Genomic DNA, 242,266 nt, shown 5'->3' on the forward strand with positions numbered 1-242,266 from the left:
GACAGGGAGGTCATTTTTCTTTGGGTGCGTAGCCATTGGCAAGTCTCTAATGATCTACTAAATAACCCCACACTGGTGTGCATGCAAGCAAACAACCTTACTTAAACTCTAGGCTATTTTAAAAGGAGTGAGAAAGGAGGGGATGTGTTAGAAAAAGACATCCAAAGGAGGCGGGACAGGGCTAAGAGAGGAGAAGGGTGCATGTTATCTAAACACATTATATGCACATATGAAATTGTCCAAGAGTGAAAAACAGTAGGATTGCGTGACTGACATTTATATTCTGAGAATCCCCCTTTAAAAAAAGGTTAGCAGGGTGGTGGTGGCCCACACCTGTCATCCCAGCACTCGGGAGGCAGAGGCAGGTGAATCTCTGAGTTCAAGGACAGCCTGGTCTACAAAGCTAGCTCCAGAACAGCCAAGGCTAAACAGAGAAACCCTGTCTCAGGGGGATAATGATGGGGGGGGGGGAGAAAGAAGAGAGGGAGAGAGGAAGGGAGGGAGGGGAAGAAGAGAAGGAAGGAAGGAAGGAAGGAAGGGAGAGACAGAGAAAGAGAGAAGGAAGGAGGGAGGGAGGGAGGAAGGGAAGAAGGGAGGGAGGGAGGAAGGAAGGAAAAAAGGATGTTTAAATAAGCCAGGCATGAAGACTCAAGATACTCAAGAGGCTGAATCAAGAGGATTCCAAATCACAGACTGCCTGGGCTGTAGAATAAGTTCAAGGCCAGCCTGGTCAAATCAATGAGACTCTCTGAAAATAAAAAATTATGAGGTCTAAGATACAGCTCAATGGCAAAACGCTACTTAGCATGTATGAGGCCTTGGATACACGCCAATGCTGACAAAAAGCAAAAATCAGTATTAATTACAGGTGCCAGGCACAGAAGTTTTACATTCTTGTTTATCCTACACAGTACATGATTCAAATGAGGAAACAGAATTATAAAGGTGACATAGACTTCCATGTCCAGGAAGTCAACAGGATATGTATCTTCATCATTGAAAATAACTTCAACTCCTGGACAAGACAGAAGTTTTCTTGAGATGGGGTCTCTTCTGCCTCAGCTTCTTTGCTGCTCAGATTGCGCACATAGACCAAAACACTAAGCCTATGGTTGTCTAAATCGTCATAAACCATTATACAAGAAAGTAAGGCCAGACCTTGAATGAATACAGGAACCTAGAAAGCTAAAACATGTACTGTTGACCTGAGGGATGCATGCAGACCTGAATTCCACAGAACTGTGAGAAACTGGGCCAGAGAGGAAAGTGCAAGCCTACACCAATCTTTGACACAGTCTGATGGGCCACTTCTGCCAGAATTCTGGGATTCCCAAGGGTTGTACCTTCGATGTAGGGATAGATTTGATTATGGTACACTCTTACTACTTTACACACATGCATATAGACACATACACAAAACACACACTCTCTTACTCTCTTTCTCCCTCCTTCCCTCCCTCCCTCCCCCCTCTCTCAAACATACACACACACTTGCACACACTATCATATTATTTCTAATGAACCAACAGAAAAACCGACCATTCACAATTTGGGCAAGAGTGGTGTGATAGGAAATTGTCACTAAAAGTTTGGAAGGACACATCACTTCTCATGTGGGTTTGGGGCCCACGCTCAGACTCCATAAACGGCCTGATAAAGTGCTAGCCAATAGTTCAGTTCAGATTTGTTCCAGTTCAGACTGGTAATACCCTCAAGCATTTGCTAGAAAGCCTCTTAAAAGTTTTTATCTGACCCAAACATGACTATTAGCATAAAGGGGATAGCCTGGAAACTTCCAGAGGGGAGAAAAAGACCAGTCAGACAAAGAGGACACAAGTAGCAAAACTTCACTGGTACTACTAAAGATGAAGGCAAAGAGAAGATGTCTTCACGGATTGAGGAAAAACCACCCCCCCCAAAAAAAATCTATGCTCAGCAAAAATATTGATGAAATATTAGGATAAAATGTAAGCATTTTCATGAAAGTGAGCTCCTAATAATTTGCCCTTTTCCTAGAAATTCCGAGCAGGAATAAATAGATCAAAAAAGATGTAGGATTCAAAAACATGGATTCATGCTTATATCTGAAATGTCCCCCCAAAGATTCATCCGTTAGGGGAGTGGTTCCCCAGCTACTGGAACTATTTTGGAAGTCAATGAAACTTCAGGAGTGGGGCTTCCGTGGAGGGGGGATGTCAGCCATGGGGAAGGGGATGTCAGGGCTGTTGTGTCCCTCAGCCCTTCCCAGTCTCATGGCCACCATGAGGTGAAAAAGTTCAAACTCCATCGGGTACTTTTTGGCCATAATACGCTGCCCTTCCATGGACCCAGAATCAACAGAACCAAGGCCAAGGATGACAGCTCTGAAACTGCAAGCCAAACTAATTCTTTGCTCCTTTGTCTGTGTCTGCTTTTAGTTGCAGGGATAATAAAAGAAGCACAAGCAGAAACCAACATAGGAGACAGGTGTGGAATGAAATCCCAAAGTCTCGGGGAGCAAGCAGCTTTGCAACAGACTTGCAGAAAAACTAACTTAAGTAGAAGGAAGAGTGAGGGGTTGATGTCCTTTTGTATATGTGTTTCTTTTATTGGTTGTTGGATAAAACACTGACTGGCCAGTAGAGGCAGGAAGATAGGCGGGGCTAGGAGATAAGGAGAATCCTGGAGAGAGAGGCAGAGAGGCACCACGAGGAGATGCCATGTAGCCAAGGAAGGAGTAACAAGTCCAGACCCTTCTACAGTAAGATAAGACCATGTGGAAATACTTAGATTAATAGAAATGGGTTAATAATTAAGGCAGAGCTAGCTATTAGCCATTGGCCAACAGTTTATAAATTGATATAATTCTCTGTGTGTTTATTGGGGTACAGTGGCTGTGGGACAAGATGGGACAGAAAGCCCCATCTTCTGAAGAGAACCAAGGCTTCAGATGAATGAGCATGACAATACGTGTGAAATATACACAAATATGTCAAGGCAATGCTAGCTTGTACAGAACTGGAGGTTGAACACACACTAAAAGTATAGAAAAACAAGCAAGCAAAACCTGTATTTCAACTGGCCCCAAAGGGGGTGGGGGGATTTTAGAAGAGCAATCCTAGAATGCTGCATGACTTAGTTCTCAATAATACAAAGTCAACCAGTGTCAGACATAAATACCCCAGGATTGGAAGAAGCCAGATGCAAGGGAGATGGAACACAAAAGATCTCAGCCTTCCCCCTCCCCCATAGAAAGCAGTCAGATAGTCTGCTACTTAACCTTAAAAGGTCAAAATGGGTCAAGAAAAAATCTAAATACATATGTTATTTAACATAGGAAAATAGGACCAGTGATGCGGCTCAGCAGGTAAGGCTTGCTATAAGCCTGACTGCCTGAGTTTAATGCGCGGAACCCACATAGTGAAAGGAAAACGCTACCTCCCACAAGATGTCCTCTGACCTCAACATGTGCACTGTGGCGTGTGTGTGTGTGTGTGTGTGTGTGTGTGTGGCGTGTGTGTGCATGGTGTGTGTGTGTGTGTGTGCACGTGCCCAGAAATGTATACACACATAAAGATGAGAAAAGAATGTAAATTTTAGAAGAAATAGAAAGACTAAAAATTATTGGACTAATGAAAGAGAATAGGAAATAACACAGGATAGAATGAAGGACTGTTGTGCTTAGGATCTGCTTCCTGTTATTAAATAAACTTTCATTTGAGAACAGAGTTAATAAAGGTACTTTAATATAGGCTTAAGCAGAAGGATTAAGAGGAAGAGAGGCACAAAGAATAATATGAGACACACCTGAAGGTGTCAATAAGAGCTTCTTGAAGAAGAGTCATAGGAAACAAGGCCAATTTTATTTCTTAATTAGGAAATGCACATAAAAAAGCATATACTTCTTTTGAAGAAAAACAGTATTTTAAAAGCCAAGTTATCATTACTCGCTCTCTGGTTTGGGGATGTTGTTTTCCTATGTAGGTCTAGTTGACCTGAAGTTCATGGCCCTCCTGACTCTGCTTCCCTGATGTTGGAAATAATATATGTGCCACCAAGCTAATTTTTCTTTTTATCATTCCAGAAACATATTTATAGGACAAGTCTTAGATAAATAGGCTTGGTTCTATAGCAAGAAAATACAGCCCTCCAACAGAAAACACTCAGAAGTAGCTGGAAGGTCAGAGGATGTACTGGTTTTGGTTTTTTTGTTTTTTTGGGTTTTTTTTGTTTGTTTTGTTTTTGTTTTTGTTTTATCTCTACCAGTAGAAAAGGTACAAGCCTAAATGGCCAGAAAAATTAGGAGTGAAAGAGTCTGATAAAAACTTCAGGGTTGGAAAAAAGACATATCTCAAAGAGCCTGACAAGAGACACTCCACCAGCATGTCTTGTCTAGTGGCCTTTGTGAATTCTTGATGCCAGAAAGCTTTCACCTTTGGTTGGGAACTCAGACCTTTTACTGATGTCAGTCCATCAGATAGCATCACCCCTTTGACAACACTCACCTCTTGAGTATTTGAGGAGGGGAAAAAAACACAACAAATAAATAGACAAACTCAAAATTCATTCATCATATTTGTTGTCTAGCCTTACCAAACCCAAGGTAGTAAAAGACGGTTGGCAAGTGAATACCAAGAAGTAGATATTCACATTATTTTATTTATTCTTGCTGTCACACAGCAGAAGTGCTAAAAATACTTTTTCAAAGGCCAAATATGGGCATACACACAAAGTCATCATCATCCTCTTCATCATAATTATCATCCTCATCATCATCACCATCATCTTCATCCTCATCATCACCATCATCAACATCACCATGATCATCACCACCATCATCATCTTCTTCTTCATTACCATCTTTATCATCATTACCACCATCATCATCACCACCATCATCACCACCACCCTCATCATCCTCATCATCATCACCACCACCATCATCATCTTCTTCTTCAACAGCAGCAGCATCCACTGACTTCAGGGTATCCAGTTTCTTTTCTATCCATATGTAGATTCAGAATGAAATAGTTTTTATGACATTGATATAAATTCTTACCCATGATTACTTCCACATTTCAGTAATACTGTACACACTTTATGCCTCAGGTACTTTAAGTAGGTATTTTAATATGTATAGACTATTTCCATATTTAATATTTTTAAACTAAGCCACAAAATGTATGGAGGGATGATTTCTGTCCAAAACACTGTGCTAGGTGCTGTGTGTGAAGAACAGAAATCTTACATTTATGCCAATCCTCGCTTAAGAATATAACATTTTCTTCAACTATAAATAGAGCATGCATTTTAAAAGTTCTTAGTAAAATATTCCCCACACATACACTAGTATAAAGTAATTTTATAATGATGGTTATATTAAGTTTTATTTTTCCGCTAAATTTTAGCTAATACTTTAAGTGTCTTGGGATATCATCATAAAGTACTACAAATTGGGGGCCCCAAGCAATAGAAATGAATTATGTCACGGTCCTGGAGGCTAGAATTCTAAAATCAAGCATCAGTAGGACTGTGTTCCCTCTAACATGCCAAGGACAACCCTTGTCCCTTCCTATCTTCTCTGGTTATTTTCCGGCTACTTTCTTTAGAACTGCTTAACTTTCCACTGCATAACTCTAACCTTCACATTGTGTGTCTCTACCTATATGTGACCCAGTTCTTACAGGACAACTAATTGTGTTGTCTTATCTTAGTTCTTTTATTGTCAACTTAATATAACCTAAATCTCCTGGGAAACGATGACTGAAGAATTCCTTTCATTAGATTGGCCTATACATAGCATATCGATTGCCAACTTACGTAGGAGTTTCCTGCCCACTGTGGATGGTACCACCTCTAAGCAGGTGGTCCAAGGTTTCATAAAAACACTAGCTAAGCATAAACACCAAGGAGCAAGTGTGTAGCCATCCATTATGATTCCCACCTTGAGTTCCTCAGCTGGCTCTCTTAGTGATGTGCTGTGCTCTGCATGTGTAAGCGGAAATAAATTCTCTCCTCCCCAGACAGGTTTTGGTCAGGATGTTTTTATCACAGCAACAGAAAGAAAACACTAGAACACGTAGCTTATTCCAGTATGACATCTTCTAACCAAATAGATCTGCAATAACCCTATCTCCAACAGATGGTCACACTGAGGTATGCATATGTACAATTCAAGTTATAACACCACAATCAAATATTAAGAGACTATTAGAGGAGGTAGAACAATCTATTTACAACTTTCTTTTTTAAATAATAACATTATCATTCAAATTTTGACATGCATAACATAGGAAATGTGTTACTTTTACTTAAAGCTGTATATTATCTCAGTCCTAGATGATTATTTGGTGCCCATGCATCATAAAAAGTATTTACACCTAAGTTACACTGGATAAAAACTAATTGATTAAATCATAATTCCATGCAAATGTTAATTATGTTGTAGATTAAGCACAGTAATTATATAGTGATTGTATTTAATGGAATATTTTCATGAATCATAATCAGAATATTGCACGATAAGCCTGAAAACAGCTTCCCTGAATACCTAATGCATTTCACAAAACACACTGTATCAAGAACTGCTAAGACAGGTGGAAACCCTCATGAAAATGAGCTTGAAGTTCATTGAAGGCAGATTCTAATTAGCTCCTTGCTTCCAACCCCTGACAGGGCCACAATGATGGTCTCTAGGACTGTCCTCTTCGCCTAGTGGATTCCCTATGGGAACCTCTGCACAGAACGTCTGTGCTTACTGTGCCAGCCAAGCACAGGTGAGTCAAGCAGGTCCAATTACAACTGAAGACATTATAGTATGTAGACATTATAGTTAGCCTTATAATTTAATTATGACTTAACCTAAGACGCTAACTTCATGACCTAGTGATATAGCAACGAAATGGTGGGTTTTCGGCTTCAAACTGGCTGAACAGTAAATGTTTCTCCAACTGGGAAGAATTTAAAAAAAAAATTAACATCCTTCTGTCACAGTGAGCTGGGAAACATACTCTGGGAAAATACATTAACAACAGCCAAATGATTGGTATGAGGAAGAGTTACTGCTATCGTCTGAGTAAAAACCCCAAGTGCCATATGGTGAAAATTCATAGGCAAACAGTGACTATGGGGCCATAAAGAGGTAATTGGGATTGGATAAGCCCTTAAAGGAGGAGCCCTATGATGGATTTAGTAGCTTTATAAGTAGTCTGAGTTAATGGACTTGCTATGTCATCACATAATGGCCTCTATCATGTTTTGATGGGGGAAAAAGGCCCTCACCACATGCCGGCACCACTCTCTTGAAGTCTCAGCTTCCAAACTGTGGTCTCGAGAAGCCTTTTGCAATCACCTAGTCAGCTGTATTATAACAACAGATAACATGTAATCAGTTGCCAAATTTCCATTACAGTTATACTTCCGAGGCATGCATGGCTGCTACCCTGGTTAGAACTCTTGAGTAATTGAAGCTGTTCTCAACACATTAATGAAGACTATCTGATGTCTGCTAAACAGAAGTTATGTTGTTAGGTGCATTTGTCTGCATCTATCTGTCTGCAGACTTACTGACCTAGAAGTATCCATTTGGTGGTTTGTGGTATGGAAACAGATGGTTTATTAGATTTGTATCAGGATCAAAAAAATATCATAAAAGAATTAGTGTTTGATGTGTCACTTTGTGTATCATGAGCTCTCATGAGAGATGCATGAGGACACCCTGAAACAGACAACGCTTGCCACACTCACAAGAAACAGCCAAGAATCAACCATTTCCAAGAATAACTCTGAGTAGACTCTATTGCCTCTGAACTAATTCTGTACTAAGAGCTAGAAATCACACTCACGCTCTTTTGTTAGGCTGTCAAACATAAACACTAGCCTTTCTATTTCTTTCAAAACACATGTGAGTCTATTCATTTGTATTTATTACCTCTAGTCAAGGTGCTTTTACACAAAAGTCTTTTTGAATAGACATCAAAATTTCAACCACAAATCTTAGGGCAACTGCATACTTGGCTAATATCAATCGACTATTTTAGGATGTGCTTAAAACACCTCTAGCAAAGGTGTCTGTCTTATGACTGGATACATATTGTTCATGCACCAGCAGCTCCCTTCCCTCTAGTACTGAAGAGAGTTTTAGCTTCTTTTACTTCAGTAGCCTATGTCTGCCTCCCTCCTGGGTTCTGCTTGACTAAACCCATTCTTGAGTTGAATGATGAAATTGGAGAGAAAAGGAAAACAAGTCAGGAGCAAGAGGATCTTTATGAGGCGTGGGGGTTTACTAGGAACCATACAGAGTGGAGGCATGAGCAAGAAATTTAATAGGAATACAAATAACATATATTTTAAGATTCATTGTTGAAAAATGTATGTTGTTATCATATTCAAAAACTTGAAAATTTGGACTTCTTAGACTATACTTTGAATATATAATCATTTTGAGATAAACCAGCTATAGTCCATCCTTGCTAATATCAAAATCTATAATCAAGCTGGAAGATGTAACTCAGTGGTAGAATATTTGCCTAGCATGCATAAGTACTTGGTTATAATCTCCAACACCACAAGGGTAAGTAAATCACAGCGGACATTTGCTGTGACTTCTGAGTGACTAGAAACCATTGCTTGCTGCTGCCATGTTAATGAAGGCAGAGCCATTAGCACCCTACTTTGTCAGGAGAGAACCCAGACAATGTAACACCACAATCTCCTATGTAACATACAGGTATAACAGTACTTTCTAGTCAGGACCACCAGTCCACAAATAACAACAGAGACATATTATTAATTATGAAATCTTTACCTTAGCTTAGGCTTATTCCTAACTAGTTCCTATAACTTAAATTAACCCATTTATGCTAAATTATGTTCTGCCACATCCAGCATCACCTCTCTTTCATGTTGCACTCCTGTTTCCTCTCCTCTAGCTGGTGACTCCACCTTTTTGCTTCCCAGAGTCCTCCAGAAGTCCCGCCTAATCTGTTCCTGCCTAGCCATTAGTCATCCAGGTCTTTACTACACCAATCACAGCAATACATCTTCAAACAGTATAGAAATATCCCACAACATTCCCCCTTTTGTCTAAATAAAAAGGGAAGGTTTTAACTTGGACACAGTAAAACTGTATACAGTAGTCACAATGTCCAGTCCATTTGCATTTGGGAAATTCAGAGAAAATACTCTATTAGAAAATACTCTATTATAAAAAACAAAGTTTTATACCTCGTTTACTTTCTATTATAAGGAAAACTGTAACTATAACTATCTAGTCTTCAGCTCCATCAGCGATATAAGAAGGATATAATACTACCTGAGCAAACAAGAAGAGCAGATCAGTTTCCAAAACTACAGGGATGACAGACACATCTGACTACCTTGAAGTCACTCCAAGGTTCCTCCACAAAGTTGGGGTACCCATTTTCAGCATAAGGCCTAGACTATCTGACAGATTTCTCTGTGAAGCAGGACTTTTGAAGGGCTGTCATGCCTTGCCTTGGCAAAGTTTGTGTTGCTTGCCCAGTTTGGACAGCATACTGTCAGCAGTCGAGGCAAGGTTTCTTGCCCAAATGGCTAGCTTTGCCACAATAAAAGCAAACCCCATATGGATGCTCTTCAGTGCTCATCATCTTTTTCGGAAGTAAATTGGTTTTTCCATGAATAAACGTGTCTCACTGTCATGAAAAGCCATAAGTTATTAAAATGTTTCAAATGCCCTATTCTGTAGATCTTTGAAGTGTTTGAAGACCAACCATTTAAAATATGTCTCTGTTTGACCTTGAAAACATACCTAAGTATAAGTTTGACTGTTACAGATAAATAACTACTAACCTGTCTTTCTTTATTATCCTAAATAGCTTTCAAGGACTTTAGATTACATTTTAAAGGAGCCACATATGTATAATACCTTAAACAAGAGTAGAAATATATATAAAATATAACAATAGCCTTAAATGTGTGTTAATACACAAAAATCCATAGCAATGTAAAATATTTGAGGCTAGTGGTTGTTCAAAAGTAGACTCAATCCACCCTTTTATCCCATCATTTCTACAGTATATCCCCGCCCATTTTCCCTTTAGAACAAAATCCCTGAATCTTATCTCCTTTGCTCAGCTTTTTTTCTGACCATGACTAATAAAAACTAAACATCTACACCCACTAAATAATCAAAAAACACTCACCTTATCTCTTGGAAATATAGTGGCCATGTTCTCTAAACTGCTTTCTGTTATCTTGTGGCAAAGGCATCTTTGGGGGACCCTGAGAAAATTGGGATAATGATCAAGTCCTGGGAGAGCTAGCTGTATTTTCTTTGTTTAGTCTCTGTGTGATGGGAAAGTGTAGAGCTCATCTGAGGTCTTGGCTGGATAGTCAGTGAGCTTTAGCTTCAGCTAATAGCTTTGAAGTTGTTCTGGATGCATAATTTTGAGGAAACTGCAACAGGGACATTCTGAGAGGCTGGATCACCTGGGCTACTTGTCTATGTTAGTGTGTGGTCATTTTGTTCTGAAAACACACAAACTTTTAAAGGTAATATATACAGCTGTATTAACATAAGTATGGAATGTGTGGTGTGTACACATCAGCTAGAGATGATTTTCTGTTTTCTGTTTGAGAAGGAAAAAGGCATCTGTTACCTTCGCAAGTCCTTTTGGACAGCATAATCAAACCTCTATCCATGCCATATGAAGAGATGGCATGTAATAATGACTCATGAGGACTCTGTAGCCAACAAGATTTATCATGTCTCATCCAGTCTCAGAGCTGTCCCCATAGTAGAGGAATCAGTGTGTACATCACCTGTCCTGTAGTCATTCTTGGCATTTTTATCTTTTGTATCTATAGCCAAGATCCTCAGGAGGTTTTCCCCAATCAAATATGATCTTCATTAATTTGGAAAAGATCTATAGCTTTTTGTTTCCTGTGGAAACAAAGGCAAAACCTCTCTCCCAATGCAATATATTTCCTGACTTCCATTCTGAAGTTAAGACATCATTAAAATGTATAGTCTTGTAAAAAGAGATTTCTCAGTCCTGCCCCATGCCACAGCCACTTCTAAATAATTCAGAGGCTTAATATTAATTACAAACTGTTTGGCTTATTCCTCAGGCTTATTATTAACTAGTTTCTACTTATAAATTAACCCATTTCTATTTATCCAGATTTTGCCGAGTGTCTCATGGGTTTACCTGTGCTCTAGAACATCTTGCCTCTCCAGCAGCTGGCTGTCATCTCCCCTGACTCTGCCCCTCTTTCTCCCTGTATTCTGTTTGGCTTTCCCACCTAGCTATATTCTGTCTTGCTATAGGCCAAAGCAGCTTTTATTATCAACAAATGAGAGCAGCATATATTCACAGCATATGGAAGGGTTATCCTACAGCATAGGGGGGTTTAATCTAGCAATTTTTTCCAAAATCCACTATCTCTCAGCAGCTGTCCTTTGTTGTTGTTGCTCGTTAGCATTTAAAACATCCAGAATCAACAAAGCACCATTCGGGATCCAGATGCCTTGTGCATTTCCCATCCTTATGTGGCTTACATTTTTTATATTACCTTATTTTCAAAGACTTCGTTATTTTAAACTATTTATTTTTATTTGTCTATAGTCATTTTTTTACTATATCTGTTTAAAGGTTTTCTTGGTCTGGGCTGCTTTACTGTGTCCCTGCAGCCTTCTCTGACCACATGAGCCAAGCCTTAAACCTACAGCGTGACTCTACACACGGTGCTATCTGGTTCAAGGCCACAGGCAGCTGCTGGGAGCTGCATCTCTGTACACTGTAGCCTGCCTGAGAGACTGTGGGGCTAGGAAGCCAAGTCTGGCTCCAAATTTGGGTGTTTGGATTTTTTGTATAAGCTTTCTTGGGTCTTATGTAGAAATACGTGCCCTCATGTTGGATACTGTATGTAATGAGTCTTGATCTGTCCTGCCAGCAAGCTCCCAAGTAATCACATGGAGACTTATTACTAGTTATGAAAGCTCAGCCTTAGCTTAGGCTTGTTCCTAACTAGTTCTTGTAACTTAAACCAACCCCCATTTTTATTGACCTATGTTCCGCCACAGAGCCTTACCGCTCTTTCATCTTGCACCTCCTGTTCCTGTCTTCTGGATGGCAACTCCACCTTCCTTCTTCCCAGAGTCCTCTCTTTCCCCAGAAGTCCCACCTAACCCTTCCTGCCTAGCTATTGGCTATTCGGCACTCTACTACACCAATCACAGCAATTCATCTTCACACAGTGTAGAAATATCCTACAGCACACAGGCATATATCTGAGATTCTCCAGTAAGAATCAGCTGTGACACGTGCTGTCATTGGCCAGGTAATCTTTGAGAATATACTTGTTGTAACATTTTCTAATTCCAAAATGGAGAAATAATATGAAATGCGTGAAACTGTTATAAAATAAATAGTATCCGCTTCACTACAATCCACTTGCCCATGGTATAGATCTCTCACAGCATGTCCTTCTCTCCACATCTGTGGGGGTGGGTGGGTGTGCGTGTTTACATGTGTGTACATAAGCACATGAATGATTGTGTATCTGTATGGAAGCTAGAGGTGTATCAGTATCTTCCTTAATTGCTTTCCGCCTTTTTGATGTTGTTGGTTTAGAGGCCAGGACAGCTCACTAAGTTGTCCCATTTTAGCTAGACTGGCTGGCCAGTGAGCAGCAGGGATTCATCTGTCTCTGCTTCTCAGCACTCGAATTGTAGGTCCTAACTGCCATGCCTGGCTGTTATGTGGGGGCTGGGTACCAAACTCAGAGCCTTGGATCCTTTACTAAATGAAACATCTCCACAGACCCTGATTGTCTTTGTGAAATCCCAGGGTTGACATCCCAAGATTTCAGAGACTCAGGGCAAGCATTTGATTGGTGTTGTTTGCTTAGATTTTACTTAATTGACATTTTCACAACTTGTAAAGGTACTTAAACTGTATCCTGCCTTCATTAAGATTCTGAAGCCATACTTGCCTAAATTCAGTACAATGTATATTCATGTGTCTAAAATAGTACTGCAAATGAATTCATACTCACTTTCTTTCTTACATTTCTGGGTCTTTTCAGTAAGACATGATCATAAGCAAAGGGGAAACTATAGATATCACTTGTTATAGATAGCTGACCTTGCAAGGGAATTTGTCACTACCATTTTGTGAATGCTTATTTTATTTCCATAATTGTCTAAGAACTGTGTGGTCTGTGGTCTTTAGAATACAGCTACTTGATTTTCAGTGTGAGGTTTTATAGAGGTGTTTTATATGGGTTTTAGCAAGGTGTTCAGTTATGCCCAATGTTCCTGTAGACAAATCCCTCAGAAACTAAAATTTCCTCTAGTGTATCCTTGTTTTTGTCTCCTCTACTGGCTTTGGCTTTCTTACACACTTCCTTTTTAAGACTTATTAAACAGACATGAGAGTGACATTTTCTGAACTAATTAGGTTATATTTAGGAATATATATATATATACATATATATATACATACATATACATACATATATGTATATATGTATATATGTATATATATGTATGTATATATATGTATATATATATATATATATATATATACATATACACACACACACCATTATTGAAAAGAGAAGTCATGAGCTTGAAAGAAGAGAGGGGTATATAGGAAAGCAAGGAAGGAAGAAAAGGAAAATGTAATTAAATTACAATCTCAAAAATAAACAACCACAGGATCATTTCTGACGTGAGTTTCTCTATTTCAGGTATAAAGTTTCAGTTCTGTGAGATGAAGTCCTGGACATCTGCTATACAGCATCACACAAGACTGTGTTGTTAAATAACTTCTTTTAAGCCATGCTGAAGGTGAAGTCTGGGCCTGCTAGGCAAGCACACTGAGCTATATCCCCTCAGCTTGTACACTGAGGTACCCTCAGCCTTTTTTTTTTACAGGATTGATCTCATGCTACATGTTTTTAAATAAAAATAAGAAGAGAGACTTTTTAGAGGAGTAGGAAACTTGAAATTACCACCCAGACTCCTAGTGCTGATAAGGAGTGGTTGTGGAAACAGCAGACATGTGTGTGTATTGGAGGAAAACCTTAATTTAATCAAAGCACCCTCTGGTCTTCGTGATCATACGTAATCATTGGATGCTCACTCTGACCTTTTCTCATAATCAAGCTACTGGAAATCTTAATTGGGACACTTATTATTTCCTATTGACCACTGTTGACAGAGGAATAAATTAAAAACAATTGTTCCGATAGTTATCTTTCTAAATGGGGAAAATAATCACTTAAATATGGGCTTTAATGGGATGAAATATTCCTCCTTAGCACTCAGGTATAGTACAGATTTACTCCTTAAGCCTAAACTAGACTACAATAACTATTGAATATACTTTACTCTATGTCAATAGTCAAACAGCCAGAGACAAATCTATATCCCAGGAGAACTTGTATACTTACTCAATAAATGTTTATTGGACCGCTTCTGTGTAATTGATACTGCCTTCTATCAAGACAAGCTACAAGCAAAATTAGTGAGAGTAAAGTTTGCTCAATACCTGCTATCTTGGCAACTTCTCTGTCCAGTGTACACTGTTGCCCCTCACTGCCCAAGAAACCAAATCACCACCACCTGCCACTCCCCTCTGCCCTGCGAAACATCCAACCCTACCTATCATTCTAGATGGCTAACCAATGTTTGCCTCCCCGTTTTCTACCGAAACTGACCTACCTCTCCAGTGTATCCCGGAGAGAAAGCATTCTCGTTTACGTGAATGTTGCAGGAGCTCAGACATACCTCGGTCTCAGGAAATATCAAGAGGTTGGAAAGGTGGCTCAGCCTTTGCCTCACTAACAGGAGAGCCCGGGTTTTATCTCTAGAATCCATATAGAGGCCAAGTGTATGCTATGTGCTATGTGCTTCTTTCTAATCCCAGCTCTAGGTAGGCAGTGAGAGGGAGGTCCCTGGGGATTGCTGACTAGCCAATTTTTCTGATGACATGATAAATATCCTCTGATATATGTATACTTGTGTACACACACACACACACACACACACACACAGAGTTTAATCTTCTGCAGAGTGTAACCTAGCAAGGGAGAATGCTTTATAGCCACAGGAAAGAACTGCTACTAATTCAGGACAGTAAGCATCCCCTACACTTTAACACATCACCCATGTCTTCCCTTACTCCTCTAGTATGCAAAGTGCATCTTCGTCCTTGCTTCTTTCCTTATTCTCCTTTGGTGCCTGCCAGTCAAGAGCTTAAAGCTCATTAATTCACTGATGGCTGGACACATGACCAAACATTCCATTGTTTAGCCCCTAGGTTACTTACAGACCTAAAGCCTGCCAGAGCCTTCAGGTCTACAAACTGGAAATCTCTGTTCTGGCAATAAGCCACACAGTCATGCGCAGAACTGCAGTCCGAAGTGTTTATCTCGTTTATGTTTGTTCACACACTGCAACCAATACACAAGCTCACACACTTTAACCCTTTATGTGTGCCTTCTATATTACCTGCCTTTGGGGGAACCGACCATGTAAAGTCTAAATTAAATCGTAGTAGGTAGAATGTATGGCGGCTGGAGATCTTAAAGGTTTCCTCGGAAACCCAAGCCAGGATGTGTAACATGTTACTTTGTTTCCCCTGTCCTATTTTCCAGGTGGCAGCCTGAGCAGATGCAGTCTCAGCAGATAACCTGTGTAACCATTCTTAACCGTGAGGATGGAAAATGCCTCAACGGAAAATGGCGAAAATGGCGCCCGGAACTCCCCTTTGCAAAAGGTCTGTGCTCCGTGCCTGTGTATTCAAAGAATTTCAACAATGGGTCTTGTGAGAATAACACCTGAGAGGTGGCTTCTACTTCTTAAGGGCATTACAGGGTTTAGTAGCCTGACAGCATCCCTGTGAATTCAGAGGAACATCAGTATGCTACCTACACAGCAAAGCTTGCTCAGTCCTTACCAGCTGATTAACTAATCACCGTGTAACCCTTTGTTTAAAAAGCACACACAAGAATGTTTTCGGTCCCATTAGTGGTGAGTCTGGGAATACCAGCCAAATCCTTAGACTTTATGTACTGATTAGAATTATCAAACACACAAAGGCACTACAGTAAAATAAACTCTATCGCCTAGGTAGTAGTATTTCTTACCAAAATAATTATTAGTATTTCTTACCAGACATTTCATCTTTCCTCCTTTTATTATTTTCCTCATTGCAGAATTTTAAGCTAAACATAGGCATCATTGTGCCACCAAACATTTCAGAGACTTTCTAATGATGCTGTCCGTAAGTTTTTATATGTATGTGTGGTAGGTTAGCAATCTCCAAACAGTGATGAAATAGCTCAGATGCTTACCAAAAGCATTTTTATTAAGGAAGAAAGGGAGGCAGGGAAGGAGAGAGGGAGGGAGAGAGGAAAGAAGGAAGGGAGGAGAGGAGGAAAAGCAAAGGCAGGCAGCTGTGGCTGACAAGATTACTCAGCATGTAAAGGAACTTTGCTGCCTAGACTGATGACCTGAGTTCTCTCCAGTACCACCCACATGGGGTACCTTGGTCAAGGTTTCTATTGCTCTGATGAAACATCATGGCCAAAAGCAAATTGGGGATGAAAGGGCTTATTTGGCTTGCACGTTCACACTGTAATCCATCACTGAAGGAACTCAGGACGGGAACTCAAGCAGGGTAGGAACCTGGAGGTAGTAGGTGATGCAGAGACCATGGAGGGGTGCTGCTTACTGGCTTGCTCCCCATGACTTGCTCAGCCTGCTTCTTATAGAATCTAGGAGCACCAGGCCAGGGGTGACCCCATCCACAATGATCTGGATGCTCCCACATCAATCACAAAGAAAATTCCTTGGAGATTTGCCTACAACCCTGTCTTATATGAGGGTCCCTCTTCTCAGATGACCCCAGCTTGTGTGAAGTTGACATGAAACTATCCAGTTGTTCTATGACTTCAACAAACACACACACACATGTCCATGTATATACAAAAAAAATGTAAAAATGAAATAATATTTAAAAAGAAAAATAAAAGAAAAAAAAAAAGGTCTGGCTCTCTCACCTAAAGAGAAGAGTACAGAGGCAGGGAAAAACATCAGGATCTGAAAGTGATTCCCCATCACCCATATAAAAAGCCAGGACTGAGGGGCATATTTGTAATCCCACAGCTGGGGAGAGTGGGCAGAGGAGAATCCCTGGCCTCTGGCCCAGTTAGGCTAGCTGAAGTGGTGCGTTCCAGGGCCCATCTCAAAAACCAGGAAGGATAATTGAGGAAGGCATACAGCACACGCGCACGCACGCGCACACACACACACACACACACACACACACAGGAAAATACAGAGCATCAATGAAAACCTGAGTAAACCTAGTTTCACTTGACTGAGAGCTGCCTTTGACTTCTCTCTGCTTTAACACCTCATGATGGAAACCGCTGTCTAAGCTGTATTTCAGATACTTGGGAGTGAACCAAACCATTTGAAACACCTGACTCTTCACTCTGGTGTACAGAAGTGTGTGGTGAATGAGCTTTGCCATTAGAGTGCCAAAACCTTCACTCCCAGAGCATGCTAATGTCACTATTGGCCCCACAGGCATCCTGGCAAGAGCCACTGACCACTCCATTTTTTCCCTTACCTTCACTCTCCTTTTCCTGTTCCTCCAACCATGATATTTATCTCATAAATACCTTAAATTCCAATACTCAAGAGCTACATTTGAGACTCGGGGCTCCTATCTCTGATATTTTACTTCCTCGTTACTAAATTCTCTTTTGCAAAAGTCCTGGTTTCAGTGATTAGCATATTTCAAGGTAGGAGAAAACTCAGCCTGGCTCTGGAGATGATGGCAAACATCATGGTGAAACCAGGGAGACTTTTACTTTTTTAAGTTTTCACATTTCTTTGTTTATGTGTGTGGTTATATATATATATACTGCAATACACCTTGTGGGCTCTGGGGATTGAACTCTATCATCAGGTTTGACAGGAAGCCTTTACCCTCCAAGTCATCCCATCAGCCCAAGAATCATACTCTTTACTTCCACGCATGCGCGCGCGCACACACACACACACACACACACACACACACACACACACACCTTAAGTGAAATATTCTCATCTGTGCTGAGAATTCCCCCTTTGAGAGCAAATGACCACCTAACAAAAGCCCCACCACTGGGCATGAGAAGACCTCTTTTGAGTTGTTGGTCATGGTCTAAGAGACTCTCAAACCATACAGGCTCTTGCTATGTCCAATGAATTCACACCCCCACTCCCCGCCAGAAGTGGAAGGTAAGCCCCTATTGCTGAAGACACCACACACTTCAAACAGAGGGCCCAGAGAACCCTGATCTGGAACTGACCTGAATGTCTTCTCCCTGATACCAGAAAGCGCCATGTAAGCTTACAAAGGAAGGAATCAAACAATAGTGCTACCCAGCTTTGGTGCCTATGAACCACAACAGTGGCCATCATGGCACAATAACCTTAAGGGTGCTGTAGCGGTGCACATACCTCGATGGTAACCAACAGCTTTCTAATTGGACTGAGGGCCTGCTCGACAAGAGGTAAACTAACTGTGCCTGGCACTGGGGATGCAGCCAACCACCCAGGGCTAATGAAGTCATGGATCCTGGAGAACTTAGAACCTCCATTTTATTAAATCAGCACAATCCCTAACTACATTCTATGTATTTGTCCTTAAGCCCACAGATAAAGGGCGGTCCTCGCCCCTCATCAAGAAAACTTCTCTTTGCAATAGATCGGGACCACTAAACCACAACCAATCAAAGCACAATTGTGGAGTTCAGTTCCAGAGGCTCGATCTACAACACAATTCCTGCACCTAAGCCTCAGGGACCATTGCAGGAAAAAAGAGTGGAGAGATCTTAAGAACTATAGGCTCGGGGACTTTGCTGCGATGCTGTCTCCTATGTTACAAGCTATACCCATAAAGTCCTATCAACATGACTGTCTAAACATACATGGACTGAACGAGGACAACAGTAATGGACCAACGTGGGTAGGGGAAAGACCATGAGGCCTCAACCCTATACAAAGAACTTTAGGTAACTAAGAAATGCTGAGAGCAGAAGAAACAGTCTTCTCTGGGGAAGAGCACATCCAATACCAAAAGGCCAATCCTGAAAATATAATACATAATACATATTGAACAGGTTGGGCTTAAAAGTAAAAAGTATATACTATATACACATATGCATGTCACAGCAATTAATGAGAAGAGAGGCCATGAATTTGAAAGAGAACAAGGATGGACACATGGGAGGATGTGGATGAAGGATGTAATTATATTAAAAATCTCAAAAATAAGGTAACTTAAAAGAAAAAGGCTTAGCCTGGGTTACACAGTGTGCCGCCGAGCAGCCTGGACTAGAAAGACCTGCCTCAAAAATTTAAATTATAAATAAGGCTTGGGAAGTCCTTCACTATCTATCAGCTACTCCCCCCCCATGAACCTATGACAATGGTCACTGTGTCACATATATACACACAGATAAAAATGACAGTCTTGGCTGCAGAGATGGCTCAGTTGGTAAAGTACTTGCAGCCGGTGCTCATCCCATGGAACTCACATAAAAACAAGCCAGATGTGGTCATGGGCTTATAATCCCTTCAGGGACAGGTGAACCTCTGGGGGCTCACTGGCCAGCCTGTTAGTCTAATATACTTGCTGAGTTCCAGGCCAGGCTAGTAAGGGACCTTTTCTCAAAAACAAATTGTTTTAAGGTAAGCAGCCCTCCTGAGGACTGACACTCACGGTATCCTCTGGGCTCTACAGACATTCACACACATGTACACACACACGCACGCACGCACGCACGCACGCACGCATGCATGATCTTAATGATATAAATATAAGATGTAAGTCTCAAACTTGCTTTAGAATATTTAGCTATTTGCTAGGTCAATGATCAGCACAAACATCCATTCCGAGTCTCCACAAATCCTAGATCTGTGAAAGCTGTGTATACTTAGTTGTGGTTGTGAATATATTATAAATAAAATTCCTAGGAATCTCTACTTGCTAAATATTTATTTGGTTTATAATTTAACAAGGGTTCTCTAATATTACTATTTCATAGGTTTACTGAAATTTTAATTCTATTCTAACTTGAATATGAGATTTTATTTTACATTCACTAACACACAATCCATTCACTCTGGAGGAAATATTTTGCCTATAGAATGACCATAACATTTAAAGGCGACCATGCATAGTAAGTGATTTATTGATGCTATTTTGTAGTACAGGATCTGTTTACTGTGTCATCCTAATGAATATTTTATTTCTTGGGGCAGCATTAAAATAACCAAGGTACATACCAAGCAATGGTTGTATGTACATGTGGTGTCACCTCAGACCTGTAGTTCTCAGATATGACCTCTGGATTCAGCAGAATCAATAAGCATGTAAGGACTATTAAAAATTCAAACTGGGAGGCTTCACTACAGCCCTAGTGACCCAGAAAATTAATTAACAGCTGAATTCTATTGAGCTCTTCCAAGGGCTCCGATACGAGCTAAGGCTTAGGTAGCACACGTTCCCAACACTTGTTTCTGACTTTCCTTGAAGGACCTACCCTTTTAGCATAAGCTTCTTGGTTGTTGGGCTTATCCAATAAGCAGACAGGCTGCTAATTAGAACTTGAATTTCAGATTAAAAGAACAAAATTATAGAAGAATTACTTCTTTGCCAGTGTTTCCCGAGTACAATAGTCTATGTATTTGAAGGATGTGCAACTATTCTGTACATACTTTAGCATCATTTGTTGCTTACCCGACATTCAATTTTTGCTGCTAATCTTGTGTCCTAATTTGTTCTGGTGTCTGTACACCACACCTGAGGGTGTGTTGATCTGGCCAGAAGGCAGCATACTCCACAGGAATATATAATCTAACCCAATTTTAGAAATTATCATCTTTCCAGCCCTTCTCCTCTCTGTGGTCACATGGCAGTGGTCTCGAGGTGACCTCCACTCCTGCCTAGTGAAGTCACTAATTTGTGGTCAGCTAACATGGGCAACCGGCAGAGTCACCCATATTTCCAAACATTGTACTCATTTGATTGGTGGAAATGGTGGTTGTTGTAAAGTAACAAATACCAATCTCATAAAGCGACTTTTGTGTGTGAATGTGCAGTTCTCTCTAACAGGCTTTGTTTTATGCAAAGCACTGGGTTTCTAACGAGCATTGCATATGGACTGAAATGGTTTTGTATCCCTTAGCAGTAATGCACGCTGAGGACAGGTCCGCCCCTAAGACTGGTCCTCTGAAAGCAAGAAAAGCACAGCCAAACTGTTTTGAAATCTGAGTCTTTGTTGAGTTCTCTTCCACTGCCATTTCCCTCTAATTTGGGGACTTGCTAATATGGCTTGTCTCTTTAAATGTACATAAAACAGTGCATAGTGTTTAGTTTTACAGTCCTCTGAGTCTTTGGCAGACGTACTCCTACAGACAATGAATATTTCCTTCACTCTAGAAGAGATCTTCCCATTGTTTTCAAGCCAATATCCCCTGCAGAGGCAACCACAGTTCTGATTTCCACTATCAAGAGAAGTTTTGATTTTTTTTTTCTAGGACTTTGGATTACTCTCATTTTTAAAACACATTCAAAACATTTTTGCTTTACAGGATAGAATTTGAAACATAAATATGTATGTGCAATTCCCCCCCTCCAAAGTCATGTGGACTGAAATCTCCCACCCCCAAGGTTGGCAGAGGTGACAGAGAAGCCGCAGAAACTTCTGGAGGGCCCCAAGTCAGGAAGCAAGTCAGTGAGAAGACCCAGGGAGTCTATGGGAGCTGTGCCAGCTGGGGGCACCTCAGTACCTCAGCATGCCCTTGGGTCGAGTTAACTCTTTCTGGGGAGATATAAACAAATGTCTACTCCTCCCCTCCCTATCGAGGGCACTAACAACAGACCAAAGTAAGAATTCCACCAGGTCCAGCTTGGTGAACCAGTGCGTTCATCCGACTTACCTACAGAGCACATGTGACCCCAGAGCAGCGTCATCACGGAAAAGCCTCGCCCTGACATGAATGACAACTTTCCCATGCTGCACAGATGGAGTGCCCTTTCCTGTTAACACCACGAGCTGTGTACCCTTGCACCTCCTCGGAGTGTGAAACTACCTGTAGTAGCTCAGAAGTGCATGCCACTGACAGGAGCTCACAAAAGGGAGTGGCTGAGTTCTCAGGTAAGGCCCTTGACTATCCCCTTCTGATGAGAGCACATCAACGAGGCCTAATCTCAGGGTCTCTTACTAGTAGTCACAGCTGCTCTGATGAAGATGCCAATAATTGTCGAGTTGAAAAATAGTGTTCTACTGCACCTTGGCAGACCACTCATCCCATCCACAGGCTTCTGCTTATCCAGTAGCTATGGTTATGTTATCATGTCTCTTATGAGCTCCATACTCACACATTGGTAGACCACTCATCCCTAGACCTCTGCTTATCCAGTAGCTGTGGTTATGTTACCTGTGTTTCTTATAGCTCCATATTAAATACAGGTTTAAGTATCCCAGGAACTCCTATATCTTAATTGGGGCAGAGGATAGAATAGGTCATGGTGGTACATCTAAATTAAATGTTAAGAAATATCACAAATAACTGTACCAGCCAATGTAAGTTAAACAATTACCATGTTATTCAATATTTTAACACTTTTCAATAATAACACCTAATTATCATTTTAAAAGTCTACTGTTCATACAGAACATAAAATTTAGAATAGAATAATATTCTCTATGGGAAAACAATTTCTACAAAGATTCCTTTGCCCATAGTCCTGGAGGACCCAGGGATAAAAGAACATACCAATCCAAATAGCTGGTTATTACTAGCATAGATACCCGGGCTGTGCTCAGACTTTAAGAGTTGAATACAAACTTACATATAAACTTTTGTAGGAAGACTCCAAGGTTACACTTATTTACCCTAGTATAGTCAATTTAAGGGCACTCTCTGCTTTGCAGACAACGCCTGGTAATTAGCATCCCATGCAAGCCTTCCTGTTTCACAAGGTCAGGTTCTTTGCAAGACTCTCTGAAACAGAGTTTGAAGAATTTGATGGTTATTAAAGACCCACTAACTATATACAGGTCAACCCAAAGCTCTTCCTGAAGGACCTGACCACTATAAACTACTACGGACCACATGCTCCATAGTTGAATATCAAGTCCTTTCCTAAAAGTAGGTTTAAGACTCTTCCACAGTCGCTCAACTGTCTGCAAGAAGAATCCATATGGATTTCTTTCAGTCCCCCAAAGTACAAGGCTCACACGGTGAAGCGAGTCTACAGGCCTGTGGCATCTGATGGGGGATGTCCTTCTGTATATGTGTTTCTCTCATCGCTTGATGAATAAAACATGGTTTGGCCAATAGGGGCAGGAGGATAAGTAGGACTAGGAGATGAGGAGAATTCTGGGAAAGGTAGGCAGAGAGAGACCACAGAGAGACACCATGTCCCCGCCAAAGGAATAACAGGTCCGGACATCCTCCAGTAAGCCAAGACCACATGGAAGTACATAGATTTATAGACATGGGTTAATACTTAAGACAGAGCTAGCGCATAAGAAGCCCTAGCCATCAGTAATTAATTAGTAATTAATACAGCATCTGTGTGCTTATTTGGCACACAGTTACAGGCATTTCCCCTGTCCTCTTCATACGACAGCTCCCCTTCTTTAAATCTCAACCTTAGGAAGGCCTCCCCTCACCCAAAGGCTTCACCACGTTCATCCTCCCACAATGCACTCAGCTTCTCAGCCGCTACTTAGAAACGCCTCATGAGGGCAGAGCCCTGCCTGTCCTGCTCGACTGTGCTGAATCTTCAGACCCAGCTGGGTGCTGAGCACAAGTGGATGGGCTACCTGTCTTTGATGACTCAACACGCCTAACGTTTTCATTTGCGTTCTCCTGGAAGCTGATCGCAAAACAAGGATTTGGGCACAAGCATTTTATCTGAGAAGTGATCACAAGAACACTGGTGGAAAAGTCAGACAAGCAAGGGAAGTAACTTACAACCCGCTGCCACGGCAGACATCGGGAGCACAATCATGCTGGGAAAGTCAGAACAAGCGTGGAAGGTGCTTCTTGGTGTTATCTATCCAAGAAATGAAGGAGCACACAGTATATAACCCTACATACATGTAATTTCTACAAATTCACAGAGAAAGTGGAGACAGGAGATGGGGGGGAGAGTGAAGGAAATCTCAATGTCCCAAATTCTGGCAGATAGACAAAAGCCAGCATTCCTCCTGAACTTGGGTAGCTGGTTCCCCTCTACCAAAAGGAGTCATTTCCCTCATCACTGGCAGAAGGGACAAATGGCTATCTGAGATACCTATTAGTATACCAAAGCACATGCTAGCCTGCAGGTTCCCTCGGTATCACAAGCACCTGCTAACAAATTTCCAAGTCCATGCATCCTAGCTCTCCTTCCCTCCTCCCCTGCCCTAAGCTCCTTCCAGCTTACAGGCTTCCCCCCCCCTCTTCTCCTTATAACCCTGCCATTCCAGCTGTGCTCTCTCTATTCCAGCTGTGCTCTCTCTATTCCAGCTGTGCTCGCTCTATTCCAGCTGTGCTCGCTCTATTCCAGCTGTGCTCGCTCTATTCCAGCTGTGCTCGCTCTATTCCAGCTGTGCTCGCTCTATTCCAGCTGTGCTCGCTCTATTCCAGCTGTGCTCGCTCTCTCTTTTGCCTACACTTTCTTTGTCTTCCCCTCTGTGTCTCCTTCCCCCCGCCCTCTCTGCTCCCTCACACCTCCCCTCTCTATACCCCACCCTCCATCTCTTCTCTGCTCCGGCTTCTTTCATGACCCGGTCTAGTCTGCTGGCCGTGTTCAGTCCACTACTTTCTCTCTCTGCTCTGAACTCTTCCTCTGGCTGCTCTCTCCCTCGTATCTACAATAAAAAGCCTTCCCCTTAATCATACCTTGAAGCAGTTGTGTCATTAGTTTATACAGGGAAGACGTAGAGTTACTACTAACCCTTCTTTTGGAGGGTTAGAAAGTCTCTGAACTAAGTGCCGATTGCACTAAGTGCATTAGAACCCACTAAAATTAAATTGTGTGCTTTAGTACCATGAATAAGATGTAAACTATGCTAATAAAAACAATTGCAGAACAGAAGTGAGGAAGCTGAGATGCCGGTTCAGTTCAGGAATCAAACTTGTGGGGATAGCGGTGTTTATTTCATAGCATTTCCAGCCTGCCCTGAACGTACGTTACCCATAATAACAGCAGGCTGGTGCTGAGACCTAGAAATGGAAAGTGAGAGCAAGAGATGGCAAACCTGCCTGGCGTGTCCAAGGATAACTCGTTCTGTGGGGAAGGAGGGAGGACTCCTCAACAGCCTCCAGCACCAAGAAATTTTTCTACACAGATCAATATGGATGACATGTCTACAGGGTCCAATTATCTCAGCTGTAACCCCAAATCAAGCAAAGCTGTGAGCCAAGAGGGAAATGAATGGTACTTTCCAAAGAAAGTGAATCTGCGGTTGGCTGGATAGCAGTCCCCATGCTATATGCTTGACTTGTCATGCTCAGAACCTCCCGGAGCTCCATTTGAACTGAAAAAGGATGTCCAGCTCTGTCTAGGTTCAGAATCTTGATATGGGGTGATTGTTATAGAGGTATAAACACCATCTGTCCCTTCCTCCAATGGTCCCAAAAACAAACCATGATAAGATTTCACCGAAGTTCACTCTACACTTGATCTTAGCCAAAAGACCTAGAAGCGATCCAAAGTTCAAAGGGAACCAAAAATCTTACTTATGTACAGAGCAATGGGAGAGGGTTACAGGAAGAATTGAGAATGGCCTTGAAGCAGCCACACTGGAGATCTGTATCCCTGTGTGGATGGTGGCTCCTTCAAGGATGTGTAGGAGTTCCCTCCCCTAATTCTTCCCCACCTACATCCTCTAGCCCTTAACAGGGACCTGGAGGCCATGTGTGGCATAGCTGGGCAGAATCAGAAAAGCAGGGACAGACAGGAAATCGTTCTCTCCTCTGCAGAGATGTAGCAGGCAAAGGAGAAGAGGTCCAGACCCTCTCTCCAGTAAGATAAGACCACGTGGAAACACTTAGATTGATAGAAATGAGTTCATCGGTGCTAGCCAATAAGATATGCTAGTAGCCGTAATAATACAGTGTCTCTGTGTTATTTTGGGACTAACACAACTCTGGGACCAGGCTGGCAGGAAAATGCTTGTAGCACATGTGAAATATATGAAATTAGGGTAGAATTATGTACTGGTTGGGAGAAGTGGCTGGATCCCATGACCCTCTCCTAACCCTCCTTCCAAGAGGAAACACGAATAGTTAACAAGCCCAGACATGATGCTATTTAAGGAGAGGTCAAACAGCTCCTGAGGACAGCATCATTTGGTTTCAAGAATAGTCCTGTACAACAGAAGTAGTTTTTTTAAAAAAAAAAAAAAAAAAAGGTATCTTTGTACATAGAGAAACAAAGTCAGAATGAGAAAAGTTACAGTGGTGCATGAGAGGCTGGAGTGACACACACTGCTGACAGGGAAGGAAGCACACCCCAGGCACACAAGACGCTCCCAGCAGCTGAAGAAGATGGGGATGCAACTCCTCCCTTCAGAGCTTCAGGAAGGAGCCAGTCCTGCCAAGATCTTAACTTCGGTAAATTGATAGGATGGCAGGTTTCTAACTCCCACAACTATAGAACCAATTGTGTTGTTTTGAGACTCTGAATGTGATGTAATTGTATGTGAGAGGCACAGTAAAGAAACTACCAAAATGGCCACTCTATTGGGGGAAAGGTTTTTATTGTAGATTAAGAGAGAGAGAGAGAACATCCAGGGACATCTGGAAAAGTCCAAAGAAGAGAGGGAAACAAAACAGACTGGACATGGCCATGGCTATCAATGAGAGAGCTGTGGGAAAATCATCTTGGGTTATAAGGAGGACGAGTAGCTGGGCAAGGAAAGCCTGTGAGCTGGAGGCCTTGGAGTTTGGGTTGAGGAGGAGGCAGCGGTGCTAGCATGGGGACTTTGAAACGCGTAACAAGGACTCGTGAGTATGGACTGAGGGAGCCTGGAGGCCTGCATGGGCTATGACATGCAACCACAGGTACATGTCATTGGAGAGCGGATGACCCTTCTGCCAAAGGCAAAGGAAATGACTCCTTTTGGTGGACAGCGGCCCATCTTACAAGTTCCTGAGGCATGCTGGCTTTTACCTAACCACGAGAAGTCCTTCTATAGTCCGGCTTGAATTGAGTTGAGACTCTCATTTCAAGATGACCTGAGACTGAGCAGTAATGCCTAACAATGACAATAGAAAACTAAGGCAAGGACTATCCGAAGGCACTGGTACAAGATGGCTTTTGAAAGTGATCATTGCCTCCACACCAAAACACACTGCAAGTTTTGGAAGGAGCTTAGAATCATAAAGAAAGTCAACACTGTGTATCTTTGGCTTCCTTGGTCAATAATTTCTTCCCCTTTTTTGTTTGTTTACTTTGTTTCTTTTGTTTTTCAGACAGGGTTTCACACTGTAGTCTAGATTAAACGGGAACTCATTCTGCACTATGTAGCCTAGGTCAGGAAATCATGGCAACCCTCCTTTCTCAGTCTCTCTAGTGCTAGGATTATAAGTGTAAGCCATCACACACAGCAAACTGCATTTTACTTTCTTAATATTTTAAAATGCCATACTTATCCTTTGTATAAGTCTCTGTATTTTACCTTCTTAGAATAGGATATGATTTGAAATAGAGTGCATACATGTTCATTTAAATACATGGAATGTTGCCATTTACCTTTTAGACTTAAATTTATAAAGTATATCATGCTAAGTAAAATATTCTAACCAGAGCATATTTAAAAAAAGACAAACTGCAAGAAAATAATGGCTACAACTCTAAAATACTAAGAAATCTAGCAATTTAAATAGCAATAGCTCCACTGTATATCAGCGAATGCCAGTGTGTACAATGCAGAGTTGAAGGGGTCGGGGGGGGGGGAGCTGCCAGCGGGAATGTCAATGTATGAGGTCTATCGATGAGCCTCGTACAAAGGAAAGCTAGAGTAAGGTAGTGAAGTAAAAAAGATGGGAGAAGATTCCCAAGTGTAAAGGGCATCAAGAAAATGACGGGTTCTAATGACATCTGGAAAGAGATCCTTGGAGTTCCCCTCCCTCCTCCGCGTCATGGGCCACTGGTCCATGACTGGGGAGGGAGCAGAAGCCAGAGGTCAGATGCTTCCAAGTCAATAGAGACAGTCTAAGTGTCACAGCTCCACTTTATTCCAGAAAGAGAGGGGGATACAAAGGCTGGGGATAGTTACTAATTTGCATTAAACAGCAGGCTCCTATCATAAAGCACCTAGTACAAGTCATCGGTATCATATGTGGAAGCATGGTCCTATCGTAAAGCTCCTAGCACAATTTCTAATTACCACATGGGCTGAAGGAGAGAGGGCTTCAGCAGGGAGCTATGCCAAGGATCACACTAGAGATAAATCAGTCATCCAGGCCTAGGGACAGCTTTCATATAAGGTCAGACATCCAGGCCTAGAGACCTTCTCCAAATAAGGGCGGGTAGAGGGCAGGGAGCCTCACTGGGGAGGGGAGGGAGTCCTCCATGTTTCTGAGCTTAGAGAGAGCTGCCAAGCCATGGGAGACTGCAATCTCTGACCAGTGAAGCCTCCCAACAATCCTCAAAGCTTATCTGGGACTCATGAACTCTATTCTAGCACCAGATAGGAGAAGATAAAGTTTAATCCGCCATTTGTGCTTAAGACGATCTGAAATTCTTAGGTCAGTAAGAGTCTTCTGCTTCACAATCTCGGTGGCCTGCAAAGCTCCTGAAGATTTGGTGGCTTGAGTTATAGCATACCTTCCTTTGTACTCAACATTGCTGATGTCAGTGCCTTTGCAAATGCTGGCCCCTCTGATTGAGGGACTCAAACCCTGGCTCTCAACAATCAATATCTGTTTTACTGAGCCTAAGCATCTTCTCAGTGAGTTCCTGCTGCAAGAGTCAATCCATGGATGTCAGCATCCACCCAGCATACTCTCCGCACAGGTGCTCTTACTGTGACTGTTAGCCCCACGGGATGTAACCCGACCTGGAAACGAAACACAAGGACCTGGAAGCACCATCATGCTCATGCTTCCCACTGAACTATCAGCAATAGTCATTGTCCCTGACCTAAGATCTCCTGTCTTCCGCCTCCTACATCAGCAAGCTACGCTGTTAGCTATCAAGCGTGCTACATCCCGGTTTCTCGCAGTCTTTCAGGGTTTCCTGCCTCTCCAGACAGAGTGTGGATCTTCTTCTCTCTGCAGCCCCACAATGTTTGCTCAAATATATACGTCATTCCAGCAAGCATGGATTGTGGCACATGGGAAATGTTCGGAAATGTGTTTTCCCAGGAAATAGAGGAAAATGTGTCTAGTTTAGTTAAGGTCTCTGCTCTAATCGCTGCTGCTTTTCCTTCTGACTAAAACTATTTAAATGCAGTGGAAAATGAGGCAAGCCCCTCCTGCAGTGACTCTGCTAGGAGGAAAAGAGGCTCTGAGGCCAACGGCATAGCAAGCGGTTAAGATCTTTCCTCGTGTCAATTAAATTCAGCTACCATGATGCTGCTAACAACTGCCAGACTCTAAAATGCTCATTTATTTAAGAAAACGTCCTGTTTATAGTCTAAGGAACTGTGGTTTTGGTCCTTGGGATTAAGGGCTAAATCTACATTTTGAGGTTTCTTTAGTAAGATCTTTTTGTCTGAGTGTTAAAAAGTGAGGGGATTGGAAATCTCATTAATTATTCAGTTCTTTTCCCAGTGATTTTTATCAAAATTTTTTTTCAGCCAGAAGGCATGGTAGTACATTAATATGGTGAATACAGTGAATAAATGTATTCTTACTTGGTTATGAGCTTATAGAGAGAAACTGAGGAAATGTAAAGTAGCAAACAGAATCCCCAGAAGTGAGTACACTATAAAATAGCACACATCTCACTAGCTGAGGGCAACAGGTGGCTGGCTCACTCTATTCAAAACTAATCAGACACTTATATTTAAATCACAAACTGAACTCAGATTCTAATATTTGAAATCAGATGTGTATGGACAGAATGTACATTTTGTTTGGCGAGGGTCTTACAGGCAGGCCTCTAAGGCTGGGAATGGGCCGGCCCTTGCTGAACGGAAGGAAACAATCCTGCCCATCTGCCCTGCCGAGCTGGTGCCCTGGGAGGACACACCATGCTTACGGCAACACGGGTTTACGCTTCTTTATTGCATCATACATTTCAAAGGGGGAACACGGCTCTATGCAAACGTTATTAATCAAGTGATGTAAGCAGCGGGTAGGGGAGACTGCTCCCAGCAATTTGGAGAGAAATGTTCTATGCATGCTCATAAAGCTGTCAGCTATGCGGCCCTGCCTTGCTTAAACCACAAATGGGAGTGGCGGTCTATATCTCCGGGCTCAGGAAAGGGATCAGCTAGACACCGGAAGCTCGTGAGGGCATTCGGTACTGCTCTACCATTCAGGACTAGGAAAAGGGAGAAGAGGAAGCCTGGGTTCTTGGCCACTGCCAGTGACACCATGAGACTCGCCAGCCCCTTTCCCTTCACAGCACGACAGCATGGTGCCTACTACGTTAAATTTTCGTGTGCAAATTGTAACTCTCCATTAAAACCTTCATTTCCAATCGGAGAACACAGTCATGTTCCCCTTCATCAACTGAAAAGCTGATTTAGAGAATTCCGGGTCAGAAATAGATGAAGGGGGTGGGGGGAACATTGAAAACCACAACTTAAAAAAAAAAAAAAGTAAGAAAACTGGCCAGTCTCAATGTTTCCTCATTCCACAGACCTCTCCTGCTAGGAATTTCCAATTTTTTTCAGACAGCCAGATTCGACAGTCTTTGTAAGGAAGTGGCCAGGATTCCAGACTACTCCAATGTGTTTGGCTATGTTCTGTGCCACAAACTGACCTAGTATGTGAATATCAGTAAAATTGTCTCATGTGACTCACGTTGGGGACACAGATGATACACAGAGCACTGACATTACCTGCGGCAGCATCCCAAAGAAATCTTAAGCCCCTTACAACATCTTACAAACCCTAAGCCCAGTCGCTCAAGTCTGTGCTTGTATCCACTAAACTACAGGTTTGAGTGACCCTGGTAGTTTCATTTCCATTTCTCAAACTAGGGAAATAACTAGCAAGTGAAAGGTGTTTCCCATACAGAGAAACCGTGTCTCGCAAAACTAAAATGACAGAGAGATAGGCAGATAGACAGACAGACAGACAGATAGAATTGCATTTAGAGGGAAATACATATACGTATACACATATATATGTACACACACACACACACACACACACACACACACATATATATATATATATATATCATTAAGTTTAATAATGCAGTAAATTGAGGAATTACTATAGTGGAAAATATCCATGTTCCCCAAGTTTCCCCAAGGTTTTTTGCTAGAATGCTAAGATTATCCTAAAGGACATCCATTCTGGCTAATGTATACATACCATTTAAAGCCCAATTACCCCACGCCACGCTTCCCATGTAATTCCTGAATGTCCTGTTTCTGTTAACTGCATCAATAGTCTCCCGTTGGGCCAGATATAAGCTGTAACACCCATCCTGGATTCCTTTCATGACTCCTCCTCCCCCGTGTCTTCAGTTGCCGAAGCCCAGCCTCCCATTTCTTTTTGTCAGCAAAGTGACCTGAAGCTCCTTTCCTACCAAACCCGCTTCTGCTTCTAGCTGTGGCTTTAAGACGGTCTCCCAACTTCCTTTTCCTTCTCTTTTCACTCACTTTGCACAAGACAGTTGGGTTTATCTGCTTATTGCATCACCTAGGTTACAGAATCCTCATGGCTAACCTCCCCCTACAGTCGGCTGCCTACAGTAATGGGCCCCATTCAGTTGTTAACCTCTATCTTATGTTGTTTGCTTTTACCCTACCCTCTTCTGTCCCCAGCATTCAAACTTTTAACAACCTGAGTGCTGTAGGGTCCAAAGGAGAAGTCAAGCTGCACCTCACAAGGAAGCAGAGGCTTGGAAGGAGCATGAGGTATGCCCAGTACTTACTGGAACTGGGGAGAACATTGCTGCCGAGTATCCACAAGTGCATATCTAGGAGAAGATAGCCGCACTCCAGCGGAAATGCATGGGTAGAGAAAATCAGTTCCAAATTGCTTATGACAGTGTATTGAGCCCCTCCCATCATGACTCCAAGTGTCCTTCCAGCCTCCATTCCCATACGTCCCCATGGGTCACAGGGGCCACAATTATTTTTTCTTTGACAAAGCCAGTTTTTCTGTCTCTGGGACTTGGTATGCAGAGGAAACATCGGTGTTTTGTTGCGTGCATGTTTTTATCAAGACCCACTTACGACAGTGTCTCCTCTGGCGTTTCTCCGACTCCTCCAGGGGAAGGTGTTTGTTCCCACGGCTCTTGGTGTCTTCATTACAGTGTTTGCCCTCAGATGTCGTTCACGCTTATCTCGGAGTCCTTGATGGCGGTGTGTCTGGTTCCCAGGAGCACAGAGTTCGCTTTGTTCATCTCTGCATTTTCCAACTCCTCAGCAATGATAAGCCCTTAATAAATATTTGTGGGATCGTTTGGGGTTTTTTCGCTGTGTTTCAGGCCACCCATAGCCTATTGCTTATGAGATATCCAAAAATGATCTCTCGAAATTCTTCTCTAAGCCAATCTGAAATACTTGCTGTTGCTCAAATATGATTTAGCCTTTTCAATCTTCCATCCAATTACCTACCACCCAGTGCTGCTTAGCTTCCACAATCAGATAATAGTAAGCACATCTGGGGAGATTTGGCTATTCTATCTCTACCCATGACTCACATGATCCATAGGATTCTTTTTAAGTGTTTATGTGTATGTACATGTGCATTCATGTGTGTGCACATGTGTGGGAGGGTGCACATGCATGTGTGTGTACGTGTGACAGCTAGAAGTTGCAACCAGTCTTTGTCCAGCCAGCCAGCTCCCAAATAATGGCATGAAGATTTTTTTATTAATTATGAAAGCTCAGCCTTAGCTTATGCCTGTCCCACTAGCTCTTATAACTTAAATAAACCCATATTTTTATTCAAATACATCCTGCCATGTGGCTTTTACCTTCATCCCCAACCTATTTGTGTGTCCGACTCCTTCCATATCTAGCCGGCTTCCCTGTCTCTTCTTCCCAGAGTCCTCTCTGTGCCTGGAAGTTCCGCCTCTACCGCCTGTTTGCTATTGGCCATTTAGCTCTTTATTAAACCAATCAGAAGGCACCTTGGCAAAGACACATCTTCACAGTATACGAAAATATTATCCCACAACAAGAAATCAACCTGAGGGTCCTTCTCACGAGCACTGTTCCTCAGGCGCCATCCACCTTGGTTTTCTAAGACAGGCTCTTTCAGCCTGGAGCTTGCTAAGTGGGCTAGACTGACTGGCCGGGTGCCGCGGTTTCCTTTAATGTGACTTCAGTCCTAGTGATTGGGTGGCAAGCACTTTACCAACAGAACTCTCGCCTCAGCCTCCAAAGGAGCCTTTTGTTTAGGACACTCACAATCCCTCAAAGACAGGCATCGACTATCCCTGAGGACCCACTTCAAATCCATGTTTTTCCAAAAGTCACCCCATCCCCACCCACGTTCCCAGACTGGGTAGTCTTCTCTGCAATCTTACATTTTAGTCATGTAGTTCTTGAGATGGCGCCACCACTACTCTGGACTGTAGTCATTTGTGTACAGTTACTTCTTGCAAGGTACTAATCCTCCTCACACAGGAATGGTGCCTTACTAATCTTCCTCCCTCGCCCTGATGCCTCGATAATACATCATGCACTTTCCCACTTCCGTTAGTGAATGAGATGATGCAGATCCTATATAATCTATGCACTGCAGTCTCTTGACATTCAGCCACGCACAGTAAAATTAAAGAACGATTTATGCAGTACAGTAGGTCCCACCACTTTCTTGGCACATTGCACTTGTTACTCCGTGTAACAATTTTTGTTATCGCATGCTCCACACAAATGCACACCTGCCTATTTCATGAGATAGAATTTCACGATCCTACATAGATATTGTCATTTTACTCTGGGATGTGAAAATGACAACTTAGAAAGCAGTATAACATTACATCCTCGTATAAGTAAATTCCTCTTTTCCTTCTTACAGGCAAAAATAGTTTCTCCTCTTTGCCTTGGTTCACATATCTATTATGGCAATTGCTTCAGTGGCTTCATAATTAGATGTTGCCACATTTATCTCCCCTGCCAGAACTGAACTTCTCATGGCTAAGAATCAAAGATGATCAGGCTATAGTAATTAGTGAGCATATGTAAATATATTGCTTAGTTTATTTATACTTAACACATTTTATGCATGGACTTATATAAATATCTTGCAGGGTAATATTCCTGTTACTATTACTGAAAGGACAAGAGGAGTTCCTAAAGGCTTAATATTTTTATGCTAAAAGTTATTTATACAATGACTAGAAAGAGAAAAGCAATTAAAGATATAGAAATTTGCCTGAAAATGAATAATTGTAAGTTAATATAAAATACTTAGGAAGCAATAATGAAAGCTCCACTATGATTCAATTTCCACAGAGCTTTCTAGTTTAGTATTAATGGTCTAGAGCTTGATATTATTTAACCACTGTGATAACACTGATCTTCTATAAAATTTAGGGCAGGGTTTCTCACACTTGAAAATGTAATAATCCTCCAAATTCCCAAACATAGCCTAATGAGTGTCTACTGCACTAGTACATAAACACATGTTTTAAAAAGTTAAGGAAATCCAGGCATGGTAATATACACCTTCGATCCCAGCACTTGGGAGGCAGACATAAGCAGATGTCCATGAGTAAGAAGCCAGTCTGGATGACAGAAAAAAAAATCCCAGGCCAGACAGGGCTACAGAAAGACTCTTTTCCCAATGCAAAACAAACATGAGGGAAATTACAAATATCCTTCTACTGAGAGGCACGTGAAAATACTTTCTGAAGTAGTGCAGGGATTAAGACCAACAATTGACAAACGGGACGTCATGAAACTACAAAGCTTCTGTGCAGCAAAGGACGCCATCATTCAGGTGAAGAGGTAGCCTCCATAGTGGGAAGAAAATTTTTGCCAGCTATGCAACCGACAAACAGTTAGTATCTAGAGTCTATGAAGAACTCAAAGAGGAAAAACCATCAAGAGAATGAGCATTTCAATTAAAAAAGGGGACATGGGACCAGAGAGTTCTCAAAACAAGAAATAGAAATGACTGAAAAATGCTTAGAAAGTGTTCAGCACCCTTAGCTATCCAGAAAGTGCAAATCGAAACTTCTTTGGGATTCATCTTACCCAATGAGAACGGATACAATAAAAACAACAAAAGGAAAATACTTATTCACTGGGGAAATCAGTGCAGCTGTGTTGTGAATTAATCTTTTTGTACACTGAGGATGTGTCACTCTGATGGGTTTAATAAAAAGCTAGATCGCCCATAGCTAGGCAGAATATCCAGGCACAGAGAACTCTGGGAAGAAGAAGAAGGTCAGAGACACAAAATGCACAGCCAGCAGGATGGGCACTACGAAGATGATGCAATAAAGTCACGAGAAGGGAAGTAAACGAATAAAAATGGGTTAATTTAAGTGATTAGAGCTAATGAGTTTCTGTGCTGTGGTTTGGGAGCTGGCTGGCAGGACAGAGAAAGACTTTCTACATAGCTGTTCCTCAAAAATCAGGGAATAGGTCTATCATATCCAGCTATACTACTCCTAAGAATATCCACCAAGGACTCTACATCCTACTACAGAGACATTTACTCATCCATGTTCTTTGCTGCACTATTCACAATAGCCAAGACATGGAAACAACCCACATGTCCATCAACCGGTGAAAGGATAATAAAAATGGGGTATATTTAACGCTGGAATATTATCCAGCTATAACAAACCTGAAATTATTAAATTTGCAGGTAAATGGATGGAGTTAGAAATAATCATTCTGAGTGAGGTAACTCAGGCCAAGAAAGACGAATGGCCCATGATCTCTCTCAGATGTGGGACCTAGTTTTAGAACTCTGGATAGCTATATTAAGTTGCACTGTCCACGTACGGTGGTTTGAATGAGAATGGGCTCACATATTTGAATAATTGGCCCCCAGTTTGTGGAACTGTTTGGGAAGGAGTCGGAGATGATGTGGCCGAGACGGTGAAGTTTCAGATGCCCACGCTTCCCCCTGTTGTTTCTCTCTGCCTTGTCCTTGTGGATCAGATTGCAAGCTCTGAGCTGTTACCTCAGTGCCCTGTCTGCCTGCCTGCTGCCATGATCCCCGCCCTACCGTCAGGAACCCTGAAAATGTAAGGACACATTAAACGTTTTTCTAGGATTTACTTTGGTCATGGGATCTTAGCACAGCAACATTGTAGTAACTAAGACGTGATGGAAGCCAAGACACTAATAAGGAGCCGCTGGGACAGGTTTCAAGGGGGGAGAGATAGATTGCAGGTGGTATGAAGGGAAAAGGAAGATGATGAAAAAGAAGAGGTAAGCAGAGACTGGAGAGAGGGCAGAGTAGAGGAGGGAATATGGGGAGGTATCCCTAACACAAAAGACCATATGAACCCATACTGCTATATAAGCTTCCTAAAATACATGCATATACAAAAGGGGTTCACCTTTCCCAGACACTATAGATTATCAAGTCATCAGGTGTGGGTTAACTCTTCTTTGGTTGTTAGTCAGTGGGGTCCCGTAGACTGCTTCCCAAACATCGCCATTTTTCCATTGCTCTGGTTACCCTCTAGAACTTGATTATAAGACCCTGTCGCTCGTATTTGAATCATAGGACATAGAAAAATCAAACCAGTACTTCCTGGAAGCTCCATCCCTGCTGGTTAGCTTCCACAGCGTTGGAAGGTCCTACACATACTACCAGGGAAGAAAAGTAATTAACAGTCTTACCAAACTGTGAATCCTGGAGTTACAGTAGTGTAAGACATGCCCACTGGTGCAGTAATGACATGAATGTTAGGGGATAAACAACTACTTTCCTGCTGGTTTTAAAGCCTGTTCCTCAATATGAAACTTGTGCCTTGTAGCATTAACTGAGTAAAGACTGCACCTAGGTAGGTCATAGGCCATAGAGGAAAGTCTAATATTATCATTCTACTAAACATTCTTACATTTATACCTACAGATTAGTACATCTCTTAACCCTCATCAGAGAAGATTCTTTTTTCCAGTAGATGGAGGTTGATACAGAAATCCACAACTGGTCAACCTGAAGAAAATTAGCGACTGTGGAGTATTCACTGTAAACATACAATTCCTGTACCAACTTCGGACTCAGAGGCTGGATGTGAATTACAAAAGCTCAGCCTGTAGCTCAGGCTTATTACCAACTAGCTCTCACAACTTAAATCAACCCGTTTCTATTAATGTATGCATTACCATGAGGCTCGTGGATTTACCTGTCCTCTAGCATGTCTCGCTTCCTGGGCAACTGGCTGGCATCTCTCCGACTCCTCCCTCCTTCTCTCCATCATTCCCAGTTTGGCTTTCCTGCCTAACTTCCTGCCCAGCTACTGGCCTGTCAGCTTTTTATTAACCAATGAGAGTAATCCATGTTCATAGTGCAGAAAAGACTTGTTTCACAGCAGTTCACCTATGTATGGGACATCTATCTCATACCTCATCCTACCAAGGCTCAGAGACCACCACGGAAGAAGTGTGCGATATTTGTAAGAGCCAAAGATATTTTGGACATCTGCCCCAAAACATATTTGCCAGACGGGAAAGCACAGTTGCACACACATAAACTCACAGCAGCCGGGCCTGCGTGCGCAAGATCAAGCCAAGCAAAACCTCAACAAAGACAGGGGAGGGGCTCATGAAACTCCACTCCTAGCTAAAGAACTACTGGTAACTGATGGCCGCTGGGGAAGAATCGGTTGTATTCAAAGATGAGGCCCCTGTGAGGTTATCAGTGCTCTGATGGATGCTCCCACATACAAGCAGCACTAAGTGGACTCAGTGAGTTTGAACATGTGACAGTAAGTGTGAAAATGGTGGTGGCTATTAGGTAGGAATTGGGGGAATAGAGAGTGGGGTGACCTTTATCAGCATGTGTTAAATGATCAAACAATAGAAATGAAATGCTAGGTGTTAAGTGTGAAGCATCCTTAGTGAGAGCCTGTGTTCCTTTCCTTCTGTCTTATATAGCTCTCTCTCTCTCTCTCTCTCTCTCTCTCTCTCTCTCTCTCTCTCTCTCTCTCTCGTCTTTCTCCACTACCTACCCACTCTTCCTTTTTAATCCCATGTGTACCTGTTTTCTCTTCCATCTTTCATATTTCTCCTCATTTTTGTCAACTCTCCTCTAACTGAACACTGCACAAATTTGAAATTTACTTCCAAATTATTTTATATATCTTTGACGTTTGATTCTGTGTAGATTAGTAGCAAAGTGCTTTTCTACCTCTCATGATTTGTAAGATCACAAGATCTGACACCAGAGATAACAGGCTTTTATGCTAGCTTCCCAATTTCAACAAGTACTCCTCTGAGAAGAATAGATTGTTCTAACTGTACACACACATGTGCTCTCTGTCTCTCTCTGTCTCTCTGTGTCTCTCTCTCACACACACATACCATAAAAAAAAATCCAGGTCCAGAAATTCCCATTTTCCTATCATTTATCTGGACATGGTGACGAGCCTGTAACCCAGGGCTCAGTTGGTGGATGAAGGAAGATCAGTAGTTAAGGATCATCTTTGGCTACATAGAGAGTTTTAGCCCAGCGTACGCTGTCTCAAAACCAAAAGAAAAACTTACATACGACCAAATCTTCCCTCTTAAGACAGGCCTATCTTCTACACACTAGCAAATGTGTCTCATTTCTACCCATACCCCAGCTCAGTTTCAGACACAAAAGCTCCCTTGAAGGTCTTCAGATTCCAAGAAATACCCATCTTTTCCAAATCACAACGATGGGGAGGCCAGGCTCCCTCTGAAGGGAGGAACTGATAGCGATGATTGGCAGTCTGGTTTTCTTTAAAGTGATGGCAGAGAAGTCCGGTGATGACCCTGTGTGGCGAATTCTGAGATGCTGTGACTGTTGTCAGCGCCTGAGAGATGAAAGTACAGCCTGCTAATTCCATCTCTTTGTAGGACAGTGGTGGTGGCTTGTTTTTCAAATGACTCCTTTTGATGGACGTAGGTAGGGCTTTCTTTGATCCCTTTTGTCAAAGCCCATTGTTCTCACAGCTCTATTTCCATAGTGATGCCTCTGTTGAGTAATTGTCACACTGCTTCATATTGTCACTAGGTATTTAAAATTCAAGATGGACCTGACAGTATAAGCCTTTAATCCTAACTACTCAAGAGGTTGAGGCAGGGCAATCCAGGTTCAGGTTCAAGGTCAGCCTGGGTTATGGAGTCCGTTCAGTGTCAGACTGGATAATTTCCTGAGTAGTGCTCACCTTTAATCTTAACAGAGACAGGAGGATCTCAGTGAGTTCAAGGTAAGCCCCGTCTACATAGTGAGTTCCAGAGCAATCAGGGCTACATAATGAGACCCTGTCTCAAAAACTGTAGGGTAAGTCCACCAGAGAACACACAAAAACCCTCTTAGAGCCAAATGGGAAGTCTGTACTGTGGGTCAGCAGCTGCATGGGGAAATTGCCCAAATCATGCAGCCCAAACCTTACCGTTCTTACTCTTTCATGCACAAAAACCACATCCTATTTGATATACTTCAGTCAGCAAGAACAGTTGGCAAAAAGTGAAACTACAGAAACCGAAAGGCGAGGTTGGTGTATTGAAGGACTTTCCTGGATTCTGGAAGTGTGGACTAGGTCTTTGAAGGCTTCTGCCTTTGCTCCTGTCTGGGCAGGTATTGGAGCCTGTGTGCTGGGTTTTAAGGTCACAATGGTGCTTCCAACATGGTATCAGTTTTGCTACGGTCTGGAGGCCTGTTACCAAGCAGCACAGGTACAGGGGGAGGCTGGGAAAACAACTCAGCCGTGTGGGGATTGCCAAACATGCATTAGACCCTAGATTCAATTCAAACACAGAGAAAAAAGTAAACCTGACATAAGGTAAAGCTATCTGAGAAGGGAAAGCAAGCCTGTGAGGTATTTCCTTGATTAATGATGGATGGCCACTGTGGATGGTGCTACCCCCCCCCCCACAGGGCAGGTGGTCTTGGAGTGTGTAAGAAAGCAGTTTGAACAAGCCTCAGTGGCCTCTGCTTCAGCCCCTGCCTCCAGGATCCTGCCTTGGGTTTTGCCCTGACTTGACTCAGTGATGGAGAGTAACTTGGGGGTGCTAATATGAAATAAATCCTTTTAATCTCCTAGTTATCTTTGGTCATAGTGTTTTCCCACAGCGATGGAAAACCTGATTGGACTAAAAACCTGCTTGGTTATTACTTTGACCCCATGAGAGTAGATATATCCCATGACCTTGAAAACTAGCTATGTGTCAGTGGCAGCTGGGAAGTTAGGCTTTCAAAACATAACTCACAGCTTTTCTTCCTTCCTTTCTTTCTTTCTTTTTCCTTTTAAGACAGGGTCTTCCTATCAATGCAAGCAGGCTTTAAATTCAATCCTGCTTCAGCCCTCAGAGCCCTCAAACAACAGGAGCGTTCTACCATGCCTGGCATGGATTTTGGGTTTTGTTTTGTTTTTTTCTTTAATGTATCTATACCACCTAAAGGCAATCTGTGCTGGCTAGTTTTACGTCAACTTGACACAAGCTAGAGTTATCTGAAAGGAAGGAACTACAGATGAAAATTGCCTCCATAAGATCCAGCTGTAGGGCACTTTCTTAATTAGTGATTTGTCCAGGAGGGCCCAGCCCCTTGTTGGTGGTGCTACCCCTGAGCTGGTGGCCCTAAGTTCTATAAGACACTGAGCAACCTTGGAGAGCAAGCCAGTAAGCAGAACCCTTCCCTGTCCTCTGCATCAGCTCCTGTCTCCAGGTCCCCGCCCCATTTGAGTCCCTGTCCTTATTTCCTTCTATGATGAACCGTGATACAGAAGTGTAAACTAAACAAACCCTTTCCTTCCCAACTCGATTTTGGATCGTGGTGTTTTGTTGCAGCAATAGGAACCTTAACTAAGACACTATCTTTGGAATCTGCTACCAATGGGTTATGAGGAAGCACTTTAAACACCATATGCTTTGGTGTTTGTCAACTGGGTTGCATCAATCCTCCAGAAATGCTGGGAAGTGGTGGCACACGCCTTTCCTCCCAGCACTCAGGAGGCAGAGGTTGGTAAATCACTGAGTTCGAGACCAGCCTATTCCAGGATAGCCGGGACTACACAGAGAAACCCTGTCTCCAAAAATCAAAAGAAAAAACTGGTCCAGAAAAATGATTAAACGCTCCAGGGGCCTCTGTGAGGCACTTCTGGAGATAATGAGATCGTGGGGACTCTGACCTAAGGGTGACTGAAACTATTGATGGAGTCAACATCGGAACAGATGGGAAATGCTAGAACTATGGAGGTGAGCACAACCGAGGAAATGAGCTCCCGGGACACGCCCAAGTCTTTTCTTTCTGTCCGGATTCGAGAGATTCTGCCCCTCTGAAGGCATGAAATCCTTCCTCTTCCAGTTGTTTCTATCGGGCATCTGGTCTCAGTGACAGTACGACTGATCTAAAAAGCCATTCTATAAATATGAGCAGCTGTTTTTTGAGGACGGGATGAGCAAATGCCCTCAGAGATGGTAGGGCCTAAAGTGTGTTTCTGTTGAATGTGACTATTTCAAATAAAACATAGGTAGGGAGAGTCCATTGCCAAGAGATGCATCCTCCACTAAGATCAGAACTCGTCTTTGGGATCAGATGATCTGAACTATATACTTGCTTTACTGAAATAAGGAAGAACAAGGAAGCAACAGAGTTTCAAACAATCCGAATAGTCTGCATTTCTGCAATAACATGTCCATAGACCTACTAAAACAAATTATAGAATGAAGGCAGGGGCCAGAAGGTCCTTCACAATCCCTCAGCTAAACAGAGGGTTGTGGCTCATTTAGCAGAAGGAAATAAAGCTGCTTAATGTTTAAAAATAGCTTTTATTCATACTTTTCCTTTAGCATAATCAATACAGTGTGTAGCTCTTTCACAGTTTTTTTTTTTTTTTTTTCTGTATATGAGCATCCAGCCTGTGTGTATGTCTATGCATCATATGCATGGCTGATGCCTACAGAGGCCAGACGAGAATGACCAATCTCCCAGAGCTGAAGTTACTGACAGTTGTCAGCTAGCATGTGGGTACCGGGAATTGATCCCAAGGACTTGGGGTCCTCTGCAAGACCGGCAAGTTCTCAAAACTACTGAGCCATTCAGGGCTCTAGGCCTTTGGCAGTTTATTTAAAAGTGTGACGGACAGATCACTAGAGAACATAGGAAGTCTCAGCTGCTTTATAGAACCCTGACAGAAGCTGTATGAAAGAGATCACAGTTGTTTTCAACAAGCAAAGATAAATAATCCTCAGTTTTTGCAAGCCAGTAAAAAGACTGTTCACATTCACAGAAGTCGATGGGCATAAAACATAATACAAAATTTAAAATTCAAAGGGTGTCTTTGAATTTAACAAAAGAATCTCAGAAGGAAAACGCAGATGCTTGAAACAAACCCACATAGCTACAGGCAGAAAATTATACATTTTGGCCCTTTGACATTGGTCAGATGGGCTACTGTTATGGAATAGCTAATGTGTGAGGGACTCAAAGCTTCCCTCATGCTGAAAATGTAAGGAAAGCATGATGTGAATACCGAGATCGATACAGTGTTCCTTCCCGGAGCAAGTATAGCTTTTGATTCCTAAAAGGGCATCTGAGCTCAGATACATTCCACTGTGCATTGCTTTCTAATTATTCAGATGTTTTTCACCAGAATTTGTCAGGGTCACACAAGCAGGATGACCTGAGTTCCGATCCTGGCACCCATGCAAAAGCAGATGCAGCACACGTCCATCACCCCAGGGTCAGAGTATGACAAAGTGCCCTAGTCAGCGTTAGCTGTCAACTTGACACAGCTAAGAGTCATCAGAGAAGGGAGTCTCAATTAAGGGATTACTCAGGTCGTACTGGCCAGTGGGCATGTCTGTGAGGGACTGGACCAATTGTTAACTGATAGAGTAGGGCGCAGCCCACTTTGGATGGCGCCGTTCCCTAAGCAGGTGGACATTATCTAAACGTGAGCAAGCAAGCATCACTCCTTCATGTCTGCTTCAAGTTCCCGCTTGAGCTCCTGCTCTGACTTCCCTTGATGATAGATCAACTTGTAAGCTAAAATAAACCCTTCTCTCCCTTAAGTTGCTTTCGTTCAGAGTATTTTATCATAGCAACAAATATGAAACCAGCAGGCAGAGACAGGCAGATCCCTGAGATCAGTCAACCTAGATGAATCAGCGAGCTCCAGGTTCAGAGAGAAAGCCCTCTCTCACAAACTAAGGCGGAATGCGATTGAGGGAGATAGCTGGCATCAACATCTGGGTTCCATTATACAGGTGCACACACACACACAAGTAATGAAACATTTTAGCGTTAGATTGTATTCTAGTCTCATGTCAGGGAAACTTGTTTTTAATTACTACAGTAGAAAAGTTAGACTATGTAAGTAAGCAAAAAAAAAAAAATGAAAAAATCACTAGTTTGTTATTCAGAAAAAAAATACATTTTTGTTTATATGCTTTCAGACTTTTTCTTTTTTTTAAAAAAAAAAAAAAAGTACACATACATTATCCTGTAACTTTATCCTTCCCATCACCATTACTATAATATGGACATTTTCCCATATTAGCATATTTACCTGCCATCATTTTAATGGTATCATAGGATTCCATTTAATGACTATATTATAATTTCCTTAACCAATTCTGCATTGGCGGATGCCTCGATTATTTATTATAAATTACTTTACTAAGCAATTTAATCTCCTTCCTACACCTACAATGATCTTTAAAGCATACATTTTATGTTATTCGTCCAGCAGTAGCTTTAGCCTTGGAAAAAAGACCCAAGTTCCTCAGGATGGCCTTCGAGACCCTTCCCTACGAGGACGCTGGCCCCTCCCTAAGAACCTCCCCTCTTCTTCATCTCCTTGACTTGCTTGAGTGTCCCTTGCCTTTTCCTGTGGTCAGACTAAACCACGTTGCCGTTGAGTCACAACTCCCTTTCCATTGGCTAACCTCCTCACTAGCCAGGTTCTGCCAAAGCCCTCTGTCTTTGGCAAGGCCCTAACCACTACTTACCTTGTCACCATTTTTCAGATACTTCATGTCATACTGATGTCTGAATAATACGTATTTTTCAGTCTCTCTGTCTCTAACACACACACACACACACACACACACACGTGTATACACACACCAGCAGCTCCTAAGATCCATGTACTCACAGCCAGGCACATCGAACTCCATCAGACGCCATATTTCCTTTTTCAGGCAACTCTTCAGAGGCCATATTTTCATAAAAAACAAACAAAAACAATGACCTTGGAGTAAGTCAGCCCTTTTAAGTCCTGAAAAAATTCAGTGCCATCAAGGAAACCTCTTGTCCCCTGAAGGTTCCGACTCCATGAGGGCCTTGCAGATAGCATTCCAAGATTTTCCTTTGTGACCTTTACCACAAATAATTATCTGTACAGTTATTTGTCTAAAGCATTTCTTTCTCCTCCAAGAGATGAGAACTTCCCCAGGGTCAGGATTGTATAAAAGTCCCACTGTTCTAGAAGCTCCGGCAATAGCATTGGCATATAATAGCACACAGAAAATACTTTTTGAGTAAAAGAAATACTAGTATCCCCTGGCTGAAAGCACTGGAGTTTAAAAATAAACTATACAGAGGTGAGATTTGTATTTTCTTAACAGCTGGCTCCAGAATTCTTCTGGGGAACAGAAAGGTGACAAGCTTCTTGGAGGAGGGGTTGCTCGAAGTTGCCACTGAAGGCTGAGGTAATGGGAGGGGTGGGCTGAGGGTTGGTTTGCCTGACACAGGGAGAGAAATTCGGCCCCCGAGAGGAAGAAGGAGAGCAGGAACCAAGCTGAGGAGCTGGAAGGGGGATAAGGTAGAGTGAGTGACTGAACTTCTTCTTTTTTAATTGTTTTGTAAGTTATCATACAAAAACAGGCTTCCCTGGGCCAGCTGGCACGTGCGTATAAACCAGTCATTCAGGAACTGGATGGGCCGTGGTGGTGTACACCCTTACTCCCAGCACTCGGGAGGCAGAGGCAGGTGGATCTCTGGGAATTTGAAGCCAGCCTGGTCTACAGAGCAAGTTCCAGGGTAGCTAAGGCTACACAGAGAAACCCTGTGTCAACCAAAAAAAGAAAAGGAAAGGAAAAAGGGGGAAAAAGAAGTCAGAAGTTCAAGGCCATCTCAGCTGCACAGTCAATTAGAGTGCAGTCTAGGCTAAGATAAATCCTATCTCAAAACACGCACACACACACGCACACACACGCACACTCACACACTCACTTACACACTCACACAGACACACACGCACACTCACACACTCACTCACACACTCACATTCACGCACTCACACTCACACACAGACACACTCACACACACTCTCTCACACACTCACACACAGACACACACACTCTCTCACTCACACACACTCACATACACACTCTCTCACACTCACACACACTCTCACACACACTCACACACACACTCACACACTCTAACTCACACACACTCTCACACACATACACACACTCTCACACACACACTCACACACTCTCACTCACACACACTCTCACACACATACACACACTCTCACACACACACTCACACACTCTCACACACTCACACACACTCTCTCATACTCACTCTCTCTCACACACTCTCACACACACAGACACACACACACTCACACATACTCACACACGCGCGCGCGAAAAACCTGGTTTCACTATGGCATTTTCATACACGTAATATCACTATACTTTGCTCTTATTTACACCCCTATACATACATGCATGTACATGCATGTAGGAGAAAAAACAGGCGTGACCAGGTGGCCAGCCTCCGTGGTACAGTGTTCCTAAGAAGTGTGGCATACCTTGCTCCTCAATACTCCCAGGAGTCAGAGCGTGGGGGATTAGTCGCACTCTCCATATCTCCTTTTATGTGCTTCTTCCACACAAAGCCCCTGGTGGTGTGAGCGCTCTGTCCAACCCAAGGTGACATGCCACCAAGCACATGTAAGTGGTTGCTCATATGCAATAAAGCAGACGCTGAAACCGTCTCCGGAGTGGTTCTCAGCGCCCTTTATCGGCCTACGACAATGCAGTCTTGTGGGCGGGTACCACAATCATGAGGGCAGCAGCTCACTACTGTCCCCTCCCCCACTCCCAGTGAGCCCTCCCTCCTGTTCCTGGCCCTCCACTCATATAAAGCCCCCCCCCCTTGTGTACACGTCATATTTGAAATTAGAGTCTGCACATGATAGAAATTCTGCCATGTTTGCCCAGTTCCATTACAGTCACCTGGGTCTTGATCTGGACTCTCCCTGGCTTCTGTCAAAAGAATTCAGCAGAAAAACACAAAATGAGTGTAGAAGATACATAGAATTTATCACGGTGAAAAGAGGAGCTATCTCAAGAGGCGAGTGTGCACAGTGGCCAAGGGCACCATCGTGCAGATCTACATTCTAGGATTTTCTAGAACCCACAGCTTTTCCTGAGCTTTTCCTCTTCAGGAGGTTGACAGGTCCATTGGGATTAAACGGACGAGACAATGGTATATCGCTGTCCTCTGTCAGCAGGACCTGACAGGTAGACATTTTATGAGGTTTAGATAGTTATCTATTAACAGACTTTCAGGCAGTTCAGAATGTTATGTCTCCACCCAGAAATGCTTCTCAGATCACGTCCTTCTGACCAGCAGTCAGAGGCCTGCAGCTTCATTTCCTGGCTTCGCAGGCTGCTAATCATGAGGAAGGGTCCACTCTCGGGGCCTTACAAGCCAGTTAAAAACCCAGTTCCCCAGCTCGAGGCTCTCTCCACATAGAACCTCTTCCACCTGTATACCATGAAGGGCTATGAGAAAAAAGCACACAAAGCTTGTCTTTCTGTGTCTGGGTTGTTTCACTTAAAGTGCTAATTTTCCAGTGAGATCTATTGTCCTGTGTGCAGGAAAACAGGAAAGTGTTTTATGGCTGAGTAAAACCCACAACCACACATCCCTGTGTTTTCTTCATTCATTGATCTGTTGGTGGGCATCTAGGCTGCTTCTGTGTCTTGGCTGTCATGAATAGGGCCACAGTAAACATGAATGAGCAGTTATCTTAGCGTTAGGCTGACGTTAGAGTCCTTTGGCTACATACCCTGGAGTGATATATGACAGTTGTTCAACTCTTAGCTGTTTAAGACAAGTTCACGTGGATTTCTAAAGTGGCCACACCAGTCCTCTCCTACCAGCAATGTTACTCTTCCCCCACACCCTTCCCAGAGTTTATTGATCTTGGTTTTCCTGTTGGTAGACATACTGACGGGGTGAGTTGGAATCTCAAAGCAGTTTTAACTTGCATTTACTGGGTGGCTATGGATATTGAATAGTTTTTCTAGTGTTTATTGGCCATCTATACTTTCTCTGTCTCTTGAGAAACATGTATTTGGTTCATTCGCGGATTTATTGGTGGTATGATCTCAATTTTTGATGTCTTACTTTCAGTTATTTATATATCCTAGATCGTGATAGCCTGTCACTTTTACAGTTGGGAAGGACTTTTCTCCTGACCTGTGGGTCGCCTTTTCACTAATGATCATTTTCTTTGCTGTGCCGAAGGTTTTGTTTTCTCACACAGTTCTGTCAGTTCTTGCAATTAAATCCCTGAGCTCCTGTAGTTGTTTTATAAGATCTCTGCCGTGTTTTGAAGTGTTTTCCTCCAGCGGTTTCAAGGCTTTGGGTATTAAATTGAGGTTTTTTTGATCCATTCTGAGTTTACTTTTGTACAGGGTTAGAGATGAGGTCCTAGTGAGAAAACTTCCTTGAGAAAAAAATCACCATTTCCGTGTCTTTCTCCAAAACTTCCAGCCAAGTCTACTCCTGTGTCATGTGCAAACTGCCTGCTCAGAGCGGTGTGTGTGTGTGTGTGTGTGTGTGTGTGTGTGTGTGTGTGTGTGCGCGCGCCCTCGCATACAACTGAGAGCAAATAGCAAAAGGACCTCAATACGGCATCTGAACTAATCCCTAACCACGAAGAAGACTAAAGGGTCACAGCCACAGTTGACTTTGAAAATGCAAACTGTCTGGAGATGCCTAGAAATTAACCACAATAAACCTTAGATTTAGAGTATTGGCTCCACTTTATCTAGGCCTCAAAGGCCGAGGAAACAAATGAGTTTTGCCTCTGCAAACATTCACGATTGCGGATGGTGGCGCATCTTACTCCTCACCCATCTCTTGCCTCATTGCTGATCATTTTCACCCGTTGAAAGTCTAGAATCTGGGATCTAAAAAGATGAGAAAAATAGGAGTCATGGAAGAAAGATTGGAATGAGAGAGCTGTCTGCCTATCAACACATTAGAAAAAAAAAATGTCAAATTACTAGGAAGAAAGGGGTAATGGCTTATCTTTATAATCCCTGCACTTGACTTGGGATACTGAAGCAGGAGGATGACCGGATGACCTTGGGTTTTAAAGCCTGCTACGAAGTAAGGGCCCTGATGGTTTTTCTTCTTCCTTCCTTCCTCCCTCTCTCCCTCCCTCCCTCCCTCCCTTCCTCCCATGGGTGCATCTGAGAGATTTAAAGTGAACAGATGCTAAATAAACAATAATACACCTCCCTTTAAAGTTATAATTAAGTCACACAAAATGGCATCCATCCAGTTTTCTTTAATTTTATTTGATTACTCTGGTTTTGCCAGTCTGGGACCTCTTGAGAGCTTGAAGGGCTTGTTGTTTCCCACTCCCTACCTGGGGAACAGCCTGTGCGGCCTGTCACCAGCAGAAACGATGACTCATGAGTGACTAGCTGGGAGAAAAACGCACCAGCACCATTGTTTACATCTGTGCAATCTTGGCATTCCAGAAAGGGACGAGAGACTGACAAACCGTAAATGTCTTCCTTTTCCAGAGACCTCGGCAGGCTGAAACTTGATTTGTTGCGAGTGTGAACAGACCCCCTTCATTTCAGCCAGTAGTTGCTGTTCTCATCCCAATACTCCTAATTCTTCCGAGAAAGAAAGACTACTTCCGTCCTGGCTTGCTGGTGCACTCGTGAGTCATCGCAGAGTAGGACCAGCACCCTAACCCAGTTATCTGAGTGGGGGAAAGGTCACCCGCAGGGAGACTAGTGCCCGCAAAGTGTCCTTGTTAATTTTTAGCTAAGCTAAAAGTGGAGCCAGGCTCCATTCCTATTGCAGGAGGTTTGCTTGGGCCGCCAGATCCTGCTGCTCCTTCGGCCCCAAATAAACACACAGACTTATATGGATTTTAAACTGTTAGGCAATGACTTGGGCTTCTCGTTGGCTAGCTCCCTCTTAATTATTAGCCCGTTCCTATTAGTCTAAGTATTCCCACATGGTCTTGTCTTACCAGAGAAAGACCCGAACCTGTTCCTCCTTTGGCTGCTTACATGGTGTCCCCTTCCGGCGTTCTCTGCCTACCTTTCCCAGAATTCTCCTCGTCTCCTTACCCTGCCCATCTTCCTGCCTCTATCGGCCAAGCAGTGTTTTATGCATCAACCAGTAAGAGAAACACACACACACACACACACACACACACACACACACACACACACACACACACACGCACACACACACACGGAAGGCTATCCCCATAACATTCCTCATGTGTACTTTATCTCATTGTAAATGAGTGGAACAGCCGTGCATATTTGTACATGGGACAGAATAATGGCACCCCTGCACAGACGCTGTAGAGCCTTTAGCGCGTGCCATGTTCTATTACATGACAACGAGGAATTAGGCCTGCAAATGGTAAGCAGCAGCTGAGTTTCACCGCTTTATCCAAGTGTAATCACAGGGCAGAGGAGGGCAGGACGGAGTCAAAGAGAGAGGCTATGGAGGGATGATCAGAGATTTACAAGCCTCAGACAAAGGTGAACAAAGAGACCAGAAGCCCAAGAACGTAAGCAGCTCCCCCAGGCTGGGAAAGGAAGGGAAGCGTGGTCCCTGGAGCCTCCACACGGAGCACAGCCCTGCTGACATCTGAATTTACCCTAAGAGACCTGGCTCAGGCATCCGACCTCCAGGACCATGTTTTTTTGTGGCTGTGGTGGTGCTAGGGGGTAACACCCAGGGCCTTACCATGGAGCCACGTCCACAGCCCCTCGTAAACTGTAAAGGAATGCTCTCATCTTCACTTTAAGCCCTAAAGTTGTACTGATTTGTTAGACAACAGCGGAAGAACACAAATACCATGGGTAATTATGGTTATTGTTTTCCCGGGGACTCCGAAGGGGAAGAGAGTTCATTTTGCCTACATTTTATGAAATGTGTGTATTATTTTTATGAAAGATTCTTCTTTAGTCATGTTCCAAACCCTCGGAGAAATCCTGAACAAAATATAGCACCGAATCACACATGGGTGCATTCATGCACGTGTGTACGTGTTTGTGTGCGTTCATACCCGTGTCTATACATGAGTTTGCTTTCTCCTTATTAAGAAGCTTCACCTTGGCAGATTAAGACACTTCCCTTCAAGCCTGATGGCCTGGGCTTGACCCCTGAAACCCACAGGATGGGAGAAGTAAGTGGATTCCCGTGTGTATATGTGTGCTCATACGTGTTCATATTAACATACAAAATAAATAAATACATGTAACAAAAACTTTTGAGATGCATTACTGCTAGGGATTTATGTTTGCGGACTTTTGCTGACCTCTAGTAACTTAAACTGAAGAAAGTAGCATCACAAATCAGAGAGGTCAACTGTAATTAGGAAAATTACAGGATTAATTTAGTTTTTAATATTAACAAATGGGGTTATAGTCAAAACTATTAAACTTGTAAGCTAAAATTTGACAATATCCCAGCGGCTTCTTGATAGTCCTAATCTCATTTATTAAAAAAACAAAACAAAACATTGACTTATGAAGATTCATATAACAAAAGTAGCTGAGTTTATTTTAATCAGGACCTCATAAGCAATTAAAACTCAATTTAACAGAGACTTGTTGAGACTCTGCAGAATACTAGACACCATCTGGATCCATCTGCCAGTGTGGGTCTTCTCCACAAAACCCGACAGAGGACAAAGGCGGTCATTCCTGGGAAGGGTAGTGTATGCCCACTTTCTCATCCATTTCTTCTTGTTCACCTTGCGAGTTTGATGGTTATGGTGGGATTCTGGCAGTGGCGGGCTGGTGATGGTGCTGCCGATGGCTGAGTAAACAGCAGAACTGAGATGGAGGGGTCACAGGTGATGTCAGACTTATTGAAGGTAGAGTAAACGCTGCTGGTACCCACGGAGTGGGGGTGGGTGGGCTTTAGGAGAGGGGCCATGTCTCAGTTCTTTAATTGGGACACAGGGTACTACCAAGCCATCCTTGTGGGTGGGCTGCAACATGTTGGTTTTCATTTCCAGGCCCTTTTTTTTTTTTTTTTCCTGTAGATGAAATGGATAGGGAACGTAATGACACCTTTTTCTTCACGTCTGAATCCCATGGCCCGATGCACACAGTCCCTGGTACTTTGGTTGGTCCTCATTTCCATTTCCTCTTTGTAGTAACTACACAACAACTTTCCCTCTTCCCTTCCCTGCTGACGCTGACTCCATGCTGTCCCCTGAGCCTGGAACACCCTCCTCCTTTCTTCTACCGTTCAGACTTTAAATCGCATGTCAATTGCTTCTCAAAGCAGCAAGTGAGATGGTGCGCAAAGAACCCATAGGCATCCTGTCATTCCGTCTGCTTTCTCTTGTCTTGCTCTCGCAGCTCGCCGTTGTACATGCGTCTCAACTACGGTATCTGAACCACGTGACCACCATGTGAGGCCGGTCCCACAGTAAAGTTCTCTTCACAGGGAGTCCCTCTTGCCTCTTCATCCCCTTACACATGCACACAAATCTCTGTGAATTATTTCCTGCTGCTTCCACGTCAGTTATCTGTGTCTGGCTCTTCCCTGCGGGCTTCTCTTTGAGCTTTGGAGAACTGAGGGTCTTCTCCCGTAAAGGCATCTCCACAACATGCAGTATGAGAGCTTTACAGAACACAACAATCGGGGCCGGTGTGTCAAAGGAAACATATGTACACAGGAAGTGACTTAGCAATGATTTCTTCTCTGGCTTTTTCTCCTACCCATTAATGTTTAGCAACCAGAGGTTTTAAAACCACGCATTGTGGAAAGTTCATGGGTGTGTCTCTAGCAGGAGTTAGGAAATGTTGTTAATCAAAAGTGTCGCTTCTGCTATTTTTTTTTTAAAGGCTTTTATAAACAGTGCCTGTTGTTTAATGGGACAGAGTAAGGGACATGGAAGAAATGCCTCTGGAATTTCAAGATGGGGTTGCTGATAATATCGCTGGAGAGCAAGTAGAAGGAAATAATTAACTTCCAGCAAGAAGAGCCCACTTCTGCTCTCCCCGCCCCCCGATTGAACTCACCATTGCTTTTTCCTTATAAAACATGTTTTGGGGTGGGGAGGAAGGCAGGAAGGGAGACTGGTTTGACTTGTTGGTACAAATGTTCAGATGAGGCAATGGTAGTCGAAGCTTTATGGGCAGTCACTGAAGAGTTCCCAAGAGAGTTCAAAGTAGCATTCATATAAGTGAAAATTAAGGAAATTTCACAGAAACCCTTTGATTATTTGAAGAGCAAGTGGGTCTGTCTTAGCCACTGTTCTGTTGCTGTGGAGAGATACCATGAGCAAAGCAAGCTACAGAAGAAAGCGTTTAATTGGGGCTTGCTTACAGTTCCAGAGGGTGAGTCCATGATAGTCATGACCAGGAACAGCAGTAGTAACAGCTTCCATTCTTGTCTACAAGCACAAGGCAGAGAGAGCTAACTGAGAATGAAGTAAGCTTTTGAAATCTCAAAGCCCACCTCTAGAGACACACCTCCTATAACAAGGCCACGCCTCCTAACCCTTCCTGAGTAGTTCTACCAATGGAGGACCAACCGTTCAAACCTATGAACCTATAGGGGTTATTCTCATTCAACTCAGCACGCGGGGCTTATTGATTGGCAGGGCTTATGTTGTTTTGATGTTGAGACAAGGTGTCACTATGTATCCCATTTTGGCCTTGAACTCAGTGTAGCCCAAGCTACTCAAGATTCCCCCACCTCATTCTTCCAACTTCTTCAATTACAATTGTATTTGGCCACCACGTCAGGCCAGCATACATTTTTTGATCGCTTCTGGGAATGATGTCTCTCAAATTTTGTTCATTTGCCCCTATCTGAGGGAAGTTACCAAAAAAAAAAAAAAAATTCTAGTGTTAGAAATACAAAGGATGTCCCTGTGCTACAATCTGTTTCTGAACTTCAAGATTATTTTATATGCCTCTGTGCTTTGAAAGAACACCGTGGGTATGCTTGTGTGTGGATAAATAATTTTTTTTCATAGATTTTACCATATCATGTATTTTGCAAAGCTACATAAATATTTAACACAGAAAAACAACAGAATATGTCTCCCCCAAATAGAGCTTCCTCATATGTCTCCCACCCCCAAAACAAGTATTTTCAGAAACAGAGGCTTCTTTCTATGGAATGTGTTTTGCAAATGAGGCACAGGAATATATTAAGTTAGTCTGTGCAGTTTGTTGGTGGCTAGAGTACTAAGTAGAGAACCATAGTCCTTTTCCATATCGTCTCTCTCTGTGACTGCCCATGTCCCCAATATCCCTTCTGCTCTCTGGTAGTAGGGAGAATGTGCAGGTGATTAAGTCTGAGTTACCAGTCATGCATCTGTATCACGTTAAAGAAAGAAAGAAAAGTACCTTCCCCTTGGAGACATTTAACCAAGAGAGGGCCCAGATCTGAACTCTCTTCCACCCTGTGTTGCCTGAGTCTTAATCTATACCTACCTGAAGTCTGTCTTGTGAATCTGTTTGTCTCTGTGTCTGTCCATACGTATGTCTGCTGTTTTTGTCTCTGTGAGTGATACCTGTTTAAATAATTGGGTGTGTGTCTCTGTGGGTTTCTGTATGTGCTGTATGTGCCTGTGTATACAAGTAGTGTCTGGCTGCTTCTGTATGTGTGTGTCATATGAGCTGTGTGTGTCTGTCCTGTCTTTGTAAGTGGTATTTGTGGCTGTGTATTCTGGCCCTAGGTGCATCTATCTGCTGCATGTTGTGTGTCTCGTGTGTGATTGCTGTGGAGTCCAGCAGAAGTTCCAGTCTCTTAGAATGAAAGGGACATTTCCAGAGTGCTGCATTACCACAGACGATGCTGGCAATGGGCTGGGCTACCTACTGAAGGACCAAGGATGCTGTAATTCAACTGTAAACATAGGAGGGAAACACAATTACATAAATACCATCGTTTCTCCTTCCCAGCCTTTGTCTCAGAAGCATATATCCAAAACGAAAATGTTAGCCAAAAGGCAAATTGTAGGACATTTGGGAAGTTTTTTTTTTTTAATCAGGGGAGAATGAGAATCTGTTTTGTAGGTTCTAGATTTTACTTTCCCCTTCCAATGTCCCGTGTCGTCACTGAACTTTAGCTGTCTATGCTGTAATTTCAAAGATAGACAGAGATTTCCATAACTATTCATGACCAAGAATCCTTCTGTTCTTGTTTTAGAGAAAATACAGTAAGGGGAAAGCAGGAACAAGAACTCAGACACACCCTTCTGCTTTGTTTATTGACATAACCAGGCTTGGTCAAACTTAACAACTAACCAAGTCCCAATTTTACACACGGGATGCATTTAACACCATCAGCGGTGGTTCCCAAAGTTTAGTACTGCAAATTACCGTGGTGGTAGACACACATGTTCACTTGTGGGCTTAGGCAGGAGGACCGTGTGTGGGCCAGCCTGGGATACAAAGCAAGCCCTTGTCTTCTCCAAGAGGAGAAGCAGGGGTCTTTCTGCCTATAATTTTCAGCTGGCAGAAAGTCATGGAATTTCCCTGGTGCCAGTGGGCTTTTTCAGATAAGAACTTATGGAGGCTGGGGTTGTCACTTTAGGAATGTGCTGTTGAGCTGTTCAGACTATGCTAAAGTCTGTTCACACGTCTAGTGTACATGAAGGGGAACTTCAGGCAGATGAATTTATGCTGGGTTAAGGCAGAAGCCATGCTGAGAAGAGAGTTCAGAGGGTTAGACATGGGGTAAGGAGAGCTGTTTGTATTTTCGAGTTTCTGTTCGTGTGTTGAAATAAGTCTATGGATGCTTCTAGCAACCATGGCTGATAAATAAACACCACAGTGAGGTTTACAGTTTTAGCCAACAGGGACACACTTTTCTCAAAGGTATTCTTTAGATAAGTTGTTCCTAATGAAGCAAGGGGCAAACAAGGAGGGGTCTTCACTATGGCACTGTGTGGTCATGAAGCTGCAATGACCTAATTTCTTATAAAGCAGCAGATCATGTCAGTTCCAAGTCAAGGAAGGTAGGAGACTGAGCAGTCGCTGCATCAAACACCTGGAATTCAAAATTCAAATCCCTCCATCTATCTATCCATCCAACCATCCAACCAACCAACCATACATACATACATACATACAAGCATACATCCACTCACCCACCCATTTATCAATCTATCTATCCAATCATCCATCCATCCATACTTACATACATACATACATCCACTCACTCACCCACCCATCTATCAATCTATCCATCTATCTATCTTAATATTAAAAATAACACATATTCTATAACATCTGACTAGTGAGTGTGGAAGACGCAATATAAGCACCCTCTCTCTCTCTGCTCCTTAAAAACTCCCACCTTCATGCCCAGGGCCATTCATATCATATGCTATAACCTCTAGTTATAGCATTTTTGTTCAAGGAGAAACATTAAACAAAATGCCAAATGTAGCCTTGAATGAGATTAAAACCAAAAATGGAAATGTAGCCAAAGAGAGAATTTCTTTGGTAATGGTAAGGACAAACTATGGGATCTGCTATGAAATGAATTCTGTTCCCTTCATGCCCCAAATTTGTGAGAGCAATAATCCTCAGTGTGATGGCATTTGGAGAAACCCTCTTCCCATGAATACGATCAAGAAAAGGTCAATCAAGGACACACCCAGGGGTTGTATTTTCTTATGGGATTCCACCCATGCTTTATCCTCTTCCTGGGTTGTTTGCAAGTTAAATAGAAAATCTATTACATTTTGCATCTAGACGACTTCTTCTTCTTCTTCTTCTTCTTCTTCTTCTTCTTCTTCTTCTTCTTCTTCTTCTTCTTCTTCTTCTTCTCCTTCTCCTTCTCCTTCTCCTTCTCCTTCTCCTTCTCCTTCTCCTTCTCCTTCTCCTTCTCCTTCTCCTTCTCCTTCTCCTTCTTCTTCTGAAATAAGATATCCAAAGTTGGCCTGAATCCTAGTATGTGTCCAAGGAAACCTTGAACTTCTGAACTTCCTTCCTGCCTCTTCCTTTTCAGCGCTGGAACTACAAGTGTCACTGTTACACCCAGATGATGTGGTATCGGAGGATGGAACCCAGGACTTCATGTACACCAACCAAGCATTCGACCAACTGAGCTACATCCCAAGTCCCATTTGAGCCCAAGTTCTAAGGTCTTTCTGGTTCACCCTGGCTCTTTAACAGATCGCTTAGCGGTGCTTGGTATCTCGAAGGCCATCCACTGGCTAGGCACTGTCTCCATCTAACTGCACCCTGCCTGTTGGAACTACATTTATAACACTGGAGACCTTACACATCTCCCGGGAGATCTCTTAAAGACACATTTTGATTTAGTACATCAAAGAGGACCAAATGTTTTACCTTTCTAGCCAGCTCCAGATATTGCTGGCACTGGGACATCATTTTGATTATCAATATATTAAAGTGTTTGAAGGACCTTATACACTTACTCATTCTTTTGTGCAGAAAAAGGATCAGACAAATGTGGGCCATGAGAAACGTATTCCTCTGCTCACTTCTTGGGCTTGAAGAAATGAAAACTGAATTATTGACCCTTCCTTTTTCCAGTTGATTATTTTTAATGCAATATTATTAATTGAAAAAGAAAGGGGAGGGATAGAGAGATGGCTGTCTCAGTCATCACACGAAAACTGAACCGAGTTTGATTTCTAACACTCATGTTGGATGGCCCATAACTGCCTGCAACTACAGCTCCAGGGGGATCCAAGACTCTGGCCCCCTCACGCACCTGCAACTCAGGGGTGCATGTCTCCACACAGGCCCACACATATATACATAACCAAGAGTAAAGCTTTACAGAAAAAAGAGAATGTCCCATGGCTCAAGTTCAGCTACTTTTTTCATACCTCCAGGACCACCTGCCCAAAGCTGGAACAGCCCACAATGGACTGGATTCTATTCTATCAACTTCTAGTCAAGAAAATGCCCCAACATCATGCTACCAGGCTAATTTGATAGAAGCATTTTCTCAACCAAAGTTCCCTTTTCCAAGGTAATACTGGTTTCTGTTATACTGAGATAAGTAATGGTAAAACAATTATTTTGGCTCACTGTTTCAGACGTTTCGGTCTCTAGTCATTGGTTCCATTGATTCTGGGCCTCGGGTGAAACAGAACATTGTGGTGATGGATGCACTTGGTAGAGGCTAACCCCCTCATGGAAGACAGGACGTAGAGAGAGACTAAGGGTCTAGGGACCATGTGTAACCTTTAAAGGCACACCCCTGTGACCTAAATTTCTACCCAAGGTTCACATAAAAGTTCTACCAGCTCCCCAAATAGCAGCACTAGATAGAGGCCAAGCATTCAACACCTGAGTCCGCTGGGGGCATTTTATTCTTAAACTACAACACTGGATGGACTGGTAATTCGGGTGGTGTGTGTATGTGTTGCTCAATACTATTTCATTGCCTAGGCATATTACAGTTTACTTACTAAGTGAAACGATTTTTAGTTAACTGTACGTACAGCTGTCAGGAGCACATGTCAACAGTGTTTTCTTGAGTCTGTTTTCCCTCAGGCAGTCACACACCTTGTTTTTTTGTTTTGTTTTGTTTTGTTTTTTCAAAACAGGGTTTCTTTCTCTGTGTAGTCCTGGCTGTCCTGGAACTCACTCTGTAGACCAGGCTGGTCTCAAGCACACCGAGATGAGCCTGTGTCTGCCTTCAAGTGCTGGGATTAAAGGCGAGTGTTCTACAGCACCAGGCCAGACATACATTCTGTTAAACTTGCAGTGACCACGCCCTTTGCAGAGTTCCTGTACTGCTTTACACCTCTGCCAGCAAGAAATGAGAGTGGTGTTGACCTGTGTCCTGACACCTCACGTTGGGAGCATTTCTTATTTTAGCCACTTTAGTAGGTGTACAGTAGTATCTCACTGAAGTTCTAATTTGCATTTCCTTAATGGGTAATAATGTTGGATACTTTGCTCAAGATCTTTACCAAGTTCTAAATTGTGTTGATTTTCCTATTGAGTCTTGAGGATTTTTAAAATACGTATCCTGCGGACACATCACTGGTTAAATAAGTAACTTTTCAAAACCATTTTTCCTCATTTTTCAGTTTGTGTCTCTTCTAGTTTGTATCCTGTCGTTGTGATTAAACCCTGACCAACCTGAGGAGGAGGAGGAGGAGAGGCTTTGTTTGGCTTATTCTTTCCTGTTAGAGTCTACACCTGAGAGAGGTCAGAGAGAGAGAGGAAGGATCTACAGTGAATGCTGCTGACTGGCTCACCTGCCTGAGGATGACACCGCCTGTAGTGGCCTGGACCCTCCCACACCAATAAGCTCTCATAGGAAAATGCCCCCCCCATGTCTCCTGTGCTTTATGGTCTCTTTTACAGACATGGTTTGTAAAAAAAAAATTGTAAAGTTTGTCCATTGTTTTCTTTTCTTTGGGGATTATGCTTTGGGTTATATCTAAGCTGTTTTGTTTGTTTTTGATTGGGTTGTTTTTGTTTTTTTCTTCTTTATCTAACTTCAACTCACAAAATTTTCTTGTGTTTATATCCGGATGTTTTAGCGATTTGCATTTTACACTCTGATCTATTTGGGGTATTTTTTGGCATGAGTGTTGTCTCGTATAAAGCAGAGGTTTTGACATATGGGTGTCTAATTACTTCACTCCCATCTCTTCCTTCACAGGGTTTGCCTTTATCCTCTTCTCAAAAAAAATGTGTTTCCATTCTGTGTCTAGACTTTCTATTCTGTTCTGTGATCTACAAGGCTCTTAGCCAACTCCACACTGTCTGAGTTCTTATGATCCCCCCATTGTATTACTATATCACTTACATTATCTTGCCACGCATTTTGTCACATGCCTTGAACTACAGAATTGACGCTCAGCATCCGGTGACCTGGTCACAGATGGTCACAGTGTCTTCCAGGTCTTAACCATGTTTACATTGGCTCAGGACTTCTTCGGCTTCCATCAATAGCTTTTTGTTGCTTTCAGAAGGTAGATTAAATGTATATTTTGTTAGATATAGGACTGAGTATTTTGTTTCTCGGATTTATTGCCAAAATATTCATTAAATGTTGGGGTGTGTGTGTGTGTGTGTGTGTGTGTGTGTGTGTGTGTGTGTGTTGCAGTAGTAGGGACTGAGCCTAGGGAATCATGCATACAGATCAAGGGTTCTACACTTGAGCCACAGCGCCAGCCCTTCTCCTCATGAATAGATATAGATGTTGAGTTTTTTTCATATTCCTTTTATTTTATTGAGAATGATTATGCAGATTTTGTTTGTGAGTCTGTTACGTGTGTCAACTGTAATACTTCCTTTTTTAGAATTAAATCAGCCTGCATTCTCAGGATGAACCGCAGTGATTGTGATATGGTATCATTTTTATTTATTCCTGAATTTGATTTGCTAGTATTCTGTTGAAGGTCTTTGCATCTAGGTTCAGGAGGAATATTGATTGGTGTGCAGTTCTTCTAGTACTTCTACCTAGCTTCCACTATGATTGCTGCTTGAATATGATGTGGAATGGGGGAGTCCGGTATCTCCTGCTTTCGCATAGGGTCCAAGGACTAAACTTAGCTCTTCAGGGGTTGTGTAGCAATCACCTTTATCTGCTGCAACATCTTGCCCACGGTTTGTACTCACACACACACACACACACACACACACACACACACACACACCGGACTATGCCAGTTCCACAAACTGAACTGCGCAGAGTGTAAGAGCGCTCACACATCCGAATTGTTTCTTCTTAGTTATTCAGAAGAATTCACTAGTAAAACCATCTGGCCTTAGAATTTTCTTTTTCCAGAGGTTTTAAAATGCAAGTTCTACTTATTTATCTATTTTGTTTGTTTGTTTTGGTTTTTGAGCCTGTCCTGGAATTAGCTCTTATAGACCAACCTGGCCTCGAACTCACAGACACAGAGATCCACCGGCCTCTGCTTCCCAAGTGCTGGCATTAAAGAAAGGCGTGTGCCACCAAAGCCCGGCTACAAATTCAATTTATTAATGGCAGGCTTTTAGGCATTAAAATTTCCCATGGATTAATTTGTTTATTTTCGTTTATTTTGGAGACAGGTCTCACTCCTGGCTGGCCTGCAACTCATAGAGATCTGCCTGCATTTGCCTTCTGAGTGCTGATACCATACTTGGCTTCTGTGATTTTTTTTTTTTTTAAATTCTGATTTCATCAGAAAGAGTAATACTCATCAAGTCCTTAATATTTAACATTTGAAAACTGGTGAGATGGCTCTAGGGTGAAGGCACTTGCCACCAAGCTTGAAGATCTGAGTTTAAATCCCCCAGAATGCTCATGGTGGAAGGAGAGAAAGGACTCATGAAATTTATCCTGATTTCTACATATGCATTGCAGCATATGTTCATAATACATACATACACACACTAACAAAAGTAATAATCATGAATTATAAATTATTGTATTTATTATTGAATAATTAATAATTTTATACAATTAATGCTATATTGCATGCTAATATTGTATTATTGTAATTAATTTTATTGTTATAATTATTGTAATACAATTAATATTGCAATAACTGTTATATACACTATATACAATATTGCATAATCATTGTATATTTTATTCAATCACCATATTTTGTAATGTTATACATTAATGTATAGGATAATACATGTAACACACGGTTTAACATATTTAACATTTGATCCATTGTACTAGAGGTTGAGGGCAATTTCAAAAGAGGTGATGTGGTTATGCCTCATGACATCATACTATTGAAGAGTCATTTTCAAGTGGATGCATACGTATATATGATAAGAAGAAAAAAGACAATATTAAGGGTAAGTATATGCATGCACTTTGGCAAGTTATAAACATATTCATATTTGGTTCCGAGCTGGTGAGCTCTGTGCTCAGGGAGGGGTGCTGCCTCAGTATATAAAGTGTGATGTGGGACTCTGTGAGAAGACTGGGGGGGGGGAGCGGTGTCACTAGGAGGTGACAGAATGCTGAAGGGGCCCTGAAGGGTTAGGAGCTGAGGGGAGTGAACAAAAGGCGGAGGGTGGGAAGGTGGAGAGAGGAGCAGAGGCAATGGACTTGCTGTATGTTTGGCTTTCTGGTGTGAGAAGATAACATAGGAGGGGAGATTGAAGGGTCAAGGGCTGAAAGGCCACGAGTAAGGATAAGTAAAGCTGGGGACGGGAGAGGCGGTCAGTGACACTGGGCTGGCTTCACTTACAAATGAGGGCTGATAGCGAAACCTTCATGCGGGTTGCGGTATTTTTCCAATAATAAGCTCATACAAACGCTAACTATTAATACCACTACTACTGAGAGGTTAGTTGCAAAGGAGAGTGGCTGAATATGGCACCCTAGAACATTCTACACTGGTACACTATTTTGAACCAAAGGCAACTAGAAATATACAGACGGAAACCTCTTGCCCTCTATTTAGTCAAATAGAGACTATTTGACTAAAAACCAGGACATAAATTTACCAAAGTACCCTCCTCTCTTTATCCAGAGGTTGATTACTGAAGACAGCTCTAGATGCTCACTGGCCTAAAGACCCCACCAGATAAATTTCCTCAATAATCTTTACTAAGTAGTCTCTGCTTTCCGCTTCCCCATATTTACTTCCCAAATCCACTACTGCAGAAACTCCAAGCTCTTATTTTCCTTGTTACTTCCCTAAAAGTGTACTGTTCCTGAAGAAGCCTCCACGCCCAAGTCCTCAGCAGCCCACCAGTGAGCCTCCTGCTTGCTCTTGTTGCCTGTTAATCAAATCTGCAGGGAGGGAGGGCCCTGGCCAATGAAGCTAGGCTCGCAGAGGGAAAATATATTTGTTTTTTCCCTTTTCTTCATTAAACCAGGAGTCAGATCCTGCAATGTTCTGAAAGCTGAGGGAATTCACAGAACCAAGTAAACACGACAGGAAGTAATTTTGTTCGAACCTCTCAAATACATTCATCCTTAATTAAAATGTATTCCATCTTTAATTCTCACATAGCGTGGGAACTATATGGAAAGAATAGCGATACAGCATACCGAGAAAGACACTAAAGCTCAGAGCAAAGTCTCATTGCTTTTATTGGCTGGTATTATTTGGCTCCTTAGAACCAAAGTGGGAATTTTTTCAAAGGGAAAAGTCAAAGCAGAGAGCATACATGGAGGTTACTGATAAACGGAAAATAAGGGGGAATCATTCAGAGGTAAGGTGAGCAACTCAGAAACAGAAAGGTTTGAAAACTACAGGGAATACTGAGGAGGCTTCACTTAAAAACTGAGTAATCCAAACAGTACAAATAAAAGCAAAAGGAAACACAGGGAAATACCTGTGCACATACTCAGTTTCCTGTACAATTATCTGTGCTTGTCACCCTCCGAATACCTGTCAATAAGAGATTAAGCATAGCATATCCCCTTTATCTTCCATGGGTGTCGGCTTTTACTCTAGAAGCTAATCCTACTTTTGCTTCAAGTCACTCAACATCTTGAGTTCTTCTTCTTCTTTTCTTCCCTTCCCAAAACAGGGTTTTTCTGTATTGTTTTGGAGACTGTCCTGGAACTTGATCTGTAGACCAGGCTGGCTTTGAACTCACAGAGATCTGCCTGCCTCTGCCTCCTGAGTGCTGGGATCAGAGGTGTGCGCCACCGACGCCCAGTAACATCTTGAGTTCTAAGCAGGTAGGAGTGCCCCCTCCTGAGAGCATCCCCAGCCTCTCCCTCCTCATAAGGGACAAACTGGGATGGCCCTCTGAGAAAACTTCACCTCCTAAATAATCAAGTCACTTAGCAGAAAATGCCTTTTCCTAAAGTTGAAAATTAAGTATCGTTCTCTCCAATCTACTCCCACACCACTGTGGCTTGTCTCTACAAATGCTATTTCAACCTGGTTCTCATGTGAACCTGGCATTTCTGAGCATTTTCTCTTTAATGCCAATTTACTAAGGCCCTTCCAACCCACCACCAAAATCTATGGCGACCCTGCCCATTTCCTTTCATCTCTATAATCCTCTACAACCTTTATGAAACATGGAGCTCTTACCCTAGCAGATGCTAGCAGTAGACCCCAGTTCCACGGGGCCTTTGTATAAGACACGATCCCAAGACTGCCTGGTGGCTATGGATCATAGCACAAGCATAGCACACTGCACCGCTGGGGTGAGCTCTTTACTGTTCAGTTCACACCACATCCTTGCTGGCCCCCTCCACTCACCATACAACAAAGGTATTATAATTTATACTTTTTGAAATTTCATGCAAGTACATATCTATATTAAGTCACCAATTTGATCATGCCATCTACTTAAACATCTCCAATAATTTCCATTGCTGTAACCCAAACACACAAATAACGTGGCTAACAAGATCCCCATGATTTGCTCTTAACTTCCTTTTGATCCTTCAACCCACACCTTGTTTTGTTCCTAAAATTTGCCATCTGACCTCCACCCCAAGACACTGCAGAGAGAAGCCTTCACCGACTTAGTTTAGCTGATTTCTTCAGGTCCCAGTTTAGCTGTCACTTCTTCTGGCTAGTTATCCCTGAATCTAAGATCTAAGATTGCTTGCTGGCACACTCTTTCATCATACGTCACACACACTTTGCAATTACAGATCCACTAGTCATTAACAACCGATCTCTGCCTACTACTATATTCAGTAAGCTCTGCAAGGGCAGATACCATGGCTGACTTTGTCCGATGTCTTTCATCAACCCAAGCTTCTATTTGACAAGTGTTATGATAAGAATTCCCTATATCAGTAACACAGTAGAAGATAGGCGTATAGGAGAAGACAGATGAGGTGTGGCTCCGGTGACAGAAACAGGCAACCAACAAGCAAGCAGGGTGACAAAATGACTATAGGTTGTGATAAACGCAATTAAATATACTGTGATCTCTCCCAGGGCAAGGCTTTCTCTGTTGCTCATTCTTGGTTTTGGTTTCTGTTTGTGGAGGCAGGGCTTCTCTGTGGCCTTCGCTGACCTGGAACATGCTCTATAGACCAGGCTGGCCTCGAACTCAGAGTTCTACCAGCCCTGCCTCCTGAGTGTAGAGACTGAAGGGGCGTGCCACCACTGCCCAGCTTCTGCTGCTCATTCTTGACAAACATGTCTGTTGCTTAGGAGAAAACTAATGGCTAAACATAACTGAAGAGTTTACTCTGATCATGTAAAAAGCACCACCCAATATTCATAATGACGTTCTGATCAAAGCATAATTGAGAAGCCCAGACTCCTTTTAATTTGTGGCTCTGTCACCTTTACTATGTGGGTACAGACTGGAAAAGAGAATGGAAGGTAGTTTCTGAAAGTTTTTGTTTGTTTTAATGAGCTAAACCTATTGGGTAAGTCTACCTGCAGGGAAGGCCAGAGACTGTTGCTGCAGCTATGAACTGAGGCAGAACAATACACTGATTTGCCGATCTGACAGTACTTACAATGGAACCTGGCACTACCAAGCCAAGATAAATTAGAAATGGAGTATGTTCCCCTAATGTGTAACAGCATGCACATTATGTTTGATATGGGTGTTAATGATCTCCATTTTCCATGAATCTGGTCCTTTGTGTTTGGATGGCTACACCGGGATAACTCCACAGCTAAAGAAATCTAAGGAAACGGACAGCAAATAGACCTATACTAACAGGGACCCCATGTTGCTGGAGCCATGCAAGAGCTTGGAACTTAGAGATGTTTCCCAAACTGCCCTAGTAAGCTGTCTCCATACATCTCGTGGGCTTCTTATCGTTCTCCCCAGGAGGAAGCACTGCGGAACTGTGAATTCTTTGGCATTAAGGCAGGCACAGCATGGTCACGAGTATCTGTCCTTAGAGCTTTTCCACTCTGGGACTGGTTTTCAAATCCTGAGCCGAATCTCAGGATTAGAGATGCAGAACCCTGGGGCCCCCTGGGGTAGGTACCTGAGCCAGTCAGAAGCACTCATCATAACTTCAGAGTCCAACCAGGGAGGACATGAAATCTAGGGCATTACTGATTTATCCTACAGAGAGATGAAAAAGTGAACCAACACATCCCTGAATCTTGATCCACTGGTTTTTCTTAGCTTACGTTTTGCAAAAAGAAAAAAAAAAAAGAAAAAAGAAAAAAAGAAAAAGATCCTCCCCGAAGCCGGCCAGGGATTGCCATTTCCTACACCCGGGAAGGAGATTTAGGTCCCCCGTGCGGACGGCGGAAACCAGGTGCGTCTGCGGGAGTGACGCGGGCGTTTGTGTGGCCCCGGGACCGCGAGGGACTTTGCAGCTCGCCACCGACGACGCAGGAAGTTGGAGGAGCCCGTGCCCGGTGGCTTAGGGGTCCCGTGGGCCGCGCGCTGCGGGCGCCGGGTGCGCGGCCACCCCGCCTCCCCCAGCGGCCGGCGGCGAGCGCCAGCCCCGCTCCGCCGCGCTGCGCGCCGCAGGACGCCCGCCACGCCCCACGCGGCCCTGCCGGCGAACGCGGGAGGCCGCGAGTCCCCGCCGGGCCGCCGTAGCGCCGCGGCTGCGGCCGCTCCTCCCGCGCCGCCCTCCGCCCCCTGCCTCCCGGCGCCGCGGCAGCTCAGGGCTGGCACGGCCGCCGCCGCCGCCGCTTCCTCCCTGCAGCCGTTCGGCCGCTGCGTGACGCGTCGTTTCCTCTCAACATGGCGTCCGGGGCAGGTCGGCGGTGATGGAGGCCAGTGCGCGGCTGCGGCGGCTGCTCGTCCCCACCGTAGCTAGGGCGGCCTCGCGCTCGCCCGCCGTGTGAGACGCCCGCCGCGCAGGCCCTCGGCCCCGGGAACACGGCCGCCCGGGCCGGCCCCCGCCGCCGCCGCCGCCGCCGCCGGGCCGCACGGACCCCCGGGCCCACAGGCGCCGAGGCCCGACGGGCGCGGCCCCCGAACGGCGGCCCCTCGCGCGCGGCGAGCCCTCCGGCGCCCGCGGCCGCCCCGCGTCGCCCGCCGCTCCCTGGCGGCGCCGCTGCCCTCCACGCCTCCTCGCCCCCGCCGCCTCGCCTGCCGGTGTCCGCGTCCCCCGCCGGATCGCCGCCGCCGCCGCCGCCGCCGCGTCCATGTATGAGGGCAAGAAGACGAAGAACATGTTCCTGACCCGGGCCCTCGAGAAGATTTTGGCCGACAAGGAAGTGAAGAAGGCGCATCACTCCCAGCTGCGCAAAGCGTGCGAGGTGGCCCTCGGTGAGCCGGGAGGAGGGAGGCCGCGGCGGGCGGGCCGGAGCGGGGCGGCTCGTCCTGGCTGCCCCGGCCCAGCTCCCTGACGCCCGGCTGCACTTGACAGCCGCTCGGCCGGCCGGGCGGACGCGGGGCCCCGGCGCGGGGAGGAGGCAGGGCGGCCAGGCGGGGCCCCCGGGAACGCGAACTGCTTGGGGATCGCGGGGCGGCCGGGGTTCGAGCGTTCCGCTGGACGGAGCGGGGGCTCGGGGAGGGGTGGGGTGGGGTGGAGTTTTGTCGGTGGCCCCCGGCGGGGCGGACAGAATGACAGCCTTTGTGTGTGGAGCAGAGGCTGAGCTGTTGTTCAGTAGCTTAGAGACTGAGGTGGGGCCCGGTGTGGCAAGGCTGGGCGTGGGGGGGGGGGGAGGGTTCCGTGCCGGAATTACAGTAAACTTTACCGTTTGGCGTGGCACTTTGGGAAAGAATGGCTGAAGTTGTTCCCTTGGTGACAGTCCTCGGGAAAGGGGGTTGCAAGAGGTGCCTCGAGTTCTGCCATCCCTCCGCCCCGGCTAGGGGGAAGAGAGTAGTCATGTATGTAGCCTACTGGGCTGACCTGGAAGAGCAAGACCGGAGGTTAAGGGGTGGCGGTGGCCGGGTGAAGATGGGGAAGACAAGAGCCTTTAGATAGACTGGCTTTAGGTAGCACGGGAAGGTGTGTGTGTGTGTGTGTGTGTGTGTGTGTGTGTGCAATGAGAGAAGGGGTGTGTGTGTGCAATGAGAGAACGTGTGTGTGCGTGTGTGTGCAATGAGAGAACGTGTGTGTGTGTGTGTGCGCGTGCGCGCGTGCAATGAGAGAAGGGGAAAAGACAATGCCACTCACCAGCCGCATGTCTGGACAGTGGCAGCTGCTCTCAAGCTTCAATTGTGATTTATAGTTCAGACAGAAGAGATCTAGTGCGATGAAGCCACAGCAGGGAAAAATCCAAACAATACCTATAACCGCGGTAGGCGGATAACGATTTGTTTGAGGCAGGCCATCGGTAGGTCTAGTGCACCCATCAATGAGGACATTGTTAAGGGAGAAGCCAGGCCATTTAAAGTACAGATTAATTCCTAATGCTTACGCTTTTGTTTTATAGCCCTGGATGAGAGCATGTTAGATTGGCAAGAAATTGAGCTGGTTATAAGTGGATTTTGAAAAATATTTTTGAAGGGGGACAAACCATCACTTCATGCTAAAGACAGGTTGAAAACAACTTTGCTTTTAAGTCTTGCAATCTGTGCAAGACTGTCGTTTAACTTGTAAATGTTGTACCTTCCTCCTCTTTTTCCTGAATCCTTAAAATTGGTAATTTGAAAAGCAAGTGGATTTAAATTTAAACAGTGTTTTTTTGTTATTGTTTTGTTTCTAATTTTTCAAGTAGTAGTTCCAGGTGATAGAATTGTGTTGTATAGTTGCAAAAACTGTATTTTTATTTGGTTTCTGAAAGGAATCATTATTAATTGGGGTAATATGAGTGGTTTTAGGATTTTTAAAAGAATTTTTCTCTATAGGGTTATCAATAACGTGGCAGGGTAAAGAACAGAAATTCAAATTAAAAGCTTTACTACTTAAGAACTAAGATTTTCCAGAGCAATTTTTTTTTCCTTTTTTGGGGTGGGGGGAGTGCTGTGTGGAGCAGGCAGACAGGCTCCAAGTAGTCCATGCTGGCCTAACATCCCTTTGTAGCTGAGCCATGTTTTAGAGGTGCAATACAGGGATTGGAACTCAGGGTATCACAGACTTGATAGATAAGTACTCTACCAATTGAACTGTATCCACAGCCCAGAATATATTTTCAGTGTGCTAAAGCATAAACACTTAAAGACTTTTGTGGCTTGTGTGGTTTCCCCTTTCAAAATATTAATATAAATAAACACAATTAAAAGTTCATTGGAATAAGAGTCTAGGGTCCTAGGTTTAAATCCTAGTTTTTACATTGCTCAGTATAATTGTGCTCAGACTTCCTCTGTAAAATCAGAGTACAGAACTTACTGAATGTGCCATGAACATGAATGCATTCTCCTGCTAACTTGTGCATCCAGGGTTATTGCCAGTCTTGATTGCCATCTTTAGAACTCCCTTAACCAAGCCCCTGGCATTTGTAGGCATAGGAATTCTTGATGCTGTGTGCACCAACTGTGCCATGGTCCTTAAATCAGGTTTTGCCAGCCAACTAGCACCAGAGTACCTTCTTTATGAGAGGCATTTCCCATGTTTCTTAAAAGTTACATTAACCCTATATAAAGTATGGTTTCTGTGTAATCTCATGATAGATAGCCCCTGATTTTTTTGTTTGTTTGTTTGTTTTTTTCCTTCTAAGTCATCCTTTAATATTAACTTTGGGATAACTGCTATACATCCTTGGCTGATGTGGAACTCATGCTGTAGAACTTGTGGCAGTCTTACCTCCCAGGTACTGGGAGTACTGGTGTGTGCTGTCATTGTTAAAACCCTTGTTGGATGGTGGTGTCACACACCTTTAATCGCAGCAGAGGCAGACAGATCTCTGTGAGTTCAAGGCAAGCCTGGTTTACAGAGCGAGTTCCAGGACAGCTAGGGCTATACAGAGAAACCTGGTCTTGAAAAACAAACAAACAAGAAAACCTAAAAAGGAAAGAATAAACTTGAAAAGATGTCTGTATATATTCATTCCCCCTTCAGATATTGAACACTTAACATAGAACTGAAAGGAGACAGACAAGCAAGCAAGAAAATATGATATACCAGACTGACCCTATATTTTGGTTTTGTTTGGAAATAATTTCATTGGCATTTAAGTAGAATTCAGATCATCTGAATTTGCAATAAATTCCTCCTCTTTTTTATTATAATGACCAATTAAAATAAGTTTTCTGTAAATAATACTCAGCATTCTAACACCATGAATTCTTAAGAACACTGTGCTTTGATGGGAAGTATAACCTTGTGTAAGCTATATAAGTCAGGCATGGTGGCTGATGCACATAACTGCAGTAGATAGATTGCCACGAGTGAGTTCTAGGCTTGGTTGTTCGGGTTCATAGCAAAACTCTTCCATTCTCAAATACTACACAGAGGAACTTTTATTTTTACAAGCAGCATAAATCTTTTAAGGGTGTACAGTTATTTAAAACTTACTTCAAATTTTCTGACACGTTAGATTTTGTTTTAAAGAATGGTTAAAAAGAACTTTTCCTTGTTAAATTGGTAGAAGCCCACAGGCCCAGGAACAGCTCCAGGCTGCCCTCTCTTGGTACCTGCCTGACTACAGTTCTGTGCAGTGAACATTGAGGGATTCTAGGCTGCCCTAGCTTAGTGTGATCCATGCCTGCTCTTGAGAATCCTGCATTAAAAATAGTCTGGCCATCTGCTGGCAGATGAGACAACAGCTGAGCTATTTTTAGTTTCAAAGAATTTAGGATTGTTTCAGGATTGAGCTTGAAGGTAGCATTGTTTATCTTTGGGGAGGGGCACTTGGGACATACCTCAGTCAGGCTTCTAGGTTCAGGAGTTTCTTTGATGTTAGGCTATACTAAAGTAGTTTAGCTTCTTCTGCCTTTGGTAGCTGTGAAAATAACTACAAATGGCAGAATGGGGTTCCTGGTTGGAAACGGACACTAGTAAAATAAGGGAGAAGGCAGTGGTAGGGCAGGGAACCTACATGGAAGCAGAGAATGATAGAGGAGCCTTTAGAGCAGTGAGTTTTGCTCGGACACGGTATGGATTTATATTGTTCGTCATATTGTGAAGTGATCCTATTGACTTAGCTTTCGTATGAGTCTGTTACCCATAAACATAATTTATTACCCCAAAATGTATAATGTAATAATCAAGACTTTGCTGGGTAGATGTAATTGGCCTGCATTATCTGTGTAGACCAGAGTTACCCAAATTGCAGCAACCATCCTGCCTTGATTCCTTAGTGTTGGGATAAGTGAGCCACCTTGACCTTGTCTAGCCAGAAATAGGAATTTAATGTCAGGATGCAAATCTTAGAGAACTTGCTTGCTTTTGCCTCAATACCCACTCTTACTTCAGGTAGTAGCCTTATAATGAGTATGAGTGTTGGCTGAATTACTGTGTACCTTTGGCCTTGGGTTTGTGGTATTTTAATTTATCACCATTCACAAGCATGTGACATCCCTGAACAACTTCAGAATATTTATTTAGACCAGTTTGTGTGTACATGTTTAGGTGTGGGTGTATTTGCCCATGTGTGTGTTTGTGGGTGTTACAGGCCAGTGCCATCTTTCTCTGGCTCTTTCTACCTTACATTTTGAGACAGGGTCTCCTATTCAACCTGGAAATTGCCATCTCTGGAAGTCTGGCAGGGCAGTGAGCCCCTTTGGCTTTCCTGTCTCCACACCCCACTAGCACTGGGATAACAAATACATGTCACTGTGTACCGGGCTGTATTGGGTACCAGAGATCCAAATTGAAGGTTCTGTGTTTGTGCAGTGAGCACGTTACCAGTGAGCTGCTCCCCACCCCACCCCCAACACATTTAAGTTTAAATCAGTTAGCAGTCTTCCTCACTGTCTAAAAGAGAGACATTAGTACCTGAGCTACCTGAAATTTTGAGTTGGCTAGGGAAGAAGATTAAAGGAAGATCCTGTTTATTGGTCTGTCTTTCACATTTCAGGTTGGGTTTAAGGACCCTTGATTCAGAGTAGCTTTGCATACAATGCCATGAAGCCCAAGCTTAAAGAAACCCATACCCACAGATTTGGGTTGCCAGAGTAAGTTCAGGTTACAGTCAGTCCCTCACTCCCATTTTAGAAATTTAAAATGCACATGAGCAGTATTAAGATTCAGAAAAATTCTCCAAAGAAACCTGCTGAACTTGGATTAACTTTTCCTAAATTTATTTTACCTTTTCTCAGTCTCTTAATGTAGTTAATGTCTCAAGGATACTTTACTTTGAAATACCACTTAAGAGAAAAGACAAAGTAGCTAATACAATGACCGGAACTCCTGCTGAGACAGTTCTGAGCTATCCTGTGTTTGGGGGAAAAAGTAGTCTTGTTCAGAATCCAGCAGCTGGAAACGAGGCTTGAAAGTGCATGCCTGTAATCCCAGTACTTGGGAGGTGGACACAGATCCTGTCTCAAACATAACAGAACTAATGACAAACAGAAACAAACCAACAACAAGGACAGGGGTTGATGCTCTAGGATGCTTTCCTAGCCATGCTGGACCCCCTGTTCAGTCTCCACCGGTGAATAAACCAGATGTGCCACTCCACACCTGTAATCTCAGGACTGGAGAAGGAAATGGAGATAGAAGGATCAGGAGTTCAAGGTCAGCCGGGCTACCAGAGACTTTGGCTGAAAAGGTACATTCGGCCATCAAGGTCTGCTTTAGTTCTTTAGTATCAGCTCCGTTCCTTCCTCCTCCTCTCCCTCCCATCTGGTGGCAGATACTAGATTGACTCTCCTGATAACCTTTATTTTATAGATAAAATTGAAAACAGTTTGCAGAAGTGCTTGTCATGATATTCTTGTCATAATTGAGGAAAAATATCTGACAAGGAAAAATACACATGTAAATTATTGTTATTTCAAACAATTTAGAATTTGTTTATTTTTATTTTATGTATATGAGTGTTTTGCCTGCACCCACAGCTGCCTAGTACCCAAGGAAGTCAGATAAAATCAGATTGCCTCCAATTGGAGTTATAGTCAGTTATGAGGGGCATGTGGGATGAAAACCAACCATACCCAGATGCTCTGAAAGAGTAACCAGTAACTGCTGAGCCATACATCTCTCCAGCCCCAAACATATATATTCCTTTGACTGTATGTGTGTAACCCCGCCTCTTAGGAGGTTGAGGGAGTAGGGTGAATTGAGCCCGGGAGTTTGAGACTGTCTGGGCAATATATAGCAGGACTCAACCTCAAACGGGAGAAAGAGCTCAGGGAAAGTTTCCTGTTCAGGGAGTGCACCTGCACTGGGCACACTCTGTGAACCAAGCTTGCCTTGTTGGAAGCTAACACTTCAGTAGGGTGAGGGTCCTGGGAACTACTAATTAATAAGTATTATCTTGCTATCTCAAGGAACATCTCAGAAGGGTAAAGACACAACAGCAATTAACTGTCAGGAGAGGCTTCGCTGTGAAATGACATTTAAGGGGGAAGTGACAGAGAGTCAGTCAGTCTTTCAGAGGGAAAACCGAGGCATGCTTAATGTTTCAGGTTGCAGGGAGGCTTGTGTTGTTGGGGGAAAGAGGGTTGTGAGAAGAGCAGGGTGAGGGTTATCTGTGGGAAAGACACAGGAGTTTTATTGTTTCAGAAAGGACTTCATATAAGACAAACTGGCCTAGAATTCCTAGTGTGGGTCAAGATGACCTTGATCTGCTCTTCCCAAATCAACCTCCCAAGGGCTAGGATGACAAGTGTTCTATGGTGTGTGGTCCTTGGAGAGTATGTGGTGGGGGTGGGAAGATAAGTTGTCCCTCACGCTCACTGTTTTGTGGGTTTTGTCTGTTTTTTGAGCGTCTCTCAGTGGCAGACATCATTGTCTTGCCTTTACACATATTTTATAATTTTTAAAGCAGTTTTTGATATCTTAATACATAGCCTGTGTTATCCTAGAACCCAGGTCCTACCCCTTGTCCCCATGCTGTGCCCTCCAGCCAAGCGCTAAGATTACAGGCATGCTGTATTATTATTATTGCCTGTCTTTAGACGTGCATCTTCCCTCCCCCTCCCGCCCCCTTTCTAGAGGCTGAACCCAAGGCCTTGTGCACACTAGGAAAGCTCTCTACCATTGAACTACATTGCTGGCCCTGGAATTAAAAAAACAAAACAAAAGAAAACAACGACAACAACAACAAAAAAAAAAAAACAAAACCATTGTTAGTTCTTTGATGTACAGTGTGTTTTGATCATTCACCATCTATCCCATCCACTCCCCTAATAACCCAACTTTGTGTACCAAGTTGTACTGTGTTGCCTGTGTATTCTTAGGCGTGTGGCCATCCACTGGAGCATAGTCAGCTTACCAGGTGCTACGCACTGAGAGAAAGCTGGTTCTCCTCCCAGCAGCCATCAGTTGTCAGTAGCTCCTCTCTAGATGTGGGACTTGATGCCCACCCCTACTTCCCATGCTGGGAGTGGTCCTCCACTTCCCATGCTGGGAGTGGCCTGTGCTGCTGTTACAGTCGCTGAGCCCCTGTGTGTTGTATGCAGAAGACACTTAAGGCATTGTCTACTGCTGGTGCCTCTTACAGTCTTCCCAGGCCTTCAGTCAGGAGGCGTGCAGTGCACACCTGCACCCACTCTAGAGGTTTCCGTCATAGCATTTCCCAGTAAGTTAATAGGACATTTCACACTAAGAAAGAGGACACAATTGAGAAGACGGCTGCCCGGAATGGTGGCGGTGACGGCCAGTTTTCTTTGTCAGCTTGACTGGCACAATTAGAATCACCTGGAAAGAAAGAGGGGTCTCAGTGGGATTGTTTAGATCAGGTTGGCCTGAGGCCATGTCTGTCGATTAGTAGTACCCTGATTATATTAATGAAAGAGCCTGCTTAAAAGCGGGTGGCACTAGTCCTTGGGTTTGGGTCCTAGACTGCATGAAAAGTGAAGAGGTGAGCTGAGGTTGTCTGTGCTTTTGAGTGTGGAGTATTATAACCTGGAACTAAGCGAAATCACTTTTCCCCTGCATTGCTTTTTCCTGGTATTCTATCACAGCAACAGACAGTTAAGACAGTGGCGCTCATACCCAGAATCACAGCACTCCTTAGGGTCACCCTGAACTACTACACACAGTGAGAGAGACCCTGTTTCAACACAAAAAGCCACTCCTTCCCTTCCCTGGTGGGAGGGTTTTTTTTTTTTTTTTTTCCCTTCTTCTGAGAATGACATAAAACAAATTGAAATATGAATTGTCAGAGTTTTTCAGTGAATTTTTCTAAGGAGAATGAACTTTTCCCTCTTGTCTGGGTCCTTCTGGGATTTGCATATGCGATTCATTCAGGTCCCAGTGTCAATCACTGCATTTAAAGTGTGCACTGTAACCCAGTGACTGTCACCCTTACAAGAAGGTAGGACGTAGAGGCACACAGAAGGCATTGTGAAATCAAGAGCCACCAGAAACTCCTTAAAGGAAGGAGACTTTTTCCCTAGAGCCTTGGTTCTGCTGACCCCCAAAACTAAGAGAATAAAAGTAAGCTTTTGTGGCTTTAAGTCACTAAGTGTATGATAATTTTTAGGCAATCCTAGAAACTAGAGGAAATTTTTCCTAACCTTTCAGGCCAAGCTGATTTCTTAATTTGAATTTTTATTTTTAAAATACAGCTAATATATGTGTTGGGCTCTTTTCTGATTGCCTCAGAATGTAGGAATCAGTCTGGTTTGGTGTGTACTAAGTAGAAAACATGAGACTTTGATGTAGACTAAATGGAAAAAAATTCTTGAACACAATTGTTTACATTTATGTTCTTTTGTGTAGCAAATCTGTGTGGAAGGGTGGTTGGGTGGGTGGGTGGGTGGATGGATGGATGGATGATGCTAAATTGGTCTATTTAGCCTACATTTTCTTTTCATTCAGAAAAAGTTATAAACATTTTAGGAATACTTTCTATCATGATATTAACTGTGGGAGACTATGAAGTCATAAATTTTTTTTTCCAATTTTGAGTTCAAATATCCCTTAATGAGCTGTTCACAGCCATTGGCTATCCAGAGTTTTCTAAGAAGTGAGATAATAAAAACATAAGTAGCCAAGGTATGAATGCCAAATTCTCTTAATTTTTGATGCATGAAATTTTAGACAGGAGAGTCTATATGACATTTGCTGAAGTCTGTTTATATTTATAATTTCAATAAAATTGGTGATTTAGTTTTCACCTCTTCTAAAAGAAGTGGAACAAATCTGTAATGCCTTCTCCCCTCCCCCTCCCCCTCCCCCTCCCCACCCCTTCTTTTCCCAGACAGGATTTCTTTATGTAGCTTTGTAGACCAGGCTAACCTCGAACTCACTGAGATCCTCCTAGCTCTGCCTCCTGAGTGCTGGGATTAAAGGTGTGCACCACCACAGCCTGGCTTCAAGCTGTGTGTCTGTCTGTGTGTGTGTGTGTGTGTCTGTGTGTGTCTGTCCGTATGTGTGTCTGTCCGTATGTGTGTCTGTCTGTATGTGTGTGTGTCTGTGTGTGTGTATGTGTGTGTGTGTGTGTGTGTGTCCGTCCGTGTGTGTGTGTGTCTGTGTGTGTGTCTGTGCGTGTGTGTCTGTCCGTATGTGTGTGTGTCTGTCCGTATGTGTGTGTCTGTCCGTATGTGTGTGTGTCTGTGTGTGTGTCTGTGTGTGTGTATGTGTGTCTGTGTGTGTATATGTGTGTATGTGTGTGTCTGTGTGTGTCCGTGTGTGTGTGTCTGTGCGTGTGTCTGTGTGTGTGTGTCTGTGTGTGTATGTGTGTATGTGTGTGTATATGTGTGTATGTGTGTGTCTGTGTGTGTGTCCGTGTGTGTGTGTGTCTGTGCGTGTGTGTCTGTCCGTATGTGTGTGTGTCTGTGTGTGTGTATGTGTGTGTCTGTGTGTGTGTCTGTCCGTATGTGTGTGTGTCTGTGCGTGTGTGTCTGTGTGTGTGTGTGTCTGTGTATGTGTGTGTGTATGTGTGTCTGTGTGTGTGTATGTGTGTCTGTGTGTGTGTTTCTGTGTGTGTGTCTGTCCGTATGTGTGTGTGTCTGTCCGTATGTGTGTGTGTCTCTGTGTGTGTGTCTGTGTATGTGTGTGTGTCTGTCCATATGTGTGTGTGTCTCTGTGTGTGTGTGTGTCTGTGTGTGTGTGTGTCTGTATGTGTGTGTCTGTCCGTATGTGTGTGTGTCTGTCCGTATGTGTGTGTGTGTCTGTTCATGTGTGTGTCTGTGTGTGTGTTTGTGTCTGTGTGTGTGTGTGTGTGTCTGTGTCTGTGCATGTTCCCAAATACATAAATACAGTTTCTCGGTTCATATAATGTGACTTGTATATATCTTTTCAGAGCTGGCCATTTGGTATTGGATAACCAGGTGGTGTGCTCTTCCCTGAGGAAGACTGTTTGTCCCATTGTCAGCATTCCTTAGTGATCTGTAGTTCTTTGTGTAGGGCTCAGGCCTCATCACCTAATAGACATATTGGCATGTGTATTGATATCATTCTGTTCAGGCAAGTTTGGCAGCTGTGCTAGTAGGATTTCATAGATTGGCTCTTGTGACATTTGTAGGGACATAACCTCACGACAAACTCTCTGTCCCTCTGGCTCCTCCACTCTTTTAGCCTGTTCCACGGTGCTGTGCTGCACAACTCTGCTGTGTGTCCAGTGTGGTTTTCTGTAAGGCTCCGCCTCCTGCAAAGGGAAGTTCCTTTGATGAGCAGTGAGGACTATACTAACCTGTGGTTATATAAGGACAGCTATTTAGGATGCAGTTAGGGAGTGTACTGATTCAGTAAAACGGTGGTTCCAAGTTCTCCGAGATCCATGACTCCCTTGGCCCTGGGTAGTTGGTTGGGTTTCCAGTATCACAAATGATTTTCTTGTCTAGTAGGTTTTTAGTCCAGTTAGAGAGCTGTTGATTACTGCCAAGGTTCTGGAGCCACTACTACACCTTTAATGTTCATGGTGCTACCCTGGCCATTGCTGTGGTCCATGGGCGCCATAGCTGGGTAGGACTGTTGGTTGCTTCCCTTCTTTGGAAGCTTGCATAGTCAATCCTCAGGAAGGAAGCTTCCAGGTCAGATACAACTCAGGTCCTCTGGCTCTTGTGTCCAAAGTGAAAGGTGTCTTCAGCAATTGCTTCTTACCTTCCACTCCTGGGGGAGAAGGGCAACAGCAATTAGTCTGTAATATTTGGGATCCTCTTGGACATCCTTGACCAACAACTCAGAAGAGGGTTTCTCATTCCTGGTATTGGAGTGTTTGTTAGTCTGTGGCTCTTGAGGGGATGGATCATTGTCAGCCCCTATTTAATCTATGTGTGTCTGTACACATATATGCATATGTGTGTGTATTTGTGTGTATATATATATATATATTCCTCAGTTTTTTAATATTCCTCTCTCCATCCAGCCATATCACTTTCTGTCTCTACCTCCCTAGTGCTGGGATTAAGAGCATGAGCTCTGCTTCTCCTTTAGACTTGTTAAAATCTCATCTAGCCCAGTGTGCCTTTGAACTCCTGATCGTGCTGCTCCCACCTCCTAAGTACTGGGATTAAAGGTGTGAGCCACCACAGCCTGGCCTCTATGGTTAACTAGTGGCTAACCCCACCCTCTGATCTTCAAGCAAGCTTTATTTTTCAATTACATTTAATTTCTTTTAAGGTAACCCTGATGGTGATTTTTCTTCGGTCATCTTTAATCTTGCGAGGTCTTAATTTTTTAAAATAAACTTGAAAAAAATAATTTTGCCTGGATTCGTGTCTGTGGGAGGGTATTAGATCTCTTGGAGCTGGAGTTACAGACAGTTGTAAGCTGACATATGGGTGCTGGGAATTGAACTTAGGTCCTTTGGAAGAGCTAACCACTGAGCTTTCTCTCCAGCCCACAAGCTCTTAGTTTTAGGATTTATTCTAACACTGAAAATAATGTATAGATCTGAAAATGTGCCACGGACCAAATGTTAGCCCTTATGATATGAATTTTGCTGCCATTCAAATCATTCATTTGTATACAGTGAGTCACTTCTTTGTACTTGCCTTCACTTTTTTTCCTCTCTGAAATTTAATTATACTATATTTTGGCATATATTTCCTTGGATATCTTATTCTTGTTTACATAGTTTTGTATATAATACTACTTTTGTGTTTGTAATTACAAAGTTTTGTTAGTTTTGAAGTAGTTTTGTAGTTAATAGCCCGTATTGTAGCTTGTAAAAGAATACAATATTCCCTTTAATAAAAGGAATAACTAACTTTTTTACATAGGAGGTATGTTCTGAGATCCAAAGTGAAACACTTCTTCCTGTGGTTTTCTGCAAAATAATTTTGAGAACTGTTGATTAAAATCATTCACGTTTTATTTTGTTTGAAGAGGGCTAATTAGCAACATCTCTGGATTTGAGACTGATGCTAATAAGCAAACAGGTGGGATTTTTTTCTCCCTCCAAAATACCTAGTTTTCATAGGTTGTTTTTCTAACCAATTAAATTGATCACAAAGTGGTGTTTCTGAGCAGTTAAGATCTGAATAAATTAAAGACAGCCGTAGAAACACTCAGCAGCAGTCTGTGTGCTGATGTCAGCTGTCAGACCTGAAGCAGCAGGGGGGAGAAGAGGAAGGGAACAGAGAAGGTTATTCCTCTCATCTAATCCAAATGTTCAACCTTTTTTCTTTTCAAATTTTGCCTCTCCCATTGTCCGTTACCAGTACTCTCCCATTCCTGTGAGTTTGCTACTTTTATGCCTGTTTTATTTCTCTTAGGCATCGTGAACCTCTAGTAAGTTGTCTTTAACTATCCAAGTAATATTTTTACCCCAGCCCTCCTTTACTCCTGCCACGGGTAAAATGGAAAGGCTTTGGTCCTCAGAGAACTAGACTGAGTTCCTGAACATCAAATATCTGGCACACAGTAGCCAATGAGTAAACCATATATATTTTATGAATCAATGCTGTAGCAAAGTAATTTGAGGAAGTTACTTAGACTTAATATAGTGCTTGGCAATAGACGGTAGTCAGTAAGTAATATTATTTAATTTAAAAGTGTTGCATTACTTTTTCCTGAAGAGAGACTTGAACATCTCTTTACCCTGTGACACACCAAAGGAATGACTCCACTGAAGTCCAGTTTGCTGGAGCAATTAGTTTAATTGGAGTTTAAGGAGCATGGATGAGGAGTTACCTCCAGAGAGCAGGACGTGTGTGTGTGTGTGTGTGTGTGTGTGTGTGTGTGTGTGTGTGTGTGTGTTGAAACTAGAAGGAGCACCATGATGATGAAGGAAAGGATCTTAGAGGGGAGAGAGAATGGAATGCATGAGGCATAAAAACAGAGGGGAAGCTTTCCTGTGGGAGAGAACGAAAGGCGGGAGGGACGGGGGGGGGGGGGGGGGGGGGGGGGAAGGAAAGGTGATGAGGAGGAAGGAAAGAAACTAGTATGAAAATACCATAAAGTTAAAGGATTAATATTAAAAATTGGACATGCATGTTTTATAGGGTTATTTTAAATAATAGTCCAAACTAGAAAAATTAATTGTTATTAACACATACAAGCATTTTCAAGAAGTTAGTATATATTTCTGTTCATAATCTTCCTGAGAGGCACAGAGTGGTCCATGCCACACCTCCCCCAACACACAGAGACAGACAGACAGACAGACATGGGGGGGAACACATGTACCTGATACATAGTGGTTACAATATTTTGTTCCTGGTACTTCTAGTTAATGTAGTTATGGGGGAGGGGGGACAGGGGGAATGATACAGTCATTCACATTCTGTGGTTGTTGACGTACATTCTTCATGGTCTGCTATTTTTACACTTAGGTGAAACAAAATCTTAGAACCTGATTTTCTTTTGAATTTATATTTTTTACTCTTGTTTTAATGTTCCCAATGAGCTTCTGAAGACTGTAATCAAATTACCCAGTGAACTTTCTGCTCTCTTGTGCTAATGTTTGCTTTTCTTTCTTTTTGCCTTCACCAGAGGAAATAAAAGTTGAAACTGAGAAACAAAGGTTTGTATGATTTCTTTTATAAAATTAATTTGTATACTTGTCAGTCTTGGTCAAAATAGGAAAATAATCATCTATATTTTTAGCACTATAGATTTTCTTTATATAATCTTTATAATAAAATCAAAAATAGTTCTTAAGAAACAACGTCATATAAATTAGACATTTCTGAAATGCCATGAGCTATATATTTTAACTTCTTTTCTTGAAGAGTTTATATTTAGAAAAATTACTAGGTTTTTTGACCCTGTTAGCTTCCTTAAGAACAGAATGGAGCAATTCAGAAGTCTACTTCAGCGTAAAGGCATGTAGAAAGTCCATGGCTGCTTAACATTCCCTATGTCAGGTCCTTTGAGATGCTTATTTGGTGGACCTTGGAACCTTTGGGAAGATAGAAATCCTATTTTGTGTTTGGTCAGCAATGGTGACTGCTGTACATCCTGTGGCCTAGAGGTCAGCAATTTGCCACAGAGGCCTCAGCACTAAAAAGTAGTTCCTAAGGTTCCTTTTATAGCTGATCTTTTTCTTAATGAATTTGTCAGCATTAAGGTAAACGTGATATTTTAATTAAACTCTCCTTTTTCATTTAGTCCTCCCCATGGAGAAGCAAAAGCTGGATCAAGTACCCTTCCACCAGTGAAATCAAAGACAAATTTTATTGAAGCAGACAAGTACTTCTTACCTTTTGAGTTGGCGTGCCAGTCCAAGTGTCCTCGAATAGTTAGTACATCGCTAGACTGTTTGCAGGTGTGTATAAAATGGTGTATCTAAAAGCTGTCTATTTTCAAAGTATTTCTAATACTACTCACAGTTGGTGATTTAGACATGTCCACAAAAGCCTGGAATACTCTTTTTGAGGTAAGAAATAAAATAGTCATTTATATTCCAGATAGTCAGTAGCTTCAAAAAGATGTTTCTGGTTAGTATTAATAAAACATATTAGCAAACAAAATCTAAGGTTGTTAGTAAAAGTGTTGATTTGCTCTCTTTCCATCAGTGATATCATCCTGTTGTATGTTTAGTTCTTGAGATAGGTATTTAATATGGTTTTTGTGTGGTCTTCAACTCTAGTTTCAAGTAGCCATTCTATCTGAGCCTCCTAATGTAGCTAGGCCCATGGGCATGCACTACCATACTTAAGTCATCTTTGGAAATGATTTCACTAAAGCCCTGTTGTTTTATAGAATGAAGCATTTTAATGTGACACTGTTCACCTTCTTACTATTTTCCTCACCTGTGGTATTCATTAATATCAGAAATATTCATGAGTGCTTCCTCCTTTTATTACATACTACAAATACACACTGTCTTAGGTATTCTGTAAGACAAACTTCAAGATTTAGAATGTTAATGTTTGTTTTCAGATATTGGTGCTATTTGGAGATTGTATGTTCTCAGCCAAGAAAAGATGATTTGTTCTCAAGATAGGTTAAAGATAAATTCATCTGATTTCTGACCTTGCTTTTGCTGGAAAACTAGCGTTATTAACATCCAGTGCCTTCATTCCCAGTTAAAATGGTAATAGTGAATGGATCATAATTCTGAAATTTTTGTAGCCATAACTTGGGAGCTAGATTTCATGAAAATTGATGATATAAGTTAGAAAGAGGTTTGACATAGAAAGCAACAGTTCTAACATACCACAGACATGTTCTTTACACATGACTTTCTGGAACTATTTATTGCCTAGTAGTTTTGTTGTTATCAGTCTGTGATTATTTCAGGCACAAATAGTTTTCTAATTTTAGTTAGTACACTATACAGAAAAAAAATAGTCTTTGACTTTGATTATATCTTGATGTTTTTGTTTAAGAATTAATGTATATACACTCACATGTATTTTAACTCATAGTCAGCGTATTTATTGACCAGCTTCTTTATCATGTCTGTTTCAGAAACTTATTGCTTATGGGCACTTGACTGGCAATGCTCCGGATAGTACGACACCAGGCAAAAAGTTAATTGATAGGATTATTGAAACAATATGTGGCTGCTTCCAAGGTCCTCAAACAGATGAAGGAGTTCAGTTGCAGATCATAAAGGTAATTATATAAGATGGGTGTGTTATATAGTATATATATATTTTTTTACAGAAACTTTTTGCTTGGAAATATTAGGAAAGGTTATTTTTTTGTGCATTCTGGCTGTGATAGAGATTGTTGAGATAATGTTTAGAATCCATATGAAATTTGCTGTTTATACTAAGAGTTCACTAGAAGAAAACTACATTCTGTATCTCCTTTTGGACATTCCAGTTAGGATTCAATCGCTGGGGTCTTCGCAAGTTTTTCTGTGCCAGCCCTGCTTATTATACATAGTCTATCTTTTAAGTTTTAAGATGATTCAAATGGGCTGGGAGGTGGTGGCACACGCCTTTAATCCCAGCACTCAGGAGGCAGAGGCAGACAGATCTCTGTGAGTTCGAGACCAGCCTGGTTTACAAGAGCTCGTTCCAGGCCAGCCTACAAAGCCACAGAGAAACCATGTCTCGGAAAGCAAACAAACATCCCACATCGTCTTCCTTCTCAGCCCGTGCATCACTACGTGTGCTGCTTTTCTACCAGCCTTCAGTGTTCTCTTGTGCCCGTTCACCTATTGAATCTGACTTTAAAAAAAATCCAAGTTTGTGCTCTAATGAACCTGAGTGGTTGAGTTCTTTTGAACAAAAACTAGTTATGTTATAGTTGTTAATATTACAACTACGATAGTGGTAGTATGTTTATATATTGATACAATATTAATACAATATTGAGGCATAGTTATGCTCAGTTGTGATGAAACAAAGGGTACTGTATCTAATGAAATTTAGCTAAAGGATATTCTGGAGAATCTACTTTCAGAGTGGTGAAAGCCTCAGATTTTCTTTCTTTTTTTTTTTTTTTTTTTTTTTTTTTTGGTTTTGGTTTTGGTTTTTGGAGACAGGGTTTCTCTGTGAGGCTTTGGAACCTGTCCTGGAACTCGCTCTGTAGACCAGGCTGACCTCAAACTCACAGAGATCTGCCTGCTTCTGCCTCCTGAGTGCTGGGATTAAAAGGTGTGTGCCACCAAGGCCTGGCTGAATGCCTCAGATATTTTAATAGTAACAAGTTCCAAGTAGGTAGACATATATACACAGTACTACCTAAAGTGGTAATTGTTTTTTAAAGTTTTGATTTTGAAATAAAAATAGATATTTTTATGCTTAAACTCTGGATGCAGAAAATTTCTTTGTGTTTATTTTCTCTCAAAGGCTTTACTTACCGCAGTGACATCACAACACATAGAAATCCACGAAGGAACTGTCTTGCAAGCTGTAAGAACATGCTACAATATCTATCTAGCCAGCAAAAATCTCATCAATCAGACAACAGCCAAAGCTACTCTTACTCAGATGCTAAATGTTATCTTTGCACGCATGGAAAACCAAGCAGTGAGTATTGAAAGAATACCACAGATGTTTGGAGTTGTAGCATTGAAATCTGCATTTCTGTACACAGTCTTTGTGTACAGTAAAAGCGGCAATCCTGTGTGTGTTTTAGTCTTAGTTTTACTAACTTGATTGACTTCAGCCAGATGTATTTTTAATTTCACAGAATGTATAAGATTGAGTACTCATGGTAGTGTTTCTATATTGATGTTTTTACCAAACTTAAGCTTAATGAAGTATATAGACTTAAAACTACTCACTTGACCTATTCGGGTGTAAAATGATTCATTAAGTCTTAAAATAAAAGCATATTTTACATTGATTAAGTATATTTTATTTCTTTCATACATTAAAGGGCTTATCCCTTTATGATAGTCCTTATCCTTAAAACTACTTCGGGTTGGTTGGAAAGAGATATAGAACTATAGACTTAACTTGTTTTTTTTGTTTGTTTGATTTGTTTTGCATCTTGTTGCATAGGTCTTCATAATTAAAGACTGTAAAAATCATTGAGAGATATTTCACCTTCACCCTTGGCTTTCTGCTTTTTGCTTTATTTATAAATTTTGTGTACATGTGTCTGTGGTGTGTGCTGATCTGATCTGCTCCCCAATATATGACATCATGAGTCTTTTTTTTTTTTTTTGAGATAGGGTCAGCCTCAGGGTCTGTGTGTCTTTACCGTGCCAGCACTAGAATCGCAGACGCATGGCTTTGCCCTGACCTTGCTGTTAGCTAGTGCTCATGCTTTCCTGTACCTACTGTGCCACCTCCAGTCTGTTTCCCTTGCTGCCCGGGTAAGCATAGTGTCCCCGTCAGGGCGGAACTGATAGTGTGGAGCCCTGCTTGGATTCCATCAGTCCCGCCAGCCAGCAGCATGTGCTTGTGTTTGGGTAGCTGACCTAGGATTCCCGTGTGGTTCACTTGTTAGGTTTTGTCTTTTCCATTCTGTTACAGCGCCTCGCCCTTGCCTTTGATTCCTGTTTTCTCATGATTAGAATAAGGTTGTCCTTTTTCTTTTTCTTTTTTGCTAGAAGTGTATCTTTTTTCATGCATTATGTCAAGAAGGTAATTCTGATTCCTTTTTTGGCCAGTGATACTAACCTTGAGCACTTGGTGTTAAGAGCTGCTCTTGCAGAGGACCAGGGTTTGAGTCCTAGCTCCCATATGTTGGTTCACACCCATTTGCCACTCTGTTTGTTTGTTTTGTTTTTGTTTTTTGATTTTTGAGACAGGGTTTCTCTGTGTAGCTTTGGAGCCTGTCCTGGAAGTAGCTCTTGTAGATCAGGTTGGTCTTGAATTCACAGAGATTCGCCTGCCTCTGCCTCCTGAGTGCTGGGATTAAAGGCATGTGCCACCACCACATGGCTGCGACTGGTTCTTTATCCTACCTTATGTATCATAAGCTGATATTATCATTTTATTGCCCATGTAATTTCAGCTTGATGTCCTTTTGCCCACTTGACAAGATTCCATACAGTTTTGAATACTTCCATATTTTCCTGAAATCTTGAGATGTTTTATGCTCCTTAAAAAATACACTTTCGTAGGCAGGGTTTCTCTGTACCCTGGCAGCTGCTCCCAAATAAAAACGCAGAGCTTCTTATTAATTATAAAAATGTGGCTGATAGCTTATGCGCATTTTTAGCTAGCTCTTATAACTTAAATTACCCTATTTCTATTAATCTGTGTCCTGCCTCGAGGCTCATTTACCTCATGTACTTTCCATCTGCACCCTCCGCATCTCATGGTCCCTCCCTCCTCAGTCTCCACCCTTCTTCTTCCCATGGCTCTCTTAGTCTGGTCCTCCCACCCCACCTTAGCCTGCCTAGCCTCTCCGTTAAACCAGCCACAGTGACGTATATTCACACAGTAAAGGAATGTTCCACTCTTTGAAACTTCTCATAAATCTACAGAATGTCATGATAACACCTACCTCTTCCCCCTTTAACAAATCCTCTCAGGGCCCCTCCACATCATATTTTCCTCCCAACTTTATGTCCTCTTACAATTATTTTTTTTTTTTTTTTTTTTTTTTTTTTTTTCTTTGACCTCTTACAATTATTTAACACACTGAGTTCAACTAGTGCTGTCAGTGGGCATGCTTGTACCTGGGCCTGGGGGCTGACTAGTCCACCTTCCCCAGGAGCCACCAACTGCCTTACCTGAGAGTAATGCCTCACAAGTTCTTACCCATTCCATTGTGTACTTTGTAACTGGCTGGTGTGTAGCAGCCACACCATTCATGTCCAGAAGACAGCATTTTACAGCTCCATTTCTGTGATGCTCCCAGCGACCTAGAATAGGCTATGGATGTCCCATCTATGTTGAACACACAGTCACTTGCCGTCTTTTTAATTTTGCATTTTTAAGCTTTAAAGTCAACGATTTCAGTAAGGAGCTTGGCTTGTTTAGTTGGACAAGGACATTTATTTAGAAACCAAAATCTGGAACTTAACCGAGTTAACTAGTATATTCATTGTCTTTGAGTTCCAGCTTCTGGCTCTCTGAGAAAATACAGCTCAAAAATATGCCTAAACTCTAGTCTGTCCTCCACCCATCTGTACACCCTTATGTGACCTTTTCATCAGTGTGTATTTAAAGATACATGTTTATGCTGACATTTCTGATTCCAGTTCAACATCATAGAGTTCATTTTAGCCTTCTCCCTTGATTTACTTAGAACTTCTTTCTCTAAACAGCAGGAAATCTGGCTTTTATTTTCATGTTGGTATTGCTATTTATTCTTTAATTTCATGCACGTATGCAGTGAATGCATCTTAGTTGTATCCACACTCCTTACCCCCCTTATCACAGTCCCTCTCATTCCATTATGCCGCTCCCTGGTTCTTCTCCTCTACCTTCCCCTTCTTTAGGAAAAAAAGTACTGAGTCCAGTTAGTGTCCCTAACAGTCACATGGGCATGGGAACATCCACTGGAGCATGGGCAACCTACCAGTGGCCACATCCCTGAAGAAAATGTATTCTCTCGTTCCTCGCAGCCGTTAGTCACCAGTAGTTCCTCAGTTCGGTTTAGAGCTCAGGAGCTCCTCCTTCACCCACGCTAGAATGCTGGCTGGTTTGGTCTTAAACGTTTTGCAGGTAACTGCAGCTTCTGTGAGTTCATGAGAGCAGTGGCCACACTGTGTCTAAAAGATGCATTTCTCAGCGCTCCTCCTCCCCACCCTCCTCAGCGCCCTCCTCCACCCTCCTCAGCGCCCTTCCTCCCCACCCTCCTCAGCGCCCTTCCTCCCCACCCTCCTCAGCGCCCTTCCTCCCCACCCTCTGTCTGCTCCCACTCCCTTGAGCCCTAGGTGGGGCAGGTTGGCAGCACTGTTCTGTTGAGGGCTGGGCACTCACCAGCCTCTGACTCTCAGCTCCCAATGAGTTCTGAGTCTGTGTTAACCACTGCCCTTAGAGCTGAGAGCAGCAGCGCTTTATCGTCGTCATCACGTGGGTAGCACAGCTGCACTGAGTTGAAAGGTGACGTTCTCAGATCCCTCTGATACTAGAAAGCTGCTTATGCTGAAGCATTGATCTCAGGGTTATTTTCATTCTAATCGTGCATCTAGTCAGACCTATATGTATGAAATAAAAATGTTGAACTATTAATTATATGGTTCTTTCACCTTTTTAGAAGTAGAATTACATTAGAATCACTTAAGTTTATTTATATAAAATTCTATATAATTTAAAATATTGCTGAAGATTATGAAATGTTATTATTTGATACTGTAAAATATTTATCCTTGTGGAAATTAATCCTGGGATCCTTCATATCACCTCATTGGACTAAAAGAGATGTGTGAGGAGCAATAAATTTCTAAGAAATGAAATCCTGGAATCCTGCTTGATGATGTGTTTAGCATCTTGTTGAGTGAGCCAGTTTACAAGGTGGCATTACATACACAACAGTGACAGGTCTGCAGAAGTAAAGTGCAGGTTGATTGACACACTTATGTTTATGCTTTCCAGATAACTAGGCAAAATGATGTAAGCCTTCATGGCAATTTTACTTACAAATATAGTCTTAACATACTGTTTGAAAGGTGTTTGATACGATGATATCAGAACACGTTGAGAAAGGGTATGTGCTGAAAAGTTCCTACCCTTTTTCCCGTTTGATCATTTCCTAATCTCTACCCAGCCAATATAGGTGCTTCTTGTGTATCTTTCTAGACTTTATTTCCAGGCACATAGACAAAAGGGAGGGAGAGAAGGAGAGAACGAGCAAGAGAGGGAGAGAGAGAATGAATAAATGAATGTGAAAAGGCATGTGTCTGTTATACTTTGTTCTTATTTGTGGGATTTTTATCTGGTTTTAGATAAATATATTATTGGCAACAACCTACTTACTACAATTAAAATTGTTTTCATTTATTTAGATAGTACATTTCTCAGCATCAGACATGAAATACAAAGTTTGGAGAGATGGCTCAGTAGCTAAGAGCATTGGCTTCGGTTCCAGAGGACCCCACCCTAGTTGGGTTCCCAGAACTCAGGTCAGATGGCTCATAGTCCACCACTCTCTTCTGGACTCCATGAGCACTAGCCTAGCACACGTGGCATTCTCTCATGTGAACACACACACACACACACACACACACACACGTACACACGTAAAATAGTAAAAATTAAAACCATATCGAAGGGCTGTGGCAGTGAAAACTTCCCTCATAAGAACGAGGGAAGGTTCTTATGCACCAATTCGTTAGTGTATTTTATGTTGGTTCTGATGGGACACAATTCCCAAGCCCAGAGAAAAAGGATTTATAGTTAGGTGAATTTCAATTCTTATTTTACTAACACTGGAAATTGTTTTGATTTTTTTTTTTTTTTCCAGTTACAGGAAGCCAAACAAATGGAAAGAGAAAGGCACCGGCAGCACCATCATCTGTTACAGTCTCCAGTAAGCCATCATGAGCCTGAGTCACCTCAGCTTAGATATTTGCCACCTCAGACTGTTGACCATCCATCCCAAGAACACGAAGGAGATCTTGATCCTCATACTCATGATGTGGATAAAAGTCTCCAAGATGACACAGAGCCTGAAAATGGATCTGATATTTCCAGTGCAGAAAATGAGCAGACAGAAGCTGATCAGGCAACTGCAGCTGAAAGTAATCTTGAGATGGGGCTGTGGGTGCTGGCTCGTGAAGGGCAGTAGGTGGGATGCGTATTTGTGAAACGTGGAAAGAATGACTTCATGATTATCAGATACTTTGTGATAAAGCTGATTCACTTCAACCTGCAAAATACCTCATAACGATACTGCACATTCATTAGCGTCTCACAAGCAATGCGATTTATTATAGACTTTTTTGGAAGTTACCTTTCTAAAAAGAATCATAAATTTTTGTTTCAAAATTACATAGATACTTTAATTTTTTTCCACATTAGTTTTATAGCTAAAGATATACTTAGTAAGGGCTTTTAGAATATGGTTTAGGGAGTTCATGCCTGTAATCCCAGGACTTAGGAGGCTGAGGCAGGAAGATCATGACTTTGAGGCTGGCCTGAACTACAGAGTAAGAATCTGTTTCAGAAAAAAAGTAACAAAATTAAATGTAAAAACAATTTTTGATTAACCAGGTAACACACAAAAGTTCGTTTAAAAGTGTTTTTGTATCTTGAATAGTAAGTAACTAATCAGCAAGGCTGAGATGACCTCTTTCAATATTTTTCTTCGTTTTAATCTGTGTGAGTGCAGGTGTGCATGTGTGGAAGGCAGAAATCAATTCTGCATGTCAGTCTTTGCTTTCCCAGATTACTTTTACAGACTAGCCATACCGGGAGCTTCAAGGAGTTCCCTGTCTTCACCTCCCTCCCATCTGACTATAGGGGAACTGAGATTACAGACAAGCAACATTTTGTGCAGTCTAAGATATAAACGTACTAATTGTACACACTTATTTAACAGGTTTCTCATTGTGACACTTACCTGTGTAGAATATGGCAGATAGTAGGTTTTGGGAAAACAGTATTGTTAAGTCATAATCCTTTATAATAGTCAGCATGGGGTGCAATGGAGACATTACTGTAGCCAGCACATATCAAGTCCCTGACATTTGTTCTAGGGAGGTGTTTGCCAGGTGCCTGGAGCATCCTAAAGTGCTAATTGAACCACCTTGAGAGACTTTCAGCATTTCAAAAGTCCCAGGTGTGATCCTGTTTTTGTCTGTAGTCATCTATACAAGTTTCAGATTCTGACAGGGGTTTTTCTTTAGCTGCTTAGAAGTTCTGCAACATGTTTTCATTTTTATTAAATTGAAAAATAAAAATATTAAAGCATTAATTCTTTTACATTGGAAATGTAGATTCTTTTGTGAAGAAACAATGAGCAAAACATTAGTAGTGTTCCAAATGCCTCAATCTCTGTCTCTTTAGGTATTTTTCTGTAGTAAAATGCAATGTTAATTTTATAGAAGTAAGCTCATTACTTTGATGGTGGATAAGGCTTCATAGAGACATGTATGCCCCAAGTACACATTAATGTGCACAAGACATTAAAAGTGCTTCATTCAGAATAGTGTTAGAAATTTGGGTCTTTATAGAAATAATCTATGAACTCTCATTAAGGTGAATACTAAATTAACAGCATATCAAATAGAACCTTGGTAAGATGGGTTTGAATTTGAAAAATACTTAAGTATTTGCTTGATTATGAATTCTGAAAACCTAACATGATATTGTTCCAAATTTTTTACATTCATTTGAGTTTTTTCCAAAGATGTTTTTCATTATACATATTTGGTCAAGGTTTCTTAGACAGTTAAAATAATGTTGTCTTGAATTTTTCTCTTCCAAAGCCTTATCTAAAAATGATATATTATATGATGGAGACTGTGAGGAAAAGCCACATGATATTGTCCAGAGCATCGTCGAAGAAATGGTGAACATCATTGTTGGAGGTAGTGTACTTCACTTAAAATCGTTTATTATTTTTTTTAAAGGGTTTCATCTGACCATGGAAAACCTTTAATGAGATTATCAATTTTCAAATTTGTTTGTATGAATGTGTATGTCTGCCAGACACAGTATGCCCCCTCCTCCATCTGTGCAGGATGCCCTCTAAGGTCACTGGTGGATGCCCTCAGCCACCAGATGGCATGAAACCCTGTATCTACCCTTCTTCCTGTGCACAGCTGCACGGGGGTTTTGCCCTGCCCACGTCCTGTGGTCAGAACATCAGTGTTATAAGTACATCAGCCGACTGGTACAAACATGTTTCTCCACAGTTTAAAAATATTCATGTTACTATAATATCTTCAGCATAAGATATTTTCTAGTCTAAACATTTTACATTTGTCACTTAAAGTACTTTGCCACCACTGCAGCACATCTGGGCTTCACTGACTCTGAGGTCACTGCTGACTAAGAGAAGGGTCATTCAAAGAGGTGGATCTGATAACTGAGGCGGCATTGCATGGTCAGATAGCACATATTGGAAAATGCAGATATTTATATTATGATTCATAGCAGGAACAAAATTACGGTTCTGAAGTAGCAACAGAATAGTTTATGATTGGGGGTCACCACAGCATGAGGAGCTGTATTAAAAGGTTGAAGCATTAGAAAGGCTGAGAACCATTGCTCCAGACCTTAGATATAAACAGTTGGTGAAAGCAAAACACTCCTAAATAATTACACCTGGAGCTCTGAAGGCAAAGCAACAACTGTCACTTCTTAGTACTCGTTTTTTGTCTTAGACTTTTTGTCACAATAACAAATATCTGGGAGAAGTGACTTGGGAGGAGGAAAGAATTATTTGGCTCACTGTTCAGGGCTTTTGGGTGTGTTTACTTGGCTCGTTCCTTCCTCCTAGGCCATGGTGAAATGAAACATCATGCTGGGGGCTGTGTGGGACAGAGAGCGAGAGGTGGGCATGACAAAGCAGCCTACGTAGACATGCCACAAAGTAAAGGAGCATCACGAGCTGGAGGCTAGCCCCAACACATAACCCTGCTAGATCTAAGTCACAGCAGGTGTCAGTCTATTTAAATTGGGAGTTGAAGTCCTAAGGTTATCCAGTAGGAAAATGTAGGGACTAAAAAGACACTGTGATTTTAGGAATAGTAATTAAAAGTTTAAAATCTTATATATAAAAAGGAAAGTATTCTGTGCCCACATATTCTTTTAAAATATTGCATTATAGGTAGTGGTTGGCAAATAATAAGCTATGTGCCAATTTTTGTTTGTTTGGAGAGTGCTGGGGATAGAGTTAGGTACCGGAGTATTCTAGGCCAGTGTACATCTCCAGCCCTACCTGTTTTTATAAATAAAGTGTTACTGTAACACAGCCATGTTGCTTTTGTATTGCCTCCCATAGTCACAATAGACTGACTTACAAACCCTGTCTGATGTTTTACCAGAAAACATTGTCAGTACCTAATAGAGGTGTAGACTAGGAAGCAAAAGTCCTTTCATTGTTCTGCAACATTTTACTTAGAAGAAACTCAGATTTAGAGAAAGTTTCAGAGAGCAGGATTGTGAACACTTTTTTTTGGATTCACTAATTAATACCTTTGCTGACTTTGCTTTTGTCCTTATATGGACTTCATGCACATACAGGTCTTTGCTGAACCATTAGAAAATTGGTTGTGTACACTGTGACATTTCACCTCTATATAATGCCCATATATATCTTCTCAAATGAGGGCATTAGTCTGTGTAACCTCAGTTTTATTTCCACACCTAGGAAAATTGCCACCTTTTAAAGGATATCTAATATAGTTAAGAATTTTATACTTGTCCCGAAATTTGCATCTGATACTCTTTTCTTCCCTTTTTTAAGTCCAGGACATAATTTTAGTATTCTCTTCATATACTATAGTGACATGTATTTGATCTCTTTAGTTATAGTCCTTTGGCCTTTGTTTGAGAAGAAATGGATAGCTGAAGTTCAGCAAAACTTCACTGTAGCATTTATCAGAGCCCAGTTTAGTGAGTTAGTGTACATTTAAAAGTCGGCCTCTGCTTATTTTCATCTAGAATGCCCGCCCTTCTGTTGCTAAGTGTGTTTATGCCAGTGCAACTTATAGACCATGTTGTGAAGCATGTCAAGTGTGCACTTGCATCGTAGTCAATACGCTACCCTTTTAACAGTGCCAATATTCTGGCCACTTTCGTTTTAGATACTCTCTAATTTTTTAAGTACACTCTGGTTTAGTCAGCTATACTTGAGTGTCTTTTCTTACCATTTTAGATATGGGAGAAGGGACTGCTCTAAGTGCGCACACAGATGGCAACATTGGAACTATAGAGGATGGTAGTGACAGTGAGAACATTCAAGCAAACGGAATCCCCGGAACACCAATTTCTGTTGCATATACACCATCGTTACCTGATGACAGATTGTCTGTCTCTTCCAATGATACTCAGGTATATATGGGGTGAAGTGGAGAGAGAAAAATGGATGGTCTGCTGGTATCTTGAGCAGATCTTCCTAAGTGATGCTTTTGGTGGATTTCTGCTTGTGGAAATAAAAGGCTGGGTTTTGAGTGGATTTCTTTCTTTCTCATTGCTATAACTTAGAGCAGTTTGTTCTCTTAAGATGTATTGATAGCTACATTCCAACTATAAGTTTTGTTTTATCTGTATTTACAACCCCTCACCTCCACTGAAGTTCTATTTAAGAGGAACATTTTTTTCACATATTCATCGGAAATTACAGGCTCGTACAACAAGAACAAACTTAGGAATGTAGGGCATTTTATCTGAGCCTCTGTTCCGAGCTACGAAGAGGTCAACATGGATGGCAGTGACAGGCCTTCCTCATGTTTCTCGTTTTATGTGTTTCTGGTCTTTGTGTTTGACGACAAAGGATTCTTGAGATTTTCTTGGTCAGGGTGACCTTTACCAGTAAATGACTTTAAAAGATTACTCCACTGTCTTATGTTTCCTAGAGATGATTAAAAAGTATGAGCCAGTTATATTTTAGGAGTATGCTTGATGTCAAAGAAGTAATTTTCGGTTTTTGTCAGTTTACTTTTTGATATATGGTTTCTCTGTGCAGACCTGGCTGTCTAGAACTCACTCTGTAGACCAGGCTGGCCTTGAACTCACAGAGATCTGCCTACCTCTGCCTCCCAAGTGCTTGGATTTAAGACATGCACCACTACCACCCCAGCCAAAGAAGGAATATTTTAAAGAATATATATTTGAAGGTATTAATTTAGTGTTGAGTATGAGAATAGCATGTTGCAGATCAGTATGACAGATCACTTGAGGGTCTTCTTGTACCAGTTGAGGAGAGTCCCACATCAGAGTCCACTGAATAATGTGCTAGAAGGTTAAAATGACCTACACTGGGATATGTATTAATTTCATGGTATATTCACTTGTTTAGGAATCTGGAAATTCTTCAGGACCTTCACCTGGTGCTAAGTTTTCCCACATTTTACAAAAGGATGCCTTTCTAGTATTCAGGTCATTATGCAAGCTGTCAATGAAACCACTATCAGATGGACCACCAGATCCAAAGTAAGTCATGCGCCATTGTGCTAAAGAACCTGTTAAGCTTACAATGCGTTTAATGTAGTACTTGGGTTTTAATTTGTTCTTCTTCATGTCCTGTGGAATCTTAAAATTTTGCTGGAGGGGATATTTTACTTTAAAAGATACATATAAAAAATAGTAGGTTCTGAAAGTATTGAAATATATATCATAGATTATTTGAGAAGGATGGGCAGCAATATAGAATAGTGAATACATTGTACACATTAGGTGCCAATAAATGTTATTGAGTGAATAAATCAATGATTCTATATTTCCACATTCTGAAGAACTCTTAAGATGATTTGTCTCCACTTGTACTAAATATATGGTATGTTTTTTGTTGGGTTTGTTGGTTTGTTTGTAGCCGTCTAGGAAGAAGAGTCTCAGTTGAGAAACTACCTCCTTTAGACTTCCTGTGGGCAAAACTCTGGGACATTTTTCTTGATTGATGGTAGATGCTTGCCTCTGGCTTTTGAGGGCATCTGCATGTGATGCACATAAAACCACCCACCACCACCCCCCACAGACACGTAAATCTTTAAAAAGTACTTTTTTGTTTGTGTGTTAGGTCTAGGCAGAAAGCTCAGTTGGTAAAGTACTTACTTGCCTTGCCAACTTGAGGACCTGAATTTGATCCTGTTTCTAAAAACCCGGGATGTTGAGCAGGAGTGGTACACACCTATAATCCCATCACTTAGGAGGCAGAGGCAAATGGATCTCTGTGAGTTGGAGTTCAGCCTGGTCTACAGAGCAAGTTCCAGGACAGCCAGGGATACATGGAAAAACCCTGTCTCAAAAAAACAAAAAGCCAGCTATATGGTGGTGGCGGCATGTACTTACAAGCCCAGTGGCAGGGTTGCAGGGCCAGATGCATCCCTGGGGCTCACTAGCTAATCAGCTTGGCCTTCTTGTGTCTCAGAACTTTAAGATGTGTGGATCTTGCCAGAGAATGGCATTCCAAGTGGTCCTTTGGTCTCCACATGTACACATACACACAGAAAGGAATTAGGTTTATTGCTGAAGATTTATTTTCGCTGTGATTTACCCCCAGATGCTTAGTTTTTACAAGTCAAATGTAAAAAATGTGAATTGATAATATGCAAGAACTTGTGAGGTTGCACGGTTTTGTCTTTGCTTCTATTTATTTTCTTGCTCTGCTGAGCAGTGGCCTATGGAATATTATGTGGCTTCAACTGTAATTTGAAACTACTTCATAAAAAATTACAGACATGAAGTTTCTGATTTGGTATAATTTAGCCTGGTGTGATGGTATACTCTTGTCATTACATCTCATGAAGGCTGAGGTAGGAGGATTGCCATGTGTTCAAGGCCAGCCTGGACTATATAGTGGGAAACATGTTTTCAGAAAATGTTTATCGTTTACCAAATAAGACAATCATTTGGTCTTTACTTCTTTTGTTAGTACATAATAGGTACCTGAATGTCTAAGAGGCATTTTATTTGATACTAAGAATGGAAAGTTAAACCATATGTATAACAAAACTCATTAAAAAGGGCCCCAGCAGGATGGAGTTACCATAGCACTGAGCTAAAGGACCACTCAGGGTGACTTGGAAGCTAGTGTACCCTGCATGCGGACGCTCCAGTGGTTACTTCAGTCTTACCTCTCGTTGTTTGCAATGTAAAACAAGCATTTGGCATACTTTTGTATTAGTAATGCTTACCAGCATAGAGAAACAGTTATCTTGGAAACAAAAATATGAAGTTCTGATACTATTGGCTCTAGCTTTATTTCAAAAAAGGTTGTAATTTTGTGATGAACTATTGACATAAAATTAAGTGTTCCTTATTTTGATCTGTGAATTTTAACATATTAAGGAAGAAATTAAGCAAATGTTTCATGTACTATGTAAATGTAACTGAATACAATATTAGGAATAGAGTTTTAAAATTTTTTATAACATTTAATGCTCTGCCTTTGAAATACTGCATCCTGTGAATATCTTAGGTCTTTTGGACCTGAGGAATAGTTTTCAGTGGGAGAAAAACGTGTGTATGTGAAAATAATTAAAATGTAAGTTAATAAACAGAAGCATGGCACATAACCTTGATTAGAAAAAAAATAATAAAAGTTTCAGCCAGCTTTTTTTCAGATTTTGATGACAGATGTGTTTAGAGTAAGTGTTTACATATTAAGAAATAATTTTAAAAGTTCTACATATCTTTTTAAAAGTGTTAGAAGATTAACAAAAATTCCAAATGCTGCAAAGGTATGGTTGAAATAATGCTTTAATGTAGTGCAACAAAAGCATTTTTATTGGTTTTTAGGAATTGTTACTAACATAACTAGAAAAACATTACATTGGAGTCACTTCATACTAAGCATAGCAGATATCTTCACTACATTCATGGTCATCTGTAAGAAGTATAGTTGTGACCTTAGTACCATTGCTTTAGGAAAAAAAATGAGTATAGTTTTGAAAGAAAGGAATAAGGCATAACTCTGCAAGTTATATTTTTCTTTTCGAGGGGAATAGTAAGCTTATGTTTAAAATATTTGTATTTTTTACCCATGGATATATAAATATATATACATATACATATAAAATCAACTATTAATTAATTACAAGGAAAAAAGAGGCCATAGTTCTGAAAGAGTTTGGAGAGGAAAGGGAAATGAGAATTATTGTGATTATAATCTCAAAAGAAAAAAGAAAGAAATTTAAAAATAAAACATGAAATTATGTGGCACCAGAGGACAGTGCTAGTGGCTAAGTGTATGAGTCTGTGGTATGCAGAGTCAGGGTCAATCTGTTTCAACCACATAATGACCTTGCTCATATACTGTGCCTTGTGTTTCACCTCTCAGGTCTCATGAGTTACGGTCCAAGATTCTTTCATTGCAGTTACTTCTGTCCATTCTGCAGAATGCAGGACCTGTTTTCAGAACAAATGAGATGTTTATTAATGCTATTAAGCAGTATCTGTGTGTTGCACTGTCAAAAAACGGAGTCTCATCTGTTCCAGAGGTTTTTGAGCTTTCTCTTTCCATATTTCTTACTTTGTTGTCAAACTTCAAGACACATCTGAAGATGCAGATTGAGGTATGTTCTATGTTTAGACTTTAAAATGTAATGTTACTGCTATTTTGTTTCCTACTACATTAGCAACACATGGCAGCTTCCCATACTGTGAGATAATGTGTGTGCCATCATGAGCTTCATTTTATGTGTTCATTTAGGTAATGCTTCTCTGAAGTAATAAGTATTGGTTAAGCATTAAGAGTGCAAAATGTGTTCAAGAAATGTGTACTAGTTGAAAAAATAATAGATTTACTACTATATATATGCTATGTAATAATTTGGCTCTCTCTCTCTCCCTCCTTCTCTCCATGTGGTGTGTGTAGTTTGTGTTTTGAATGTATACAAGTGTTTTCATACCTATGTGAGGGCCATAGCAGACCATCAGGTGTCTTCATCTGTGACGTTCACCTTATTTCCTTGAGACACCCTGTCTCTTTGAACCAGAAGCCTTACATTTTTAGCTAGGCCAACTGGTGAGCCTGCTCGTAGGATCTACCTGTTTTCACCCCCAAATGCTGGAGTTAAAGTGAAGCCCAACTTTTTATGTGATGTTGGGATTTGACATTAGATCCACAAGCAAGCAGACACTCTTAACCCCTGAGTCATCTTTCCTGCCTGAATTTGACTCAAAAGAAAGGTGCAATACTGAGCCTTCAGAGCTTTAAAGGACCTTTAAAGGGGGCCATTGAAAGATACATTTTTTTTTTAAAAGTTATTTGGTAACATTTGGATAAGGTAAAGATAATTGCATTATCTTTAAAAATTAATCTTCTGTATTTTCTTTTTTTCATTTGTTTTTCAAGACAGGGCTTCTCTATATAGCAACTCTAGCTGTCCTGGAGTTTGCTTTTGAGTGCAGGCTGGCCTTGAACTCACAGAGATCCACCTGCCTTTGCCTCCCAAGTGCTGGGAATAAAAGCTTGTGCCACCATTGGCCAGTTCTCTATATGTTCTATCAGAATTCATTTAAATATTGTTATGGGAATGAAGCAGTAAGAACTTTAAATTTTAAGTCAAAAGTGCAAAAATTTGTACAAATTGTCCAATATTTATTTGTCATATATCTGTGAAGTAATCCAAGGCATTTAGACTGCTAGTTAATTTATATAGTTTTCCCCATTTTCTTCAGGAACTACAAATAAAATAGAGTTTCAAGCAAAATATTAGGATTTTACTGCAGTGTCAATAGAAACCTTCCATTGGATGATCACCCCTCAAGATTAGATAATTTGGGGGAATTTTGAATACTGAGAGCTTGTAGGGACTCTATGTGAATCATATGACATACAAATTCTTACAGAACTAAGATTCTAAAATTAAGTTTTGGTTACTATTTCTCTGTAAGAATTAATTTGAAAGGAAATACACTTTATAAATTACAGAGATCCATCTGCCTTTGTCTCCTGTCTGTCTCCTGAGTCCTGGGATTAAAGGTGTGTCACCACCACCTGGCCTCTATGGCTATGGCTGTCTTTGCATTCTGATCCTTCAGGCAAGCTTTATTAAACCATAAGTAGTATATTACCACACATACTATACATACTGATGTTTTGTTTTTAGCTGGCCTTTCTTAGGTCAGTCACTTTGTCCAAATGATTTGAGTTTAAATATTCTTCACTTTCAAATTGAAATTTTCTTTATTAGATTAACTGTGCTTGATAATATTCATTATAAAGAGTTGTGAGAAATGGTGTTTTGAGTGAAGATTTTCACTTTTATGAGTAATTAGAAAACTGTAACAGCATATTAAAAACTAGATCATTTTTAGAGTAACAGTTACATTGAAATCTAGGTACACTTAGAATTACTCTGAATAAGAGTGTCCAAAAATGAAACAGTTAGATGGGTATACAACATGACCACTCAGAAGGACCCATCTCCTTGCACATTTTGTTTGTTGAGGTTCTGCAGTGGCAAACAAAGCTGGTGTCAAGCTGCTCACTGGTCGTCTTTTAGTACTAAGTGTTCAGAGGCAAAACTCAAAGTTAAATTCCTGTTCTAGACCTTTGGCATATTTGAACGATAACCATGTATCAGAATGTTAAATAGTACTTTAAACAGGTGTTTTCTTCTGGCCACAGGTATTCTTTAAAGAAATTTTCCTATACATTTTGGAAACTTCTACCAGCTCATTTGATCATAAGTGGATGGTTATTCAGACACTGACAAGAATCTGTGCAGGTATTTGGAATTAATCTTCATTGTTTCCTGTTATAAAATGTGCTCATATTCTACATGCTCATATTCTAAGATTATTATATCATCACAGATGCACAGAGTGTGGTGGATATATATGTAAATTATGACTGTGACTTAAATGCAGCAAATATATTTGAAAGACTTGTAAATGACTTGTCAAAAATTGCCCAAGGAAGGGGCAGTCAGGAACTTGGTATGAGTAATGTCCAGGTAAGAGCTTGCTTGTTTGTTTGTTTTTTAAATTAAAATTTTCTAAAATGGGATGTGCATTTTCTTAAAAGATCTTTTTCTTTTTATCCTATGTCTGAATTATTACAGGAATTGAGCCTTCGGAAGAAAGGGTTAGAATGTTTAGTTTCAATTTTGAAGTGTATGGTTGAATGGAGTAAGGATCAGTATGTAAACCCCAACTCTCAGACTACCCTAGGTAAGATAACATTTTGAGTTTAATTCTCCACTATTTTAAGTCAGTGATACATTGGAAGATATTTAAAGATGCTGTTAAAGTAATCTTTTATTTATTTATATACACTGACAATTCTCATTAAAATTAATTTCAACTTACACTTCAAGTTTCTAGGTTAATTACCCTAGCAATATAAAGGGGGGACTACTATAATCTTCTCTATTGACATTTCTTCTTACAGGTCAGGAAAAACCCTCAGAGCAAGAGATAAGTGAAATCAAACACCCTGAGACTATAAACAGATACGGAAGTTTAAATTCTTTAGAATCCACATCATCGTCAGGAATTGGCAGCTACAGTACACAGATGTCTGGCACTGATAATCCGGAACAATTTGAGGTCCTAAAGCAGCAAAAAGAAATAATAGAACAAGGGATTGATTTGTAAGTGTTGGGCTCAAAAAAAAAAAAAAAAAAAATATGTTACTGAGTATCTTTCAGCCACAGATGCTACCCTGCCCCCAGTTTCCCTGCCCCTTTCTCTCCCTCTCCCTCTCTCTCTCTCCCTCTCCCTCTCCCTCTCCCTCTCCCTCTCCCTCTCCCTCTCTCTCTCTGTTCTCTTGGATCTAAAATGGTTCCTTGTTTAGTTCTCCTTCTTCATTGAAGTCCAGCCCAAGCAGACTCAGTAGGTTTCCTCTGAATTAACCTTGCACCATACATCACAGGCTGTTGATGAGCAGAGGATGTGTAGGTAGTTTTCCACTGTTTCAGTTCATCTGATTTCAGAATCACTCAGTGAAAACGTAAAATTTTAAAATGCCAGTGTTTAGCATTGTTCCTTTTAGGTTTCTGTTTCCTCAAGTTTAGTTGTATGTTTCATTCTTGCTAGGAATTTCATTTTTATTTGTTAATGTTAAGCAATCATTTCCTGTCCCAACCTGGCTACTCTCCCAGACTCTGAACTTGTGAAATCAATTTTCCTGTTAAATTTTGTGAAGCAGCCTACAAAAGATTACAGAAACATTCCTTTTAAGTTTTTCTTGTTTAAACTACAAAATAATGGGTTTCCTTGTTCTTTAGATTAAAGTCTAATCACATCACTTCCCACCATCCCTCCCTCCCCCAGCCTCTGTCATGTACCCACCCCTTGCACCTTCTCAAATTCACGGCCACTTTTTCTTTAATTATTTCTGATGTATGCATATATACAAGCACAGGTACATACATATATGCCGAAATGTGTAAACATAAACTGCTCAGTCCATTTAGTGTTTTGTATATATATGATTTCAGGGCTGACCACTTAGGCTCATCCTTGAGGAAGAATATTTCTCCCACTTTTAGCATTTTTAGTTGGCTGTGTATGGGTGGGACCCCATGTTAATCCCCCTTCCATGTTGGTATTGCTGTTCAGGGTTGCATTACACTCACTCACACACGCAGTCGTGGTTTGCTCATATCCATGGCCTCACTTCCTGCCTTGTTCCCTTTCATTGCTCCCTTTCCATCTTGAAAATAACCCTGCTACTCCTCTCTCTCTCTCTCTCTCTCTCTCTCGCACACACGCGCGCGCACACACACACACATTTAGATTCTTGCATATGAGAGAGATTTAATTTTTGTTGTTCTCCCTCCTATATTATCTAGTCCCCTGTTGTAGTGTTGTTTTCTTAGGCCTCTTATGGCTAATTGTACTGGAATCATTTGTTACGCGAGTGTGTTTAATCTTGTTTTCAGACTAAACTGTTCCTTTCAGTATCCTCTATAGAGCTGACCTAGTGAACACACATTCTTTAAATCCATTTTTTATCATGATTTTCCTTCTGTTGATTGTGTCTTAAGTACAGTTAGATAGCTGTTGGTTCCTGTCAAAATGTGAGTGTCACTATTATACCCATAGGGTTATTGTACCATGCTGGTTGTTGTAGTTCTTTGGAGCTACAGCTGGGTAGGACTGCTAGTTGATTCACTACCTTGGAAGGCAATGCCTTCTTATACCTTGACAGCTGGTCCTCAAGAGAGGAGGCTTTTGGGTCCAATCCAGCTTGGCTCCTCCAAGTTCTGTTTCCACAGAGCATATGTCTTCAGCAATGAGTTACCTTCAGCCTCTGGGAGGCAACTAAGAGCAACAGCAATAATCTATCATAATTTGAGAGCCTGTTGGACTCCTGACCAGCAATTTGAAAGAGGGCATCTCATACTTGACACTAAGGTTTTGTTAGTCTATAGTCCTTGAGGGAGCAAGTGGAAAGAAATTTTAATTGTATATGTATACGCACAAGACATATATGTAATTTTAGGTAAGTAAATACTAATGTGATTCTTTGAGGCTTTTTCAGACATTGTTACAGATACTTTGCTTTCCTCCCTTCATCTCTACATAGCTTTCTTCAGCTCTTTTGTTGATAGTCATCTTGACTGTCGTGAATAGTGGTACGTGAACAAATATGGATGCTAATTTTTTCTGTGCTGGGGGTACTTGAGTTTCTTCAGAATACTATTATAGGGTCATGTGTTACTTCTATTTTTAATTTTTTATTTCCTCCATACGAGAAAGAGGTAAATTGGAACTCTACTGAGAAGAGCTTTGTGTGCTAGTCTAATCTGTTGAGGTGACTGTGCCAAAAGTACTATTTAGTGCTCATACCCTTTCTTAAACTATCCACTCTGTAGAATTGTCACTAATCCTCATTGACAACTGTTAATACGAATCAGAAAGACAACATACGCAGCAAAATGCCTCAAAGTGATCTATGCCTGTGTTAATGAAACACTCCATTTAAAACTTTCCTAAGGAGAAAAACAGAAAGCCATGTGCGTGTAATGATTTTGTATACGCGTGTTAGTTCCTGTTTTCTATATGCAATTAAAAAAATAATCTGCTATATTTTAAAATCTTCTCAGAGAGTATGAGTAGTTTTCTCTTTTTAATCTTTCTATTAACTTCATCTAGATTTAATAAGAAACCAAAGAGAGGAATACAATACCTCCAAGAACAAGGGATGCTTGGCACCACACCTGAAGACATAGCTCAGTTCTTACATCAAGAAGAAAGACTAGACTCTGTAAGAATACTATTTCATTTCATTCCAACCCTATGTACAGTTTATATGTGTATTAAAACAGTCTAGAGCTTGTGTAACCAGGTAGTCAAAACTTGTGGTTCTTAGGATTTTCTGTTTTTTAAATGGTTCTGTGGAAAATGGAACATGCTGTTGAATATATTTCTATCCTTTGTTTTTACATTAGACTCAGGTGGGTGAGTTCCTGGGAGATAATGATAAATTCAATAAAGAAGTTATGTATGCATATGTGGATCAACATGACTTTTCAGGAAAGGACTTTGTTTCAGCCCTTCGTCTTTTTCTGGAAGGATTCCGTCTTCCAGGGGAAGCTCAAAAAATTGATCGATTAATGGAAAAATTTGCTGCAAGATACCTAGAATGCAACCAAGGGTAAATAAGATTTGTATGCTTTTTGGTTGGTCAGTTATATCCATGGTAGCCAAAGCCCTTCCTTAAGACAGTTTATATTGTCTGCTGTTTAGCAGTGTTAGGACAAATTATCTGTAATTATAATAGAGGATAGAGCGTTAGTCCTGAGGGAGAACATTAAAAGTAGTGTTTGAAATGACTTGTTTATATGAAACAAAGCTAATAATGTGATACATTTATTTTTTCTCAGACAAACCCTTTTTGCTAGTGCGGATACTGCTTATGTTTTGGCCTACTCAATTATCATGTTGACTACAGACCTTCACAGCCCACAGGTATGTTTTCTTCTACATCAATTTCTACAGTAAATAGTGAGAATTAAATGTAGTCTTTTGAATCTGTTAAGTAGTAGTTGAGATATATTATGTTGTTAAACCAATTGACAGAATTAAAATGGTATCCATTTGATATTAATTCTAATAAAATTCATAAGAATTTGTAAAGTGTTTGTCAGTCTCATGATTGAAAAGTATACAAAGGTTAAAACAAATTTTAACCTAAAGGATGTTTTAGGTCTTTTGAATGTTCATTACATAGAAACTATTATGTAATTTGTCTTTTTAAAAAGCTATTTAAAGTTTGTACAGCAGTGGGATTAGTATTAAGGGATTATATAGTATAACATAGAATATATAGTACTATTAGAATTGCAGCATTCCCTACAGTTACCAATGGTCATTCTTGGTGTACATACACACACACACACACACACACACACACACACACACACACACACACACACTCCTACACACACCTACCTCAGTTATATATAATTTCCTTTGTCTTTCAGTATGTGTCTCTGAGAGAGACACACTGTAAGCATAATCACAAACATCTCAAATAAAGCATTCAACAAATATATTAACTATAGATGTGCAGGAACTATGCTTAATAGTCACAATTTCTTAGGGTTATAAAGGACTGCCACTTGATTTCAGACACCTACATTGAAATGTTGTTTTTGAAGATGCAGTACTTTTTAAAGTTTGACTTCTAAAAAACACATTTTGGTATTTTTTTAGTAAAATTGCCTCTATAAGTTATTTATAAGAATCTCTTAGCTATTAACTAGGCATGCACATCTTCAATCCCAGCACTCAGGAGGCAGAGGCAGGTGGATCTCATGAGTTCAAAGCCAGCCTGGTCTACAGGTGAGGCCTTAATTTAAGCATAGGGGAATAAAATTCAAGAGTAAGGTGTTCCATATAAGATTTCAAGAGAAGAAATGTAGAATTGGTTTTACATTGCTCCAAGAATCCCTCCATGGTAGCAGTGTGCAGTTTTGAATGACTAAAAGCAGTGTTTTCTCTTATCCCAAGGGAGCCCTTACCAAATGCTGACACTTAACAGTTACTTCTTATTTTCCTCAGCACATCGTCTTTCTTCTGATTGGCACAACACCAAAACATTTTCATGTTAACTATTATGTGATTTTAATCTTCTTTACTTTAAATTGTGATCATTCTGACTTTGTTTTTTCCTATTTATTTTTCTTTTGGGGGGTGTTCAGTGAACTTTGTTGATGGTATTCAAGAGAGTAGGGCTCCCTAAGGCCCTCCTGTTACTCTGGGGGTCTGGGATGGACACTGAGGGAGAAGCTCAGGGTTGAGTTGGACAGGGGCTGCTCAGCAGCTGAAGCCTCTCTCTTGTTCTAGTATCCTTGCTGTTCTTGCTCATGTGACCTTGCTGAGAGTGGATTGGTCAGGATGGGCTTCTTACTCCGTGGAGGCCATGAGGTCTACCAACCTATTGCTGTAGCCAAATTCATCATACCAGGAAGTGAGCTTTATAAAGTTGTCATTGAGAGCAGTGTCAGCCCCAGCATCAAAGGCAGAAGAGTGGGAGACAGCTTGGTCCTCAGTGTAGCCCAGGATGTCCTTTAGTGGACCCTCAGATACCTGCTTCACCACCTTGTTGATGTCTTCATACTTTCTCCAGGCAGCTTGTCAGATCCACCACAGACACATTAGGGGTAGGAACACAGAAGGGATGCCCATGAGATTTCCATTCCGCTTTGATGGCCTTGGCATCACCAGTGGATGCAGGGATGATGTTCTGGTCAGCCCCACAGCCATCGCACCACAGCTTCCTGAAGGGACCATCCACAGTCTTCTGGGTGGCAGTGATGGCATGGACTGTGGTCATGAGTCCTTGTACAGTGCCCAAGTTGTCATGGATGACCTTGGCCAGGGGTGATAAGCAGTTGGTGGTGCAGGAAGCATTGCTGACATTCTTGAATGAATTGTCATACCTTTCATGGTTCACACCCATCACAGACGTGGGGGCTTCAGTAGAAGGGGTGGAGATGATTACCCTCTTGGCTGCAGCCTTCTCCATGGTGGTAAAGACAACAGTAGACTCTACAACAGACTTGGCACCAGCATCACCCCATTTGATGTTGGTGGGTACACTCTCCTGGAAGATACTGATGGCCTTCCCATTGATGACAAGCTTCCCATTCTCAGCCTTGACTGTGCCTTTGACTTGCCATGGGTAGAGTCATACTGGAACATGTAGACCATGTAGTTGAGGTCAGTGAGGGGGTCATTGATGGCAGTGATGTCCACATTGCCAGAATCGAGGGCTGCCCTGGCAACCAGAAATCCAATATAGCTAAATCCATTCACTCCAGCCTTCACCATCCATTGTATTTCAGAAACCAGGCTGGCACTGCACAAAAAGATGTGGCTGCCTCTGAACAGGAAGGAGTAGAGAGACTATTTTACTTCCTTCCTTCCTTCCTTCCTTCCTAAATAAGCATCTGTCAAAACTTTAGGTTAAATGGCTTGCTTTTTGTTTTTTAAAGCCATGACCTGAGATAAAATTTTAGAGTTATGATGTTCTTCAGTATTACTGTCTTAAATTACCAGTTAAACCTAGAAATTCATATTTTTGCAATTTTACAGGAAAAGCATTCCTGTTCAGCTTTCAGCATATTAGATTCTATTTGTAGAGTAATGCAAACTTAAGTTGATGTATTCGCCACGATTTGACCCTGTATTATATATACTATGTTATGTTCTGGGCTTTCCCACGTGAGATCTGTAAGCCTTTGAAAACCTGTGTGCTTTAATGTGTGCCTGTGAGAGCCTCCTTCCCTTTAGAATTGAGCTAATTCTTGATGTCAGGTGGTAGAAATGTGTCTAATTAAATATCTCTTCAGAAATACCTTAAGACAACTGAGTTTTATCTGTCTAATTTCCTAGAGATGGAGTATAATATACTTTCTATGTTAATTCCATGTTTGGCAATGCTGCTACTGCTATCTTTCAAATTATCAATTTGTATTCCATTGCTTTATTAAGTTGAACTTCCCTGTTGAGGACATTTAAACAAAACGAGACATTCTGAAAGTGCTTCATCCAGATCACCTAATGTAATATAGTTGTTGTGATAACTCAGAAAATGTTAGGGAATTTAAATAATTGTTATTTTTGCAGCCACCTTTTTTTAGATAATGAAATTCCATTTACAAGTTGTTCATGTCATTCTGAACTACATTTTGAATCCTTTGATGTTTCTAATAGTTTGTGTGGGCCTTTGTAAGACCGACTAGAAGTCTTGTACACCTTGGACAGAATCAAGTCACTCATTTATCCTCTCTCCTTCCCTTCTTGGATTATTCCTTTCCACAGTATTGCGCCACTAAAGCATTTGCCGGAATGTATCTTTTCTACATTACCCTTGTTTTCCACTTTCATTTTTATATACATTATGTTGAATATTTTTCATTTCTAGACTTTAAAAGTCTCTTAATGAATAAAATTTTTATGTTAATATTTAGAAGTGACAATGGTTTTTCATATCTAGGTTAAAAACAAAATGACAAAGGAACAGTACATTAAAATGAATCGAGGTATCAATGACAGTAAAGACCTCCCTGAAGAATATCTGTCAGCCATTTACAATGAAATAGCGGGGAAGAAAATATCAATGAAAGAAACAAAAGAGCTAACAATCCCTACAAAATCAACTAAGCAGAGTAAGTACAGCGTAACCAAGTCTGACTGCTCACTGGCAGGTGTTGTGTGGCTGGGTTTGCTCTGTTTTTAGGGTGGTTGTTTTAAGACTGGCTCCTCTATGTTTCTAAAGCTGACCCAACACTTTCCTGAAAAGGCCGGTGGGGAAGGTGTGTTTCTAAGAATGTTTGTTTGTGTGTTTGTTTCCCCTATTCAAGGACACATGTGTCAGTGTGATTTGGCTATTTTGCTGAGAACTGTCATAATGGTGACGGATTTGAGTTTTTTCTTTTTTCTTTCTTTCTTTTTTTTTTTTTTTTTTTTTTTTTTGTTTGTTTGTTTTTCCTCTTTAACATCTTTAAGAAAACAGTGACTAGTGATTAATAAAAAAAAAAAAAAAAAACAAGTAATTTACATGTGTTGGGAGTGTTTAAATATTGGCCTTTTCTTTTAGCAGTTCATCTTAGGGACTTTGGGATTAAAGAAATTGGTTAGAGGATACTGAAGAGATGACTTAGAAGTTAAAAGCATTTTGCTGTCTTCAAGAATACCTGGGTTTGGCTCCCAACACCCACTTAAATGCTCACAGCCTTTTGTTTTTCAAGACAGGGTTTGCTTCTGTAACATCCCTGGCTGTCCTGGAACTAGCTCTTCTTGTAGACTAGGCTGGCCTCAAACTCAGAGATCCATCTGCCTCTGCCTCCCAAGTGCTGGGATTAAATGTGTGGGCCACCACCACCTGGAAACTCAACTATCTATAACTATAGTTCCAGGGTATCTGACTGTCTCTTCTGGATCCCTCTGGTACTAGGCATGCATGTGGTACACAGACATATGCAGGCTAAACTCTCACATAAAAATAAAAACTAAAAAGACTCTGCTTTCTCATCTATAAGCAACATGATTCTGTCTGTCTTTTTTTTTTTTTTTTTAACCATTACACATAAATGGAAGCTGGATGTGGATGTGACTAGGAGAGGAGAGTATTAGTGTTGAGGATGAGTATGTCAGACTACCTATTACGATGCTATTAGCTCCTCTGTACTAGGAGCCTACTGTGGACCCAGCACTATTCTAGATATCATATATACATTTAGACAGTGATGATTCATTAGAGCTTAGAGCTGACCCAGGGTGGACATCCCTGGGCCCATGAGTGTAATGGCTCTAGACTATAACTTGTTTGGAAAGAAGAGTCTTGCCTTTCTAAGCACTTGTACTTAGAGGAAAATCTCCATTTGAACATGATATTGGTAGTAAATCTTTTTTTGTTTGTTTTTTTGAGACAGGGCTTTTGTGTATAATAGTCCTGGCTGTCCTGGAACTCACTTTGTAGACCAGGCTGGCTGAGAACTCACTGAGATCCACCTGCCTTTGTCAAATGCTGGGATTAAACGTGTGTGCTAACATTGCCCGGCGGTAGCAAAATATTTTATCATGAGGCAAGTGATAAGGTTTATAGGATAAATCTGTTCTGAAAGTTTAGATTTATAAGAGCCCAGGGCAGTAGACAGGGAGATAATGTCAGTGCAGTATAACTGGCCTTACCCTTTATTCCTTCTAGTGTTCAGAAAGAATTTTTCTAAGGTCTCTCTGTAGATAAGGAAACTCAAGCCCAGGCGGATTGGGAAAATAATTAGACTTAACCTTTCTTTAGAAGTCATATCTAATTAAGTAATCTTAACTACCTCTACCTTCTCTCATCATGTCTACTTTTAACATTTATTTATGTGTATAAATAGAGAAGAAAGAATTAGGTTGCTTATGGACAGAAAAAAAAAATTGAAGTCTGACTATATAATGCAAACATTTTTTTGAGGACATCTACCTGTAAAACATAGGAGATCAAATGGAAAAGACAGACACTGACGAGATATGGTTGAGTCTTAGTCTACTCCAGTATGGAGTAAAAGTTAGTAATATGTCCATCAGGTGATGCTACTTCAGCTTTCCTTCTAGCATGAGATATAGTAAGCCTTCAACTTACACTTAAACAAATGCCTGTTTTCTGATTTGATTTCATTTTGCCCAGATCATAACCTCCACACCATATATTCCCGTTTCTCGTTTGATGGTTGACATCAGTGGGAACCCTGGTGTGGGAAGAAGGTGTGGTGTGCTGGGAACGCTGAAGTGACTTAGGAGGGCCTGGCCAGTGATTTTTGTGTTGCTGACTAGGGACAATGCCACTGTGTTTACCTCTTTTCTGCTTCCTGCCCCATGGTTAGTTCCTTCCCTTGATACTGGAATTTTGAATGTTGTACTCTGAGATTTCCATAGGTTTCCACTATTAGTTCAGTATTCCTCCATCCCCAAGGTGCATTTTACTCTTTAAAGTGAAATTTCAAAGGGAGATGTGTACAGCACTTGGCTAGCATGCACAGAACTAGCATGCAGCATGACTGTCCATCAATAAATAGATAAATTGAATGGTTCTGTTGGCTTTTAGTGTATTTATAGGGTTGTGCATCTATCACCTCTGTCTAAGACTAACATTTCGTTACTCCAGAATAAAACCCTGCATCTGTAAGTTGTTACCAGAGTTCCCTCTGCCTTTGCCCTGGCCAACGCCAGTCTGCTCTGTCCTTCTGGGTCTACCTGTTTCAGATGTTTCGTGTACTTAGAATCAAACAATATATTATCATTTCTGTCTGACTTCTTAGGAATATTATTAATTAGCATTAATTATTACTTGCATTTACTTTAAAAGTGTCATTGTAAGTACTTTCTGTTTTTTAAATGGTAATATTTCTTATTTCAGATGTAGCCAGTGAAAAACAAAGACGACTTCTGTATAACTTAGAAATGGAACAGATGGCCAAGACAGCTAAAGCACTCATGGAAGCTGTGAGCCATGTCCAGGCACCTTTTACAAGCGCAACACACTTGGAGCATGTGAGGCCTATGTTTAAGGTTAGAATTTCTAGTAACTTTGCTATAATGTATATTTACATAGGCTTTTGCTTAGCATATTTTTTAAAATGAAGTTATAGAGTCTATTTGATCTAGAAGATATCCCTGGTTGTTTAGAATTTAATTAATGTAAATTATCTCTTTATTAAAGAAAGTGAAAGATGGTGTGCAGTGTAATTGGTAGGAATATAATTTCAGAAATTACCAGTAGAAGGCTTTGGAGAATGGTCATTAATCCTTGGCTTGCTTCTTTAGTTATAACTGGTTTATTCCTAAATCTTGGACATTCAGACCCTGATCAGCACTTCCATCCCAGGAGTTAATATGAGTGTTCTGAGGAGAGCTAGAGCCATAGTGAGCATTCAGAACCAAATGGGGATGCCTGTCCTGGGATGTGATTGATAGTCCCTGTCACTTCATTGAAGAAAACTAGCTTTCCCTCTCCCGGAAGCTGTCAGCTGTGACTAGCTTCATGGTGAGGGTAGGACACCATGGCTCTGTTCTTCCACTAGCTTCATGGTGAGGGTAGGACACCATGGCTCTGTTCTCCTTCCACTGTGCTGGGATGTGTGTGGGTTGCATTTGTGCGTGCTGTCACAGTCTGTGAATTCATATGTGCATCTGCACTTTTGTGTCTGGCAAACGCTGTTTCCTTGAAGTCCCTCACCACTCCTGGGTTCCTGCCCCCTCCTCCACACAGACCCTGATCTTGTGGGGAGGGAGCTGCCATATAGACATTCCATTTAAAACTGAGCTTTTTAAGTCTCTTGCGCTCTCCATGCTGTCCAGCTTTGGATCATACTGCAAGAAGAAGCCTCTCTCTTGAAGGCTGGGTGATGCACTTATGTGTGGATATAGCACTATGTCATCAGGAGTCACCTTGTTGCTGTGTTCATTTAGCAGAGTAAATGGTAGGGGCGTCCCCCAAAAGCCCACAACCTGCATATGGTCTCAGATGCTTTGCTTTATTATAGTGCCAGGTGTGCATTCTGTCTCATGGAGTTGGCCTTAAATCAGTCTTTAAAAATTGACTTGTTACTCATGTAACATCATGCCACTAATACACCAGTGAGCATGTCTTGCTAAGCAGATCTCTGTTGAAGGTAACTAAAATTATTACTCTTCTTTTCTGGGAGCAAATCTAGCACCTTCCAACACTGTAAACACTAACCATTAAGAGTTGAAGCTTCCAACAAGGTGCAGCAGAGGTAAGTAGAAGGGAGACTTACCTCAGGAGATATAGGCTTACACACAGCTGCTCAGAGCAGGCAAGAGCTTTACCTGTAGCCCCACACTATCAGTTTGTTTTAAGAAGTGAGAACACTAGGAAAATGCAGAATCAATCAGAGCTTCACTTGGTTCGTACAGAACGTCGGGGATTATATGCATACTTGCACGATTTGGTGAGTTCAGGCATCCAGAGCAGGGTGGATGGGGCAGAGGGCACATGCCCAACAAAATCTCCACCTTTCCACCCACTGCCCTCTTCTGATATTATGCTAATATGCATTAAGGCCCATGCTGGTACATACATGTCCAGCTAACATTGCTTTAAATGATTTTACTGGCAATACATTTATTAAAAGAAATAAATAAAAAGTTTCAGTCAGCTCTTCCACCTCTCCTGGGACATTTGCAGCTCAGTATCCAAATAGCGCTTCCTCCCCTTCCATCCAAGTACCCACTCTTGTGGACGTAGTTAGTAGTCAGGGTCTCTAGGTGCATGCAGCATATGCACATAGCTTGCATGTCCTTAGTTTTTCAGGACAATCCCTGAACTGTTGACAAAATGTACTTGTCTTTGTCATGTGTTCAGGGGTGGGAGGAGGTGTTGGAGCTCCCAGTTAAGCAACAGCTAGATTTCTTTCTCCTTTTCTGTGACATAAGCATATGGTGTCTTCAGTGATAGGATTTCATAGTGTATGACCTCACTGGGGTATTATTCCTCATTACATGGTTACTCCATTTAAACTCCTTTTATAAACGTATATATTTAGGAAAGTACTACAGTAGTAAGTTTCCAAATAGCTTTTCAAAGGACCTTCAGTGCTAGAGCTCACCCTCCACATTTCCTCATCTGCCCTGCCCTCCCCCACTACCCTTATTTACCCTCCTATTCCTCCTGATCTTCTCTCGATAGCACTATACTCTATCTCTCACTCCTTGGGAAAAAATCGCCTCCTCCGTGTTGGCCTTTTACTCACTGCCTGACCTCTGTGAGTTAGTTTTTCTAAGTGAAGCACACATATCTAAAGGATATAAAGCTAACATCCTGTATGAGACAAAACATGTAACATTTGTCTTTCTGGGTCTGGGTTACCTCACTCAGAATGATTGTTTTTAATCCTATCTATTTTTCTGTACAGTTCATTATTTCATTTTTCTTAACAACTTAATAATATTTCATTGTGTAAACATACTACATTTTCTTTAGCTAATCATCTGTTGTCAAACATCTAAGCTGCTTTGTTTTGTTTTTTAGTTTTTTAAGACAGGGTTTCTCTGTGTAGCTCTTGCTGTACTGAAACTCGCTTTGTAGACCGGGCTGATCTTGAACTCACAAAGATCCTCCTGCCTCTGCCTCCTGAGTGCTGGGATTAAAGGTGATGCCACCACCATCCAGCCCTCCAGTTTCTGTCTGAGTGAGCAGTAGTGGACATGGAGATGGATAAGCAAGTGTTTCTGTGGTAGGATGGAACATCCTTTGGCTGTATTCGTAAAAGCATCAGGGTCGGGTATTGAGGTACATTGACTCCTAGCTTGCTAAGGAACTACCTCGATGATTGCTGTACGAGTTTTCACCCCCCAGCAGCCATGGATGAGCATTCGCTTTACCCCACATCCTTACCAGCATGAGCTGTGATTTGTTTGACTGATTTTGACAGGTGTAAGATAAAATCTCAAAGTAATTTTAATTTGCATTTTCCTGTCATAGCCAAGGATTTAAGTGTTTCTCAGCCATTTATGTTTCATCTTTTGAGAGTTCTGTTTAGTTTTGAGCCACATTTTTCAATTGGATTTTTTCATCCGTCTTTTTAGTTCTTTCTAAATTCTAGACACCAACCCGCTGACATTGGTTAATTGGTAGAATGGGTTTGTTTGTTTGTTTTCCTCCTTTAGTAGGCTTCCTCTTCTTGAATAATTGTGTCATGTGGTCCTAGTTACTCACTATTGGTCTCAATGCCTATACTGTCTCCATCCTGTTTGGAAAGTTTTTCCTGTGCCAATGAGCTCAGATGTATTCCCTACTATTTCTTTGCCCAAATCAAGGTTTCAAGTCTTATGTTGAAGTCATAGACCACACTTTTTGTTTTGTTTTTCAAGACTTTTTGTTTTGTTTTTCCTGTGTAGCTCTGGCTGTCCTGGAATCACTCCGTAGACCATGCTGGCTTCCAGTTCACAGAGATCCTCCTGCCTCTGCCTCCCAGGTGCCGTGATTAATGGCATGCTCCACTACTATGTGGCTCACATTCTTTAAGCATTATTATTTTAGAAGAGAAGAGACTTTGTTCATTCCTAATAGCTAGTACTGTTTTTGGCTTGTACTGGTTGGGGGAAGGGACTAGATAATAAATTTCTAATTTACTAGAATGTGGTTTATGATATTAAGGGATATAAACATTCATGAGAACATTTTCATAACTATTCAGAGGATTGTATTGGAACTAAAAAATCTGGCTTATTGTAAAGGACAGTGCTTACAAAGAGAAATGAATTTAAGTCAGTGCTAAGACTACATGGATGTTGACTATTCCTGTGTTTTCATTGTTGTGAATAATTTATAGATACAGTTCTTAATATAAGCCTTAGGCTATTGCTGAATTTATGATTGTTTCCATTTATTTAAGCCCAAGAAACAGGATTTTCTTTTTAAGAGAGCTTTCTCACTATGCCAAGAACCTCAGTTATCACTTGATGTGCATGGTCTGTTTTAAATCTTGAATTTTTCTAGTTGGCTTGGACACCGTTTCTGGCTGCATTCAGTGTGGGTCTACAAGACTGTGATGATACTGAAGTGGCCTCTCTTTGCCTAGAAGGGATAAGATGTGCAATCAGGATTGCGTGCATTTTCAGCATCCAGGTAACAGTTTCACCTTTGTAGCTAGTTTGGAAAACACATGCTGTGGATATAGCCAAAGCACAGTGTTTTTTCTGACTTCTTTGAAAACCACCTTCAAGTTTATGATAGAATTTAAATGAATAGTTTTAAGAAACTCACATAGAGTAATTCTGTTTGGAGTTTCTAAGCATTGTAAGTATGTATTTTAGATACCTTTTAACTTAAGCCTCAGAACTAGTAACCAAGTACCTAACATACTTGCCATAGAGACAGTCTTTTCTAGGAGTTTATGAACTTTCAAGATGACTTTTAACTAGACTCTCTTTTCTCTTAACACATTTAGTATTTAATTGTGAATGATATGACTTGGTATATTACAAAATACAGCCTAGCTGTAGGGGGAAAAAATGAACAAATTTATAAGGCAGGTTTTTGCTAACATAGTTGAAAAAAATTTTAGAAAATTTATTTTCACTGTATGAATTTGTTTGTTGACTACTAAAAAATCTCTGTGCCTGTGTTTTGGAAGTCTGTGAACTTCCTGCCTTATTTTAAGATTATAATTTTTTAGATTTGTATGTAATCCATAACATATCTGTTAGAATTTATTAAATGCAGTTTGTTCAACATGAGTTAAAGGCTAGTTAGTATGCAGTATTTTCAAGCATGTGAATACAATTTCTCTTTTGTAGCTGGAAAGAGATGCCTATGTCCAAGCACTAGCCAGATTTACCTTGCTTACCGTGAGCTCAGGCATCACAGAGATGAAGCAGAAGAACATTGACACGATAAAAACACTCATCACAGTGGCTCACACGGATGGAAACTACTTAGGAAACTCGTGGCATGAGGTAGAAACACTTTCAACTTTGCAATTGAATTTATAAAATGAGTTGATGCTAAATATTCTATCAGTAATATACTTACTTGTAGAACACAATTTAGTATACTTTAAAGAAACAGATTTTAGTAATAATTTATAATGTAATCTGTTTTTAAACCCTAACTGCATGCATTTTAAGATGCAAATATACTTTGTTTCCTTTTGTACTGAAGATCCTGAAGTGCATCAGTCAGTTGGAGCTGGCACAACTTATAGGAACTGGAGTGAAGCCTCGGTACATTTCTGGGACAGTTAGAGGCAGAGAAGGCTCTCTCACGGGGACAAAAGACCAGGCTCCTGATGAATTTGTCGGTCTGGGGCTAGGTGAGAGGTTTTTAAATTACTTTTAGAAAAAATATCACAATGTTTTAACATCTAGATTATGTAATTTTTTTTATTGTGACAATGAAATATAATTAGAAATGAGGTAAGTTGCCCACTGCTAATGTAATAGGAAATTAGTCTTTTTTACTTGGTCTGGTTTACAATATTAAATGCCACCTAGTTTCTTTCTAGTGACTGTGAGAACAATACACTCCCACTTTTTTTAAACAGTATTTTTAAAATTAATTTATTTTTTTACATTCTAATCCCAGTTCTCCATCCTTCCCTCCCACTCCCCTCCAACCCCCATCTGCTCCTCAGAGAGGTAAGAGGCCTTCCCTGGGAAGTCCTCTAAGTCTGTCCCATCATCTTGTGAGGCAGGACCAAGGCACCTCCCCACCCCCACACCCCTGTGTCTAGACTGACAAGGTGTCTCTCCATACAGAATGGGCTCCACTGAGTCAGTTTGTGCATTAGAGTTAGATCTTGGACACTGCCAGTAGCCTCATATATTGTCCCAGCCACACCATTGTCACCTATATAAAGGGAGCCTAGCTCAGTCTTCTGCAGGTTCCCCATCTGTCAGACCTGAGTCAGTGATCTCTCACCAGCTCGGGTCAGCTGATTCTGTGCGTTTCCCCATCATGGTCTTGACGCCTTTGTTCATATTATCACTCCTCCCTCACTTTCGATTGTACTCCAGGAGCTTAGCCCATTGGTTAGTTGTGGATTTCTGCATCTGCTTCCATCTGTTTCTGGAAGAGGGGTCTAGCTTCTCTGGGGTTGTGGATTGTAGGCTGGGTATCTTTTGCTTTATGTCTGGTATCCACTTATGAGTGAGTACATACAATATTTGTCTTTCTGGTGTTATTTCACTCAGGATGGTTTTTTCTAGTTCTATCCAATTGCCTGCAAATTTTAGAATGTCATTGTTTCTTCCTGCTGAGTAGTACTCCCTTGTATAAATGTACCACATTCTTCAGTTGAGGAGCATCTAGGTTGTTTCTAAGGTCTGGCTGTTATGAATAATGTTGTTATGAATATAGTTGAGTAAATGTGCTTGCAGTATGAATACCTCCTTTGGGTATATGCCCATCAATGGTGTTTCAGGACCTTGAGGTAGGTTGATCCCTAATTTTCTGAGAAATTGCCATACTGATTTCCACAACAGCTATACGAGTTTGCACTCCCACCAGCAATGGAGGAATGTTCCCCTTTCTCCACATCCTCTCCAACATAAGCTGTCATTGGTGTTTTTATCTTAGCCATTCTGATCAGTGTAAGATAGAATCTCAGAGTGGTTTTGATTTGCATTTCCCTGATGACTAAGGATGTTGAGCATTTCCTTAAGTGTCTTCCCACCATTTGAGATTGTTCTGTTGAGAATTCCCTGCTTAGACCTGTACCCCATTTTAAAATTGGATTATTTGGTAGTTTGATGTCTAGTTTCTTGAGTAGTTATATATTTTGGATATCAGCCCTCTGTCAAATGTGGGGTTGGTAAAGATCTTTTCCCATTCTGTAGGGAGCTGTTTTGTCCTGTTGACTCCGTTCTTCGCTTTACAGAAGCTTCTCAGTTTCAGGAGGTCCCATTTATAAATTGTTGCTCTCTGAGTCTGTACTACTGGTGTTCTATTTAGGAAATGGTCTCCTGTGCGGATACGTTCAAATGTATTTCCCACTTTCTCTTCTAAGAGGTTCATTGTGGATGGATTTATGTTGAGGTCTTTGATCCATTTGGACTTGGGTTTTGTGCATGATGATAGACCTGGATCTATTTGCATTCTTCTGCATTTTGACAGCCATACCAGACCATTTGTTGAATGTACTTTCTTTTTTCCATTTTGTATTTTTAGTTTCTTTGTCAAAAATTAGGTGTTCATAGGTGTTTGGGTTGATACTGGGGTCTTCGATTTGATTCCATTTATCCACCTGTTTGTTTTTTACGCCAGTACCAATCTGTTTTCATTACTATAGCTCTATAGTAGAGTTTGAAGTCAGGGATGATGATGCCCCCGGATGATCCTTTATTGTACAGGATTGTTTTGGCTATCCTGTGGTTTTTGTTTTTTTTTTTTTTTTTTTTTTTTTTTCATATGAAGTTGAGTATTGTTCTTTTAATCAACTCACTTTTAAGACTAGGCAAGTAACTTAAATGTGTATGCTGATAGAAAACAATAGATAATTGGGGCAACCAGAGAAAGCACTCACGCTCAGACATTTTAAAGTCACTGTGGAACCTCTTTCCCAAGCTTTCAGAAGAGCTTGGAGTGGCCAGTAGTACAAATGAAAATACTAGCAAAACTGTAAGGTGATATAGTTTCAGTCACAACTGGGAAGAGTCCCACCAAGGGGAAGCCTAGGCTTTGACCTTGACTTCTGTGCTGCTTCTGGGTTTGAATTCTTCTCTACTTCTTTCATACTGGCTACATGAGCTCTAGATTCCATTTCTATTGCAAACTAAAGATCTCATCTAATTGTAGGATTGTTAGGATCTGCAAGAATATATACACGGATGGACCTAGCACAATGCCTGGAGCATTACAGATTAGGTTATAGTATCTAAACCGTCGTCCCCACTCCATCTCTACTGTCCAGGAGCCAGGCTTGAGCAGAGCAGTAAAGAATAAGCCAGAGAGCCATCAGTATTCATCTTTTAAGACTTTGTAATACAACATTATACTGTGAACACTTCCTGTCTTTATCCTTTAGTAATTTGTTGTTGTTGTTAGCAGTCCTTAGGAAATCTATACGGTTTCATGTTTTAAAATGTATCCACAGGGAAAGACAAAGGATTTGGGCTATGTTTTGATTTCAGGTTGGATTATGAAAAATTAGCCCCTAGTGGTGGTTTAATTTAAGTAATTTAACAGTGCGGTCTGGCAGTCAGTCCCTCGGGGACACCATGGCAGAGTGTCAAGTATAAATAAGTCTTGCTGCCTCAAGTTCGTGATTCTCTTACCGCCACCTCCCAAGATTTCAGGGCTGTGCCATCATGTCTGCTGTCTTGTAGACTGTGTGTCGAAGTTTTCATTTGGATTTCTTCTATTCTTTGCTCACCTCTGGTTTGTCAGACATTGCTTTCTGCCCGTGCTTGTGGGAAGACTGCTGTTGACCTGGGCTGTTTTAGCAGAGGCCTCCCTGTGAGCCTCTGACACAGGTCCTCCCCTCTGGCCCCACGCTCACATGCGCAGCAGGTGCTTTGTTGAGCAGGTTGTTCTACTTAAAAGTTAAGCTGGAAAAGGCTATATCCATAAGCAGCCAAGCCACTTTAAAGCTAGTAGTTTTCAGTATGAACCAGCATCCAGGCACCAAACGTGTGTGACACCGTAGTCACGTGTCACCGCTATAGGGCGATGGAACCTGGGATAATGGAGCCCCTTGTTTTACCTGCAGCACACTGACTGCACCTTCGCCTACTGCTATGTCAGCCAGCAATTGCAACTCCGAAGTTAGGGCTTGTCTCCCAGCAACCTGGCCGCTCAGTCCGCAGCCTGGGAGGAATTCTGTCCCTGCAGGCTCTGTCAGAACCTCTAAGGTAGCTTTAACGAAAGCTCTGTCTTTCTATTTACAAATAAGACTCAAGATTCAAAGGCTGGGTGAAAACCTTCGAGCTTACAGAGACTGGATTGCAATTAGCTAACCTTCCTCCTTGCTAGTGTCTCTGAAAGACCCTTGCTTCTGCTTTGCCAAACCAGCAAAAGCTGCACCACTCCAAACCCCACCCCACTACTTCCTGTGTCTGTCTGTCTCTCCCAGATGCCCTCCGAGGCTCTTTGATTGCTTTCTGATTGCTAATGCAGCCTCTTGACCCAAGGTTAATTTTATTTAACACAAATGCAAACTCAGAGTTCACTGTGTGTGTGTGTGTGTGTGTGTGTGTGTGTGTGTGTGTGTGTGTGTGTGTGTCTGTCTGTCCGTCCGTCCCCCAACAGGAGCCAGTAAGTGAGGTGTACTAAAGTCTCATGCAATAAGTAACTTTATTCAGAGTCCCAGACAGCTTATACCAGAATGTTAAGAAAGGTCACCTGAGTAAAGTTCACCTAAGTTCAAGCTGCATACGGTCATAAGGACAAGCCTCATGTGACAAAACATGTTTTTCTATAGAGACATGTAAAGGATAATTTACACATTTGATTGAATAACAGCAGCAAGCAATAATGGGTGATCTGAAGTGACAGTCCTATTAGCTCTACCTAAGAGGAGCACAAAGACACATTCCAAGAATAGTTCCATGTTTTGAAGAAATTGAAGTCATAAAGTTCTTGTGTTCTTGGAGCTTTCTCATAAGCGCTCAGAGCCAGAATCCTCCTCACATGACTCCATCCCTAGACTGTTCTAACAGTCATGCTTTAATATCTGTGGGGATTTGAATTTAGGACCCATGGAGATACTTAAATCCTCCTGCATACTCAAGTTCCTCACATAAACAGTATAGTATATCCATACATCCAACATATATCCTGCTATATCCTTTAAATCATCTCTAGACTGCTTATACCAAGTAGCAAATTGCATACAGATAGTTGTACAACAGGGATAAAAATTTGTATGAGTGTAGAATAGGTAAAAATTTTTGCCCAAATATTTTTCTCATTTACTTATTTGTTTTATTTATTTATTTTCTAGGACAGGGTTCTCTATGTAGCCCTGGTTGTCCTTGAACTCACTCTGTAGATCAGAGTGGCCTCAAATTCAGAGACCCGCCTGCTTCTATCCCCCAGGTGCTGTATTTAAAGGCGTGCGCCAGCACTGCCTGACATCACTTTATTTTTCAAATTAAAATATTATTACATATTTCCCTTTCCCATTTCTCCCTCTCATTCCCTCCACAGGAAGTCCCCTAATGTTTTTGATAGATGTGAAGCTCACATGTGGAGGGCAGATTGTACATGAAAGAAGTCTGTGGCTTTATGCTTTAGAAATAGAAACTTAGCAGGGAAGCGGTGGTGCATACCTTCCTTTAACCCCAGCACTCTGGAGGCAGACAGGTGGATTTTTTTGAGTTCTAGACCAGCCTAGACAGAGAAACCCTGTCTCGAAAAACCTAAACAAACAGATAGAAATCTTAAGATCATCAAGACCAGGCCACGGGCAGGGTGGCAAGACTTCCTTTGCTGCCAAGTCTCAGGGTCTGAGAGTTGGGCCCTTCTCTCCAGCACTGCAAAAACAACAAACACAAAAACCTTATTTGCATAGCTGGCTATGTAGATGCACAGCATAACCCCAGCATTTGGGAGACGGAGGCAGCAAGATGACAGGTATGAGGCCCACCTGGTACACAATGAAACTTAAAAAATCAAAAAGGTTCAGAGTTATAGATTTGAATTTGGGGCCTTCTGGCATATATTAATATCTGAAAATTTAGTGGCTTTGGCCACATAAGTCTTTAAGAATAAATGTAGCACATATCTTTCTTATTCTAAATATGAGTAATTTGGTAAAATGAGAATTGTCTGTTACTATTATATATTATCCTACACTCTCTGAATGATGTTACATGATTGAAAAATAGGTTCTTTGAGTTCCTAGACATTTTATACATTGTTTGATTCCTTTGTTTTTACAAATTATTACAAATCACATTAAATATAGAAGTTTAAAATGCTCTTTGGATCATATATTTTAATTGATCCACTAAAGAAGTTATGCGATGACTGACATGTTTCCTTCATTCAGCTCCTGCCTGCTGTATTTGTTAAATGTCCCTTGGCACTGCTTCCCACCACCTCAGTCACTCTTGGCCTGTACTTCATGGTTTTGACTCAGTTTATCTTCCATGTCTTTTCCTGTTCCAGTATGTTACCTCTGTATTTGTGGGAAATGTGGGGCATGTCAGTTTTCCAAAGAACAAGTGACTGTGTGTCCCAGTGACTGCATTGCTGGGTGTGGTGGGGCACTGGCAGCCATGTGTGCCACTTAGTGAGACTCTGTCTCAAGGAAAAGAAAGAAAAGAAGGAAGCAGCACATTAAATGAGCCTTTGTAAAGAAGAGGTTTGAGACTGATTGACAGACTTGTGATGTGGCCACTGGAGTCATCTGCAGAGGACAGCGCATGCAATAAAACTGGTGCATCTCCAAGATTAAGGGAAAGTTTCCAGGACCACCAGTTTTGTGATCTAAATTCATAGGGGTCTTAATGTGTCTGCCCCTTGCCAATATGTCTATTACCATGTCTCATATTATGTCATGTATCTCACTGAGCACGCGTGTTAGAATGTGTTCTGGGACACTGAGACCTCTCAGTGCACTCTGGGCTTGAACTGTTTTCTGACTGCAATGCTGTGCACCTCTCTCATGTCGCAGTTGGAGGGAATGTGGACTGGAAGCAGATAGCAAGCATTCAGGAGTCTATTGGAGAAACCAGCTCGCAGAGTGTTGTGGTGGCTGTAGACAGGTAAGCTGCTCACTTTCTCCCTTCTCCCTTGAATACTCTCACCTGTATTGTGCTCCTCATTTAAAAAGAGCAGAGATATTGTCAAAATAACTTTTAGAAAGTAATGGAAGACTAATTTGTGATATACTGTGATTTAGATGATGAAGTACCTTTGATTTTGGTTTTACAAATGTAAAATACAGGAAGGATTTTAATTGCATAAAACTGTTACACTTGCTACTGGAAATATTAAAGAAATATTGTTCTTGATGATGAGAAACACAAATATCTCTGTAGAAAAATATTCTTTTCAACCCTTGGAAATTAAGTTATCTTTCTAGGTAAGTGGTGTAAATCAACATTTTAAGATTTATTTATTTATTATGTCTGTTCAGTATTCTGCCTACATGTATTCCTGCAGGCCAGAGGAGGGCACCAGATCACATGTGATGGTTATGAGTCACCATGAGGTGCTGGGAATTGAACTCAGGACCTCTGCAAGAACAGTCAGTGCTCTTAATAACCACTCAGCCATCTCTAGAGAAATCACCTGATTCCATTACAGAGTCTAGCAATATTTACTGTGGTCACTACGAGAACTCTGTAGTTTTCATGTATTCTGTGTCCTGATTTCAGTCTAACCATTGGTGTAAATGGTGTGCAGTTCTCTTGATGACCCCATGGTTGTTTTTTGCCAAGGTTTTAATTACTTACTTCATTTTACCCGAAAGAACAGTACAGAAAATCTTAAGCCATTCCTTAGTAGGAGCTGAAATTTTATGTCTGTCAGCCTGTTTTAACTGAAGATTAAAATTAGTTGTGAGACATTCAAATTGTTTAAGTAGAGAAAAACTAGATTGCATTGAAAATGGTTGCCGTGAGTTTAATTAATGTAAATACGATGGTGTGTGGAGAGTGTGTAAGGAGGCTTTGGAGTCAGCCTGCTGCAGTACGAATCCTGACTCTGCCCTTACTGGTTCTGTGACTGCAGAAGCTGTGACTTTGTTTGCATGAGTATCTCTGTTCCCAAAGTTGTGCTAATACCCCTAGTTAAGATACAAGGGTAGTACACCCTTGATATGCTGATATGCTACGCTTAGTACACTATGTTCAAGATTAATATTTGAGCTGTCCCTGCCTTTGAGTTTTCCCCTTTATTGTATAAATCTAGTTGTGTAGTTTTAAGTTGAGGAATATCATCAGACCTGAGAAGATACAGTCTTCTCATATTGATGCATAGAATTCACTTCTGGTAAAAAGAACATTGTATGTGAGTGTACTGAAGTCTCATACGACTAGTGACACAAAAAAGCCCCAGAAAGGGAGGATGCGCAGAGCTCACCAAATTCTTGGATAAAGCAAGAGCATTTGTAAAATTTTCATCATTTTTAAATTCTAATGAATTTTCTAACAAATGAATGTTGCTTAAAAAATTAAAATATAACTGTTTCTTAATGTGCTTATGGTTTTATATATATATATATATACATATATATATATATATATATATAAAACTCAAGGTAGAGCACTTGCTTAAAGCTGGTAGATTATCAGTAAAACTTGGAAATCCCATCATTTCCTGGTAAACCAGTTCATTGCTTCCACGGATTAATTTCTTCTCACCCTTAGAACCCCATGAAATGCTTGCCTAAAGCTCCACTGTACAGTCCTGAGTCCAGAGTGTAAGTGGAAAGGACAGGGAGCTCAGACAGTTCTTGTTAGTAAGCTGGTGGTGAGTGTATGTTCACGGGGCCATTTGGCCCTCGTAAAACACTGAAGAACCATTAATACTCCAGGCCATTTCTTTTTTAGTTGCTGTAATAGAAGTAAGATTTTAAATTTAAGATTTGTAAGTTTTTAAATTGTTATTTTTCCCCAGGATATTCACAGGATCTACAAGGCTAGATGGAAATGCTATTGGTGAGTATGAATGTTTATTCTACTCCTAAGCTGCCCTTTTGGTTAAAAAAGCTTTAAAGTTGAGATTAAAATATAAATGTATTTATTTTTTAGTTGATTTTGTTCGTTGGCTCTGTGCCGTGTCTATGGATGAATTGCTTTCCACTACACACCCAAGGATGTTTAGTCTACAAAAGATTGTAGAAATATCATACTATAACATGGGAAGAATACGACTGCAGTGGTCTCGGATTTGGGAAGTTATTGGAGATCATTTTAATAAGGTATTTTAGTAATTATAGTATTTGTTTACATTTGCAATATTTTTCTTTGTTTAAATTTACCTAATCATAACTTCATAGTATTTTTTCTTCTAAGCAGTTATTTGTTATAGTTTCTTGGGTTTTTTTTTTTTTTTTAAATCTATGTTTGATTTTGGTTTTTTGTTTGTTTGTTTTTGATTTTTGAGACAAGGTTTGTCTGTGGCTTTGGAGCCTGTACTGGAACTCGCTCTGTAGACAGGCTGGCCTTGAACTCACATGTGAAACCTATATGTGAATGTGCATTTGTGTTGTCTCTGTGTGTACATATTTGTATATGTGTATGCATGTCCAAGGAGGTAGACCACTAGAGGGCATTAGATCCTGTGAAACTTGAGTTTTAGCTCTAAGTGGGTGTGAGTTGCTAGATGTTGACACTGGAACTGGACTTGGTCCTCTGTAACCAGCCATTTCTCTAGCCCTTCTTGAGACAGGCTCTTGCCAAACATATAGCACAGGCTGGCCTAGAACTCACGGACATTCTGTCTCAATCTGCCCAAAAGTGTTGATAATAAAAATTTGTAGCATGATTCCTGGAAGATTTTCTAAATTTAATTATAAAACTATAACAAGCCAGGCAGTGGTGGCACACACCTTTAATCCCAGCACTCAGGAGACAGAGGCAGATGGATCTCTATGAGTTCAAGGCCACGCTGGCCCACGAAATTGATGTAGTCTGAATGAGAAACAGAGCTCACCCAAAGGTGATCCCCGCACCTGGAGTGATGCGCCTTTAATCCCAGCAGTAAGGAGGTGGAGACAGGAAGACATTTGGCTGGGCAGAGAGAAGGATATGCGGGAGGAGACAGGAGTTGAGGCAGTCAAGCAGTTTGAGGACAGGATGGCCTCTTTGGTCTGAGCATTGGAAGAGGTGAGAGCTCTCTAGTGGCTGACCGCTTTGCTTCTCTGACCTTTCAACTCCCACCCTCGCACCACCCGATATCTGATTCTGAGTTTTTATTATTAAGAAAAATTAGAATTTGTGCTACATCTGTTTTCCGTTTTTCACATACTGGTGCCTTTGTGAAGAACCTAGGATTCATCTTCTTATGCTGATTATTTTGTAATTTTTCTAAGGCAAAAATGAAGACTTTAGTTTTAACTCTAACATTAGCATCTTGATTTTGTTGCTGCATTTACAGGTTGGTTGCAATCCTAATGAAGATGTAGCCATATTTGCAGTGGACTCCCTGAGGCAATTGTCAATGAAGTTCTTAGAGAAAGGGGAACTTGCAAATTTCAGATTTCAAAAGGATTTCTTACGGCCATTTGAACATATAATGAAACGAAACAGGTAAAAAGAAAATTTAGTTGAATAATATCAGTAGTATCATATTATGTTCTATGCCAGGGAGAAAAGTAAAACAAAGAATAAGCAATGGGTGGAATTTCAGCGGATGCATATATAAGCATTTACATTACTATTTTAGGTCTCCAACAATTCGAGATATGGTTGTACGGTGTATAGCACAGATGGTTAATTCTCAGGCTGCAAACATTCGCTCAGGATGGAAGAACATCTTCTCAGTATTCCATCTCGCTGCATCAGACCAAGATGAAAGCATAGTAGAACTTGCATTTCAGACAACAGGGCACATTGTCAGTAAGTATCCCTTAGCTGTGAGAGTGCAGATAGAAAAGCTGGCTGTATTCATTTGGTTTGTGGTGCTGAGGGTTGAACTCAAGGCCTGGGGATTGCTGGGCCAAATACACTAGCAATGAGATATATACTTCCAGCAGCTAGGGTCTTGGGTAAAGTATTTTGTTTGATTCTATTAGTGTTAATCCTGTATAAAAGATAGTGATTAAATGTTTACTGTGCAAGCATGATGACCTGAGTTTGTGTCACCAACCAAAACAATCTGTGCATGGCCAGGCACATCTGTAAACCCAATTTGTGTTTATGTGGGGTGAGACTATCTTACTTATCGTTTAGTGAGTGTTTGCATAAATATTAAGCTATTTACTTAAACATTTCAAATAATAAAATGTCCCAATAGGCAGTGTTAAACACAGGTATCCAGAGGGTAGTTAATTCTGCATATCTGTCCAACAAAATTAAAGTGCACCCATCACTTTATTCTGTGGTGTTGATAGTGTAAACAAAACAGACACATCTTATTTGCCTCCCTGCTGTGGACAGGCTAGTCATCAGGACAGACTCAGACCCATTTTTGTTAGATGTCAAAGCCCTTGGCGTCCTGTGAGAAGAATGTACCACATTTTAATTGGATACAATTAAAATAATTGAAAATGTGTAGTTATTTCTATTTATTTTTCTCTGTTTTAGCTCTTGTATTTGAAAAACACTTTCCAGCCACTATTGATTCTTTCCAGGATGCAGTGAAGTGCTTATCTGAATTCGCATGTAATGCAGCTTTCCCAGACACAAGTATGGAAGCAATTCGACTTATTCGCCATTGTGCAAAATATGTGTCTGACAGACCTCAGGTATAGCATCATTGAATAAAGTCTTTCTCAGTAATGAGTGCAGTCTGAGATCTACATTTGTTTGGAAAGTTAGGGTATAGGGAGCATTTGAGACCAAAAGTGGTCTGAACTTGATTCTGAGTTAAGATGGCCAGTGACTGCACTAGCCATTACTGTATCTACCAGGTATTCCAAGTCTAGTATATTTATTTGTTTAAGTTTTGTAACACAAAATGGGGCAAGTAGTGTTACAGCTTTATATAGATAAGAAAGGAGATGGGCGTGAGAAGTTTAAGTTCTGTCCATAGTTGCAAAGCGGGTAAAGGAGAAAGTCTTTGAAGCCAGCCAGTCTCTAAGCACCTTCCCTATGGCCTGGCCTGTCTGCCTGTGCTGGGCAGCACGGAAGTCAGTTGACCATGATGAGTGTGTACTGAAACACAGAAGCACAAGGCTCACTTGAAAGTCTTGCTGAGTTGACCTTGCATAGCTGGACCTAATGTTTGGATATGTGGGAAGAATGTATGTGCACAAGTGTACAGGCAGGTTTCTGTGGAGGCCGGAAGCATCTGATGCCCCCAGAGCTGGAGTTAACAGGCTGTTGTGGATACCTCACAGGGATACTGGGAACCAAACCCAGTTTCCTTCCAAGAGTAGGATGTACTCTTAACTGATGAGCCGTCTCTAGTCCCATAAAGCCAACTTAAAAAAAAAAAAAGTCTAGTTGAAGGTTTGTTACAGCCAGTTGTAAGTCTTCAGCTTTTTGTAAATTATTATGTATTAAGTTTCTCACTTTTGATTGGTAAAGCGCTGAGTGTTTTTCCTGAGAAATACTAAACTGACTGTGTGAGAATATTTGTCTTTGCCTTACTGATTCCACCTTTCCTCTTGAAGGCTTTCAAGGAGTACACAAGTGACGACATGAATGTGGCCCCTGAAGACAGGGTGTGGGTGAGAGGGTGGTTCCCGATTCTCTTTGAGTTATCATGTATCATCAATAGATGCAAATTAGATGTAAGAACCAGGTAACAATCCGTATTTGAAATTTAAGTTTTGAAGGATTTTTTTTTATTGTAATTAACTTATTATGGGTACATACAATGTACAGTTAGAGACCATAAAATTGTTTTTTATCAAACATATTAAGAATTAGACATACATGGATGGATGGATGGATGGATGGATGGATGGATGGATGGATGGATGGAGAGCGAGCTTGCCAGCCAAGCAGTGATGGTGCATACCTTTAATCCCAGCATACTCAGGAGGCAGAGGCAGGCAGATCTCTGTGAATTCCAGGCCAGCCTGGTCTACAGAGTGAGTTTCAGGACAGCCAGAGATAAATAGAGAAACTCTGTCCTGAAAAACAACAACAAAAAACCAAAACAAGAGTTAGATAAGCACATTTTAAACTATATTAATATGATTACTAGATATATTAACACAAAATGAATTACATTACTTTCCTTAAATCTTTTACTATGTTTAATACTGTAAACATTTTTTTTTTTTTTTTTAACGTTTGTTTCTATTCAGAAACTACAAAATTTCTTCCTGGTAAATGGTAGAAGCATTTTTTAAATTATTAGATATTTTGTTTTTGAGCCAGTGTCATGTAGCTCAGGCTGGCCTTGAGCTTCTGATCCGTCTGCCCCTCCCTCCCAAGTACTTATGCTTATAGAAGCTATATTGGCAAAAAGAAATTTGTAAATGAATAGTCTTAAATTTTAACAAATTGCTAAGAGGTCCTCTGTGAAAGAGTCTGCCACATGGAAGTATAAAGTCAAATGTTTCATAATGTTAAGGATATTGCTAAATTTTATGAGAAACCTATGTAGTCTGAGTCCTACTTTGGATTATAGCCGATTTCCTCAAAATTTGTTATAACAAATACAGCTATAAAAGTGAAAAGTTCCTTAGGAAGTCTTTAAATTTCAGGTTTTAGAGCTTAAAAGCTTGTCAGAATGATCTCTGGGTGATTTACTTGTTCATTACACATTGACTGTTTGCTTGAGTTATTAGTACTGCCTAGAATATAGCAAGAACCCGGAGACATGGAGACTGTTTCCTTCATGGAAACCAGGCCTTGGTGGATTGGTTAGTAGACCCTTTGTATGGGGACAGTATGTGAGCAGAGTTCATAGTGGTAGCTGAATGTCCCCATACCCTTTGAAAGGGTTTTTTCAGGCAGCATTTTTCTTTGTTCTTAGACTATAGTTCTGCAAAATTGATATTTACTCAAATGATGGCTTGAGTCTATACTTGTGTCTTAGTCGGTGTCCTGTTGCTCTGAATGACAGACACCATGACCACAGCAACTCTGGTAAAGGAAAACATTTAAACTGGTACTGGCTTACAGTTCAGAAGTTTGATCCATTATGTCATGGAGGGAAGCATGGCAACATGCAGGCAGACTTGTTGCTGGAGAGGGAGCTGAGAGCTCTACATTCAGATGGGCACACCTCCTAATCCCTATCAAGTAGCTGCACTCCCTAATGACCAGCATTCCATTATAGGAGCCTACAAAGCCATTCCTATTCAAGCCTTTACAAATTCCATGTAGTTTTTAACAAGTAGGGTGGTATGAGTGGGAACAGAAAAGCAAGCAAACTGCGGTCAACGCCTTTGGAGTGTTTATTTTCTGAATGATGTACCCTAAAGGAACCTGTTATTTTATAGCTTACATTGCTCTGTAGTCAGTGTGCACCAACAACCAGTATGAACTTCCTTGTTTAGTAGCTTCATGAACTTGGAAAGCGTTCTTAGGACATTTCACTTCTTCGCATCCCAGCTTTCCTAAGTGTGCTCTGTTATTTAGGGGCCTAACAGTCATGTTTGAGATAATGAAGACCTATGGCCACACTTACGAGAAGCACTGGTGGCAGGACTTGTTTAGAATTGTTTTCAGAATCTTTGACAATATGAAACTGCCAGAGCAGCAGACAGAGGTAAGACAATACATGTTCTTTAGCATAAAGTTGTCACTCATTGTGCTTCAGGGTTCTCAATTAAATACATTGAACATAAGAGTCCCTAGAATATGTTTCTTCAGTACAAGAGAAATAATATTTTCTTTCATTAGCATTTGGATATAGGACTGAATTAATGATTTAATAAGTATTTTCATTGCTTTTGTGAAACTGTCAACTTCTCTTCCATATTTTGTTATAGTCATAACTAAGAAGCACCAGTAGCTTTCATTAGTATTAGATGCTGAATTCTTATTCAGTAAAGAATATAAAGGAAAATTAGTTTTATTTATTCTGATTTCTTTTACTATAAACCACTTAGAGTATGTATTTCGGGCTCTGTGGCTAGAAAGCGTTGTTTTCTGTCTCTGTCCTATATAGCAATAGTAAATGGAGACTTTGTAATTATCTTTAATGTCACTTAGGAAAGGAGATTTGAGACAGGGTCTAGTGGTTGATGGACAGCATAACCTTCATTTCATGATCCCCTTTCCCTGCAGAAAGCCGAATGGATGACAACAACTTGCAATCATGCCCTTTATGCAATATGTGATGTATTCACCCAGTATTTAGAAGTTCTTAGTGATGTACTTTTGGATGATATTTTTGCCCAGCTATACTGGTGTGTGCAACAAGGTAGGTCTGTACTAGCTATGTTAACACCAAATGTGACATGGGACACTGGGAACATGTAAATGAATTTTCTTTTCTTTTCTAGATAATGAGCAGTTAGCGCGATCTGGTACGAACTGCTTAGAAAATGTGGTAATTCTGAATGGTGAAAAGTTTACTCTAGAAATCTGGGATAAAACGTGTAACTGCACCCTGGATATCTTCAAAACCACAATTCCACATGCGTAAGATTTTATGCAGGTCTACTTTATATTTGTATATTGCCTGGGTTTAAAAGTGAGTAATGAGTAAACTGTAAAAATTACATCAAGTCAGTTATTTGTAAATCTAAATCTTTAGTGTAGTTTTCTGATGTTTGGGTCACAATGTGATGACTAATGGTTTTATAAGGTTTTATTTGGATATCACATCAGATGATAGTTGAGTCAGAGAAAGAGAGCCTTCCATCTGCCATGATTATGTCAGTAACAATAGATTCATTAATCTAGAGAAAATCTATTTGTATACTACTCTGTACACTAAATTGTTGACATTCTGCAAGGAATGAGTTATGAATAGTTTTTGATCAGTAAAGAAACCTATATGCATTTCATAGGCTAGACTGGAATGCATGCCCAGCACAGCCCTGGGACTCCTGATTTGTACAGTAAGTCTGCAGATGGACTCTTCTTAGAAAGATGAAGGACACCCAGTGCTGATAAAAAGCCATATGAAAATTGCCAGCTTTTCATATTTTTAACCTTTATTCTGTTTTGTAACATGAATTAAATCTGATTTGTGTTCTTATAATAGTCTTATAAATAGAAAGTAAAACACAAACACACTACAAGAGTGGTCTGTGCTGAAAGATGCACAGGGGTCTGCTTCCAGTTCCTCAGGACGTTTTCAGTCTTTGCTGGAGCAGAATGAGCAGTGTCCTGTATCTGAGCCTGTATCAGAATGAATTCTTACCTTGTAGCTCTCACTACTCCCCCACAACCCCATGAGCTCTTTATATAAATCTACTGGCTACATGCTATTTTTAATTACTTAACAGAAGGGATCTGTTTCCAGCTTCTCTTTATTGAAGTGACACTGTTTGTTAGCATCCTTCTGCCTAGACTCCAGAGCTTATGCTTTTCAGAAAGGAAAATTTGATCTTAATTGTATTTCTTCTGTAAGCTCCTAATTCAGAGATGGCAAGTTAATTTCTGTTTGGGACCTTGTTCACCTAATTCTGCTACCTTTAAAAAGAAAAAAAAAAAAAAAATAGAATCTAAAGAGTTTTATGAATTTTTTTTTTTAAATAGGGTTTTTTGAAAAGTGTCAGACTTAAAATGAGCTTTTTTGGGCGTGATATTTAAGACATTGATATTTAGAAGAAGTAAGTTTTAAATCTGTGGCACTTCAGAAAGTATATTTTATGTTTTTGGTTGTGAACCTAGCCTTTAATGGCTGAGCCATCTCTCCAGCCCCAGAAAGTCTATTTTATTATAAAACTATTATCCTTATAACCATATTAAGGGCTGAATATTTTGTGGAATTACATCCTTTAAAATTTTTACTAAATGGACCTCAGAGAACTTTCTTAATGCCATTTAAAAACGTTGCACGTGACATGACTCTGCTGTGACCCCAATGGCTGGTTTTTGTTTTGGTGTCTTAAAGGCTCCTGACATGGCGTCCTTCTTCAGGAGAGACTGCTCCCCCATCCCCATCCCCTGTGAGTGAAAAGCAGTTGGTAAGTAAAGCCTATTTGAAACTGTGGCCCAAGCTCTGTGTGTCAGTGTTCCTGTTGGATTACAGAATACCTGGTCCTAGGTAGTGTAGAATAACCTCGGGGCTGCTCATGTGGACCATAGCTGCAGAGTGAGCGTCAGTGTCTGAGGGAGGCTGCCCGTTGCTTCCACACTGCTGTCACACTCTTACATGACAGACGGCAGAGGGCTGGCGGGAAGAGTCCCTAATGCTTCCACTCCTTTGTAGTAAGGTACCACCCTGTCCATAGGGCACCTCCCCCACACAAGTGCCCCCTTAGGACTGTTCATAAAGGGTAAGTTTGAGCATGAATTTTGTTTGAGTTTCACACATGCACTAAAGACTGACACATAAGAATGTTGGATACAAACATTTGAACTCTAGCACTGCAACACACTCTTTTTAAAAGACGGTGTTTCTTGTGTGAAATTCTCAGATTAAAACTCCTACTTCAACCCTACCTAGTGGTAGGCATCCTTCCATTTGTTTCCTATACGTTTACAAGTAGTTACTATTATATGTAATTAAAATATTTTCAAATGTCAGTACTATTTAGCATATCCAGGCACTATTTTCAGTTATGAAGAATTTCTCTTTACCTAGCATTCAAAAATTTCTAAAATACAAATAAATTTTCAACCCTCATGTTGTAACCCAGTTTAGGTAATGCTGTAAGTATTCCTATATGTTAATTTTATTTAATTTTTTTAATTTTTTTAAGTCATAATGGTCAAATAAATACTCTGCTAGACTAAAACAGTTTTTTACTTAAAGCTGCTTATGTATTAAAAAACCTGCTTAGGTCATTACAGCTCATAAAAATAATAATATGTGTAGCAGGAGGTTCTTATCCCACCATCAGCCCCAAATGAACACACAGAGACACTGTATTAATTATAAACTGTTGGCCTGTGGCTAGGGCTCTTATTGGCTAGTTCTGTCTAAATTACTAATGTATAACTACCAAACTATGTACTTCTACCTGGCCCTATCATACCAGAGAGCCCTGGAGCAATCTGTCCTCCTGGTCTCCACATGGCCACTCTTCCCAGCACCTCTCTGCCTACCTTTCCCAGAATTCTCCTCGTCTCCTAGCCCTGCCTACCTTCCTGCCTCTGTGGGCCAAGCAGTGTTTTATTCATCAGCCAATAAGAGAAACATATAGAGAAGAACATCCCCCATCAAATATGGCTCTGTAATGTAGAGTGCTTTATTGCTTAAATGTTTTCATGGGAGTAGAGAGAGGCTCGGTGTTTGAGAGCAGGAACCGCGGCTGCCGAGGCCCTGAGTTCGTAGCTCCAGCTCTAGGGATCCAACACCCTTTTCTGGCCTCTGGGCATCTGCACTCATGAATAGGTAGTTACACACATACACATAATTAAAAATAAATCTTAAAAATGTTTTCATACTTAATTCCCCTATCCTAAATATACATATTGTTCTCCGATTTTTTCCAGAACTGGAAATGACAGGTCACAAACTATGTTTTCATTTGACGTGATGCCAGTTAAAATCTTAGCTTTGCACTGTCCTGGAACACAAGCCAGGGGAGGCTTCACTGTAGAGAACAGCACAGCGCTCACCCGAAAGCAAGCCGGCTTCTGTCTGCTCAGCTGCACACTGCTGTCTCTTAAGTAAAGCAGGGGAGGAGTGTCAGCTAAGCTAACCCTTTAGCTGTGTGACTCCATGCCCAAGCTTCACACACACGCACACACACACACACACCACACCACACCACACACAATTCTCCACCTTTGAGGTAACTGTCCGGAGGAGAAGAGCCCTGCTCAGGCATTAAGTCTTCCCTGCACCTGGCTTGCTTTCACAGCTCAGGTCAGACCATGTTGGACCTGTGCCTGGCTTCTCTTGGTGACACCACACTCCTGTTGAGTCATTCCCATACAGACCCTTCCAGTCCTTGGTACCCCGACAGATGGAATTTCCCTCCATTTTGACTCAATGTGAACTGTAGATCTGGAGAATACACATGGATAGTGCTGACTAGTTTTTAGTTTTGTGTGCATCACAAAATCGAATTTCTATTGTAGCACATGGGTAGTATCAGACCTGAGCTCACAGAGGGACGGAAAGAGAGCCCTTGTAGGATTGTTTTGCTTTTTTAGTTTTCTTGGGGGGGGGGATTGCTATGTTTTTGAGGCAGGGTTTCTTTATGCAGCCTTTGCTGTCCTGAAACTAGTTCTATAAATCAGGCTGTCCTCAAATTCACAGAGATCCGCCTGCCTCTACTTCCTGAGTACTGGGATCAAAAGCATGCCCCTCCACCACCTGGCCTGGGTTTGGGTTTTGTGAGATGTTTCACTTTCTGCTGGCTTCAGATTTACAACATTCCCCCTGTATAAACCCTCAGCCATTGTCTTATACATATAAGACTTGATGTCTTTTTCATGGATAACATCTGAATTTTATAATTTTTAAAAGCTAATAAGATAGAAAGTATATTCCTCCTTGCAATATGCTTAACAATGAATTTATCTTACTAGGATACAATATCACAGAGGTCTGTAGATATACATGATTCTGTTCAACCAAGATCTTCAGACAACAGACAGCAGGCACCATTGGTCTCTGTTTCTACGATGAATGAAGAAATTAGCAAAGTGAAATCTACAGCAAGTGAGTTGTTTCTCTCAATAAAAACAAATTGCACTTCTGTAGGTAAGAGTGGCTTTTTTATATAGTTTTGTGGGGGCAGGATCAAGGTAGGGTTTCTCTGTGAAACAGTTCTGGCTATCTTGGAACTCACTCACAGAGATCCACCTGCTTCTGCCTCCTGAGTGCTGAAATTAAAAGTGTGCACCACTGCCCAATTGTTACTCTTAGTTATAATACGCATATGTTATAATTGGTTTCGGGATAACTTTTTACTCTGTCTACCCCAGTGTGGACATCTCTGACAGATGGTCTCTAATTTTAAGAATTTCACTCACATCTACAATATTGGTTAATCACAGTGCCTTTGGCTAATGTTTGTTTTGGGTGCATGGGCCTTCCTTCTTTATCTCTCTACATTCAAGCCCCATTTTCTGTCTGCTGTGAAAGGTGGGAAGTTGCGTGTCTTCCTCTACCTCTGTGCCTGGGAATTTAGTAAAAGTCCCGGTGCCCGGGCTCCCAGCTCAGAGGATCTATCTTTCTGCAATGCCACCCACCCAGTGTCTCCACGGACCACCTTCAGATTCTCCATCACCTTTGCCCAAAAATGGGACACTCTCTGACTTTTTAATGTTAGTTCAGTTTTGTTTGTTGAAAGCAAATAATACATAGGGCAAGACTATTATCTCTTTAGAAAAAAGATAGCTTTAAGTCCTTTATAAAACTTGAGTCTGTAGCCAGTAAGATGGCTCAGCAGGTGAAAGGCAATTGCCACCATGCCTGATGCCGGAAGCTGAATCCATGGGAACTCTATGATTGGAGGAGAGAATTATGTCTTAAAAGTTGCCCTCTGGTTTCCACCTGCAAACACACACATGTACATGTTTATTGTACATGTACAATAAACACAAATAAATAATAAATTTTATTGAGACTGTATTCACAGAACAGTGATTATTTGCAAACACAGAACCGAGTTGCATTTAGTATATTCAGAATGTTCTGCAGACAACATCTGTGACTAGTTATTCTCACCTTCTCCCGCTCATGGCATCCACTGTTTTGCTTTCTGTGTCTAGGCTCTTCTGTGGGTTTTACATGGATGAAATCATACAATATGTGATCTTGAGATGCATCATAGTATGAATCAGTAACTTACTCCTTTTTATTACTGAGTTAGCAATCCTCTGTATATGTGTACGCAACACACATACTGAGTTTCCCACTCAGACCCTGATAGACGTTGAGTTTGTGCCGCTTCGATTATGAGCAGGACCAGTGGGAATGTTTGTGCTCAAGCAGTTTGAACACCTGTCTTTCAGGTCTTCTGTAAATGTACCTAGAAGTAGAATTACGTGGGCCCTATGCTAATTCTTTATAACATCTAAGGAACCATGAAGCTGTTCGTGTAGTAACACCAGTTTACAGCCCTACTAGGAGTCACAGTGCAGCCTCATCTGCCAAAACCGCTTACTGTCTGGGCACCACTCAGAACTCTCCCAGCACCCAGATGAAACCATTTTTCCTTAAAAACCTTCTGGGGCCCAGGTGCTACCAAGAGGTCTGGGATGCTCTGGCTAATAAAATGAATGAAGGGCTGGGCTGGAGAGATGGCTCAGCCATTAAAGGCTAGGCTCACAACCAAAAACATAAAATAAATGAAGGGGTGAGGATGTGCAGTGGTGGCTATCGCTTAACAAGAGTTGATGAAAGAGACCTTGGGAGGAGCAAGTGGTCTTTATGTTGTTTTTAACTTGTCTGCAACCATCTGAACCACACACCATATAGAGCAGCATTTCTTTAAAAAAAAAAAAAAAAAATCTGTATAGGAAATTTTGAAATGTCTCAGAAAGTAATTTGCAAAAGTTGGTGCCAGGAAAGGAGTTTTGTAGTAAAAGCTTTTTGTATTAGAAAGAAACTAAGGGATTGTAAGTTGGCAACTACTGGAATCATTGCCCTAAGACTGATAATAAGCAGCTCCTCTTGGGCATCTGTTGCCATCAGAACAGGACCAGGTGTGGCCTGCTGTCTGGCTGTCCCTTTGCCTGCGTGGCCCACATCTGTATTGCCTGTGCTGGTGACTGAGTCCTCTCTTGTCTTCTGCCTCCGCCCTGTCTAACTGCATGGTCATTGAAAAGGAGCATTCTCCTGTGATGTGTCCAAGCAGGCTGGTAGACTAAGCAGTGTTGTTTGTCTTAGCTGTGCCGTGGAAGGCTGCATGGGGAATGCTTCTGAAATTGTTGTTTAGTGGCAGTGTCCTTGACCTACATGTTTACAACTCACTCACTTACTGGTAGATCAATTGAAAACAAGCATTAGTTTAATCTGCAAGCACACACGTGGACCGAGATCAACCTGCCATATAGCTAAACCCACTATGACATGGTTTACTTAGAACCCCAGCTCTCCATCCCATTTTCTGTTTGATGCTGATGTGGTTCCTGTGGTCTCCTGGTACTGGTTTTCATTTTATTTTCAAGGAGTACTCTTGGGCATCAGTAAAGGCTACTTCTTTCAATAATAATCTGAATTGAAAGTAGCCAATTTGAATATGTACATTGTTCGAATAAATTTCCATTATTTAAGAAATTACTTTCCTAAACGTTTCATGGATACAAAGTTAACTTTAGCAAGTGGTATCTATGAGCAAAGGATGTCTTCTTCAGTGTGAGATGTGTAGATGACCTTCATACATAGTAATGTTTCCTTAGCATTATAATGTCATGGAAATTATAAAGGATTTAAAATAATGTTTGTTTGCATGTGCGTTGGGGGGGTTTCCTCACAGAATTCCCAGAACAAAAACTGTTTGCTGCCCTGTTGATTAAATGTGTTGTGCAGCTGGAACTCATCCAGACCATCGACAACATTGTGTTCTTCCCAGCCACAAGTAAGAAGGAGGACGCAGAGAACTTAGCTGCAGCCCAGGTAAGGGGCTGTGAGGACCAGCAGCTTGCCTTTGAGAGGAGGGAGGCAGCTGCAGGTTCTGGCCTCAGACGATAGTCAGGCTAGAGATGTCATTTGGAACACCTTCCTGTAGCTGCCATTCCTAACCCTGAGCCTCGACGATGTCAGGAGGTATAAGAGTGGCCATGATGGAGAGGGAGGGACAGGAAGTGAGTTCTGGGCTACCACAGTTCCTGGTGGCAAAGGCAGTTAGTAGGGACTCCATAGAAATCAAGGAGGCATGAAGAGAAGCAAGGTCAGGTCACAGCGGAAGTCAAATAAAATGTTGTTTTAAGAATTGACCAGGTACTCTAGATGGGTCATGTTACGTTGATAGTTCACAGGACTTCAGAAGCTTGACATTGAATTCAGTTTAACACTTGCCAAAAGCCTAGGTATAGAGGTGTAAGAGGAGGAGTTGGAGACTGTATAATGTTAACTCTTAAGTTTTGCTGTAAAGAGGTCTAAGGAATGAGTAGTAGCTGCAGGAGCGTGAGGGAGTCATGAACGGGCTTGCTTTGTCCCAGGTTGGCGAAGTGTGAACGTGCTTATTGATGAGAGCTTCCCACCAGAGATAAAAGCCAGAGTGGAAGGGGGATAGGTACAGTCAGTACTTCTGGGTGTCCGCGGACTGAAGCCGACTGGGGTTACATTAAATAGTCCGCTTGTGATAGAGGGGTGGGCAAAGGATACACAGTCTAGAAAAGGTTTGTGCATTGGGGAGGAGGAGTTTGTTGAGAAGAAAATGCCACACCCCGTGAGGCTGGGAAGAACCCTTTTAAACACAGGGTATGTGAGAACTTTGCTGGCCACCGAGGAGCATGGAGAAACGTGGGGACCCCGAGCCTGTTGCCCTCAGTCCTGTCACCTTTATGGGTGCAATCACACAGGAGGCAGTTTCCATCGAATTACGAGAAAAAGAACGAATCCTGTAGTTCACACCATCATTCAGAGATGCAAAGCTTCTTGAGAAGAGAAGTGCCACAAGGTGGCCAATGCCCACAGGCCTGGGAGAGCCAGAGCCTGGTGTTGGGGTCGACGGTGTTCCAGGAAGGTTCTGAGATAGTGGGTGCTGGTACCAGATGCTTAAAAGAAGGCAGATGTTTTCTACTTTGTTAAGATAGAGATTTGCTCATGTCTTGGATAGGAAGTGGGAGCTAAAGAGATGGCTCACAGGCAAAGAGCACCCAGTTTGAGTCTCAGCACTCCCCCACAGTTCATAGCTTCCTGTGGCTCTGATTTCAGGCGATTGCCAAACTCTCCTACGGCCTATGTGCACCTGCGGACACATGGTGCACACGCAGATAAGCAGGCATACATGTATACGTAAATACTAAAAGGAACGGGGTTGGGGGGGGGTGTTGAGGTTTAAGTTTACTAAAACTGGTCTAAGTGTGTATTGTTTTGTTTTCCAAAGAGAGATGCAGTAGACTTTGATGTTCGAGTGGATACTCAAGACCAAGGAATGTACCGCTTTTTAACATCACAACAGCTTTTTAAGCTGCTGGACTGCTTATTAGAGTCACATAGATTTGCAAAAGCATTTAATTCCAACAATGAACAGAGGACTGCTCTGTGGAAAGCAGGTAAGCTATCCCATGTCTCAGGGTGTCACTGAGAACACACTGACATTGTGCTTGTCGGATCTTCCTGAGTGAGCCTAAGGGCCAGGGAGAATAAATAACTTAGCACCCAGGCCTCCTGTCAGCTGGGAGCCAGGTAACCACCTGAGTGCATGCACCCACACTCGGGCCCCGCTGGTAACTGGCTGACGGTGCTTTCCTCTGATGAGACCGTGCTGACTGGCTCTGTATTGCCAGCTGATACAATACAGACTCCTTGTTTGAGAGACACCGGCAGTGCGGGCCCCACATGGGTCTGCCATCCCTCAAAACCAAAAGGAGTGATCGTAGGTGAGGACACTGGATTTGAACTTAAAATAAGCTTTGTATAAATTAGTGACATTTCTATATTTAAGACATGGCTGTCCGTACCTATTCATAGGTGAGAGTCCTGAGAACATAACCAGAAAAAGGAAGAAGGAGGCTGTTGGCCAGTTAGCCTCAGCCTCTGCATCCACCCCAAGCGCACTGGCTTCTCCGCCCTTTCATGTCTCTGGCTCACAGACAGACCCTCCCTCCCTCCCCCTGTGGTTATGAGCCCTGCCATGGGCAAGCTCTGCACCTGCTGTTTTGCCTGCAGAGCTCCAGGTGTAAGCCTTTAGGCGTGTTGGCTTTCCCAACTGTTTTTCTATCTAGAGGGTCTAGAGCAGTGGTTCTCAACCTTCCGAATGCTGGGACCCTCCCTTTAATACAGTTCATATCGTGGTTACCCAACCATAAAGTTGTTTTCATTGCTACTTCATAGCTGTAACTTTGCTGCTGTTAAGATTTGTAAGGTAAACATGCGACTCCAGATGGGCGCTGACCTGTGGGTTGAGAACCGCTGGTCTCTAGGGTCTGCATGTGGGTTGAGAACCGCTGGTCTCTAGGGTCTGCTTTGTAAGCAGCCAGTGCTGAACACAGGCAGGATCTGCTTCCCCACAGGCTGTTTGACCTTGTTATAAGATGCCTTCCCAGTCTAACTCCAGAAACTTCCCCTTCTACAGGCTTCAAAGGCAAGTCCAAGCCCAATCTTCTAAAACAGGAGACGAGCAGCCTGGCCTGTGGGCTGCGCATTCTCTTCAGGATGTACATGGACGAGAGCAGAGTCAGTGCCTGGGAAGAGGTCCAGCAGAGGCTTCTGAAGTAAGGCTGGTGGCTGGTAGCTATGTGCACTGTGAAAGGGACAGTAGTGACAGCAAGCAGGTAGCTGCTGAACCTTTAGAATCTGGAAGCCCCACTACCCAGATCAGTGTGAAAACTAAGCCACCTTCCAGGCCACTCAGTGCCTTTCCCCGCAGCATACGTGGCATCCCTGTGCTACACAGGCTGTCTGTGAGCTCCTGTTGCTTCCTGAGCCCAGCTGGCAGCATCTGAGCAGGTCACGTCTGACGTACAGGACAAGGGGCATCCTCCCCGCTCAGAAATGTGATGATAGTCCTTCCAATGCCATAAGATAGGCCTTTCTTAGAAAGCAGTTGTGCTGTCTGGAACTCTGGTTCCAGAAGGACACCTATGGCAAAACACCAAAGCACATAAAATAACATTAAATACAAAAAAACTTAAGAAAGCACTTGTGAATGTGGCAGGCTGCCTTGTCCTCCTGCATTTTTTTTTTTTTTTTTATCAAAAAAGTATTTGGAGTTTTGTTATTATTACTTCTAGGTTTGAGACAGGGTTTCTTTGTGTAGCTCTAGCTGTTCTGGAACTCACTATGTAGAACCATGCTGGCCTTGAACTAACAGAGATCCTCCTGCCTCTGCCTCCTGAGTGCTGGGATTAAAGGTGTGCACCATTACCACCTTGCTGGAGTTTGACTAGTTGAATTTGTTTCATTCTGTTTTACTCCGTGATAAGTAAATGTAGCTTCGCAGACTGGCAGTTATTTAGAAGAAAGACTGCTCATGCATGGCCCATTCCTGTCCCGAGAGGAATGGTTCAACGCATCTCAAAAATCATTATTCCAGTCTCCGGTTTTATGGACAGACCTAGTCAGGTGCAGGACAGGCTGAGCCTCATAGTCAGTGAGGGAAAAGCCTCCAGTTCCTGCCAGCGGCCTGCACACCCACTATCTATCCATCCCTCGGACACTCTAACGGGGAGGAAATGGAGAAGGGGTGGTTCCCAGGGGGCTCTAGTGCTTCCCTTCTTCCTAATCTGGAAAACGTGTCTCGGTGCTCCAGTTAATGAAAACAAATAGAAACTAGCCAGTTCAGCGGCAGTTAACATTCACCACCGTCTTTTGCCTTCAGTTGTCTGTGAATGCAGGCTGGTAGGGTAGCCCTCGGTATGTGAAAGCTAGCCCTCTCTTTTGCAGCGTCTGCAGTGAAGCGCTGAGTTACTTCCTCACGCTCACGTCCGAAAGTCACCGCGAAGCCTGGACTAACTTACTTTTGTTGTTCCTGACTAAAGTTCTGAAGATCAGTGATAACAGGGTAAGTATGAGGCTTCCTGTCCCTCCCTGTCCCTACAGTTGAGGTAGAGCCACGCAGGGGCCTAGGCTATGCTACAGCAAACCAAGCTGTGCAGACTTAAATGAGTGCATTGAGAGGAGGAATTAGAATCCCATCAGATACTGACACGCACCTCAACACTGAAACCCTCAGTGTGACCACTGGAGGTCCTAGAACTCCTCCAGCCTACAGTGTGGCCCTGCCCTGAGCCTGTGTTCCAGGCTGCATCCGGCCTTTGGGATATTTAGTAGCTCCAGGTGACCAGAGTGAATAATTTAGGCCAGTAAAATTAAAACTTATCAAATTCAAATGTGTAGATGCATACATTTACATAAGCAAATATATTTTATTGCAACTTCAAAATTGTGCAGTTCAGTTTTTTTAAAGCAACTTACACATTAGGAAATTTGTTGCTATGAGCCCTAACTTTCAAATGCTGTGAGTGACCTGATAGTTGACACTTTAAACTAGCATATGAGAGCCTGTGGGGCAGCAGGGCCGCTCAGGGTCCCTGGGCCACATGAGGCCTGGAGTGTGTGTCTGCTTTCTGGCCACAGGGAGCTTACAGGACTGCTTCTCTGTATCTGGTGCAGTGTGGGAGAGCATGAAGAAGAGAAAAGAGCAAACCTGAGTTCAGAGAGGAAGGAATTAAAGCAAAAACTAGTTCAAGTATTGGAACTGTAAAAGTGGGATGTCTTGTTGCAGTTGGTAGAAGTCAGGGTTATCTAGAGAAATGAGAGGGGGAGGGAGGGGAGAGAGAGGGGGGTGAGGGGGGAGAGGGAGGGGTGATTATTAGAATGGCTTATAGGTTGTGGATGGTCCAGTAGTGGCTCTCTATCTACAGAAAGGCATGTGGGCTGTCACCAGATGTGGCCCATCCACCTCAAATAATCTGGCCATTTTGAAATGCCTCATGGATTGAGTTTTAGTTGGTTCCAGATGTGGTAAGGTTGGCAACCAAGATTCACAGTGCTAGGTAGAATCTTCCCTTAAAACTTGAATTTAAAGATGCAACTTAACTCATATATAATAAAAACTCAGTTTCCCTCCCTGGCCTGCTTCTTTCTGTCCAATATGCAGGAAATGCATGTTTATTTATAAATTTTGTCAGGTACGAATAGACAGTGTTTTTAAAAAACAGTGAAGAACCAAGGGGCCCGGGTCTGTGCCAGCTTTTGTTGTAACTCCTCTTGGGCTCTCAGTTGTATAATCCGTGTCCTTAGCGCTTGGCAGACTTGCTTCTCTCCTCTAGCTTTTAAGACCGCTTAGCTCCTGTGGTTTGTGGAACAAGCAGTACTAATGACATTTATCTCCCCCCCCCCAGTTTAAAGCTCATGCATCATTCTACTACCCTCTCTTATGTGAAATTATGCAATTTGACTTGATTCCTGAACTTCGTGCTGTTCTTAGAAGATTTTTCCTACGAATTGGAATAGTTTTTCAGATATCACAACCACCTGAACAGGAACTTGGAATAAACAAGCAGTGATGAGAACTGAATTTTCTGTTGGTGTTTACATTCCTCTGCTCTATAACAGGACCCTGGAGCAGAGGTTTCCTACCTGGAAAATTGTTTCTCTGAATTGCAGTGTCGGAGAATTACTGGTAACGATGCTTAAAGCTATAACTCAGTCCAACACTCCATGTGGTCCCTGTAATAAGTAGTCTGGTGGCTTCTCTGTCATGTTGGGCTCATGTTGAGCAGAAAGCCTGTTCAGACAGTGTCAGCTAACCCTCGTGGGTCCTTCCCTGTCCTCTGAGCAGGGTGAGCCCCACACTTTTGGCAGGTACGGAAATGAAACTTACCCAAAGAAGTATAGATATAAAGATGGGACTTCCGAAAGAAGAACAACTCAGGAGAGCTGTATTTTGAAGGATAAAATGTTTATAATTGGGGGGAAGGGAGAAAATTATTGCTCATGGTAAAAGATATTTAGCAACTATGGTATTCTTACTCTGAAGATTTTTGCACACTCAGGCTATCTGAGATACTGGGAATCATCATCTTTCTGTGAAAATGTACAGAGATGGAGGGCTGTAATATAAGAACCTTAAACATATTGTTCCTCCTGCACTGTCTTATTTCTTTATTTTCTTATCTACTTGCTGAATACCCATAATATTTTGTCAAATGCACTAAAACATTTGGGTTGAACTTTTGTCTTTTGGGGGGATGGTCATGTTGAAGGCTTATATGAACCTGTTGTGACCAGTGCTTGTCAAGATCACAACAGGAGGGAACCACCAAGGTAGAACACATCCATGCTGACAAGAACTACCTGTGACATACTCCTAGGGCTTTAAAGATGAGCCATAAAGTAGATGACCTTTCACAGAGTGAAACTTGAATCACTGCAGATGAATCTAGGTTGCTGTCACTTTTTCTTTTGGGTGGCGGGGCTTGATGTAGATTTTATTCTATGTACAGAATTTAATGTTGAATATATTAAAATAACAAATCTGGCATGGTTTGGGGTGGTTAGATTTACTGGAAATGTATTCATACTGTGAATTGTGCTCTGATGGTTAAAATGCAAAGCTTGTCAAGCATTCCATATTAACAGTGGATGTAGAAAATTTTTTCAGATGGATAAAATGTATATGGTACAGATGTAAAGTTTTCTATGTAAAAATTCTGTACAACTTTCTGTACAATATTGATTCTCATCTGGCATATCTAATCAGGTTATAGGTCAATAAAGTTTTTGAATTATTTCATCAGTGCAGTTAAAACTGTGTAACCTACAGCCCTGTTTTCATTGATTTTTTTTTTTTAGCTATAAATATACTTCTTTGAAGTCTATGAATTAGGTCCTTCAATTTCCTAATGGATATCCAAAAGTGTATTTTATACTCCGTGATAAAGCTACTACTTATTCTGAGACTGGGAAATGCTCCCCTGCCTTTAGGGTGGCATTTTGTAAATGAGTCAGTTCGTTATGTGATGTATTTTGAGAGAGGAATGTGTTAATAAGTCTTTTGTTTGCTTCCATGTGTCTTTAGACTAGCTCTGATCAAACCAGGCTGAACGTTGTAACTAAAAGCCACTTTGATGTCCTCTTACCTACGCCATTTCCTACCATTATTGGCAGTTGGTTGTTCAGTGCTGTAGTATGCACTCCCCAAAGAGTCCTTTTAACTTTTACACAGTCCTCTTACTGGCAGAAGAAAATTTATTAGTAGAGTAAAAGTGAACATAAAAATTGCATGTAGCCCAAAACAAAACCAGAAATTTCTTACTTTCGGTAAACTCTTATGTGCCATTGTTGTGTCCCTGGAAATACCAAAGCAGCTATGTTAGGTTGTCTTCGCTGTCATCGTGGGATGTACTGACGGCCCTAATCCAGGTAAGAATTACTTTGTAGAAGTTGAATGAGTCTTTTTCTGAAGTATCATTTACTGATTGATTAGCCAAGGGTCTGAGGCAGTGGGACAGGGCCACTGTGGGTGGAAGCTTTACCCTCTAGAACCCTCAGCTCTACAAGTGAAGAAACTGACATTGGTAGTTAATAAAAATAAAACTTTATTTGTATCAAGAAATAGTGAAATCAGATAAATTAGTAACTGCGTGAGTCTGTGCTTTTATCAACACAAAAATAAAATGGAGGCAGAAAGATGGAACATTCAGTCACAGCTCCTATGGAATCTCTAGTCCAAATGGCATGGACGGAGCAGCTTCTTCTGAATCTCATTTACATAGCAGCTGGGATAGTCACAGCCACAGCAGGTGTATTCACTATGAAGTGTTTCCACACAAAGCTAACAGTGGCAACGAACGCTAGAACGCTAGTAAAAATGTATTGTTTCACAGTACTGTTAACACCTTCATTACCACCTCTTAATGGCAAGCACAATTTAATGCACATGTGGCAGTTGAATCTAGAGCTCATCACCACCCATAGCAAAATTGCAAAAATAATTCTATACAATTGTTATAAATCAATAATCAGGGATTTTATGTACATTATATATATATACATATATATAACATAACATGTATCATCATAGGAAAACTATGCTTTATATATAGATAGAACATAAATAACTACTATTTAGGTAGGGCCATAAGCAAGACATTCAAGATATGGACTGAACATTCCTTCCACTGTAAAAGGCACTGCTGGTCCAAAGGGTTTATTGTAAATTAAGCGTGTGCAGCAGACAGGCCCTGCCAAGTGGAAGTGCCTGGTTTTCTGGGAACTTGATGCTCCTCATTCAGCTGCTCTGCCATGAACTGTTTGAGCGTTTCAGAGGTGCCTGGGCGGAGCCAGGGCTCAGTTGCCACAGAGTTGGATCCATCCTCACCCAAGTGTTTCATGATGTCATCAGGGTCAACCAGAGAACTCTCGTCATCTACAGGAGGCAAAAGAGACAAGTTGGGTGGCAGGTGACATACACAGGGTACCTACAGTCCAGCCCATTACAGCGCTGGATCTCTTTACAAAATCACAGCCCTTCCCCCATCTCTGGGAGTAGGAGATTGTGCCAAGAAAAAGGGGCTATGTTGGGGGTGGGAGAGAAATAAACTGACTTCATGGTACTGGCAGCTAAAGGAGACTCTACCAGACATTAGAAGTCGACTACAGAAATATAGACTATTAGGAAAAACAATGGCCGTGACACAAGACTTTAATTTGGAGAGTTTGGGGAGGCTTGCCCAGCCTACAGCACTGATACAGTCATTCTGAGGAGATTAGTTACACCTGCATTAAGAGGGGACTTGTTCATTAACCACAGTTGATGTTACTAAAGTTCTATATCTATAATTGACTTAATAAATATAAAAGAGGAAAAATCTGTCTTCCTACCCTGTGATGTCAAAATTTCTTTTTCTAAAAAAAAAAATGACATCTCCTGGTCTGGGTTAGCTCAGCAAAGGGTGTGCAAGCAGTTAGTGAGCAATCAATCAGTCCACATCGTACCAAAAAGCTCCTGTTTGAAAGGACAGCGTTAAAACAAAGTTTAGACATTGAAAACCTGAAAGAATCTGTAAGTTTTTGTATATCCTCCTAAAGTATTAGTTCCAAGTCTACTGGTTCTCAAACAAAACATACACAAACTAGAGGGAAATGCCCAGGAAGACTCCCTCTCCACTATCCCATGTTTGCTCACTTGGTGGAGAGTGATTGACCATCAGAACACATCACTCCTGAGACCAGAGAGATTTAAGAACAAAAATACTGCAATGTAATTTAACAGGCCACTCTACTAAAACAACACTAGACCAAACAGCCTGATTTTGTTTTTAAAGGGTGTATTGTGGCACAGGCTAGCAGGAGAGGTGTGAAGCTACCCTGTGCTTCATGAAGTTTCATCCAAGACCACTCATCATAAGATGGGTTTGTTGGCTTAGAATATTAACTGAAAGCTGCCCCCCCACCCCCGTGGTCCATGAAGCCAAGTAGAATTTTTTTTTTTTTCTTCTAATACAACAGACCTAAAATCATGACTCTACTGAAACTGCTCAAGATGTGCTCTTAAAGGGCACCTTTCAGTATGAACAGGGTTAACCCTACCCTGGATTTGCAGGTTAGTTATGTCCTTGACCATAAAACTCAAAGGACTTCAAACTTCTCAACCCCTCCAGATGTGCACCAGCCAGTGAACATGTGCACGGTACCTGTGTTAGTGGGTTTCTTCTGATGCTCGTTCAGTCTCCTCAGTCTGTCTTCATTTCTTGTTCTAAGTTGATTGACATTTACACTGGAGACAGATTTTAAAGAGAGACCATCTGGAGGCATGTGGAGCCGACTATTATCCTATAGTTGAGAGAGAATTTAGAAACACTAACAGTCAGCATAGCTTTACCATGGACCAGTACACATGGCGAAGAGCAGAACAGGAGCCTGTGGGTTCTGTCTTCTGTCTTTGCAAGTACCAGTAACCATGAAGACAAATGCTGGCAGGCAGGGTGGGGTTCAGGGAAGCACAGACTGAGCTGAGGCGTAGTGCTCAAGATAGTGTCACTGGCAGGACAGACAGACCAAGCAATGGAAGAAATTAGTCCTGAAAAGTAATCCACAGTGCAAGAGAGAGAGAAAACAGTCTTTTCAATGACAGGTGCGACAGAAACAATTGTCTGCATGCTAAAAAAGGAACTCAGATTGTATATCTCATACTATACTAACATAGTAAGTCTTCATGGTTTTATGTTAAACTAATTTCTTATCTGAGGCCCTCAAAACTCCAAATAATAAAAGGAAACTGGTAATTCAGAGCTCATTAAAAGTTAAAGCATCCATGCTCCAAAACCTACCAAGATAAAAAGGGATAAGCTTTTTAATGGGAAACATTTGCAAATGTAACATCTGATAATATATAAAGAAGTCTTACATTTCACTAATGAAAATACACACAATTTAAAAATGGACAAAGGGCTTGAATTGACATATCCACAACTATCTAGAAAGAACAAGAGATATTCCATGACATAATGGACATTTTATCTGTAAGTAAATTGGTGGATGATAACCACTACTGGGCATGGAGAAGTAGGAAATTCATTGGCTACTATAAATGAAAAGTGTCTGAAAATGGTATAAAATGGTGAACATATTTTGGAAAACAATCAAAAATCCTTCAAAATGTTAAATTCTTACAATGACCAAATAATCCAGTAATTCTGTTAGTTACTTAAGAGAAACAAGTAAAACAAAAATCCACATGAATCTTGTACATGAGTGCTAACATTACTCTTAGTCATGACAGCAAAAATTGACACTAATAAGCAAACTGTATTGTCTATATATAATAACAAGGAATCCAGTATTGACACATACTGTAAGATGGCCATTGACAAAGGACAAGAAGGTAGTCACTTATATGAAATCTGCAGAAAGACAACACAGACCAAAGAATTTTGCAGCCTGATGAGGCTGGTCATGTGATTGTGCTAGGATTAAGCTGAGTACTTGTAGGTCACATAAATGGGAATAAAAAAAGAGCTTAAGAAGCTATCCTACCCCAGAGAGGAAGGGCACCATGAGAACGTGGTTTGCTGAAGCCTCCCAAGCCTTGTTATTGACTACACTGTAAAGCTATGGAAAAGAACACGGGCTTCAATCTCAGTCCTCTTACCTACTGACCTTGGGAAACTCACTTGACCAAACGGAGCTGCCACCATATTACGACGCTAACAGGCTTTGTATGGCTTCACTAAAGCCCATACATTATATAGGGAATAAGATAAAAATTGAGGCAGTAAGTTTAACATTTATAGGAAAGGGTATCTATGACAGAGCACTGCCATCCTAATAGCTACAAAGTCACCAAGATAACTGACAGCAGATTCAGACCACACCCACCTGACTTTCAAAGAAGCCCCTCCCTGTTTGTGTTTTAAACTGGAGCAAACTTTGAATCATCTAAGCTGAGATGTGGGAGGGAGACCATACATACAAAATCGAGTCCTTTCAATTTGTTCCTCCTGCGTTCCCTTGCAGAGGGTAGCTGTGATGCTGGGGGGAAGGAATCCTCTTCAATGGCAGGGTACGTCTCACCATAAGCACCTACACAAAGAAATCTTGGATTTTATTCAGAGTCTGACGTCTTTTTCCTTAACTGCTTTATGGAGATCACTCACTATACAAGTGTAGTGATTTCTTTAGTGAACTCAAGGTTGTATCATTACTATCTAGAATTTCCACCAGATAGCTAGCTCCCTTATGCCCCACTCCCCAAGCCCTAACGTTCCACATGAACGGATTTCTACAACACAGCCTGTTGTGTCTCTCAAATGGCATGTGTCTGAGGTGTGTGTGTCATTTCACTGCTGAGTCACGCTTCAGGGTGTGGGTCCATCGCATCTGGCTCTGCACTTGTCAGTTGGTGAGTATGGCTACCTCAGGGCACTTGAATGCTACCACGTGATGAATATTCACGAACATCTCTGTGTGGACATGACTCTTTTGGAACAGAGACTAGGAATTATTGGCAACTGTTAAGGGTGTCTACTCAGCATTTTGTGGACAAACCTACAATCTCAATACTCAAGAGGCAGGGGGTCAAAGTTTGAGGTCACCCTGGGCCACAGCAAGTTCCAGTCAAGCATGGGCTACAGAGTGAAATCCTGCCTTAAAGATGTAAAATAGACATATATGTTATATATATTAGACTATATGTGTATGCATATATATAGTTTAAAAATGAACATAGCACTATTAAATACACTCACCAATAAAAGCACTATCAGATTCCAGTAATGAATTTTTCAAAAAGTCACTATCACTTCTGGGCTAAATTAAAAAAACAAAAAACAAAAAAATCATGTTAATGCCTCTATTTTTCGTCTGGAATAGGAAACTAAATAAGTCACAGCAAAAGACAGCTTAAGTTTCCACTCTAACCCCCAACTAAACCACAGAGGAGATGACAGATGGCTTCCCTGGCCCCACCCTGCTTGAGACTGACAGTCCTAACTCCTTACTGCCCCCCTGCAGTCCTGGATGAAAAGGAGCTAATGAAGGCATGAATCCAGACACTAAGCATTACAAGTCTTGAACAATTCTTTAAAGCTTCCCTTGGGTTCTCCCATCTTTTGAGTAAGTCTGAGAGGTCTGCTTCCTAATTCTTCTGTGCTAGGACCTGGAACTAAGTAAGTCTGGAAAGGAGGTAGATGATAGTCCCATGGGAAGCAGGGAAGAGAGGCTGCCATAGATACAACACCCTCAGCACAGCAACCTCCACAGCAATGCTCTACAAGGACACACTGAGGGAAAACGACGACATTGGGCTTACTATAGTGAGCTCCCAAGTGGGAAGTAAGTTTACATCTGTACAATAACCACTTTGTGTGCGAGGAGGAGCCAAGCCTTCCATGTGATTTCTCTTGCCCCTGATAACATTTCCATATACTCTACTCTTCCATATACTGAACTTGTTATCTCCTCTTTGACTGCCACTGTGTCTATTTTAATGACAACTGCCACACATGCTGTTCTATACCATTAGTTTCTAGGAAGGGCTTTCTTTGTAACAGTCATGAGAAATAGAGCTGCTCAGCTGTTAGTAATCTAGGTTTTTAGCCAGAATCTCAGATAATACGCCTCATTATCTCTTGATGGAGTAATCCAGCCATCACACATGGTAAGATCTACCAAGCTGCAGTCTGTCCACCAAAGAGGCCAATTGCGTCAGGCCATGCTATGGGACAGGTAGGTCTGGAGCCTACCTGGGCTCAGAGCTGGGCCTTGCTGGTTGGCTATATGGCCGTAGGCAAGATAATAAGCTAAAAGGTATAATTTAGTGATGAGTATATATTGTAAAATTTAGCCACTCACAAGAGATTAGGAACACCGTCACCAGGCAAGACTAGAACATCCCTAGACTGGCCCAGCCAAGCTTCACTGTCTGAACTGGGAAGGCCAGCAGTACCCTAAGAATCTCTACCCAGTGTGCCCCCTGGACTCTTAACCATGTGCTCGCCAGCTCGGCTGTTTGTCTAATATGTAATTCACACTTGCTGTGTCAAACAGCCTGCAATCTTTTCTTTCTTCACCCACCTACGGAGCCCAAACCTGTGAGCTCACCAAAGGAAAGCTATTTTCAGAGCACCTTCCCCTTGCCGCGTCCCAGCCTCCCGCAGCACAGCTGCCTAGACTGAGAGGAACCCTTCCTGTTGGCTCCTCTCAACACACAGTAGTGATGGATGGAAACTACGGAACCAGGAAGTCATTCCACGGCTTTACCGGCATCTTATCACCAGCAGTGAGATGGCTCCATCTGTCCCCACTCACGCTTGCTCAAGTACTCTTCCTGAGGTACTGTCCAGTTTCCACGGTTACCTCCCCATAGCTGTCGGGTTACAAACTCCTGGGCGTTCTTTCCCGGCTCTCACCTTCCCGGCACAGCAATGTGTCCCCTCCTCTCAGATGGGACACCAGCCTCCCAGAGAAGAGGTTTCTGTTTTTGGTAATACTCTCCTGTGCCCTGAGTATACTGGGCAGTTTCTGGCTCACGGAGCACAGACATTTGTTAAAGCAGCCTCGTACAATGTCATTTCAGAATAAAGGACCAGCCTTGTTTATCTTCTACACCACTAAGTACACTTGCTCTAATTTTAGTGACAGCTAACAACTATGCAGTCAGTGTGGCCACGCCCCACTCTAGGGAGTTTAACGTTTTAAGTGTTAGCTCACTTAATTCTCACAGTGATCCTAGCACACGTTTTTTTACTTAGTAGAATGTATACAGAGTATTCATGCAAAAGTATCTATATCTTGCAAGTACTGAGCCTTTGTAGTGGTCCTCAGCAATAAGTACTGGGAAACTGAGACATAAGAATTAATAACCTGCCCACATCCCCTAACTTACACAGCTAAAGACACCAGTTCAAGCCAGTAGGGTGTTATCCCCACCCACTGCAGTCAATGTTCTCTGTACACCTTAGGCTATGTATCTCTGGCATTGCACGTACAATTTAAGTTATGTTTTAAAAATAAATATTACTAATATGGACATGTTCAAAATCTAGAATTTGCATTTAACATAAGCCCAAAATATAACTTAAAATTTGAACTGGTTGCTTACCATTCTGTACCCTTGTCCTTTACCAACAGAGATGGCATCTAAGTCAACTGTAGTCAACAGAAGAACAAGGGTGTTTAGAGAAGGTTACAAATGAAAATGAATTCCAGATCTTCTATTACGAGCTCTTATTGAAAATTACTTTTCACCTATCACACACCAGAACCACCTTAGAAATGATGCCACGTGTCCATTAACTCTTGTACCCATTCTGGGTAAATGACTCATTAATAAAATCTTTATGAAGTTTGGTATCTAAGAAAAATTTAACACAGGATTTTCATTCCCCCTCCCCTTTAAACCATCTGTCTTGCTCCTGTAGTCTGTACACAAAGAAACTGAGTTAACGGGGTTGGCGTAAGTTAAACCGTAGGTAGCTGGCACATTGTGACCCTCCAGATGCTGTCTTTGGGAGTAAAAGAGCTGCAGTGGTAGCCCGCATCCTTTCATCTTTGTGGCTTTCCATAGTTGGGCCACATCTTATGATCACTTTGCCAGGGTTTGCTGAGGCAGATGGATATTCACAGTGAGAAGTATCGGTGCCCATATGAGAACTATGTTAGTCGTACTGTGCCTAAACTGGTAAGATCCCACGAGAACAGACCATTATTTGATACTTAAAATTCTATACCTTGAGGAGGGATAATGTCTCCTATACAAGTGTATGTCCAAGGCTTGAGGAACTCAGTCTAAAGTGTTAGATTAGATACTCCTGTCATACCTCCTGAGTCATACTTCCTCAGATTCTGCAAACCATTAGCAGCCTGCTAAGAGGGTCTCGAGTTTCCAAGAAATAACAAGTAAGATCATCCTCCCTGGCCTTGTTTTTGTAACTCCTTTGCTTTGGCTACTCTCAATGGCGTGTAGGCTGGGAAAGCAAATGGGACACAGGTATGGTCACAGTGCTCTCCCGGTGTCCGGTAAGGACCACGGATGCTCTGAGACAACCCCACCCTACCTCTAGGCCCACTTAGTGTGCACAATGCTAGTTATACATTCCTGTAGGCTCTGGTCCTTTACAGTGCTCACACTGTTTTCTTGGCCTCTGAGTTCTACAGTGCCCTCGGCCCCTTGAGAGCAGCAGCCTAGCTTGCTGCCCACCACATCAAGTTAGTGTAGGTCAGTCCCTGTTCTTCATGAGCACCTTAATACCATCAGACTAGGTTAGATAACTGGATAGTTATAAAAAAAAACATACACCCAAATCTCATACGTCCCAGATTTTTGCCTGTTTTCTGTTTGACAGGACAGGATTTCTCTGTGTAGTTCCTAGCTAGAACTCACTCTGTAGACTGGAGATCCACCTGCCTCAGCCTCCTGAGTGCTGGGATTAAAGGCATACACCACACTGTGAACAGCTGGGTTCCCAGGCAGGAATACATGACCCTCACTGGACTAATCAGAATGTGCTGTGGAATGTTCTCCTTCCCAAAAGTATATCAAAAAGCTCCCATAAGCATGGAGCTACCAGTGCAATGGTCTGCCTGCAATTAAAATAAATTCAAGAGATGCTAAAAAGCTGAAAAGACTGGACAAAGTAGCACAGGCCCATACCACTTGTACTCAGGAAGCAGAGGCAGGATGACTGCTCCAAGTTCATCTGGTCTATGCAGTGAATTCTAGGCCAGTCAAGAATAGAGAAAGAAGACTATCTTCAAAAAAAAGGCAGACAGGAAGACTCACTGATATTACAGGACAAGAGTTGGTTCCTAGCACCTACCTAGAGGCTCCCAACTACCTGTAACTTCAGTTTCAGGGAGCCCACTCCCTTGTGCTCTGAGGGTTCCTTCACCTGTGTGCATGGCCCCCCAAATTATTTATACACGTGTGTGCGTGCATGTGAGCGTAAATTAAGCATAAACCTTTCTTAAACAAACATACAAAGCCAACCCCTTCCACGCTAAAGAAAGAAGGCGCCCTTGTCACCGTGGGAAGCGGCAGGGTCTGCACCGTACCTCCCACACTTTCCTGCATTTTTATTCTGTTCAGTCTCTTCTGCTGCTCTCGTAGCAGGGCCTGCTGCTGGATCTCTAAGGTGTGATGATCTCGTGGAGGGTCTGGATACATTACCTTCAGATCCACTCGTGTTTCTGAATCTGGTGCAAAATTACACAACTAAGTTAAACCTTGTGCTTTCAACTGTGATTGAGACACAAAAATCTGTACACAAATTCGAAAGATGTTCTTAAGAAAATGAACAGATTGACTGTGGTTTTAAATCAAACTTCTGCCTGTAGTCCTAACAGGAAGATTGCTACCAGTTCAGGGTCCCTCGGGCTACACAGCGAGTTCTAGGCCAGCATAGACTACAGCATATGATTCTGTCTCAGAAAAAAAAAAAAGGGGGGGGGGAGGTAAAAATGAAAAGGTACTGGGGAGAACTGAGTGTGTTTCTGAGTGACAGGCACCAATCTGAGAAGGCTGAATCCAACTGTATCGACTGTGGCACTGCATGAAGTAAGCTGTGGAAACTTACAGGACTTTTAGGGCTGTGAAAGTCTTCTGTATGACCCTGCAATGGTGAGTCTATGTAATCATACAGCTATGCTAGCTGAGGACATGCACATCAAAACTAAGCCTAATGCAAACCATGAGAGACAATGGTATGTCCATTCAGGCTACGCCTCTGGGTTATGAGAGACAATGGTATGTCCATTCAGGCTGCGCCTCTGGGTTATGAGAGACAATGGTATGTCCATTCAGGCTGCGCCTCTGGGTTATGAGAGACAATGGTATGTCCATTCAGGCTGCGCCTCTGGGTTATGAGAGACAGTGGTATGTCCATTCAGGGTGCATCTCTGGTGCAGGTGTCCACAATGGAGAAGGCTATGCATGGGCAGAGGCAGGAGCATATGGACACTCTGGACCTTGCTGGGGTAAAGCTCACTGGCACAGCACATTATAGTCCCGGCATTAAAAAACAATTAGTAACATTACAACAGACATAAAAAGAAAGAACACAAAAGTGTTTCTTAATGGAAAATTTTACATAAATCTGGCAGTATTACAAAGGGGTTCCAGAAGAACAAGCTTGTGTGATGGGATTCTACCTGCCCTACCCCAAGATGTCACCTAGGGTCTAGCAAATATGGCAGCTTATGCTCACTCACCTCTCTCTTTGAGCTCATTGAAGTCATGAATATTCTGAAAAGTAGTAGCATCCACTCCCTTCGGTGACGGTCTTCTGACAGGAGCTTGTACCCGATGTCTAGCCATGTCAAATATGTCCATGGGATTCCTTTCTCTCTTCCTATACATGACAAATTGTGATCGATAAGCCTTATGGGTAGGAAACGAGCACACACTCAATTCACTGTAAAAGCAACTCGGCCTCTTTTACCTCAGTTAGTGCTTAAGTTGTAACAGCCTGCTCTGTTGATCACCTATTCTAAAACCCGAAGACTTGGAAAGGACATGGTGTCACCTGCCTGCAATCCTAGCGTTCTGGAGTTCAAGGCCAGTCTCACAACTTAATGTCACCTTGAGCTACATGGGACCCTGTCTCCAAAAGATCAGGCATGTACCTTTTAGCAATTTGATTTTAATGTTTTATCTGTAAGAATCTGTCCATTTTAGGCAGGCTGTGAGGAAGAGAAATGAAATGTGAAGTGCCAGGCGTGGCAGCTGTGACGTGAACTGGGTGTCAGTGCCTACCTCCCTCAGTCTACGGTAGCAGCTGCACACAGAGCACTGCTAAGGCCCCGCTCCATCCCTAGGGACCTGTACCCGGACTCTACAGAACCCTCAACACCCTGATAGCTACAGTAGTTCAGCAGTTCAGCTAAAGCTTGGCTGTTGTCATTCACCCAAAGAAAACGGATAGAGACTGGAAACTGTAGTTCTGAAAATAAAACCAAATAACAATTTGAGCTTCCTTCAGCACTGTATACCCACTCCCTCCTCTCCCTCTCTCCTCTCTCCTGCCTCTCCTCCACCTTTGTGACAGAGGGCCCCTCTCTTGTGTCCCTGGCTGGCCTAGAACCATTCATAAAAGACCTGCGTGCCTCTCCCTCCCAGCACTGGGATTAAAGGTGTGTGTCACCAAAGCCAGCATCCACCCTCTTTATAAAAAACAGAATCTAAGCTGCAGCCATAAGCAATTAGACAGGAAACTTGAGTCTCATGGGTTTCCTTTCCTCTCAGGGAACTTTTAAGAAGGGCCACAGCAAGGCTCTGTCAAAGCTGGCTCAGATCTCCACCACATAACCAGGACAAAGGAACCCTGTCTGCAGAGACTGACCTCTGACTGGCATTTCAAGGCTATGCAAGAAGGCTTGGAATGTTCCAGGTCCAGAGGCTAACCACTTTATCTTGGACTAAGTTCTGGCCCTCTGGAACAGCCATTGCTTGCCTCCCTCTGTGGTGGAACATCTTTTAATGATAGATAAAAAAAAAAAAAAAAAAACTTTTGTAATCTATTAACTTAACAGAACACTAGCTTCTGTCAGTCCAAGAACCTAAGAATCACATCAGATAGCTCTCAGGTCTGTAAAAAAGCTCCCCATCCTGCTGTGCCCACATCCCTGATGTACCCGAGTGCACTGTGAATCTACTCTGATCATTACTCTTTCTTCTATAAAACTATGAAAACTTCATGAAGCTGCTTCCGCATGGGAACAGGGAGTATGGGGTAACTAAACCCCGGTCATGGTCACCTATCAGGGCTCCAGAATAAACAAGAGCTTGGGGGGGGGGGCATGCCTTTAATCCCAACACTCGGGAGGCAGAGGCAGGCAGATCTCTGTGAGTTCCAGGCCAGCCTGGTCTACAGAGTGAGTTCCAGGTCAGGCTCCAAAGCCACAGAGAAACCCTGTCTCGAAAAACCACCAAAAAAAAAAAAAAAAAAAAAAAAAAAAAATCAGAGCTGGGGTTTTGCTTGGGCGATGGCAAAACCACAAAGACTCATTAAAACAATCAAAAGAAACTGCTAAGAGGCTTTTCCATTGGGTCCCTATCAGTTTCTATGACACTGATAAGTAAAGAAGATGATTGATTCATTTACACTTATTAGATCTCATTTGCATGTGATCTGCATCACATCTGTTCCATGCCTGACACAGGGGAGCTCGATGATGCAGTAAATAAGAAATTATTTTCATGAAACTTCTATAAAATTAGAACAAAGAACCAAACATTACATATCTCTATGATACACATTAAAAATTCCATCAGTAATGTTTAACAGATTCTTATTGAACTTCTCATAATTCCAACTCCTGAGTTAGAATTCAAGTTCACAAAGACATAACCCATATCTGCCTGTCTTTATTGTTGCAAGGGAGTGTACGAGATTTAGTGACTTACAAGTAAACCACAGCCGCTTTCTGGTGGAGCTACCTGGCGATGCTGGAACCATTTGGTGAAGGTTAGCATCAAGAACAATGCCAGGTGCTTTGTACACTCTTGATGGTATGTCCTGGGAGAATAGTACCCCACCCAGCTCTCACAAATATTCTTCACCCGATCTAGTCATAGGGAACTCAGACTATTTTCCTTTTGCTAGGAAATAAGCGTCCAACAAAAAAAGAAAAGCTGAAGGGAAATATAAAAATAACCATAAACTGCTATCATGTGTAATCATCCTGACCTTAGAATTTTCCATTCCCATGCCATTATTTCCCTCAAGAAAGTAGGTCTTCTAGCTTTCAGAAGGGGGCGGGGCGGGGTGGGGCTAAGATTAACCCGTGGCATCCCAGGGAGACTTGGTAGTAGCACCTGAGCGGGGTCTCGTCATCACTGTCCAGGTGCAGCAGCTGCCCCTGCAAACGCCTCTCTTCACTGCGCAGCTGCTTCCTCATTTCGGATAACTCCATAATTACATTTTTTTTCTCCTCTGCAAATTCCCATTGAGAAGTCAAAAGAAATTAAAGAGCAAAAGATTAATGACCGAAACGCAATTTGGCTTAGCATAAAGGTAAAATGCTCACAGAAATTTTATGAAAGATATGTATGTGTGTTTTAATTTGTAGACAGATACACATCATAATGGACATCATTGAGACCCACCATCAGAGTTTTGATAAAAACAGGGAGATATTCTTACGTGTACAACAACAAGGAAGTATTCAAAGAGCATGACAAGTTTGCACTCTGAGGGCTGACTGTTGGGGTGGCTGTACAAATTACACATGATAAAAACAAGTAAAGCCACAAACACAAAAACCAAAATTGGTGAAAATCTACTGACAGCCCTGTGTGTAGAGTGTAGCACTGCAATCTGCAGGATGTGATGGGGAGGGCGTGGTAACAGCACGTCTCCCCACCACGTTTGCAATTCTCTACAGCTCTGCAGTTACTCAGACGACTGAAAAGGAGCACGGCCTCTGCACCGTGGGAGCACTAGCTACCTTCCGCACGGAGTTGGTTCTTCCTTGCAGGTACTGGGGGAGATTGTGCCCTGGACAAGGAGCTTTCCTGCGAACAACAATGACAGACACGGTCAGTGTCCCTTCCCTACTCCTCTCTGTAAAACTTGTCCGCATCTACAGCTAACCCTCCTCCTTCGTACAGAGGAAGGCTCCTTGCCTCTGCCCAACGATATAGGTCCTGTATCTGGATGCTGTGCTTGGTCATTTTTTCCAACCTCTTCCAAGTAAGCACCTTCCTCCCAGCCTATGTACACGCATCCTCCTCCTTCACTCACCATCCACTGTTACTGTTCACTGGTGCCCTCCTTCACAACTAGGCTGGCTTAGCAGTTAAGAGCAAGCATGTCTTACCCATCCCATTCGCTCCCTGATACTGAGCTAGAGTCTGTTTCCATAGCCATCACTTCAGTAGGACTGCCTTTCCCAGACAGAGTGATGCCATCACACACTCCGTTTCATCCTGACCATCCTTGGCGGGTGACTAATATCCCTGACACTCTGCGTGTAACTCTCCCCTGCTGCTCCCTGAATTTCCTCAAATTTCTGTCCTCAACCCTTTGACTACACCCCACATACTTACTCTGCACAATCACATTAATTTAGTAAGCACCAATATGTTAATTGCTTCCCAAACTACAAATCCAGTCTAAGATCTTTTCCTCGGCCTCAACTCAACTTTCAATCACCCATCTGTACAATCATCACCAGAAACCTGAAAATTACCCTTGACCTTCCCACACCAGACACCCAAGTACCGAAATATTTCCTTCTCAGTGCCTGCATCACATCAGGACTTCCACAACAGCATCCCGTCTGCCTTCACTGCCCATGAGAACCGTACACAAGGGAAAGAGACCGCCATTCTCCTTAAACGTTACAAGGGTCCCGAAGCAATTCCCACCACAGCGTATGAATCAGCCTCAGAAGCAGAATCCGAGAAGATGCACATCTATGCTTTTTCTGGCAGCTCACATGGCTGCAATCCACAGCCCACGGAGTAAGTCAAAGTCTGTAACGCCTTCACCCGCCCCCAACACCCTGCACAGAGCCTCCACCCCGCTGCCTTTCCACAAGGAAAACAGGCCAAGCCAAACCACACAACATTCTCCACATGGCTTGCCCTACCCTGCATAGCTTGCAGACACTCTTTTACAGCAAATTCCCGCTGGTTGCTCAAGCATCAACTTAAAGGCCAACTTTCCTGGCCTCCTTTTGACTGTAGATCAGTCTAAAACATAAGGGACTCCACAAATACAACCACAGCTAGTTAGAGAATCCACAAGTGTAACCACAGCTAGTTAGAGAACCCAAAGGTGTAACCACAGCTAGTTAGAGAATCCACAAGTGTAACCACAGCTAGTTAGAGAATCCACAGGTGTAACCACAGCTAGTTAGAGAATCCACAAGTGTAACCACAGCTGGTTAGAACATATTTTTTCCAAGACTTTCTTAGCCAGGCGGGTGTGGTGGCAAACAACTTTATCCCAGCCCTCAGGAGGCAGAAGCAAGCACATCTCTGTGGGTTACAGGCCAGCTTAGTCTATATAGCAAATTCCAGAACAGCCAGGCTACAGAATACAACCCTGTGTCAAAACAAACAAATGAAACCAACAACAAAAGAACCAAAAGGACTTTCTTAAGGAGCTGAGACAAATAAATGTCATTTGCTTTAACAGACTATGGCTTATTAACTATGGCTTGATTCTGACTATAAGAATAAAGCTCCAGAACACTAAGCGCTAACAGTTACAACTCTAGCAATAGGCAAACTAAAGCAAACAGTAAGAAATCTCATAAAGTATATACATGAATGAAGGAGCTTATGATGGTGTCGACTGAAGGAGGTCTTTGGAGTTTGCTTGCAATTTTGTTCTGAAGAGCAGGGACTACAGGAGAAGGCTGTCTTAAATGCTGCAAAAAAAAAAAAAAAAAAAAAAAAAAAAAAAGTTTTTGCACTCATATATACACACACAAACTACATATTCAATAGTCGAGACCACTTAAGTTCAGAATATTACTGCTTTTAATAAAACATTTTTTAGAAAACACTCAAGTTATCCAATTAGGTGTCTGGAGAAGAGAGTCCTATTCAATAATTGTGATGCATCTTCCAACTCTTAACATTGGCCCTGTGCATCAGAAATAGGGATGTAAAAGCAGTCTCTGGTGAATTACAGTTTATTTAATGAATCACTAGATAAAGGAAATCCAAGCCCGATGTTTTTGTTAGTGTATTTATCTGATGAGGATCTGTGTACCCAGAGCCCACGGCCCATGTTGTTCTGGTCATGTTAGGCAGCACAGTGATCACAGGGCCACAATAACAAGACTGAGAACAGCCAATCTTAGGCCCAGGATCCCAACTGTGACCGCAGCTCACACATGAAGGTCAGGTCGGCCCTGGGTTGCAAGGCCAGGGAAGACGGCAGCCTCCTCGTTCCCCTTACCAGCAGGAAGGGCCTGACAGTGTCTGAAACATACCTTTGTTTCATCTCCAATCATATTTTCTCTCTCATAGTAGTGCTGAAGTTGCAAGTTATGTTTTTCTTCCTCTTCTTTCTTCTTTCTTTCCGCTTCTTTTCGTCTCTCTTCGGCTAACCGAATGAGTTCTTCGTTTTTTAGCCTTTGCTTTAAAATTTAAAAAGACACACTTTTTGCATACCTTTCCAGTACATTTTAAAATGTGTTACTTTATTTAGCCAAAAGTAAAAAAACGGAATATATAAAAGATACGATGTTCTACAAAATGATGATACTCTCTACTTAATAAAGTAGTAGACATCTTTTACCAGTCTAAAGTTAAACAATTTGTCTCTTGCTTAAATTAGTAACCAATCCCAATAAAATAATGTGCTTTGAAGATGGCTGTCAGGGTAGCAGCCCTCCCATGCAATAGCGAAAGCTTCTCAGGTCAGCATAAGGGAGCCCTCCCCCTTGGGCGCACCTCCTCCTCCTCCCCCTTGGGCGCACCTCCTCCTCCTTCTCCCTCCTCCTCTCCTGCTCCTCCTCCTCCCCCTTGGGCGCACCTCCTCCTCCTTCTCCCTCCTCCTCTCCTGCTCCTCCTCCTCCCCCTTGGGCGCACCTCCTCCTCCTTCCCCTTGGGCGCACCTCCTCCTCCTTCTCCCTCCTCCTCTCCTGCTCCTCCTTCTCCCTCCTCCTCTCCTGCTCCTCCTCCTCCCCCTTGGGCGCACCTCCTCCTCCTTCTCCCTCCTCCTCTCCTGCTCCTCCTCCTTCTCCCTCCTCCTCTCCTGCTCCTCCTCCTCCCCCTTGGGCGCACCTCCTCCTCCTCCCCCTTGGGCGCACCTCCTCCTCCTTCTCCCTCCTCCTCTCCTGCTCCTCCTCGTACTCTTGCTGAATCCTTGCCCTCTGCTCCGCCAGCCGTTTTTCTTCCTTCTCTTCTGCAATCCTCAGTCTCTCACGCTCTGCCTCTTCTCTTTGTTTCTTCTCCTCAATCTGAAGAATGAGGATTAGTTACAACTCTGACAAACTACGGACAAGTTAGAGATCACTTTTTCCTGGATTCGTACAGACTCAAAAGTACACATCTGTGTGCAGGTTCCTCCACTTGTGGGTGCCCTGTGTTTTACACGACACTGCTCAAAGCTGCTAGTCAATTGGCGTGTCCGCTTAATACGGACTGTGTGACCTCAGGAAAGGACCTGTCCTCGACTTTCCCATCCAGTTTTAAAGTTCACCTCTAACAATGTGAAGAGCTAGCAGACTGGTTCTTCCCGTATAAAAGGCGCTGAGTAAACGTCTGTGGCTGTGTTATTCTACGATCACCATTGTATCTCAATGTACTTGGACTTGGAGAGAGTTCCCACACAAGAGCTGAGTGTCTTAGCCTTTTTATGAAAGAACATTCCCTCACAATGCTCTGCACCCTCCTGTCAGCTTAAGAACTGAAAGCTCAGTGTTGGGAACAACTCAGGAGAAGAGCCTGTGCCCAGCACACACAGGTCCTGGCTCTGTCCCAGGAGTATGCAGAGGGTGTGGACAGGTACAGGAGCCAGCGTGACATTTACCTTGGACACTCCTCTGAGAACACAGGGAGTAAATAGGGCTACAGCAGACCTGAATGGAAGGAAGCCCTGGGAAACAGTCTGTATCTTCTATGCATGAGGCAGGAAGGATGGCACAACAAGTTTAAAAAAAAAAAAAAAAAAAACCCTAAATTTTCTGGTGGTGTTGAAAGAAAAGGTCTCACTCCGAGGTTGGCCTTGAGGTCCCTAAGTAAGCCCAAGATGGCCTCAAACTTAGGGTGAACCTCCTGCCTTAGCCCTTCAAGAGCAAGGATTACAGCCCAGCTGGTGCTGGATACTTACGATTACCCTAAGGCTATCAACAAGTTTATAATCTTTCAGATTATGATTCTTAACATTGTTTATCGATCTTTGATAATTACTTTTTAATTTTTTGAAATTAAAATACAATTATAACACCTTCCTTTTCCTCCCTCCATCCCCCCTTGCTCTCTTTCAAATCGTAACACATAATAAACTATATTATTATAGATAGATATAATATATATGTGCACGCACACACACATACATCATATGATGTCTTATGTGTAGGATTTCAGGGCTGGCCTCCCAGCATTGGATAAGCAACTGGCAGGTCTTCCCTGAGAAGACTGTTTCTGCTCTCAACACTCAGATTGCCCTAGTTCTCTGTCCAGGGCTGAGGACCCTTGAGACCCTGCCCTTCTGTGGTAGCAGCTCATGCTCAGGCAGCCGTACTGACTCAGGGTAATCTCAGAAAGATTGTAAGACCAAGAGGAACACTAAGTTTACTGTGGGACTGTGTCTCCTAAAGGTGTCACTCTGGAGTGTACATTTTTAAGCACAAAGTATTTTTATGCAATCTGAATTTCCTGTGGCGTTAAGACTGCTCATTGTCAGCATTTTACATAATGAGAGTATGAACTATGAGTGACCAACTACGGCCTTTCCTGTCACTTACTGTGACACATGGAAATGTGTGACCTAACACTCAGTACCAAGCACTATGCAAACCTCACAAGGACAACCTTACTTCTCCTTCTTTCTTCTTCCTCTTCCAAGAAAAAAAATTAGAGGATAACTGATACATCAAAATCAAAAGCTGCCACCATGTAAGGCACTTACAGACCATACATCTATGCCAATAGGCAGGCTAAGAATTGTTGAAAAAGAGAAAAGTATCTTCTAGGTCAGTTTTCAAAGTCTGTAACACAAAAGCACTTTAATAAAATGTGCCAATTTTGTATTAATTTTTGATTGAATTATTAAAAAATGTTAAACTAATTTTTTTAAAGTTATTCTTGAAAACCACCCACAAATGTTATTTATGCGGTCTGAACAGCATCAAGGCTTCTAATGCATTAACTATTACTTGTTTGTGCAAATCCTTGGCTAAACCTTATTTTCTCACGGCCATGAACAAATTTGCACACTCTAAAACACACACTTCAATTCTTAAGTTTTACATTTTTTTGTCTTGTAAGATATTGTTGATAGTAAAAAGAAACACCATTTAGCTATTTTGCATTTTCTTACAATTCTGTGTTAATCTTGACTGAAGACAAGATAGATTTTGTGACCACTAAGAAAAACAACTGAAAAATCACCATTCAAGAGTAATCTATTCATAAATGAACTGAGGACTTACGGGGGGGGGGGGGGGGGGGTTAGCTGTGTTCACTCCTAAAATAGAGACTTTCTCTAGAAAGTCTAAAGTCTAATAAGATACTACCATGTAAAAGTATTTAAACATCTGTAACATTTGATACTTACTCTGTTGTAAAATGTACTAAATGAAATAAACTTACATTTTGACTTGCTGTTGTCACGGTAATGGAACCACAAGCTCTTTCAAGTTCAGCAGCTGATATGGCACCACCCTCAACCCTAACCCTGAGGGAGGGTCTGGTATCTGTGAGGCTGCTGATACCTGTCATAATCTCTGCAAATCACTTCCACACATCACTATCACTGTGCTAGGAAAACAGCCAGTCTTCTGGTCTACCCATCCTCAACTGACAGGTCCTTCTTAAGTCTTCTGGTCTACCCATCCTCAACTGACACATCCTTCTTAAGTCTACGTAGCTTCATTATGACACTGTTCCATGGAGAGTCCACAGCACCTCAGAGCAGAACTGTTCAAGTGGGACCCTATTAGGACGTGACTGGCAGACTGGGATCAGATCAGAAGCCTTAAATGTCAAGCTAAGGGGTCTACACATTTTCTGTAAGCAAAGAGTAAAATGTAACATCATGTTAAAAAAAAAAAAAAAGTATACCAAAGGAAATTTTATCAGGCACTCTGAGATTTAACTGTGTAGGTATGGAGGGAAGGGAGGGAGAGAAAGAAACCCTGAGTGAGTCCCTTATGAGCAGACACCTCAGTCACTGAGGTTGTAATACTCAGCACTAAACCAATACTGTGGATTCCCCAGGCTCACTGGTCAGTAAACACTAGATGCTTCGGAACCTTCTTTGGGAATAGTCTGAACATTTCACTACTTTAAATGCTCCCTGCCTGCATTCAAAAGGAGGCATATAATTGCAAAATGCCATTATATTACGTGGAAATCTGTTTTGTTTTGTTTCCTGAGACAGTCTTTTTCATATAACCCTGACTGGCTTCTCAGTACTCCTGCTTATTAGTCTTGGTGCTAAAATCAATGCAGACCCCACACACTCAGCTGAAATACAACTTCTGGTTACTTACAAGCCAGACTGAGCCTCATTTCCTACTCTAATGAGCATATAAAAAGATTCACTCTATATCGGTAAGTGAATTTTACAAATCTCACATTACTGACTGGAAAACTACTGATCCTCTAATGAGGTTTAGAAAGACTGAACGTGAGTGGAACAATGTGATGTTAGCAATAGCTGTACCTGATACAAACTAGACATTTAGGATAACTGCAGGGCATTTTAGAATGTAGAGCACAGTGGATAAAACACCTGCAAATTTAGTTCATTGTCATATTTATTACTGAGTTGGAGCTGTAAGTTAAACAAACCTTTCACCTGAAAACGAAGGAAATTCTTGTATAATTCTTGCTGTTTAATCTGAAGCTCAGTGAGTGGCTCACCGAATGTGTTTCCTCGGGCAAAAGGAGAGTTCTGTGTTTGAACAGGACCTTCAAAAGAGGGTTCGAAAAGACATACTGTTAGGAAAGGAACAATGTGCCAATAAACCCATGCTATGAAAACAGGACAACACACAGAAGTCCCGGGGTTAAGGTCAGAGGCGGAGAAGAATGGAGGGCAGCAAGAGAAAGCAAACACAAAATCAAAGTGAGCAGTCAAACTCCGTGTGCAGCAGCGGCAAGACACCCAGGGCATGTGCAAGATAACAGAATAACATGGAGCACAGGTGAAGCTCATGATGGAAAACGTACATGAGTAGCCAGCCACTTAACAGTTCTTAGGGCTGGAGAAATAGCTCAGGGCAAGGCATCTGCTTAGCATGTGTAAGGCTCTGGGTTCAATCCCCAGGGCTTGGGAGGGAAGAAAGGATGGGGGAATAGATAGTACTCTATATGCATATCAAAAATTTCCAGAAATCCAGAATTCTTCATATCCAGAATTCTTAAATACAGGCTATACCGTCAGCTATAGGTTTTACTTCTACAGCTACTGAGTTCAAGGCTTTCCTGACATGCACAGGCCTTGTTATCTGTAGTACAAACAACGTTTTTCAAAGGGATATAAATGTAACAATAGTGTATTGTCGTATATATTCCTTATAAATAGCATTATATATTCTCGAAGGGAACTTATTTCAGGAAAGCTATTTGAAAAACAATCATTCCCTAGGAATCTCTTTGAATACAAAAATAAAAAATATGGCATTTAATTGAAGTCTCACATTTTTTATATACTATTGTTAAATTGCTGATTTATTCTTTTTGCTTGATTGGGACTTACTATGTATCTGTGACTGATCCGAAACTCACTGTGTAGACCAGGCCGGCCTCAAACCTGCACCAATCCTCCTGCCTCTGCCTCCTAAGATGGAGATTCCAAGCATATGCCATCATGCTTATTAATTCATTTTTATGACTATCGATTCCGTTTATTTGCCTCCCTTATTGGTGTTACTTTATGGAAACTAGTTTGCCTTTGTGTTTAAATTCACCAACATTTAGTTGAGTGGATTAACAGAAAGTCAAATCAAGCCCTGAACATCATGAGAACTCCCCGCCCCCCCCCAAAAAAAAAAAAAAAACTTCTACTGAAAGCAAACTGAGACTACGAAGGTTCTTTTAAATCTTGGGCACCATAGAAAGCTGATAGTAAAATAAATATGAGTGCTACCCTCTACCTTAATTTCCTTCAAAACTTAAATTTTTGTGACAATTAAAAAAAAGAAATATTAGATGTAATCTGTTGCAAAAAATTTCCTTCAAAGTATAGAGAGCAAGTATTATTAGAAAACAGATGTGTAACTGGCTACCATGGTAACCACAAAAAAAACAAAAAACCAACTGTAGCTGCATCAGTACTGGCGTTCCCAGCCATTCACTGAAGAAAGATAAAGTGGAAGAATATTAACAGCGTGATGCAGGCAGGGTGGTACCCACCTATAATCCCAGCATGGGAGAGGCTCTGGCCTCACAGTGAGATCCATCTCAACTTGTGCCAAAAAAAGACCATCATGAAGGACTGGCAACCAGGCCTCACGAGGCTAGGAGCAGTGGCACACACCTGTGATCCCAGCACTAGAGAGGCAGAGGCTGGCAGATCCCTGAGTGTAAGTCCAGCCTGGTGACACAGTGAGTTCCAGGCCAAGCAGGACTACATATTGAGACCCTGCCTAAAAATAGCAAAAGAGCAACCCAGAGAAGCCCAATTGGGACAAAACATCAGAGGACAATGAAGCTTAAAAGCGTAAATTAGGAAAATTTTCAGATATAACCAAGTTCCCCAAAGCCTTTTAAAAATATCAAGCAGCACATATATATGTAAGCTATGTGCCTGTGTGTACACACACATGCATACATACACATAAGCACACGTGTTCATATATATGACATAGCGCACATGACATACTTTCTTACATTTACAAAGTTTAGCTCAGGTTAGGTCTTAGGGAAAGAAAGTCTGGGAAATTTCAAGTCAAATAAAATGAGGAAACTAAACATCTTATGATAGTTTTAAAGTCTTGAAGATAAAGTATCACTAGCACCCCCGAGAGGAAAACCTGGCATACTACAGAAAAAGTACACAGGTCAGAATTTGCTGGGCCTGTTCCATCAGGCTTATTCTCTTGGGAAGGGGGTCACAGAAATTGTTTATTTCCCAGTGTCTGTCCTAGAAAGCTCATGCCCAAGAAGGTGTGACTACTGAGTTTCTGTAGAGCTACAAGCACTATCCTACATGAAGAGATGGAGAGACCCGGAGAAAAAGATTCCCAGAAGCAGCCAGCCATGAAGAGCAGCAATGCACACAGGAGCTACAATTCTCTCCTAGCAACCGTAAGATGAAAAAGTATTTGCTGCTCCTTCTCCACACTGAACTATTGCAGATTAAGAAAAAATACTTTTATCAAAATAAAAGGTTCCAATTCTTGAGTTCTAAAAGTTGAAACTAGGTGGAAACAGTAAAAATCTACTGTGAGCCAGGCGGTGGTGGTGCACGCCTTTAATCCCAGCACTTGGGAAGCAGAGGCAGGAGGATCTCTGTGAGTTAGAGGCCAGATGGGGTTCTAGGACGGTCAGGGCTACACAGAGAAACCCCATCTGGAAAAACCACACCCCCCAAATATAATAATAATAATAATAAAAAGAAGAAGAAAAGAAACAAACAAACAAAAAATGCTCTTCCACATAACAGCAGTGCAAACAATGAATGCAGTTGTCTACAAAAACTGCAAACAACCCTCTTCAAATTGATGGCCGCACCCAGACCCAGTAATGTGATCACCATCGCAGCTCCCCATGGCCCTGCATGGATCACCAGTAAGTCTTATGAGTGCATGATTAGTTAGGAATATTTCAGAAGAACTTCTTATTGTAACATTTTTTCCTATAATGAAAACTTCTACGAAAGGTTATAAGCAAAATCAAAACCCCAATAAAAAACTATTAAAGTGCAAAAGCAGCATTTTATCAGCATCGATACCCAGCGTGAGATGCATACTTTTTACATACTTTGATTGTTAAATTATGGCACATACATATATGGTAAAGAAGGATGGTGCCAACTTTTCCCAGCAAGCCATTAAAAAAGACACTGATTAGTTTCAGCTTACAGAGACTTGGGTAAGGATGATGCTTAATGGTTCATCAGCTTTGCCCATCAACAGAGATGGGATCTGACAATAAACTTCCAGTCACTTCATTTTCTGTACAATGTGGAAGGTAAGTGATCACTTAAAACACTGATTTCTTGCATAATTTATCATAACACATCAAATACTTTCTCACTGGTGCAGACATGGGAGGAGAAGCAAACTGCATATATGTGCACAGAAAGACCCTTAGGTGAAGAAAGAAAAATGTTAGCAACAGCTACATACACACAGCAAGTTACAGAGCTGGGAAGAAACACCCACTGATAAGCACAACCTTTCCTTATTTACTTTTTTCAAAGTAACTACATTAAAGAAAGAAAATACTCTATGCACCCCAATTCACAGTACCAAATTCTCAAAATTACAGTAAGAAGTTTATCAAAGAACAGAAGTGACATGTTACCGAAGAGCATTAGAAATGTTTTTAGTATAGAATGTGATTAAAAACCTGCGTTTTTATCTGCAGAATCTTCTAGGTTCTCAGCACTTGAAGTGGCTAACTTTTGGTCTACAGCTACAACAGCCCTTTTATCTTCATACGTTCTTGCATCTGGGTTATGGTAGGCATCTATATTCTGTCTGTGCATCTTATTCAAATCAGCTGAGAGGGAAAAATAATCCATTTATTTCAATAAACACATTTCTATAATTACTCTTAAACTTAATACATTTAAAAACAAGCAATCAGAGGTTAAAACAGGACAGCACTGGGAGTGGCTAGATGGTGGCTGCATCTCTGGAACACCGTCACTACAAACACTAAAGAGACTGTGAAGTCAACTCAAAATTAGTACTGAAATTAAAGAGACATAAAACTTTGACGTGCTATCAAGCCATATTAATATGCCCAGTCAGTTCAGAAATCAGAATTTCTTTAGTATAGAACAAACATAGCAAAACTCAAAATAAGTCAGAGTGCAATCTCCCCCCAAAAATCAGCTCCCCTAAAAGCAAACAACAAAACAGCGTGTTCGCATGGAGTGTTCAAGAGCACCCACAAAGTCTTTTAGCAGCCCTTCCTCAAAATGCGGAACCCAAGTTTCTTTCTTCATTTCTGCGGTCTGTGCATTCGCTCACGTGATACTAGACCACTACCAGGACACGATACATGGCTTCAGGCTTCAGGGCTGCTCCACAAGAGGCATGACCCTCTTTCATCACTGATTGCCTCACTGCATGGGAACCAACTGCCTATCACACTGGCTGAAGGGCACTATGGAGAGACCTAAAGATAAGAAACTGAAGCACATGGAAGCCATGGTGGACACGTCTTATACTATAACCTCAGGCTAAACCATCAAACAGAAACAACTAGGAAAAAAACAACCACTCAAAAAAAGAAAATCACTATGTGAAGATTTTTAGAAGCACAAAGTAGTATGCATTTCTTATTATGAAACATTACCCAAGATGGTATATTACCTGGCAGTAGACTTGCTGTGTCTGCTAAGTAGCTAATATAATACTTAGTTCAATTGGTGGAGTGTCTGGCATGTGCAAACTAGGTCAAACCACCAGACTCGGAAGCAGACTTGTATGTTTACATAAATCATATATACCTGTCCACCTCCTCCTTCCAAATCACTAGGTTAATAACAGTAAAAGTGAACTTAAACACATATGTAAGAACTATCTACTAGGAAGAACATTATATTCAAGGAGATATTTTAAAAGTGACTCATATTTAGAATACCATACAGAACAGTCCAAATACCTTGTAAACATACACAGGAGAGCAAAGCTCAGAATAACGACGGTTTACATCCTCAAATTACATTAAGGCCATCTTGGGCTTAGAAAATGGATAAGAGGTTCATTGTAAACAAATAGGAAAATGTGCCAACAAGATATATCCCTACTGTCACACAAGCCTGACAGCCGGAGTCCATCACACACGGGCTTAGCTTTTGATACTAGCCATACCTGTGAGCTCTGGGTTCAACCTTGCCTCAGTGAAAATGTGGAGAATAATAAAGAAAACTCCAAATGTCAATATCTAGCCTCTACACACAGGTACACACATGTGCACCCACGCACACTGAACACACACACACAGGTACACACTCTCTCTCTCAAAAAAAAAAAAAGGCAATTTTTAAAATAGCATCTAATAACATCAAAATATGAAAAACTCAATGGTACAACTGGCAAAATATGTACAGGATTTGATATTCAAAACTATGAAATTCTGATAAGAGAAACTAACTAAACACAGTCAGTGAATAGACAGTACACACTAGGACATCAGCAGTCAGGACAGACAGCACACACTAGGACATCAGCAGTCAGGGTAGACAGCACACACTAGGACATCAGCAGTCAGGATAGACAGCACACACTAGGACATCAGCAGTCAGGACAGACAGCACACACTAGGACATCAGCAGTCAGGGTAGACAGCACACACTAGGACATCAGCAGTCAGGACAGACAGCACACACTAGGACATCAGCAGTCAGGACAGACAGCACACACTAGGACATCAGCAGTCAGGACAGACAGCACACACTAGGACATCAGCAGTCAGGGTAGAGAGCACACACTAGGACATCATAAGAGTCAACACTATTAAGATGATGCCTATTATCAAAATTACCTGTGGGGCCATAGACCCCAAAGCAAATCATACTATGCTTGGATAAGATGACCAACTAATGGTAAAATTGTCAAAGCAATCTTGAAAGAGCACACCGTTGGGAGGCCCCATCAGACATGAGGACAGAGTGATCCTAGAACTTTCAAGGTGTGATGATCACAACAAGTAGTAGACTAAACATTATTACTTAAAATAGAAACCTCAGAGACACAGTCTTCATTTTCTCCAGGGTAAGCAATTCTAAAGCAGTGATTCTAACTCAAGAATACACACTTCACTACAAAGTTATCCCATAATTATATTGCGTTAGGCCTCCTTGAAAGTTCTAGGATCACTGTCCCCATGTCTGACGGGGCCTCCTCCGAGGTAGCTAGGCTATTTCTGACGACTCATGACTACTCTTGTGGGTAGCCGGGACAGCAGAATGAAGGCAGAGATGATGATTCCAGTCTAGGACAAACAAGATTCTGCACTCACCCTCACTACTCCTGGACCCACACAGTACAGCCAAGAAGGAGGAGATTCTAAAATAGAGCAGAAGCTCAATGGAAGAAGTCTCCTCTCTTGGAGAAGGAGCAACCAAAATCAGAATTGAACAGACAAGGGAAAGACACTCGCACTGCAGGAGCCCATGAGACATGCCCGGACTATTATAGTATCACGAGTAAATAAATGAAAATTGTTTTCCTAACATATTCAAATACATACTTCAAATAAGAATTGTCCACCTGTACAACATTTAAAGTAACCTCATCTATTAGGAGAAGGCAACAAGAATTCTAGTCGTAGAAACCTATGAGAATGTTAAGTTCTACATTATTCTAACACCACTTTTAGCATCTTAATGGGCCCTCTCCTTAGGCCTTATGTCAACTACTAAACCCTACACTATCTTTACTCTACTTTTATTCTACTTAATACTTTTATTCCAGTTACCAAAAAACTATCTCAATTAGGTAACAATGCTAATTAGGTAACAATGCTTATGTAGTAGCCATTTATTTATGTATTTACCTTTAAGATGCAGGGTTACACTATATAGCTCTGGCTGACCTGGCATTTGCTATGTAGACCAGGCAGGCTATCTCTAACTCACAGAGATCCACCTGTGCTAGGATTAAAGGTTTGCACCACCACACCAATCAAACACACACACACACACACACACACACACACACACACACAAAGGTAAATAAACACACATAACTGAAGGATTACAACTCTGCAACCTTCCAAAATTTCTGAAGTCAAGACGCCCCCAGCTCAAAAGAAGTCACATATTGAACAAATTTACTCCACACATGAATTAAAGCAGATCCCTTCCCACAATTACTCCAGTTATTTATTTGTAAATTTTATTAGTCTAAAATAAACTTGCAATAAGAATTTAATACTATCAGTAAAAAAAGTATACTCTGATACATTATACTATACGATAAATAGATGTATATATATTATATATATATAATATATATATATATTATACCATACACTGTACGATACTAGTCTGGACAAGCACCAACTAACATAAATTATTCTTTGCAGTTTGGTGACTATCACCAGAAAATGGCAAGTGTATTATTCTGCAGAAAAAAGGCTTTGTAACAGCTATTTTACTCATAATCAGGAGAGCATCTTTGCATTAAACCATAAAATAAAGCCTTGTTATATAGTCTGATCGCCACTTCTTTCTATTCTCCACTCTTACAACCCTGCAAGTAACGCATTTAAAAGCAAGTTCACAGACACAGCATACTTATCAGGTTCCCTTTGGCATCTCTGAGGGGAGCACCGCCTCCGCCCTTCCCCCAGGGGCTGTAAATTCTCATTTCCGCTTCCAGTTTAGCTTCGTATTCTTCTTTTTCTAAACGTTCTTTCTTCCTTCTTGCTTCTCTTTCCCGAATCTTGACAACATAAGATATGCTTAAAATAAATACTCTCTTATAGGAGGTTGAAACAAGAGGCTAGCAATATTACTTTTAATTTTTCTGGTTAAAAAAAATAGATATTTTTTTAAGTACACTTCTTCACTACAAAGTTAAGAATCACAAATAAGAATGCTAATCTAGGAAAGCAACAGTCTGACCTGGAACTTCAAGGAAAAGCCCTCACCCAACCCCCATACCAGCCCCACTGTGCTGCTCGAGAGCCAAGGGGGTGCTGACCCAGATCCCCTAGCAGGGACCAGACTCTCCAGGAAGACCCACCTGCCTGTCAGCCGCTCCCTCTGATGTCACCAGCCACTCTACCCACCCCAGGGACTAGGAGCATGGAGCCCTTGCCTAGAAAGTCCTAATCTACCTCTGCAACACGTAAAAAGGGCAGCACCAAGGAGGAGGAAGGAAGCAGGAGGACATCGATTGCAAGGCCATCCTTTTTTCGCCACAGAATGAGTTCAAGGCCAGTCTGCTACATATGAACCCTATCTCAAGCAAACAAAACAACAAAACCATTCTTTATAATGTGGAGCTACACCTTGAATCTTGCCCCTGGGACACTCTCACCAACTCTAGGCAACTGTTCTTTAATATAAACAACAAGAGAAGCCAGTGTGTTCCAAGTTTCCACTAATGTATTCCCTATTGGTTCGTGCCTTATGCATGAGAGACTGGAGAAGTGTCTCTCAGACATCCTTGCTTTCTCCCCATGGTTCAGAGCCTTAGTACCTCCTCGCTGAACCCAACTGGTAAAAGTTCACTATACGTTTCTCTAGAGCCAGCATGATGGCTCTGAAGGTCAAGTAAACTGCTACCAACCCTGACTACCTGAGTCTGATCCCAAAAAACCACAAGGTAGAAGTCAAGAACCATACACACATCACATAAGTAAGCAGCTCCCTAGGAGCAGACACAGGAAAATGCAAAATTAAAGTGAATAAAGCTCCCTGACACATACCAAGAACACCTATGAACTAACATGAAGTCCTAACTATCCCAGACAAGACTGCCATTTCTTACAGCGTTCAAAGCTTACTGTGTTGCCTGTCACTGTTTTCCCCTAAGGTCTGAGTCAGCCACCACCAAATGAATAAAGGAACGGACGAGTGAGTACCTGCTCTTGCAAAGCTTCTTGGTAAGACTGAAGTGACTGTTTGGAAGGTTTTGGTTTATCTTCAAAGATCAGTCCTGGATTCATCAGCCGATCACTTAAAATTTTCTGGTCATTCTGCCCAACAGTATCCCTAGCATCAAATAAATAATTTGAATCAATTTATTGGAAGAACAAGCAAATTTTAGAAGAAAAACAATTCTTTGAAACTGCCGAGCATATAAAACCATCTTTAAGAAGACAGCTAGTAAGATGAGTCAGCAGGTACGGCACCTACTCTTCCAAGCTCAGACATGGCACAAAGAAACACCTCCTGGAAACTGCCCTCGGCCTCCAAAGGCACGCCATGGTATATTGTGCACATGCACACACACATTCACCAAAGTTAAAAAAAAAAAAGGCAAAGTTTTAAAGACAAAGAAATCCTTAATTAAATGACTCCTTCATAAAAACTCCCATCTCTGCTTTTAAGACATGAAACTTAAATTTATTCAATCTGTATCTTTAGCTAAGAAGTAATGACTCCCTTCATAAAAACTCCCATCTCTGCTTTTAAGACATGAAACTTAAATTTATTCAATCTGTATCTTTAGCTAAGAAGTAATGACACAGGCTTGATTCCCAGCACTCACAACCACCTACTATCTAAAACGGCTTCCCCTGTGGACACCTCTGTGGGTATGCACACTCACACACGCACCACACACACATACACAAATAAAATAAAAACTAAAAAGACAGTATCAATATAATAAAAAGGCAACCCACAAATGCTTTAATATCCATAATATAAAAAGACTACAATCCAACCACAAATGATTAATAAACATTTCTCTAAAGAAGATACAAACAGCATGTGAAAATATGCTCAACATCACTAAATCAGTAAGGAAATGCAAATCCCAACTACCCCGAGGACTGGAAGTGAGGATCAGTAACAGAATGTTTGCAACACATCTCTAAGGACCTGCATTCAATCCCTAGCATTGAGAAGGGGAAGGAAAGACACTACAGTGACTGGATGAGGAGACAGCTCCCCCAATAATGTGCTTGCCTAGTGTGGTGAGATCTGGACAGGCCTATGGGCTTGACTAAGTAAACTGAGGCCAGAAAGCCTGCCCCTCACTGTGGAAGGTAGCATCCTCTGAGCTGAGCACAAGCTCTGAACTGAGCACAATATTACGCGCTCTCTGCTTCATGGATGTGGACACAACATGAGCAGCCAGCCTCCTGACCCCCGATGCGTTCCTTGCCTGCTGCCATACCCTCCCCTCCCCACCGTGAAGAACTAAAAGCCACAATAAGCCCTCCCTCCCTTAAGGGCATTTTTCACAGCAATAAGAAAAAGTAAACTAAGACACCGTATGATCACAAGGACTGGCATCTGATCCCCAACACCCACACAAAAAGCTGTGTGTTGGAGCACAACTATAACATCAGCGGGGGGGGGGGGGTAGCAGCGGCAGAAAGACGCCTAGAGCTCACCAGCCAGGCTGCCTCCCTAATAGGTCCTAGCCTCAAAAGACAAGCTGAGGAGGTCCTGAGGAATAGTATCTGTGTTGACCTCCACCAGCATGCACCCACAAGCATGGACACACAATCAAATAGCACATCACACCAGAGGAGCGAGTCAGGGAATAGCAACTGGTGAGGGGCCTGCTGAGAGATGAGAGCTTCTATACACTGGTAGTGGGCGGCAAAGAGTATACAAATCATTGGGAAAATCACATGGCAGTACCTCCAAAATACTGTAAAATAATTACCATGTGACCTAATAATTACATTTTTGGGTGTATAGACGTAAGAACTTGGAAAGATACTTAGACGTGATTCTAATAGTGGCATATTTACAACTAAAATGATAAAACAACTCCAATGTCCACCAATGGATAAACGAGTAAGTAAAACTAATGGTGTAAGCACACAATGTACTATTATTCAGCATTGAAATTTCTAACAGAAGTTATAACACAGATAAAAACTAAAGACCTGTGCTAAAGGAAACAAGCCAGCCACAGGAAAATGCTGTCTGACCCCTCAAGAGGCACTGGGATCCAGAGCAAGAAACGAAACAGTGGCTACCAGGGCATGTCACGAGAGGAAATGGAGTTGCATTACTGACTTCACAGTACAGAGCTCAGTTTATACGATGAGAGGATTCCAGAGATGGCTACATAATGTTAGAAAGGCACTAAAAGCTACAAGTGCTCTTTACAGCAGTTAGGCAACAATATCTCATAGTATGCATATCTTAGCACTATTTTAAGTACAAGGAACAAGACAAAACTGTTTTAAGACTTACACAACAGGCTGTGCTACTTGGTGAGTGAGAGGGGCAGAGATATGAGGGGCAGGCTGTGCTCCAATCACTCCTGAACCATCTTAAGGGGAAAAGGAGAAAAAGAATATTTATTTCCAAAGAATTACTAACATTTTATCCCTAAGGAAAATGTACAGAGTGCTTTTCCCAAGCACCAGCATATCCTTCCAGGGTAAGAGTTAGCAAAAGCACACAGAAAAACATATAACAATTACTTATTAGCTCTGAGTAAAAAGGAAATAACTACGAATACAATTAGTTTTATTTTGGTTTTAAGATTGGTGGTGTGTGATATATCTGTACATGTGTGGTTGGTGTTAAGAAAGAGTTGAATGGCCAATAACTACGAACACAATTAGTTTTATTTTGGTTTTAAGATTGGTGGTGTGTGATATATCTGTACATGTGTGGTTGGTGTTAAGAAAGAGTTGAATGGCCAATAACTACGAACACAATTAGTTTTATTTTGGTTTTAAGATTGGTGGTGTGTGATATATCTGTACATGTGTGGTTGGTGTTAAGAAAGAGTTGAATGGCCAATAACTACGAACACAATTAGTTTTATTTTGGTTTTAAGATTGGTGGTGTGTGATATATCTGTACATGTGTGGTTGGTGTTAAGAAAGAGTTGAATGGCCAATAGCCAGGCAGGAGGTATAGGCGGGATTTCCAGGGAGAGAGAAGAGGAGGGACCTAGGGTTGGGGAAATGTTAGGAGACATGGAGAGGAAACAGGAAATGCAAGGTGAGGTTATGCAAGAGAGGTAATGGCCAAGTGATAAAACATAGATTATTATAAATGGGTTAATTTAAGTTGTAAGAGCTAGTTAGGAACAAGTTCTCATAATTAATAAGAGGTCTCTGCATCATTATTTGGGAGCTGGTAGGACAGAGAAAGACTCTTCACAGACTAGCTTTCATTGTATGACACAAGCTGACTGGGATCTTCCTCAGTAGCACAGGTTGGCCTTGAACACATGATCCTGCCTCCATCCATGATGGATTTTAAAATGGGTATTGCTATGGTTTGTCCTCCACATGCAGGAGCTTAACTCATGAAATCTTACGCTAACAAATCTAAGAGAGTAGAAGCTGTAGCTCCATGACTACTAAGTCATAGCGAACTTACAAGAAGAGTGAAAACGACCAAAGATAGACACATGTACACCCGACAAATCTCTTTTCTTCACAAAATATCCTTCCCACATATTGTATCAAAGTAATAAAACTGGACTTGATATTAGGCAGGGACTTACTGTAAGTATATAATGCTTGGATTAAATAAAGCTGTACCTTTGTCATTCACATACTATTGCTTCCATAAAAGCACTTATCCTTACTAACCCACCAGAAAAATATGTCCGGCATAGAGAAAACTCACAATAAGCAATACTGGGATCCAGTGTGTTTCTGGCACCATAGAAATAGTACGCATCATCGTAAGGCGTTCGATAGTTAGAAGCCAGGGGGGGTAGCAGAGGAGGTGGAGGCAGAGGCAGAGGCAGAATCCTATAGCAAAAGAAGAATGAAAATTATTTTATTACTTTTAATCAAGATATTTTAATCTTTTGCAAAAAAGTATTATTGAAACTAAAAATCAGTCTTGTACTAATTGCTCAAAAAAAAAATAGGAAATCAAAATGCAAACATCTTAAAACTTCGGGAACATTTTGATAAGAAGAAAATAAGTAATTGATAATATACAATAGTCATTATGTGCCATATCAAACAAAGGTCTGCTCTCTGCTTCTCAGTAACAATGCAGAAATGAACAGCATCCACTCAAATAAGACAAGGAGATGAAGGATACTAAAGGAAGAATATTAGGATGCCCAGTCTCTAAAGAGACGGGAGGAAAGCTTCAAGAGTCCCAGAAAAGGACTCTGAGGTATGTGATAAGGTGAGAGACTCAGACGGAACAAAGAGTCCCTCCACAACCTCAGGACTACAAGTGATTCTGTGTAGGTGAGACAGTGAATACAGTCAGTGTCTGTGTGTGGCTACGCATGTGCACATGCCCACACGGGTGCTCAGGAGTCCATTGTACATGTAGGAACACATGCATGGGGGAGAGAATGTGTGCCTGTGCGTGCACATGTGCAGAGGCTATTAGTCACCCTTCTGTGTCAATTCTTGGAAGCCCTCCACTCCGCTTCTTTGAGACAGGGTCAATCATTAGCTAAGAATTCACTAACTAGATTGGCTGGTGGCCAAGTCCCGAGGAGCCAGTCTCCACCTCCCTGCACTGGGACCACAAACTCACCCCAAAACACCCAACTATTTTGTACATTACTGACTGAACTATCTCCCCAGCCAAAAGGGTGTGTGGGTGTGTGGATATGTGGGTGTGGGTCTGTGTGAGTGGTGTGCATGTGTATATGTTTGTTTGTTTGTTTGTTTGTTTGCTGGTTTTTGCACCAAAAGTCAACCATAATATAGTTAGTTGAAAATCAATACAGTCTTGGTATAATCTAGAATATACTTAAAATATATGGAAACTTGTACTTCCACATTTCTTTACAGAGTAGGAGACAGTTGTGTGTTTCTTCCAGAATAGTACTGTTCAATAATAAAAATGGCAAGGACAGATTAGAGAAACAGAAAGAAAACAGGAACTTTCTAGATTGTTACACAAGTATTAACACATTCCCCCTAAAGAATCAGAAGGGCTAAGAAGGCACTGAGTATCTTCAATAGTGAGTAATTCCACACCTATTAGTCAGTCACTCAGTGTGTCTAACATCCCTGTCGTTACCCCAGATACATCAGCAAAAGATAAACCCGAGTAACTTGTGAATGGAATCTATGATTATCACAACTCCTATATTGTACATATACACAGAAGAGTCCGACTTCACAATGACCCTCCACCGTAGACAAGGACTACTACCACCTTTAACAAATGAGAAACCCATGTTTGCATAGAGTCCAGGGGAGCCGCCTGTTCCAACCGTTAATCCAAAACAGAAGCCACTGCAGGCTCTGCAATTCCAGTCTCTTGTCTTTGGAGCAGGGAAGTCATTGATGGAAACAGAGAAAGCAACAGATAAATACTGTAAGAAAAGCCCTACAATTTGTTAGTAGCAAAACACCAAGCCTTGCTGAAAGGAAGGACAGCTCGGAAGTACGTGTTACAAGGTTAAGAAAAACACCCACAAATTTAAACATATTCCTATAGTTAGCATATTAACCACAGGCAAAAAAAAAAAAAAAAAAAAAAAAAAAAAAAAAAGTATAGGTCAGAAAATATCTATTACAGGGTTTTCTTAATGTGCAGATTAGTATAACATGACTTTTACCTATAGAAATGACATGTTCAATTATGGCCCTAGAGTAAGCCAGAGAACTGAAGCAAAGCTAGACAAAGCCATACAGATATGTGTCATATTAGAAAATTTTTCTGAGTAAGTTGAAGAAACAATTCAGTGATTGCCAAGTGGAAATCATGGAACAATGCATAACTTTTCTAAGTTAAAAGATATTAAAAATACGACCTAAAAATACTAACATGTACTCACTGATCATTTTAAAATATTAATCCTCTTTCATAGAAACATTAAAGATTTCTCCTTTTACTAATAGCACAGAAAAAGAGTATCAATAACAACGGATACAAAGAGATTGTGTGGCCACCCCTGAGGGCCACCGTCCTTCAGCACACCCTCTAAGCAGAAGACACAACAATGCCTTACCTAATCCCCACACACAAAACATTTTAAACAAGCACCTGGGATGTACCACTTCACCAAGGGAGCTGCTGAGTCCACTGTGCAAGTCTTCATTGTGAGAAGGGGCAGGATGAACGGACGGGATGGGTGGGGCAGACGGGGCAGAGAGAGGAGGGAGAGGAGTCTGGAAAGCTACTCTGGGTCTCTCAGGTGGTATCATCTCTTCAAAGGGTCTTGGTGTCAAACTAAACTGCTTTACTCTATCGGGCTAAAATAAAAAAGAAAACAAAAACAAAACAAACCTGTTTGTTATATAGAATGACAACTTTTAGGGTGACAAGGACCTCCAAGGACCCTCTATCCCGGCAGGCACTTAAGACAGTTACAGAACAGCAGAGTTTTACAGCTATAAAAGACTTTAAAGATCTGACTCTTATCTATAAGTGGGGAACTGAGGCTCCCCGAGAAGCACATAAACCACCTACAGTCTCATGATTAATAAATAAACAGCAACTGCAGCCAGGCATGAACTTCAAGTGCAGAGCTCTCTGCATGCAGAACAGCGCTATGCCACGTCTCTACCCAGGTGCCTTATGAGGGCAAAGTGCCCTGCGGAGCAGCAAGAGCAAGCGCTCTGTGTGCAGCATCAGAGAGGAAAGATGCGCAGGCTTGGCAGGTCAAAGTCTCCCACAGGCAACACGCCACCAGAGAACAAAGCTATGCTGCAATAAAACTTTATTGACAAAAAAAAAAAAAAAAAGTCAACTGGATGGGCCAGGGGCCATTTACTAATATTTACTTAAGAATATCACTTTATGTTCTTTTTAAATATTTGAACACCAAGATAATGTTGCACTATTGTTGCATATGTGTTTATTCAACTTGACGCTGTTTCCATGATTCAATTCCAGAATAAGTAAGATACTATAAAACTTAACATGCCAACACATTACATTAAAAAGCCAGGTTTCCAAAAGTTATTTTTTATGGCAATAGCTACTTTAAAGGTGTTTAATGGAAAACAAAAAGGATTACCTTTGAACCCTATGTATTTTTTTCTGTAAGGCAATATAGTCAAGAAGGGTTTTTTTTTTTTCTCTCTGCAGTACCAGCAATCGGGTTGAACCTAAGACCTCACACATGCTAGGCAGCAGCTCTCCTATTGAGATAATATTGGTCCTTTTCATTTTCTTGTTTAGTTTTACTTTAGGAGTCTTAGTAAGTGGCCCAAGGTAGTTATGAACTTACTCATAGCCCAAAGAGACCTTGAACTTGCCTCAACCTCTCAAATAACTTTTTATTAAAAAAAATTATATATATATATATATATATATATATATATATATATATATACACACACACATATATGTGTGTATATATGTGTGTATATATAAGATCAGGCCTGGCTCAGGAATGATTTCTAATATTAAAATTTTTATTATACAAATAGTCAGAAATGCAAAGCCAGGTGGTTGCAGCGCATGCTTTAATCCCTGCACGTGGGAGGCAGAGGTAGATGGATCTCTGTGAGTTTGAAGATAGCCTGGCCTAGTTCCAGGACAACTAAGGCTATAGTTGTATAACTACTTCCCCAAAAAGAGACAGACAGAAAAGAAACACAAAAAGGGGAGATGCTGGAGCAGTGTAAAACACTGGGCACAGGGCAGGAGAACATTCAACCACAAAGCTCCAGCCCAGCACTAAATGTTTTCAAACAGGCAACTCAAGGAACACATACTTAGGTAAAGCCAAAGTAGTCTACAGTTGAATAATAATTAAGATAACTGTAATTTTAAGAATTTGCTAGATCCTTCTTAAAGACTTAGGTTTTTAGTAAAATTAGAGGTCTTAACTATCATTCCAGAAGAAACAAAAACTTGCAGCAAATAAACACTACACATCCAACAAAAAAGCAAAAAACAAAAACAAACAAACAAAAAAAAAAAACGTGCATTGTGGGAAAGCAATAAATCGTTACCTCCTCCTTACTTAACTGCAATGATGTGTGTGATTCATTCCACTTAATGATGTTGAGAATTGCAAAATTGAAGTAAAAAGTATAATTATCCTTCTAGTTTCACAGTAACAAAATGAAAAGACATTTTCAAGTTACAGGTTTTTTGGAAATTACTCTTATAAAGAAAACAAGTTGTCAGGATCAATTTCAATGTAGTATGTGTTAGCATTCATGCATGAGTACTGCCCTGTCCCTGGGGCTCTGACAGGGTACGCCCTCCCTGCAGCCACTCAGAGAGCTCCACCTGTGCACATTCACTGTGTCCCTGCCCACCTCCCATCTCTCTCTTCCTCTCCCCTCACTTTCTGTCCCTTTGTCCCCTCCCTCCACCTCCTCTTTCCTGCTGCTCCTGTCTCCTGCGCCAGCCTTCCTGCTCCCTTCCCCCTTCTTATGATCCCTTTCCCTAATAAAAATCCCTCTCTCTTAGATGCTGCTTTTCTTAAATCACAACATCAACTTTAAGTTACACTGAGATGATTTTCTTACAGACTTGCATATGTGAACAGAAGGCAAAACTAACTAAAAAATGATATACAAATGAAATGGGAAGTCATCTTAAAAAACTAACAGTGGGTAACATTTAAGGATAGGACTATGTTTTCAGTTACCATTCCTATAATTATAGTAAGCTATGAGTGACATTTATGAAAACGGATTGGTCCACAATTGTTCCAATTGAACTGGATTCTACAGTGTCCCACCATGCTGAGCCTCACTTGCTACCACATTTGAGGCTTATTTGAATAAAAGATTAAACACTGAAAGACACCAAGAACACTTACCGATTTTTCAGGGTCTTGTACACCACAAGGCACAATTGAAAGTCGTAAATCTTTTTCTCTAAACAAAATTAAGATTCAAAAATTGAAAAATTGTAGTAAACACATAGTCATCAATGAAACCGATTTGCACACAAAGTCGATATAATACATCTCCAAATACAAATAATTCCTTTAATTGATAATAAAACTTTAAAATCCTAAAATCAAATTTAATCATAGTCCACATTACATGTCAAATGCCTTAAAACACTTATCTCAAAATGAATACTGGAGGCATTTCAAAGACAAAGTAGTTTACACAGCATAAAAAAAACAAAAAACAAAAAAAAATATTTTATTAAAAAAATTTAAAGCCACTTTTAGAGCACGTGTATATTTTCACGCCAATAAGGCTGGAGATTTGGCTCAGCAGTTTAGAGACCTTCCTGTTGTTGCAGAGGACCTGGATTCAAGTTCTCAGTACCCACATGGCAGCTCACAAACACCTGTAACTCCAGTCCTAAGGACTCAGACATTCTGTTCTGGCCTCCAAGTGAACCAGGCACACATACAGTGTATATACATACATGCAGTGTACATACATAAATGCAGACAAAACAGTCATACACATAATATAAAAATAAATCTTGAAAGAAAAAAATTTTCAATAGTAGAAGGCATGCTTAACTAACAAGTGCACAAGGTTCTGGGTTCAAAGGCCAACACTACAAAAAAAAAAAAAAGAATATGTTATTTGTTTTGTTTTGTTTTAAGATAGCTAATAGGAGATATTAAGGTATTAGCTTCTCCTTGGAAGTGAGGGAAAGATAAGATAACTCTCCAATTCTTTATAACCAACCAAGATTTTTATTCTTAACTTTAGTTACTACTGCACAGATAATTTAAGAAAACTGAGAAGGTAACAGATAGTCAAGATTAAAAGTCATTAGTTACATCTCTGAAACTCTCAGAAAAAAATCAAAAAAAAAAAAAGAGAAAAGAGTATAACCAGTTGAACAGAACATGAACTCTGTGATTTGCTGCATTTTGTCTTGCATGAGTGTATGCTCACCATTTCCTGTTTTCAAAGATAAACGATCTGTTAGCATATGAGCAGAGGTACAGTTACGTGATCTGCACTCGAGCTACATGGGGGAAACCTGACGTACATTCTTGACATCTCATCCCTACACAGTGTGCTCTGCTCACTGCAAGCCTTTAATTACCGTCTCTTTTTCCTCTGTTGCTCAGCCATCTGTTCCAGCAGCTCTTGCCTGTACTTCTCTTTCTTTTGCCGGAGAAGTTCTCGATCTTCGCCTCCTAGGTAAGAAAGAGTCAAGACACTTAACTCTAAATGCAAGCTTAAGAAATTCAGTATGTAGATCAGGCTAGCCCCAAATGCACTGAAAATCTGCTTGCCTCTGCACACAAGTGCTCAGATAAAAGGTATGCACCACCACATCCAGTTTTTGCTTTTTAATAAAGTAAAAGTTCTAAATAAAATATTTGAAGGAAAGTAATTTTAGTACAACTGAAGTTAAAGTATTTTAACAACTGGCATAGCCTAAAACTGAAATGTGCTACTGTCTTTAGAGAAAGTTAAGCTCCCTGTATATACAAACATCCTCAGTAACATACACAAATCCTAAAATGTAAGATGGACCACTGGCTTAAATGATTTCAATGATTTATTCCAAACACTAGTTTATTATGTCATTCAGTTCCTGACTGCATCCTGGTAAACTCATTAATCTTCTTATTGACAAAATTATTATTTCACTTCTCAGGTACATTTCTCCTTTTCTTGTACCATGTGTTACAAAATATATCATAATTGCATGCCTTTACTCTGATTTAATGATAAAACTGGTCAAATCTTATAGGCAACAAGAACTAAGTTTCTGTGAATATATCATCTTTTTTGCAATAGTCATTTCCAGGAAATAAAAGTCTGAAAGTACCACGCATATGTCTCAAAGCCAAAATTTAAATTACTGACTTTTAAATTGGAAGAACCTAAAAACGCTATTCAATTTGCTCATGTACCTTGCTACAACCAAATTTTAAGTGAGTTTTCAAAGTGTCCATTCAAAGAATAACTTCTTTTGTATAACAAAGCAATAAGCAAAAAGCAAGGCTCACCGCACCATTTCTGAAATGAAATAAAGACAAATATAATACAGCAAACCAAAAGGATTATATTCAGTAATGACCTTGACCCATGATTTCAAAAAGAAATAGAAAATTTGGATTATCATCATGATGTGGGAAAGAAAAAAAACTTTATCAGAAGCTACATAGAAAGAATAAGTGTGGCAGTTTTAATACGAACGGCTCCCACAGGTTCATATATCTGAATGCTTCGTCACCAAGGAGTGGAGTTCTTTCATAAGATTACAAGAATTATATAAGGTGTGGCCTTGTTGGAGGAAGTGTGTCACTGGTGGTGGGCTTTTAGGTTTCTAAAGCTCGTGCCAGACCCAGCCTCTCAGTCTCTGTCTGTCCTGGCTCCCTCTCTGTCTCTCTGTCTCTCTGTCTCTCTCTCTCTCTTTTGTCTTTCTGTCTCTCTGTTGCTGTCTCTCTGTGTGTGTCTCTCTCTCATACATATGCACACAAACACACACAGCATAACAGTGACTAAGGCAACAAGGTTGGGGAGGGAGGAAGGGATATTCAAAGAAAGCAAAGCAGGACAATTTCACCCTACTTCAGAAACAACCAAAGAGTCAAGGGTCACATAGAAGACAATAAAAAGAAGCATCAGTGGTGCAACAAAGTCCTAGAAAAAAGAAATTAAACCCTTATTACTGAAACTGATTTCATCATTAAGTTATATAGCCTTTAAAGTCTCGACAGTTCTATACAATTCATGCTACATAATCAGCATGGTACCCAGCGTACGCCTCAATAAACTGCTGTCGTTCCTAAGGACATTTAATTCAACATTCTGCGAAGGTCTAATCATGGCAAGTGCTGTACATACCGAAGAGCATCCCCGCAAACGGACTACAGACACCACGGCCAGCAGACTTGGAAGGCTCGTTATCCTGAGCACTAAAGCAGTATGAGAGAGCAAATATTACAATCCTGGTGGTTTTAGGAAATCAAAACCCAATCTAAAGGCCTGGATGGTGGTGCACACCATTAACGCCATCACTTGGGAGGCCAAGGCTAAAGGACTGTGGGTTTGAAGCTAGCAGAAAGATTCAACCACATGTAAAAACCCTTGTCGCAAAGAATTTAAAAAAAAAAGGACTAGGAGTTGAGATGGCTCAGTGGGTAAAGTCGTGAAAAGCACTGATGACTGGGCTTAACCCTCAGCACACACAGGCGGGAGCTAATACAGACGTGCATGCCTATAATCCCACAGCTGAGGCGTGGCAACAGAGACAGAAAAGCACACACGAGTATTTAATGTCATTAACTTTCTTATCAAGACAAACTTGAGTGCTAATCTTAGGGTGTGCGTGCGTGCGTGCGTGCGTGTGTGTGTGTGTGTGTGTGTGTGTTTGGTTTTTTTGTTCTTGTTGTTGTTGTTGAATACTAATTTTATAAAGGTGGCACACACCTCTAGTTCCAGCACTCGGGAGACAGAGGCAGGTGGATCTGTGTGAGTTCGAGTCGGAACTGAGTGAGTTCAAGTGAATCCCAGAACAGGCTTCAAAGCTACACAGAGAAACCCTGTCTCAAAAAACTGCTAAATAAGTAAATAAAGTAAGCATTAAAGCTACTCTGCCAATAAGCAAATAATAATAATGAAGTTAAAACCCCCACTGAAGGGTATTTTCAATTCCATTGTAGTACCAAGACTTCAAGACATTTTTTTTTAAAGATTAGCTTTTAACTGTGCGCATGAGCCTGCCGCAGGAGAAATCCTCTAGCACTGAAGTACAGGCACTTGTGAGCCACCAGATGTGGTGCTGGAATTCAAACCTGAGTCAACTTCTTAACCACTGAGCCATCTCTCCAGCCATAATTCCAAGACGAACACCATTATGTTCACTGCTCCTTCATTATCTGAAACTAATTGATAAACTTATCATTCCAGTTCTAGTGTCTGTGCTGCCAAAAGGATCACTTACACACTTTATAATGAGAGGGGCTTACTCTGAAAGCCCTGCCAAGCTTCACTAAATTCTTTATATACACACATACATATATAATTTTCTCTTATTTTACATATTGATCCCTGTTCCCTCTCCCTCCCTCCTTCCTTCCCTCTCACACCCCAAACTCCCTCCCATCCCACCCCCCCACTCCATTGGGAGGGTGATGCCTTCCAGGAAGGGTCATCAAAATCTGTCATCTGGAGTGGGGTCTAGGCCCTCCCTCCTGTCTCTAGGTTAAGGGAGTATCCCTCCATGGGGAATGTGCTCCCACAGTCCTTTTGTGCACCAGGGATACATCCTGGTTCCACTGTCTGAGGTCCCTTAGACTGCCTAAACCTTCTAACTGGGACCCATGTTCAGGGGGCCTAGATCAGTCCACGCTGGTTTCCCAGCTAGCAGTCTGGAGGTCCATGAGCTCCCACCTTGTTCAGGTCAACTGTCCCTGTGGGTTTCTATAGACTGGTCATGACCCCCTTATATTATCACTCCTCCCTCTCTGCAACTGGATTCCAGGAGTTCAGCTCATTGTTTAGCTGTGGGTGTCTGCTTCTGCTCCCATCAGCTACTAGATGAGTTAGTTATCAGTCTCATTATCAGGAAAGGGCATTTAAGGTAGCCTTTCCACTGTTGCTCAGATTGTTAGTGAGGTCCTGTAGGACTAGGAAGATTGACTTGGACAAATAGACGAGAGGGAGAGAGAGAGAGAGAGAGAGAGAGAGAGAGAGAGAGAGAGAGAGAGAGAGAGAGAGAGAGAGAGAGAGGCCATAAACGAGAGAGCCATTACAGGTTTGAAGAGAAAACTGACTCTAGAGAAATGTCCAGAGAACTACAAGCATCCTTGAGAAGAATGTGTGGCCCAGGGACGAAGGGATGTAGCTGGGTGATGAAGTGCTTACCTCGCTCAATGATTTATGTTCAATCCCCAGAATAGACACAGAGTCAAGAAAGGGAGGAGAGGAGGGAACACACAGAACACTGAAAGAAAGAACTATAAATACTCACCCCTAATGCCTACCTCCTCACCTTTCTCCCCAGTCAATCCGTCACTACTGAAAGGTGGCTGTTAATTCGCTATGCTTTCCCTACTTTTTCCTTAGGCCAGTTTTAGACAGGTGCTGTTTCAGGGTATAGACTCAAGGACAGAGCTGCAGTCACGTACCTTGTATTTCCAGCAGAGGAAATCTGGGTGTTGGACTGCTCTGGGACAGCACCCTCATTCTCCACAGGAGGCGCGTGCCCTTGTCTGTTTCCAAGTGGCCTTAAAAACACATGAGCTTATAGAGCACACCCCACACAAAGACTGTGCTGACAGTTACTGCAAACACACCCTAAAGTTAATCAAATCCAGTCTGCCTCAAGTATGATTTGCTTGTCAACAAGACGTAGTGAGGATTTACATTCAAGTTTGCTGTTGTTTTCATGTATAACAATACACTGGCAAAGTAATGCTACAACCCCAGTCCCTAATAGTTTTATTTCACTGAGACTGTTGTAAATTATTTCTATATAACTTCTAAATATTTTATTTCAATTACATTTAAATATTTAATCTTTTGTGTGTGTGTGTGTGTGTGTGTGTGTGTGTGTGTGTGTATACCCTCATGTGCGCACACAAGCAATGTCTTTGCTAAGGCCTGAGGGGCCAGAGGGAGGGTCGGATCAACCAGAGCTAGTGTTAAGTCATTTAACTTGGGTGCCACGAATTGAACTCAAGCCCTCTGGAAGAGCAACAAGCGCTCTTAGCTTTTGAGCCATCTCTCCAGCTATGTATGCATGCATGTAAGTATGTATGTATCATTAGGTAAACATAGGAATTACAGGGCACCTTCTGTAGAGCAAACCTGTTCTGGGCACTGAGTAGACATAGTTCCTGTACACACTGGCAAAACTAAAACAAAATATTTTTTAATTAAAACATATGCATACTGGGAATTATTTCACTATACATAAAACTAAGGCTCTTAACTTAAAGACCGACACAATTAACTCCATGAAAGAATGTTAACGAAAACCACACCAGAAACATTATTGTAAGGACAGCCTGATGCAGAATAAATCTGAGGAACCTTCACTTTACATACAAGATCATAATGAAAAAAAAAACAGAGTTTAGAATTTCTTTTTAAAAAAAGCAATCATTTAAATAGTGAAAATTTTTTCAACCTTTTTTTTTCCGTTTGGCAAACACTGATTTGTTCTTATGAAATAAATTCCTCATGCCAGAGAAGCCAGCATAACTTTTTACATGATCATTTATTAGCATCCATGAAAAACCAGCATTTCACAAGTCCTATTTCTTTATGCAGCTATTAAAAAATTATATTTTCCTTCTGAATAAGATAAAAAGAAGCATTGTTGAGGAACATGATAACAGGACTGGCCACGTTCAGCTGTAAAAGAAAAGAATAAAGAATTCTCCAAAGATGCAGCCTACCACAGACTTCACTTACTGTTACCACAAAACCATGATTGGAGTTATGGTGGGGGGGGGGGGAATAGGTCCAAACAGTAATCTTAATAACACTGTGACTTTGCCACCAAAACAGGAATTGCTTCTTTTTTTTTTTTTTTTTTTTTTTTTTTAACCCACATCTAACACAGTACCCTACATGCCATTTTAACATTTACTTCAACTTAACTTTAAAAAAAAAAAAAAGCTAGCTTTGAGCTCTGGTGGTGCACACCTTTAATCCCAGCACTCGGAAGGCAGAGGCAGGTGGACCTCTGTGAGTTCAAGGCCAGTCTGGTCTACAGAGTTCCAGGACAGGCTCCAAAGCCACAGAGAAAACCTATCTTGAAAAGCCAAAAAAAATAATAAACTTAAAAAGAAAAGCTAGTTCAGCTCTCTTTTAAACTAACACAATCTAGTGCTATCCCCTATTCATACCACTTAAAGCAAATTCCAGTTTGTAATGAATGAACAATGCCCTTGATATTTAGTTATATTGCGTCTATATAAAAGACATATGCAGAAAGTCTAACAGCAGGCTTGAGACTTCCTAACCACTAAGGGGCTGCTTACATAGGTTGTCACCTGACAATATAGGTTTTAAGAGGCTCCCACCAGGCTAAGAACTAATGAGTGCACTGGTCCTAAACCATGCACAAACAATAGAGGCTATAAAGAAACACGTGCTTTCCTATCGGGCGTCTGCATGTTAGCTTATGCTAGGAAGGGGCATCCATACAACCCGCCCTCGGGAAGAACCATAGGCACTGAGTCTCGTGCTTCAAAAGGAAGCACAGTACCCTCTGCTTCTGCCCATGCTTTTCCCTTTGCTGTACTTCCTGTCTGTCCTACAGCTACAGAAACTCACGGCTGTCACCTGATGTGCTATGTGCCTGCAATCCCAGCAGAAGAGGCTGAGGCAAGAAAAAAGCTACCACATGTTGAGGACTGCCAGGACATCGGATTTCAATACAATTACAACTGAGTCAAATCTACACAAAGAATCACCAGGGACTAACAGACACACAAAAATAAATTCACTGGCGGTATAAGAGGTCAGTAACAACAAAAAACATACAGAGACATTTAAACTTGCCATTTTTAAAGCATAACTTTGGGAGCCAGAATTAAAAGCCAGTAAGAAACATAGAGATTTGTTCTAAAACTTACCAAAGAACTACAGTGTCCTGCATTATCAACTAACTTGTTTAAAAATAGTATTTCTATCTTAAGTGTATTAAAACCATAATAGCAAGAGCCATATACCCACACAAAAATATAGTTCACGGGCTCTTCAGCACATATACAGACCATATAAGCAAGCACCATATAATTTGCAAGCCATACTAAATTAACAAAATTTTACAAATTATCTTATTTATGTCTAAGATAAAGGTTGTTGTCAATGCATAAAACTATAAAGCTTTCCCAGTGAACAGCCCACACAAAATCTGTTCTAAAGTACACCTCCTAGTTAAAAAAAAAAAAAAAAAAACTCATGAACAAGATTATAAAAGTCATCTATCACTTACAATTACAGTAACATAAATATTACAGAAATATTTAAGAGCTCTGGGTAGGAGAAACACACACTTCACTAAAAAGAATTACAAAATCATAAGGCATCCAGTTCAATATTGTGATTGATACAACTGTGCTTACTGTTTTAAATTCAGGAAAAATTGCTATTTGCAAATAGAAAGACCAAAACTTTTTAGTTACTAAGACCCCCCCCACACACAAATAAATAAATAAACAAACAAACAAACAAATAAATAAATAAATAAATAAATAAATGCCATGAGACCAGCTTGTAGTTTAGAATCTTAGTCTTTTACTCTTCCTGAATCTGGAACTGAAAATTCAATAGCCACATTGAATCGTACACCTCACCTTTCTGAAGGACTGGTATCAAACCCAGGGCCTTGAAAATACTGTGGTGGCTCGCGCCTTAAATCCCAGCACTGGATAGGTACAGGCAGGAGGATCTTCCTGAGTTTGAGGCCAGCCTGATCTACAAATGGAGTTCCAGGACAGGCTCATCTACACAGAGAAACCCGGTCTCAAAAACCAAATCAAATAAAATACCATCTGTAACTTCTACATTGACCCAACGCACAAAGTAGGAAACTCAAGTTCTCTAACTTTCAAAGAACCCATTAGGGCTAGTGAGAGAGCCCAGCAGGTTAAGGTACTCACCATCAAGCTGAGAACCTGAGTTCAATTCCCAGACCCACATGGTAATAAGAGGAAAAGGTTAACCCCTGACTGACCTCTATTGTGCACTGACTGACCTCCCCCATAAAAAATAAAGTGTAATTTTAAAAAAGGAAAGAAACTACTAAATTTCTAACTAGTAATTGCATTGCTTTGCTTTCGAATGACAAGTATCTTTCTTCAAGTGTGGCGGCTCAGGCCTGCAATCCAGCACTTCAGAGACTGAGGCAAAAAGATTGTCATGAGTTATAGACAGCCTGAGCTACAGTGAGTCTTGGGTCAGTCAGCATGTGCTACCGAGAGCCTGTCTCCACAACAAAAACTTAATTGAAGGATGGAGTGAGTGATGCACGGTGCTGCTGAGTTACGCTTTCACAGCTTTCTGGGAGGGCACCTGTGAGCAATACTACCCATCATCTCCGCTTCTTTTCTAATTTGTATAGGTAATAAAGTTTCTACACTCAACTAGATCTTTAATGTGAAGGGAAATCGGTTTATACGGCGCTGGAGAGATGGTCCAGACTCCAGAACTGTGGTGTTATCTTGCTTGTACGAATAAAGCTTGTCTGAAGGTCAGAACTTGCTAGTAGCTAACCACAGAGGTGTGGAGATCTATACAGACAGGAAGTTAGATGGCTGGACAGATGCAGGAAGTGAGCCAGCTGGGCAGAGAGAGGATATAACTCTGACTTTTCTTTCTGCTGGAAAGCTAATGAGGTAAAGGTGGCTTTAGCTTGCTCCTTCTCGATGATCTCTCAGATTCTCCTCTACATCTGCTTCTGGGTTTTTATTATTTAGACCAATTAAGAAGAATGCCATTTACATAGAACTGTATCAGATGGCTAACAGTGGCCTTAAACTCCAACTCCAGGGATCTGAAACCCTCCGACCTCCACCAGCAACTGCACGCACACAGTGCACATAAACTTAGACAGGAACACATACACATACTTAAAGGTTTTTAAAAGTAAATAAAAAAAAATTTTTTTTTTCGAGACAGGGCTTCTATGTGTAGTTGTGGCTACCCTAGAACTCACTCTGCAGATCAGGCTAGCATGGAACTCACAGAGATTCACCTGTCTCTGCCTCCCAGGTGCTGGAATTAAAAGCGTGTGCCACCACCACCCAGCAAATGAATCTTTTTTTAAAAAATCACTAAAATGACTTTTCTGAAGAAAAAGGTATTAAGTGAGAAGCAAACACCAATAGGTAAATTGTAACTAGGCACTTTTCATTTATGTCTTACACATTAAATCTAGAAGAACATACTACACTAAGTAGGCCCCTGTGATTTATACAGATTCCAGCTTCAGTGGAAGGATTTCAGAATTTTACTGAACGTCTATAAATTATAAGTATTTGACTAGCAAGATTTAAATAGAATGGAAATGCTAACACCATTAGTCACACAGAAACTGCACACAGCATTCCAATACTAAAACCTTGCTTAACTCGTTAATATTAAAGGAAAACACGAAGATACTCTGTTAACTTCCACAGCTCAGTTAATAAGTAATAAAGACTAGCATAGGCTACATTTTGAGGATCTGTAACTCAAAGTAACATTAAAAAAAACGATTATACTCAACTTTAGAGAGCCTCTCAACATACGCTTTCCTCATCAGTATACACACATAACATACACACAACACACAGTACAAGCTGTTAGTCCCAGGGAGAACGACTGTATCAATTATTTAAGAACACCGATCAATTCATGGTATGTCTATAGGAAACAACCCTTCCTGGAGAGATTTCACTGCCCCACCTTTAATATAAGAAAAAATAGACATTCATAATACATCAGGTATGTTAAGAAGTTATATGATAATTAGAAGGAAACTCATAGCAAAATTATAAAATAAGACATCATTATAACAGTAGAATTGATCAAAACTTTAAGAAGTGAGGAACAAGGAAATCGCAGACATTAACAAATAGGGTTATTTCTTTTACTAACAACTTTAGCCATTAGATATGAACTATATTTTGAATATTGTACTATATCCATTAAATATAAAGTATAATATTGAATGATTAATAAGAATTCTTTTTTCAAAGAGAAAGAATGGGTGGGTATAACCCCAGTTTCCTCAAGAAACATGAAAAACAGCATAACGTGTGGAGATGTGATACTTGATACATTAACAAAATGTAAGTAACACACAACTTAAATAGTGTTCAGAATTGAGATCATGAGTAAGAACTCAACCTTACATAAAATAATCTCAAAATACTATTTAAGGAAGTTGACAGAGAAAGGTCATTTCATTTATGAGGTAAGTAATAATACAGGCCTCAAGTGATTGGATACAATTAATTGATTTGTTAGCCCATATGTGAAAAATAAAGCACCAACTGTCATAAGTTTCTTAAAATTCCAGACTTTAAAGTTATGCATTACATTCAGGAGGTAAATATCATAAAGAGTAAATAAAGGTTCTAGAAAGTTCACAGGTACAGTGACGACACCATCAAGATTCAAGGAGTACCTGGAGTTGCAAAACTGAAAGGTATTTTACTTAACTTTAAATATAAGCATTTTCAAATATAAGATACTATAGGATATGGAGCATTTTCTGAACTACAATTAGATTAGGCTCATATAGAAAACTATAGTAAGCAATCCACATTTCTCATTCTTCCAGATATTAAATTTTTAATTCAAATTACCTAAATTAAGAGACAGACTAAAGACAAAGAATTAATGAAAGCTTTGTATTGTTATCAGTACTTAAAATACTGACAATTCAGCATTACCCCCAAGAATATTTTCTAAAATACTAAAAAATTAAATGTTTACACTATTAAACAAAACAGGTCCCAAAATTTATATGTAATCCTTCAAGTTAGCAAGTCACTGACAAACGTAGGCCCTGGGACATTTCTATCTCTAATAGTTAGGAAAACATACATCAAGTTAAATATTAAAGTAAATGTCAACAGAGACTTATAGTTAAGAAATTCCAAACAATATCACAAATCAATTTTTCAAAGGAAGTAAAAAAAACATTTGAAAATCTGATTGATAAAAGTTTATGCCATTTGCATTCTCTAAGTCCAATAATAGTCTTTAAAATACATTGATAAAGATACTTAAGTTGTACAGACATTGAAGGCACAAGCTGTCTTTCAAAATGTCCCTTTTCCCTAAATTTTAAAATTTGAAATTAGGATGGCTATCCACCTAACTTTAAGTGAGTTTTATCCCTAATAGTCATCTGGGAAACTATGACAACCAGAGTCCCCAACCTCGGGCTTTCTCTGGATGGTACCGGCAACCAGAATCCAGGCTTCGAATCTCAATCATTATCTGCTTTAGGTTTCCCACTGACATACAAGATTTGGGTGCTTTTGTTTGATTGTTTTTGTCTAGGTTTTTGTTGACTCCCCTACTTGATCATGGTTGAGATAAGAAATTCCCTCTATGAGAATGTTTCCACTCACTTCTAAGTTAAGGGCATACACATCCCACCTTCTACCTGTACGTTGGGGTCCTCATTTTGAGTGTTTTCAGTGACACATAAAATTATGGTGCTTCACAAAACAGACAGTATGGCTGAATTAATCAAACATGGTAAATCAAGTAAAACTGTTTTTATAAAGCTAACAGCAAGCTAACAGCAATATTAAGTAAATAAAAAAAAGGATATAAATACCTGTCATTTGGATACACTCTCAGAAGTCTTCTATCAAAGTCACTTTCAAACCTAAACCTCTCGTCCATCTCTTCATTTGCATCAGGGTTCCAGTCAGATCTATAGTGCTGTCTATCAAGCGCACGCTCCTCATTAACCCTGCGAGCTCTTCGCTCCCGGGCACCAGTCTCGCTGGCAAAGCTTAGTTTTGTTCCGGGAACGCCTACTTCTTCATTTGTCTGTCTAAGAAGTCTTCTATTCACTAATTCAAGTTCATCATCTAGCTGTCGGTATCTGCCCTCCTCTCGCCGTCTTCGGTCGAGAAGCTCTTCATATGTTGGTGCCTCAGAATGTGTGTATGATATCTGTATTTGTGGAGGTAGGTCAGATTTACCTTGACTAACGGGGTTCTTATTTCTTTGACTCTTTGGCTGTTGAATTAAAAAAGGAAAAAAATAAACCTATTGAGATATTATCATACAAAAGATAAAGTCTCCAGTCATACTAAATCTTTATTACATAAAAGTCCAATAACTATCCTTAAAATATATATATATATACATATACATATATATATATATATCAACTTTGATATTTAGTCCAAAAAAAGCCATTAAATTATCTTCTTTTTCGAAAAAAACTTCAAAGAATTATTTTGCAGTAAATTTTATTATATAGCAAGAGACAAGCAATAGTAAAATGGGCAAGTGGCTATGAAAACCTGACAATTAAATGCAAATTCTTAGCCTCAGACATTACACACATATTTTAATATTTGCACAGTTCTTCAAATTAAATTCTTCCTCAACATAAAGAATAGTTCCTTCAAACTAAATTCTTCCTCAACACGCTAAGCTTTGCTGGGTGGTGATGGCACACACCTTTAATCCCAGCACTTGGGAGGCAGAAGCTGAAGCAGGTAGATCTCTTGAGTTTGAGGTCAGCCTGATCTATAGAGCAAGTTCTAGGACAGCCAGAGCTACACAGTGAGCCGCTGTCTCGGGGGGAAAAAAGTTAAGTTATGCCACATGAGCTGACAATGCCCCCAAGAACCACACACAATCTAACAACAACTTCGGTACCAGGCATGGCATGCCTTCTTTGGAGCTGCTGTTTAGGGGAGTCCACGGGACTTCCAAACATCGTAAGCTATGGCTGTTGCCCTTGCTTGTCTCTCAGAGGTTGAAGGTAAGAACCTACTGCTGAAGACACCATGCATGTGAGACACTGGGAGATTAGACGTGAGCTGACCTGGAACCCTCCTCCCTGAGGAACAGCTTTCATGGCACCAAACAGTACCATGCAGGCAGCCAAGGGAGGGGAGCAACCCACAATCCTACTGTGCTGGACACCTTCATGTCAACCAGACAGAAGCCACAGTCATCCCAGAGGAGGAATCTCAATTAAAAAATGCCTACGTAAGATCCAGTTGCAGGCAAGTCTGTAAAGCATTTTCATTGGTGATTGATGGGGAGGACAAGCCCATTGTGGGCGGTGCCATCCCTGGGCTGGGGGTCCTGTGTTCTATAAGAAAGCAGGCTGAGCAAGCCTTCCTCCATGGTCTTGGCATCAGCTCCTGCCTCCAGGTCCTGCACTGCTTGGGTTCTGTCTTCACTACATTTAATGATGAACTGTGATGTGGAAGTGTAAACCAAATAAACCCTTTCCTCCCCGACTTGCTTTTGGTCAGGGTGTTTCATCAGAGCAATAGTAACCCTGACTAGACACCTACCCAGCTGTGATGCCTATGAACCACAACAACGACCAGCATGGCCATATATCCTTCAAGGTAGAATCGTGGCACTTACACCTTGGGGCTAACCAACAGCTGTCGAATTGGTCTTAAGGCCACTCACTCACCAGGAAGGAAATCGTGGCTGGTACTAGAAACTTAACCACCCAAGGCTGCTGAGGTCAGAGGCTCTCAAAGGAGAGCCTACTATCACTTTACTAAACCAGCCTAATTCCTTCCCAGATTCTAAATACTCATCTGTACACTCACAGCTAAGTGTGACTCTCACCTCATCTAAGAAGCTTCTCTTTGGAGCAGATGGAGACCGTTATAGGAAACCACACTGGTCAAAATGCAAAGAGCAACTGACAACTGCTCCAATGACTCAGGCCCAGAGGCTACATCTAATACACAACTCCTACACCCAAGGACGGAAAGATTGTAAGAGCCAAAGAAACACGAAATCTTTTTGTTTTGTTTTGTTGTTTTCCAAGACAGGGTGTCTCTTGTAGTTTTGGAGCCTGTCCTGGAACTAGCTCTGTAGACCAGGCTACTGAGAACCACCTGCTCTGCCTCCCGAGTGCTAAAGGTGTACACCACCAACACCCGGCCAAAATTAAATATATATAATCATCCATATATAAAATCACCCAGAAACTAAGGATGAGGGCACAAACATAAAATCCCAGCAGCCCACTCATGCATATGATGTTAAAAATCATTTTATAAATGTAAAACGTACCTCAATATTCTTTTCCACTTGTCTGGCCTTTTCTATGGATTCTTCCTTACCCCTGAGAAATTGATTGTATTCTTTGTTGCGCTCAAGTTTCAACCTTTCCTTAAAAGGGAAATTGAAAGGCAATGAAACTTCAGTTTCAGGAAAAAAGCTGTTAATATCAAAGCAGAATCACACAAGTTGGAACTCTTAGCCAAGGCAGGCTTTTCTACTGAGTTCATGGACAAGAAGTCACAGAAGGAACAGAAAAGGACTCCTCAGCATGGCAGCTGCCCAGGTCTCCTTGCCTTTGCAATATACACGAACGTATGCTTTGATGTCACTAACAGAATGGAATTACTTCAGCTATAAAACCTTTTTATTCTTTTCCCCCAGTGCTTCTCAATGACATATCCGTCTTGCAATTCCCCAGACCACTACCAAAATGCTTGATACTAATCATTTTATTCTCTAAGTTAAAGAACTCCTAAACCAAAAAATTAAATGTACATTAAAATAACATAATGGGACTGTTGTTGAAATGCAAATACACCGCATTAGTATATTTTCTTAAATCCTAATACATTCAATGTCACTGAAACAACATACTCTAAAATTAGAGTACTTAAAAAGTAGGTCTGCTTTTTGAAACTTAGTAACTGTTCATTTTGTCTTACATACTTGCCTAGAGCAAGACTTCAACCTAGAACTCAAAACCCTAAGAAGGGGATGGAGGGGTCAAAAGAACGGGGGAATTGACCACAAGACAGGATTCTGATCAAGTGGCAAACTTTATTTTTCTACCCAGAGCTTATATAGTCAGCAGAGCAAGGATGTAGGAAAGGGGGCAGGGGAGGTCAGAGAATGGTTGAGGACCAGGTGTTCTTGCAGGCAGAATATAGAAAATCACAAAGAATGGATGTTGACATGGGTGGAAAGATCAGGAATTGTGAGAACAAGAAAGGTTACTACGGTGATGGGGCTAGTAGTTATATGCTAGGCTGATCTTGCTAAATAGGGCTAGTTTGTGGAAAAACTGAAGGCTCTAAATGTACAGCCAAGAGAGAGCCAGAGTTCAGCCAAGGTTCATGCCATAACTGAGCATAGATCCAGCCTCAGTTTCCAACACATACTACTTAATGTTGCTGCAATCTCTTAAAATATAGGAATCTGTATTAGTGGAGTGATAGAAGCACTATCCTCTCACACCTACTCATAGCACAGACTTTGTGTATTAGTGGAGTGATGATAGAAACACTATCCTCTCACACCTACTCATAGCACAGACTTTGTGTATTAGTGGAGTGATGATAGAAGCACTATCCTCTCACACCTACTCATAGCACAAACTTTGTGTATTAGTGGAGTGATGGAAGCACTATCCTCTCACACCTTCTCATAGCACAAACTTTGTGTATTAGTGGAGTGATGATAGAAGCACTATCCTCTCACACCTACTCATAGCACAGACTTTGTGTATTAGTGGAGTGATGGAAGCACTATCCTCTCACACCTTCTCATAGCACAAACTTTGTGTATTAGTGGAGTGATGATAGAAACACTATCCTCTCACACCTACTCATAGCACAAACTTTGTGGCTCACATAGGAATGTTAAAAAAAATAAGCTGAATATTTAATTAAATACAGCAAAAGAATCAACACATTCAAGAAATCTATGACATTATATCATTAATGTTCAAGAAAAAAAGTTTCAAATGACTCAAATAGAAATTCCACAAACTTTTTTTTTAAAGAAAGATTACAGTCGTTAGGAAGAAATGGTGTGACTAGAAGGGTATTCTGTCATAATTTTGAAGCCCCAGGAAACTCTACTCCTACCTACATACCTTGGCAGATAATCGCTCGTCGATAGGAAGAGAAACTCCCAGAGTAGATGGGTCTGTTTCACCCGTAGATAGAATATTTTTCTGTGTATACACACATTAAAAATATGTGTTAGCTAATTGCTTTCATACATTTCAAAGTTTCTTTACAGTCTATATTCGGCTATATAATGCTATATAAACCGCTGTATAATGCACAGCAGAGGATGGAATGGGGACAGAGTCAGAGACTGTGTAGAAAGCACCCGAAAGGGACTGAAAAGACCCCTTCAGATCAACTGTGGGAAGGAGAGGCTCAAGCTTTAACACAGACGGAAGCACATATATACATCTTCTGACCTGATGTGATTATAATCATGAATGGGTCCACTGTTTCTCTTTTAACTTCCTCACCAGCATATTTATAAATAGGTACAATGTTCTGTTTTGTTTTATTTTGTTTTATTGTTTGCTGTAGTGACCTAAGCCAATATATGCACAAAGTCCTGAAGAGTAAGCTGCGGATGCTGCTGCTGTGTGTCCCTCCACTCATGTCCACTGGGCACTGGTACAACATCAGTGAGCATCACTTAGCATCACCCTGAGTGGCCAAGGACCTGGAGCTCAAGCCTCTGCAGCTCACAGCCACTCTTACAATGCACACAGCACTGGCCGGCCAGTTAATCTGATACACATTCTTCCATAAAGTAAGAATGGCACCTGCCTGCACAACCACCAAAGTTACCATAAAGATCAAAGAGGAAACAAAACACAAAGTCTCTTTGAACACTTTAAAACAAATGCAAACAATCTTGATAGCCACTTCATCACAAAAGCTAAATTAGTCACTTAGATTATCTACCTCAGTTCCATCACCCGTAAAACAGGCAATATCATCTACAACACTACATCACTAAAGCTAAATCGGTATGTGTTGGCCTATCCAGTTTCTTGGATTCATGAACACATTAAATGACTACTGGCCATTTAATGCTTTGCAATTAGTATTTTAAATGTCAAGGAAACAATAACCTTATGTTCCCTCTAACCATTTAGTTAACAAAAAAATAACTGTAATATAATGCCCTATCTGCTTCAAGAGCATTATAGTAAAATGGATTGAAGGGCCAGAGAGATGATTGAGAGGTTAACTTCCAGAGGTCCTAAGTTCAATTCCCAGCAACCACATGATGGCTCACAACCATCTGTAATGAGATCTGGTGCCCTCTTCTGGAGTACAGACAGAACACTGTATCCATAATAAATAAATCTTTCCAAAAAAGGAAAAAGAACAGTATATCCTCACACACAGGCATTTATGGAACATTACACAAAAATAAAACATAAACACTAAAAAGCATGGATGTATGAGAAGATTGTATACGGAAAAAGTAATAAAGCCATTAATAGAGTTTCAATAAATCTAAAGTTACAAAAGCTAACTTGAAAGTTAGCGTATGGGACTCTAATAAGCTTCTTTGTCAAAAGAAACCAGTAAGACAAAGGACTGCCTGGATCCTAACTCTGCTTACCACCATGCCAAAGTACACTATAAACCTAATCATTTTGAGTAATTATAAATAAACAACAACAACAAATCCCAATCCTCAATTGAAGGCTGTCATTCCTCACTCACAAATCAGGTTTAAGAAGATGTCTGATATTTTCAATAAAAAGGAAAAAATAAGGATAACATACCTTTCACAAAATGCCCTGGTGCTGGCCTGGAACTAACTCACTATGTAGAACAGGCTGGCATAGAACCCAAACCCCTGCCCTACTGGCATTAAAGGCATGTGCTACATACATCTGGCAACAAGAACTTGAATTTTATCTGTTCAGAAAATACAAAGTGACTATTATAACTTTTATCCATTTGGTAACCACCAGTATGTTAGGAAGCCATAAACTGCTCTAATCAAAATCAGTTACTGAATAAATAAAAGAACAGGCTATGGCGAGTGTAAACGTCTACAGCATGAGAATGAAGATGCTAAATCCCAAGTTCCTTTTGGACATGCTTTCAATGAAAACATCAGGTACACAGCCAGATAGAAAAGTATAAGGTTTAAGAAAGAGCTATGAATTAATGAAATCAATTTACTGATTTAAAAGCTGTTCTATCTGCCCAGTAAGAACACCAATGGCCCGTTATTCTAAAAACTAAACAAAAATAAAAAGTGGTATTTTTTACTAGCTCTTCCAGGCAGTAGTTAAACTGATATCTTGCTTTTTTGTTTATTTGTTTTCTTTTTTGAAACAGGGTTTCTCTGTAGCTCTGGCTGTCCTGGAATGCACTTTGTAGACCAGGCTGGCCTCGAACTCTCAGGGATCCGCCGTCTCTGCCTGCTGAGTGCTGGGATTAAGGTGCCCCTCCCCACCACTGCTGCTTTCAACTCCCACCTCCATGTGTCATGCAAAGGCTTCCAGAAAATGCCACTATTTTACCACTGTACTTAATAACTAGAGAAACAGCTCCTTCATAGTAATGTGAAGGTCTGCGCCTCCTTAGTCACCCCCACCTTCCCTTGAAAAAGGTGACTCCTCTTCATGCCCACTCAGGACTATGCAGGTTGGCGTAACCATAGCCATCACTGCTGTGACTGCCAATTCAGCGCTCATCTCAAGCCGGGTGGGAAGATGTTAAAGTGATACCCAGAGGATTCTGTCGGCCACCACCTAGGCTGTTCTTTGTTGTAAGCCAAGAGCTGTACCACAGAGCTGCATCTCAAGCATCCAGACTGCTTTTTAACTGATACTGGCCATGTCTCCCCTGCTGTTACCCAAGGCATGACACAGTGTCTAAGAACTCATACTTCATGTCGTCCAAGATCTGCCTTTCATTCTTTGACCTTTCTGTAGCCTCCACCTTTGGTAGCCAACCATCACAAGCTGAGACCACTTGTTACGAGACACGCCCAGCACCCATCCATCCTTTTCTGATCTTACACCTATGAAGTCAGAAAAAAGGGAGATGTGGCATAGACATACAGGACAGGCCTAGGAAGTCAAGCCACAACCGGAAAGGTAGAACACGATAAGGAATTCAAATTTTTTTAAAAAAATGAGTGAGGAAGACACTGAAAACTATTTAAATCAGCCACAATGGACTGATAATCAGTACAAGTTCGGTTAAGACATTACAGGATTTGTAAGTTAATGAGAGTCTCTAACAAGCTGAAGTAACTGTTCTACAACAGTTGTGCTCTTCATGGACATTCCAGGGACTCAATGCTTCACCAGAGCCCATCACACAGACTGCCTTCAACAACACAATCCTAGCCTCCTACATCACCTCACTACTGTGCAAAAAGGCCATCATCCATCGTCAAGCTGGGAAATGTCTCAAATGCCAAGTCTAGAGTCTAAATCTTTCCTCAATCTAAATTCTCCATTTGAAAAGCTTCCTTTACTCTATTTTTGCCTTCTGAATATCCAAATTCTTCCTATCCTGTGATGCCTTGTAAAATGATACCTCCGACTGATCAAGATAATTTGCTGTAGTTTCTGATCTTGATGAATTATCATGTCCACAGCTAAATCCTAAAGCCCTTGAAGATAGGATCTATAGTGTAATAAACCTCTGTATTTTTTAAACATTAGTTCAGTGATCAAAAAATGTATGAAAATATTTTTAAATAGTTTGTACAACTACTAACTAGTGCTCTGTTTTCCAACATAAATTAACAAATGTGATCAGATTGATTAGTACAAAAACATCAAGTAATCCAAATAATGACAAAACATAATTCAAAACAATTTTAAGTAAATTGACCATTACTTGTGATTGGTATAAATTGTGGAACAAAAATTAACAAGCTAAAATTAACAAGCATGCAACAGTTCCAAGATATTTATAAAGACAACAACAAAAGCAAAGGCAAAGCAGAAATCAAGGCAATGGCTGCATGAATAGAAAATTACAAGGTGTGGACTGTCATCTTGGCAAAAGCAAAGATACAAAAGGGTGCCACTCAACAGTCTCAGACACAAATGAAGCTGGTTTTCTACTTGATTTGAATCACTTGAGTGCAAATGATTACAAGCTATCTTTTTACAAACAAACTAAAAGAGAAAATTATGCAGGCAACCCTACCTTTCTTTTTGCTTGAGTAATGCCCTAAAGTCAAGAGAAACAAACCATTGATAAGGAGTATTCAGTAAAGGTCTGTTCTTTCTAATTACAACTTGAAACAAGTGTTTACGAAGTAATGGAAAAGCCAGGAGTATTGTGGATACTGGAAACATAATTGCTTAAAATATGTTTATAACCTACAAAGAAAACTGCATTGTAAACCTTATAATAAGCCTATAATTTAACTCTCACATAACCTGACATTTTCAAAATGGTTTTGCTAGATAAAATATTTAATCTTAAAGCCTCTGGTGGCCCTGAAGATCTAAATATGAAATGGCCCAAAGGCTCTGGCTGGAGGCCTGATCTCCAGCTGGTGGCACTACTTTGGAGGTCCTGGAAACTCTGATTAGTCCAATCTTGCTGGAGGAAATGGGCTGGTTACTTGGGACATGCCACTGGGAGGGTCCATCTCATCCCCAGACCCTTGCTGCCCGTCAGGACACACGAACTTTGCTCTGGTGCAAGGTCCTGCCGTAGGCCGGCAGCACTGGAGTCAGCTGACCCGAGACTAGACCTCAGACTCTTCTATTACTCTGCTTCTCTCAGATGCTTTTCACAGTAAGGAAAAGAAACCTGACTGAACATACAAGTTCACGAAACTGTTAACTGAAAATCTATAAGCGTATCAAATAAAAAAAGTAATTAGTAACTAATACACTGTGGGGAATAAACGAAGACAGCGTTACAGAGAACAGGCAAGCACTGCTTACAGTGGTTAATCTTGCTTAATATTAAAACCATTTCCCTAGTAAAACACTCTCCTGTGTTGGAGACTAAATCCAGGGTCTTGCCAAACTACAAAGCTCCAGGAAGAGGATATTATTCCAAAGCACAAATTCTCACAACGTTTCATCCACCAAGAAATAATTTTGACTATATTAGTTGGCCAGTGTCACATATGATCAACACTTTCCAAAAGTAATCTTAGGGATAAATTCAAACAGGTAAAGCCTGTCATTAACATAACATCTTACCTGAGAAAGATAGCGTCTATAATCTTGCCTCAATTCTTCTTTTAATTTATGTTTCTTGCGTTCATAGTCTTCTCCAAGTGGTAAACTTAATCCATAATCAATTCCTAAAAAAGAAAACGTAAGTAGCATATTCCTTTCCAAAGCAATTTCAATGAATCTCCTCCTTCTGTAACAAAGCACTGTAATCAGTTAGGGTTCGTCGTGTTTTAATGTGTTGGTGGCTGATACAGATGTGGTGGTTAGTTATTCCCACTAGTGAACCCTAGCCATCCTGTTCTCCTGCCCAGAACACTGTGTTTCCTATGTCTCCTTCAGGGTTTTCTATGTACTTACATTAAAATAATTTTAGGTTATTGTATATGCAAGGATGTATAAGTGCCTTTTTCCCTGTTTGGACAAATTATCAATAAGCATCTTGTTTTTCTTCTCTTCATTTGTTTTTATTGTTGTTGTTGTTTTGAGACCGATTTCCTCCAGCAAGGCTAGACTAACCTCCCAAATAGAATTTTTAAATTTTTAGAAAATAAAAATAATCACTTCTAAGGCTGGAGATGTGGCTCAACTGGCTGACTATTTGCCAAGCATACAGGAAAACTGGGCTGATTGCTTAGCACCGAGTAATACTACACATCTGTAATCCCAGCACTTGAGAGGGAGAAGCAGGAAGACCAGAAGTTTCAGATCCTTGGCTGAAAGACTTTGAGGCCAGACTAAGGTACATTAGATCCTACCTCAAAAATGAGTTTTTAATTACGTATGTATGTATGTATGTATGTATATATGTATGTATGTGCGTGTATATATATATATATATATATAATTATAAAATAAAAATTATTACTTCTAAAGAAAAAGCTTATAACTAACCTAGGTGCTACTTTAGAAATAGTAGATGAATTTATAAATTGTCATAATAATAACCAATTTTTATTCCTTACAATTCAAGGAATTATGGATATGTGCTATGCATGTGTGATCTGCTTTTGTTTTAGACCATTGAACACAGAAGGGCCAAGATGGCATATGTATAAATTCATGTCTACTGTTTTACGAAACACTACAATTTACTTTGTACTATAAACACTGTGACATTCTTTTGATAAACACATCTGGCCGAGTTGATTCCCTGGTGACGTCTCAAGCACTGTGTCTTCACTTTATACCACCCTGAAACTCCTGGCTCCCAGAGAAATGGCATGTTTTTAAATACAGAAAGTGAGCGGAGAGGGTTTCTCGTTTTGTCATTTTTTTCAAGTTGTGTGTGTGCATGCACACACATGCACACACACAGGCAAGTATTCACATGCCATACACAGCACATGTATGGCAGTGAGGGCAACTCTCAGGATTCTGTGTCTCTCCTGCTACACTGGAGATTCCAGGGACCACACTCGGGTCATAAGGCCTAAGCACAAGCAAGTCGTCTACCCGCCAAGCCACTTTGCTGACTTACTTTATATTTTAATCAGCATACAAAGTGGGCTTCATTCACACAGGCAATCTATCTCTAACTCTAACGCGGAGTAAGCGTGAGGAACCAAAGGACAAGAGTAATGAAGACAAACCCCATGCTGTACTCAACAATATAACACCCGGCAGACGACGTGTACCCATGAAATGTTTACCAAATCAACCCACAAACGCACTGGGCACGGCGGCACACACATGGGAGGCAGGAAGACTAGAAACACAAGGTCATCCTCATCTACATAGGGAGCTTGAGGCCTACATAAAAACATGAGACCCTGTATCACAAAATAAAATGTGAAAATGAACATATAAGCCAACGAATGAATGGCTGGCAAGAGGAAGAAATGAGAAAGGAGGGCAACAATGCCCTCTCTGGGTCTCCTTTCTGCTTTTTAGCAGTCTGACTGCACTGAGAGGAAGGGCTAGCGGGACCTAACAACCAGCCTTGCATGTCTAGTGACATGAAGTCACAATAGAATTCTATGGTGTCAAGGAGAAAATGTCAGTGCTGAAGGCGTGAGCCTTCCTACTGGCCCAACTTTCCCAGGCTGGAAACAATCTGTAGCTTCTTGGACATCATATTCTCAGAGTGAGTGCCTCTACTGCAATCTTGAATTCTGTTTGTAGGCCTCTCTAGGAGAACTGGAAAATGTGAAATCATGTTCGTTTATAAATTACTGACCCTATTAAGTTCAACTTTATTAAGAGTATTTGATCTTCACAAACCCAGACACGCCAAACCAGAAACACACGGGACTGTAAGTTTAAGGCTTTCTGAACTAGACTGAGCCTGACTGAGCCCAGATGGGCACTCAGAAAGTGAAGAGGCATAGGGGTGTAACTCAGTGCTACAGGGTGCGGCCCACCAGGCACAAAGCCCTGGGTCCCATCCCCGGTGCTACAAAAGGAAACGAATGTGGTTTCCACTACTGATCCAAATACTATTTGTAACACTGGCTTAGTAAGCAGTCATGGCAAATGCTTCCTCTATTATTAGTAAATCTACTATGAGCTTGGAATATGGTGGTGTACCCCTTTAATTTCAGCATTCCAGAGGCAGAGGCTGTTATCTCTTAAGTTTGATGCCAGCCTGGTCTTTATACCAGGTTCAAAGCCAGAAAAAGCTACACAATGCAACCTTGTCTCAAAAAAAAAAAAAAAAAAGAAGAAAAAAATATTATAAACTTTAGGTTTAGTCAACATAAAATACCATCTAACTCTTATTTTTGTCACCTAGTACATAAATAATCATAAAAACAAAAGGGTCTGGTGAAAGCCTGAACTGGAACCCACAGAAGATAAGAACTGCCCTCCACAGCCTGTCATACCTGCTCCCACATTCACACTCGAAGGCACACGCGCGCGCAAACACACACACACGCACACACGCACGCACACACACACACCACACACACAATGATAAAGTAAAATTAACTGAATACAACAATTTAGGCATTCTACTCATTTCCATAAAGTACTAACAGTGCCACTTAAACTTGAGCTAAGAAACAAAGTCAGACTTACTTAGCTGTTGCCCCTGATGATCCTAGTGGCAAGAAAAGTTATCAGTGTCATTCAAAGTGATGTCACTACAGATGAGCACCAGTGACACTGGGAGTTAACATTATGCTTCATGACTAACAATCAAGAAGTATTAGGCGCCTGTAAATAGTTGTGGGATAAAATAGTAATATTTAAACCTAAAGCATACAATCATTTTTAAATGGATTCACCTCCTAAGAAAGGACTCACAATAAACTGTTTGAAACAAATTCCCATAGAGCATGTACTTCCTTCCCTCTGAATCAGGACTTATGGGCAGGCAGTTACAAGCCACTATGCAGGAGCTGGGGACTGAACGGAGCAGTCTGCAAGAGCAGCCAGTGCCCTCAACCACTGAGCCGTCTCTCCAGATCTCAGTATCATCCAACTTAACAGTTAAAGAAACTAGTGAGTTTAGACATTAATTTACTAAAATATAATAGCTCATTTCCTTACAGCTGCATATTAATTAATAATTTGAGTTATCTATATTTCTGATACTGATATTAGGGCAATCATTTGAGTTGTCCTTCTAATAAAGAAATAAAAAGCCCTCTAACTACTGTGTCTCTTAGCTAGCATCTCTAAAAAAGCACAGCAGTAACAATACACCTGTGCTCATGAATTAACCCAGTGGAAGCAATGACTGAATCAAATGAATCATTGTATCTCACTCACTCTCTGTGAACGTTTCAATCACCATCAATGAATCACACAAGATACATATTATAACAATATTCTGTTTTAACATTAAAAGTATCAGCAAACTAATATTTCGGGTTTTTTTTTAAGTTTCCAAATACTTCATGCTAAGACATAATTTTAAAAAATGTATGGCTGGCCAGGCGTCGTGGCACATGCCTTTAATCCCAGCACTCAGGAGGCAGAGGAAGGAAGATCTCTGTGATTTCGAGCCTGGTCTACAGAGCGAGTTCCAGGACAACCTCCAAAACTATACAGAGGAACCCTGTCTCGAAAAAAAAAAAAAAGTATGGCTGTAGTATTAACTTTACAGCTCCAATCTGGATGTGGGGATCTTAACAGGTAAGGAGCTTGCCACATACGAATGGGGGCCCCAGTTTAATCCCTAGCAGCTATGTAGAAAACTGGGTGTGGCACATGCTTGAAATCCAAGAAGAAACAAGTAGAACCCAACCTCTGGAGCACAGCCAGCAAGCTCAGTGCCCAGTGAGTGAACCTGTCTCAAAGTGGCCCTCTCCTGAGAACTACACCCAAGATGGCCCCTGGTCCCACCAGTACATGTATACAAGCACACACACAGCCACACAGAAAATGGTCCTCAGTAACTTTTCATATACCTTAGACTTCCTTCATTCTTTCCTGTTAAAATTATTTATTTGTAAATGTATATACACAGCACCATGTGGTCCTGGGGATGAAACACAGGTCCTCAGGCTTGGTGGCAAGCATCTTTACCAGCAGAGCCATCTTGCCAGGCCCTGTGAATTTTAAACAAAGCAAGTCTACCATTTTTAATCAACAAAAACAGGCTCTCTCATGTACACACATAAAAACAGACTCAAAACTTTTCAAAATTTTGTTACTAATTTTTAGTATGTCACATTTTCTAATATTATTTCCATCAACCACAATCAGACAGTGTCAATGACATGGTGCAAAGTTCTCCAAATTACATTTCATATGCAGTCTGTATTGCCATATGTAAGATTGCAAACTAAAGTTGCAAAGAAATCTTCTTTTCCTGAGGAAACAAACCTCTTTCACAATGCCCTGTTAAAATCATCTCCATGCACACAGTACCGTACCTAAGGACCCCATGGGCTGCTGGCTGTTCGGTGGTATGTTCTCCTTAGCCATAGAGATTAATATTTTACTGTTTTCAGAGAGTTTCTCTGGTACTTTACCCTGGGGGAAAAAAAACAAAAACAAAAAGACATGATATTGACAAATCCAAGGGGAATGACAAAAAATGTAAAATTCATCTCAAAACTTATTCAACATACTAAATACCTTAGGAAAAAAATACACAACACAGAGATTGAAGCAAGTTTGAGAAATGAACTGAAATTACTTACATACTGTAACGCCTGTTGTGATACCTAACTCAATTTTCTTAGAAATAAGTCTCCATGAAATACCAGGCTCTGTGCCCGGCACTAGAAACATAGAAGTAAAAACAAAATTGAAAGCTTCCGCTGCTGGGGGAGACCAGGAAACCTAACAGTTAGACCACTGGATATGTAGAGAGGGGATGAGGAGAAAGCTCAGTCAGTAAAGTACGCTCCCTGCAAGTTTGAGGACCAGAGTTTGCATTCCCAACGCCATGGAAAAGCCAGGCCCAGCAGCATGTGTCTGGGAGCCAAGCTCTCGGGGATCAGAGACGTAGATCTGCACATTCATCAGCCAAGCAGCATAGCAAACCCCATAAAGTCCAGGCTGAGTGAGAGGGTCCCAGCTCAGAAAAGAAAGTGTCAGCATCGAGGAAGACACCCAATGTGGACATTAGGTTTCCTTCCACACACTCAACACACTCAAACCCACGTGCACACGTGGATACGCCCACGTGAACATACTTAGCATTCTGTGTGTGTGTGTCTCTGTGTGTCTCTCTCTTTCTCTCTGGGCCTATGGGTCTATGAAGACAAAAGACAGAGCAAGATTAAAAGACCCAGAAATGCTGAGGGAGAGCCTTCAAGGCCTCAACAAGCAGTAACTTGTGAACTAGTACATAAGGATCATTTAGTAAAGCTGTAAACTAACACTCCCACATACAAACTCACCCTCAGGACCGAACTACCAGCACGCCCTGACACGGGGTGAGGGCACCAGCCTGAATCCATCCCTGTGTCTACCTGAACAAACGACTTCACTGCTTTTAGTCTCATTTCCTTGATCTCTAAAACTAAACAAAACGCCCCTACTTAAGATGTTGTGACTAGATGAAATACTACACACAGCAGACCGTCTCAAAGGAAGATGTCTCGAAGGAAGACAGACATGGACCGTGCTTAAAGGAGTACCTAGTGTCTACCAACACCAGGATCTGTCGTTAACTTCCCAATGCCTCAGTTTACTACCTGAAAATTATAATTCAGACATACTTATCTCAACTACAACATTGAAATATGATCTTTTAGGGCTATACCATATCCACACTTACCATTTATATGTTAACGTATGTGAATAAATGTATGGTAAGAATATCATGACTATCATCTCAATTTGGTTACTTTTGTGTGGGACAGATGCTAAGCCAAATGAGACACTGGGAAACAGGTAACCCAGAAATGACTTGGGCAAGCCATTCTATATGGACATTCAGTACAGACAGTGTCTTGTCACCACACACTGAGTCTGTGAGGGATGGTACCTGACTGCATCAGTACAGAGTTCCCAGAGCTCAGGATGGCTCCTAGCATAATCTCAGTATCTGCTAAATCAACAACTCACTCATGTAAAAATAAAAAGCAACTTCAGAAAACTTTCCAGAAATTGCTTTTCAGAAACAACTGTTAACAGGCTTGTTCTAAAAAGCAAATAGTACTGTCCTGGGATATTTGTACAATGTGTGAAGATATATATTGCTGTGATTGGTATAATAATAAAAAGCTGAATGGCCAATAGCCAGGCAGTAGGTATAGGAGAATTTCCAGGGAGAATAAGGAAGAAGAGGAGACAGAGAGGAATTAGGAGGTCCAAGATGGAAGAGAGGAACGCCATGTGATAGAATGTAGATTAACATAAATGAGTTAATTCAAGAAGTCGTCTCTGTGTCATTATTTGGGAGCTGGCTGGTGGGACAGAAAGACTCATTACATAGTACAAAATAAATGAACAAAATAAATGTACTAATACATATTTAAAAACATTTTTTAATCATTAAATACTCTTTTCACCAAAAAAAATCTGAGAACTTGCTTTTATCTGTTCTGCTTAACCTCTGGTCTTTCTGGCAATTACTCATCTTGGTAAAACACATAATCAAGTATTAAGAGTTCAACAAAAGAAGAGTATGTGAGATATAAAATCCCACCAAAAACAGGCTCTCCGAATCAGAACAAGGGTGTACTAAGGGCGTTCGTTTGTTTGTTTGTCTGTTTGTGTGACAGGGTCTCACTATGCAGCTCTGACTGGTCTGGAATTCTTGCTGTATAGATCAGGCTGGTCTTGAACTCACAGCAATCCACCTGCCTCTGCCTCCCAAATGCTGGGATTAAAGGCGTGCACACCACATCCAATTTAATGAAATATGTTGGGGGACAATGCCTAGGCTTGCCTTCATCTCCATGTAAGGCGGGTCACTTTCCAATTCAGCTTTGTCTCTGGCCAGTTTCGCCTTCTGCTCTTCAATAAATTCATCCAAGCTATCTGTCATTGTAGAGGTTCTGAAAAACAGAAGTCTTCAGTGAGCACAGCTACAGTGTAGTGTTTTAAGTATTTAGTCTCAATCACATTGAGAACGACAAACTCAAGCATGAACATAAATACCGCCTGTCTGTCTGTCTGTCTGTCTGTCTCTTCGTCTCCGATTCCCCAGAAAAGCTGACAATGGAGGTTATAATATAGGAAAAGAAAGGACTCTACAACCAAGTGAGAAAACTTCACAATGAAAAACATTCTAGACAAGCACATAACAAAAAATGAACACACTGAAGGGCCAAAAACAGACACATAGGAACCAAACCTTTCCCCTTGTCTCCAGGATGCTTAGTTCCTGGAGATTGTGTGCAGCAGGCCACCTACAGAGAAACAGACAAAAACCACAGAAACCACACAATATTCCCAACCAATCAAAAGTGCTGACAAGTATTTCATGCCAAAAACATGACTCTGGAAAAAAAAAAAAAAATCCCCTAACCTCTTCCAAATGCCAACCAATGGAGAACTGATCCATACCTCTCCCTACTGGCTGATGTAACCATGTGGATTTTTGCCTTTAAATACCCCAGCAGGAGACTAGAAAGGCACCTCCTCTGGTGACTGCTGTGTCACGAACTAGATGAGGTCCCTACCACTGTCGGATAGAGCAATAAACCTTGCTTTTGCAGTTTGGTGAGTCTGTCTCCTTGGTGGTCTTTGCGACTTGGGCATAACAAGACAAAATCAACAGCCACTACCATAATCATATTCACACAATCAATAGAACAAAAAGGAAATGAACAAAAAAAAACTTTTAAACTCTTTAAAACACATTTTTTCTGGCTAGGTGGTGATGGCACACTCCTTTGATCACAGCACTCAGGAGGCAGACAGACAGATCTCTGTGAGTTCAAGGCCAGTCTTGTCTAGAGTGAGTTCCAGGACTGCTTCCAAAGCTACAGAGTGAAACCCTGTCTTGAAAGAAAACAAAAAAAAACAAAAAACAAACGAACAAAAACCCACTTTTCTGAGAGACTGTTTTCTAACTATTTGAAATTAATTATTTTTGAGCTGGGTGGTGGAGGGGCAGGAGGATCTCAGAGCTCCAGGGCAACCTGGTCTACATATTGAGTTCCAGGACAACCAGGGCTACCCAGGAAACCCTATCTCGAAAAACCAAAACAGAAACTAATTCTGAACTTAAAGTTACTAAGTTAATACCAGAAGCACTTATATATTCATTACCAAGCCCTTCTTGCTTAATCCTCTGCTTGTGTAAAGAATGCTACTCTCTGGATACATATGCAAATAAAACTTTTTTCTAAAATTATACAGATTGAATTACATATAACATTGCCCTTTGTCACACAACTCTCCGAGATGTATTTCTTGAGAATTGGCTTGAGGCCAGAGATGCAAACAGCTCAGTATTTGCCTAACATACTAAACCTCAGTTTTGAATCCCTAACATTAAGTGAGGAAAATATCCTTCAATGACTTTAAGAAAATATCAAATAATTATCAACTACACATACATTGATTTTTTTCCCCCCAATGCTGGGATTAAATCTGGCTTCACTGCATGCCAGGAAAGAAATCTACCACAGTTCTATCCCAGTTCTTTCAAATAAACCACCAGTAGCCCTTGTAGCCTTTTATTTCTCTCTTTAATATTCAAAATCCAGACTATTGGGGTTTGACTAACTTGGAGATTTGATCAATTAAAAAAAAAAATGTGAGTAAAATTTAATTGATCAAATCTCCAAGTTAGAGGCTACAAAATGCCTCTAATCCCACCACTGACTGCACATGTACCAGTCTGCACTTAATTATTCTACTGTAGCAAAAGTGCATGCACCCACTCACTCACTAGCTTGTCACCAGGCAGGGTCCCAAACTCCTTTAGTACCAAGGTCCCTGTTTTAAATTCATGGGCTGTAGTTTCAACTGAAAAATAACTTACATACCATAAAACTCACCCACTAGTGAGTTATAATAAAATCATGGTTGTTCAGTTATTACTACAACTGCATTTTACAATGCTGCCATCACCTCAATGTGACAGCTAGTATAGCTTTCTGGACAAGGTCCACAAGTGCCAGATGATGAAGCAGGGGCAAAAAAAAAAAAAAAAATCACATCAATTTTCAAGACTATGAGGTTAACAAATACACAGGGAAATAGAACACAGTAAACCAAAATCTAAGGAAAAAAATCATTAAACAAATACTAACCAAGTACAAGGAACATTAGGATAAATTAAACTTAAATGAAAATCCCACTGCTGGGGGTGGACTACCTCCCTATAAGTTGTTTGTCAGCAAAAGCCCTCAACCCCCAAAACAATACAGGCTATTGCCACTGCTACTGGCCATCCACGCGAATGAGTGAAATCGTAAGACCTTATTTCTACTGAAGACTCAGCAAGCTTTGATGACAGGACAGAGAGAAATCAAGATAGAACTCAGCTGAAAGCTTGCTCCTTGTTGGCTGCTTGCACTGTGTCAGACAGAAAGCAGCAATGCCTTACCCAGCACTGAACCCTCCTTGATACAATACCGACCTGTAGGGCAGGCTGTGCCCACTGGCGCAACAGTGGCAAGGCTGTTACAGGACACCAATCGCTCTCCACACGCCTCTCAGGTCCACCACAAAAGTGAATAGTGCTGCGAATGTGGTCAAAAGCCTGTGGCCAGGAAGGTCACGGGCACAAGTGGGAAGGCTATGGTGCTCTTTAGTTAAACAGTGTGCCCATCAAAATGCCTTCTAAATGTGTCTTATCAGTAGGTTAGTGCTCATGTTGGCTTTAGCAGAGAAGCTTTCTCACAGTGAGCAACGGTTATTGTAAAAACTCCTGACTGGTCAGAGTACTGAGAAAATGAAGCCTCTGAATGCTTAGCCGTAATAAATGGAACATCTCCCCCTCCCGGTCTCAGGAAACATCACGAAGGAGGAAGCAGCCAGAGAATGGGATACAGTGTTGTAGAACACTGGACTCTGGCCACTAACTCGCCACCACACTCAAGAACACGAACTTGCACAACACCTGTTGGAGATTTGGCCTAATACATTCTGTCAAGGAAGAGGAAGGACACAATAGACTCCATTCCTCACTAAATCTAAAGGCAGTTAATGGTTGCTGGGAGACAGGGAGAAACATCAATTGTGTAGCCACTGGTCAGTTGCCCATGCTCCTCTAAGAAAATTTAAATTCATTGGGTCATTTAAAAAAAAAAAAAAAAAAGACACAAAAGTGGAAAGGGAACTAGTTGGGAAAAAATAGGGTCAGTGGGAGGGGAAAAGAGAGGATAATGGAGGAGTGAATGTGCCCAAAATCCACTGCTGAGCATGGTGACACATGCCTTCAATCCCAGTACTGAGAGGCAGCGGCAGACACAGCAAGTTCCAGGGCAGCCAGGGCTACATGCTGAGCCCTTGTCTCAAAATAGAAATTTTAAAATTACATACATCTACAAAAACGTCCTATCTACAATAGTACTATGTATAATTAATGTATTAAGAACAATTTTATAACCTTTATTTGATTCCCTAAAACTAACTAACTTAGCTTGCCCTAAAACAAAGATTTCTCAGATAGTAAGGGCACATTCAAGCATAAAATAGACATGGAATAATATTTGCCTTATGCAAATAGTAAAAACCACATGCCCAGGCACAGCTTTAACATGGTCAAAAGACACTGTTGGAAAAGGCAATCACGGGAAGGACGGGAGTGGCCGTACATACTAGCATAGGAATCCCAGCACTTGGGAGGCAGAAGCAAGTGTACCTCTGTTAGTTCAACCAAACAGCCTCTTCTACACAGGCAGGCCAGCCAAGGATACATGGTGACGCTTGCCCTATGCCACAAAAAAAGCAACAAAAACAAACAAACAAAGAACCTTGACTCAGGAGAGCCTGTGGGGAACCTACCTCAAGCTCTGTGTGATGGGATCAAGACGTGCAGGTCCCTGCAGATGCTATATAGCTCCCTATCTTATTTCAGGGTAACAGTTTCCCCAAGCCTTGTTCTGAGACACTATGTCTCTGTCCGATTTTCCTGATAGAATAAGACCCACAGGGTCAATAATACCAAGAAATTTTTCCATGTCCCTCTGCAGTCACTCCTCCCCGAACCCAGAGAACTAATCAACTCATATCTACCTCCACAATTCTGTGTAACTTGGAAGTTTCACATAAATGGATCACATAAAAGCCAGACAGCAGAGAGTATGCTTTCTAGTCAATCAAGACTGGTTTCTCTGTGTCCTGCAACCCAACCAAGCATATCTTCAACAATAGAATGTTACTATTTAGTTGTGACTAGCAACCAAGGACAAATACAATAAATAACCTGTGCTTTCTGGAAAACCTCCAGAACCTCTCTGACCATGAACTCATAGGACTACCCATTGCTAGCACTGGGGTTTTCATTTAATAATTCATGTCTTCTAGGAGCAGCACAGCCTACCCATTCAAAGTACCTCCAATCCAAACTGCTTTTAAAATAATTTCATTTTGTAATTAGCTTAGAAGATGTTATGCAATGGGACAGGGGTACCACTGATGGTCCTACACAGCTGAACCCTGATAGGCAAGATGTGCTCACTATAACGATTAGTAGCATGACTGATATGAAGGGATAATCAATTGCTTCTTGCTTGAATCTAAGGCCTGTTCCACAGACGTGAATCCATGCATACTATTGTAAAGCTGGTCAAACGGCCATGGCTAAGGGAAAGTCCCTAGGAGGGAATATACTATGGTCATTTTGCTAATATACTATGGTCATTTTGCTAAATGAACATGTCATCAAACTGCCTGCTAAATATTTGTGTTCATAACCATGCTCATCAGTCAGAGACACCCCTTTCTGCAGGGACTGTTAACCCAGACTCAAACTCATCAGTGCTGAGAGTAAGTGGTTGTGAGTTCGTGGACCACAAAGGGATGTCTATGTTCCACACACCCAAGATGCGGGAGCATCATGAAAAAGATATGAGCGGATCTAAGAGTTTGAGGATGGGAGAGGTGCTGGGTTCTGGATGGGAAAGGGCTGTGGCTCTCACGAACTAACTCAAGACGGCTGTGGTTACCTGCATAAGACCTGAATGTCTCTGTGTATATTATTCACAACTTCCTGAAAAGATTACTTTTCACTGAAACTTGGTTGTTATTGTTAAGAAAGGGTCTCACTATGTAGCCCTGACTAGCCAGAAATTCACTATGTAGTCAGGCTGGCCTTGAACTCCCAGTGATCCACCTACCTTCAAGCCAGAGTGCTGAGATTAAAGGTATGTAACACTACACTCAACATAAACCAGTGAGTAACAGAGTATGTGGCAAGAAAGAGCTACTAATCACTAAAGATATAAGGCCTGGAGAGCACAGAGCCCTGAGACACAATCAAAGCAAGCTGTCTGGTTGGGAGTCCATATACATTAAGTTGAACTTAATAAGGCATGCTAACAGAAATTTCCAAAGGAGGCTAGGAATTCAAGACTTCAAGTAAAGACATGAGCCACAAAGATGTCTACCAAAGAATGAAGTATTTCACCCTCATATACCAGTGCACACCTGTAACCCTAGCTTTCTCCCAATTCAAGACTGAGGCAGAAAGTTGGCAAGTGTATGGTGAGCTTAAGGACTTAGTAAGACTCTCACTCAAAAAAGTTGGTTTTGGGTTTATTTGGGCTTGGGAAGGGTGTTTGTGTTTGTGAGACAGGGTGTCACTATGTAGCCCTAACTGGCCTGAAACTTGCTTTGTAGACCAGGCTGTCCTTGAACTCACATGCATTATTACCAGTTACTTTTCCCTAGTGGCTATAATCATAGTATGTAGATAAGAAATAGCGTTCAGGAAAATAGTTTCGCCAAAAGACCTGGACAAGAAACTCATGGTTCATCATTTACCGATTCTGTTTAACGAAAGGTATGTTCTGTAACTATGTCTAGGAGTCCTTATTCATAAGATGCCTCACATATGAAACATTCTGATACTTGTCACTATACCAGTTACTTTACTGTCACTATATTTTCATAGTCTCTGTTTAATTAAACATTCACTTTTTAAAAAGCATCCAGGCTAGAGGTACACTCAGAAACAGAACATGTATTTAGCATGCATAATAGTCTGAATCAATTTCCAAAATAAATACAAAAAGAACCTGCTCCTTTTTTTTTTTTTTTTTTTTTTTTTTTAAGGTTTAACCTTTTCAACTACTGCACCTATTTTAAGCCCACAAAACAAAGAAAACAGCAAGAGAAAGAGGGGGAAAGGGTGGTAACAGGAAGGGAAGGAAAGGCTCTAGATTTAAGTATGGTGAAATTTAAATCATCACTAACTGATACTTGGCTGTCATAATCCAAGTCAACACAAAGGGAAATATAAGGCAGTGCACATATTCTCCCCAATATGGAAGCATGAGAAATGGAATATGACTTCCCTGGTAAACCAGGGTATTATTCTAGACTGCAAGGGTTGCTAGATTTGTGGAGATCATATCCCCTGCCACAATGACAGTTTAGTCAGTCTGGGATTTGGGGAGCAAATATGAGAGTTTTAAAGAATTCAGTAAAGAAACCAACAATTTAAATGTGTCTGGAACTTTCATCAACTATATAGTGAGTTCCAGCATAGCCTGATCATATTATATGGCAAGACATTGTCCAAAAAAATAGCATTATGATTGTTGTTGACATTGGGTTTGGGTATGTATGTCTTATTTGTTACTGGGCTGGGGTTGTGGCTTAGTAGATCACTGACTAGCAAGTGTGAGACACTAGATTCATTCCACCCTCAACACACATGGTGGGAGGCTGATTCTTGTTTGGTACGGTGGCTCATTTATAATCCCAGTACTTGGGAGGATGAAGTGTCAACAGCAGCTTAGACTATAGAGTAAGACCCTATCTCAAATATATCATACCCCCCACAAACATTAAAACTATAGGGGGCAACAGCCTGCAGAAAATTACTCTATAGCAAGAAAAAAAGGACTAGGGACAGAACCTCGGAGAGAAATAAGATGCAGGCAGGAAGCAAGGGCAGGCCCCTGTGAAAGATCTATAAGCAGGCAAAGGGAAAAGCATTCCCCACCAACCCACCCTGAAAGGGCCTTCCAGTCCTCTTCTCCTTAGCAGATGGCATTCACATGAACTGACTACAGGTACATCCAATCTGTAACAAATCCAAACGCTGCTTAAAAGCATATGCTGTGTTGCTGAAGGAAGAGCGTGAGGCTGGTGAACAGGACACAAAGCGGTTAAAGCTTGAGCAGGTACTAGCGATACACCATGAACAGTAACTCCAGGCATGCATGAAGTAGCTTTGGCTATGCGGAACTGCTAACACACTTGCTCAAACACTTCTGTCTACTACTCAGGAGGCACATCACAGAATATTCAGAATGTTTAAAAGCCAGTGTGGAGGACTGGTGAGATGGCTTAGCCACCCAAAGGCTAGGCTCACAGCCAAAATGATTAAGTGTAGGATTTGCTTATGTTTGTGATAGTTAAGCAAAGCTTTTCTGAAAACCACATTTGAGGGGGAAAAAGTGTCCTTGCGTGTTTCTCTTATCTAAACCTATCTGCTCCCTTCCCAGATCACCCCTGGGCAGGGAGATCCAAAAGACCTTCTCAATGGGAGCATGTCAGCAGACACTTGACACCAGCAAGTTCACAGAAAAAATAAGGGGGAGAAAAAGACAGTGTCTCCCTACCTTACTCGGGACTCATTTTTGCACATCAACATGACAAGCCATCTTCCACATAAAATTCAACGTCTCCCTGTAACTGGTTACAAAGCCTGTGGAAAGGAGAACCCCATCGCCCGCGTGCGCGCGCGTGAGCGTACACACACACACACACACACACCAACACACACACACAAAACAAACAACAAAAAAGTATATTTTTAACCAGATTCAAATTCCAGACAAAAATACTGAAAGCGAAAGGGACGGTTCTAGTTCATCGAGCAACCTCAGTGAGAAGAAGAAAAAAAAAAAAACCACACAGCGGGTTTTCTTAGAGATTCGGATTAGATTTAAGTCTGACCAGCAGAGTGTAAAAACATTAACCAGCCCCAGGGGTGCAAGCACTCGGGCTCAGCGCAGCCGCCGCCCGCCCGCCCGCCCGCCCGCGGGAGAGCCAGCACCGTCTCCGGACGTCGCGGGCAGTGGGCGCCTCGGAAAGCGTCGACGCGTTGTCAGGCAACCGGCTCTCAACCCCCGCGGCGGCCGCAGGCGTGGCGGCCACCGGGGAGCCCGCGGCGCGCATGCAGCGGGGCGCCGCCCCCGGCCTGGCAGCCGCGAGAGCCGCACCCGGGACCGAGCCCGGGCCGCCGCCGCCTCCTCGCGACCCCGCGGCGGCGCCCCCGCGACGCTCCCCGGCTCCTCCCGGCGGGCTCGAGCCCCCGCCGGCCGCGCCGCGCCGCACCCGGGCCCGCACCCACCCCGCAGGCCCCCACGCCCGCCGCGCACGGACTTACTGACACCGGCACGCGGGGGGCCGCGCCGGCTCCCACCGTCGACGCCCGCCACCCCCGGTGCGGACCAAGCGACCGCTCGCCCGCCGTGGCCCCGCCCCCGGCCACGCCCCCGCCCGCCCTCCACCAACCGCCAGGCGCGCGCGGCCACGCCCCCGCGGGCTGCCGGCCGAGGGCGCCCCCTGCAGTCCCGGAGGCCACGCGATGCACACGCGGCGATGCCAGGGGACCGCGTCCGGGTCCTGGAAAGAGGCCGCAGCTGCAGGGCTGCGTCTATCCCAGACGCCCAGCACGGGAGGGAGGGACCCCACGGTTGTCACGGGTGCTGTGGCGGGGAGAGGAAGGCTCCGCGTTCTTGTCGCAGCCACCACTCCCAGCCCGGCAGGCCCAGTCCGTCCTGGGCTTTCATGGCCATGTCAACCTGTTACTCTCTGTGTACGTTCTCAGCGGCTGAGCTGCCACTGGACGTCTCAGCTTCTCCGGGAAACGGAGCTAATGCATCCTAACGTCCCTAACGTGGCCTAAGTTATACTGTAAGGAGGTTCTAGTTAATTTGGGTTTTTGTTGTTTTGACACTGTCTCAAATACTCCTCGGGGGAAGGGCTCCAACTCTTGACCCTCAGGCCTCCACCTCCCAAATACCGGGATTACAAGAGTGGAGCAATGGCCCGGCTGATTCTTTGGGCCTTGCTTGGTTTTCTTTGGCCCTCCTCCGTGACTTTTTGAGACTGGTCTCCTGTAGACAAGGCTTTCCTTGAACTTATCCTCCTGCGTCCACTTCCCAACGGCTGGGATTCCAGGCAGGTTCAACCACGCTCGACTCTATAAAGTAGTTAAAAACCCAGTTCCTCCATCTTCTGACGGCGGTGTCAAAGCCAACAGGTGTGAAGAGTTAGCGGTTCCGTTTTGGTTTTCAGCTAACTTGTGGACAAAGAACCTGCAATAAAAGAGGCTATGGCACAGAGCTTGCTGGGCAAAACAAACCGTCCATGCGAGGCCGCTACGGAGCCTTCGGGGATCCTGCGGGGGGAGCAGTTGCTTTCAAAGAGTTAATGGAAGGCATTTGTGAGCTGTGATTTTTTAAAGAGTAGTGTGTGCCCTAAAGTAGAAATGTCAGGAAGGGCATTTAAGCCAAGGAAAAAGTACTGATAGAATGAAAAGCTGGCGGGGGCGGGGGGTGTTTAAAAGGAGATGTAGGAACTGTTACAAAGAGCGGTTTTGTTTTTTTCTCTAACAAAAAATAATTATATTCGTATTAAAACAAACACAAATTCCATGTATGCCTTTAACTTACAGCCTAGCGAGCATTTGGGGATGGGAATGAGAGGGAAGAAACCCTAAAAACACTGACGACTGCAACAGCCGCGATTAATTCTGCACTGAGACAAAGGTTTCAAAACGGAGTACTAAGAAAGGCCACGGCGCCTAACACTGTGTACGTGTTTCCTTGGAAAACCGTCAAAAGTGGACCTCGGCAGCCCGGGGGCCCTGCAGCCCTCCTCGCAACAGCAGCGAACACACAAACGCGCAATCCCAACCACAAACGCGGGAGGTTTTCCTCTTCGCCAAGAGGAAACGGAAACCTTAACGGAGATTGTCACGGTCACCCTACCTTCCCTTCCGAAAGCAACAAGCAGAGCTACTTACACCTCGGTTTTTCTAGAGACATTTAGTATTCAAAACTATTTCTTGAGTTAATTACATACAAAAAAAAAAAAAAACATGCCCGAGTCTCCGCCCACTCATTTGGTATTCAAAACTATTTTTGAGTTAATTACACACACGCACACACACGCACGCACAGGCCCGAGTCTCCGCCCACTCACAATATGGCGGACGCTGAGCCTGCGCAGTGCGGCCAGGGGCGGCCGACCCCTTCCTGGCGCGTCACACAGCCCTCCTTCCGGCGCGGAAGGCTGAACCATTCCCACCCCGAAACTCTGCGTCCCCCGCGCCTCACACACACGGTTCTCCGAGGCGGCAGTGTCCTCGCTTCGTCAGCCGAGCCGTCCTCGGCTGCCCGCGCTCCCGGCGGCCCCCGGCGCGGCGTGCCGCCGCCGCCGCCGCGCCCCGGGCCTCCGGATGGTCCGGGCCGACGTCACCTCCGGTCCTAAGTGTCATGGCCGCCTTGCGGGGCTAGGCAGTGTGCACCGCGGTGGGGACGCTGCGGAGCCCGCGCGCGGAGGCCCAGCGGAGGGGGGTTGCATCTCGGCGGCGGAGGCGGAGGCGACGGCTGCCCCGGTCCCTCGGCCATGGCGGCGTCCGGGAGTGGTATGGCCCAGAAAACCTGGGAACTGGCCAACAACATGCAGGAAGCGCAGAGTATCGACGAAATCTACAAATACGACAAAAAGCAGCAGCAGGAAATCCTGGCGGCGAAACCCTGGACTAAGGAGTGAGGAGGTCCCTGGCGAGACGCAGGGGAGGGAAGGGGTGGCGGGAGGGTACGCGCCCCGGTCTGGGTGGCGACGACAGAGTACCCGCCGCCGTGTTTTCAGTCTGCGCTATCCGGGACGGTGGAGCCTGAGCCCCCAGCCCCCCTCTGGGGCCCGCTTGGATTCCCCTTTCAGAAAGTTTAACAGACTTGCCCCCTGGGGTGTAAAGGACTGACTTGGGATGTCCCTTTCTCAACACGATTGTTTTTGTAAGTCGCCCACACTCAGTCTTGAGCCTGGTGTCTACGTGCACCTTGTTGCAGCCTTCAGTGAATCCTGGGCTGAAGAGCGCAGCTGTTTTCAGAAGGCAAATGTGCAGGCCATTGACCTCCAAAAAACAGGGGGGGGAAAAAGCCATAAGCTCTTTAAGCGATTTTTTTAGCACTTTTTTTTTTTTAAATGTGGCCATTTTAGTGACATACCAAGTCCCTTACCAGTTCGCTAAAATACTACTGCAGCGATTTGTGTACGCCAGGAATTATGAAATCGGGTTTAAAACCTATTTGCTTCCTAGCCAAATCCATGTATCTCTGGGACTGATGACAAGTCCAAAGGTTCTTTAGAACAGATTGTGTTAAGGGGAGTGGGGGGGGGGGGGATCACAAAAAGATGCTGTCTAAACAAATCACTGTTTCCAGGGGTTTGTTTGTTTGTTTTTTCTTCCTAGCAAAGCTGGCTTTCACTGTCTATTTTCACAGTGTTTATTGAGTGCTTACTGTGGGCCTGGCAGTGGCCTAAAGACTTTCATGTCATTAATAATCATGAAAATCAAGTACTGTACTTTGATTCCTTCTCAGTACATTCAGAAATTCACCATTCATGCTATGGCAATGAACTCAGGAGCAGCAGACTGAAAATCAAGTCTCATGGCTGTCAATTAAAACGTTGACTGGCCTTAGGAAGCTAAAATATCTAAGCTTACCTGTAAGATAAAAGTAAGCCTAGCTACTGGTGATGTTATGAAGTAACTTCTTAAAAAGTTCTAGATGAACTATATGTAATGAGAGCACAGTAATGGTTGTCTTTGTCGTCCCCCCCCCCCCCTGAAGACGAGCCAGTTTCTTAATTTATGTCTTGGTTTCCAAGAGCAGGTCTCAGTGTCTTTCAGCTTGTGGTTGAAATCTAGCAACAGCTGGAAAAGCCTTGGAAACGCTGAGTGACCTGGATAGATTACCTGCATATTATTCCTAAACTGCACATTTTAATTGACGCAAACTGTAGAGTTTCCTTCCTCTAATTATGTTCATCCGAACACATAGGCCAAATCAGTGGTTTTAAAATGTGTATGTTGTTCAAGAGTTTAATCTCATACAATGATGACAGACATCACAGGAAAAGTGGAGACAGTACATCTACTTTTTGACCTTCACGATGCTGTCACAAGGAAGCCACATGCTTCAGCCCACTCAGGGTATGTTAAGGGGCAGGTTAATAAGGCTGGTAACAGCACCTGAGATTTTAGTGCTTACTTCGGGGACTAAGCTAAACACTTGTGTATTTCTCATAGTAACTGCAAAATACCTATTTACAGAAATATCTACCGATGTAGCTATTCAGTGGCCAAGATTTAAACCTAAGCCAGTCAGTTTCAGAGGCCATGTTTGTAAATTTTAGGTCCTCCAGATCAGTGGGTAAGAGTGCTTGCTGTTAAGCATGCAGACCTGAGTTCAAAGCCCCAGCAACTATGTAAAAAAATCCATGCATGGATGTTGGTATCCTTAGCATTGTGCAGAAGGAGAGCAGAGACAGGAAGATCTGGAAGCTGGTCTGCCAGCCTAGCCAAAACAATCAGCTTCCAGTTAGTGTCTGTCCCGAGGGAATAAAATGTAATAAAGAACAGTGAGTGGGCGCTGTGATACCGCCTTTAATCCCAGCACTGAAAGTGAGGCCAGCCTGGTCTACAGAGTGAGTTCCAGGACAGCCAGGGCTACACAGAGAGACCATCTCAAAAAGCAGAAAAAGAAAAAAAGATAGGGAAAGACACCCAACAGCCCCCTGTCATCTCCATGAGCCATCTGGTGGCATACCGATGGACTTGTACCACACACAATAAATAAATGAATTTAGGTCAGAAATTTAGGCCTGAGATATTATAACTCCATGTTAGTGGAGGGAAAAAAAATAAAAACTATGGATATATTTAAAAGTTACCTTAGATTCTTTACTTTCAGGGCTGGCGGGAGAGAGGGGTGTGACAGTCTGTGACTTGCTATTTCCAGGTTCCCTGCCATTTTCCTTTTCCTCCCACATTCCGCACTCCCATCACGGTGAATCCCTTCGGGACTTATTTCCACAGAAGCTGTCTTTTGAAATTGTACTTTAAATGAAATCACACTGTGATTTCTGTTTTGTAGTCACCATTACTTTAAATACTGCAAAATCTCAGCACTGGCCCTTCTGAAAATGGTGATGCATGCCCGATCAGGAGGCAACTTGGAAGTGATGGGTTTGATGCTTGGGAAAGTGGATGGTGAGACCATGATCATCATGGACAGTTTCGCTTTGCCTGTAGAGGGCACTGAGACCAGAGTAAATGCCCAGGCCGCTGCATATGAGTACATGGCTGCCTACATAGAAAACGCCAAACAGGTAAAAATGTTGTTGCTTAAACTTTAATAGCTCTGAGACTCTCAAGATGACTTCTGGGTTTCCGAACTTAAAACTGTCCTTTTCACACTCAATTTCATATTTAAACTCTAACAGTTTTTATGGAGAATTATTAAAAGTGGCGAGACTTATAATATAGACGGTGGGGAGGGAAGGGGGTGTCTTTCCTGAATAAATTTTCACAGTCACTGTCAGTTGTGTTTAAACAAAAAAAGTGTAGACTGGAGGTGTAGTGGGTGGTGAAGCTCATGTTTGCCTCTCTAAGCCCTGAGTTCAGTATCTCCAGCACCCCTCAGATAAACAAACAAACGAGTGAATGGATAAATAAGAAATTTAGGAATTGATTATTCCTCAGGAGAAACCCAGGTAAATAAATGGTGGTGCATCTATTAATGGACTATGGAGGCAGGCTTTTAAAGAAAAAGCTCTTTGGGCAGTGGTGGCAAGTGTCTTTAATCCCAGCACTTAGGAGGCAGAGGTAGGTGAATCTCTGTGAGTCAAGGCCAGCCTGGTCTACAGAGTAAGTTCTAGGACAGGCAGGCTACACAGAGAAACTCTGTCTAAAAAAGAAGAAGCTATCAGGGCTGGAGAGATGGCTCAGTGGTTAAGAGCAATGACTGCTCTTCCAGAGGACCCAGGTTCAATTCCAGTACCTGCATGGCAGCTCATAGCTGTCCAGTTCTAGAGGACCTAACACCCTCACCCAGGTAAAGATGCAGGAAAAACACAATAAAATAAAATAATTTTAAAAAAAAAAAAAATGTGTTTTTACTTTCATGGAACAGTTCTAGAATTGTTTGTTCAGTTTAAAATATAGGTGAATAGGAATAGAATGTTGTATGTAGTATGCAACTATTTACAAATATTTGTTAGTCTATAGAATATCTCTATAAGAGTAGTACATAAGATATTAGAGCGATAATATCTAGGCTGAGAGACAGGTAGAGGAGGGAAAAGATAAGGGAAGGAGACTAAATACCTTTGTTCTTGTACCTTGATAAATTTACACTGCACACATGTGTATCTATTCGGAAAGTCTTGGCATGCTGTTCTCTGACCACAGTGTTACGACATAAAGCCTGTAAATGACACTATCCGTGAGGTGAAACCATACCTCAAACGGTTTCTCCTTTGTATTTTAGGTTGGCCGCCTTGAAAATGCAATCGGCTGGTATCATAGCCACCCTGGTTATGGCTGCTGGCTCTCTGGAATTGATGTCAGTACACAGATGCTTAACCAGCAGTTCCAGGAACCATTTGTGGCTGTGGTGGTAAGTGCTTCTTTTAAAGATAGGGACCCTGGAGGTTCACAGCCATCTGCAACTCCAGTTCCAGGGTATTTGATGCCCCTCTATACGCAACACACGTGCCTGGTGCCTGTGGAGGCCACAAGAGGGTGTTGGCTCCCCTCGAACTCCTGGAGATAGAGGTGGTTGGAGGCCACCATGGGGGTGCTGGGAACCAAACCTGAGTTCTTCCGCTGGAGCAGTAAGCACCTGTAACTGCTGAGCTATCTCTCCAGCCCTTCAAAGTTTCGGGTTTGATTTATTTGATTCTTGTTACGTGGGCCTGGCTGTGGGCCTGGCTGACCTGGAAACTCCTGGAGATCACCTGCCTCTGTCTCCTGAGTGCTGAGATTAAAGGCACACCCACACCTGGCTTGCTGTGGGTTTTGTTTTGTTTTGTTTTGTTTTACAAAACAGATTTATTAAGTTCTTCAAGAATATTTGCTAAAGAAAGACTACTGGAAAATTTAAGAGTGTGGGAAGGGTATTCTTAACCCCCTGCACCCCTCACTGCTGTAGATGAGGGTAGTGCACAGAACCTTTGTCAGCTTCTCAGAGCTTCGTAGGCATTTAATCAGGGTTGACTAGAGAACCAGAAATGGCTAGAGCCTGTCTTCTTTTATGTCCAGAATGATTTTGGTGCAATCTAGGACATTTAATAGGAAACTAACAATTATTTGTGTACTAAAGGGGGCAGGTAGTTTCTCAGTTAATTCATTACATTTATTGATTGGTTAGTTGATCGTTTTTTGTTTGTTTGTTTTGATTTTTCAAGACCGGGCTTTTCTGTGTAGCCCTGGCTGTTCTGGAACTCTCACTCTTTAGATCAGGTGGCTGGCCTTGAACTCAGAGATCTGACTGCCTCTGCTTCCCCAGTGCTGAGCAGACCTGGTCTTCCCAAGTAGCACGCTAAACAAATACTCTGCTAATATGATAACTTAATTCTATCTACAAATTAACTGAAGTATTCCTGTTTCATTGAACCTTTCTAATTTTGGTTAGTATGGTGCTATATTTACTGGTTTGTAGTTTCTGGTGTTGACTCTGTGGAATGTATGGTTTGTTTGACCAATATTGAGTATGTGTCTTTTGTAGATTGATCCGACTAGAACAATATCTGCAGGAAAAGTGAATCTTGGCGCCTTCAGGACATATCCCAAGGTAAATTGGATGGAGGGGCTGTGAGGGGCCAGCCTCATGTAGTCTAGGCCAGCCTTGAACTCACTCTGTAGCTCTAGCTCTGCTGTACTGGGATGACAGGTGTGTGACACCACAGAGGGGGTTATCAGTCCTTTCCTTCCACCCTGTCTTTGTGTGGGACCTGGGGTCTAAATTTACCTTCTCCCGTTTAATCGGTGCACTTGTTTTTTCCAATGCTAGGGGTACTGGGCAAGCACTCTACCCTGAGCTATATATGAACCTGTGTAGTATCTTTTTGTGTAGAATTTTCAATTGCAAAATTACAAACTGGTCCAGTCCATATCAAAAGATAGCACATTTACGCTACATATTACTCTTGCCAGACAAAGGGTTTTATTTATTAAGAAACGTTTGTGTGCCCATGGCATTTTGACAAGGACTGCATAAGCAAGCTGAATCCATTTCCTTCCCTGAAGGGAGCCTGTAATCAGCAGTAGATTCGGGCATAGGTACCTAAGAACAAGAGAGACCAAGCTATAAGCCAAGCTATGCAGAGTCACACCTAGAGCAGCTAACGGGGTTGGGGTTGAGTACAAGCAATAATTTCTAAAATGTGTTGTTTGGTTTGGCTTTGCTTTTAATATAGGATCACACTCTATAGCCCTGGCTCACCTGGAGCTGGCCACATAGACTCTGCTGGCCTCCTTCGGTCTCTGCTTCCCAAGTACTGAAATTAGCATGTGTGAGCCACCAGGCGCAGCTGTTATTAAAATATTGGTGCTTACTCTTTGGCTGGCCAGAATGTGTTCCTGTTAGGGAAATTTGTTTACGGTGTAAAAGTGTAAGGTGTCTAAGGCACCTTCTGATTGGTCTATAGCTAGGCAGGAGAAAATAGGTGGGGCTTCTGGGCAGAGAGGGGAAAACTGGGAGGAGAAATCTAGGCATGCAGATTCGCCAGCAAGCCATGGAGAGGAAACCGGAGGTGCAAGATGGAAGAGAGGTAACGCTACATGGCAGAACATAGATTAAAATAAATGGGCTAATTTAAATTAATTAAGACCTAATTGAGACAAGCCTCAAAGGTCAAGTTTTCATAATTAGTAAGTCTCCGTGTCGTTATTTGTGAGCTGGTGGCCAACCACAAAGCTTGCTACTAGGTCCCATGTGTGAAAACCTGCAAAGAAAGCGTAAGGGGCCTTCCTTATGCTGTTTTCAACTTTCTGTTTTTGTTTAGGGCTACAAACCTCCCGATGAAGGACCTTCTGAATACCAGACTATCCCACTGAATAAAATAGAAGATTTTGGCGTGCACTGCAAACAGTAAGTAGTTGAACAGTTATAGGGGCTACAGATGTGATACAAGAGAGCTTGCCTGTAATTCCTAAGGCCCTGGGTTCAACCCCAGCACCAAAACTCAAATCCCAATCAAAGACTTATTTCACACATGAGAAAGACTCAAACAAAGTGCATTTCATAATATATAGTATCTTGAAAATAGTGAAAAGGTATGAATTTAGGATAATACTCAGTCTTTAGTAATTGTCTTCCACTTGCTTATTCTTCCAATAATTATTTTATCTGGCTCATTTTCTTGCAAATAATCTTATAAATTTTTCAGTCCATTAAAAAATTAGCAGTTGAGACATATACCCATGTTAGCTTGACTGTAATGTGTTTGCTGCCCTTAGAGACGGCAAGATGGCTCGGTGAATAAAGGTACTTGATGCCAAGGCTGACAGCTTAAGTTCAATCCCCAGGACCCATACAGTGGAAAGAGAGTTTATTCCTGCCAGTTGTCCTCAGCTGCTACATGGTACACTCACCCACACTTATATGTACACACACAATAAATGAATGTAATGTTTTAAATGCCCATTTTCCACTTAGCAGACAAAGACTCTTTTCTCCAAGTTAAAAAAGCCAATGAGGGCATCTTTTCACACTTGTAAACATCTCACTCACCGCCTTTCCTTCACCCATCTAAAGCCCAAGCACCACCCTGAGCATCGGACTCATTCCTGTGTCTTAAAAGATGAGTCAGCCGGACCGCTCTGCTGAAATGTATCTCAGAGCATGGCTTCCCTCAAAATGATGTCACATCTCACCAAGAATAAGATCCAGAAGCTGTACGGACATTCGTCCTCATTTTCATGTCGCTCACTAACTGCTGTACATGAGGATCTGTTTCCAGATCACTTTGTCTCCAAGAGCGCCTTCCCGTCTCTTGTGGCTGTTTCCTTCTTAGCGGTCACCATGGAATGTTTTTGGTTCCTTGCTCTTGAACAGAGTTACTCACTACTGTTTCCTTGCATTTAAAGTCAAGCATAGCCCATAGAAAGTGGGCACTGTTAAAATGTTGCCACTCATTCAAATGGATGAGCCTATGGGGGCCATTCTCATCCGGCCACCGCATCCTGAGACCAGCCATGTGAAGTCTGTAGGAGCTGTGTGTGTTAAGTAGTAGAACCTTAATAGATAGAATGCGCATGTCTGTCCTTGAAGTACCAGGGCCTTGTGCGTACTGTGGCACTGTTCCTAAGCTACTCCCCGGCCCTCGGAGCCCTGGCTGTCCTGAAACTCAGTATGTAGACCAGGCTGGCCTCAAGCTCACTCCTGCCTCCTGAGTGCTAGGGTTAACAGCTCCTCGGGAGTGTTTAACTAGCCTATATTTTAATATTAGAAGCAAACTGTTTAAAGATTCAGTGAGCCATAGGCAGAAAGAGAGAACAGAAGCTGTCTTTTGATCTCTCTGCATACCTGCATCATGGTACACACGCATAAAAGAAAAGCACAGTTAGCAAGAGCAAAATCATGTGAGGGAAACCCAGAAAGCCATGTATGTATGAATGTATGTATGTATGAATGTATGTATGTATGTATGAATGTATGTATGTATGTATGTATGTAGAAAAGTTAGTAGGTATAGAGTCACACCACCAGAATACAAAGGAACCTGTCATTCAGCTATAGGATTATCTGAATATAAAATATAATTTGCTTTAGTATAGCCAAGACTTCTATGCAGTGTAATTATTTTTTTTCACTTGCCAAATGTGTACTTTTTTTTTAATGTGTACTTTTGTTTTGTAGATATTATGCCTTAGAAGTCTCATATTTCAAATCCTCCTTGGATCGTAAACTGCTTGAGCTCTTGTGGAATAAATACTGGGTGAACACCCTGAGTTCCTCTAGCTTGCTTACTGTAAGTACTGTACTTGTTTCATTTCAGTTTTGGTTTGTTTTTTTTTTTTTTTTTTTTTTTTTTTGAGATAGTCTTACTCTGAAACCCACGCTGGATTCAAACACTTGAAGGTCAAAGGACAAACCAGCAGTGTCGTTCTAACCTTGTATTTGGGTCCCAGGGATCAAACTCAGGTTGTTAGGCTTAGCAAGCGCCTGTACACACACAACCATCTTACCTACCCCTAGTTTCAGATGCTTAATTGTTAGGGTCACAGGCAAGTGCCAATATACCCAGCTAATTTGAATTTTAACCAAGCTCTAAAAGCTGTTTAAGATTGGAAACTCATTTCACAGACAGACACAACTTCAAAACTGGAGTGAGGTTCTTCACCAAGCTTAATGTGGATGCTAGGCAATCCAAATGGTTGCCATGGACCAGAGGGACTGTCTTAGGGTTTCTATTGCTGTGAGGAAACACCATGACTACAGAAACTCTTAAAAAGGAAGCATTTCATTGGGATGGCTCACTTAGAGGTTCAGTCCATCATCATCATCATCATGGTGGGAAACATGGTAGTGGCAGGCAGGCATGGTGCTGACTACATCTTGACCAGAAGGCAGCAGGAAGTCCGCTGAGGCAGTGGGCAGTATCCTGAACATAAGAAACCCCAGAGCCCCCCCCCCCCCACAGCGACACATCTCCAACAAAGCCATGCCTCCTAATAGTGCCAGTCCCAGTGAGATTCTGGGGCCAGTTATATTCAAACTACCACAGAGCCCAAATCTAAATGTCAAACAGAACACCAAATGGACATGAAATCTGTTTGTGCCTTAAAAAGATTAATAGAGGAAAAACAAAAAATCTGTTTTTGTTGCCTCAGATAGCAGGTAGGTCTCTGCCACGTAACACTCTAGTTTGATGGTTCTCAACCTATGGGGTCAAAACCCCACAGGGGTCACATATCAGATACATCGTGACTCATAACAGTAGAAAAATTAGAGTTATGAAATAACAATAATTTATTTTTGGGGTCACCACATGAGGAATTGTATTGCATTAGGAAGGTCGAGAACCACTGATATAGTTAGAAATAAAAGGGTACCAAATAAAGGAAAGACACTGTAAGTTAGGAGATCTAGGAGCAACCTTTTTAAAATATTACAGTTAGCAAGGCATGGTGGTATATGCCTATAATCAAGCCTGAGTCATTTGATACCCTGTCTCAAAACAAAATGAGAATATTACAATTAGGTCTGGGGATGTAGTTTGGTGGACAAATATGTTTCCCTAACTTGTATAAGACCCTAGTCTCAATCCCAACATCAGACATGACACAGACATATAGGTAGATAGTATATGTATAAATTTATACTTTTGTTAAATGTATATGTATATGTATATATATCTTAATATTGTTTAAATTTGTAAATACATAATATATATTTGAAAAAATATGTATAATAGATTCTCAAGTGTAGGTATGAACAAGGGCATATAGCAATACTCTAATAAGAACAGTCATAAAACTAGCTAATAATTATTAAGCCTTTCTTAGGTGTAGGTGTCCTGGACAGTCCTAGAGCTTTAAGGTAGAAATCATTGCCACCCTCTTCTGTTTTCAAGAGGGCCAAGAGGCTTGGTCCAGGCATCCCAGCCAGCCTCCTGAAGGTTAGATTCTGTTTTCAAGTGGTTCAGGAGGCATAGTCCAGACATCCCAGCTGACCTGCTGCAGGGTCAGAATTTTGACTCTCAAAGGCATTCCTCAAAGCCTTCATAATGACAAAACTTAACTTAAACAAAGGAGAAAATGACACATTTCAATCTTGAAATTAGTTTTTAAAAATCTAAAATCAAATTGATTTTTAGGAGCCGTTTTTATAGCTATGACCTAAATTCTTCACTGTCTTTCCATTCCATCTTTATATTATTTATAAAAAGAATGTTAAATTAATTTACATAAAAATCAGTGGATTTTGTCAGGCATGGTGGCACCTGCCTTTGATCCCAACACTGGGAGTCAGGCATGGGGAATCTCTGAATTTGAGGCCAGCCTGGTCTACAGAGCAAGTTCTAAAACGGCCACGGCTACATAGAGAAACCCTGCCTTGAAAAAAACAATTATTGGGTTTTTAGCCAGGTATGGTGGTACACACCTTTATTCCCAACAGAGGCAGAGCTCTGTGACTGCAAGGCCAGCCTGGTTTATATAATAAATTCCAGGACAGCCAGGGTTTCATAGTGAGAGACTCAAAACTAAGAACAAGTGTGTGGGTGGGTAGGTGTTTGGGCAGTGGGGATGAGGGACTGGACAGAATGGGTGGCACACCTGTAGTCCCAGCTACTCAATTGAGTAGGGCCAACTTGGGCAGCTAACGAGACCCTGTGTCAAAGCACATGCGAAGGCTAAGAGTGTGACTGTAGTGGGTGCTGCTTTGTGTGCACTGGATGTCTGAAGACAGTCTTGGTCCTGGAAAAAAACAGAATTTTCTCAGGCTGAGCCTGTGTTGTACAATACAGCATGCCATTTTCTCCACAGAATGCAGACTATACCACTGGCCAGGTGTTTGATCTGTCTGAAAAGTTGGAGCAGTCGGAAGCCCAGCTAGGACGAGGGAGTTTCATGTTGGGTTTGGAAACACATGACCGGAAGTCAGAAGACAAACTTGCCAAAGCTACTAGAGACAGGTGAGCGTTCACGTGCAGATCCTACACAGCTCTTCTCGTAGAATTCGCAGAAAGTAAACCCTGATTCCTGTGCTTCAGCCAACTACAACTTAGGAAATGCCTGAGCATTATCTGCTTGGACCTTAAAAACTCACATGTAAATTTTAAATTCACACTTTGAAAGTTTAGGGAACATTAGGCAAAATAGAAAGCTAACTCTAAGATCTAGGAATAGTGTAGCCACACAGTGTACAAGAAAAGCTGGCCCCCTGACTAGATCTTTTTTCAGGGGAAGGGCTTCCAAAAGCATGCTTACCCTTTTCCTCAGCTAAACATTTTCTGAAGAATTAACAGTTCTTTTAAATGGGCCAAATTTCAGAGTATCATGGGAAAGATTCTCTCTAAAATCATTCTGTCTGCACTATTTTACTGTCCCGTGTTTTACTTGCTAATTATTTCCTTGGGATGTGGTCACTGATAACTTAGATGAGAATGTGGCCGTTGATGACCAACTGCATGGGGTTGAAAACATTAACATTTCCTGCCACAAAACCTTGAGTTTTAATCTGATACGGGCTGGAAAGAACATTTGGGCAGTTATAAGCTGGCTCACTGTGAGGCGGGGTGGGGGGGGGCTTCCCTCAGCTTATTACTCCATTTCCACTCTTGGGGTGATTTCCCCCCTTTTTCCATCTGCTGTTTCTGCTCTTTGCCAAACTTGAAAGGCGGGCTTTCCGGGATTTCCACCTTTAATGTATTTTTCTCTTTCATGCTAATAAAGTCGATCGTGAGCGTAAAACAAACAAAGGGCTGTTCTGTAGGAAGAAGGGGGGGAGGTAAAGTTTATCTTGCCACTGGAGTCATCTTCCATTAGGAGCAGCTCATTCTGCTCATCCTGGTGGAGAAAGTGACTCAGTGGCTCAGCACTCACCTGTCATGCGCAGGGCTCTGGTCCATCCCTGGCACCACAAGCTCAAACAAACAGCGTTCTTCTCCATGGATTTTCAGAAGGTGGAGTGGCCACACATTGGCTTTCGCTGTCTGTGTGAGAACTCCTGATTATATGTTTGTTTTCAGTGCCGGGCATGGCACTGTCAAGGTCAAGGGTAGTAGTAAAAAGTGGAAAATAAAAGGTAAATTGCTTTAATAAAAAGTTAACTCTTCTGAATACTAATGGAGCTTTGTCATTGGTTTTGGTTTTGGTTTTTCTGTTTCTTTATCATTTCTGAAGTCTTAAGTTCTTCATGCACTGGCCTGATTTTCAGCTCTCCAGAGGATGTTTATAAACAGAACTTTTTAAAATTATTCGGAGAAATAACAGATTTTAAAAATTTGTTTACATTGATTGGGGCGTGCGTATACACTACCCAGGCATGCGTGTGGAGTTCAGAGGACACTGGGACCTGTTCTCCCCTTCCACCACTTGGGATTCTGAGGATCTGTCTCAGGTAGTCAGGCTAGGTAACAAGAACCTTTACCTGACTTAGGCACCTTGTAACCCCAGAAATAATATATTTTAATATAATGCTGTAATAAGTGTGTAAATATTGAATATTACTATGTAGATACATAATGAATGTATATTTTTTGTTGCCTTCAAAAACAGAATTTTCCCCAAAGCCACTGAGTAGCAAAACTGTTATGTTATGAATTGTATCAAAATTTACAGTTATTCCTCTATGAAGGGTCTAGTCAGTAACTTAACAAGCAAAGTTTAAAAATTTTTAAAAAAAAGTTTAAGAAAAATGGCATGATTTGAAGAACGTGAATAAAACTGGATCATTCAAGGATGAGCATAAGGGGAAAGGTGTGGTGTTGAAGCAGCTTTCTGTTTGTGAAATTGTGTTTCTTCTTCCCAGCTGTAAGACAACTATAGAAGCCATCCACGGATTGATGTCTCAAGTTATTAAGGATAAACTGTTCAATCAAATTAACGTGGCTTAGTTACCACTGAGTAATTTTCCTGAAAGTGGGTATGTGGAAGGAAACAAAGCTCCAGTAACACTTTTAAACCAGTTACCAAGACTCATACTAGAAGACTACGGTGCTGTGTGGAGTCCTGAGTGTTAGCCCTGTAATAAAACTATCACGTGAAACCATCCTTCTGTGCTTTGTGGGCAGGGTTGCGTCTGATGCTCTTGCTCATGGGAGGAAAACTTGTGTTTTGTTTTGTACCTTCTGTATTAATTTAAGAAAGAAAGAAAAAACAAAAAGACAGGTCTCACTACCTATATTCTATTTTCTGGAAAACCACTTAACTTACTAGAGACAGCCAAGCACATGGTATCTAATAATTCAAATATTTTATGAGTCCTTTCTAAGGACACGGAGTACTTTCTAGAGCTTGATTAGCAAGCTGGACGTGTCACCAACCTTTCAGAGCTTTGTGAAGGCTAAAACTAAGCTACTCTTCAGAGACGTGGTGTGACCTGGAACTCAGGAAAAATGCTTACTCGAGGGGTTAGTAAGGTAGGCCTGTTGAAGGTCCACTTTGAAAGAAAGAAGGTCTAGCCGAAAAGGACTGGGAAGGTAGTCACTGTTAAATCGACAGTGTGTGAAAGATAGAGCAGAAAGCAAAGAAGTGTGCTTCTCTTAGATTCTGATTGTCCAGTTGTACTTGGAAAGTAACAAGGGTGACGCAAGCTCCTCCAGGTCTCTGTGGCGTCCGTGGATCCTAACAGCACTGAGAGGCCTGCACACTGGAAATACCGCACTGGGTTTCCTAAGAGCGCTGTAGAACATGGGTAAAGGCTACCGAGAACCATGGAGAATGAAGTGAGTAGAAACACAGGCAGGAGGATGACATTGCAGGCAAAGGAGCATTTTTAAATGACTTCAGAGGCCAGTGAGGCAGCGCCGTGGGTAAAAGGCCCTTGCCACCGAGGTCGGGCAAGCTGAGTTAGGTCACTGGAACCCACATAAAGGTAATGAAGAATCAGCTTCACAAAGTTGACCTCCGACTGTGTCTTGCTTTTTATAAATTTTATACACATTGATGTTTTCCCTCCATGTATGTCTGTGTGATGGTGTCAGATCCCCTGGAACAGGAGATAGAAACAGCTGTGAGCTGCTATGTGGATGCTGGGGATTGAACTCAGGACCTCTGGAAGAGCAGCCAGTGCTCTTAACCTCTGAGCCATCTCTCTAGCTCTTATCTTACTTTTCTATTACTGAATCAAAACACCAAGGCAATTTATAAAATAGTTTTAATTTGGCTTATGGCTTAAGAGAGTCCATGGTGGCAGCAGGAACTATTTATTGAGAGCTTTCACTGGTTTTTGTTTTGTTTTGTTTTTTTGCACCCTTTTATTGAAAATATATTCTGGGAAGTGGTGGTACATGCCTTTTATCCCAGCACTCAGGAGGCAGAACCTCGGGAGGTGGATCTCTTGAGTTTGAGGCCAGCCTGGTCCACAGGGTGAGTTCCAGGACATCCAGGGTTATACAGTGAAACACTGTCTCAAAAATACATCCTTTTCTGACATATCCTGATTACAGAAAAGAACAGGCTCCTACGAGGTAACAAACATGACAAAATAAAGTATAAGATGAAACAAACGGCGGTAATATCTTGCTTGTACAAATAAAGCTTGTCTGAAGTCACTATAGAGGTCTGGAGGTCTATACAGACAGACAGGAAGTGGGTGGACAGAGGACAGGAAGAAACAGGAACTTGCTCTCCCCTGCTGTGAAGCTAATGAGATAAAGGGGGCTTTGGAGTTGGAGTGTGGCTCTCTCAAAACCCAAGCGTGCTTGTTAAAGCAAAACCAAGTCACATCAAAGCTGGGAAAGATAAACGTATTGAAGGAAAGGAGCCCAAGAGAGCGCACAGGAGTCAGACCCACTCGTTTGCCGGTAACAGAAGCCATAATATATACACAGCGCGCCTGCTGTGACCCGTGTCTGCCCTGTGCTTGATGCTTCTGTCTCCAGTTCAGAGCTGTCCTCAGCAGATTCAGGCCTTGTTCTCCTGGTGTCCTCCATCCCCACTGGCTCCCATACTCCTTTCATGCTCTTCCTTGGGGTTCCCTGAGCTCTGAGGGAAGGGATTTGATAGAAACCAAAATATATACTAGCAGTCATCACTTTTTTTAACGACCGGTAAGTAGTGTGTGAAGGACCTGCATGCATGTCTCTGTGAGAGTGCTGGGTCCCCTGGAACTAGAATTACAGACAGTTGTGAGCTGCCGCGTGCTGGGAATTGAACCTGGGTCCTCTGGGAGAGAAATTGGTGCTCTTAACCATTGAGCCATCTCTCCAATTAAACTCCCTGGCAGTCTTCTCTGTCCTCCACATGCTGACCCTAACCCTCTACTGATTTCCCAAAACTGGCTACCTGTGCTACCACTTGGGAACAGGGAAGCCATTCATCAGGGTCAGGGTAAGTTGCTGACTTCACTCTGATTGGCATAGACTGAATCATGATCCCATACCTGGAACTGTATACAACTGGTCACCCCCAAATCTGGCAGGGGTCAGTAACCAAAACTGCATAATTTTACATGGTGAATTCCACAGAGATGGCCAATGTTCCCTCAATTGGCCATATTTTTGAAGCCTGTCTCTAAAGCTTTCTGGTTTTTATCTGTAGGCTGAACTGGGATAGAATTTGTCTTTGATTTTTGTTTTTGCTCTGTTGGTTGTTTTTTGAGACAAGGTTTCTCTGTGTAGACCAGGCTGGCCTCTAACTTGAGGTCCACCTGCCTCTGCCTGCTGGCATTAAAGGGGTGTAACCCACCACCCTGCTTGTCTTTCTTTTTTGACCTAGGCTCTTGCTGTGTAGCCCAGCCCAGGCTGTTCTCAAACTCATTCTTGCCTCAGTCAAGAGATTGATGGAATTACCAACATGTACCAGTCATGTCCATACATGTGAGGGTTTTTTTTCCATATCTGCAAGTTTTAATGTATTTTCATCACTTCTTATGTAAGTGTTCCAGTTTATAGCAGCTTTTAGAAATCCAAGCTCACGTGCAACCATTGTTCATAAACTAAGCCATGAGATGGGACTTCTTTGCTGTTTCCTGGAAAGTGTTGTCTTACAGCCATGAACTGTTCGGGAGCTGAACAAGCCATTTTTCCTAAATGCTGCCTGGTTCTTGTACAGTGTCACAGTTTTCAAAGACAATTTCTCTAACTCTTTCATGATAATATACAGGAAATGTCAGTCTTCACACAAACATTTAATCCCTATGGCTGTGTAATAAAATGAGCCCGGCAGAATCGGGCCGGGGCTAGGGAGGGAAGGCATGGGACCGGAAGCAGGGCCTGGAGCCATTTAGGAGCCCAGGGAGATCTCGGAGTCGAAGCATTCCAAGTTTCCAGCTTGTTTTCAAGGCTTAAGCTGCAACCTTCCAAACAAGAACACGAACATGCATATGTGGCCTGTATACATGTGTGTGCAAGTGGCTTGTGCGTGTGTACATCGAAGAGTTTAGGCACCTAGTACAATTTTAGACTTGGATGTTGACATGTCTTCCGCAACATAATCACCAGCACCGCACACAGGCTGGTGAAATAAACAGTACCAACAGGGACAGACAAGCCAGTAAGAGACAAACTGTGTGCCCCATGGTCTCTGAATTTAAAAAGCAACCCTGCGATCAAACGTCCCTCGCTACTTCTCAGAGATCTGGTCTGAACACTGTTAACTCAGATGAATGTGATTCGCTGGTACGCGGAACGTGGAGAAAATCGCTGCATGGTACCATAGAATAACAAACTGCCCAGTGAAACGGCTGCTTAAAAATAAACAAAGCATGTAAGTAACTACATGAACCAGAGGAACTGTTTAGAGGTTGAAGTGCTGAGCTTCCAGAATAGTTCTGAGTGACAAGGTGCAGATGCAAACACCAGGAATTCAGAGAAGAGTTCGTTTATATTCCTAAGTCTGCACTGTGTCCACGGGTAGCTGAAAAATCTTAACTGAACGCAGGCTGGTGGGTTTGAGTTAGCAAGGTTTCTTCTGTATTTCTGGAATGCTTTCATTATAACCTAAGACACGTATTGGTGAGAAATATGGTTGTTCGTTACGATGTTTTGATTTTGAAGACAGGAAAACATACTACCCAGAATAATGGCTCTGGTTTTTTGCTTAGCCTTAGGCCGTAAGTAATAGATAATCACTACAGTTATGATGAAGTAATTCTAACCCACTATTTAATAATTGTTATGTCTGTCATAAATTTACAAAGAAATTGGAAATACACTAAGATATTCTCTCACTTTGGCCTTTTTCAGTGTAAGTTCTAGCAGCAACTAGATGTAGCTTCTTCTGGACCACAGTACTTGTTTAAGGACTGCAGGTAACTGCTGAGCAAACCACTCGGGAAGCTTACTAACCTTTATCCAAATGCTAATGGCAGATATACCATTCATCTTTGTAAACGTGGAATTAGGGTCTTATTTAAGAAAACGAAGACAAAATTCAGGTTGACTTTTACCAGATTGCCATGTTTCAACTTTTCATCTCAGAAATCATATTAAAAAACATAAAATCAGGAATCCTGTCATTTAGGTCAAATTTGGGAGGAAACAGTTAAAATCATAGCCTGATAACTAACACCAGTGATTAATTGCTTTTTCAACATGTGGATAATCCTGGTGCCAAAAACTGTAGAACAATTGTCTAGCAAACTGGAGAGTCCCTGATGTCAGTACTCGTATTTTCTTTGGATTTCACTAAGCAATTATGCTATACTGTCTAATGACTGAGTAAAATGGTATTGTGCCTTGGGGCACATTTTGATGAACTACAGTTGTACTTGTAAAATCTAAGCAGCATGTGCACAGAGAAGCATATTGTCTAGAGTAGAGTCGTATTTAACCTTTATGTTGGATTTTAGAGGGTTGCAAATGTCTGTCATGAAACTCTGAATATGTTTGCCATTGACAGTGCGTCTATTTTTTAACTAGTTGACATAAAATTATCTCCAAGTAAATGTTTAATTTCTGATTCACTTTTGCAACTTGCTACTTTATAACTCCTGCTCATATTCGGTTTACTTTGTTACTTGTATTAAGGTGCAAAATGTTTCCTTTAAACAGATGTTATCTTTATTATTTTTACTTCACCTTTTATGAAATTCATCTATCATTTCTTGCATGACTTTTTCTCACAGTTGAGGTAATTAGGTTTCTGGACTTACAGCAACATAAATTTGACTAGAAAATTAATTACTTTGTGAGTTACATATGGAGACACACAACCTAGTGTAACCACAACCATCTAAAATATTCTGTAGCTTCAGGGAAGATAGCTTGATAGGCAAATGATGTTGGAACTATAGTGAACACTACTTGTTTAAAAATATTTACTTTTATTTTGTGTATGAGTGTTTATCTACATATGTGTATTATATCATGTGTGTGGCAGGTGCCTTCAGAGGCCAGGAGATGGCATTAGATTCCTTGAACCTGGATTTACAAACAGTTTTGAGCTGCCCTGTAAGTGTGGGGAGCAGAACCCATGCTCCGGCAACAGCAGTGAGCGTGTTCTATTTCTGAGCCACCTCTTCCGGCCCACTTTTTAAGGGAGGTATCTTCTAGTTACATAATCTTAGTTCTCAAGGTAAGGCAAGTTTAATAGTGCATGCCTACAACCCCACTTAGGAGACAGAGGCAGGGAGATTATGAGTTCAGAACCATCATGACTACATAGTGACTGAGACACAAACAGCCTGAAGGGGTTGCCGGGGAGAATACAACAATAAACAGAGCGCACACAAAGCTATGGTTGCATACCAACACGTATGATCTGGGTATGGCTGAACATACCTGTAATCCCAACAGGAGGATCACAAGTTCAAGGTCATCCTTAACTACATGGGGAGTTTGTGGCTTCCCTGGGGTACGTGAATATCATCACTTCCAGTTGTCTCAAAATCTAAAAGTAATATGTGCCTAGCCTATTTCACTATAGAGAAAAGACGTAGTGAATATAAGAATTTAGAATAAAAGTTAAACTGATATTGTTTTTTATTTTTTGTTTTTTTTAATTCTCGACATCCTCGGATTTCTGAGGACATCACCAGTAACTTCATTACATAAAAACTACACTGTAAAAAAAAAATGATCATCTATCAGGACTCTGAAATTCAATTTACAATAAATTGCCAATCTCAATATCTCCTCAATTCTCTCTCTCTTTCTCTCTCTCTCCCTCTCTCTCTCTCTCCTCTCTGTTTCTCTGCCTCTCTCCTCTAAATACAATTTTGGTTTTCCTCTTGACAGAAAGGAC

At 41.6% G+C, this 242,266-nt stretch overlaps 3 protein-coding genes across 3 annotated transcripts; 2 read left to right on the forward strand and 1 right to left on the reverse strand.

Annotated features, from left to right (window-relative positions):
* The first annotated feature begins 66,522 nt into the window (after positions 1-66,522).
* On the forward strand, positions 66,523-144,200 carry Arfgef1 (ADP ribosylation factor guanine nucleotide exchange factor 1). Its single transcript, XM_051197066.1, has 39 exons — positions 66,523-66,690; positions 80,300-80,330; positions 80,918-81,074; positions 82,223-82,369; positions 83,557-83,736; positions 88,577-88,853; positions 90,543-90,644; positions 92,939-93,114; positions 94,082-94,215; positions 97,061-97,295; positions 99,356-99,455; positions 99,544-99,683; positions 99,792-99,900; positions 100,121-100,322; positions 102,832-102,943; positions 103,128-103,333; positions 103,563-103,647; positions 107,183-107,354; positions 110,093-110,244; positions 114,197-114,325; positions 114,997-115,155; positions 115,361-115,511; positions 121,818-121,908; positions 123,767-123,807; positions 123,901-124,070; positions 125,249-125,400; positions 125,537-125,709; positions 126,397-126,557; positions 127,428-127,558; positions 129,352-129,481; positions 130,003-130,138; positions 130,221-130,359; positions 131,783-131,855; positions 134,374-134,506; positions 137,271-137,410; positions 138,846-139,014; positions 140,037-140,175; positions 141,347-141,464; positions 142,807-144,200. Exons 1-39 carry the CDS (start codon positions 66,567-66,569, stop codon positions 142,969-142,971), a joined length of 5,541 nt encoding a protein of 1,846 aa, XP_051053023.1. The 5' UTR covers positions 66,523-66,566; the 3' UTR covers positions 142,972-144,200.
* Positions 144,201-144,981: 781 nt separating this feature from the next.
* Positions 144,982-212,272, reverse strand: Cspp1 (centrosome and spindle pole associated protein 1). The gene is made up of 30 exons (XM_051197266.1): positions 212,144-212,272; positions 209,673-209,772; positions 204,874-204,977; positions 199,786-199,866; positions 197,961-198,059; positions 195,508-195,917; positions 188,342-188,440; positions 186,057-186,127; positions 184,300-184,393; positions 183,095-183,152; positions 182,274-182,315; positions 180,355-180,563; positions 178,009-178,136; positions 176,611-176,689; positions 174,312-174,441; positions 173,017-173,164; positions 169,113-169,265; positions 165,394-165,506; positions 161,678-161,827; positions 160,856-161,002; positions 160,181-160,285; positions 158,354-158,420; positions 157,722-157,839; positions 155,117-155,256; positions 153,962-154,102; positions 152,010-152,056; positions 149,656-149,716; positions 148,881-148,990; positions 147,103-147,241; positions 144,982-145,835 (listed from the first exon to the last, which is right to left on the reverse strand). The coding sequence occupies exons 1-30, from the start codon at positions 212,240-212,242 to the stop codon at positions 145,627-145,629; spliced, it is 3,651 nt and encodes a 1,216-aa protein (XP_051053223.1). The 5' UTR covers positions 212,243-212,272; the 3' UTR covers positions 144,982-145,626.
* A 10,509-nt stretch (positions 212,273-222,781) lies between these two features.
* On the forward strand, positions 222,782-236,126 carry Cops5 (COP9 signalosome subunit 5). Its single transcript, XM_051197177.1, is given in 9 exon segments — positions 222,782-222,863; positions 222,866-223,109; positions 225,504-225,738; positions 226,899-227,027; positions 228,138-228,203; positions 229,417-229,502; positions 231,273-231,384; positions 233,903-234,051; positions 235,890-236,126. Coding segments are annotated over 9 exon segments (1,173 nt in total). The 5' UTR covers positions 222,782-222,796; the 3' UTR covers positions 235,975-236,126.
* The last annotated feature ends 6,140 nt before the right edge of the window (positions 236,127-242,266 follow it).

The sequence above is a fragment of the Phodopus roborovskii genome, unplaced genomic scaffold (genome assembly GCF_943737965.1).
Source record: "Phodopus roborovskii unplaced genomic scaffold, PHOROB, whole genome shotgun sequence".
In the NCBI taxonomy this organism is placed as follows: Eukaryota; Metazoa; Chordata; class Mammalia; order Rodentia; family Cricetidae; genus Phodopus; species Phodopus roborovskii.

Coding starts and splice junctions, on each gene's coding strand:
- Arfgef1 (XM_051197066.1), top strand. CDS start 66,567: ATGTATGAGGGCAAGAAGACGAAGAACATGTTCCTGACCCGGGCCCTC. Junction 80,331..80,917: donor GTTGAAACTGAGAAACAAAG/GTTTGTATGATT, acceptor TTTTTCATTTAG/TCCTCCCCATGGAGAAGCAA. Junction 140,176..141,346: donor GTCCAGCAGAGGCTTCTGAA/GTAAGGCTGGTG, acceptor TCTCTTTTGCAG/CGTCTGCAGTGAAGCGCTGA.
- Cspp1 (XM_051197266.1), bottom strand. CDS start 212,242: ATGACAGATAGCTTGGATGAATTTATTGAAGAGCAGAAGGCGAAACTG. Junction 176,690..178,008: donor GGATCCCAGTATTGCTTATT/GTGAGTTTTCTC, acceptor TTTCCCCTTAAG/ATGGTTCAGGAGTGATTGGA. Junction 161,828..165,393: donor AGAATTTCCTTCGTTTTCAG/GTGAAAGGTTTG, acceptor CTCATTCTTCAG/ATTGAGGAGAAGAAACAAAG.